The sequence below is a fragment of the Lissotriton vulgaris genome, chromosome 4_1 (genome assembly GCF_964263255.1).
Source record: "Lissotriton vulgaris chromosome 4_1, aLisVul1.2, whole genome shotgun sequence".
Lineage (NCBI taxonomy): Eukaryota > Metazoa > Chordata > Amphibia > Caudata > Salamandridae > Lissotriton > Lissotriton vulgaris.
Genome location: NC_141691.1, coordinates 900,850,856 through 901,139,213, shown reverse-complemented (window position 1 = coordinate 901,139,213; position 288,358 = coordinate 900,850,856).

The following is a 288,358-nucleotide window of genomic DNA, read 5'->3' as shown; positions in this document are numbered from 1 at the left end:
TGTGCAGTCGGTTTCCACTATGAAATAAAACAGCCAATCCCATGCCTAGCTGCCTCTACTGCAAAAATGCTAACTCTCTGGTCCTCATGCCGTATCCACCTATGAGAATACCCGAACCGTTAATTCCAATTTACCACCCAACATCATGTGTACTGTGCGGTCAGTTTTCCCTCTGAAATCAAACAGCCAATCCCATGACAACAATTGAGCATTTCCTGTTTTCTACTTCACCAATCCCTAGCTGCCTCTACTACAAGCATGCTTACTCTCTGGTACCAACCTACCAGAAAGCCCGATCCATTGACCCGTCCTCTAGCACTCCCACTAACATCATTTCCTCAGATTCCAAGCCTTACAATTTTACCTCCTCTCAGTCACCAATCTGCATCTACTATTCTGCCTCCCATCCAATCAAATCGCACCTGCTCCTGTATCACTGTTTCCCTTCAGGTCCTCCTTCATGTTCATCAATCATCAAGCCATAATACACCCGACCCTGTCACTCCCTCATTTAAGCAAGTTTGGCGTATCCCGTAGTCCTCGTAAATGCACCCAACTCATTATCATTTTTAAATATTCACATTTCAGAGCCCTGGTCGCAATCACTCAATACCCAGATTCATGCCCACCCCCCTTGCACCCGGCCCTCATTTCGGCCAAACCAACATCTGATAATAAGAACGATTCTGATATTCTCTCGATCAACAATGCAAAATTCCCTAATATTCCTCAATGTACCTGACCCGATATGCAGTGAAATATAGAACACATGCATGCATTCTCCTTTGCAAAAAGAACGAATACCCTCTTGTGTTTCCACCACCTATCAAAACTCCTTTTGCCCTATGGCGCCTCCCAATCCCCTTTCTGGTAGTCATCACCATACAGGCCACACCTCCCCGCCCTATGCTCATAGTCATAGCCGCCTGCTAATTAATACAAAGTTCCTCACTGGATTGTGCCTGTATCACATTCCACTAGGTCATCGGGCAACTCCCTTAAGTGGCATGACTACAATAGTCTGATATGAACAATAACTACCATCCAACTTCGACCATACTTCAATCCGGCCAGTAGACATCTGCTACTATCCTATCACCCTTTCCACCGGTATATCATGGGTGCTGTTAATGTCCAGACCACATAGACTAATCATCTTAGCGGAGTGCCATTCCCCCCAGCTTGCTACATATGTCTAACATCCAACACTCTCTTGTCCAATAATGTGTACTATTACTTCATGTACCATCCTCCACAAGTCCCTCTACCACATCTATAACCGCAGGGCGCAATGTGCCTCAGTAACAGGTATCCATTCTGCCTGGCTCCCTGTAGTCACAAAAAATAGTGCAATTCATTCTCCGAGTTCAAACCCAACTTCACAGTTCTACATCGACTAATCCATTTAGCCTCCTGTTGCCTCAAAAATATTTCCCTGTCACCCCCTCTCTTGTGTGGCTCACTTTTCTGAATACCATGGAACTTGATTTTACGTAGTCCCTTGTGATGATCTCTAATATGCTGATATATAGGGGATAGTTCATCCTGATTAATTATAGACCTGTTATGTTCTTGAATTCTCAGTTTCAACTTCCTCTTGGTGCTCCTGATATAAACCTTATTGCATTCGCAAATTACTGCATACACTGCCCTCACTATTGCAATTGATGAACTCATTTATAGTGTACATCTGTCTAGTATTGAATCTGAATTCCTTCGTTCTGTTCATTCCTAACCCACAAACATTACTGGAACCACATGTGAAAAAACCCTTCGGTCGTTTAGGTAACCAATTTAAGTCAACAGTCCTGACTGGTTCCAGATAATTACTTGACACCATTTGTTTAATAGTTGGGCTACTCCTGAAAACAACTTCAGGCCTTTCCCCTAGCAAAGGTGCCAATGGAGGAACACTCTTCAAAATGTTCCAATTTTTGTACAAAGCTTTATATATGTCCCTTTTTTGTATACAGAACTTAGGTACAAACGATAAACGTCCCTTGGTCGTATCCTTCAGTTTCTGTACCACTGTTGACTGTCTGCTCACGTTCATTATCCTATTTTTGGCTTTAATCAAATCCGTTTTTTTATATCCTCTCTGTACCAATCTCTTTTGCAACATGTCCAATTCTCTATTAAAATCCCTGTCATATGAACAATTCTTTTTTATTCTCACCATTTCCCCATAGCATACCGCACAGCACACATGATGTTGGGCGGGAAATTTGAATTAACGGTTTGGGCATTCTAATAGGTTGATACGAAATGAGGACCAGAGAGTGAGCATTCTTGCAGTAGAGGCAGATAGGCATGGGATTGGCTGTTTTATTTCAGAGTGGAAACCGACCGCAAGCTCACATTTTGTTTGGCGGGAAATTTGGAGCATTAGGATTGGTTGAAGATGGGTTTAAAGGTACAAACAGGTTCATAAATCAGTGCACTTTTTTTTTTTTTTTTTTTAAGTTTTTCTTTTTCTTTGCAAACATAAGCACAATTCTACTTACACAAAGTACATTTTAACAATTACAGTAATTTGCTTAATTTCTAATTTCTAAATCTCATCTTTGAGATATACCATACAAAGGATAACTTCAACCAAAATGAATTAGCACATTTGAGCAGTAAATGAATCTGGAACAAACCTTAAAACAGAAAACAAAACCTAACATAAAAGGGCAATTAAATAAGAAAAATCCCCACACTATTCTTCCCAACCACCCCCTAATCATCCTTTCTGATGTAAATAATTAATTTACTCTCTTAATTTCTATGCAGGTAAGTACTTAATCAATAATAACTCAATCAGAAGGAAAGAAAACAGAGTCCGTGGTGTTAGAGTTTCTAAGGGTTTTATTCCTCATAAAGGAATCAGGATATCATGTTCTGACCACCACAGGGGTGTCAGAAGGGATAGATGAGCGCGCTCTCGTTTATTGACAATACATAGCTTATATACTTGATTTACATCATAAGGTTCAATGTAAGAGGCGTAACAGCTGAGAGAAGACAAGATAACAGTATACACGTGGTACCAATACATCATCAAGAGGCGTAAACTAAGGCGTGAACTAGAGGTGTGTGCTAGAAACGTCACTGATAGGTGACGCAAGTGGGTGGCACCAAGGGGTGGTGCTAACAGAATGTTGCAATGTCAGCAGAAATCGGAAGCTTGGATGCGCGCGCAGCTGCATGACGTGTGATTGACGGGGTGCAGGGGACTTGACATTTACACTGACGGAAAGAGACAGAAGTCTGGCATGTCAGATCAACTTGTACTTCTATCATATCTGATATCTGATGTTTTAGGAACTATACTATCTGGGCGGAAAGGTCTCTAGGGCAGAAGCTACTCTACGCTAACTGTGGATGCGTGTATAAGCGCCTAAGTGTCTACATGTAGAGCGTGGGGGCACGGGGCCTTCCTTGGAAGCATGGCAACGGAGGCTATGAATTACTTGCATTAAGACAGGTCGGCCCTTTTGGCTCTGCAGCTGGAGAGGATGTTTACAGGATCTAGTAGGCAGGAATGTATTCTCGGAGAGCGGAGCAGATAACTCGAAGGTTATAGTCAGTCTTGGCAGAAAGCAGGCTTGAGCTGAGCGCGAGGGGCCGCGCTGAAAGTAGGACAGAGTTCACGAGTACAGGGGTAGCCTGGGCAGAGTCAGGAGCCACAAAAGAGGTTCAGATGGCAGGAATTCAGGGCCTACTCTGGCTAGAGCAGGAATACATGAAAAGTGTACTACAAAAAGACGGTGGCATAGCATACTTAGGAACGGACTACATAATCCATTCATGGTGCATCTGAAAGAGGACAAGTTGACGGTGGACGCAAATGTATTTGCGTCTTCATAGCTGGCACAGGAGGGAAGTTACATGCACTTTAAGCTGGTACATGGAGTCGGTGGGGTACGCGCTAGGGAACACAACATGGCCAAAATTTAATTTTCCTCATTCCCTCCTTGTTCCCTACGAACCCTTCATGAAATATCGATCCTCATGAATCGATCAGTCTGTTCTTGTAACATCATTTGTTCTTCTTTCTTTCGGTTACGTTTTGAGTGGAAACTAGAATGTTCAATACAAGAGGTGGCACACAGTCCACAGATCGCTGGCCCACACTGCAGGCACAGGCAGCAACTGAATACTAGGACTAGGCCAATGCCTAGGAAGGATAGGATCTTCCATCCCCAAGCTGTTAACGTTGTCCAGAACCAACCGGACCAAGTCCAGGTGCCTGGAGTCTGATGTATCTGATTTGCAATTTTATGAAGACGGGTGATAGCTTGATATACAGATGGTGCATTTTGTGGGATGAAAACACAGCAGCTTGACCCGATGACCTTACAGGCTCCACCTCTATCTGCCAAGATGACGTCAATTACAAGACGATTCTGAAGGACAACAACCCGCATAGCGGACTGCTCTTCTGTTAAGTTACCTAAGGCGGAGGTAGTTTCATTTACTACGGCTTCAAGTGTTCTAGTTAATCTGCGTATTAGTTTACTATTCTGGACAGGGCCTAAAAAGAAAAAGAATCCTTTATTAAAGTCAGTGTACTGTTCCCATGCCGTTTCTGTGTAGTCGACAAGGGGGGCATCTCTTCTGGGTCTATTCTTTACTAGATTGCTATTTCTATGGTAATCAGAAGGAGCTAGAAAAACAGGTGGCAGAAGGAATGCAATGTAACAGGTACCATCCCAATCTGGAGGTAGACGAATGTATGCGGTATGACCACAAACAAAGTAAGAATGACTGATAGCTTTGAACGATGATTTTCCATCATCACTGAATTCGACCACAGTAGCGCATTTCCTATGACCTAAGTGTACTGAACCTTTCTTCTTGATACATAATTCACCAGTGACTGGCAGTACTGACATAATGGGTAGAACTGGTGTGGCTTCGGATTCGACAGTAAGAATCATAAGGCTAATTGTGTAATTACCTAATCCATATACTTCATTTTCTAGATCAGTTCCTATTCTAATGGGGAGTCCCTCCTTATTCGGGTAACAGACGTCTAGTAGGACCAAGTTCAGGTTTCCCCAAACCCAACCCCCATCGAAAACAGCAATGTCGGGATCTAGAGAATTAATTATCTTAAACCATGCTCCACAGGAGCCATTGTGAGTGAACGGATACGGAAAGAGAGGCAGAGCTCCCTTGTAATTCTGGTAGGGAGGGAGTCGGCCACATATCCAGCAATTTGTAGCATTGTTAGTTTGGTGAGAATGATGTAACATACTAATGAATGTATTGTTGCGCAGCGCAAGTCTGTAGGAAAGCTCATGAGGAGGTAACTCACTAAAAGTGTGTTCAGCAGAGACATTGTAAGCAGATTGTTCACGCTTGAAGATAGGATAGTATATAGGTAACAAGATGCTAGCAACAATGATTAATAAACTGAGAATAAACATTATTATTAGTGTCACTATGCAGTGACTACGAAGTGATTTGCAGTATGTTCTTTTCTTTTCCTCTCTCTCTCTAACTCGATCTAGGGGATACATGTCAGAAACTATTTAACCGATTCACCTAGGGGAGGACTTAAACAATTAAACTGTCTGACTTGCTAGATCGCAACTTCATACGATATTGTTCTTGAGGAGTTTTTTCTCGTTTGCATTCGGAAAAGTCTTTGCTATTACAGTCTTTGGTGGGGGTGGGTGTGTCTTGTTCCGGTTTCAGTCCTGGGAATGTTTTGATATGGCTTAGATGGACCCACCCCTTTCTGCCTTCCAACTTGACTGCGGTCTTTGTCGTAAGAAGGACGGTTTTCGGAGACTTCCAGCGGGGCTCCAATGAACTTTTCCTGTCGAAGTTCCGGACGAGGACAACGTCCCCGGGGCGGACGTCCTGCGGCTTCACATCAGTGTTGTCAGGGAAGGCTGCGGCAACCTGTGAACGACATGATTGGAGTGCAGACATCAAGGAGGCAAGGTAATCTGTCAACATATTAGAATCAACATCGGTTATTTTTTTAGGAATAGGCGTCCCCCACATATTCGGTGGTCTGCCAAAGACCACTTCGTACGGAGATAGCCCTGATCTCGAATGGGCAACCATTCTCATATAGAATAGTGCCACTGGCAGGGCGACTATCCAGTCAACCCCTTTGTCCTGACATATTTTTGCAAGGCGGATTTTTAATGTCTGATTATGCCTCTCAACAAGGCCTGCTGCTTCTGGATGTCGGACACAATGGAACTTCCACTGGTATCCCAATAACAAGGAAACTTCTTTCATTAGGGCAGACGAGAATGGCTGACCGTTATCTGAGTACACGACACGAGGCAGGCCATACCGTGGGAAAAATTCACGAACCAACTGTTTGGCAGTGGTCGGAGCAGTGTAATCTGGGACTGGGTATGCTTCGGTCCAGCGGGACAGAGCACAGACAACTACGAGAACATATTTAAATCCTTGACAACGGTCCATCTGGATATAATCCATCTGGAGGACTTCAAAAGGGTGATCGGGAGGATGAAATCCACCTTGCTCTACAGGGACGCTTTTACCTGGATTGAACTGACAACAGATCATGCAAGTACGCACTTTCTGTTTTGCGGCTGCTCGTAAGTGTTTATTGTTCCAGAGATTTTGCAAACTGTCTAGCATTGCTTTTTCTCCTAGGTGGGCAGGACTATGTGCTGTATTTATCATGACTTGAACCATAGAGTCAGGGAGAAACCATGTAGATTTTCCCTTCGTCATCCAACCTTGATCTGTCTGGATCCCTCCTAGTTCGGTCCATTTCTTTATTTCGTCTGCAGTAGCATGTGTCTGAATGTCTATAACATCTAGTGCGGGATCCCTGACTGTCATACAGTTTGTCGGATCTGTTATCTTTGTCGTGTCAGTTGTCTGAGTGTGAGTCAATGCTGTATGTTTTGCTGTCTGATCTGCCAGGTCATTACCCTGGGAAACAGAATCTGTAGCTTTAGTATGTGCCTTACACTTCATGACCGATATGGCTGAAGGCAGATGTATTGCTTCTAACAGTGCTTGAATAAGTGGACCGTGCTGTATCTTTGTACCATGAGAGGTCAGGAAACCTCGTTCCTGCCAGAGCATGCCGAAGTCGTGTACGACTCCGAACGCATAACGGGAATCAGTGTATATGTTAACATTTCTGTTCTTGGCTAGTATACAGGCTCGGGTCAGAGCAATGAGCTCTGCCGCTTGAGCAGACAGTGTATCAATACGATGTGTTTCTTTAACTTCAGTTTCAGTGGTCACGGCATACGCGGCCACTAACTCTCCTGTACTTGTTCTCATGCATGAACCATCCACATAAAGTGTCAGGTCTGGATTTGTCAATGGAACATCTGTTAAATCTCGTCTGGGCTTTGTTACTGCATTAATAATCTCTATACAATCATGTGGAGCTGGATCTGTCATAACTGTAGGTAACAATGTTGCTGGGTTCAAGATACTGCAGCGTCTGATTTCTATGTGTGGCTGGAATAATGTCAATTCGTAACCTGTCAGTCGTGCTATAGTCAAGTGTTGAGTCTGGGTTCTGTTTAACAGAACCTCTACAGAATGTGGAACTTGTACTGTTAACTGATGACCTAGAACAATTGAATCGCTTTGTCTGATTGCTAACGCTGTTGCTGCTACTGACTTTAAGCATGCAGGGAGTGCCTGTGCTACTGAATCCAAAGTACTTGAAAAATAAGCGCAAGGCTTATGTGAACCTGCTTGATCTTGAGTGAGGACAGACAATGCTGTACCGTCACGTTCTGTAACAAAAAGTGTAAACGGTTTGCTGTAACATGGTGTCGCTAAAACTGGTGCTTGGCATAAAGCTTTCTTTAATTCCTCAAAGGCTTGTGTGTGTTCCTGAGTCCAAGGGAGGACAGTCGAAGTCGCTGCCTCCTGTGTCGTTAATTGAATGAGTGGTTTAGCTAGAAATGCATATTGAGGAATCCATTGTCTGCAGTACGAGGTGAGGCCTATGAAGGCCCGCACTTCCTTTTGCGTCTGGGGTCGTGGCATGTTTACAATTAACTGAATGCGATCGGGAGTGAGCTGTCTCCCCACTTTGGACAGCAAGTGACCCAAGTACACAACTTGCTGAACACAGAATTGTAGCTTTGAAGGAGACACCTTGTGTCCCTTGTCGGCCAGAAAATGCAAAACTATCAGAGATGCTTGTTCACATTCGGGTTCACTTCGTGCGGTGATCAGCAGATCATCGACGTACTGTAGTAAAGCGGTATTAACTGGCATTTGGATACTATCTAGTTGTCTTTTCAGTGCTTGACTATAGATGCTGGGGCTTTCTGTAAATCCTTGAGGTGCGCGGGAAAATTTGAAACTTCGTCCATTTAAACTGAATCCGAAGAGATATTGGCTCTCCGGGTCAATAGGTACACTGAAGAAGGCGTTCTTGAGATTGATTACAGTAAAGAACGTTGCTTCTGAATCAATAGCAGTTAACAGGGAGGAGATATCGGGGACCACAGGATACTGTGGTACAATGCATTTGTTTAGTTCTCGAAGATCAATCACCAGCCGGTATACTGGCGGTGCATTGCGGTCTGTACGTTTAAGAATCGGAATGATGGGTGAATTACAGATATTGGAGTCGGTCTCTACGACCACTCCCTGGGCAATAAGCTCTTCAATGATTTTCAGTAAAGCCACTACAGCATCGGGTGGTAACTTGTATTGTCTGATTCTGGGTAGAACAACTCCTGTCTTGAGTGTAACACGATATGGGGTGATATGCATACAACCTACATCAGCTGGGCCTTTTGCCCATAAGTGATCTGGTACATTTTTCAATCTGACATCAAAGTCACGTAGAACATAATGACCCTTGAAATCCCGTAGAAAGAGTCTGACTCCCTCCGGGGAACAGCAAATTATAGCTCCTAGAGCCTTCAGTGTTTTAATTCCTAACAGATTTTCGGGACATGATTTCGTAAGTAACAAATCTGTAACTCGAGATAATGGACCCACAGCTAGTGGTACTGGTTCTGATACTTCATTTACAATAGGCTGTCCTGAAAAACCAAGGGAAACATTCTGTGAGCCTGAGAGGGGTGCCCCTGGAACTTCATTATGACTTATAGTAGTGCGACTTGCCCCTGTGTCAATTAAAAACTTTCTGTCTTTTCCTAATACGTGACTATGTACATAAGGACCTTCTTGATCTACAGGAATTTCAATAAGAGGCAAATCACTTTCCCTCCCTAGGCTGTTTCATGTATAACGCTGATAATCTGGATATGCCGTCTGGGCATACTGGTACATTTGTTGTGAGACTTGTCTAGTTGCGGCAGCGGGCTGTGTCTGAGCATGCTGTGGCTGCGGTACTGCTACTGTCTGTACGGTATGGGACTGATCATGCATAGGCTGTGTATTCTGCATTGGCTGTTCGTTCTGTGAGGTCTGTTGATGACCTTGCTCATGTCTAGGCGGACGCGGTCTTTCTTTAGTTTTACCTGTCTCGATGTTATGTTTCAGGACTGGGCATTCGTGTACGTAGTGACCTGGCTGCTTGCAATAATTACATGTCCCTTTAACGGGAGCGGCAGAATGATTGGTCTGGGCCCCACCTTTCCTGTGGCCCTCGGCTGGAATTGTCTGCGCCACTAACATTTTCATTTTCGTGTCTTTCATACGTTTCTGTTCCTGATCTTGTTCTTCCCTAATTCTATTCTGGTGATATTGTAACATTTGTAACATCTGTGATGGCGTATTTGCCTGCCAATTACTTTCAACCTTGTATACTCTATTTTTAACTAGTGGTAGGGCGTTCTCTACTAATTTTGTTACAAAAAGGTGTGGATATGACTCGCTACTAGTTTTTAGACCACTATTAATAATGAAACATTTCTCGAATCTTGAATAAAAGTCACTAGTATCTTCATCTTGTTTCTGTTTACAGGACGAGATTGCGTCCCAATCTTCCTTTCTAGTTGTCAATAATCTTGGCAGAACCTGTACTATTAAACCTGGTAATGCTTTAGTCAGATCCCCAAGGCCTACCCCTGGGACTCGTTTCTTTTCTTCGTCTTCTATTTCTGCCCATGCTATCTTTGACTCTCCCACTTCCCAATCCTTCTCCTTTAATTTCTCGTAAATGCCCGTGGGCAACAGTACTTTTAACATTTTCATAATATCATCATACGTGTAATCTCCCATCAGTAACATGTCTTTAAGCTCTCTGTGAAAACCTGCAGGGTCTTTATCATGGCACGGAACTAATTTCTTCATTTCTAATAGTTCTAACTTAGTCAGTGGTGTGTGAGCATACACACGTTTCAGGGTACGATCCTCACCCATAACTGGATGTACTTCTCGTAAGGGATTCTGGCTTTCAATGCCACCACCGCATTGCATGTGGTACATTTTTCTTTCTGGAGGCGGGGCGGGAATATATTCAGAGCTCAGGAAGGTATTATACTTACGTCGTTGTTCTAGAATTATTTGTATTAATTTGGTGCTGAAACCTCTCCATCTATCCATGAGTAGTGCTTCTAATGTCTCGTGTAAGGGACCTGGATCAGAATGATTGTTTCTGAACTTGATGAGGAGGTGCTGAATCATGTATACACCTGCTATTTTCTGCTCTTCCGGGGAAAGGTTCAAGAATGTCTGCACTAACGTGTCATCGTTATATATGTCTGCGTTTTCAGCCCACAATACGGCTGACCGGGCTAGTTCCTGTTCGTCCATAGAATTGAGTATATGGTACCCTACTCGATCTCGAAGCCTTTTATCAGTTTCCTGGAACTGATGCTCAGAAGAATTCGGATTTGTTAAAGCGGAGAAAAGAACTCTCTTGCTCTCCGGACGGATGCCTTTCCTAAGGTAATTTCCCCTACCTACATACGCTATTATATCTGTAGACTTTCCTGATGTTTCATCTTCATCTTCCTCCTCGGAGGAAGTTTTATCATTTCCTTCCTGATGTGCAGTTAATACTGCCTTTCTGATTTTCTGGGACATAGTGGCTATGCAAGTCCCCTTGTCATGTTTGGCGTCTGCTATACTTTGACCCCACTTGTTTAATGCGTCTAACTCACTTTGATCTGTCCCGGGCCTGTCTCGTTCTCTTATCACACAATTAATGAAGAATCGTAAAATCTGTTTTTGAATGTCAACTTTCTGTTTATACATGGCAGCTTTAACACTTTCGGGGTCTTTCCCTGTCTGTATGAATTTGTATAGTCTGTCGAGAGCTTCCTGCATTCCTACACAGCATAGCAAGTTATCGGTGGCAGATCTTAAGCGCAGTGATGCTAATACCATTAGATCGTTTTGTCCGGGTACTGGATCATATCTGCAAAATGACATCCTATCTTTGAATACGTCAAGCCGGGATGAGTAGGGAGACTGGAAGGTATTCTGCGTGTCCCTTAAATGCAATCTGTGTGTCGGTGGAGGGGTCTGTAGACCCGCTGTCGCACCTCCTGAGGCGGATGCTTGGGCATTATCTCTCCGTGGAGTCTGTATCTGGACTTGAATCTGTCTTTTAGTAAGATCAGGTAGTACTGGTTTCGGTAGATCCGTCTTGAGTGGGGGAAGTGGTGGAGCTATCGGAACAGGGGAGGTCTGTCGCGGTACCGGCGGAACCGGATCTGGGGGCGTAGCGCCACTCCCATCCCTGTCAGTAGGCAGGGCACGAACAGGCAGATTGGTGTAAGCTGGTGCTACATCCTCTAGATATGAATTCAGGAATATGTCTTTAGTAGTTTTATGCATTACTTTAGTTGGAACTAATGGTGTCGGTAAGTTTTTCGGTATTTCTGATTCAGTTTCGGATGTGCCATCTGCTGCGAGATACATACCGTTTACAAGATTATTTCGGGCACGGTCTATTTGTTCTGTTTTTACTCGGATCCCTTCAGTAACTAATTCGTTTTCTTGTTCTTTATCTGATTCTTTAAGTCTGTCTTCTCTACGGAGTGCTTTGTCAGCACGCTTACGTGATTCCTTACGCCAAAACTCTATGGCGTCCTTCTGAGATTGTCTAGCTTTCTTTTTCCATAATGCTTCTTCTACCCTCATGATGCACTCGGCATCCCACGTTCCGGTAACAGGCCATCTGTGTCTCTCGTCTAGGTGCTTGGTGTAATCGGCCCATAAATCTAGATATAATATGGCATCTATGCCGTGCTTTTGATACATAAAATTGCCTGGAGTGTCCCTAGGGGGGATAGGAATTTCTTCCTCTAGTAACCCTTTCCTAGTTCCGATCTGTTTTAACTTGCTGAGGAACGGCATCCTGCTTACTTATCACTGAATGCTAGATCTTTATTCTTTGATACTCTTTGACAGCTGTTATTATATGAAAAACACAATAATACACGTTTAAACAGTCACATTCATACCACGACATTAATCACATGAAAACATTGAAGACATAGCTAACTACCCCCTACACTGAATGTACCGCTCAACGGTACGGATACACTGCTGTAACAGTGCAGAAATTCGGAATTCTCGATATACTGCTAAACAGTACAGATACACTGCCTAAAAACAGTGCAGACCGGACTTGCGTACCCAAACCCGTCTAGATACGACCCAGCAATGGTACTCACCGGGAAGCACGGAAACAGAAGGCCTCGGAAAACTCGACTGGACTCGACTCGGAACTTCGGAAAACTTCGGAAAACTTCGGAAAACTTCGGAAAACTGGTGGGCCTCTTCACACCTCGGACCTTGCTTCTTTCGGCTGGGCTCTGGTCGGGATCCTCCGCACTCCTCACCGCCTCGTCTGGGCACTGATCGCAGTCTTCGTCACCTCCGTGGGTCAGAGGGGGATGCAGGAAATCCTGCCAGTACACATGTAGTCCGTCTAACTGATGGCAGGGGACACGGATTGCAACGCACCTTCCGGCGCGTGAGGTGGGGGAGGGGTCCCTGTTCGGGCGCCAAAATGATGTAAATAATTAATTTACTCTCTTAATTTCTATGCAGGTAAGTACTTAATCAATAATAACTCAATCAGAAGGAAAGAAAACAGAGTCCGTGGTGTTAGAGTTTCTAAGGGTTTTATTCCTCATAAAGGAATCAGGATATCATGTTCTGACCACCACAGGGGTGTCAGAAGGGATAGATGAGCGCGCTCTCGTTTATTGACAATACATAGCTTATATACTTGATTTACATCATAAGGTTCAATGTAAGAGGCGTAACAGCTGAGAGAAGACAAGATAACAGTATACACGTGGTACCAATACATCATCAAGAGGCGTAAACTAAGGCGTGAACTAGAGGTGTGTGCTAGAAACGTCACTGATAGGTGACGCAAGTGGGTGGCACCAAGGGGTGGTGCTAACAGAATGTTGCAATGTCAGCAGAAATCGGAAGCTTGGATGCGCGCGCAGCTGCATGACGTGTGATTGACGGGGTGCAGGGGACTTGACATTTACACTGACGGAAAGAGACAGAAGTCTGGCATGTCAGATCAACTTGTACTTCTATCATATCTGATATCTGATGTTTTAGGAACTATACTATCTGGGCGGAAAGGTCTCTAGGGCAGAAGCTACTCTACGCTAACTGTGGATGCGTGTATAAGCGCCTAAGTGTCTACATGTAGAGCGTGGGGGCACGGGGCCTTCCTTGGAAGCATGGCAACGGAGGCTATGAATTACTTGCATTAAGACAGGTCGGCCCTTTTGGCTCTGCAGCTGGAGAGGATGTTTACAGGATCTAGTAGGCAGGAATGTATTCTCGGAGAGCGGAGCAGATAACTCGAAGGTTATAGTCAGTCTTGGCAGAAAGCAGGCTTGAGCTGAGCGCGAGGGGCCGCGCTGAAAGTAGGACAGAGTTCACGAGTACAGGGGTAGCCTGGGCAGAGTCAGGAGCCACAAAAGAGGTTCAGATGGCAGGAATTCAGGGCCTACTCTGGCTAGAGCAGGAATACATGAAAAGTGTACTACAAAAAGACGGTGGCATAGCATACTTAGGAACGGACTACATAATCCATTCATGGTGCATCTGAAAGAGGACAAGTTGACGGTGGACGCAAATGTATTTGCGTCTTCATAGCTGGCACAGGAGGGAAGTTACATGCACTTTAAGCTGGTACATGGAGTCGGTGGGGTACGCGCTAGGGAACACAACATGGCCAAAATTTAATTTTCCTCATTTCTTTGCTTCTCTTTCCATTTACTTAATGGCTCCCATATTTTTTTCCCCAGGCATCTTCCTCTCCTCCCTTTCCGAGCATAGATATTTTCCTCTATCTTGTAAGCATACAACGTATTTGCCAGCCAATTTAGGAATTTTGGGGGATTTTTATCTAGCCAAGCCCTGGCTATTGTCAATCTGTAAACTGCCATTAATACAAACAGAAATTCTGTGTACTGCTCATGCTCCTGCTCAGCCACTCCTAACATAATCCAGGATGGGGTAAGACAGATCATGATATCCAAGGACCTTGCTAAAAACCCCTCTATCTCTTTAATCAATGATTGCAGCTGAGGACAGGTTGCGAAAATGTGTATGCTGTCTGCTTCCATCTCATTGCAGCGGGGGCAATTAATTCCTGTGTTCCCGCCCCATTTTGCAATCCTTGCAGGCGTAAAGTAAAGAAAATATAATGTTTTATAATGCTGGGACTGCAGAGGGGCTGTGCTTAATATTGTGCATCCTAGATTTAAAGAATCAAAAAACAAATTGCTTTCAACCCCCAATTTTTCTGCCCATTTCATACTGAATTTCCCTAGATCATCCTGCTTTGTTTTCAGCAGAGCTGCGTAAAAGGACCTGATTGTGCAGTCCCCCATCAACTTTATTTTCTCCATTATTTCTATTTTATTAAAGCCTGCTGGGCCTCCCACTTTGTTCTTTAAAAAACTTCTAATCTGCAAGTATTTGAAGAAGCCCCTGTTATCTATACCATATGTTTCTCGTAATTCTGAAAACTGTTTAAAACCATCCTGAGCAAACAAGTCTCCTATTTGCGTAATCCCTCTTGCTGCCCATTCTGCCATGGTTTGATCAGCAAATATTTCCGCTGGGAGTGATCTATTATTAATCAAGGAGACATATCTATTATATCTCCCCATCTTGACTTTCTTTAAAAAAGCATTCCATACCGTAACTGCCGCCATAACAGTTTTGAACCTGGTTCTCTTGAAATAACTAAAATCTGTGCATTTTAGAAAACATTTACAAGCGTTGGCCCTAGTACAACAGCATAAACCTCAGTAGACATAGTTTGCATTCTTACATCGTCAGTATTCCCCCCAATTAGTCCTTGTATATATTGCAAAACAGTGGCCATATAATACAAACGAAAATCTGGTGCACCCCAGCCCCCTTTTTCCCTGGGAAGTGTCATAAATCTATCGGCCCTCCGGGTCTTACCATGTGCCCTGATAAACCTGTTGCATAAGGCCTCTATACCATTAAACCAACTGGCTTCAAACAACAGAGGTATGGCCCTAAAAAAGTACAAAAATTTAGGTAGAATCATCATCTTGATGATATTTGTGCATCCTACCAGTGATAGATGTAAATTGTTCATTTTTTCCAGATCTTTTTTACCTTGAACAATCAAAGGGTCCATATTGCTTTTAACGATCTTATCTACTTCAGCTGTAATTCGCACCCCTAGATAAGTTGCCGCTCCCACCACTCTATCGTCAATACATACTACTCACTGGTTTTTTACAATCTGAGTTTTAGTGTTATTTAAACTATATCCTGAAAACTGCCCAAATCGCCCTGCTTCACCTTCAATTGCTCTAATAGCAACTGTAGGTTTTGCAGTCAGAATGGCCATATCGTCGGCGTATGCTAACGTTTTAAATCTACATCCATTTAGAGCTAATGGTGGAATTTGAACATTACTTTCCAACTTTCGTATGTAGGGATCAAGGTATAAAGCAAAGAGCAGGGGGGAAGAGGGGCACCCCTGCCTTGTACCTCTCTGGATGTTAACTGCAGTTGATTGTCCTCTGTTTACCCTTATTTTGGCCGTCGGGTTTATATATAAGGTCTGCAAGGCCTTTATATATCTAGGCCCTATACCGTTCCATCTCAGAAGTTCCCACAAATACCTCCTGGAGACCCTGTCAAATGCTTTCTCAGCATCCAAAAACAAAGCAGCCATAGGATCTTTTAGAGTGTTTGCTACGTCAAATGCCATGACTACTTGTCTAGTATGCTGAGTTGTTCCCTTACCCGGTATAAAACCATGCTGAGAAGGAACTACCAGTGTTTCGATTACCCTAGAAAGTCTTTTTGCCAAAATTTTGGAGAACACCTTGACATCTGCATTCATTAAAGTAATGGGGCGATATGACCCCGGAACATCTGTGGGTTTACCCTTCTTTGGTATTACAATAATGTCTGCACCGCCCCATGATTCTGGAACAGACTCACCGTTTTGTGCTAACAACATTACATTAAACATTTCTTTTAAGAGAGATGGTTGAAAGATTTTGTAAAATTCTACCGGTATCTGGTCCGGACCAGCTGCCTTCCCAGATGGTAAGTCCCTCAAAGCCTCCACCAGTTCATTCAATTGCAATATCTCTTCCAATCCATTTCTGTCCTCCTCTATTAGCGCTCAGGGCTCTATCTCACTTAAGTAAGTCCTAATATCTTGCTCCCTTTCCTGACCATCTAAGGTGTAAAGTTCCGTATAGAAATGTTTAAAAACTTCTCTAATCTGTTCAGCTTCCTTGACCGCAACTCCCTGAGAGTTTTTAATCTCCTTGATATCAGCCAACCCCTCCCTTTGTCTGGCTCGCACAGCCAATATATGCCCCACTCGTTCGCTAAGTTCATATACCTTTTCTTTATTTGCTGCGTACTTCTCAACTGTCTTTTTCGCCATCCCATCCATAGCTTCAGTTTTTAGAGCAACTATTTTCAATAATATCTGGTCGATTGGAGAGTGTCTAAGTATAGCTGAAATAATTGCTTCCTCTGCTTCCCTGATTAGTTTATTATCTTGTTCAGCTTTTGCCTTTGACTTTCTTTGCATCTTAATAACATAACTCAGAGTTTCCCCTCTTATACCAGCTTTAAAAGCGTCCCACACTATCCCTGGTGAGGATGTACCCCTGTTTATCTCCCAGTATTCCTTAATCCAAATATTCATTCTTTCCCTATAGCACTGGTCCTGTAGTAGTGTTCTGTCAAAGGTCCATTGTCTTATCTCTTTATTTCTCTTTTGCCCAACTATTGCGGTTAGAACTAGTGGATTATGATCTGAAATAATCCTTGGTTCCCTATCTATCTTTACTCTATCCATCAGAGCTCTCGTAATTAAAAAAATAATCCAACCTAACCATTATCTGGTGAGGGGCTGAAAATAAGGTACTCCCATCTAAATTTGGGTGACATTTTAACCACGGATCTTCCAGCGAGTTATTCATTGCCATATCTGCTAAGGCTCTATAAGCCCTCTTTTTCCTCCCTGAGTATTTCCTAACAGGGTCTAAAAAGCTACTATCTGCATCGTGTATATTCAAGTCACCACATAGTATGATGGGCTCCGGCCATTGTGCTAGTTCTGTGTCTAAATATTGAAAAATATCAGGATCATCTCCTGTAGATCCATAAACCGAGACAACCGTAATAGTTTCCCCCCTGAACATTAGTTCTGCTATGACCCATCTACCCCACTGATCCTCCTTCTTTCTTTTAACCTGCGTGTCATGCCTCTTGCCTAGAATAGCCACTCCTCTCGTCTTTGTATTTTGGTTAGTTTTCGCTAATACATTAAAACCAAGTTGGTCTAGTAAGTAAGCCTTAGTACCTTCAATGTGTGTTTCCTGAAGGCACACCAGGTCGGGATTTAATGATTTTAACAGAGCAGCAGTTTTAAGCCTTTTGTTTAGCTCATTCAGTCCACAAATATTTATCGAGACTATCCTACAAGTCATTATAGCTCATATTGTTTCCTATTTTCTGTATATACCTGTGCCAACAATATTCAATAAGCTTCATTGTTTCCTTGCCTACAAATTTTATTACAACACTATTGTGTACCTTACCCACCAAGTCTTTCTTTACTCTCCTACGTGTATTGTGCTTGTACCCACCACCTAAGTGCATGTCTTCCCCCCCCCCACCTCCCCCCCTTCCCCCTCTGCCTCCTCCCCTTTGGATCCCCCCCCTTGCTACAGGCAAATAGGTCAATCCTGACCTATGTGTAGCCCCTGTAGTCTGCAGAGTCGCTACTCTCTCCCATCCTGCTCCCACATCTATCAGATACTTCTATCCGTATTTTTGTTTGCTTTTACCATTACGGGGTTTTTGGTGGGCTGTCTGTTGGGGTTTTTGGCGGGGTTCTGGCTCTACCTTCCTTTCTTTTGTCTAACTCTGTGATCTCTGCGAGATACTCCCCCGCTTTTATCTCTGATGTGAACATCTTTGTATACCCCTTCCTAATAACTTTCAGTCTTGCCGGGAACAACAAATAGGCTTCTGCACCTTGCTTTTGGAAGGGTACTATCATCTGCCTTAACTTCCACCTTCTTTCCACGGTAACGTGGCAGAAATCTGGTCTGGCAAAGAATGTGTTTCCGTCAGCAGTTTTTCTGGAATCAGGTCTTGCTTTGTCAATTATTTCTTGCCTTGCTAAAAAGTTCCCTAAAAAACCCAGCATTGCTCTTGGTAGTGCATTCTCTTGCCCCCCCTGATTTTTCCTTACAAACAGAGGATATCTGTGGGCCCTTTGTACTTCAAGTTCCCACTGCCATTTTGATTCTGGGAAGGCTTCTGTTAGCACTTTGACCACATACCCTCTAGGATCTTGACCCTCCCGCCCTTCCTCAAGTCCCAAAAGTCTTACGTTGTTCCGCCTCTGGCGGTTTTCGAAATCTTCTAGCTTCCATTGTAAGTCTTCCACTACTTTTTCTTGTTCCATTTTAAAAGTCTTCCAATCCGTTATCTCATCTTCCACTCTGCTAGTCCTTTCTTCAACTTGTGTTACTCTCACTTCGACCTCTTCCTGCTTTCTGTTTACCCTTCTGAGAGAGGCTTGAAGTTTTTTTGTATCTCTTTTTGCTCTTCGGCTTTCTGCTCTAGCCTCGAACTGCATCTGCTTCAAAGTTCCAGAGTTACATTTTGCGATTTTGCCCTCTCCTCATTTTCTCCCTCATTCTGATCTTTTTCTTGATAGGTTTCCGACGTAGCCGAATAGTCCCACGATAATTTCTTGTTCATACTGCTTCTGGACCCTCTTCCGTATCTTCTAACTCCAACTCTCTTTTAAATCAGTGCACTTTGGTATGGAAACGCCCGATGGTGCCGGCCTAGACGTGACCAGTAGAGATATTAAAGCAAGCGAGGTAAGATGTGGGGAAGTGTGGTGAGAGCAGCTTAAGACTTAAGGAGGGATTAGTTATTTTTTAATAATAGCAATTGTTATTTTGTAGGGTAAAGAATTTTTAGCCCACCGCTTAATAGAATATAAGAGAAGGGAAGATATGCAATTTAGAGGATTATAGAGGTAAGAAATATGCATTCATAAAAGCTCTAAGGTACTGTTGAGATTGTCTTAATTGTAGTAGGAGATGGTAGAGTTGCATTCTCTTTTGCTTACATTGTATTTGGAGACAGTTATCCATGAATGAATAGCAGATGAGTCCAGGCCTTAAGGAGTGAATTGACACAAGAATTGAGGTGAGACAGGAGGTGCGTAGTGCCCGAGAATTACAAACAGTGGTCTTTATATTTGATTACATTATGATTGTGATGGAATGGTGTTATGGGGTGTGTAGAAAATTGAAACAGGGATTTTCAAGGAGGATCATATGAAGCAGGTGGAATGGTGGGACCATAGAATAGCCAAGTCCCATTGACATGGTATTAATTAGTGGGTAGACCGACTCTGGGTGGCAGAACTTTGTATTCAGGGTAACAGCATGAGAGATACAGAAGGACAGGATCAAGAGGAGTGTCATGTCTTATTCTTAATATATATTTTTTCAGATACTTTCATATTGTATAAAGAAACCAGATTGACCGGGGAAAGACATTGATATTAGTCGGATGTGAAAGATTAAGAATATAGCGAACAAATATTTAATGTAGGCCACTGTGATAAATAATATGTTGATGATTATGGGGCACGTGAGCGGGTAGAGAAGGGGAATGGGCCATGTATAATTGGTGATGGTTTTATTGTTTGGAACAATGTGGCATGTAAATGCGACTAGGATGTTATTTAGGCAGGTGGTACAGTTACGTTCTTATGATTGTATAAAGAAGGTGAAGATAACCTGATTCTGTCATGTTGGAGCATGGATATTGATTGTATGTTCCTTTGTATTTCTTTTAACAGCCCTGATGATGTCCATTCCTGGACGAAACGCCTCAGCTGTATATTGAATCTATGTGTTATTTTTGCTATTGGATCAGATTTGGAAAAGACGACATTGATGAAATAAATGTCATCTTCATTTCATGATTGTGACTGAAATAAAAAGTAGATTTGGAATCAACATATTTTATTCAGTGAAGACTATTGATTTATTACGGCTCTCCCAGTATTGAACATTGTTTTGTATGTATTTCTAGGAGGGGTCCCAACGGTAGATCCCAAAGTGGTTGAGCGCCACTGAGGTTTTCTATATTTTGTCTTAAAAAATGTATGGTTTACTCTCTGTGCTTGTCGATTCACCTATACCGTTATCATTGCATTGGTTTTGACCTGTCAAAAGGGTTTATTTTGACAAGTTGATTGCAGTGTTTAAACAGCCACTGACAGATTACAATGGTAGGCGTGAAGAGGAAACAGTTGAAATAACATGGGCTAAGCCACGCGTTTTCCGACAAAGCAAGCGCTACCTTGCTTGCTTTAACCACGCATATTCCTTAACCGCACATATGTGTGGTTAAGGCATTACCCTGTCTAGCTGCTGCTGGGTGGAAGCAGGAAGCAGGAAGGATTGAGAGACCCAGAGGACGCGCTGTGGTAAGTGGGGCTGGGTTGTGGGTGGATGGGGTAGATTGTATAGGTTGGGGGTAGTTTTCAGGGCTGCGGGGTCAGGTCAGCTTTAAGGTTTGGGGGGGTCGGGTAGTTTTCCGGGCTGGGGAGGTCGGAGCAGTTTTCAGGAGGGTCAGGGTAGTTTTTATTAGGGCTTAGGGAGCAGCTACCTTTTTGAGGCTGGAGGAGAGGGGGTTGGTTTTTAGAAGGGAGGGGGTAGTTTGAGGTTTCATGAAGGGGCTTGGAGAGCTGTTTTAGGGTTCAGGGTGGGAGGCAGGGATCACAATAGTTTTTAGGGCTTAGGGGAGGGTGGAGTAATTTATAGGTCTAGGGGCAGGGAAATTTGTAGGGCTTCTAGGGGATTGGTTTTCAGGAGGAAGGGGTACTTTTCGGCATCAGGAAGGGGCAAGGGTCGGGGGTAACACTTACCTGTCAAATCTTGCCCACAGATATGTCTTTGCTATACATGCCTTAATAACGCATATTTCATTGCAACGGCATGCGTGGTAAAGGTGTATGCGTGGTTAAGACTTGGGAGTTTGAGACAGTGTGAAACCAGGCGGCGTGGTAAACGCATGCATGGTTCCATCACACAACTGGCCTGAAGTCATGCTAGATACTGTCACTGCATTGAAATATTGATCAAACTGTGGGGTGCACCCCCTCCCCCCAGAGGTCCTGAATCTGCTGGGGTACTCAGCTACTGGTAAATAAACATGATCTGGAAGCACAGCCATATTTGTCACATTTCCAGGCTGTCTTCATTCACAGCTGTAGAAGTGTATTAACCCCTTGCATGCTGATGACGGCCCCCATCCGTCATGCACTACGGCACTCGTGTGCTAATGACAGCTGGGGGCCGTCATAAACCCGCCCATTCGCTATTTTGCTGCACAGGCGCAGAATCGCGGCAGCATTCAAGGGGTTAAAAAGCATGGGAACTGTGATTGTAAGTGGCATGGGAGAAAGAGGTGGGTAGTGAGTGTGGTGGTAAGGTCAGAGAAATGGCTAAAAGAAGAATAAAAAATTCTGTCACTATTTTGTTGGTCATTCACTTTCACATTAGTGCATATAAAATAACACACACATTGTCAATGAAAAATGAAAGCAAGTTAAACTAATCAGTGGGAAACCACTTTTTTTACATTATGAAATCTCTATTGGTTAATGAGATCACACAGATGTCTGTGTGTGTGATCAGTAAGTCATAGAATTGAATCCTGGTGGTGATGTGAGGAATAGTGCCTTGTATTTATAGTGCTTGAAGGTCCGACATTAATATGTGCATTTATAGTGTGACTGAAAGCCCTGTTGAAACAGAAGTCATTATTTACAATTGTATTAACACCTTAGCTGCTTTGGAACGTCCAGCTCCAGTGCTGAACGTTCCATTGCGCAGGTGCAGCTGGAACGTCCAACGGCCGACGGCAGCACTCCCGAGGTAGTGGTGCCATCGGCCGCTGGTATAGGCGCAGCACTTAAGAGGCTATACACAGTATAGGATAGGTTGTCATAAAATGATTTTGTGTTTAAGATACATTCAAAGTATTAAGGGGCACATGCAACCTATTTAGGAAGTGCAAACGGTGCGAATCGGTAAATTCGGCCGTTTGCGCTTCCTAAATACGTTTTTGGGATGCATAAAACATTTTTTCAAAAATCGTTTTTTTTTGCATTTCCTAAAAGTGAGAATGCATTTAAGGAATCGCATTTGTGCGATTCCTTAAATGCAATGCATCATTTAAAAAAAATGCGAATTTTGAAATAGGAAGTGCAAATTAACACGAGGTTGACCCTCGTGTTAATTGCGAAATTGTTTCAAAAAGCACAAAAATGCATATTGAAAAGTGTCATGTTACAGACACACATGTCCTTAGGACATGTGTGTGTGAAACGTGCACTTTAAAATACATTTCAGGGGTGCAGGGGGGGTCCTTTGGACCCCCCTCTGCACCCTTGCAATGCATCAACAAACTGCGATTTCCTAAAAAAAGAAATGCAAAACGGCATTGATTCCTATGGGCCTCTAGGCCCATAGGAATCAATGTAATGCCATTCCTTAATTGCGATTCGCAATTAAGGAATCGCAAATTCCGAAATTTAAGAAATCCTAAAAAAATTAGGATTTCTTGATGCATAGGATTTTGCAATTCCTAAATAGCGATCCCTTAATTTTCGCTATTTAGGAAATGCAAAATCCTAGATTGATGCATGTGGAGCATAGTTTTTCTGCAATGTTTAATCTGACTGCACATAATGCAAACATTTTTATGTGTGCATTAAAATGATCCATTACAGAACTCAGCTGATAACATCCTTATATTACCTCTCAAAAAGAATAAACTTTGTCATCATGATGCTTCAAGTGACTCCATCAATGAAAGTTTATACAGGATCCCAAGCAGCCTCTGCATGTGGTAATTAACTAATTGCACATATTTACATTTATATCAGATAGCAGCCACTCTTGTTAGAATGCCTGTTTCTTTAGCTCTCAATCCCTCAAGAGGCACCTCAAGGTCTACATTAACCGTCCAATTATAGTAGTTTTTTAAAAAAAATAGGAGAGCTGTTATTGCAAATGTAAAAAATCATGGGTAAGGTGGGATACCCACTTCAACCTCTGTTCATATGCAGATGTTCTTTTGGATGAGGAAAGGGGGTAGCAGGGAGAAGGCCAGAAGAGTTGCATTCAGATGTAGAGCCTTGATAGTCTGGGCCCTCCGGACCATGAAGTAATGTCCCAGGAGATATAGGAAACGAGAGCGGTCCATGGATATAGTCAAAGAGATGGAGGGGGCACAATGTAGGAGGCTTTTTTAAAATGTACAAATAGACATAGCCATTTGCCACGGAGCGATACTCCGAGGTAGGACGTGAAATTTGATGGCTTGCATTTTTTTAAGAGCCATTGTTAACATTGGTGCAAAAGGTGCAGTACCACTGGGACCAGGAGTGTGAGGGACCACTGCACCCCATTTATGGCTGTTTTACTACCATAAAGAGAAATGAAGGCCCTTTTTTTCCTTGCCAGCATTAGGGCACAGGTCACCCTGGCTGCATTTGCAAGAGGGCCCAAGCAACGGTGTTGAGATGTGAGGCTTTTAACCCTTTTTATTACACAGACTGACAAGCAGCCTGCTTCGCGCCTCAGGCCTAGAAGTGATGGCCAAGTGAATTGTGCTGCACAGACAGAGCAGTAGGATCATAGGTGCAGAAGGTGCAGTTCTACAGGGCCTAGCGCTTTGGGGAGCCAACTTAACCACAATTATGGCTGTGTTACTATCATTTCTTGCTTACATTAGGACCCACTGCAATCTTGCTGTCACAGTGTTGCTTTGGGTCCTCAGAGAAATGACTCAGAAAGCTGGCCAGCAGACGGGGAAAGATGGGGGCCCATGCTTTCAACAAATGGCAGAGACAGCCTACCTTGCGAGGTAGTAGCTATCATTGGTGTAACAGGTGCATTGGCACTGGGTCTCAGGGGTGTGAGATGCCCACTGCATCACAAGTATGACTTTTTACTTTACAAAAGGTTCATGGGGCTCATTTTCCTTGCTAGCATTAGGACTGAGGGCACCCTTTCTTAACAGAAGGGGGCACAAGTGTAAACTCTTTATTTTCGAAAACGGCAGAGGGCCAATTTCTAGATTGGAGTGATAACCTGGAATGGTGTGGCATGGTGGTGGATGGATGAAAAAACACAGCAGACACCCTCTTACTCAGAGCTACTGCTATCATTAGTGCATCAGGTGCAGTTGCATGGGGATCCAGGAGTATGAGAGATTTGCAATACCCATATTATGGGAGCAATGTTTGTTGGCCAGTTTCTGTTTTTGTTTGACACATTTGCTCTTGTATAAATCTCACACTTAATATGGATTATGAGCTATAGAAAAAGTACTCCTGGAATAGTCTTATCAACACCGCCCTAGTGCCCAGCCCTGCCCCTCCAGCTACATAACCCTTGCCAAAACATTTTCTTGGGGGCTTAACTTCAAAACATTTTCTTTTGGGGGGAGGGCACTGAGGAAAACTGCTTGAAGACCTCAACTGTAGTGGATGGCACAATAGGTGCTTCACTCCACTAGTGACATTTAACATGCAGACTCTGAATACATTTTTTTACCATATATCAGCGACTTATGTGTAAGTTAAATATATCAATTAGGAATATGCCAATTCGACTATGCTTAAAGGCAGCATACAGAGCACTTTCTACTGGATAGCAGAGTTAAAGTGCCCAGGCTCCTAAAATCAGCAAAATGGTGAAAAATCTGGGATGACCACACAGAAAAGGCAAATTTCCTATACAGACCGTACAAAGCCAAAGCTTCATTTCTGCACCGGGTCAGCGGCAAATCCTAAATTATCACCTCTGTATTTCAGAACCAGAGCTAGGTCCTCCATAGCCACCAAACACCTCCTTGGATCAGGAACTCCTAAAACATCAGAATCCACCACATAATTTGGATAAAGTCCAGGAGGAAGGAGGAGAGATGTGGGATTCCCTGTATGATGCTCTTTCTATAACCACTTCCTCTGAGAAGGTCACAGTCTTAATGGCCTGAAAGCAGGCCTTAGGAAGCGCTGCAGCTCCTGACGTACCATCGACTGTAGGAGATTCTCCTGCAAGAGTAGGCTCTTAGCTTTGCTTAGCGGGAAGTTCCCCTCCAAGGTAAACACAATAGTTGAGCAGTATTGACAAAGCCAACCGCACCATAATGCAACGACTATCCATGTGTAGACTGTCTTGAGGAGGAACTCAAACACCTCCCTATCAACGCATCCTTGTGCCAAGATCGCAGAACAGAGGGCAGGGCCTAGAATTCCAGGACAAGTGACAAAATGAACATGGCTGCAACACATGAAAAACTGGGAGTGGAGCCATGTGGGGATGTGCAGTATCTTGTCATGCAACAACAGGGGGTTGCTGGACTGTTCCAATGTAGAACTGGGGAAGATTTAACTGGCGTGACCAAAGGTGTAAGAGTAGCACCCTAGGGCATCCATTTTGTTGGATGGATTTGCCTCACACACCCAGAAGGGTGTCATGCTTCATCATCGGCGGTTGCTCCTCGTCGGGGAGGCGGTGCAATCCCCGACGGGCTCACCTCAAAGAGGGGCTCTTTGGCGGAGATCTTTTTATCCAACAGCCTTATGGTGAGGTGTGGGTGTGTGGGCAAAATGGTGTGTGGCAGTGAAATAGGATATTAAAATGTAGCTAGGGGTACCGGAATTCACTTTATTCTGGGGGTCCCCTGGCTGCAATTAAAAACAAGGGACTAGCTCACTAGGTGTCAACAAGTTAGGTCAGGTGACCCTAGATGAGACTAGGGGTGAAGATGGTCAACATGTTTCTCGCAATGGGTAATAATTGCCCGCGATTCACCAGGACCTTAAAAAGGTGAAAAACAACATGCTGGTGTCATGTGTGTGATAGTGTGTGTTTACCTCTGTGGGTTGTCCAATGCCTATACATAGGGAGGAGATAAACAACAATAATTAAAAACAAGTTTGCAAATAAAGAAAGTAGGTCACGTCAATCATAGGATCTGTGAACAGTGTGGCATGCTGTTGGTATTATTGAGCATTTAAACAAAAAAACACTGCATGCCATTTCAGTTGTATGTGCACAGTGTGACAGGTGAGGCACACACAACAACCACTGAGCTGGTGAGGGGGTTTGTGGAGTGGGGGAGGTTAAAAGGCTAAATAAGTTATATACAGCTATATACAGCAGCTATCCAGGCTAGAAACTCTATTCACCTCGGTTCTTGCCATGGGCAGGCATTGTAAAGAGACAGAGAGAAACACCATTTGTTGCTTAAGGTGGCTAGGTGCAAACACACACACACATACTCTGTGGCTAGAGGAGCTAAAGGTATGCAAGGCTCGTATTCCCTACTTACCTACTGGTCAAGAACTACAAAGCCACATGAGGGGTCGGCGGGACAGAACATCAAGGATGAGCCCTTGGGTTTTAGCTAAAGTTAGGACAAAAAGTGGCGCCAAAGGGTTATTTGCAGGTGAACAATTCTTTGAAAACCAAGGGGCTCTTGTCCTCCCAGCCCCCGTTTATCGCTAATGCACTCACCTCTAATCTCATGTGTCCGGATGGTATGACCTACCCTTCTCCGCCGAGCTTGAGTAGATATGTGAGCTCGGCGGTCAGGGTTATTTAACCAAAACAAAACGAATCGGCGTGTACCACGCGTCTCCGCCTCCTGTGACGTATCACGTGATTATGGCCGATCGGGGCGCGGCCATCTTAGACTGGTGTATCGGTGTGTAAAGGGCTGGTCCCTTGTGGACGCTAGCTCTGTTAGCAGTGACCAATGTTACGAGTACCGGGAACCTTATTGGAAGTATGGCACTCTGTGTCAGACATTCAAAGGAATAACTGTTTTCTATAGCGGACATAGTGTATCATGTCCCGCCAGGGCGGCGTTTGCGACGTGTCATAGCCCCTAGCGTCGTATTACGTGATATTGACCGATGTTATGGCGGCCATCTTGGACTGGTGCATCGGTGCCTATGAAACTAAGCTTATCCAAACTATGCCTAGTGTTACTAAAAATATGCGTAGTTAGGGAAGCATAGGCGGTGTGTAAACGTCAGTAATTTGGCGCTGGGGGATCCATGGCTTCCTGAATAAATTGGGATAACCCCCCTTGTCTCGTGTGTGTTAGGAAGACAGCGACCCAGACGCAACTGGCACAGGGGTTGCACAGCGTCGTAGAGTGGATGAGTGAGTGGCAAAAATTATGGCCATGGTGTACCAGAGGTATGGGAACCAAGTATAGTGTGTGTGTTGTGCACTGAATGGTATGGTACCTACGGGGTAAGGTATTGGAGGAGAGCTGAGTCATTGAGTGCAGCTCAGTGATGGTCATAAGGCTATTTTGTAATGGTGGCAACAGTGTAATGGAAGGGACTGGATGGCTCAAAGAGAGTGCCACGGAATGTCTTCGTTGAGACCCTGCTTGTCTGAAGACAGTCGATGGACCCATCTCTGTTCCTTCTGGAAGAGGGCATTTTTCGGGCAGTTGGGGCTAGATTCAAGTACTACCCACTTCATGGAATCTTCATCATGGCTGTGATCTACATAATGTTTGCACATTTTAGTGTGAGTCTTCTTGCAGCGAAAGTTGCTGCGATGTTCAATGATTCGGGTTTTGACGGGACGTGTTGTCATCCCGACATATTGTAAGCCACAAGGGCACGTGAGTAGGTATATACAGTGTGAGGTGTTACAGTTTGTGTGGTGTCTAATCTCCCATGTGAAGGTCTCTGAGAGCTGTATGGTTTTGACTGTCATAGTGTATCTACAGACACCACACATCCCACAAGGATAATGGCCTGTGACCGGAGGTAAATGCCACAATGTTAGTTGGGTTTCCCTTCTGGTTCTCTTAGGTCTGGTGCTAATTAGGATATCCTTTAGATTTTGCGATCTCTTAAAGGCGAACCTAGGTTCTTCCAGGGTCATGTCACCTGTGTTCAATATGTCCCAATGATGTTTAATCGTGTTCCTAATTTGGTTGGACAATGGGGTAAATGTAGTCACACAAGTGATAGGTTGGTTCTCGACAGGGACTCTTTCCTGTCGCTCAAGCAGTGCCTCACGATTGTTGTTCCTAGCCCGTTTTCTAGCTTTCAAGACCTCGCTTTTGGGGTAGCCCCTGTCGAGTAGGTTCCTAGAAAGGATTGTGGATTCCTTTTTGTAATCAGACACAGCACTACAATTGCGCCTTATCCGCAGGAATTGGCCGAAAGGTAAGTTGGTGCGTAAGGCCCTCGGATGGTGGCTTTTGTAGTGAAGGAGACTGTTGCGGTCGGTGGGTTTACGATACATAGTCGTGCTTATGGACCCTTCATCCAGTCTTATCGTTAGATCCAAGAAGGCGATCTCCTTTGGTGAGGCGGCCATGGTGAAGTTTAAGTGGGGATTTAATGTATTGACCCACTCTAGGAACGCTTCATGTGAGGTTGGGGAGCCTTTCCACAAGATCAGGATGTCATCAATGAAGCGTTTCCACATTTTGATATTGTTCCGAAAGGGATTAGACTCATGGTGTATGTGTGTACATTCAAACTTGGCCATATACAGACAAGCCACCGAAGGGGCAAAAGTACTGCCCATAGAGGTGCCTTGGGTCTGGTGGTAGTACTTGCCCCTAAATTCAAAATAATTCTCTGTCAGCGCTAGGGTGGCGCATTCCATGATGAAAGTCTTTGGAGTGTTTGAGTTCCAGGTTTCCAAACCTAGTCTCTCCTCGATTACCTCTAGAGTGGCCCTCTGGGGAATGTTCGTGTAGAGGGCCTCAACATCTAGGGTAATCAAGAGGTCAATATCCCCTGTGTTCTGGATAGTGTCCAGAATGCGTAATACATCTGTGATGTCCTGGATGTAAGAGGGGATGCTTCTCAAAGGGGTTGCAGGAAGTGGTCGCAAAATTATGATAGGGGCTCCAAGACGGAGTCAATCCCTGAAACAATGGGTCTCCCTGGTACAGGTCTGGTTGCTTTGTGGATCTTAGGCAAGATGTAAAAATATGGAACCCTTGGGTCCTTTTTTACGAGAAAGTCTGCCTCTTTCCTTGTGATCCATTGGTCGCACTCGGCACTTGTAACCAGGCTTGTGATAGTGGTCTGCAAGCGCTGGGTTGGATCGTTAGTGATGGGAGTGTAGTATTTTAGGTTGCTCAGTTGTCTGTTACATTCCAACTCATAGTCCTTAGTATTCATTAAAACCGTAGCACCACCTTTGTCTGCTTGTTTTATAGTAATCAGCGGATCATCCGCCAATGATCTCAGTACAGCCATCTTGTTCCTCGAGATGTTGCAATGTGGTGTTTGTTGGTTCAATTTAGAAATATCTTTCAGAACCGCTTGTTCAAATGTGAGAACCTCATTTGGGACCATTCCATTGTGCGGTGTGAAGGTTGATGGATTATGTAATCCAGAGCCATCCATAGGTTCACAGGGCTTTCCTTCAAAGAAGGCTTTCAACCTCATTTTTCTGAAAAAGGATTTGAGTTCCCTAGTTTGTTGGAATTGATCAATCTTGGGTGTGGGTACGAAACCCAAACCTTTCTGTAGGACATCCTCCTCTCTCTGTGTGAGGAGGCGGTCAGAGAGATTCACCACCAGGCTTATTGTGGTCCTGACCGGCTCGTGCTCCTCGTGTCCATCCCTTGTGGGCGTGCTTCCTCCCATTGTACCCTCTTTTCTGGTACGTTCCCTCTTTTTCGCCCTCGCCCTCTGCCCCAACCTCTGCCTAAAAAAGGAGGGTGTGTAGGGTTTTGAGGGGGGTAAAATGGAGGATAATGTGGGGCAAACGGGGGTTGGAAGTGAGGGAATTGTGGATATAGCCAAAAAGGGGGCCCTGTTGGTGGTCCCTGATTTGGATAATTAGAAAAGTTTTGTTGTCCACGTCCCCATCCTCTTCTAGACCTTGGGGGTATCTGCGCAGTACTGTTATCTCCGCTACTATCAGAGCCGCTGTTGGAGCCCCTTCTGGAGGAATTCGTACTGGAGTCTGAATTGTAGCTAGTCCCTGGGGGGACGTAGTCATCCCTCAGGTATGGATAGACTTTTTCCTTTGAGAATTTCTTAATATCCTTTTGTAGTTTAGCTACCTTCTGGTTCATAAGATATTCTTTATGTTCCGCCATCTCTTTATTAATCTCAGCCAATTTTGTTTTGAAGACTGGATTCTGTACCGCGGTTTTCAAGGCAGCCTCGGCTGCTTGTATTTTAACCAGAAGTGCATCTGCTAGTCGTTTGGCTGTATTTACTATTAGGATGAGGAGGTCGTGTGTGCATTTCCACGACACCTGTGACCATTCAACTTTAAATTGTCCGTCCTCCCAGAAAATCCTGGGGAAGTTTTTTACGATCAACCCATTCAGTGCTATTTTGGCTTTGAAATATTGAGCCATCATTGTCCCGTGGATTGTTATCCTAATCCATTCTCGTTTTAAATCTGACAGGGATTGCCACTCTGTTGTATTGCTCCCCGTAGCTGGTTCAACATCAATACCAAATAAAGAAGGTGTCCTCATGATAGCTGCTGCATCCTCCTCGCCAAAACTCAGTCCTTGGCCCTCCATGACGGAGTGGTCAAGGGTGGCTGGTCTCGGTGTAGTGGAGTCCTTCACAGAAGGTAGGGAAGAAGGTAAGAGAAAAAGAAGAAGGAAGGACTCAAGAAGGGTAAAAGAGGTTCCAATGCCGTAATGGGCTCTGGACCAAGTGTGACCCACCAACTTGGTATAAGGTCAACTACAATTGGGGGATATGAACAGACTAACCCACCTGGGGGGAACTCCCACGGTAGAACCGTGCCCAAGTTATTGTCAAAAGGAGGGAGGAAGAAAAAGTGATCACTTGATCAACAGACACTATTTACCACTCGGGTTAGTGGAAGGTCCAGTCGCAGCGTGTGCCCGTATCTAAGAATGCAACAACAGGGGGTTGCTGGACTGTTCCAATGTAGAACTGGGGAAGATTTAACTGGCGTGACCAAAGGTGTAAGAGTAACACCCTAGGGCATCCATTTTGTTGGATGGATTTGCCTCACACACCCAGAAGGGTGTCATGCTTCATCATCGGCGGTTGCTCCTCGTCGGGGAGGCGGTGCAATCCCCGACGGGCTCACCTCAAAGAGGGGCTCTTTGGCAGAGATCTTTTTATCCAACAGCCTTATGGTGAGGTGTGGGTGTGTGGGCAAAATGGTGTGTGGCAGTGAAATAGGATATTAAAATGTAGCTAGGGGTACCGGAATTCACTTTATTCTGGGGGTCCCCTGGCTGCAATTAAAAACAAGGGACTAGCTCACTAGGTGTCAACAAGTTAGGTCAGGTGACCCTAGATGAGACTAGGGGTGAAGATGGTCGACAAGTTTCTCGCAATGGGTAATAATTGCCCGCGATTCATCAGGACCTTAAAAAGGTGAAAAACAACATGCTGGTGTCATGTGTGTGATAGTGTGTGTTTACCTCTGTGGGTTGTCCTATGCCTATACATAGGGAGGAGATAAACAACAATAATTAAAAACAAGTTTGCAAATAAAGAAAGTAGGTCACGTCAATCATAGGATCTGTGAACAGTGTGGCATGCTGTTGGTATTATTGAGCATTTAAACAAAAAACCACTGCATGCCATTTCAGTTGTATGTGCATAGTGTGACAGGTGAGGCACACACAACAACCACTGAGCTGGTGAGGGGGTTTGTGGAGTGGGGGAGGTTAAAAGGCTAAAAAAGTTATATACAGCAGCTATCCAGGCTAGAAACTCTATTCACCTCGGTTCTTGCCATGGGCAGGCATTGTAAAGAGACAGAGAGAAACACCATTTGTTGCTTAAGGTGGCTAGGTGCAAACACACACACACATACTCTGTGGCTAGAGGAGCTAAAGGTATGCAAGGCTCGTATTCCCTACTTACCTACTGGTCAAGAACTACAAAGCCACATGAGGGGTCGGCGGGACAGAACATCAAGGATGAGCCCTTGGGTTTTAGCTAAAGTTAGGACAAAAAGTGGCGCCAAAGGGTTATTTGCAGGTGAACAATTCTTTGAAAACCAAGGGGCTCTTGTCCTCCCAGCCCCCGTTTATCGCTAATGCACTCGCCTCTAATCTCATGTGTCCGGATGGTATGACCTACCCTTCTCCGCCGAGCTCGAGTAGATATGTGAGCTCGGCGGTCAGGGTTATTTAACCAAAACAAAACGAATCGGCGTGTACCACGCGTCTCCGCCTCCTGTGACGTATCACGTGATTATGGCCGATCGGGGCGCGGCCATCTTAGACTGGTGTATCGGTGTGTAAAGGGCTGGTCGCTTGTGGACGCTAGCTCTGTTAGCAGTGACCAATGTTACGAGTACCGGGAACCTTATTGGAAGTATGGCACTCTGTGTCAGACATTCAAAGGAATAACTGTTTTCTATAGCGGACATAGTGTATCATGTCCCGCCAGGGCGGCGTTTGCGACGTGTCATAGCCCCTAGCGTCGTATTACGTGATATTGACCGATGTTATGGCGGCCATCTTGGACTGGTGCATCGGTGCCTATGAAACTAAGCTTATCCAAACTATGCCTAGTGTTACTAAAAATATGCGTAGTTAGGGAAGCATAGGCGGTGTGTAAACGTCAGTAATTTGGCGCTGGGGGATCCAATGGCTTCCTGAATAAATTGGGATAACCCCCCCTTGTCTCGTGTGTGTTAGGAAGACAGCAACCCAGACGCAACTGGCACAGGGATTGCACAGGGTCGTAGAGTGGATGAGTGAGTGGCAAAAATTATGGCCATGGTGTACCAGAGGTATGGGAACCAATTATAGTGTGTGTGTTGTGCACTGAATGGTATGGTACCTACGGGGGAAGGTATTGGAGGAGAGCTGAGTCATTGAGTGCAGCTCAGTGATGGTCATAAGGCTATTTTGTAATGGTGGCAACAGTGTAATGGAAGGGACTGGATGGCTCAAAGAGAGTGCCACGGAATGTCTTCGTTGAGACCCTGCTTGTCTGAAGACAGTCGATGGACCCATCTCTGTTCCTTCTGGAAGAGGGCATTTTTCGGGCAGTTGGGGCTAGATTCAAGTACTACCCACTTCATGGAATCTTCATCATGGCTGTGATCTACATAATGTTTGCACGTTTTAGTGTGAGTCTTCTTGCAGCGAAAGTTGCTGAGATGTTCAATGATTCGGGTTTTGACGGGACGTGTTGTCATCCCGACATATTGTAAGCCACAAGGGCACGTGAGTAGGTATATACAGTGTGAGGTGTTACAGTTTGTGTGGTGTCTAATCTCCCATGTGAAGGTCTCTGAGAGCTGTATGGTTTTGACTGTCATAGTGTATCTACAGACACCACACATCCCACAAGGATAATGGCCCGTGACCGGAGGTAAATGCCACAATGTTAGTTGGGTTTCCCTTCTGGTTCTCTTAGGTCTGGTGCTAATTAGGATATCCTTTAGATTTTGCGATCTCTTAAAGGCGAACCTAGGTTCTTCCAGGGTCATGTCACCTGTGTTCAATATGTCCCAATGATGTTTAATCGTGTTCCTAATTTGGTTGGACAATGGGGTAAATGTAGTCACACAAGTGATAGGTTGGTTCTCGACAGGGACTCTTTCCTGTCGCTCAAGCAGTGCCTCACGATTGTTGTTCCTAGCCCGTTTTCTAGCTTCTAGTATCTTGTCATGTCATGCATCCCCTGAGCTGGTACACAGGAGAAGCGTTCACCTACCTCCAGACCCAGCTGAACTGGAAGGATATTCCAAAGGTGGCCTGAAACCTTCACCCCCCTGGCAGTGCTCATCAACAGCTGCATAGGGAAGGAAGAAGCAAAGCAGAAAAGGATCCAGCACATATCCACCAGAGATGGATCAGCATATGTTTGAATCTACTACAAACGTCTTTGTGCAACGCTGACATAAAAAACAACAGTAGGAACAATGGGTAACACATCATTTATGGGTCCTTGCAGGGGAGAAGTTGTAATGTTGTGAGCAATCTAACTCTTGCATGCGCCCTCTCTCCTAGCGTGTTGATGTGTTTCCAGTCCCTTCACTAGGAGGGGAGACACACACAGGGTGGGGACACCAGCTAGGGCAGATCAACCTGGTCGTGCTATGTGCTTCCCAATAGGCCTCTGACAAAAGAGGTAATTTACGTACATTATCAAATATGTTCGATTGATTACCTGAGTGTTATTGTAGGTTGGAGACCCAAATTTACAAGACGTTTGTGAACAAAGAAATAATACAGTAACCAAATAACCATTCCATGCTGCCTGCAAGTGCTACTAGTTGGGAAGGTGATTCTAGGTTATTACATGGGCGGCAACTTAAAAATTAGGAAGAAGTATGAAATAGAAAGTGTTGTTAGAGAGGTGAAGAGTAGTTTAAGGGCTAGGGTGAGGAAGTAATATGAGGAGTTACTGGGAATTTTACAGGCACTGCTGCCATGCCATATTATGTTTCTATGTGATGAACTTGGCTCTTGCTTTCTATGTTGTAGTGTGTTGTGAGTTAGCAATGACAGAACCCTTTTGGCTCCTGATGGACTCAGTAGAGTTGTGAAGTATGCTTTAGAGTGGAATGCAATGAAGGCTGATTTAGAATGTTGAGTGGAGTAAACTGGGGTGGCATGGTGAGCAAAAGAACAATGGATTAACCCAGATCTATTGCATTCCTTCCATCATCTATGTGTCTTTTGCTTTCTCGCCCTAAGTGCGCTGGGTATGCCCAGACATGGGTCCTGGGCTCACTGTTCCATTGGATTCAAGCTAGCCTGGCTGATATGAGGTAATGCCCTGAAACCGGCCCCAAGTTGCTTGTTTCCAGTCCAGGGAGGACCTTGCTCGGCAGTTCGTCCTGGACTGTTACCATGAGGCACAGGGTCAACACTGATTGCATATGTCTGCGTCTAAACAGGGGTGGCATGGTAAGCAAAAGAATGATGGATTTAACCCAGATCTATTGACTGGGGGTGAATGTTTGAATTTCTCTGCATTCCGTCCATCATCTATGTGTCTTTTGATTTCTTGGCCTAAGTGCGCTGGGTATGCCCAGACGTGGGTCCCAGGCTCACTGTGCCACTGGTTTCAAGCTAGCCTGGCTGATGAGGGATGATGCCGTGAAACCGTTTCCAGGATGTTGTTTCCGATCCAGGGAGGACCTGGCTTGGCAGTTCTGTCTGGACGGCTCCATGAGGTACACTGTCAAGACTGATTTGCATATGGCTGGGTCTAATCTGGGTTGGCACAATGAGCAAAAGAACGATAGATTTATCCAGATCTATTGACAGGGGATGAATGTTGGATTTGCTCTGCATTCTGTCCATCATCTATGTGTCTTTTGAGTTCACAGTTACATGCAGAAGAATAAAGACGTATAATACTAAGCTCTGTGTATGACGTAATCATTGGTGGGTACCAACGCTGGGTAAGACGCTACACATGTCACAACCATCGCTCTCACATCTGACCAACCAATGGACCCACAAGCTGTTGAAATATGAAGGAAGATTCCTATTAGTCAAGTGCTCAAATTGTTAGGATGCACTAAACAATGAGTTCAGAAAAGTCTTTAACGCAGAACTATTTGAACCTACCCTTGACTGACCACCACACTCAACATGGGTCATGACTTAAGGAAATTCCCACCAACATCTAGAATCTAACCTGTCATTGCTTGATTGTTTGGCCTTAAACACAATTTTGTCACCATTAGCAACCTGAAGCAATTGCAAAGTGAAAAAAGCATAGCATTAAAATGATACAGTAGCCGATTGCAGGTCTGAAAGAACAGTAATCACAGGTCGACTACTACTCCACCTAATCATGTAGTCCAAAGTTCATGGGCCCGGATTTACCAAGTGAGTGAACGGCAGGTCCAATTTTACCAGTCAGAAAAGTCAGCTGGTAAAACTGAGTGCAGGTCTCACAGGTTTTGGCCACAAATAAAGCCTTGTCTCCTCCTGGTCACCTCTTGGTCACCTCTTGTAGCACAGGGGAACCATCTTCCAATGTTACCCATTTTGGCTCACAGCTTATCCTACCACCTCACATCCTTCTCGCTAACCCAAGCACTGCCCTGCAACCTGCACATAATGCATCCATTTAGCACTCGCTTGAACCATGTTGGTGTGTGAAATTGCCCCAGAAAGTGGAATCCATGTATGTGAAAGAACTGGATAATTCTGTGTCCTTATGTTATTGCCCTATTCTGGGGACATGAAATCATAATAGACAGATTTAGATATGAGCATACCAGCCAACAGCTATCCACACATCTAAATCTGCCTACCTTATAGCTGAATCGATTCCTGTCAAAAAGTGGTGTCTACTCTAGAACATAAATAAAGTAATTGATCTGCATCCAGAGAGAAAAGAACTTTATTGGTGGAAAATTTGCTACTTTAAAAAAATTCACAAAAGCCTCCAGAACTAATCCTGGACACCAGCAAAACAAACAGGTTTGTATGCATATTATGGAAAGCTTTTGCTCTTCCATTTTCAAATGAACAAATATACACGTTCATATTTGCTCATGCAAAATGTCCAGACCAAGTTCCGTTTTCTTTCCGGAGAAATTTGTTGTACTGCATACGCGCCAATTTCGTAGGGGTTATGATCCCGTTTCCGTCCGGAAAAGGCAATTACTTCAGCTCTGTTAGGGCAAAATGTGCAACCTTTTCTTGTGTGAAAGGGGTAAGGAGTTTTTGAGAGCACTGAGGGTGTGCATAATCCCATGCTGTAGGTCCTTCCAGTCTTCTAATGCCCGTCCCAAGTAGATTTACTTCTCCAAAATATTGTTTATGTGAATGTATTCTTTAATGCGTTCAAACCCAACTTCTGTTAATTTCATAAGTGGGTTTTCATTTGCGAAAAAGAGTATTTGAATGTGTAAGCTAAACATGTCACAATAGGTGTGTGAATCGAGCACCATGGATATTTGGGCAGCAGGGGATTCCTTTTACTGTCACTTTACACAAGCCTGACAAAATGGTGACTTTGGTCCCAAATTTCTTTGGGTGCATATGGATTACTGGTGAGATGCCTGAGTATCCCATGATAGGGTTCATCTAAACTCCCTTCCTTCATTCCAAAGCTATCCTGCTGCCTCTTAACAGAAAATAAGTTAAATCATAAAAGGAGTTACTCTGGGCTTCATTGATGGGATTTTTGCATAGGGCGGCACAGCAAGGCTCCTTGCTGCGCCGCCCTAGGCCAAAGTGAACGCACAGGAATACACCAGTGCAGATTTACAAGGCCCTTGCGCCACCAGTGTATCACTTTTCGTGACCCACCGGCTTCTCATTTCACTGCCCCATATTTACAAGAACAGGAAAAGCCACCCTGCGTGACTTTTCCTGTCCTTGTAAATACGGCCCCTTTACACGCAACACTTTGTGTGAAAGCAGTGATCCATGGGTGTTGCTCTGGGTGTTCCCACGCAACACCAATGGAACCTGACACATTTCCAGATTTACAAGGAATCGCAAACGTGGAAATGTGCTAGAATGCTACGCCACCCTAGGGGTGGCGTAGCGAGGTGCAACGAGGAGAAATGTTTTCATTTCTCCTCGTTTTTTCCTCTTTCAATGAGTGCTGCATTCTACAGCAAGCATTGAAAGAGGTAAATGCCTGTAGTGATTGTTTTTGTGCAGGAAGGTGCCCCTTCCTGCACAAAAACAATCTCCCCATGATGCAGGCATCTGTGCACCATGGGGCAAGGTTGTAGGCACCGGCGCATGGCAGCTGGTTGTGCGCCAGCACAGGGAAGAGCACAGGAATGCAACATATTATTGTAAATAAGTTGCATTCCTTTGCTTTGAAAGTGCGGCAGCGTGGTGCAGCCGAAGAGCTTGCAGCACTTTCTTGTAAATCTTCCCCTACCGTATTTAAGCAATACAGTACATTCCTGGATTTTCTCCTTGGCTGGTGCCATTTCGGCAGCTAGCGCCAACAAGGCACCCTTGCACCATGGTGCAAGGCCGCCTCCCTTGCTGCAAGATTGTTTTTGTGCTGGAAGGTTCACCTTCCTCCACTAAAACAATTCTAAGAGGCGTTTTGCTCTTTCAATGTCTGCTAGTCTGCAGCACACATAGAAGAGGACAAAACGAGGAGAAATTAACATATTTCTCCTCGTTACACCTCACCTCTGGAGGTGTATGGATTTGGCACTACCCCATGTTTACATCACTTTGTAAATCTGGAGCAGCGTAAAACTTGTTGGGTGTTGTGTTGGAAATCCACCTGAATGCCCATGGAGCGCCTCCCGGGTGCAGGGTAAGGCAGCGCAGCAATTTGACCTGTGTCGCCTTACTCATGATTTATGAGGCCACTCAAAGCCATGCAGGGTGGCTTTGTGAGGCTTCATAAATCAAAATGAGTGCCCTGTATCATGCATGTACCACTTTACGCGGTGTAAAAGTGACGCAGGGCTTACATAAATAAGCTCCTTTACCTTCACAATCTGCATTGCCTTTGAGACTGATGCAGCACATTTCTGCGCATCCCTTTATGGAAGCTATTTGCTGTTGCCATCCATGAATAATGACGTTGAAACAGATTTGACCCAAATCACGGCTTAGGTGTGGAAAAAATGGCACGTAGTGGTACAAATTGCAAATCCTGATTCAGAGATTTTCTGCACAAAATTTTCCACTATTGTGTATTTTTACCACTTAAAATCTCCAGTACTGTGGATATTTCTGATGATGTTGTAACTTTGTGGGTACTCACATACCTTCCCAAACTCTTGTCCACGCCTTAAACACACACTAATATGTTCCCAAACAAAAGTGATGAAGAGTGAAAATGGGATGGAGCAGTTCATTTTGCAACCCCATTTTTAAAAAGGGATGCAAGGAAAGGCAATTCTCTACCAAAAGTACTCATTTTCCTGGTGGAGAAGATTGAAGACGCATATTTTTGCCACAGTTACTCATGCAGATTTCCCGCCTCGTGGGCAATCTCCAGTAGTAAGTGTACAGCAGCAAGAGCACATTATTATGTGCCTGGCTCAGAAATATTTTTCTGTGAGTTACTGCTGTAGTGTAGTTCCCCTGAGTTCCAGGAGTAAATCACGAGCAAGTCTGGATCCCTCATGAGCAAGAGTACTTTCAGAGTGAATATCTTTTACTCACACATCAATCTTTGTCGTCCTAAGACTTGCATAGATTTTCTTGCCTGTAAATCAACTAAATTAAGAAATCCATTGAAAACGTGAGAGGAAATCCTCCCATGAGTAGCTTCCCGATTATTAAAAATATGTTTTTTAAATTGGTGCCTGTTTCTTTCCAGAGCATTCCTGTAAAAATATGGTATCCCCTCCCTGGGTTTGGCATTTAGAAACACGCCGAAACGTGTCAGACCAGCCCTGAAGTTCTCCCTCTTGTGAGGACATTGGCATGGCATCGGCCCTGTGACCCTACAGAAAGCCAAGAAAATGGCCTCCCTGCCCTGCCCCCTTTGGGTAGTAGAGGACAGCGATAAGTCAGGTTTAGTGGGCTCCGACTATCCGCCTGCTCTGGTGCACTGTAGCCGCTGCAGTACACCCCTGGGGGAGCCATTGAGTAGTTTGATCTGTGTTTTCCTATCTGGAATTTATTGGGGCCATACCATTGGGGATATCTTTGTAGCAAACTGTCGAAAAAACATCGGGCCTTATTTACAAGCCCCTTGCGCCGCCGGTGCGTCACTTTTAATATAGGAAAAATGATGTACCGGCAGCGCAAAGGGCTTGTAAGTAAGCTGCGATATCGTTCAGAGCTTTACCTGATTTTTTTGTCAATACACCGTGGAAAGAGCTGGAGCATCACCAAAAAGAACCACAAAGGGCGAGATTCAACAAAAGCCGTCCCCGGAGGCCTAACTCTCATTTATATATATTGATTAACTTCTTCCAGTGAATAGGCTATTACAAGCCTTCCTGTGCTATTCATTACCATGCTCAAATGAAATGACATTTTTCTGTGAATTGTGTTGCATGAAAATCCCTCGTAAGTGAATTATAAATTAACTCAATTCCGTACTGTTTTCTTCATTTTATTGTCCGCATATCGAGTGAAGGAAATTGCACGTTATTATGGACTATGGAAGTAGAAAGAAGCAAGCACAAATACAAATCAGTTTCGTTTAATGTCCTTTGTCAATTATATAACAGTAGCTTGAGGAGGACACTGGTACGGGGCACAGTCTGGAAGGCTCAGGTTGATGAATGTTCTCGTGTAATGTGGAAATCAGTTTTTTTCAGTTATGCTCCTCTCATCATGTCTTCAAATGTCATGCTAAATTAAAAATCCTACAAAGGTAGAAACAGCATATTTTACATCCATGACACTTTTTTTAGTTTTAAAAAGAAAGTTTATTGAAGAAAAATGTAAAACATAACAGCAGTAAAATACAATACATAAATAAGATATAATGCAAACATTTCATAAAGGAGGGAGAGGGGGGTGGAAAGAAAAAGGAAAGAGTTTATCAAAAGTTAATGCTATAACTGGTCTATAAATGAATTACAGCAATTGAATTACATTAATTCCTATAGTGGTAACCTATGTCTTGAGCCAGATGTTAAACAAAACAAATAACAGATAGTAGCCATTATTACAAGGAGGTTTGGGTTCTTCTTCAATGCAGGGATTATGCAAGGTTAATGATTGTGCAGATGAGTTTAGGAAATTAGTGACAGGTAACCACAATAAATCTTGTTTAATAGCATGTATGATTGGATGAAAGTAAGCCCTGTCCAATCTATGGTTATAACATATTCTATACCACTAGGCTTGAAAATAAACATTTGAAGTATTTTTCCAGGACTTAGGGCCCGATGTAGGTAGGGCTTTACCGATCGGTATCGGCCGAAAATACCGATTTTTGGCCCTTACCGATCGGTAAACAGCCATCGAGATGTAGGGAAGCAAAAACAGAACGAATCGGATAGAAAACCGATTCGGAATGTGTACCGAATGGGAAAGAATCCGATACGTACATACCGAAAATCGGATATGTAACGAATCGGAAAAACACCGATTCGGTTACAAAGACCGAATCGGTCCATGTACCGATTCGTTAGTGACACCGAATCGGAAAATCACCGATTCGGTCCCACTACCGATTCGTTAGTGACACCGATTCGGAAAATCACCGATTCGGTCCCACTACCGATTCGTTAGTGACACCGATTCGGAAAATCACCGATTCGGTCCCACTACCGATTCGTTAGTGACACCGATTCGGAAAATCACCGATTCGGTCCATGTACCGAATCGGAAAAAATACCGATTCGGACATGCTCCGAATCGGAAAACATGCCGATTCGTATGATTCTCCGATCGGGAAATTCCCCGATTCCGACAGTTGGGGAGATGTAGGGAGGCACAGAAACACCGAAATCGGCTCAAAATCGGTAGAATTCACTCGGTATTTACCATGGATTGCAATCAGGTGGTAACCAACTCCAACCCACATAAACAGTCCCAAAATGCATTGCAACTTGCAGGATGGCAGCTTTCTATGTCATTGCGAGGCGGCTACGGCTACAGCAGGAAGGACTGAGGGAATGGCAAAGAAATGAACAGGTCTACAGACAGAGGATAACCCTGTTCATGCTCACTGAGGCTGAGATCCTACAGAGATACAGGCTGGACTCTGACACCATACTTGAGCTCATCAGGGACCTTAAGCCATACTTGGACCACCACACCCCAAGGGCACACGCCATCCCTGCCCACGTCCAGGTGCTATGCAGCCTACACCTGGTAGCGTCTGGCAGCTATCAAAGTGGAGTAGCAGCAGCAGGAGGGGTGAGCCAGAGCAGCCTGTCAAGGTTCTTCCACATATTCCTTGACGCCATGATAGACAGGATGGACCAATACATCTCATTCCCTGCAACCCACGCAGAACTGCTACAAACCAAAGCGGACTTCTACCAGATGGCACACTTTCCCCAAGTCATCGGTTGCATAGATGGCACGCATATTCCGATTTGCCCACCAGCGGACACCGAATACATATACCGCAATCGGAAATCGACACACACCATCAACGTGCAGGTGATCTGCAATGCCAAGTACACCATCACAGACCTGGTAGCAAAATTTCCAGGGAGTACCCATGACTCCTATATATTCCAACAGAGCGGCATATATGCACGGCTGATGGCTGGCGATTTTGGAGAAGGATACCTCCTAGGTGAGCCACATCATCAGACCCCCATAACACATAGTAGGTAGGTGTAATACATGTATGCATGTGTCTAATGTGACCCCTTTCTCTTCCAGGCGACAGTGCATATGCCCTCCGCTCATTCATACTCACCCCCTACCTCAACCCCTCCACACCCAGCCAAAGGAGGTATAACCGTGCCCACATACGCACCAGGAATGTTGTTGAACGGACCTTTGGCATCTGGAAAAGTAGATTCAGATGCCTGCACAAGAGTGGAGGTGCAAGGCAGTATACCCCCATCACCTGCTGCAAGATCATAGCTGTATGTGCAATGTTACACAACCTTGCGGTCAAGAAGGGCACTGAGGTGGAGTTGTCTGACTACGAGGACTATGACGACGACGAAGCTGTGCCACTGACACAGCCAGCTGGGGTGTGTACGCCATGTGATGGCAGATACAGACGTGAGGAGATCACTGAGAACTATTTCTGACTGAGTACAGATGCAAAGACAGCTAAATGTTGCTTGGAAAATAAACTTTTTAATAGTGATGCACCACAGTTACATCACTGAAGTGCATAAAAAAATGGAGTCTGTCAAAACAAATAAAGTCCAGGGTTCTGGTATGATCATCCCCCCTTGCCAGCCTATTTTTTGGCCCGCTTTCCAGACCCACTGGGGTGTCCCTCGGCCCCCTCGGAATGGCCAGCAGCATCAGCGGAGCGCCTGGTGCTCCTCCTTGGCTCTGATGCAGCGCTGGCCGGGCTGCTGCGGCTGCTGCTGTCACCAGCATCACCCAGGTCCAGGGCAGGATTGGAGGCGGCGTTCGATATTAACATGGCCTCCATGGCCGTGGTGATCCTGGCCATCCCCCTGGTCAGCTCAGCAGTATGCTGACTCTGCACCGACTCCTGATTTGCGCTACGCTGGCACAGCTGTGCAGTCGCCGCTGCAAGGCGGGCCATGGCCCGGTTGAGCACCCGGGCATCCCTCCTGCGCGCAACCTCATGCTCCTCCTGCCTGGCAGAGGAGTGGGTGATGGCAGTGGTCAGCCTGCCCAACCCTGCTGCCACCTCCTTGTTGCTGTCCACAACATCCTGGAACCCCTTCACCAACTCCCCCATCTGCAGGTTGTGCTGCAGGAGCTGGCGTTGGCAGGCCATGGTGGATCTGGCCTGTTGGCGCTGGATTTTGACCATCTGGCCCTCCAGGCCCAGGAACACACTGCCCTCCCGTGCTGGTGCAGCAGTGGTGGTGGTGGTGGTGGTGGTGGTGGCACGGCGTCTGGCACTGCTGCCTCCGGCCTGCTGAGTGGGCTGGGGTGCCACTGGTGGTGGTGTGGTGCTGGCCGGTCCCGGAGCCCCTGCTCCCAGGACAGGTAGGACGGGTGGCAAGGCCACGGTTGTGGCAGGAGCTGTTGTCGGCGGAATGGTCTGCCTTGTTGGGGAGTTGCATGGTGAAAATTGCAAGGGGGGTGAGCTGGGCAGTACTGGGGAGTGCACTGCCTGGAAATCAATCACCAGGACTCCCTCCATTCCAAGCCCTGGGGTGTCTCCTTCCTCATCCTCTTCCTCCTCCTCCTGGCCAGGCTGGCTGGTGCTCGGCCCTGCCACTGCAGTATGTGATGTCGAAGCTCCATCTGCTGCCACAGTGGTGCCGCCTGATGGTGCCCCTAGGTACAAAGAAGCATTTGTAAACTGAGTGCCGATGTATTACAGTCAGTACAATTATGGCATTCCACATGTCCTTGCATCTCCTTACACCGTGTCACACTGTTTCCTGTCTTGTGATTCTGCACTGACATATTTGGCTAACTTCTGCTGACTACATGTACCATGATGCTTGTCTCTTGTATGTTGGTGACAGTACAGTGCTGGTGTTTGCCTATGCATTGTGTCTAATGGGGAGGTGTCTGGTAGGGTGTGTCATGATGCGCATGCTTCTTACCTGTAGCTGTGGCCATCGCAGTGCTGTCCAGGGTCCCGATCCCTACAATGCTCTCCCTCTCGATGGTGCTGGAGACAATTTCCTCCAGCTCGGTGAGGGGTGGCGCCGGGTTCTTGCCTCCTCCGGTGTGTCCTGCCTGCCTTTGGAGGTCGGCCAGCTTCCTCTTGGTGAGGCTGCGGAGGTCATAGAACCTTTTCTTAAGTTCCTCAATGGACCTGGGGGTGACTCCAGCAGCATTGACCTTCTGGGCGATGTCTGCCCACAATCGCCTCTTGGTGCTGTCTGGCACGTTGAGGGACAGCTTGCCAAAGAGCTGGCGGTGCACCCTCACCACCTCCTCAACCAGCACCTGTAGTTCTGTGGTGGTGAATTTTGGCTTCCTCTTTTGGGAGGACTTCTGGCTTCCTGCCTGATCTGCCATATTCTCTTGCTCCTGCTCAGTCTGCAACCTCCTTCTCCCACTGCTGCTAACTGTGTGTTGGGCTCAGGCAGGCTTTCCAGAAACTTCTAGAAACTTCTTAATTGGCTGCACCTGCCAGGGTTGCCACTCCCTGTTTGGGTGGGGGAGGGGGAGCCACCTCATTGGCTGAATCGCCTATTGCCGAGTCTGCTTTTACCGATTCGGTAAAATCCGATTCGGTAAAATCCGATTCGGTATTATCCGATTCGGTAAAAGCCGAATCGGGTCATGCAATGCATTCCTATGGGCTTTTTCGCCATGGGTCTATGATTGCCGATTCGGTTTTTACCGAATCGGCTTTTACCGATTCGGTATTCGCCGATTCGGAAATATCCGATTCGGTGGTAGCCGATTCGGTATTTTCCGATTCGTTGTTGGCCGATTCGGTAATTTCCGATTCGGACCGAGCTGAATCGGAACGTACCGAATCTCATTACCGATGCCGACCGAATCGGTTTTCAGTCGGTATTTTTTTCCTACATCTCGTTTTCCGATTTCAGAATACCGATTCGGCCCGCCTCGGTATTTTGAAATCGGAAAATCCCGTTTACCTACATCGGGCCCTAAGTGATTTGTTGAAATGCGACAGCTATAAGCAAGTCAGCAATGGAGATATTAATATTGGAGGAGGACCACGCTACCTTGAAAAATATGTGTAAAAGCGAAAGGGATATTTGTAAGAAAAATGTTGTTAATTTGGTTCCATACTCTGATCCAAAAATCATGAATAGATGGGCAGGTAAAAAGCATATCTTTAAGATCTGCAGTAGGAGGTTAGCAAGACCAACAGGTAGAAGGAGTGGAGGAATCTATATGATGTAATTTAGCTGGAGTGATCAGAAGTCTATTATATATGAAAATTAAAGTTTGTGTAGTATTCCCTGTTATAGAAGACTTCCTTATTTCGGCCACATTTTGTAGAAAAAGTCACACCTAAATCAGACTCCCAATTACATTCCACATTTGATTTAACACGAGTAGCAGAGGAATCACTTCATTTCTTGTAAATTTGAGACGCAGAAGCGGTGGTACCTAAAAATGAGATTGTGATAGAAGAAGGATGTAAAAGCATTAAAGGAAGTTTGAGCGGCTGTAATCAATGAATGAAAGGAGTGTCAATGACATATATTTGGAAAAATAGGATGAAGGTAGAGAAGAGCGTCTGAATTACAGAGAAGGGAATATAAGTATCTTCATGAAAAAGTTGATGAGTCCATTTAAGACAGAACTCTAACCATTCTCTCCAAAAGAGAGTCCTATTTTTAATTTTAATGTATTTATTATACCAAATCAGAGACTGTAGAAATCGAGCACAATCATTCAGACCATCTAGTATGAGAGGGTGGAAGACTCTACTGCAGTTTTTAATAATAGGCAGAGACAATTTTGCTGGTGTATGAGATAATGATACAAATTCCTCAAAGGTGATAGGATGAAAGAAATAGGATTCAATTTCTACCCACAAAGGCTGGGAATTAGTCAATTCTATTCTGAGATAGCCAAGAGGAAGAATGTTTAAGAAAAAATAAGGTGTCATATGCAGAGGAAACAGGAAAGTTGAATCAACCAATATGTTTAGGTCTAGAAAAAGACATTCTAGCTCTTTTATTCTGACATAAAAATGTAGATAGAATAGTGTATATATTTTTATAACAGGATTTGGGGATATTGACTGGTAAATTAGATAAAAAAATTAAATTATTGGTACTAGCATCATTTTTATAGAAGCTAATCTAACCCACCACAAAAAAAATAAGGAATGCCAGCGTGACGTGGAATTAGTTAAGGTAGGATGTACATTTTTTTTTAAATTTAATGCGACAGTATCTTTAATAGAGGGAGTGAACCATAAACCTGAGTATTTGATCTTAGTTGGGCTTCAATGAAAAGAGGAGGTCAGAAAGTCAGCATGAAAACAATGTTTGTTTAAAGGTTTGTATCCTGAAACGAAAGCAAAGTTTGAGACTTCTGATAGAAAGACCGGTATGGAAGTTTGAGGATTGGAAATAAATAGGAGGATGTCATCTGCATATGCTGAGAGTTCTAGGTTTTTATCACCATATGGAAAACATGAGATATCATCATTCAGGCGAATTTTTGTGAGAAAGCATTCTAATGCTAAGATAAATAAAAGTGGAGAAAGTAGACAACCTTGTCAGACACCTCTTCAGAGAGGGAAAGAGGAAGATACAAGGCCATTGGCAAGAATAAAGGGCCTGGGAAAAGAGTAGAGTAAGGAGACATAAGAAAGAAATTTGGATCTGAAACCAAACCAAACAAGAGTAGAAAAGAGAAACTGCCAGTTGACTCGATTGAAAGCTTTCTCAGCATCTAGCGCAACAGCTGCCAATCAGTGACTATGAGAATAAGATTTACTAAGAACATTAAAAAAGAGTTGGTGTTATCAAATAAATGACGGCCTTTAATAAAGCCACATTGTTCTTCGCCAAAATAAGTATGGTAAAATGTCATCCAAACGGAAAGCAAAATTTTTACAAATATCTTATGATCCAAATTAATTAAATAGATGGGTCTATAGTACTTACATAATTTGTGGTCTTTATTTTCTTAAGGGAGAAGATAAATCAACGCTTCTTGAAACTAACCTTCAGATTTCTGGGAAGTTATAAAGTATACAAATAACTGATGTAATTTGGGAATGAGGAGATTAGAAAAATATGTGTAAAATTCAATTGTAAAGCCATCGGGTCCAGGAGCTTTCCATTATTTAAGCGCTTGAATAGCCTTAGGAATATCTTTAGTTTGTATATCAGACTCCAAAGAGGGGAAATCCAGATCTGGAAAGTAGGGGGGGGGTGGAGGAATCATAATGCGAACTATCAGTTGATTGAGGAGGGAATTCAGTTGTACAAAGTTTCTGGTAGAAGTTAGTGAATTCTAATAAAATGTCTTCATACGTACAAACGGTAGTATTAGATGAGGTTACAATAGATTCAATTTTAGTGTGGTATTTTTTAATTTTGAGATAATTGGCAAAAAGATTGCCTGATTTAGCACTAGACTTAAGTAGATATAGTTTCACAGATTGGGTAGAAAGTTTATTGAAAGAGAGTTTAGCTTTAATAAGTTCATTCAAATCAGATTGGTTCTTAGTTAAAAATAATAAGAATGTTCTAATTTCTTAATTTGTGTATTAAGTAGTTGTATGGAGTGAGAAGATGCTTGTCTTTTATGGGCTACAAAATAAATAATGAAGTCGCTAGATGCAGCTTTAAAGGTATCCCAAATTAGTTTGAGGTGACGTTTGAGGAGATTAATTTTCTGCAAAAAATGTGGAATGTGGTTGCAAAGACAAGAAAGGCTGATGTAAACTTAGAATCTAACAGAAGGTAGTTATTGAATATCCATCTTCTGGTACCTTTGATGGGAGGGAGTTGGTCTAATCCTAAAGAAACTGGAGCATTGTCGGAGATTAAGATAGAGCCCATGTCAGAATGGGAAATGTGTTAAGTTAAGACTTTGGAAATAAAGAGATAATCTATGCATGATTGAGAGGAATGAACAGGTGAATAATAAGTGTATTCTTGTAAAGTAGGGTGACAGAGACACCAGGAGTCTACAAGGGACCTCTGGGAGATAGTGGAAGTAAATTGGGTGTGCATTGAAGAGGAGGAAAATCTTGAATTACACTTTCTGTCTATAAGAGGATCCATAACCATGTTGCAATCACCTCCCAAAATTAAGTATTCATCTGTATAGTGCATCAAAGAGGAAAGGATTTGTAGCCAGAACTTTTTATCTAGGTTAGTAGGAGCAAATATATTAAAAACTGTTAGAGGGGTCTTGTTAATCAGTAACGATACCACAATCCATCTGCCTTCAGAATCATTTTCTTGACTTATGAGCTGAACATCTAAACGTTTATGACAGAGAATAGCAACACCTTTATGCTTCCCTGAACCCGGTGACGCAAAAACATGGCCAACCCAATGACGACATAACTTGGTTATCTCAATATCTGTTGTATGATTTTCTTGCAATAATGCAATATCTCCTTTTAAACTTGCAATATGCGATAAAACTCATTGACGTTTAATGGGAGAACCCAAACCTTTAAGGTTCCAGGATATAATATTTAACAGCATCTAAATATATACATTAAGTCTAAAAATTCGATAAGAACAGGTATACGTATGCATGATTAAAATTATATCGTATGACAGATGATTAGTTTGATGAATTGTGATATAAAAATAGTAAATAGGAAGGAAGTAAGGTATGAAGTAGAGAAGGAAATGAGAATGAGATAAGAAGGTAATTAGAGAAACAGAATAACTTCAAAACATCGAAGTGTGAGAAATATCAATTTTTCCATCTTTGCAAGTATCTAAGAAGAGATGTAGACGAACCGGATCTTCATATGTAGTGGTTCTATTATTAAAAGTCACTTTCATCAGACAAGGTTGAAACAAGCCATATCGCACATTCAGGTTAGGGAGAGCTGGTCTCATGTCCAAGAATTTCTTCAGTCGGTCAGCAGTTGTTTTGCATAGTTCTGAGCAAAAAAGAGATTGTTTCAATGCCAAGTTATCTTCCCTTTTACTTTTGGCATCGTGCAGGACTGTCAGTCTGTATATTCTAAAAAATATAGAATTGTGCCTCTTTGTATAGTGATGAGAGATGACGATTTTGGAATTGATCCCAGTCAATGTGCTCTTTGAATGTTCATATTTGGAGAATCAGGAAGATCCAGAAGAGTTGGAAGAAATGTTTGAAAAAAGGAGGGAGGGAGAGACCCTTCAATTCCTTCCAAAAGGCCATAAATGCACAAGGTATTATGCCTATTGTGATTTTCTAAATTCTCAACTTGCTGTTTTAGAAGTGAAACTTCCGATTGCAGAGGAGGGTTCTGGGTAGTGACAGTTTGGATAGTATCAACACATTGTGACAGAAACAAAGTTTGTTGTTCCATTTGGGACCACTTGTCTTCAAGATGTTGGAGATGGGTATTTGTTTACTCCATGTAGGGTTTGAGAGCGTGAATTTCCTGAAGGAGCAATTCCATAGGCAGTGACGATGCAGTCTTAGTTGTTGATGGTGGGTCTTTTTTGACACGTTTAGATGAAACAGAAGCTAACGTAGATGGAATTTTAAAGGACTGTTTGGGATTAATACGAGAAATGATAGGTGTTGCATTGCTTGTGTGTGACTGACCAGGCTCAGGATCTTCCATGTTTTCCTGTAAAACACTAAAGGGGTTATAATCAGCCACTGAAGTATTGTCTATAGGAATACAGCTGTTGCGAGACAAATGTGATTTTGCCATAACACAGCTCGCTGTTAAGTGTAGTTCAACGTCAGTGTTGAGTAAGTCACCTCAGAAGTGAAGTGAAGCGTCTCCACAAAAGAATAATCCAGGACTGAATTAATGTAATACTTAGGTCATAGTATCAGATATGACAATATAGTTCCAGCTAATGCATATAAAATGAAGACATCTGGTTGCCCAACGCCACCGCAGGAAATAGATTTATAGCAGCCGAACTGTTAAATATACTTTACTGCGGACTGAAAATGCATTGCCTAGAGTCATAAGTGACACTCTTTATTTTAATTTACAGCGGTTTCTCTTGGCTGACTGAAGGCACTATAGGAACAGGAAGAGACTGCATGTTACCATTATTTTTGGCTCTGTGCTATCGGTCACAGATGTGGATGTTTATTGAGTGCGTCCCAGTAGCTGTCACAAAAGGAGGGGATGGATTGCCACTATTTTTGCACACTAGTAATAATCTTATCCTCGTTTCAGAAGCCTTTCCAAGAATGCATTTATTATGACTGCGCTGCTATTGTTAAAAACCACGTGAAATTCATGCCCCTTAATGAGCTGAACAGTACATGTAAGCATCCGAACGAGAGCCTGGCCGGCTGTGAAGTATCCTTCCTTGTGCTATACAGGCGGCATCGCTAAAATCATTCAAGGAATTGTTCAACACAAAAGGGTACACCAGGAGGTTGAAAATGCTTACTATCAGCTGGGGCCTTCTCTATAGAAACTATTCAGCTTATTTAACACGAGGAGAATAATCACAAGTGAATTTCGTGAAGGGAGCGTTCCAGCCAGCACCGCAATAAAAAAACAAAATGGCGGCTATGAGGAAACAATCGCAATCAAAAACATGCTCAAAAACCACAAAAACGTTCACCCAAAACAATGAAAATAGGCGCAATTGATAGCGCTAGTGCTCATGGTGTCTCGCCAGCATTTGAGAGGTCCAGGAGCGCTGCGGTGACACCTGGAGAAGACTCTGCTTCTCACGTTGATACGGAGCTCCGCCCCCGAGCGTCAATCTTCCCCGGCTCCTAAGCCACACCCCCATCCATGCCATTTTTAACCTTTAACTATGAATTTTATATTTTGTTGGAAAATGAGTCACAAAATCAGCCTTGTACTACTATATTAACAGAATATAAATGTGATGTAAATTAAACATAGCTCCCACTATTGAGAGGCATTTATGACTTCACTGGAATGAGAGCTTATTCTGAAATATAATTTTCTTTTACATCAAGCTTCCCTCCAAACACTCCCTGTAACTCTCAACACTAGGGTGCTCTTCGCTGTACAAAGAATCTTCAATCACACATCTCGTGTTCTTGATTGCCTGACTCTAAAATGTCCAAACCTCATTGTCCTCACCCTTCTAGACTGACCAGCAACAAAAGACGGAATCAAGTGATAAGCTATGTGTCCCAGGCTGACCAGTGTAGGTGTACTCTGCACAGGGTGGATGAGGTAAAGAATGACACCTTCTAGTGAGAAACTTGATTGGCCCTGTTTTGCCCTTTTTAGTCAGTTGGCAGAACCCCTCTTCCACCAGGCATGAAAAGGCATGTCTCCACCCCCAAAAGCATATTCAAGTATTTTCCTCGCACTTCCATGCACACAGCACACATACATATTTACTGCACCTACTAACAGCTTTGCAGAAGCTCCATTCCATACAGTAACCTGATTGACATCACAATATGTGGTATGCCCCCCTCACACTACAAAGCCTTCTCCACAATCCCCATTTCACAAGGAGATGTACCTGACATTGCAATCCTCTCGGCCCACAAAGATCTAGATAATGCCCTAGGCACACCAACCTTGGTGAGCACTATCTTACCCAGGATTTGATGAAATCATTCATTATGGCTACACAATCACCCATCAATCACTCAACAGGTGGTGATCATTATGCCTCCCGCATTAATCAAAGTCTACAATTCAATAGATTTATACCCAAACTGCACATTATCATCAGATCCCTCATAAAAGGTATCTTCCACCCTCCAGAAAAACAGGAAAGATCCAAGCACTCTTCTGGAAATTGAGAATCACTGACTAAATATCGACTGACAAAATATTGTGTTCCCAAAATATCGGGACATAAATATCGGTCAAAAATATCGACATCCTATCTTCATAATGGTAAGTACTAAAATATCAGAAAAAATATATTGTTGTTAAAAATATCTAAGAAAACATTTTGTTTTTTTTAAATGTATAAAAAATAATGTAAAAAAATTAAATAATACATATAACTTAACAAAAAAATATCTAAAATTATTAGCAAATGGTAACAATTATAACTAATAAATGTAATGTAAAAATAAATTAAACATACATATATAAAATGTAATATATATATTTACTTAATAATAATTAATACATAATTATTTTATTAAAATATAACATGTTAGAAATATATAAAAAATTATAACAATGTATATTTATACATGCGCCTGTAACATAAAGGGGCCGATTCTGATTCGGTAAACTAATCAGTACGACCGAATTGAATCCGTAGCCCCTTCCGTACGACTCGTCCAATAACCGTCCGAATCCCGTAGTACGATTCGTAGGAAAAATATACGACCGAATCGTTGCGAACCGTACGAATAGCAAGGGAAAAATAGAACAACACGGACCCTAAAACTGAACAGTATGAATCGTAAACATGCTGTACGACCCGACAAGTACGATCCAGACTGGGGAATCAGAATGCGATTCGTATGGAAAATGTCACGTATGAGCGAGTCGTATCACTATTGTAATGGAGCCATACGCAAGCGTGTGTAACGCAGAGTACCCCGGCATTAATGGTGTGTGTACGCATTGTACCCCGTGTATGAACCGTACCCCGGCATCCATGGCGTGCGTATGCACCGTACCCCGTGTACGTACCGTACCCTGGCATTCATGTCGTGTGTACGCACCGTACCCCGGCATTCATGGCCTGTGTACGCACCGTACCCCTGCATTCATGACGTATACGTCATGTACGGGGATGCGGTTCGAGTCTGACTCTGCTTTTCCAGACGTTTTGAGCTCTGGTAGAAAAAGAGTCGTATGGAGTGCCGCAGAGACAAATCGTACTTGCTGGGCCAGAAACTGCTGCTTAATTACGTACGGACGTCGCATACTGCAAGTTCCGGATACAGATCGCACGTATTTTTAGTCGTACGGTTTCAGTACGATTCGTACGGAGATCTGATTTGGATCTGAATCGTACTTCATCGTACGTACGGGGACGTTTACGGGTACGATTCATACGGGAAATATGCTCCATACGGCTATTTGTAAAGGGATTTTACCCAATCGGAATCGGCCAGAAAATATATATATATATATATTATAACTTAAAATATTAAAGTATTTATTAATTTCGAAAACTTCATTTTACACTGCATTAAGTGCAACAGTAGGGAAAGTGTTGGAGCGTGAAGGGGGAAGCATTACTATTCCCACTCCAGCGAGTGCAACAGTAGGGAAAGTGTTGGAGAGCGGAGGGGGAAAAATTAGAATTCCCACTCCAGCGAGTGCAACAGTAGGGAAAGTGTTGGATAACAGAGGGAAATAATTTACTATTCCTACTCCAATGAATGCAACAATAGGGAAAGTGTTGGATGGCGGAGGTGAATAATTTACTAATCCACTCCAATGAGTGCAACAGTAGGGAAAGTGTTCGATAGCGAAGAAGAAATAAATACGATTTACAGTCTAGCAAGTGCAACAGCAGGGGTACAAATTACTATTCCCACTCCTGGGAGTGCAACAGTAGGGAAAGTTTTGGATAGCATAGGGGTAAAATTACTATTCCCACCACAGGGAGTGCAACAGTAGGGAAAGTGTTGGATAGTGGAGGGGAATAATTCACTATTCACACTCCAGCAAGTGCAACCGTAGAAAAAATGTTGGGTAGCGGACAGATACAAATTACTATTCCCACTCCAGCAAGTGCAACAGCAGGGAAAGTGTTAGATAGCTGAGTGGAATAATTTACTATTCTCACTCCAATAAGTTCAACAGTAGGGAAAGTGTTGGAAAGCGTAGGGGATAAAGTTACTATTCCCAGCCAAGGGAGTACAACTGTAGGGAAAGTGTTGGATAGCGGAGGGGTAGAAATTACTATTCCAACTCCAGCGAGTGCAACAGTAGGTAAAGTGTTGTATTGCGGAGGGGAATAATTTACTATTCCCACTCCAATGAATGCAACAGTAGGGAAAGTGTTGGATAGCGAAGGGGAATTATTTACTATTCCTACTCAAGCAAGTGGGAAAGTGTTGGATAGCCGAGGGATAAAAATTACTATTCCCACTTCAGAAAGTGCTACAGTAGGAAAAGTGTTGGATAGCAGAGGGGAATAATTCGCTATTCCCACTCCAGCAAGTGCAACAGTAGAAAAAATGTTGGATAGCGGTCAGATAAAAATTACTATTCCCACTCCAGCGAGTGCAACAGTAGAGAAATTGTTGGATAGCGGAGGGGAATAATTTACTATTCCACTCCAATGAGTACAACAGTAGGGAAAGTGTTCGATAGCGAAAAGGAAAAAAATACAATTCCCACTCTAGCAAGTGCAACAGCAGGGGTACAAAAGACTATTTCCACTCCTGGGAGTGCAACAGTAGGGAAAGTTTTGTATAGCTTAGGGGTAAAATTACTATTCCCACTCCAGGCAGTTCAACAGTAGGGGAAAGTATTGGATAGCGGAGGGGAATAATTCACTATTCCCACTCCAATAAATGCAACTGTAGAGAAAGTGTTGGATAACGGAGGGGTAGAAATTACTATTCCAACTCCAGCGAGTGCAACAGTAGGGAAAGTGTTGGATAGTGGAGGGGAATAATTTACTATTCCCACTCCAATGAATGCAACAGTGGGGAAAGTGTTGGATAGCGGAGGGGAATAATTTAGAATTCCCACTCCAATAAATGCAACAATCGGGAAAGTGTTGGATAGCAGAGGGGATACAATTAATATTCCCACTCCAGGGAATGCAACAATAGGGAAAATGTTGGATAGCGCAGGGGTAAAAATTACTACTCACATTCCAGCAAGTGCAACAGTAGGGAAAGTGTTGGCTAGCCGAGGGATAAAAATGACTATTCCCACTTCAGAGAGTGCTACAGTAGGAAAAGTGTTGGATAGCGGAGGGGAAAAAATTACTATTCCCACTCCAATGAGTGCAACAGTGGGGAGAGTGTTGGATAGCGGAGGGGATAAAACCAAAGATTACATGTATTGAACCTAAATCCCAAAACAGTATAAAAACATAACAATTACCAAAAATATTTATCAATTAACCCCTTACCCGTGGCGCTAATTCAGCGGCAGTACAGGGATTTAATAAGGGGGCGTAACCCCTTGCGGCCATCCTACGTTACGCTGGGCGTGTGTTCTGGACGGCCGGAGGCCGTCCGAACTCCGCCCACTAATACATTCTTCCACACTGGAGGAGCAATTGCGCCGCGCTGTGGAATCAGCAGCGTATGGACGGCCCCCGGCCATCCTGAGCACGCCCAGCGTGATGTGGGATGGCAGCACACAAGGGGTTAATACATTAATATTAATGATCGACTAATGATTAATTTATTTAAACTAAATGACTTTCCACCCTCTACCCTAATAAACACCAAAACCCACACCTGAAAATATTTACACAATTTCCATAACTCATTTTAAATTAATAAAGTAATAACAATTAACAACAAATCATTAATTAATTTTTAAATGTTTTCTTCTCAACATTTACAACCATAAACCCCACAGCTCACACATTATTCTACAATTAGCATATTTAAATAATCAATCATAATTAATTAGCAAATAAATATTTCATTATAAATAATCTACCTCCCATCATATTCCCAAGAGAATCTTGGGAGTGTTCCCAAGATGGCCTCCTGGTAAGAGCTCTTCTCTGGAGCTCCCAGGTTGGGGATCTAACGCCACTTGATTCCGGATCTATGATCTCGTACTGGCTTACCTGCTTGTATGACCGCCTGAGCTCCGAGGTCCTCTACCTCGACTGCCTCACTGTCCTTCAGCAGCATTGAGCCCTCCGACTCGGATGATCGGGAACTCCACCACCTCCAGATGGATTAAAACCATTGTCCTTTCGCCATCTGACATAATTCTACCCTGCTGGACTAGTTCTTTTCCCCAAGGTATGCGTGTGTCGAACTGCCTTCCCGCCTCTGCAACGAAGATGCCTTATGGTTCTAAAGTAGTGCCGCCCAGGTCGCCCATGGTTGGGGCCACTTGAGCTGCCGCATGAGCTCTGAAGGTCAGAATCCTCCACAACGCCGATGCATGGAGCACTGCAACAATGGTCTTATCCCAGCTTGATGGAAGGCGCTGATTTATGTTATGTTATGTTATGTTATTTAGGCTTGTAAAGCACTCTGTTGCCGAACGGTGTCCTAGAGCTAAGCACTATCTAACTTGAACCCTCAACCCCTGAGCCGATTTAAGAAGAATCACCACCGTTTTCCCATCAGACGAAGAAACGTGAAGTTTCAAAATGGCGGAAGAAGAAAGACTTCAATTAAGAGCTCAGAAGGTACAGATTCAACAACCAGATTGCCCACAGGGGGGCCCGTCTTGTATGGTTTTTACCAGCCTTATTTCCCGACAAGGCAAGATAACTTTTGTTGCCAGGATCAGTGTTGCTTTTTAACCTTGCGGCGTTCGTGTACTAATAGCCGCCTGACCCTAAGATGGCAGCTGAAGTGTACGGAACACGCTCTACCTTTCCTTTGCTGCGCTACTCTGTAAAGAACAGTGTCTTGCTGTAAATTATCTGGCGATCAATGATCAAATCTGATTCCACCAGCATGATAATCGTCCCCAGAACGGGGATGTAGATATTGGCAGTCCCCTCAGCAACATAGCCTACAGTTGTCGCTGCGACGCTGAACTCAGCTCAGCCCTTCCCATGACACCAAGCCGGGATGCAATATGCCAACATTGCCTGCCGGTTTATCAGCTTCTCCCGCAATGTATCTTATTATTGATGTCTTCTTGATGGCCGACAGATACTGAGCTCTGACCGGGAGCCCTCTAGGCTAGGGATTGCCTTTTAGGCTTTAATCCCCTGGAAGCTAACTCTCTTCTTGGACCCCTACTCACACCTGGGGTTAGACTTGACTGTGGTTCTGTCATGCCTGCCTAGCCTCCGTGGAATGTACAGACGAACTGCCGAGACCAATCCAAGATGGCCTCGCGGGAATGCACATGCACGAGGGGTTTGAGACGGAACTTAAGCTTGCTTCCCCAGGTGCTCAGCGCTTTGCGCTCTAGTCTCTTCTCTGTCGAGACGTCACTTCCGCTTGGCCACTTCCTGATACCCGCCCATGTTTGTTAGTGGGCACTCGTTCTTGGTTTTGGAGGCACAGCTTTCCTTTGCCGGGCTTGTTTGCTTCTTCTGTTTAATCCTGGCTTGGGGTCACGGCATTGCAGACCTCTCTTATCGCCCGGACTCCAGAGCAGCCATTCTTGGATCTGTTGCTGCTTACCCGTTTCCTTTGTTGAAAGCCGGCCTTTCTGATTATTTTTACGCCGAGAGTTCCTCGGTGATCGCTCCTTAGGGGCAATACGGAGTTTCCCTGCCTCATTACCCGGTAGACCCACGTGTCCTGTTTTAACGTGGGTACTATTACTTATTCTTTCCCTCGCCCAGTGCCGGCTGTCTTACCCTGGTGTCACTGTGACTTTCTTCACCCTGTTTCTAGCGGACCCGTCGTTGGGCCGGACTAAGGTCCCGCCGAACGGCCGGTATTTGCATGAGCAGGGGTGCGAGGGGTTTGCGTGGCATTGTGGGATTTGTGGTCCGCCTGGCGAGTTTCCTCATTTTCTTTTTGCCATATTATTTGTTCGTTCTCTGTACTTCCCGGATTCTGGCATTTATCACAGTGCAGGGACAAGAAGAACCGGTAAAGCGCTTGTAGCGCACTATATTTACATTGTGTTCTTGTCAAATATTCTATTGGTGTTTATGCATGTATTTATTACTCTCCAGGCAACTACTGCTGTGATCCCGACCTTTTACCATACAAGATCCATTAGCTGAGAGGTGGTTCTAGTTAGGTAAGAAGGAGACTCATACCCGTAGATAGGTACATACCAGTGTCATACCAGAGGTAACAATCCATATCCCTCAATCTAGGCCATATTGGATATCCATAAAGTTCCATGATCACATGTACGTTTCCAGAAGATGTCCTAGTTGCTTTCCTTGACACACCCTTGTGCTCTCAGGTAAAAGGTGGTCTATGTATTAACATTGGGGTTTTGTGGGTTGACTGTTGTTGTATTAACCCATTATTCCTTGCAGCTTCATCTTCTGAAAGAAGCAGAAGAGAGCAGTGTCCGAAAAGTCCAGTGTTTTGTCTCCCCCTACTTTCCTTGTTTTGTTCCTTCCTTTCCATCCATATCACCCTTGTGTCCTAGTGTTTGATAGGCACAGGTGGTGTAGGGGGGAAGGGTTGGGGTTATCGTCGGCTCCTGGCACTCCTGCGGAAACCGCGACCGGATCCTTACAGAGCGCCAAGCCCACGTTGCTTTTTCTGCCCGAGTGCCATGACCCAGGTTACTATGGAGGATCTGGCCTATATGTTGGGCAATCTCCAGTTAGAAACACAAGCATTGTCCCAAAGGGTTGATAACATACAAAGAGACAGACAGTCTAACGTAGAAGCAGGAGGGGGAACTGGGCCCAGCACTTCAGCCCCAGTCGTACACATTACTACTCCCCAGTCAGTCCCGTTAGCTCCTCCTGAACGATTTTCGGGTGGCACGGCTAAACTGTCTATATTTATAAGCCAGTGTCAGTTACACTTCATGTGCAAGGCCAGTTACTTCCCAACAGACCATTCTAAAGTAGCCTTTGTTATCTCATATTTGGGGATTTCAGCAGCTGACTGGGCTATCCTGTTTATAGAGAGGAACTATCCCATGCTACATGATTATGGATCATTCAAACGGGAATTACAGAAGATATTCGACAAGCATACATTTACTCATTCTGCAGACCTGTTGTCACTCAAACAAGGCACTAAAGAGCTCTCAGCTTATATCACAACATTTTAGAGGTTAGTGGCAGAAGCAGATTGGCCTGAGAGAAAACGCAGGGCCCTGTTTTATCGAGGACTGCGAGATGAACTTAAGGATGCACTATCACATGTAGTGGATCCTCCTGATAGCTGCCCTGAACTTATCGACCTAGTAGTCAAATTAGACCACAGATTACAAGAGCGTAGAAGGGAGAAGGGGCGTCCTGATGTTAAACCCTATGTTTATCATAGAAAAACAGAAGCTGAAAAACCAGCTGATGAGGTTGAGCCTATGCAAATCGGGTCAATAAGAGGACCTTTGAGTCAGGAAGAAAGGCAACGGAGGAGGGATAACAAGTTATGCCTCTATTGTGGCAAAGCAGGCCATTTTTTGAGGAATTGCCCTGTGAAGCCCTCCCAAACCAAGAAGTCGGAAAACTAACAAGCCCGACACCTGGAGAGGCTAAGATGTCGGGTAGCTCAGGTCTGATAGTCTCATCTACAGACACCCCTTCTGTCATACCAAGCCATTTCTATGTTCCAGCTAGTGTGTTATATGAGGAAAGGTCAATTGAAGTGCTTATCATGTTGGATTCCGGAGCGACTGGAAATTTCATGAACACTGATTGGGCGAGACACCATGCTATAGAGTCAACAGATAAAGCAGCGTGGGAAGACGTCACCACTATCGATGGTAGCATGTTGAAATCAGGGCCTATCACTCATCAAACTGTACCCTTACATCTAACACTAGAACAAGGATACCATGAGGATTTATCTTTTGATTTAATCAAATCACCACAGTTTCCTGTATTATTGGGGTTACCATGGCTACGTACACATAACTCACGGGTGGATTGGAGTACTGGTACGTTGGAGTTTTGTAGTGACGCATGAAAGGAACACATGGGTGTGAGAGGGAATGGTAACACACTTGCTTCTATCAGTCCTTCTGACTTACCCTCAGATTATGCAGATTTACGCATCGTCTTCGATGAGGTGCAAGCAACAAGTCTTCCCCCCCATAGGCAATATGACTGCCGCATTGACCTCCAGGCAGGGGCTAAGATACCATGTAGCAGGGTATATTCCCTCACTGAGAAGGAGAATGTATATCTTAGGGACTATTTGGATAACATGCTTAAGATAGGGTTTATACAGCCCTCTCGTTCTCCTGCCTCCTCATCTCTTTTTTTTATCCCGAAGCGAGAGGGTTGCTTGAGATGTTGTATCGATTATAGATCCCTAAACGACATCACTATAAAGAACAGATACCCACTCCCCTTGATTTCAGCCCTCCTTGACAAAATAAAGACCGCCACCGTTTTCACTAAGTTAGATCTTCGCGGAGCATACCATCTGGTGAGAGTCAAGGAGGGGGATGAATGGAAGACGGCTTTCTGTACGAAGTTTGGTCTTTATGAGTATTTAGTGATGCCGTTTGGACTCTGTAATGCCCCTGCAGCATTTCAATTTTTTATCAATGAGGTGTTAAGGGATCTAATAGATGATTTTGTAATCGCCTATATTGACGATCTACTCATTTTCTCTTCCTTAATGGCTGAACACAAGGGTCATAAGAGAAAAGTACTGGAGAGACTGCAGGAAAATAGTCTATTTTGTAAACTTGAGAAATGCTTTTTTCATGTTCCTGAGGTGGCCTTTTTAGGATTTATAGTATCTTCCTCTGGCCTCCGGATGGATCCCCAGAAAGTGGAAGCCATTCACCAATGGCCCACTCCTCGCTGTATTAAAGAAGTGCAGATCTTATTGGGCTGTGCCAATTTTTATCATTTTATCGACGGTTTTTCGAAGTTGGTAGTGCCTATCACCTCTTTGCTAAAGAAAGGTATCCCTTTCCAATGGACTCCTGCAGCTGATGCCGCTTTTTCCGCCTTAAAAGAGGCATCTACTCGAGCCCCTATATTACGACATCCTGATCCAGCTAACCCATTCTTGGTGGAGGCGGACGCCTCCGAAAAGGCAGTGGGGGGTGTTCTTTCCCAGCCAGACCCTGAAACAGGAATTAGTCCCCCAGTAGCATATTTCTTGCGTAAACTTAATCCTGCCGAGATGAATTACTGTACAGGGGACAAGGAATTGTTGGCCATTAAGAAGGCATTTGAAGAATGGAGACAGTACGTATTAGGAGCAAACCACACGGTGACAGTTTTAACGGATCATCGCAATCTACAGTTTCTTAAGTCAGCCAGGCCTTTATCTATGCGTCAGCTTAGATGGACTCAATTCTTTAACGAATTTGATTTTGTGATTATGTACCACGCAGGACACAAAAATGGGAAGGCAGACGCCTTATCTCATTTAGGGTATGTTACCGTTGAAGAACCTAAAGAGACACCACCCATTATAACCCCAGACAGATTCATAGGAGGGGTCAGTTCTGAAGATGATTTTCTTGACAAAGTAAGGCAAGAACAAAGTTCAGATAGGATGGAACCTATAATAAGATCACATGATACAGTCCAGGTGGGAGATTACTACTATGTGGATTGTGGTTTGGTCCTCCCTTCTACAGAATTACAGGGCCAAGCCCTCACATGGTGTCATTCACATCCCTTGGCTGGACATCCTGGTTACAAGAAGACCTTAGAATCGTTACGGAGATATGTCTGGTGGCCAGGAATGGGAAATGACACGGAAAGGTACATACAAACCTGTCACATCTGTGCTCAGAGTAAGGTATCACATCAAAACCCTATGGGAATATTGCAGCCTTTACCAACACCCCCAGGACCCTGGCCCACAGTGTCCTTGGACTTTATAGTCGAATTACCTGTCACGACAAAGGGGAACAACACGTTGCTAGTGGTGGTGGATACCTTTACCAAATTAGCTCACTTTATACCTTTAACTGGGCTACCTACAGCCAAAACCTTGACCTCTGTGTTTTTGAGACAGATAGTTAGATTGCATGGTCTACCTTCAGTATTGATCTCAGACAGAGGGTCCCAGTTTGTGTCTCGATTCTGGAAGGGTATATGTGCTCTTGTAAATGTAAATGTAAATGTAAAGCTCATTTATATCGCGCTAACAATCGCTCCAAGGAGCATCTCGGCGCCTATAAAAGGACAACCAGATGTAAAGGTTGCCTTACTGCTTAAGGAGACCAAAACCGGAGTCACACTAGTGCTCTGGCAGTTGAGTCTGGAAGATTGTAAATCCAGGTTTTCAATTGTTTGCGGAAATCAGATTCCTTGTCCAGTGCTCTTAATGGAGGGGGTAGGGCATTTCATGCTTTGTCACCCAATACCGCTAGGGATTTACCCCCACAGGTTTTGAGTCTGAAACCTGGAATGGTCAAAAGATTGGCATTTGAGGACCGTAGTGCGCAATTTGGACAGTATTTTACAAATCTTTTCCTTAGGTAAGTGGGGCCTGAATTATGTACAGCGCGAAAGGTGATTGTCAATACTTTGTGGAGGACCCTTTTAGTTATAGGCAGCCAGTGTAATACATTGAGGGCTTTGGTTGCTGAGGATTTTCTTGGCCATTTCAGAACCAGCCTTGCCGCCGCATGCTGTACCATCTGGAGTTTATGGGTGACCACTTTATTGGTACCAGCATACAGGCTATTGCAATAGTCAATACGAGAAGTAACTAATGCAATCGTGACTGTTTTCCTTGCTTCGAGGGGCAGAAAGTCAAAGAACTTTCTGAGCAGTTTTATTACCCCGAAGCAAGTGCCTGCCACTTTTGACGCCTGATGTTTAAAGGATAAATCAGCGTCAAACTGTACCCCAAGGTTACGAGCCGAGGAGGTAGTGTGGGGTGGTATTTCAGCCTTCTCGGGCCACCACAGTCTGGGGATGAATTCATTATTTCGGCCTATGGGCATGATCTCGGTCTTGCCTGTGTTACATTTTAAGTAGTTTTTCCGCATCCACTCAAAGGTGGCCGTTAAGCAGCACTTAAGTTTTTCCTCCCAGACCTGGTTATCTTTGTCCATGACCAGGATCAGTTCAGTATCGTCGGCATATGCTATTACATCTATGCCGTAGGACGATATCAGCTGTATCAGGGGTGCGGTATAGACATTGAACAATGTCGGACTCAGACTAGAACCTTGAGGTACTCCCGTTGACAGTGACTTCTCACTGGAACGGAATTCCCCCAAGGTCACCACTTGTCGCCTGTCACTAAGAAAGTTTTTTATCCACTCTAAGGCAATGCCTTTAATGCCAGATGTTATTAGCCGGTCTATTAAGATAGCATGTGAGACCGTGTCGAAGGCCGCCGACAGGTCTAATAGTATCAGGACAGCCTTCTTGCCTTGATCTAGAGCTGAGCGGATAGTTTCAGTAGTGAACAGGAGAGCCGATTCGGTGGAATGCTGAGTCCTAAAGCCAGCTTGGTTAGGGTGCCATGCCTCATTCTCTTCCAAGAAGCGTGTCAGCTGTTTGTTCACTGTGGACTCAGTGATTTTACACAATGCCGGAAGTAATGAAATCGGACGTAGATTTAAGAGTGTGGTGGGGTCGGGGAGTTGTTTTTTTTGTAAGGGTTTTACAGCTGCCAGTTTCCACTCAGGGGGGACGTAGGTAGTGGACAGTGAGTTGTTAACGATAGTAAACTTCTGTCTGTCTGTTGATGTACGTCTCTCATCTAGCCACCACCCACAAACAGATGGACAGACGGATAGAGTAAATCAATGTTTTGAGCAGTATATCAGATGTCAAGCTCTGCAGTCCTTAACAGAATGGGATGATTTGGTTTGGTTGGCCGAAATGGCAAATAACAACAGTCATCACACATCCACCGATTTTACACCTTTCTTTTGTACGTATGGTTACCACCCTCGAATCCTCCCTGGTTCTTCCTCACCCTGCACAACCCCCGCAGCTAGTGATTTAGTACAAGACCTCCAACGCAACCACAAGCTTGCACAAGATAATTTGGACCGGGCCAAGAAAAGGTACAAGAAGGGAGCAGATGCACACAGATGACAGGAACCCACTTACAATGAAGGGGATGAGGTTTGGTTATCCACAAAACACATCAGTTTGAAAGGGACTTGTAAGTTTAAGCCAGGTATATTGGACCTTATAAGATCACAAAGGTCATAAATCCTGTGGCCATGAAACTTGACCTCCCCCATACGATGAAAATTCATCCTGTGTTCCATGTCTCCTTACTGAAGCTTGTTGCCCCTGGAACGGTTTTACCATCCACTCCTCCACCCCTGGAAGTGGATGATGGTTTGGAATATGAGGTGGAGGCCATCATAGACTCTAGACGAGTCAGGAAAAGATTGCAGTATCTCATACATTGGAAAGGGTATGGTGTGGAAGACAGGACCTTGGAACCGGCTAGTCAAGTACACTCACCTAAATTAGTGAACCTGTTCCACAGACAACATCCCCAGAAGCCTAAACCTGTGGGGGGATCCTTAGGGGGGATGTACTGTCATGCCTGCCTAGCCTCCGTGGAATGTACAGACGAAATACTGAGACCAATCCAAGATGGCCTCGCGGGAATGCGCATGCGTGAGGGGATCGAGCTGGCACTTAAGCTCACTTCACCAGGCGCTCAGCGCTTTGCGCTCTAGTCTCTTCTCTGTCGAGACGCCACTTCCGCTTGGCCACTTCCTGATACCCGCCCATGTTTGTTAGTGGGCACTCGTTCTTGGTTTTGGAGGCACAGCTTTCCTTTGCCGGGCTTGTTTGCTTCTTTTGTTTAATCCTGGCTTGGGGTCACTGCATTGCAGACCTCTCTTATCGCCCGGACTCCTTAGCAGCTATTCTTGGATCTGTTGCTGCTTACCCTTTTCCTTTGTTGAAAACCGGCCTTTCTGATTATTTTTACGCCGAGAGTTCCTCGGTGATCGCTCCTTAGGGGCAATACGGAGTTTCCCTGCCTCATTACCCGGTAGACCCACGTGTCCTGTTTTAACATGGGTACTATTATTTATTCTTTCCCTCGCCCAGTGCCGGCTGTCTTACCCCGGTGTCACTGTGACTTTCTTCACCCTGTTTCTAGCGGACCCGTCGTTGGGCCGGACTAAGGTCCCGCCGAACGGCCGGTATTTGCATGAGCAGTGGTGCGAGGGGTTTGCGTGGCATTGTGGGATTTGTGGTCCGCCTGGCAAGTTTCCTCCTTTTCTTTTTGCCATATTATTTGTTTGTTCTCTGGACTTTCCGGATTCTGGCATTTATCACAGTGCAGGGACAAGAAGAACTGGTAAAGCGCTTGTAGCGCACTATATTTACATTGTGTTCTTGTAAAATATTCTATTGGTGTTTATGCATGTATTTATTACCCTCCAGGCAACTACTGCTGTGATCCCGACCTTTTACCATACAAGATCCATTAGCTGAGAGTGGTTCTAGTTAGGTAAGAAGTAGACTCATACCCGTAGATAGGTACATACCAGTGTCATACCAGAGGTAACAATCCATATCCCTCAATCTAGGCCATATTGGATATCCATAAAGTTCCATGATCACATGTACGTTTCCAGAAGATGTCCTAGTTGCTTTCCTTGACACACCCTTGTGCTCTAAGGTAAAAGGTGGTCTATGTATTAACATTGGGGGTTTGTGGGTTGACTGTTGTTGTATTAACCCATTATTCCTTGTAGCTTCATCTTCCGAAAGAAGCAAAAGAGAGCAGTGTCCGAAGAGTCCAGTGTTTTGTCTCCCCCTACTTTCCTCGTTTTGTTCCCTCCTTTCCCTCCATATCACCCTTGTGTCCTAGTATTTGATAGGCACAGGTGGTGTAGGGGGGAAGGGTTGGGGTTATCGTCGACTCCTGGCACTCCTGCGGAAACCAGGACCGGATCCTTACAGGTTCGCATCTCTCCAATCCCCGGATTGGATTTTGACATTCCATGAGTTACCTTGATCATTATCCTGATCGTGACTGACTGAAGTATTTGTAGAGCGCACAAATGCCGCGGCGTCTTGGCGCTAACAGATCCAGAAAAGAGAGAGGCAGAGGAGCAGGTTGATCTAGACAAAGAGCCAGGTTTTTAGATCTTTTCTGAAGCGCGTTTTAGATTTTTGGGCACGAAGAGCTGGGGGTAACGAGTTCCAGATTTTTGCCGCTTGGTATGAGAAGGACTTTCCCCCCCACCGAGCTTTATTTATTCTGGGTTGGCAGACAAGGTCAAGGGTGGATGACCTCAGTACGCGCGGGGGGATGTATTGGGCAGTAGGTCATTGAAGTCATCGGGTCCCTTGCCGTGGAGAGATCTGTGGACCAGGCAGAGAGCTTTGAAATGGATGTGGCGCCTGACTGGGAGCCAATGTAGCTCTCGAATAGCCTTGGATGTGGGGTGGCATCTGGGAATGTTTAGTAGGGCTCTGGCTGCCGCGGTTTGGATTGCCTGAAGTTTAGACAGCTGTTTTTCTCCTGCTCCCAAATAGAGGGAGTTACAGTAGTCAATGCGGGATAAGACCAGGGCTCCCATTACCGTTTTCCTAAGGGTGTCTGGGATGTAGGGAAGAACTTCCCTGATCAGCTTGATGTTATGAAAGCAAGCTGAGGTCACCTGGTTCACCTGGGCTTTGCAGGAGAGTTCCTTGTCAAATAAGAAGCCAAGGTTTCTGACCTTGTCTACAGGAAGAGGGCAGGTTCCTGCTTCGGGGGGTCACCATAGGTCGTTCCAGATGGAAGTTTTATGGCCGAACTCGATGACTTCGGTTTTATCCGTATTCAGTCTTAGGAAGTTGTTGCACATCCAGTTCTTGACCTGAGAGAGGCAGTTCCTGAATCGTTCTGCAGTGGCGTCGATAGATTGGGAGATGGACACTATGATTTGTGTGTCGTCGGCGTAAGACACCAATTGTAGGCTGTGGGATCTGATCAGGGCAGCTAGGGGAGTGACGTAAAGGTTAAAAAGGGTTGGAGACAGTGCTGAGCCTTGGGGGACTCCGCCTGGAAGAGAGAATTCAGCGGATTGCAATCCATTCCAGACCAGTTGTTTAGTTCGATTTGTTAGGAAGGAGGCAATAAGGGCCAGCGCGGAACCGGTGAAGCCGAGTGACGTGAGTCTTTTTAATAGGACGGCGTGGTTCACAGTGTCGAAGGCCGCTGTGAGGTCTAAAAGTATTAGGGCCGATCGCCCACCTTCGTCCATGGTTTTGCGAATTTTTTCAGTGGCCATAATGAGGGCTGATTCTGTGGAGTGAAGGGGTCTGAAGCCGTGTTGAGACGGATCAAGTAGCTTTTTTCCTCCACATTATTTCCTGATTTATAGCTTTTTCCAAGATTTTTGAAGTTAGGGGCAGGCAGGAAATGGGCCGGTAGTGTTTGGGTTCAAAAGGATCAAGGGATTCTTTCTTGAGGATGGGTCTAATGCAGGCCATTTTCCAGTTTTTGGGAAATTCTCCTTGGGAGATGATTTTATTGAGCAGGGGAGTCAAGGTGTTTGCGATGGTCTCGGGAATTTGATGAAGCACATAGGGGGGGCCTGGATCCAAAGGAGAGACGGATTTTATCTGGATTAGTAAATCATGTACTTGTTGTTTTTCAAGTGCAGGGAAGCTGGGAAAGCAGGGGGGAGTTATGTCGGTATGTCCTTCTATGTTAGGAGGTATGGTGGATACCATGGTGCTAAGGTCATCATATACTGATTGTACCTTTTCTTGGAAGAAGGTGGCCATTTTATCGACGAAGCTCTGATCAGGGTTAAATACTGTGTCTCGCGGGGTTTTTGTTAGGTGGGCCACAGTTTTAAAAAGTTCCCTGGAGGAATTGGCCGATTTCTGGATTTTTTCTGTGAAGTAAGCGGCCTTTGCCTGAACTATTATGGATTTGTACTCCTGTAAGGTATTTAAATATTCAAGTTTTTTCTCACGGCTATAATCAGAGCGCCAGCTACGTTCTGCGCGTCGGCACTTAATCTTAGCAGTTTTTACCTCAGCCGTACACCATTGGGCGGTTACGAGCCGTTTTCTGGGTTTCTTTAATTCAAGTGGGGCCAGCTCGTTCATTGCATCAGTGATCCATTGATTAAAGTTGGAAGCCCAGTCTTCACTGCTTCCGTGGTCGAATTCGGGAGAGGTATTTTCCAGAGTCTCGACGAGTTGGTTGGGTTCGAGTTTTTTCCAGGGGCGGGAGGTTTCGGGGGGTAAGTAGCTTCTGCGCTGAATTGCAGAGTTTTTTATTTGTAAATTAAAGTAGATGGCGTTGTGATCTGACCAGGGTATGGGGGTAATGGATAGGATTTTGATGGAGTGGCAATTGGAGAAGATCCCATCAAGGGTATGCCCTGCTGTGTGGGTAGGTTTGTCTATCAGTTGTTTCATGTCGAAGCTGAGAAAGTTATCAATGAGGGTGGCGGAGTCTGAGTCGTTCTTTAGCTCTAGATGAAAATTGAAGTCGCCCAAGATGGTATAGAAGGCTGCATCAAAGGTGGTTTCTAAGAAAATGAGTAGAGCTCACTGCAGACTGAGCAATATGGCCGATGCCCGGTGAAGCTGCCAAACAGCCATAGAGGAGATCGGCACTGGTTTCACCCCCTCGGCCGTCACCTACCCAGTCGGACATTGGGTACAGTACTCCTTGTATCTCTGCCGTGTCTCCTTTCCTCCCCCTCCCTCCGACGAATTTCCGAAACATTGTTTGTTTTTTGTTTTCTCTTTTTCATACTCTTGTAACGGATGTAATGTGTAACATGAAACTCGGGGAACCTCTTGTAAATTGCTCTGATACCTCCAGGTCTAGCCAGCGCTATATAAAATTATTCAAATAAATAAATTCTCCTATAAATGACTCCACCAATGTTGTAAAATATGACACAATTAACATAATTAATTCACAATTAATTAATTATTTGATAACAAGTAACAAGCAAAATAAAAACAATTAATAATACATTGAAACACACAATTAACACTATAAAATAGCATTTAATAAATATTATATTAAAAATGAATTAAAATTAAATTACGTCCAACCCTACTCCCCTATCAACCCACAACCCCTACTAAAAATGAGACAATTAACATAATTACCAATTAATTAATAATAACTAAACACCAATTAATAAATAACTAATAATACATTAATTAGCACAATTAATTATCAAAATAATAATAAATAAATAAATAATAATAAACACAAAATATTAATTAATTATTATAATTACATTACTTCCCACCCTACTCCCCTATCAACCCACAACCCGCTCCTAAAAAAATGACACAATTAACCTAATTACCAAATAATTAATAATAATTAACAACCAATTAATAAACAATTAATATTAATGTATTTACCACAATTAACAATAAAGAATATTAAATACATAAATATTAATTCCTAAATAATAATAATTAATTATAATCAAATTACTTTCTACCCTACTCCCCTATCAGGCCACAACCCTCTCCTAAATAAATGACACAATTAACATAATTACCAATGAATTAATAATAATTAACAACCAATTAATAAATATTTATTAATACATTAATTACCACAATTAACTATATACATTATTAAATACATAAATATTAATTTAGAAAAAATATTAATTATTAATTCTAATTAAATTATTTCCCACTCTAGTCCCCTATAAACCCACAACTCACTACGGAACTAAAATGCAAAATTTACTTAAAATAAAATTAATAACTCCTAAAAATGTAATACATTTATTAAAAAACAAATGCAATACTTAAACAAAAAATAAAACACATACATTTAAAATACATACTAAAATTCATAACTCTGACAAAAAAACTCGATATTTTTAAAAACTAGATTTTTGCAAACGATATTAATGACTGATATTTTTTTAAACTATAATAATGACTTTGATATTGTTAAAAACGATATTACTTACCTTAGACACAATATCCTTTACCACGATATACTGACAGTTGATATTTTTGTATCACAATATTTTGCCGAAAATAAAAACTCGATAATGTGACTGTTTACCAGAAATTGAATCTCAACCCTAATGAGCTTTTAAACTACTGTTCCAATTATTCACCCTCATTCCTAATTTTTGTCTACAAAAAGTAAAAGGCAGTCATGTAGTTTTCAGCACTCTTTGGCTGCATTCGGGGTTAGGGCCTTACATATGTAAGCATTAGGATTTATTTTTGGTCCCTGCTTATTACCATTTTATTAAAGTGGTAATTGGTAGAAAAATGTATTTATATTTTTCTATATATTTTTAAAACACTTTTCGGAAAACCACAACTTTCAAGATGTCATCATTGATGCCATCAGTGAAGCCACTGACCTTGTCAGTAGTGATGTAATATGTGAGGTCATAAGCATTGCATTGTAGGGGCTTAAGTTATATTTAGCTGAAGTAACTAGAACTGCTCAATATCTCTGCGTTTGTACGAGTGAAATCTGTGGTAAACTATAATGTCCATCTAGCCTTTGTTTTTTTCTGTGAATTTCAAAGGTTTTTTACATTTTATTTCCTAACTGTAACCTTTGAGAGTGGCTGTGTAAGTGGTGGTATGGGTAGGTTAGTGGGTGTATAAGTCTTTGAATGGGTGAATGAGTGGTTACGTGAATGTCTGAGTGGGTCTGTGAGTGGTTGTGTAGGTGTTAGAGTGGGTCTGTGAATGGGAACTAGGCCTGGGCATAAAATTCCACTCCGTTCACAGAATTTGCAGAATTTGACAGCTCAATGTTCTGCAAAGAATGCAGAGTTACCAATAAACTTCACCATGGAACAGAAATCTGTTGTGTCAAAGGTGAGCACAAGCAACTGGGGCTGCAACCTGTACTGTGCCAGGAGGCCTAGGCACTTTGCAAAGTGGTTGAGAAAGGGGGTGGGGACTCAGCAATCCAGCTGTGAGGCACTTACTTGTGGCAGCAATTGGGGTTCTTGGCCCCCAACGAGCAACCAAGGGGACTTCACCTCCAAACCAGAAGTGCGGAAGGAGGCCACTGTGCAGAGTGGTTTAGAAAGGGGCAGGCCTCCGACCGCATCGCGGCAATCCAGCTATGGGGGGATTACTTGTCACAACTATAGGGGTTCTTGGCCCCCAGCGACCCTCAGTCAAGATGACTTCATCCCCCAACCAGTAATGCGCCAGGAGGCCTCTTTCCAGAGTGATTGCGAAAGGGGGAAGAGTCTCCAGTGACATCTCAGCAATGTAGCTGTGGGGCCTTATTTGTCACAGAAATAGGGGTTCTTGGCCCCCAACGACCATCAGCAGCCAAGGGGACTTCATGCCACAACCAATATGTACCAGGAGGCTTCAGTGGTTGAGAAATTGGGTGGGGCCTCTTATGAGGTCACAGGAATCCCACTGTAGGCGGCTTACTTGTCACAACAATAGGTGTTCATGGCCCCCAACGATCCTCAGCAGCCAAGGGTGCTTCATCCCCCAAACAGTAGTATGCCAGAACACCTTTGTGCATACTGGCTGAGAAAGGGGGGGGGCTCCAACTACGTCTCAGAAATCCAGCTGTGGAGGACCTACTTGTGGTAACAATAGGGGTTTGTGGCCCCAAATGACCATCAGCAGCCAAGGGGACTTAATCCTCCAACCAGTTGTGGCCCTGGTGGTCCCTGTGATGAGGGTTTGAGAAAGGGGGCGTGGCCTCCTACAACATCTCAGCTATCCTGCTGTGGGAGACTTACTTGTGGCAACAACAGGGATTTTTGGCCCCCAACGACCCTCAGCAGCCAAGGTGACTTCATTCCCCAACCAGTAGTGAGCCAGGAGTCCCCTGGGCAGAGTGGTTGAGAAAGGAGGAGGGGCTTCTGACCACATTTCAGCAATTCGACTGTGACAGACCTACTTGTGGCAACAATAGGGGTTCTTGGCCCCCAACGACCCTTAGCAGCAAGGGTGACTTCCTTCAACCATGTACAGGAATGACCTCTGTACAGTTCCTGTGCATATCACAATCTTTCAAAAAATAGCCTGTCTCCTGTCACTGTTTTCTTTTTCTGATAGGTCTGTCCAGCAGTGTGTACGCACAAACGGAATGCCTTACAGTGTACCACTTATCTTTCCAATTTGTATTTCATCTGCAGATCTGTGGGATCTGACAAGTGCCAGTTTATGAAAGGGAAAATCAAACAGGGTTTTTAAGTGATCGCATCTATCCTTGAAAGATAAAATGATCAATTACATTACACTGAAAATATGAAGTTTGAAAAAATTGGCAATTAGTGCAAACTTAGTCACTATAAGCCAAAAAAGGAAGCACTGCTGATAGTTTAATGTCACCATATATTAGAATGTTTTCCACCCATATGACCTGTCATCTCATATTATCACTGGCTTGTTAATGTTAACGGTAAAATACTGCAATTATGCAGGGGTGCAAAATGTATAAACAATGACTGCAGTACTGTAGTTCATCTTTTTAAACTTAAAAACCAAAAGAACATAAGGGTTTTTTCAGGGACAGCACATGAACAACAAAATATCTGCTTTAATACCTAATGTGCAGCAACTCATCACTCAGTCAATCAATATACTTTATTCCATTTTAAAAATAAAATCATAAAAGTCGAACTCCATGTGATACATTACATAAATAACAACATCATCACAGATCAGTATTTGACTTGCTTTAAAACACCAGAGAGACAACATGATAAAAAATAACATACTGTAGGAGTAGTTAAAAAATATAAAAACAATAATACATATCTCACTTGGTTAAAGTTCATAAACTTCAGAAGTGGACGTATACATTTAAAACACAAATAGGTATATCTCAGACAAATCATAACTATATGCATAGTGTCACTGATAGAAACATTATCGCATTCACACAAAGGCAACCTCGAATCCTTGTAACAGCCAAGATTAGAGGGCAGAAGCTGCAAAATAAATTAAGCCTAAAAAAGTCCATAATCGTAGATGGTAGCAGAGCATGTCCAAAGTAAGATAAGGCACCAAACCACCTACAGTTTTCACCAATATTACATAATGTACTGAATGCTTATTCAATACTATTGCCTCTCATTCATCTGCGATCTTATCTCTAAACACTTGTGTAACCTATATGTGGTCAGTTTTGGCAATACAACTTGGATTAGTACAAGGTACAGACATCCCTAAATTTTTCATATTGGAAAAAATGTAGGTCATCCAAGGGATCTGTGATGAGTTGTTCACATTGATGCAATGTTGCACATTCAATCTGTTAAATCTTAACTCATCCTTTGTCCAAACCGAGAGCCAAAGCGGCAGAGGGCAAAGATTAATATAATCAATAACATAACCCATGCCCAACTCTTCATGAACAACCTCAGAAGATGTACTTTGTGGAACCTCCAGAGAAATTTATTTTCAGCTATATAAATTGGACAACATGACCGTATCCCCAAATACCACAACCATAGCTGACTATCGGATACATTTAGCCTTAAAAATATCCAGGACTGTCTTTGGATGGATGCACCCTAACCGATGAGAAAAGTCTCCTATACTATACATAGCCCTACTGAAAGCCAGTACATTATAGTTTATCAGTGAGTGCCAGTTAAGACAAGAGACCAATTGGACACCCAAATAACGAAACTTATCAAGCTGGCTAATATGATGGCCCTCTATGACAAATTTCATGGTTTTAGTCTTGTACAGGCCAAACTTCAGAGCACATGATTTGGGAAAATTGGTGGACAAATCAAGGCTATTCATAAAATCAATAAAAAGATCTAAAAGTCTCTGTAACCTCCTGGCAGTTTGTGCAATTAAAACAGTATCATCTGCATAGAGCAGAGTGGCTATTGGCAACCTCAAGCTCTAGGGAAATACAGGGGAAGTTCCATCAAGATTGATTCTAGTTGATTATTAATTTTTTTTAAAAGATGGCGCTAAGATGCAGCCCTGGCAGACGCCACTCTTAAATTCAAAGTGTAGTGTGCATTCACCATTAGGGCCATATCTAACAGATGCCAAACGGTCCTTGGGCAAATCTCTCAAAAATGGAAAAAAAGTGCGTGCTCTATGACCATCTGAGCCATCATGGACCACAGCTTAGAGCGATGAACTCTATCAAAATCTGAACTTAGTCCATGAATGCCAGATGGATTACACCCCCTTAGCAGTAGTGTACTTACAGATCAACAAATAAAGATTCAGGCTTTGCTCTATAGGGCCCCACCCCAGTCTAAACCCATATTGCAGATCAGAAATAATGCTGTGATCCTCTGCCCATATTGAAAGCTGATCCAACAGGGCCCAATCTATAATTTTAACCTCTGAATCAATAAGAGATATGGGACTGTAGCAAGCTAGACTTGATCTATTTCCCTTTTAAAAATGTGAACTATGACCGACAGACACCATGTCCATGGAGAGGAGCATCTAGCAGTTGCATTTAAGTGCAGGATTAATAAAGGGGCCCAAAGGTTGATATAGGATTTATAAAGACTGCCAGGCACTCCATCTGGCCCAGGAGCCTTGTTGCAGGGAAGGCAAGAGATCACTGAAATCACTTTGGCTAGTTGAACTACAAATATATGATCCTCCTTACTACCAACTGAGGAGGTCACCTCTTCCTTATTATTATTATTATTATTATTAAAACTTATATAGCGCGCAGCTACCCTGGGGCATCCCGGCGCTATGAACAGTGCATCAACCGTGGGACCATGGAAAAAAGATAGCGACTCACAGGGGAAACAGATGTGTTTTCAAGCCTCTGCGAAAACGCAGGGTGCAGGTCTCAGCGCGGAGTTTTAATGGGAGGGAGTTCCAGAGCATTGCTGTATGCACCGAGAATCGCCTCCCTCCCGTGCGTGATCTTTTTACTCTCGGGACCTGGAGCAGACACCTCTGGTCAGACCTCAGTGCTCTATTCGCTTTATAAGGTACTACCAAGCTCCCCAAAAGAGGAGGCCCGCCGCCCTGGAATGTTTTATGGGCGATGGACAGTGCCTTGAACTGTACTCTCTCCCGCACCGGTAACCAGTGCAGTGCCTTGAGAGCGGGTCTGGCGGATTCTGTTCGGGGGATACCCATAAGGAGTCTAGCTGCCGCGTTTTGCACCTGCTGAAGCTTGTTAAAAGTCGATTCAGGGGCGCCCAGAAACAGACTGTTGCTGTAATCAAGGCGAGATGTTATCAAACCCTGAATCAACAACTTCCTTGATGGAAAAGGAAGAAGCGGAAGAATTTTCCGCGCAGCCCGCAGCAGGGCAAAACAGACTCCCGCAGTTCTTTTGGCGTGAGTTCTAAGGGAAAGATCTTGCTCCAGCCAGACTCCCAAGCTCTTGATCTCCTCTTTCATGGTTGGAAAGTCACCCATACAGCTTGGCCAACATGAAGGTGACAGTGGTGGCGCTTTGTTTCCAAGCAGCATGATCTCTGTTTTAGAGCCGTTCAGCTTCAGGGCTGAACTGCTCATCCAGGTGTGGACGTCCGCCAGACATGAGTGCAACAAGTCAGGGTTCTCCACCAGTTGAGGAAGGGCGACCACCAGCTGAGTATCATCAGCATAGCTGATGATTTTGATGTTATAAGGGGTCACCACATCCTCCAGGGGGGCCATATAGACATTAAATAATGTCGGGCTCAGGGACGAGCCCTGCGGCACCCCCCACTGGAGAGAAATAGATGGAGACTTGTTGCTTCCTTCCCAGACCTGATAGGAGCGGTGTTCCAGAAATGAGCAGAGCCATTTCAGGGCGACACCTGCCACACCCACCTTTGACAGCCGTTGGGTCAACACCTGATGGTCAACGGTGTCGAATGCCGCACTCAGATCCAGGAGGATCACTGCCACTGATCCTCCCGAATCTAAGATGCGCCTCGATTCCTCAACGACTGCCAGGAGGGCCGTGTCGGTGCCATGGCCGGGACGGAAGCCGGTCTGCGAGTCTCGGAGCAGACCATTTGACTCAAGAAAGTTGGACAGTCGATGGTTAGCAAGTTTCTCAGCAATTTTGCTGAGACCTGGCAACAGAGAAATGGGCCTAAAATTGGCCAGCTCAGCCGCGTCAAGGTTAGATTTTTTTAGAAGAGCCTTGACCACGGCTTTTTTCCAGGTGGGTGGCACCAGACCACGAGAGAAGGAGGCGTTGATCAAGTTCGTAATGGGCCCAACCACAGCGATTGCCGCTTGTTTTAGGATTTTAAAAGGGACAGGGTCCATGGGGGAACCGCTTTTTATGGAAACTATAGCTTTTAATGTTTCACTTTCTGAAACTGGGCCGAACGTGTCAAGGGAGAAAGGACACTCTTTTATCTTCACAGGGAGGGGTTCTTCTTGAATCCCATGAGATATAGCAACCTGGGGTAAAGAGTCTAGTATTTTTACTATTTTAGTATGGAAAAAATTGGCCAACTCCTTACACCTCTCAGGGTCATGGGTGACTGGTGGCTCAGGAACTTTTAGCAGTTCTTGCACCACCTTAAAGGTCTCCCTGGAGGAGTTTGAGGCAAGTTGTATTCGCTCCTCAAAAAATTGTGCTTTTGCCAGGCGGAGGGCCGCTTTATAGGCTCTCATCGCTGTCCAGTAGTCCTTACGCCTGGCCGCATCAAATTTCTTCCTCCAGGCCCTTTCCAGTTTCTTACATCCTTTCTTAAGCAGGCGGAGCTCAGCCGTGAACCAGGGGGCGGAGCCCACTCGTTTCTCCCTCTTCTGTACGGTTTTCACCGGTATGAAGCCATCAAGCGAGGCAATCAACCATCGGTTGAGGTCAGCATCTCCTTGAATCGGGTCTGCCTCAGCTACGGGTTGTGAATTTGCCAGGGCCTGAGTCCAGTCACCGATCGGTAGTCTGGACCATATACGGTCCACCACCACCTCTTGAGATGTCGGTTTAGAGGGCAGATTGATTTGCCATTCCATCGACACTAAGGAGTGATCTGACCATGGGAGCGGAAGAGCTGGTCTGGCCCTCAGCCGAGGGATGTTCGAAAATACCGGATCCAGCAAATGGCCCTTCACGTGGGTGGCTCCTGTGTTGACTAACCGGAGCTCACAAGCAGATAGATCTCCTTTGAGGTCTGCCGCGATCCTATCCGCAGTGTCCTCAAAGTGCAGGTTCAGGTCCCCTAGCACAATGAAGGAAGATGTGGATGTTGCCAAGAGGGTTACCGTTTCCATCACAGAGCTTAAGAAGTTGCCGACCTTACCCGGGGGTCGATAAATCAGCAGGCCAGCCAATGTAACCGTTGGTAATACCTGTATGGAAAAGTGGCAACTCTCACAATCTGCCACCAAGCCCCTCCAGACCCTGCAATTAAGGTTATCACGATAGATAACGGCAAGTCCACCCCCTCGTCCCTCAGGTCTATCCAAATGACCGACAAGGTAACTTGGAGGGAGGGCAAGTACAATGTCCGCATCAGAACTAGAAGTAATCCACGTTTCCGACAGAAACAAGATGTCTAGTTCGTGCTCTTGAATAAGAATATTAATTTCTACGGCATGACACGGAAGTGACCTGCAATTAAGCATGCCCCATAGTAAAGTACTTCTATCAGGAGGAGGATGAGGCAATGCGTCCAATCCTCGTGGGGGGAGTATCCGCGCACCCATGTTGGTAACAGGGTACTTTTCCGGGGGATTAATGCGTAATGCAAGTAACTCATCTCGTGAGTAAATGATACGCAATAGTGGAGAATTTGACATGGTACCATGCCCTAAGCCCGTCTGTGCCCGGACGAGCCCAGACGGGCAGGACTCTGGCTGGACTCCGGCGTGAGTCCGGCGACTCCGCTGCGCGTCTCCGCTGCGCATCGTCATAGCGAGCTTTAAGTAGGGCGTGGAGTCCGGTCTGCGAAACTAGTGCGCTGGCCGAGTGTCACCACGAGGAGTCCCTGCCTCACCCAAGATGGCGGACGCCGTTCTAAAGTGTGTCCAGAGAGCTAAGTGAGTCCGCTCCCAACAGCGGTGCTTATTATCTTTTATGTGGGGGTAAGCGCTATATGCCAGGTCCGAAAACACAATTTACACCGTAAATACGGAATATTATTAAAAAGCGCTAAGCGCTGCCAGAAATAACACCTAAAGTTTTAAAAGCGCGAGAGCGCTGACAAGTGTCGTGTGAGCGCGTCAAAGTCTTCCTGGAGCGCGGTTCGAGTGCCTTAGTTCAATAGTTTCAATAGTTTGATAATAAATGGGCTTAAAATATTTCACTGAATCTGGCTGATACACAAAAATGGGCTGCCCTAGCGTGGGTTCCTCCAGTTCCCAACAGAGTTATATTGAGATGCAGCACCAGTGGGGGCATCTCAAAAAAGTTTCGGACTGGCCTCACACACCGCCCAGTGTCATGCTTCATCATCGGCTGTCCTCGCCCTCTAAAAACTTCATTTGATAGAGGGCAGGCATACACCTGGAGACAGGGATGCACTGCTAAAGCTAAGTGGTGGCCGTGGGAAAGTGAAAGGTGATCTTAAAAACATTACATTTGTCCCTAGACTGTGTTTATTCAAAGAGCAAATGTATGGTATTAAAATAGGTGAACGGTGATCTGGGACGTTATTCTCTCTTCACATTGTTAAGTGTGGTCAACATGTTTCTGCATTCATGTTCCCGAATGCAGAGATTGGAGGGTGTTGGCTTAAAAGACAAGGCGCTGGCCTGGCTACACTCCTACTTAAGCGACCGTTCTCAGAAAGTAGCTTTAGGTCCTTTTTCCTCTCAACCAAAACAGCTTTGGTGTGGTGTCCCCCAGGGATCAGCGCTCAGCCCCCTACTTTTTATTGTTTATTTAGTTCCACTGTTCACTCTGATCGCCAATTGGGGTGTCAAAGCGATTTCTTACGCAGACAACACGCAGTTGATTTTTCCATATTCAGAATTATCGGTGGAAGCATTTAGAAGTTTTAAAGGATGCCTTCGCAATATTGCAAAATGGATGAACACCAACAAACTAAAATTGAATGCAGGTAAGACCGAGGTGGTTTTTTTCGGGAAAGGCCTGCGACCCCCGTCTGATCTGTGGTGGCCGTCTGAAATGGGACCTCCACCTCACCCCAGTAGTAGTGCAAAAAATCTGGGGGTGAGATGTGATGATAGTTTATCCTTCTCTGCTCACATCCAGCAGGTATCAGCTGGGTGCCTAAACAAACTTAGAAATCTTTGAACATTTCTTGACTTGCTGCCAGAAGATTGCCATAAAGTTTTAGTCCATGCGACTGTTACATCGAGGCTGGACTACTCCAACGGCCTCTATATTGGCTTGCCAAAGTATTTGACCCAGCGATTAAAGTCTGTGCAGAATGCGGCTGCAAGGCTTATCAAAAATATTATTATTATTATTATATTTAAGCTTATAAAGCGCACAGCTACCCGGAGGTTTCCCGGCGCTAAGGACCAGAATTAAGGGGGAGAGCTGATTGAAAAAGCTGAAGCGGAGTTATTGGTTAAATAACCAAGTCTTGACTTCTCTGTGAAACTTGAGATAACAGGGTTCAGTGCGGATAGATGAAGGAAGAGAGTTCCAGAGGGAGGGGGCCAGGACGGAGAAAGAGCGACCACCCATCCTGGCTCTCCTAACTCTGGGAACTTGAAACCTGTGCTGATTAAAAGATCGAAGGGTGCGGGCAGGGCAGTATCGATGCACTAAAGTACTAAGGTAGGATGGAGCCTGGCCTGTGTTTATCCTGTGCATGTAGCAGAGGGCCTTAAATTTCGTGCGGCTTTCGACGCGTAACCAGTGCAATTTACGAAGCGAGTTGGAAGTGGGGGATAAATTGGGTAGTTTACAGAGCAGTAGAGCCGCCATGTTTTGGACTGTCTGTAATTTACGGGTCACCTTTTTGCATGCCCCCAGGAAAAGAATATTGCTGTAGTCCAGTCTAGAGGTGATTAAGGCCTGGACTATGGTTTTCTGGGTCTCCTGAGGGAGCATCCAAATGATCTTACGGAGCCACTTGATGATGGTAATGCAAGTGGAGGAGATTTTTACCACATGATGTTTCATGGAAAGTTGGTCATCAAAAGTGATGCCCAGATTACGAGCTGTTTCAGACACCATGTCTCTCCGCATCTGCATGGTCTGCACTGGCTGCCAGTGGCCAGTAGGATCAAATTTAAGGCTCTGACCCTGGTTTTCAGGGTACTTCAGCAAAACTGCCCTAACTACCTTAAATTGAGACTTCCCCGATACCAGCAGGCAGGGTCTCTTCGCTCAAATACATTGAACTGCTACATGCTCCCCGAGCCTTAAAGGCTCGGCTTGGGGGTAGGACTTTCTCCGCTGGGACGGTAAAATTGTGGAATGCTTTGCCCTTTTTTATCCGTTCTGCAACTTCAGAGATCTGCTTTAGGAAGCAGCTAAAGACATGGCTTTTTAATCAAAAAAAACTAAACCACTCCTTTTACATCCAGCTGCTCACATAGCGCCGGGACACCTCCATGTGAGGTAGCTGTTCGCGCTTTAGAAATATCAGTATTATTATTCTTATTATTATTATTATTATTACGTAGCATTCGTCAGGACCATAGGGTTTCTAGCTATGGGCGCTGCCTTTTCACATCTAGTGCAAGAATGACCTGCCACTCAAGGGGCGGAGTCTGTGGGGGTCAAGCTACCCGTTTGGTGTAGTACCAATGTAAGTGATTCTGTAGGAAAAAGGAGACACATAAAAAGAAAGACAAACAAGCCATCCGTCTAAGTATATTTACAAGTGACAAACTTTGCCATCCAAGTCACACCTATTGCGCACATGGTTCGGTCTTTACGACACATGTGGCATGTCATCATACAACCATTAAAATTATGGAAATCCATTTCTTACCTTAAAATATTATACTATAGACTCCATGGGAGGGCGAGGGTGGAAGGACCTACTTGTGACTTTCTGTAAACGAGAGCTACAGGTGGTTAGAGTCTAATTATGTATCCACAAAGTAATGACACAAACGACTAACATACAGTATTATGCAGTAAAAAAGTTGTATGCCCAGTGTGGGTAAGGCACACACAACCTTTCAGCAGAAGTTGAAACAAAACTTTCACTTTCTCTACCATACTTAACACCCATACTTTTACTATCTGAATTCAGCACTTCCAGCCATTGTCTCTAATGGCGTCCTCTCTGTCTCCCCGTCAGTGGAGAATGGTGTTAAACCGGAGGGTTGAAGTACTAAGGTCAAGTGCCTAATTGATTGGCAAGTACGCGCTAATTGGAAGCGCGTGGAATACCTGCTGTTTCCCGTTCGGGACGGGTCTGGCCGCCTGATGTGGGGCGTGTTGATTGCGCCTGCTTACACTGGGTGAAGAAGGAGTCTTCTCCGCCCAGTAGCTAGTGATCACATGGTGCGCATGCGCTACTGAGGGTAAATTACACTTAGCAGACTTAGACGGATCGTCACGGTCCCGGGGTTAAAAAACATGGCTGCACAGGCATTCCTGCTCTGCACCTGCGCGCTAGTCAAAAGTCAAAACAAGCTTTATCCGGTATATAAAAGAGTATATCCATAAAAGCATTCTACATAACAAGACAAATCATCATAATTTAGGCAATAATCAACACATTTTTTATATGTAATTTCTCCTTTTACCTTTTTCCCCCTAATAATGTTATTTAAAAGGAGAGCTCATGTTTCAATGATATAAATACATCCTGGCAATCAATTCATTCTTCATGGAAAGTTACGGCCAGTAACCTGCCGCCCACCAAATTCTTGTACCTCCCCGTACCAAGGACACGCTCTCAGCCGGCCGGACTGATGTTATGTCTTCGACACGGAGAAAAATACAGTCTTTCGATAAGGGCCAGCCTGAGCCGGTTCTCTCCAAGCGAACAACACCTCGTAACTAAAACATTACATTTGACCTAGAAGCATCTCAAGCTGCCGGGGCAGAAAGAAAGATGGAGTCTCTCCCGTTTGAGGCCTACAAGGCCCGAAGTCAGCATAACTCCATGAAAAGTATACTAATACTCTTACAAAAGGACGGATTATCTCAAATACTAATGAATCTATCCCTCAACATAGAGTTATAAGCCCTGATCTAAGGAAAAGGGTGCGGGACTGTGTTACCACGCCTTGTAAATAGGCTCTAATTTCGGTTCTGGTCCTTCTATCAGAATGATAGCAGACTTAAGTCACTTCCAATCACCTTCCCTCAAGGAAGGGCCGAAAAAGTCGGTCAGAACATTTCACCCTTGACTTTAGGCTACTAATCATTCGCTAAATGGAGCTAACATCCGTAGAGGAATAATATGAAACAAAACTAACCGATCTATTTCTTGTACCACATCTGCAAATCTGTAGTAAGGAAGGAATGCACTGAATAAAGCAGCAAATAAGTACTAAAATGCTAATAGTAATCATGATACCCCCTAATATCTGTCGTAAAGAGTGTGAGTCAGGTAACCAATTGAAGAGCCAGTCAAACCAGCCCTGGTCAATGTGTTTTCTAACTTCTTCAGTCAAGTCATGAAGTTTGTCAATATGAGCCTGAATGGATTTAGTATGATCCGATAAATTAAAGCAACAAAGGCCCTCAAAGTCAGAACAGTCATGTCCATGTTTGAGCAAAAGATAATCAATGGCAGCCCGGTTCTGCAAAATAGCTCTGCGTTCACCCTGAGCATCTAGCAACATGTTAGATAAAATGGTAGAAGTATGATTTATAGATTTAACCATCCAGCAGGCCATCTTTCCAATAGATTTTGCATTATAGACCGCTAATGCAGGAACACCTATAATTGAAAAAGCTAAACTAAGGTATTCAGATTTTGAATATAAATGTAGTGTAGAGTCACAATCATCATGTAACATCACAGCATTACAAACAACACGGGAATGTGTGTTAGGATGTGAAGAAAGCATCAACAAACTCAGTCTAGTGATGGCACAAGGTCCTCCAGAAATATTAGCGGGAATGTAGGGCCAGGATGTATTACCACAAGAGAAAAGCCATCCAGAAGGTAAAAGCATTGTACGATAATGACTAGGAGTAACTACTAAACTCTTACAGGTCATATTATTTCTAACAGAAGTACATGATTTCGGGGATCTTCGGGAACACAAAGTTTGTTCATGAGCTGAAAAGGAAGTGGCTGCTTTCAGTTTTTAACGCACACATTCAGTAATTGCATTAGGATCGCAGGTAAGGAAAAAACATAAATCACCCTGGGTGATATTATATGTAATTATTTGGGAATGAATCGGGCTGTTGGATCTGAAAGCACAGTACACAAAGGACAGTACTCATGGGTGGCGAAGTCTCCAAGGATAATATTAGGACGGGCATTTGATATGGTAAAGATATGGGCTAAAGTCTCCAGTGAAGCAGGAACAGCAACCAAACAGGTCGCTAGGATGTCAGTCACCGAACGCATCGGTGTTAAACAGAAATGTGGAGAATTAGTAACTCTTCTAGCTAAAGTGGTCCAAAAGTTAGATGATGAATCCCACGCAGCAAAGGAACGCGGTACTCGGGTTATCGAATCAACCAAAGTCTGTGGGTCCCCTCCATTCCCGACGTAGCAGACCAAAAGGAGTCCAACGCCGGCACATCCTGCAGCAACAGTCCAGAGAGTGATCTGAAAGAAAGTCAAATACAGGCATTATTCATTCTCGTAAATAACATTTGTCAGCCGGGACAGCTTCCCAGCTATCGTTCCCTGGTCTCATGACAAGAATTGTATTATCATGACCGGTTGCAATAACTTCAGCTTGTTCAGGGGGATTTCTAGGCGATTGCACCCACACTCTCGCTCCTGGATTATCTGTGGAGCCAAAACCTTTTTGTCCTCGTACAGTTAGCAAAGTTGGGGTAGTGCCTTTCTGAATCTCACCACTGAAAACAGGCATGATTAGCAACTGAGCAATTTGTTCAGTTTTGTGAATTGGTAAATCAACCTCACTGCTATTTAGCAGGAGCACCTTAATCTCTCCCTGATAATCACTGTCAATGACTCCTCCGGGTACTTGAATGCCTTTTAAGGCCAGGCCCGATCTAGGGGCAATTAGTCCAAAATTGTCAGTTGGTATACAAACACCAACGCCAGTTTCAATGATAACTCGATCTCTGCTTTTAATCATGGAATCATTCATGGCATGCAGGTCCAAGCCTGCGGAACCTGGGGTTGCTCTGCATGGAGCTAATGCTCCAGGGGAAATTTCCCAATACATTACAGTATTGCCAATGGTGTTTGGCTTTGCATCAATAGCCGGAGGGAATAAACGCATTAATGGAGATTCAGCATTCAACAAGGGACGATTAGTCAAAATCAACAGTGCCTGAAACAAATAATCTCTCCAATTTTTGTATTTACTGTCAGTTAATTTACGTAGTTGTTTTTTTAGCAAACCATTCATTCTTTCAATAAGACCTGATGCTTGTGGATAATATGGTATATGAAACACCCATTCGATGTTATTCTCCACACAAAATTCCTGCACCAATCTTCCCTTGAAGTGGGATGCATTATCAGATTGAATTTGCAATGGAACACCATAATAGAGCATAATCAATTCCAATGTTTTAATGGTATTCACTTGGGTAGCTCGATTACAGGGAAAGGCCACTAAAAGGCCACTGTATGTATCAACGATGGTGCAAATGTATTGGCAGTTTTTACTCATCGGGAGTGGACCAATATAATCAATCTGCCAAATTTTAGCGGGCAATTTTCCTCGATGTAAATGTCCTTTAACAATTTGGGGTACTTTTCGCTGTCTAGAATGTTGACAGATAGGACAATGCAATATTGTGTCTTTAATCAAATTTAAAGGAATATAAATTCCTCGATCAGCAGCCCACCTGCTAGTGGCTCTCTCTCCAAAATGTCCTGCTTTCTGGTGGGCCCATTTAGCCAATCCCGCCAAATCAGAATCCTGCATGTCCACCACTGTCTCAGCAATTTTAGATTTCTCATCTGCAATGTTATGAAAGAATTTGTCAAGGGAGTCTATCCGTGTATGAGCATCCACATGAAAGATTGTAACAGTACTTTGTGGGAGCATTTACTAAATTTCTGCCATAATTCTTTTCCCCACAGTTCTTTAGAATGCAATTCCCAATTATGAGAATGCCAGGTCGGTAGCCAAACCGCCAGTCCATTAGCAGTGGACCAAGAATCAGTAAAAAGATGACATGTACCAGGTAACTCTTGTTTTAAGACTTGGTAAACAGCGTATAATTCAGCAAATTGACTACTCTTTCCTTCACCAGTTGTATTCAGCAATTTTTGTGTGATGGGATTATATGACACTGCCTTCAAATGCCTTTTCTCTCCTATGTACCACGCTGAACCATCCGTAAACCACACATGGTTTCTGTCCTCCGCGGACAGATCATCAAATGGCTTACCCCACTTAACAGGGGATTCCTGTACTACAGGTACGGAGCGATCACTCCCATTCTCAATCGATGGCGCATGCGCCACTTGCTCATGTAATGATGCTACACCTTTCGGTCCCACACGTGCCCTGTCTTGGATGTACCATTTCCACTTAATCACACTCGCCTCTTGAGCATGTCCAATTCGATGAGTTTTCTGTGAACTCAAAACCCACTGCATTATAGGAATTTTAGGTCTCAAAATCACATCATGCCTCAAAGTCAATTGCTCGGTATCCACCAGAGCCCAATAACATGCAAGCAATTGTTTCTCAAAAGGTGTGTAACGCTCACCAGCATCGGGTAACCTTTTAGTCCAAAAACCTAATGGTACTTTATTTTTGCCTTGTTTCTGCCACAAACTCCAATTTGCATAAAGACCTTGCATGGACACATTCAAATCCATATCACCTTCGCGCACAGGCCACAAATCCAAATCATACTGGATTGCTTCTTTCGCCAAATCAAATGCATCCTGCTGCAGTTTACTCCATTCAAACACATTCTTTTTACGGTACCTTTGTACAAAGGGGCCAATATCTGACTCAAATGTGGGCTATGCTGACGCCAAAAGCTAAATAAGCCAATAAAGCTTTGAGCTTCTTTCCTGTTTCTTGGAACTGCAAAATCAAGAATTTTCTGTTTTACTTGTGGAATCACCTCTCTATGACCTTCATGCCAATTAATGCCTAAGAATTTCACACTTTGTGATGGACCTTGCAATTTGTCGGGATTAATTTCCCAACCTTTGTCACGTAAATGATCAATAACTTGGTCTAACTGGCTTTGAACTTGATCTTGTGTCTCACCTTGAATCAAAATATCATCAATATAATGACACATCTGAATTGTGGATTTACTGGTACTTCAGACAAATGTTCCGCCACCAGCCGGTGACAGATCGTAGGACTATGTACATAGCCTTGGGGAAGACTTCTAAACATCATTTGACGTCCATTCCATGTAAAACTGAATTGTTCCTGACACTCAGGGGCAATCGGAATTGAAAAGAAAGCATTGGCAATGTCAATAGACGCATACCATATTCCTGGATGCTTTTGAATTCTCTCAATTAAAATAATTATGTCTGGTACTGCAACAGTCAAAGGAGGTGTATGTTTATTCAATTCGCGGTAATCAACAGTCATGTGCCAAGAATTATCACTCTTACGCACGGGCCAAACGGGATTGTTCCAAGCAGAAGTAACCGGAGTTATAACTCCTGCATCCACTAAATCTTGAATTGTAGCACTAATTTCTTCATGGCCACCTGGGATACAATATTGCTTTTGGGAAACAACCTGTGTAGCCTGGGGAATTTTTATGGGGGGCATTGTTAAGCGACCAACTCGTACAGGTCTGGATGATATATAACTTTTACTTCCAAATTGATAACAGCCGTCATCTAAATGCAATGTCATTCAATTTCAATTTATTTTATTATGTTTTGGCTCTCAACGAGGGCCACATAAATGTCACAATAAAAAAAGAATAACAAGTACATATCAAAGAAAAGACATTCAATAACACATTTGAATACCAATAACATACGATGACAAATCTACAACAGGTAGTTATGTCAAACATCTCCAGAAACATATTAATAAACAGCTAAAAAGCCTTTAAAAAAGTTAAAAATATAGAAACAAAACATTTCATTAGGAGGCCAAAAAATTGATTGGAGAAAGCTATTCAAAGTAGAAATGCCCAAACGGAGACAAATAGGTTTTAACCATTTGAGACGCAATATACGAAGCGCAGGGCAGATCAGCAAAACATGCATGCAATCCTGAGTGCTCAGGTTACATAAATTGCACATAGGGGAGGACCCGTACCATTTGGATAAAAGTAGATTTAAAGGTAATAGATCATAACGTAACAGAAACCATAATCTACGAATACCATGCGGCAAGTTCCATTTAACATAGGGTTGGGCCAACTTCATCGAGTAAGAAATAAGGAGAAGATCTACTTCCCTTTTTTCATAGATTATGTTCTTATCTGACTGAAAACATAGTTCCCACGAGGCCTGCTTTAATAAGAGTTTTAACTGCAAGGGAGAATGCAAAAACATAGTATTTTCATCTAGCTTTAGAAGAGTTACAGCCTTTCTGAAATTCCTTACAAGTTGAGAAAACTCTTTAAAATTACCCAGTAATTCAGTTTTGAGGAGAGCTCTCATCGTCACCGATTCAGCTCTAGCCAGGCAGGCCACCCATCTTACCAGGGCACATAGACCCTGTACCCAGCTGCTCCTGAGACCGAAATCGAGCCTACAAGCGGCCAAAGGGCACGCGGTATTTAGAGAAGATAGGGATCTTAAGAGTTTCCCCTCAATCTTATGGCAAAAGTCCCAATATTTCATCTCTATAAGTTCGATACCATATAGTATCGTTGTGGGAATTTTAGACCTATATACCTCCAGTAGACACGAAAAGTGCCTTTTCCCAGTGGCCTGATAGAGGGAATTTAAACCCTTACCATGAGCAAGGGCTTTGTGCGAGCTATGCTCAATATGCGGCTTCTCGCTCAAGTTAGCCGCAATAATTTTCCCCAGGAAAGTGTAAGATTTAACCACCTCCAGTTTTTGGCCACTGATATACCATCCAAAATTTTCAGATCGGCACTTCTTTTTCCCGGCTATGCACATAATTTTGCTTTTAGAAATGTTAATCTTCATGCAATGAGCAACAGCAAAATCATGAAGGGCATGTATTCCGATGCAATGTCATTCCTTTCAAAATGTCAATTCCGATTATGTATTCCAAAAGTGGCACAACTAAAACAGAATATTCTTTTCGGGGAATTCTACCTATTTTCATTTCAAGTGTAGTTTGCACTGCGGGAATTTCCTTTCCACCTAGACCAGTAATTGTGAATAATTGGCCTTTAAATTTCTTTGATTGTCCATGCATAAGAGTGGCCTCCGCTCCTGTATCTACCAATGCTCGGGCCCTTTGGATATTACGATGTTTCCCAAAAATTTCAATATCTACATAGGGTCTATTGTCTTTGTGACCTCACCTACGTACTGGAGCTTGACCTATTTCCTAGTGAATTTTTTGGAGTTCTGATAACCAGGACAAATCAGGGTAAATGCTCTCAAGTTTATTGGACGAAATAATGTCATGTTCATATCCATCCCCATTACGAAATGGATTCTTGTTGTCTGCATGGTATTGTGCATTTCGATCAGAAAATCTGTGTCGATCCTCCCTTCTCCTCATCTCGGAGGACTGATCCCTTTCATCTCTATGTCTGCTGTTGACATGGTCATCTCTCCCCCTTTCTTTTTCCCCCTCACGCCCCCTCTCACTTTGACGTTGAGGGGACACATCACGTTCATACCATCATCCATCACGACGATCAGAATCATCACGACGACTCTCATCCCCACTGTCATCAGAATGTAAACGATCACAGTCATTTTTTCGCACACGTCGAGCACCCTCCTTCCGATCCAAACCAAGCTTGCGAAACATGTCCCACAAGCGATTATTGGGCTCTCCATCAATATCCTCACTCTTCACACCATCAGCCAGTAAAGCAAGAAACATATCACATCGAGTGAACTTATAATTTCCAGCAGTACGACCCTCAGGTCTAGACTGCCTCTCAGGTCTAAGCCATTCGCCCAGCTCCCCAAGCTGGCGCACAGATTCAAGCACCATAGACAAAGCATTGCCAGTCTGATTGATCGACAAAGTCATCATAACCTGCTTAGAAGCAACAGGGGAAGAAAGGATAATACGATTACGCACAGAGGATGTTAACAAACCATCCAACAATCTGTCAGATGTACTCAGAAAAATCGCAGTTTTCATCACCTCCTCTTTCAGCCGTTGTGCCGCATCGCGCAAGGTGTACCACGGCTTATCATTCACAGGCCAATCAGACTCAGTAGGGTATTTGTGATTACAGCCATCAGTCGCTAACTGGAGCAGAGTAATCTGTCCAGCACCATTATAATTCCGAAAATGATCTTGTACAGTAGAATCGGAACTCAAAGAGCAAAATTTTAATGCATCTCCCCCATCCAACATGATGCCAGCAGCACCCAGTTCATAGAGACGCACCATCCACGTAAGCAAGGCCTCACCAGGCCGTTGTCGGAATCGTTGCAGAATATCACTAACTTCCTGTTGTGTAAAATCTTCTAAACTATCCAAAGGAATACCATTCAGATTACCAGGAGCTTGTTGTAACTTCCGTCGAAAAACAGGATGCGCAGAAACCTCCGGACGAGCATCAGAAGAAACCCGATCCATAGATTTAGAGGAACAATCAGAATGAGAAACGTTATCAGAATGGGAAGAGCGACCACGGTCGCCGCAATCATCATGTCCATCACAAGAAGCAGATTTACAGTCACGTCCGGAGCGAGAAAACTCGCGCCTGTCAGACTCCTCCACCGAAGAGCCAGAATCATTCCAGTCCCAGATATTACCATCCCATTTATCGGGATTCCAGTCCAGTCCGGCTCTCGCCATGACCAGACGCACCTTCCGATTACAAACACGACGATTAATATATTTGTATTTTGCGATTCGAACATCAGCCCTTTCGGCAATAGTCTGATAAGTTTCAAGTTTGTCGGCAAGCAATTTATTTTGACAACGCAAGAGAGTATGAGCATTTTGCACTTCGACACACTTTTCTTCCATATCCAAATACTGTTTCTGTAATTTCTAAATTTTCTCATGTACAATCCTGTACGCAGTTAAAACAATCCAACCTCTGCGCCCCAAAATAGGAAGCTCCTCACCCTTCACCACTGGCGCTTTCTGCAAACAAGCAATCAAATTAGCCGGCTCCGCCAGCTTCAAACAAGAACTCCAATTTTCACTCAAACCAGTAGAATCGGCCCACTCACGGGCCAAAGCCTCGTAAGGCGTTGATTCCCATCCGGGAATTTCAACAGGCAATTTAAAAGTAGATTTCGACTTTCGCAAAAACATTTTTGACAAATAAAAAGATATACACAACTATAAACAAATAATATACAAAATAAACTTCGTAGGAGCCGAGCGCAAACCAACAAGATAAAAACAATATAGCGCACACAGGCTCCGAAAACAGTTCGTGACGCCAGATGTAACGACCGGATTTTCGGACCAGATAGAATCAGCTCACCCAAAACACCACTAACCCAGCCGAAACGTAACCACCTCCCTTCTTAGGACCTATTTACAACAGGTATCTATGTTTCCCACCCAAGGATGGGGAATTAGCAATATACATGCTTGGAACTTCTACAATACCTTACGTATACAATATAGTCTCGCGGCCACCCGGACCCAGACTGATCTAGCCTAGGGCAGTTCTGATAACTTACCATTACACACGGGCTACAACCAGTGCGCTTGCAAGCCACAATCCTGTGGGTATACGCACCAGTATCCCCCCTGATGCTCTCACTTTCCTACAAGCCACAATCCTGTGGGTATATACACCAGTCTCCTCCCTGATGCTCTCATTTTAACATCCAAGCCACAATCTTGTGGGTATACTCACCAGTATCCCCCCTGATGCTCTCATTAACGCCGCCTTACAACGACAATCACTTTCCTATGAATACCATTAGCTCTTCATGTTGGGGAATCTCTCACTATTCACTAGAGGTACAATACTACAATATTATGGAAAATGGCCGAATTACACGGTGTACAACTTATTCTCTAGTTCAAGGGCTCCTCTCTCCCTCATTATTCAGTTACCATTTACCTGATCGGGAATAGCATCCGTTCACATAATAGTACCTGACTAGAAGAAAAGGTTAACTTTTCTATATACGAACAAGATATACACACACACTGGTTCACTAAGAACTGGGGTATCTTTATTAATCAAACAACATAATATAATACCATAATATAACATATAGCCTGGAAAGGAAAGTGAAAAGGTTAGAATGTGTGCACGCTAATAAGAAAGGGTCAACGTCACCTTATTAATATGAAGTCTGGACTCAGCAGTCATCTGGGTTCCCTTCTCGTCTGTGCCTTGGCTCGTCTTAGGGTCACACCTCTGCAGTCACGGGTACACGTCTGCACCGCTATGCTCTGTCTCCTTCGCTTCGCTCCAAGTCACTGGAACCTTCCCCTTATCAGCTGCTTTCTCTCTGGCTGTCCTGCTTTACTCCTCTCTGCTCTCAAGCACAAACTATCTTCACTTTTCAGCTTCGATCTTGTAACTCAGTTTCTATCACTCTGGTATTCGTTCCCTCAACTAACTGCTTCACTTTGTATGCTCTGATCTTTAATGTCAAAGCTCACCAGCTGTTCCAATTAAAGTAACTTCAATCTTTCTAAGAGAGTATCAGCTTCTCGGTCTTCCTCGGACTTCAAAAATGGCGACTGTCTGCCTTGGAATAATTAATTGCATTGATGCTAACAACTGGCTGCCGCCTACCAACTGACTGACTCACTATCTCATGCTCTCGCTAATATGGACGCTTGTCCCTTCATGGAAAGTTACGGCCAGTAACCTGCCGCCCACCAAATTCTTGTACCTCCCCGTACCAAGGACTCGTTCTCAGCCGGCAGGCCTGATGTTATGTCTTTGACACGGAGAAAAATACAGTCTTTCGATAAGGGCCAGCCTGAGCCGGTTCTCTCCAAGCGAACAACACCTCGTAACTAAAACATTACATTTGACCTAGAAGCATCTCAAGCTGCCGGGGCAAAAAGAAAGATGGAGTCTCTCCCGTTTGAGGCCTACAAGGCCCGAAGTCAGCATAACTCCATGAAAAGTATACTAATAGTCTTACAAAAGGACGGATTATCACTAATACTAATGAATCTATCCCTCAACATAGAGTTATAAGCCCTGATCTAAGGAAAAGGGTGCGGGACTGTGTTAAAACGCCTTGTAAATAGGCTCTAATTACGGTTCTGGTCCTTCTATCAGAATGATAGCAGACTAAAGTCACTTCCAATCACCTTCCCTCAAGGAAGGGCCGAAAAAGTCGGTCAGAACACATGTCTAAAATATTGCTACGATCTTGGTTTATAGAAATTCCCAAGGTGTAGTGCAACAATGCCAGTATATTGATGGCAGTAGTCACTTGACCACTCCTGTTTACTTGACATCTCTTATAGTAAATAGGCACCAAAATCTGGGCGGCGGAAATTTACAACTACACAATCCCCCTCACAGGTCTTATTCATTTTACCCACCCATTTCACTCTCCTTAGCATGATTATTTCTTGGGCGAGAACCCCAGTGTTGCAACAAGTATTACTAGCAAACCAATGTACAAAACAGTTTTTTCAATGATTCCCGCGTTTCTATACGATTTCCAGGCAGTTTAGGTACATTTTTTAAAATGATGACGTAGGCTGTAACCTGGGGGGGCAAATTTAAAAAAGTGCCATCGTGATTCTTGGGTTATTGAAAGTCCTCAGGCCTGGTTTTACAAACAGATTGTTTCTGTAGTTTTGTGATTCGTCTTTTATCAAGAGTATTAGATGGTCCTGCTGCACACTTCCTGGCATATGTGTCAGGGTTGATCTTCCCTGTATCTGTGTCTGTGCCTTTATTTTTATCAAGTGCCGGAGGTGGCTTAACGGATTTTAGTACTTGCTGTAGGGGTGTTTTGTTTTGTTTTTAACTCTGTAATCAGTTCAGTTAGTAGGCAGATATCCTTTTGCACTGATTTTATCTCAGTCATGATGCGTCTTTCAATGGTATAAATTTTACTGTGTAACTTCTTAAATAGGGTTTCAATTCCTAGCATGTTAGGTGGTAAAACCCCATGTCCCGATTCCAACGGCCCTTCCATCATGCTTTGGGGTGTTTCCCTTTGTTTGATTAATTTTCTGGGGGCAAGTCTTTACCAGGAGGGTGTACTATTTGCTCCTTTTAGCAGGTGGTGATGCTAGTTCATGTAAATCTGGTGATGTTGAAATTTCTAGTGGTGTATTTGATATGTATGGGCCAGATATCATTGGATATTTTAACTTAGACAAGTCAGGACTATTACTCCAATTGCTGCTATTCCTCTGTACACAGTCTTGTACCACATCCCATGGGCTTATTTGGGAAAAGCTGTTTTCAAGGACATGGTCATGGATCTCAATAGATGTCTTGGCCTCCGTTTGTACACCACCTTCTTACACCATGCTGGGCTGCTTTAGCAGCTGCCAGTTGTTCTTCAACTTGGACTATTTCATCATTTAAAATCCCCATGGCACTCTTCAAATAGTTAGTGATGGGAACGACTTTCCCAGCCACATTCCCCTTGTTTGTGGCTAATTTTCTTTTCCCCATTTCTATGTTATTGTCCAAGGCTAACAAGTTCAATAGAATTAAATGTTCTATGGCCCCTAACCCGTGTATTTTGATCTCAGAATCACGTCGAAGTTGCTCAGCCAAGAGATTTGGCCCAGCCCAGCCTTATCTGGTGTCGGACGGGCGCAGACTGGCCAGTCTTGGCCTGGTCTTCGCAGGACCACGCCCTACGCACGTCCCGCAACGCGGGACTGCCACCGATGATTTCTAGCCCCTCCAGGGACCTGGAAAAAGTGCTGAGTGCCTTAAGGCCCAGGGACACGGTCAAAGTGCAGAATGCTTGTTTGCAATCTCGAGCGTCACCAGACCACCGCCGATGATTTCCAGCCCCTCCAGAGACCAGGAAAAAGTGATGAGTGCAATTACTGAAGACTTTTAGTGTCCAGGGGTTGTCCGTGCCAATGTCAACTTCCTTAGTAGTGGTAGTCAGACAGCAGCACACACAGTTGCCGCACGGATAGTGGCCTGTTGGTTTCGTCTGGCTTCAAATGGCATCTGGTTCTCATTGTCATCGTTGGGGATCTTTGAGTGTACCAGGTCATCCCTTAAGTTTATACTCAGTTTGAACGCGAAGAGTGGGGGTTCCAGTTGGCAAGGTGACCAGTTATCACTCACTGTATAGACCCATCATTGACTCATGCATATGTACACCATTGCAGAAGGGACTCCAGGACCTAGGCATTGAAAGGAAAAGGCGACACGTGGGCAGTCCACACAAATACAGGTTTAGGTATTACCACGGGGTAGATAGAAGCTACCATTTCATTATCTAAACACTCTGGGTGATGCCCAGCTTACTATTTTCGGGTGAGACATGTCTTACTTTGTAACCTTGCAAATCAAGGGCACTGATTCCAACACGGGACATGCAACTTAGAATTAGAGCGCAGTGTACCGCGGCCCACTGCTTTATAACCAATACCTGTCAGGGTAGAAACTGACTGGTATACTCCACGACTAAACACCAACGCAACAATAGTACAGTAATCCACCACACTCATGCAGTCAATGGAACATGATAGCAATGCATTCACATTTATGTGAATTCAACCATAGAGAGAGTGATGCGCGTGCACGTAGCCTGGAAATTGACTAGAGTGCATATCCCGCTTTATTGAGTTATGCTTTTAGTATGTGATGCTGACTCTTGGTGACTGTTGTATATAAAGGGGGGTAACCCATATATACTACCTGACCTGGGTTAGGCAAATACATTATAATACAATGTGGACGGGCAGTTAGAACAGCTAAGCATATATTCACAAAAAACACAACAGAAGTGTAAATGCAATCATCAGATCCACTCTTGAATCTTTTGTATTTGGTAAAAAATATATCAAATGCAGTACAACTCAAAGCATCTAATAATATGAGCCTTACATATGCTCATTAGGACACAAATGAAAAAGATATTTAGGTATGTGCAGTGCTCAAAGTGACATGGAAAGAAAGGAAGATGGGGATAAGGTGTTCATGTGTGGGAGGGGGACACGGAAAAGTAGTGGTGACATATATACGTCAGTATGATTCACTGTATACATTTCCATACATGATTAAAATGTTCCCATTGTCATACATAACTCTGCTGGACCCTGAAGGTGGGGTCTTCATCAGGACTGGGAGAGCACCTGTGAAAGACAAACCGTGTGTGAGGGAATATATATACAATGGTGTGTGTGTTGAATTAACTAAATATATTATAAATACCTACGTGTAGTTAAAAAGTAGGGGGAAACCAATTCCTCCGAATACAGTATGGATGTAGGGCTGTGTCAAGGAGCTCCTAACAAGAAACAGGAAAGGAGAATAGCCTAAAGTAAGATTAAATCATCATGGGTTGAGAAGTTGTAGGTTTGAACAACTTACAATTCTTACTTCAATCAAATTGAAGTAGCTATCCAATATGCATCAGAGTATGAATCTCCTGGTACGCAATTAATGGCGAGAGCAAGGTAAAACAGCCTGTGGCGGGGGTCGCTCGCAGGACTCTTGGTTACTAGCACGCAGACGCAGAACAGGAACACATGACCCCTGTGCATGTGTTGCCACGTTTTCTAACCCCAGGACCGCGACGGTCCGTCTAAGTGTGCTTTACCCTTAGTAGCCATGAGCACTGTGGGATCACTAGCTACTTGGTGGAGAAGACTCCTTCTTCACCCAATGTAAGCAGGCGCAATCAGACACACCCCACATCAGGCGTCCAGACCCATCCTGAATAAGTCACAGGATGTACTCCTCGCGCTTCCAAGTAGCGCGTACTTGACAATGAATTGCCCACTTGACCTTAGTACTTAAACCCTCTGGTTTAACACCATTCTCCACCAACGGGAAGACCAAGAGAACGCCATTAGAGACAACAGCTGGAAGTGCTGAATTCAGACAGAAAGAGTATGGGGGTCATGTATGGTTGAGAAAGTAAAATGTTGTTTCTGCTGAAAGGTTGTGTGTGTCTTACCCACCCTGGGCATAGAACTTTTTGACTGCATAATACTGTATGTTAGTTGTTTGTGTCACTACTTTGTGGATGCACAATTAGACCCTAACCACTTGTACCTCTCGTTTACAGAAAGTCACAAGTAGGCCCTCCCACTCGCGCTCTCCTATGGAGTTTATATATTAGTATCTTAGGGTAAGAAATAGATTTCCATCATTTTAATGGTTGTATGATGACACATAAACATGCCACTTGTCTCGTAAAGACCACACCATGCGTGCAATAGGTGTGACTTGACTTGGATGGCAAAGTTTGCCACTTGTAAATATAGTTACACGTATGGTTTGTATGTCTTTATTTTTTTGGTTCCCCTTTATCCTACAGAATCACTTACATTGGTACTACACCAAATGGGTAGCTCCACCCCCACAGCCCCCATCCCTAGAGTGGCACTAGATGCGAAAAGGCAGCAATACGTACCCTTCAGGGACACGAATGCAGAAACATGTTGACTGCACGGTAAAGGGAGAATAGCGTCCCACCTCACTGTTCACCTATTTTAATACCATACATTTGCTCTTTCAATAAACGCAGTCTAGTCTTTGCCCGCCCTCTATCAAACAAAGTTTTTAGAGGGCGAGGACAGCCGATGATGAAGCATGACACCGGGGGGTGTGTGAGGCCAGTCCGAAACTTTTTATGAGATGCCCCCACTGGTGCTGCAACTCAATAAAACTCTGTATGAAACTGTAGGAACCCACACTAGGAGCTGCCCATTTTTGTGTATCGTATCAGATAGGAGTCTGGCTAGTCCCTAGGCCCTGTGCCTCTAGTTCCCGTCCCCAGCAAGGTCTGAGGTTAGTGTGTGGAATCTGGCTGATGCCTGATTAGAAAGTTGGTCACTACTAAACAAGGGAAGATTATACTCGCCAAAACGTAGCAATATCCCGCTGAGCACTAGCGGCGGATAGATTATCACAGGCCTCCTCTTTTGGCTGGGTCTTACGTTCCTTGCAAATTAATCAGCAGGCCACCCTGCCTCTCTTGACCTTATCCTGACACAAGGTATTTAATGCAGGGTTTTCAACAGACCCTTATGTGCTTGTGACCACTTTCTGTGGAACAACCTAACTGAATGAAGCGGGATAGGGCTCCTGGTTTACAGTGATACAGACAAAGCGGTCCCAGATAGACACACAATTAACTCAATCAAGACACCAAATATGTGCATACAAAAATGGCTTATAACAGCATTGTTTTTAATCACAATGTGTATCAATGCCAACCATTGCTTTTTCATTGAGTATTGACTGATTGTGCTTCTGAGGCCTTAAAACCAGCTTGCCTCACAAGTAATATGACCGTAGCCATTCCTTTGTTACTTCTGATGTATTCCCTTGGTTCATAATGTGTTTCCCTCTCGGCCTTTTATTAATTTTATGAGTTCTTTGGGATCCGTTGTGACTCGCAGTAAAACATTTTTTTAATTCTTTATACAGATCCATTGCCCCACCTTTCGCATCCCCTGTCCTGATGAAGACCCTCTAGCAAGGTTTATACCACGCCTGCACCGTTTCTGGGTCGAAACGTCGACACTTCCTTTTATGTTCAGCCTCCTCCCTGACTCATCATTTGTGATTTTATTTGAGGCATGATTGTCTAAATCAATTGTTAAATTAATTGGTTCATTGTGCTAACCTATCATTATTTCTGGTGTATCTTGGTCTTAGTGACCCATATTTCATTATCTATACTTTCACTATCCCAGCACTACCCTTCCCTTTTCCTTTAGGGGCATTATATGTGATTTATTGCATATTTATTTTTATGAATGAATTTTGTATGATACACGTTGTGATTAAAAACAATGCTGTCATAAGCCATTTTTGTATGCACATATTTGGTGTCTTGATTGAGTTAATTGTGTGTCTATCTGGGACCGCTTTGTCTGTATCAATAGTCTGCCCAGGTCCCAGTGACTTCTTGGGTTAACCCGTGTTTTTGTAGCACTTCCTGGTTTACATTGAGCAGATTTTGTATAAATCTACAAATATTTGAAAAAGACAGCATCATACTTTGAGCCAAAGGGCCATCAATAAGACAAATGGAGAAATCAGTTGATCAAGAACTAACCATGACGGCCAACTCATAACCAGTCTATATCGAAAACCCACTGAGCGCAACACCTTGCTTAATTACAAAAGTCACCATCCACAAGCTCTTCGTGACTTGCTTCCATGCTCCCAGTTTCTTCGAATTAGAAGGAACTGTTACAGTAAAGAAGATTACTTCAGTGAGGCTCAAACACTTAGCAACAAATTATGCTGCAGAGGTTACACATGGAAACCTGTCTGCCGCTCACTCAAAAGAGCCTGGTACTGCCCCAGGGAGGTCCCACTGGAACCCAGAATTAAAAATCCAGAAGACAGGATGATCTGTATAACCACCTTCTCCCCTGCCTCCAATGGGGTACTTAAAAGTGTGATGAAGCATTGGAAGGTACTTAATGCGGGAGTACCTAATCTTGAATGCCCGATCTTTGCCTTTAGAAAGGCGAAAAACATCCACGGTCATTTGGTAAGGGCTGCCCTACCTTTCATTGAACCAAGAGGCACGCTTAATGACCTCTGGGGGCTTCCACGCCTTACTGGCCACACCAAATGTGGCGATTGCATTGCATGTGATACAACCATCGAAGGGAAATATTTTGAGTATGATCAGATAAAATTTGAAAGGAAAACTTTTTTTAACTGCAACACTGTTATTGTTGTTTACGCTATTATTTGTCCATGCGAGAAAATGTATGTAGGCCAAGGTTGGAGCATTCAAGAGTCTAGAGACCCTCTGTGACTGTGCAGTGCGCCAACAACTCATATGTAGCATAGGGGGGCCAGGACTGTAGGTATGGATGCCAGCTGTCTGCGATGATGGTTACGATACTGGTTTATGCCCCCCTACTAATGTGATTTAGGCTAACGCAGAATTCCCCCATGTTAAATGTGTTCATGCTAGTGAAGGTTTTAGACCTAGTGTTTTCTGGCTGCAGAGGGTACTGATGTTATGCCTAATGTTTTCCTGCTTACGTATGATAATGCCTCATTTGATGTCCTGATTTGGATGCATAGCCAAACACTCATGATGTTGCACACTGCAGAGGTTACGGTGGTGCATAGGGAGTTTAATTCTAAGTATTAATGTCAGGCAGTGGTGTATTCATCTTAGGCCTAATGCACCATGGTCATGCTAGCGTTTATCCCTTAAGGCTGACTGCTGATGGTTTTGCAGCCCATGCTAAAGCCTACTATGTTTATGCCCATAGGTTAGGCCTTACGACAGTACTATGGTGATAATGTGGTTACAATGATGCAGAAAATGTTTCCCCTAAGGCTACAGAGGATGGGCTGTACATCTACTTTCATTTGACGCACGTCTTCATTGCAGAGGTTCCAGCCTGAAGTAATACGTTAATGATAAAGTGTTTCTTTTTACCTAGGACTAAAGCTGATGGACTTACCTTTTCTTTTGTTCATCCCTTGTCCCCTCACAATGGTTCTTGCAGCTGCCCGATTGGCCCTGCCATGTAAATAATCCCCTTGTACATATTGCCCAGGTACCGGTTGGCGCAGTCCAGAGACTACTGTGGTTACATACGTGGTTACTATTGTATGTTGGATACAATAAAAAGTTATTCTTTTCACTTAATCTGGTGTTGTGTCTCTCTCTTTTTGTGGTGTGCCTTGTGTGTCGCCTGTGTGTACTGCGTGGATGCTTTGCACATGTCCTCTGGAGTTTGGCCCGCCCGCTTTGTACCATGCTACCCCATTTCTAACAACGAGTATAATGCTATAACTAGTCATAGTAAATTAAAAGGAAACCCCAGGAGAACCAGTTTCCTTCGAAGAGTAGGTCTATCACCCCTGTTGAATGCAGCTGTAAAATCGACAAATACAAAGTATAAAATCTGTGACTTAGACACCACTCATTTGTCAATGAGAGTCTTGACAATTGCTATATTGTCTGTCACTGAGTGATTGGGTCTAAATCTCCCTTGGACACTTGGAATAACCCTGACGTGTATGCCCATGCTTAAGATTCTCCAGGATGCTGGGCACAAAGATCTTCTCTGAAGCTTCCAGAAGGGCTATTTGGTGATAATTAGTAGCCAAAGAGTGAGTTCTCTTTTTGTGAATCGTTACAACAGTGCTCCCTGTCCATAAACTTCGAATTTTCACTGTAAAATAGCATGATGCAAAAAAGGGTACTAAGAATTTACTCCAGATTTCCGTATTGTTCTTCATCATTTTTATTGGAATCCCATCCATACCAATCGATGCTGATGGTCTTCCTTTGTTTATAAAGGACACTATTAGCTTTCATTCAGGAAACTTATTTGCCTGTTGTCCATAGATTTTGCTGTAGATAATGGAGACATCACGTGTTTTGTTGAGGCTGAGTTTTACATTTATCAAAGTCAATTCTTTTGCTTTGAAAAATTTAAACTCAGTTAGGCTTACACAGTTGGAGGAATGCTTCTTTAAAACTAAATTTCAATTTCAATAACTTTATTCGAATAAAAACATATCCATAAAAGAACAGTTAGTACTACAGCACATAAAAATGCACAAATTCATATTAATCATAAAACCGTGAATAGTCTGTACAATAAAAATCATAAAAATTATTCATACAGTGCACATTGTGTGCCGGGCTTGACCAGCAGTTTTAATAAAAAGCACCCACACTGAATACCAATTCATCATCTTCCAAATTGGGGATAGTCCTGTAAGCTGCTTCAAAATGAACACATGGATATTTTTTTTATAAAGGTGTTAAAAACCATTTGGTGTACTGCATATAGAACTTACAAAAAAATAAAAAAAATGTAGTATGGTTTGCCCGGTCTGGCTGTCACACGGACATGGCATAAAATCAAGTTTGTAAACATATGGCTAGCTAGCAGAAACGCTAGCTGAGATTTAGGTGCGCACTACTTGTTGAGTTATAACAATGTTTTACCAAATTTCAAAACACATTTTTTTACTATTAACATTTACAATGTATTTTTTGCTTTCAGGGTTGAAATTAAATTCAATAAACCAAACATCACTTTTTTAAGAAAAGTACATATACAATGTGTCATCATTAGAAGTCATTCAATGAACAAAATATTTTTGGACTGAAGATGTAGAAAGCCCAATTTATTTTGGTACATGTAGGCAGTCCCTTCGTCAGGGGCAACGCTGCAATCAAAAGACAATGTACAGGCACATCAATTAAGGTGCATTAGCATTGCCAAACAAAATGTATTTCATCATGTTCAAGGTTTTTGAGTTTATAAAGAGAAAGTAAAAAGCACCGTCACCAATAAAGTCACCTCAGTTTCAAGCTGTGTAAAAATAGACAACTCACTCCAATGATAGAGGGCCAATCCTTCTGCTTCAGGGTATATCCAGTTGTCGTTCCAAACAAAACTAAAATCAACTATCTGAAAGATTCATGGTATTCTTTTTTTTAAAAAACTTTTATTTACGGATTGCACAGTACACAGCGCCTGTCTACAACCCAATCGGGCCGGCCGCTATGACACCAGGATACCAGACAACACATTGTAACGTTAAAGCCCTAAATAGCAACATATCGGTGCACTGGCATCAAACACCATAAAAAGGATCAATCAGGTTTCGTTTTTATAATTTTGATGAAACAAGAACAAACAGCACAAACACTCACATGGTAGGAGCAACATCTGGGGTGTGAGGTGGAGAGGAGGAGGAAGGCGATTTCTAAGAATGTAGCGACTACTATCAAGGGGCGGGGGGATGGTGAAAAGGATCACAAAGAAGTGTTATTGGTAGTCTGTAGGAACGTCAATTACGGGGACAAGGGAACATCAGCAGTGTAATCGAGTGGAGGGGTGCAGATATCTCCACGATACTCATTCCACTGTGACCATATCCTGCCCCACTTCCTGGGACGGCCCGAGCCTCATAGACCGTCTTCTCCCAAAACATGCACCAGTCCATGTTTTCCTTCCAGGCAGGTATCCCAGGTGGTCTATGAGAACCCCAGAGTTGCGCTATATCCCTCTTAGCAACCATGTTGCAGAGAGTTACCCAAAAGGTCTGAGCGGCCGTACAATCCGTAGGCTCCCAGACATTAAGCAGGCAACGACGCGCCTCAGGTAGAAGAGAGACCCCGGTGACCCACGCCATTATATCATGCACTCTGGACCAGAAAGCGGAGATCACCGGACATTCCCAGATGATGTGGAGAAAGGTGCCACTCATGCCACAACCACGCTTATACATCCCGTCAATCGAGTATCCCATATGAACCAGACGCGTACCAGTCATGTAAACTTGATGGAGGATCTTCAATTGCACAAAACGAAGGCGAGCTGGAATGGCCACCTCTTTAGGGGAGGCGATCGCTATCTGCCAATCCTCGTCGTCTAGTTTGAGACCGTCCGCATTCCAGGAGGCCCGAAGCACCAAAAGATCAGCTCTGGTGTTAATGAGCTTTTTATAAATCAAGGAAATCGTACTGTCCGGCACATAGCCGTCCTGAATACGATCCTCGAGCGGCGACCACTGGGGGATCTCCGTCCCAGGGGGGAACACGGAGACCAGGGCATGGCGCACCTGAAGGTATCGAAAATACTCCCTGTCGTCCAGCTGGTACTCCATTTTAAGGGTCTCAAAGGACTTAAATGTGCCTTTGGACCAAAGATCCTCCAACTTGCTAATACCGATCATATCCTATCTATCAAACCCTTTCGTACGCCACAGGCTGCCCAACCGCTCAGAGTCATACAGTGGAGTCAGCCGTGTCATCCTACGATCCCAGCCCGTAGCCACAGTCGCATCTCTCCATGCACGCACAGCACATTTTGTAGGTCCAGTCAGAAGTCGGAAGGGTTCCTTAGAATACAGAGCCCTGTTGAAGTTGCCACCCGGCAACAGTAATTTATCCATAGCGAAGGCAGGGGCAGGACCCGGGGAATACGTCACATGGTTGACCGCGCTCAACTGTGAGGCCCAATAGTAACGCTTGATGTCCGGAAGGGCTATGCCACCATCATACCACGACAACGTAAGTTTAGATAAGGAGATACGAGCCCGTCCGTCCCAGATCAATTGCCTCTGAAGCCCCTCAACCTCACGAAAGTAGCTAGAGGGAACAGGGTCAAAGAAGTTCTGCAAGGCGTACAAAAATCTAGGGAGGGACATCATTTTGAAAAGGGCCGCGTGTCCCAGTGGGGACAGAGGCAAGCCGCGCCACCGTTGGATGTCCGGTTTAAGACGCCAAAGGGGAACATATAGATTGCGGTCGTATCGTACAGAGGGATCCAGGGAAATGAAAATTCCCAAATACTTGAACCCAGTCTCTGCCACTTGGATCGGGAATCTACGGGGTAGTGGAGGTAGCACCCCCGCTATAACGTATACACACGATTTTGTCCAGTTAATAACGAGCCCCGAGTTCTTCCCAAATGAGGTAGGACGTCAAAGAGCACATTAAGGGACTTCTGAGGGGAAGTTAAATAAAGAAGAATATCGTCCGCGTAGAGGGAGACGCGATCCTCAAGGTCCGGGGCCCATCGGATCCCTTTAATCGAAGGCTCCCACCGAAGCCACGCTGCCAACGGTTCCAACGCCAATGCAAAGAGGAGGGGGGAGAGCGGGCAAGCCTGTCGGGTGCCGCGCCACAGCGGGAACGATCCAGAGACTCTGCCATTAACTACTACCTGAGCCAACGGACGTTCATACAGGAGCTGTACCCACGCAATGAAGTTAGGGCCAAAACCAAACTTCGAGAGGGCCGCCCACAAATAAGACCACTCGATAGTGTCAAAGGCCATCGTGGCATCCAGCGAGGCCAAGATGGCGGGTTCAGTAAGCGTCCCAGCTCTCGCGAGAACACCGTGAAGTCTGCGAAGATTAAGCGCCATATTCCGATGAGGAATGAAACCAGACTGATCCGGATGGATCAAGTCACAGATGACAGTTAGCAAGCGATTCGCAAGGACTTTAGCCAGGATCTTAGGCTCAGCATTGAGCAACGAAATAGGGCGATAAGAAGTGCATTGATCACGAGGCTTACCTTCCTTGTAGATGACGACTATCTTGGCCAAACGCTGATCAAGGGGAAGGAAACCAGCCTCAAAGGCATCAATGAACATATTGCGCAGATGGGTCGCCATCTTATCAGGCCGAAGCTTATAGAGCTCGATGGGTAGACCATTCGGCCCCATAGCCTTACCGGAACGCAAGGACCGTATGGCGATTGCAACCTCATCTACCGTAATGGGCGCATCCAAAGCGGACCTATCCTCCTCCAACACACAGGGCAGCGCAATATCACGCAGAAGCAAGCGGGAGTCAGATTCGTCTCTATCACTCACTGATCTGTACACCATTTGGAAATGGTCCACAAAGCATTCGACAATCTCCCCTGGATCAGACACGCATTCCCCAGTCACACGGGTGATCACTGGCACCACACGGTTCATTCTCTCAGACTTATCCAACCATGCCAATAGCTTACTAGCCTTATCTCCCACATCATAGAGCCTGCCCAGTTGATTCCTGTGCATAACTTTAGCAGCATCGGTCACCAGGGCCCTATAATCAGCCTGTTTCAGCGCTAAGGCATGCAAGATTTCAGGGGTATCCTCACCACCCAGGTCACTTTCAAGAGAGGTAATTTCGGCCTCAAGGACCAACAAGTTTTCCCTCTTGGCCTTTTTGTCAGCGGCAATGAAGGACAGTGCAGAGCCCCGTATTACAGTCTTGAAAGCCTCCCACAAAGAAATAGAGGAAGAGACGGACCCCTCATTCTCATCAAAATAACAGTCGATAGCCTTGATAAGTTCCGAACGGAGCTTGGGGTTCCGAAAATGCCAAGGATGGAGGGGGGTGACCCTACTCCCACCAACATATCCCACAGAAACCTCAAGCATCAAGGGGGAATGATCAGAGATGCCCCTGGGAAGATGACGAATCCCACGCACCAAAGGGGTATGGGCAGTTAACATCAGAAAGTAATCAATCCTCGAGAGGCTGCCGTGGCACCAGAGTGGAAAGTGTATTGAATTTGTGTGGGGTTGAGCATTCGCCAGACATCCACAAACCCGAAAGTCTCAAGCAACTCAGGCAGCCACAACTGAGACGCTGGCAGAACCCTGGGGGGTAGCCGGTCACACTCACCCGAAACCACCAAATTGAAATCTCCACCCAGTATAAGGATACCATCCGGAAGTCCTAGGAGAGTCCTTCCGAGATCGGCGTAGGTGGTAGCTTGGAGCCCTGGGGGAATATAAACAGTAACAATTGTAAGCAGCTTCCCCTCCCACCGCCCAGAGACAGCAGCATACCGGCCCGATCGTCAAGGGCGACTTCATCAATGTCAAGGGGTAGGGAGGATTTAACCATTATGCCAACCCCCCTAGAGCCCGATGTGAACCCAGCGTGCGCTACCAACCGATAGCCGCGTCTATCGAGAGCCTTACAAGCGTTTCCTATCAAATGGGTCTCCTGTAGCAGAACTATATCAGGGGAATGACGTCTAACAAATAGGAGTACAACACCACGTTTGATCCTGTCACCCAGACCATTAACGTTCCAAGACAACAATTTCAAATCCCCCCCATCCCAGCAGAACCCCCGAACCCCCCCCTCTCGCAACCCAAGAATAAAAGGAGAAAAGCAAATGAAATTGGACCACATGAGAAAAAATACACAAAAACAAAAATAACCCCTCCGTCCACCCCCAACCAACAACCTGTTGCAACACCCCGCACCCTGCACCCCTGCTGACTAAAAAGCCACCCCAAACTGCAGTGTGCCTGTCGCCCCTTCATAAAACTCTACACAAAGAACCCCTGAGAAAGAAAAGAGAGACAGTCCCACCCCGCCCCACCCCCGGGCCTAAGCAATAATGAGATAAAATAAAACAAGACTCTGCCGATAAATACGACCCAGAACCGGACATCCAGAACCAAAATGTCACTCCTGTGCCGATGCACCTCCGTCCGCACCTCCGGGGCCTCCACTCCCAGTGTCCTCCTTAGGCAACGAGTCCAACCAGTCGCCAACACTGTCCGGTCGGTCAAAAAAGAAAGTGCGTTCTTGGTACTCGATGCGAAGTCGAGCAGGAAACAGCATCGCATATTTAAGTCCCAAGTCCCGCAATCGACGTTTCACTCCCTGGAATCCCGTCCGCTGCCGCTGCACTTGAGGAGTGAAAACAGGGTAAATAGAAATGGAGCTGTTCTCGTATTTCAGTGGGCCATGTCTACGAGAGGCCTGGAGGATAGCGTCCCGATCCCGAAAGTGGAATAGCCTAGCGATAATAGGCCTCGGGGGAGCCCCCGGCTTGGTCTGTCCACCCTGGAAGCGGTACGCACGCTCTACCACAAAAAACTTACTAAGGCCTGCGGGAGCAAGATGAGTCACAATTAAGTCCTCCACCAGTAGAGCCACGGTAGTATCACCACTGGTCTCAGGTACCCCGACCAGGCGAATGTTGTTCCGTCGGGCCCTATTTTCGTACTCCTCCAGACGTCTGGCCATCAGATCATGCGATGACCGCAGGTTGCCGATCTCCGACTGTGCGTCCGCCATGTCGGTGACAAGACTTGAGGCCTTAAGGTCCAAGGCTTTGACCCTCCTATTGGTCTTAGCCAAGTCCGCTCTTATGAGGGTGACATCAACCGCCACCATGTCTATCTTCGAGACGATCGCCTCATACGGGTGCCCCATGTCCGTCTTGATCCCAGCGATGACGCTCATGAGATCCTGGAGGGACACCTCCGACGTCGCCGCCAGGTCCGTCTTCGGGTCCTCAAGACTACGGCCAGCAGCACTGGGGGAACCTTTCGGTTGTGTGTAGCGATCCATGACGTTGGACTGAACCGAGCCCCCTCGAGTCGGCACCTTTGTCTTGCGCTTCTCAAGATCGGTTTTAGTCGCCATATTGGAAGTCGCGCCCCGAAGGGCCTTTCTGGACCTGGTATAAATGGCAGTGATCTGTAGGTCACCGAATCAACACTTCTGCCCAAAATTGTAGCCTGCGAGACCAGGGTTGTGGCCAGATCGCATAGCGGGTCAGGCTACCGTGATCCGAGATGAGGAGTACAGCCAGAGCAGTCAATTAGGAGGTAGAAGGGAAACCGAAAGTGAAAGTGACAATGACACCGGTGGAGCAGATGCCCGGTGACCGCTGTTGTTGAATTACGTCTCGGCCAGCCAGAGCAGCAGAGACCCCGGTCCCGTCTGGGGTTAGGCCAGAAAGTAAATGACGACGTAGAAATGGTTCCCGAAGTCCGATCACAGCCCTGAAAAGTGTAGCAGGATCAGCAGAAGTGGAACTTCAAAAGCCCATCGAAATAATCAGGATATCAAAAGGATAGATGCAAGAGGGCGGCGCGGGTCTCGGGAGCTCTCTGCTCACGCGACCATCTTGGATGCCCGCGTAGCTCCTCCTCCGATTCATGGTATTCTTTCTTAGCAAAATGCCATATCAAAACATGTGATCAAACATGAACGTAATATACGGCGTCTCCATACCTTATGTGCGATGACAAGGGGGCTTGAAAGTTCAATGTTGGTGATACTCCTTTGCCTATGTGGTTAAACAAGGACATGCTATAACTTTCATTCTGAATGTATTCCCAAATTCACGTTGTTTAAATGCAAAGCCCTTAGCGCTTACCAGAGGTAATTGTATTTCAGAACTGCCTCTTGCTTCCAACACCGCAATCGTCACAATCGTAAGCCTCGCAACATCCTGCAAACTCCAAGGTTCAAGAGCGTGTAGAGGATGACAATACTAATTTACCATTAGGACAAGACCCCACAATGGAGATCATGAGAACACTCCAGCAATTGACAGAGAAAGCCCTTGAAGCTAACTGGATCACTGACAACATGGTAAAATTTCTACTGGTAAAATATCCAAAAAGACCTAAACTTTACATGTTACCAAAAGTTCATATGTCATTGGAAAATCCTCTATTCCGACCGATAGTGTTAGGATGTGATTCCCTTTTCGAACCAGCCGGAAGAATCATTGACCATTTTCTCCAACTCTTAGTCCAACAATGGCATACTTACATTCAGGATACTTCTGATTCTTATTCAAATTGGAACAGATCGAATTACAACTCGAAATCAGTTACACTTTATGCACAATAGATGTGGTATATTTGTATACTTTGATTGCAAATTCTGAGGGCCTGGAGGCACAAGAATGGATGCTGTTACAACACCCGGAAGTTGAGCTAAACCCAGTATTTTGATTGGTATTAACCCATTTCTGTTTGCATCACAGCTATTTCAAATTGGCGGATCAATTCTACATGCAACTAAATGGCACTTCAATGGAGTTTGCCATGGCGCCGGTTTATGCAAATACATACATGGCCAAGTCTGAAGAAGAGCATATCTTTGGAAACAACTAGTGGACACAACATTTCAAATTCTTTTGTCGCTTCATAGACGAAATTTTTCTTATATGGTCAGGAACCGAAACTCAATTGTTGGAGAATATTGCGACTCTGAACACAAAAAAATCCAAGAATTCAAGTCACTTTCACGATGAGCAAATCAAAAATAGCATTCCTGGATGTTAACGTGGAACTGCAAGGAGTACATATAGTCACCACACTATACCGAAAAAACACGGATAAAAACAGTCTGTTGCATTACTGAAGTTTTTATTCTCAAAATCTATTAAATAATCTACCCTACTAACAGTTCCTGAGAATACGGCAAATTGTCACAAGTAAAGAGAGAAGCATGGAGTATATCTCTGAATTCAAGGAGAACTACAAAAAAAAGAGGATATCTGAAGAAACTACTAAATGAAGCACAACTTAAAGCGTTCAATCAAGAACGTCGGGTCTTGTTGACCGAAAAAGATGAAGCTGAAACAAGACGAAATGTGTTTGTGTCTAAGTACACAGTCAATTCGCAAAAAAGGAAAACATCATTATTAAGACATGGGAACTTTTGCAATCTGAAGCAGACTTCAATAGCATCTTTTCTGAAAGACCTTTGTTTGCCTACACCCGTTCAAAAAATATCAAAGAATTACTCAACCAAAAAAAAGGTAAAAACACAATCAAAAGATCATCAGGGCATGCGAAGATGCACTAATTGCGTACATTGCAACAATACGATTGTGGGCAACTTGATTTCACATCCGCATACTGGACAAACAATTACATTTAAATTTGAAGGTGACTGTAATACCAATCTAGTAATATATGCCATTAAGTGCCCTTGTGGCCTATTATATATTGGAAAGACAAAAATAAAAATAAAAATACACATTTCTGAGCACAAAAGCAGGATCAGAAATAAGTCCACATCTTCAAGAATGGCACAGCACTGGCTATATAAAAAACACACTATTGCACAACTCAGATTCCAAATAATTGATGTAGTGCTGACCCAGGAAGGTACTGATATAAACAAAAAATTATTGCAGAGAGAACCCTTTTGGATAAAAAGGTTAAATACACTGACCCCTGGTGGACTCAATGACCGAATTGAACTCAGTTGCTTTTTGAAAAATAGAAATAATCGTAATGAGCAGAGCATATAAGTAAACAACACATCATGTTTCAAGCATTTTTGTAGACCAATGGTTATCTGATTAGCAATATTGTTCACTGTTTACTATCAGGTCTACATTTATACTTCTCACAGTTTTTTCTTTTAGCACTATTTATTTTCATATTCCTTAGGTTACTTTTTATTTCAGCAGGTATATAGGGCGAGTTTTAAACCCTTGATTGTCCGCGCGCTTAATAAAGTTGGATTAGTGTTTGGTCGTTACCATGGTGATGGCTAGAGAGAAACACCGCTGATGTTCTGACACGTTTTAATATACGCGTGCTGATTGGCTTTATCAGCAGAGGAATAGTCATAACCAATGGCATAGCAAGAGAGTCGGGTGTTCCACGGTCATTAAAATGGACGCTTTATCTGTCTTTCCTGAAAACTTGAATGTTTCGAATTTAATGGTGTCGTTCGTATGCCGGCTAACGAGGATCTTTGTAAGTGAGGACTCGTTTTTTTTCTGTATTTCTAGAAACGAGTCTCGTAATCGAATTGAAATTGATGTAGATTTTAACATTCGCAGGATGCTGCGAGGCTTACGATTGTGACGATTGCGGTGTTGGAAGCAAGAGGGAGATCTGAAATACAATTATCTCTGGTTAGCACTAACGGCTTTGCTTTTAAACAACGTGAGTTTGGGAATACATTTAGAATGAAAGTTATAGCATGTCCTTGTTTAACCACATAGGATAAGGAGTATTACCAACAATGAACTTTCAAGCCCCCTTGTCATCGCACATAAGGTATAGAGACGCTGTATATTGCATTCATGTTTGACCACATGTTTTGATATGGCATTTTGCTAAGACAGAATATCATGAATCTTTCAGATGGTTGATTGAAGTTTTGTTTGGAACGACGATTGGATTTACCCTGAAGCAGAGGGATTGGCCCTCTATCATTGGAGTGAGTTGTCTATTTTTACACAGCTTGACACTGAGGTGACTTTATTGGTGACAGTGCTTTTTACTTTCTCTTTATAAACTCAAAAAACTTGAACATGATGAAATACATTTTGTTTGCAAATGCTAATGGACCTTAATTGATGTGCCTGTACATTGCCTTTTGATTGCAGCGTTGCCCCTGACAAAGGGACTGCCTACATGTCCCTAAATGCATTGGGCTTTCTACATTTTCAATCCAAAAATATTTTGTTCATTGAATGACTTCTAATGATGACACATTGTATATGTACTTTTCAGTGATGTTTAGTTTATTGAATTTAATTTCAATCCTGAAAGCAAAAAATAATTGTAAATGTCAATAGTAAAAAAATGTGTTTTGAAATTTGGTAAAACATTGTTATACCTCAACAAGTAGTGCACACCTAAGTCTCAGCTAGCGTTTCTGCTAGCTAGCCATATGTTTACATTATTCACATTGAGTAAGTCGTTTATACTCAATTAGGTGCAGCACACAGATCGAAAGATAATAGTAAAAAACAGATCAGCATTTCATCAACCCGGTGTGCTCTGAACACGCATATTTTGTCTATAAAATCAAGTTTAGCATCAAAGCCAAGAGTGAAACATAATAAAAATGTCACTGTGCCTGCCCTTAGACGAAAAAAATAGCTAACCAACTGATAATTAATGTTCTTCAAAGATAGAAAAGTGACTACAGTTGGTTTTCTGGACTCCCTATCAAGTATGTCCTTGCTATAATATATATAAAATGCCAACCAAAGCTCTTTTTTACTTACTTTATCTATCTCTCATGGGCTCACAAAGATGTGTTCATAATCAACCCTGCATACGCTCGATCTCACCTCAGCCAGCCATGGAATGTCCATTCCCTTTTCGCACTTAAGGCCATCTCTTATAATGTCTCATGTAAGAGACACAGCTGGGTTTTTCCGAATGGCTAGGCAAAATAAAGCAGGGCGAGCCTTTGTATAGACTTCAATAAAGTATAACTTTAATTGACTATGACAAACATATTGATACGTAGAGATAGTGGCCCCCAGGAGTTTTCGACGAAACCTATTCTCCTCATACTGGATGTTACAACTCGTTGAAAAGCCCCATACCTCAGCGCCATATGTTGCCGTAGATATACACTGAGCTTTAATTTTTTTTTTAATTGCTTGGATAACTCCCGACCTCCTGGGTTGGTAGAGGCTAAGAACCAAATGAATAGCTTGGTAAAAGTCATTCCTACAGTATACCATATGATCAGACCAAGAACCATTAACAGCAAAAACTGACCCCAGATAGGGAAAAGTGCTTGTGCATAATAAACTGTGCTTGCCCACAGAGATAATGCTTAGCGAGTGCTTCTTCTGGCCAATTAATTAGTGCATAGGTCTAAAGAGGCCATTATAAAATTAACAAAAGCCTGCAATAAAAGGCGCTGGGCATTAGGTGTGCGATCCATTAAAACCTCATCATCAGGGTATAATAGGGCTGGGAGTATATGACCGTTGACTCTAGGGACATCATTAGTGAGTACTGGCAGGGATGTGTGTAAGTTGTTAATATATAAGATAAAAAGTAACTGGGCCAAAACGCATCCCTGACTGACGCCCCTAAAAACTCTGCGGTCGTTAGAGACCTCCGCACCTGTGATGATCGTGATCCTCGCATTCAAGTTCCTATGCAGATATGCTAAAAAGTATACTAAAACCTCATTCAGCCCGTATTCCAATAAAATGAAATCCATGAAGGCCAAATATATTGGTAACCGCTGCCCAATAGTATATTTCCAGATTCTTAGATTAGGGTTTAGACTTGTTCAATAGTTCTTACCTTGCTCCTAAAACCAAGTTGGCAGGGTTGTAGGATTGAGTTCTCTTCAGTCCAGATTTTGATATTATTATATAGAACTCTCCCTAAAATGTTCAGGGTTGTGTCAATCAGGGAAATATGTCTATAACAATATGGTTGGGAGCAGTCACCCTTTTTAAAAATAGGAACAATGATGCTTGGTAACGGGGCATTAGTTAGAATATTAAAAGCATTTAGTAAAAGCGGGGTCCAAAAATCTGTTTTTTACTTGATGAGGTCCATGGGTAGCCCATCAGGGCCTGGAGCTTTATTACCGAAGCTCTGGTGTATAGCTTCCTCGACTTTGGAAAGGGATATTGATACTTCTGTAGGAGTTGGGAACTCAAACAAATCTTTGGCATCTGTGGGTGCTGTGTATATAATAGAAAAGTGAGCTTTCCATGCCTCGTTGGTTATAATATAGCTGGTCGTTGTTAATGATTGTCTCATTGCGCTAATATCCTTAACAGCAGCCCAGAAGATTTTTCCATTCTTGAACTAGTGGCACTAGTGAGGGCATCCCAACTTTCATTTAATAGTTTTTCCTTCCTGTGTGAGGCTACCTTACACTTCTTCCTCAACGACTGAATTGTAAGGTGGCACCTCAATTTAGTGGATAGAGCCTTGCGCAACTGACTGTTTGTCGCTCAGCACTCACTGTTAAACCATCCAGGCCTATGAGGTGTAACAACAGCGGGTTTTGATAACGCAGATTTAATAGCTTCACAGAGTTTAGTAAATTTAGTGATTATCACTGGGTTAAGTTCCTGCACTATCAAGCAGGACTCGATGAACCTCCGATTTTCCCTGACTACCCTAAGAAGCAAGTCCCCTCGCAACACCAATCTTAGTTTGTCTGTTGAAGGTGCAAATTCCATGCACTGCATTTTGTTTTATACATGGGCCTAGGGGATAGTCTCAACACCGCCTTGAATGGGTTATGGTCACAATGGTGTGTAGGAACAACCTCAGCCTTCAACAAAAAATCCTTTAAACCAGGGAAAATAAAAATATAATTAATATTAGTAGTAGCACTGACCCTGCCTCTAAATGTTGGTTTGAGTAGATTATTTTTATCAGTAAGGCCAGCAATATCCATGACATTACTCAAACCATGGGTTCGCAAATACTCCATTAACTCCAATACCCTATGTATGACACGTTTGACCTCTGCTGCTGGGCCTGGGAACAGCAGTGTCGCCATTGGGCAGCTTGGTATTAAAATCACCAACCAGACAGAAGGCAGCTATTTTATCAAATCCATTCAAATCCTTTAGGGTGGAACGGAGTCAAAAAACCGTTATTATACATTTCTTTAAAACAAAATGATATCCCTGTGTGACGGGGCCTGCCCGGGTGACGGGCCTGCATGCCCTGGGGCGCCACAGGAATCTCTCCTCAGCTGTCTCCAGTGATGTCGAGGGGGCGGAGCCCTGATGCATCTGGTGGTCCAGAAGCAGAAAACAAAATGAGTACGGAGAGGAACAAGGAGACAGGCACCGGAAGCGAGGAGGAACGCAGCGTCGACGCGGAGTACAGTGGAGCAGTGCGGGAGATGGAGGAATCAAAAGCGAGTTACGGAGACTAGAAGGAGGACGGAGGGGCTAAGAAGGAGGACACAAATGTAAAGAAGACAGGATAGGCTTTCCCAGGGGAAGGCATCATGGACAAGGCAGCTGCAACCCTGTCAGCAGGTCACAGCTTCATGCAATTGCTAAAGGGAACGGGGTACTTGCAGGAGAAATGGTGTGGTCCCAGAACGTATTCCAAGGGCTATAGGGAAGGACAAGGGCGGAAAGGAAGAAGGGCAGGGATTCACTGCTTTCCCCAAATACAGCCAGACCTGGTTTATATTACTGCCAGAGCGAGTCACAGGCACAGAGGAACAAACCCATTTTGTGGGTCATTCAGGGAGAAATAAACCCCAAGGCAGAGGAGGATCAACAAATGAGTAGCTAAAAGGCTAGGTTAATCTCAGACGAAGCGTACACTGAATGGTGTGAAATATCACCAAGAGCCCTCACTGAGGTAAGGGAGGGCAGAAGTCACGACAAGTGGGAAAAAGAACTTGGTAATTAGGAGCAGGAAAAATGCAGTTAAACAAGGGCACAATACTGACGGCCTCTCCTTATTCTTTTCCAGAGGGGACGTGCAATGCCAAACGGGCTCCGAAGCAGACACAGGAAAGAGAAGAACAGTAAGGAAACCAGAATACTGTATACCCAGGCTGTAATCCCGACCTCAGTATAAACAATAAATCCACCTATATACATTTATCACTGGTCTGTGATATTTGGGTCGGTGACACAAGGTGTCAGAAGTGGGTTCTCTACAACCCCAAGCCAGTACCGAACAGTCCCAACAGAATGACCCAGACCATAGGCCTCAACGATATGCTGAAGCAACTGGCTGAAGGGCAACTACACCTCCAGTTGGTAGTGTAGGGACAGACTACAGAAGCCCAGAAAGACAGAGAACACCTGCAGGAGGCCTTGCAGGCCAGCTGGACTCATAGCGCAAAATCAGGCAATCCAAAACTCGCCCATTCAACGCTTAACTGACAACATAGCCAGCAGTAAGGTCCATCCAAATGTATCTAGTTCGGTACTGCAGAAGTACCAAATAGGGAAAGACCCAGACTTTTTTTTGCCAACTTCGAGAGGGTGGCCAGCACAGCTCAATAGCTTGTGGAAAGATGGGGGCAGCATGTGGTATCTCTCCTGTAAGGGGAACTCCAAACCGCATACCAAGCGGCCAATACGGGAGGCACCACCCCATATGGTGTGATAAAATAAATGATTTTAGAATGCCTAGGGTATGGCCAGGAACATTACCGCATGAAGTTCCAGAAAGAGAAGTGATTACCCCAAGACAACCCTGTGCTTTTTTCTATCGCATCCAGGTTTTAGGAGCACAGTGGCTGCAACCCCACACCTCCACCACAGAGGAGGTCATGGACCAGATCCTGTTAGAACAGCTTTTGGAGGGTCTTCCAACTGCCAACCATGTGTGGGTTAAAATGTAAATGTAGGATACTTGTAAAGCGCACAGCTGCCCATCACCGGGGCGACCCAGTGCTGTATAACGCTGTGGAACCTTTCCTGGCTCTCCCGGTGAGATGCCCCTTCTGGGCACCCCCAAGGTGAAGCCAGGTACCCCAGTGTTGTAGGGGCCGTTGTGGATATTAGGCGAGCTATTGCCCAGAGTTGCAACGTGGGACCCCATGATTAGAGTAGGCGGCGAGGCGACAATTATCGAGTCCGCAGACAATGAGCCCAAGACCCTGCCGCATCGGGAATTGAACCCTGGTCCCGGGCCAAACCTCTACATCAGGGTCTGCCCCTCTAACCATTGAGCCACACTTCCCCACTCTACTTAAGCAACACCCAAACATAACTATCACCAGTGCCATAGATCTAGCCTGTGCCCATCAGAGGGTTCCTAAAGATGTGGCTGCCACCTCTCGCATACCTACCCCGCTGGTTCAGAGATGGAGGTACTCACCACCGGGACCCTTGAACCCCACTCCCCGTCTGCTTAACTACCCTCTGTGGCTCTCTCAACCTATACCCACAGAAACGGACAAGGGCCTGAGTGCTACCATTGCTCTGACTGGGGACACATAGCCTGCAACTGTCCCCAAAAGACTAACACCTCGAAACCCATGGAAGTAGGGTATACCAGGGGGTGGGTCCTCTGGGCAGGGGCAGGAGAAGAGGCATACCACCTGTATCTCACGGTTAATGGTGTTATGGCAAGGTAACTGATCGACTCTGGCTGTCGCCATTCCGTCCTCACGAGGAACGCGTCTTGAGTCACCAATGGCAAAAGGGGGAAGGGGTGGCAATCACTTGCGAACATGGGGACCAGACAACATGCCCTGTGGTGGTTGTATCCCTGTGAACCAAAAACGAGGAAAGACCAATTCGCGTAGGGGGTATCCATCGGTTGGTGGAAAAGATGATCATTGGTACTGATTGCGATGAGTCTCCTATCCTCCTGTCTCAGACCATCAAAGAAAAGAAAGGACAAGACTAGTGGCGGGAGGCTCCTTTTTCCAGGAAAAGCATAGTAGGGGGCATGTACAAAACTAAAAAGGACTGTAAAGAGAAAAGAGAACACAACAGAATAGTAATATTAAACGGGTTAACTAATGCTACTTCTACCTCTACTGTTGCAGAGGGAGAATAGAGAGAGACGTATAGCTTCAAGGAAGACCAAAGGGAAGATCCCACCCTGAGGAACGTGTGGGCCCACACTGTGACAGAAGACGACGATCAGGTAGGCCCTTGTTTTCTGATATCAAAGAGGTCTGTTGTATAGAAGGATAAGGAAACCCACAGGAGACGTGAGACAACTCCTAGTTCCCCTTTCTTTTCGCACTCAGGTTCTTGTCCTAGCACACAATCAGGCAGGAGGGTGGAATTTTGGGCGTGACAAAACAAAGTAATATCTCTTGTGTAAGTTTATTGGCCAGGGGTTTTCTCAGACATCAGGAAGTACTCTGCAGCCTGTCCCCGGTGCCAGCTACACAAACCTTAGCATGTACCCAAGGCACCATTGTACCCCCTCCCTATTATAGAGGTTCCTTTATCCAGGGTAAGGATGGACCTCGTAAGACCTCTGACCACCTCAGCAAGGGGGTATTAGTACATCCTGGTACTGGTGGACTACACCACTAGGTACACCAAAGCCATACCACTCTCCAGCATGACCACTAGCAATGTGGCACAAGCCATGATAGGGTTTTTCAGCAGGGTCGGGTTCCCTCGGAGTTGCTGACCGACCAAGGGACACCCTTTATGTCATAGCTCATGTCTGGTAGTAAGGTACAACCAGACCATTAAGAGTATACTGAGGAAAACAGTGTCAGACACAGGGAGGGACTGGGACAGAGAGCTGCCACTCACCATGTTCGCAATCAGGACTCATGCCCAATCCTCCACGGGATATAGCCCCTTTGAACTAGTGTTCGGGAGGAATCTGCAAACATTACTTGACATTGCAGCAGAAAAGTAAGAGGAAGAAGAATACGAAGGGAAAACCCTATTAGACTATGCATCACACTTCAAACACGGACTGACAACCCTGTGGGAGGAGGTGAAACAGAACCTAGACACAGCCCAACAAAAACAGAAAAGGGCATATGATCATCAAATGGCATTGAGACACTTCGGGACCGGGTCCTCCTTCTTTTCCCTTCCACAGACAATAAGCTCTTGGCCAAATGGTATGGCCCTTTTGTGATAATGGCTCGTATACCACCTGTCAAGTATAGTGTGGCTGTACCCCATACAGGGAATAAGGGACAGTTCTACCATGTGAACCTGCTAAAGAAGTATATTGACAGACCGATGCACTAAACACAGCTCATGATGCTGACCTTCTGCTATCTGACAGCCAACATTTGTCCATACCTTTTCCAAAGGGAGACACACTCCACACTCTTGACTCTATTCCTGGGTGCCCCCAGTTTATGACCGAACAGAAGAAAGACCTTCTTGCCTTGGTGGGTGACTTTTGTGATGTCTTTTCTCCCAAGCCCAGGAGAACCCCACTAGTGCAACACGATATTGTTATAGACGGAACCAAACCGGTCTGGCAAAGACCGTACCGGCAACCGGAGGCAAGAAGGAGGGTGAAGGAGAAAGAGGTAGAGTACATGCTGGTTAAGGACATCATAGAGCCCTCCCAGAACCTCTGGTGTTCACCCATCGTACTAGTGCCTAAACCAATCGGCTCAGTGAGAATCCATGTGGACTCATATCCCATGCCAAGAGTAGACGAGGTGATAGAAAGGCTGGGCACAGCCAAATATCTAACAACATTCAACCTAACGAAGGGATATTGGCAGATACAGCTTATGACCAAGGCCCGAGAGAAGACTGCATTCGCCACCCCTTCAGGTCGGTATCACTTCAAGGTCCTGTCTTTCAGCCTCCATGGGGCCTGGCCACCTTCCAGCGGCTCATGGACTTAGTGCTAAGACCCCATCAATCCTATGCAGCCGCATATTTAGATGACATAGTCATATACAGTCGTATATGGGGCCAACATCTCACATACCTAAAACCACACTAACCAGCCTTGGTCAAGCAGGATTGACAGCTAACCCGGACAAATGTATGCTGGCAACGAATGCTGTATGGTACTCAGGTTACCACATCCAGCCAGGCCTGATAAGGCCTCAGGTGGACAAAGTGAACACCATCAGGTCATTGACCACCCCTACCACCAAGAAAGGCATCACAGCCTTCCTGGGCCTTGTTGGCTACTACCGCCGATTCATACCCAGATTCTCGGAGTAGACCGCCGCACTAACTGGCATGCTAAAGAAATCTTGCCCTAACGCCATAGGGAAGTGTCCCCCACTATTGAAAAGGAGTGTCTGGCCATTAAATCGGCCATCCAGGCCCTCCAGAATTACTGGCAGGGCGGCCCTTTTCTCATCCTGACAGACCATGCTCCCCTGGTATGGTTGGCCTGACACAAGGACACTAATGCCTGAGTTCTCTGATGATTCCTGGCCTTACAGCCCTTTTTGTTTCAGGCGTCACATCGTCCTGGACCCCTCCAGACCAACGTGGACTTCTTGTCCTGCTCTGAATCTCTTGCATGGTCCGAATGTCCATGCCTGGTGGAGAGGCTCTGTGACGGGGCCTGCCTGGGTGATGGCCCGCATGCCACGGGGGTCTCCTCGGCTGACTCCAGTGACTTTGAGGGGGCAGAGCCCTGATGCATCAGGTGGTCCGTAAGCAGGAAACAAAATGAGAATGAAGATGAACGAGGAGACAGACACCGGGAGCGAGGAGGAAGACGGCATTGACATGGAGTACAGCGGAGCAGTGCGGTAGATGGAGGAACCCAAAGCGAGTGACGGAGACCAGAGGAAGGATGGAGGGGATGGAGAATGGAAGGACGAAGAGGACAGAGGCACTAAGAAGGAGGATGAGGAAGACAGGAGGGGCGTTACCGGAGGAAGGCACCATGGACAAGGCGACCGCAATGAGGGATAAAAATTAGATTTCCCATACACTTTCTCACCCCTGTGCTGCCTGAATCCAACGTGAGATGTCTCCCGTCGTGCGGCCCCACATCTCTGTGGTGTCAGGTAGCACAGGGGTGAGAAAGTGTATGAATCCAGCTTTGAGGGCCCGAAGACCCACTTGGGTGTTTTAAGGACTTACATTTGCCAAAAAATAACGGAGACCCACAGGGGTTATATCGCCGCCATGATCGGAACTACAAATACCAGCATGCCATGTTGCTCCCACCTGGGATTAATTGGGTGCATGCAGTGAAGTAACCGTTGGTGCAGCAGCTCTGTTATATGCGACAGTCTACACTGAAGAAGCCGCCCTGGCTTTGAAACGCGTTGGGACATAAGGAAACTTTGGACTGCCAAGCTGTTTTTAATAAATTCGAGGTGTCACAACCACTCCGTGTGAGTCTTGCTCCCGAATCAGGGCGATTGATGGTTGGACATATATATATATGCAGCGTGAACAAGGGCACTTGTGCTCGAAACGCGTCGCTGGTTTGGTTCTGTGGAGTTAAAATAAACAAGATCATTGCTGACTTGGTGGTCCGTATCCCTTTTGTTGTTGGCGTGGAGGCTGTGGCTACGAGCGCAGATCTGACAGAGGGGGAACTTTGTGCTCTCATATATATATATATATATATATATATATATATGCATGTTTATGCAGGGAGGAAAGCATTTATTCGCGACTTGCGTATCTACTGCTAACAGAGTAGGCCGAGAACTAAGTGTGGGCGTAAAATCCGTCTTGTTCGTGAAATTTGTGGATTTTTGGCAAATTCGCGAATCGCGTAAATTTGCCCAAAAAACCGCAAATTCGCAAGCTGCGGATTTTCTTGCTTTGTAGCGTTTGAAAAATACATTATCGCGCGAGCTGCGTTGACTTACAGTGATTCTGAGTCCGCCGAGTTGTTCCTCTCCCGGTGTGCATGTGCTGTGCCATTTTGGAACTTGCTGCGTGATCGCGTGAGAGTTTTTCGACCGCGATTACATCATCGTGGCCCGCCATCTTGCACAGCAAGAGTTTGACAATGCAAGTACGTCATAAGAGCCCGCAATGACGCATCGCGGGAGTAAACAATGCTGAACACGTAGATGAGGCGCGCAGCTGACTCCGGCGGGAGATTTGAACGACTTACTTTCCCGAAATTGCAAAAATTGCAATTCTGCACAAGAAATCCACCGCAGGCAGCATAAACCTTCTGAAAATGATGATTTTGATCAGAATAACTCCTCAGATTGACATGTGGCTGCCCTTTATGGTGCAAGGAGTCCATTTTGGGGGGATGGAAGGAAGTTAGTGCCCCGAGTCTCCAACTTCCTGTTCCTGTCCAGCAGGCTCCTTCCAGTGCTTTGTCCATGTCCTGGTCACTTTTGATTTGGATCTGGAGCTGGAAGGATTACTTTTTGTGGCTGCTGCTGGATATTTGGATTTGAGGACTTTTTGGACTTTGGAGTTTGGATCACTTTTGGACTTGATATTTTACAAATAAGTTGGTGTTGTTTGTTTGGGGCATTGCAGTTGCTGCAACTACAGTTTTAAAACTTTTTTCACAACTGAAAAAAAATATATATTGTGGGTAGCCACAGTATCCAGTAGGCCCAGGGTTAGTCATGGGTGCATGATACAACTGTTTCTGTGATTTTTTTTAACTTAATTCTCATTTATGTCATGGAATTTTAGCTCACTGTTATATATATATTTTTATTTTTCCATTATGGGGTGCCTGTAAAGCCTCACTAGCCAGTAAGCCCAGGGGTAGTGAGTGGTGCATGGACAAAGGGGCAGATTTACAATAACTGGTGCATCCCCAGGGATGCGCCAGTTATTGTGCGCCGCAGCTCCGCCACCCATGGTGCGCCGCATTTACAATGCGGCAAAAACGGCACAAATACGTAACGCATCTGTGCCATAAAGGTGGCGCATTGCTGGATTAGCGTCGCAATCGCGACGCAGCTCCAGCAAGGCTCGGGGGTGCCCTATCTGTCCAATACTGCATCAAGCCTTACGCCTGCTTCAAGCAGGCGCAGGGTTTTGACGCAGCATTGGCCTAAAAGTGACTGAGTGAAATCTTGTAGATTTCACTCAGCCACTTTTGCGAGTCACACCTGCCCCGGAACGCCCACCCTGTGCCGGAACGCCCACATGTGGCACAGGGCTTTACAACGTGACGCATCTGCCTAGATGCGTCACGTTGTAAATGGGTCGCAGGGATGCGCCACGTTTACGCCGCCGTTGAGTGACGCAAAAGTGGCGCAAGTCCAACATAAATCTGCCCCAAAGTCTTTCTATAGGGTGTCTTTAATTTAGACATCATTGAGGGCATGGATGGCATTGGATTGTGTTGATTTTTAAGTGTTTTTTGACTTTTTGGGGTGGTGTTGGGGCCTGGCCATGTGGATGGGGGCCATTTTGAGGCCTGGTCCAGGCAGGGCCTGGCAATGTGGCTGGGGGTCAAGGGGCCATTTTGAAGCCAGGCAGTGTGCTCAGGCCTGCACCCAGTTTCCTTGCTTTCTTCCATTAGGCTCAGGGGTAGTGAGTGGTGCATGGTCCAAGTCTTTCTGTGGGGCGTCTTGAATTTTAACATCATTGAGGGCATGGATGGCATTGGATTGTGGTGATTTTTGTGTGCTTTTTGACTTTTTGAGGTGGTGTTGAGGCCTGGCCATGTGGGTGGGGGCCATTTTGAGGCCTGTTCCAGGCAGGGCCTGGCCATGTGGCTGGGGGTCAATGAGCCATTTTGAAGCCAGGCAGTGTGCTCAGGCCTGCACCCAGTTTGCCTTGCTTTCTTCCATTAGGCCCAGGGGTAGTGAGTGGTGCATGGACAAAGTCTTTCTGTGGGGCGTCTTGAATTTAAACATCATTGAGGGCATGGATGACATTGGATTGTGGTGATTTTTGTGTCTTTTTCGACTTTTTGGGGTGGTGTTGGGGCCTGGCCACGTGGGTGGGGGCCATTTTGAGGCCTTGTCCAGGGAGGCCTGGCCATGTGGCTGGGAGTCAAGGGGCCTTTTTGAAGCCAGGCAGTGTACTCAGGCCTGCACCCAGTTTGCCTTGCTTTCTTCCATTAGGCCCAGGGGTAGTGAGTGGTGCATGGACCAAGTCTTTCTGTGGGGCGTCTTGATTTTAAACATCATTGAGGGCATGGATGGCATTGGATTGTGGTGATTTATGTGTGCTTTTCGACTTTTTGGGATGGTGTTGGGGCCTGGCCATGTGGGTGGGGGCCATTTTGAGTCCTGGTCCAGGCAGGGCCTGGCCATGTGCCTGGGGGTCAAGGAGCCATTTTGAAGCCAGACAGTGAGCTCAGGCCTTCAGCCAGTTTGCCTGGCTTTCTTCGATTAGGCCCAGCGGTAGTGAGTGGTGCATGGACCAAGTCTTTCTGTGGGACATCTTGAATTTAAACATCATTGAGGGCATGGATGGCAATGGATTGTGGTGATTTTTGTGTGTTTTTTTTACTTTTTGGGGTGGTGTTGGGGCCTGGCCATGTGGGTGGGGGCCAATTTGAGGCCTGGTCCAGGCAGGGCCTGGCCATGTGGCTGGGGGTCAAGGGGCCATTTTGAAGCCAGGCAGTGTGCTCAGGCCTGCACCCAGTTTGCCTTGCTTTCTTCCATTAGGCCCAGGGGTAGTGAGTGGTGAACGGACCAAGTCTTTCTGTGGGGCGTCTTGAAATTAAACATCATTGAGGGCATGGATGGAATTGGATTGTGGTGATTTTTGTGTGTTTTTCGACTTTCTGGGGTGTTTAACTGATGTTCCTCTGGCTTCCATTACTTTTAGGTGCACAAGAGAACCACCAGTGCCAGGAAGAAATCATGCAGCGTTGTGTGAAGCACAACATCACGTGACGTCACGTGTGGCCACAGACAAGACAACTCTGCAACTCGTGCAACTGCTGCCTGCTGTTCTGACATCTGAAGAAGGTGGGCCCAAAGAAAGGTGGCCGTAGTGCCTCTGCGAAAAAATTTACCACTGCTACTGCCAGAAAGAAGGAGCAGAGGAAGCAAGTGGCACCACCTACCAAGGAGACTGGTGGGCCCACCGACACCTTTTTTGGTAAAAAGAAAACTATGCCTGCAGCAGCAGCGGTGTCCTCTGGGGACCAAGCTGGAAGCAGCACCCCGCTTCATTGGGCTCAGTGCTACCACGCTAAGTTAGGACCAAGACCATGAGTGCTGCTGAGGCAGCCACTTAAGTTTCTCACTCACCATCGACCAGTGATGTTGGCTCATCACAAGAAAGTACCATCCAATCAACGCCGGGTGTAACTCAGCTGACGAGTGTTCAACAACCACAGCCGCAACGACAACCACAGGTGCAACTAGTATAAGCGCAAGTACATGGGCAAGGAGAGGCACAAGGAGAGGCGCAAGTAGAGGCGCACGTAGAGGCGCATGGAGAGGTGCATGGAAAGGTGCAACTAGAGGTTCATGGAGCGGCACAACTGCCTACAACGCTTGTTCCTCCAGAAGTAGGGGCACATCAGAAAATTGATATTCAAGAGGAGGTATCATCCGAGGAAGCCACTCCTCCTGATGATGATCCATTGTCTTCCAAATCCCCAGCAAGAAAAAGGACAAGGAGGGCTACTACTACTACTACCAGTTCTTCTTCAAGCCCCCTTCATTCTGATAACCTTGATCTTGATTGGAACCCACCAATGCACTCTGAGAGTGAGGCACGCCATGAGCGGATAAAGATAGCTAAGCCTAAAAGGAAGGTTCCCGCAAGGCTTCCACTTATGGGTGATGACGACGAACAAGAAGTGGTGTCTTCTGCTGCTGATGAACAGTCTGACGACGACCCAGTCATCACAGTCATCACTCCAGCCCCAGCGGACATGCAGCAGACAGACATTTTCACCCTATCCCGAATGTTTGCTGAGCGGGATGTGGGCGGCATGGCACTGGTACCACCCCCAACCAGTTCAATACAACACCAACACGCCCTACAGCTTCCATATTTTTCAATCAGAAGGGCAGGCAGGGACCTCCATCCAGCTCGACTTCCATTACCTCAAGTAGTGGTGCTGTAAGTGAACAACAGAAACAAATTCAGCCACGCCCATTCTCCACTTCATCTGGCATTGAAACTCAAAGTAGCACCTCCACCCCCAGCAGACATCTCCAGTCCCTAGTTTGGGACTTCTTTACTGTTAGCCAAAGGGCGGAAAACATGGTTGTTTGGCGATTTGTAAAACATTAGTTAGTCGGGTAAGCTTGGTACCAACTATGGTACCGGAGTCCAAAGAGGTCATCTCAAAAACACACCACACTATCGAGTGGGAGGCTCACCTAAGTAAGATCCAGGAAGCCAAAAGAAAAACAAATCCAAATTTATCCTTTGATATTGCATCTGATGATGAAGATGGGGCTGATCATGCAGGGGGGAAGTGAAAAGTGACAGACATTTTTTCTGGTACACCCAGTGCCCCTGGCAGCAGCACTGCAGGGGTATCGCCAACACCCTCTACCCCTGCAACATGTATGAGGATCACTAAGAGTCTGGGAGAGACACCAATGCAAAAAATTACATCACTGGGCCTAACTGGTTTGAAGAAGTCATCATCATCACGTAAAATGGTCCAGCCCACCGTTAGCAGAATGTTTTGGTCGGAGGCGCCATTTGAACGCAACCACCCAACAGCATGTCTGTATAACGCAAAGCTCGTTAAAATGTGAGCGCTGGACCTTCTCCCTTTTTTCTTTTGTGGAAGGGGTGGGTTTTCTAGAATTTGTGGCAACAGTCTGCCCTAAATAGAAGGTTCCTAGCCGGTCCTATTTTGCCAGAGTTGCGGTTCCAGCACTACATCAAGATGTGCTGGAGGTGATTGGGGCAGCTTTGCAGAAGAGTGCTGTTCACACTATCCACCTGACAACAGACACGTGGACCAGTTGCCAAGCCCTTGATTACATGTGCATCACTGCACACTGGGTCTGTTTTGCAGGGGTTAGAGAAAAGATGTCTGCATGTGTTGACCCTGCCCCAATTTTTTACCACTAGTCGGAAACATGCAACAGTAGCCATGTTTGCCATGGAGAAAACTCATACTGCACCTAACCTTTTCGAGGAGTTTAATAGGAAGGTCTATGAATGGCTGCATCAAAGAAATCGCATAGTTAGGTGTGTTTCCACGGATAATGGCAGTAATATAGTGAAGGCCATGCAGCAAGGTGACTATTTCAGAGTGCCGTGTTTGGCGCACAGTATTAACATTGTGGTGCAAGATTTCTTGAAAAAAGAAAACACAGTCAGCAAGTTACTCACCAACAGCCGAAGAATCTGCACATATTTCAGCCATTCTTTTACGGCCCGGAAGGAGCTGAGGAGCATTCAACATGAATGTAGACTGCCAGTCAAAGGACTCATCCAGGAGGTGGCCATACTTTGGAACTCAACCTTTTACATGCTTGAGCGTCTGTCTGAGCAGTGGGGGAGGTAATAAATGATTATGTCTGTAAACTGGGTTCTACTATGAAAGACGTGAGGCTAGAGTTGGAGGAATGGAAGCTAGTTGCAAGCCTGACAGACATGCTTCGTCCTTTTGAAGTCTTCACATGTGAAGTCAGCAGGGAGGACTGTTCTTTGGGCAAAGCTATCCCATTGTTGCCCATGCTAGAGCACCAACTGAAGGTGGTGTCTTCAACGTTCCGAGATGATGCTGAAAAGCAAGACGCATATCAGTTGGCGGAGAGGTTATTAAGCCACCTAGTTGCCAATTAAAGGCTTAAAAACATACATACAGAACAACATTACATTTGTGCCACTATTCTGGATCCACGGTACAAAAAGGCAATGGCCAGCAAAGCATTCATTCCTTTTGATGAAGCAGATGTTTCCAAGTACAAACATTAGCTAGCTGTGTCAGCCAATCGGTTTGAAAAAGAGCGGCAGAAACTTAAAGGAGCCGACAGAAGTACAACTGAATCAGCCGACCATCCGGCGTCAAGTTCCACTTCTGAATCTGTGGCCGAAGGGAGTCACTTTCCCTCACAGCCGTTAACGACACCAGCAACCGTTCCATCATCCTCACCTGCACCAGGCCCAGCCATAATATTGTCGGAAGCGGATTGACTAACTCATCAAGGGTTTGCTCGTTCCAGTGATGCAAAGGCCACAGATGGTACGCAAAGTGGAGCAACCGTGGAAAACCTTGAGTCGATGGTACAGGCCTATCTGGATGACCCAACAGAGGTCTTTGTTAATCAGAACCCATTGCTGTATTGGTATAGGAAAAGGGCTCTATGGCCACTGATCACCAACCCGGCTCTAAATTATTTGTCTTGCCCACTCGCAACCATGTCTTCTGAACGTGTTTTCAGTGCTGTTGCTGCCATTGTAACTTCAAAAAGGACCCGCCTCTCGCCAAAAAATGTGGAGAGGTTAACATTGATCAAGATGAATCAGCACTTCATACCACCAGATTACAAAATACGTGAATGCAATCAGGAAGAAGAGGACACCGACTTAGGTGATGGAAGTTCTTCTCTGTTAGTTGACCTACTCCTGTCTCAATTCATGCAGTTTGAGGACGAGCTCTACTTCCCTGACACCGAGGCCTGAAAATGACTTCCTTTTTTTCATCCTTATTCACTTTTATCCTGTGTGTCTTTCTTTGTTTTGCAACTTTTACCACAACAAAACTCTAATCACCTAATCACAACAAGTCCATCAGCAGCAGTGTCTTCATCTTATTTTCCTTATTGATTTGAAGGTGCCGCAGTCTGCATTCCTGAGGTTCATAAGTTCACAACTCAATCATGCTCCTCTATCCTCCTCCTCCAGACTCCCCCTATCCATTTCCCTCAAGGCAGATGGATGGATTACGAAGAATAAAGAAATGCTGTCTTCGTGGACGAGTCCCCTCAAGTGGGACTGAAATTACTGACTGACTACATGCTTGCTGATTGCTGACAGAGTTACTTCTGAAATTGACAAGAGAGGCTACCCTGTGAGCCCTCATTTTCCGAAGAAGATGCAGACAAAATGTAGAACAGGTAATGAATAATGAGAAGATGGCATGCAGTGGACAGCAATGGCTGTCTGGCTCTGATTAAACCAATTGCTGTTTGTATTTTGTGCATGAAATGAATCGTACGTCTTGTCTTAGTTATTATTAAATTTTTTACACAGTAATTGTAACTCATGTCTACTACTCTGTTTTTTTTTACCTTGTTTAATTCAAATTGTACTTCAACTTCAGGGGCCACTATGTTGCCTTTTCCAATATGCAAAATGTCCTTGGAGTGGACTCACTTACCAATATACCATGATGATTGATTAAATAATAAATATTTTTTCTTTGCAGTCACTCACTGGGATGGATGGATCATCAGCATCGGTTTACGGAAGAACTATGCCCTATTCGTGAGTGGCAAACAGGTAAACCAGTCTACAACAACTACTTCAGCAGAACTACATGTCTGTCTATTCGTGGTTGTAGTCGTCGAGGCCGAGGCCGTGTACTGTTGTTGTTATGCCAGGCAGAGTCCACTCAACTCCAGACAGCAGTTCATGTAAAATTGGGGCTATGTGGCTTGCTGCATACAATTAGATATGCTTTGTCTGTCTGACAAAGAGCCTAGGTATGCTACATCAGGTTGCTTCACTCAGTGGTGCCTGCCTTGACTGTCTGCATGGCCCTGCCTCAAGCTTGAGCCAAACATCCGTTATGTTTGCGAAATTTGCTGTTTTTCGTTTTTTCGTGAATCTCGCGAAATTACTGAAAATTCCCAAATTCTTGAGCGGAACGGATTTTTGGCCCATGCTTGCGGCAGGGCCATTCAGACGGTCAAGGCAGGCACCACTGAATGAAGCATCCTGATGTAGCATACCTAGGCTCTTTGACACAGACAGACAAAGCATATCTAGGGTTTAGGGTTCAGTGCGATGTACTAGGGTTTTTGGGTTTAAGTTGGTAGGGTTTCCGCTGAGTCTATGGCTCAGGACCCGTTGTAGGCTCGTTCATAATGATGTTGGCAAGGTTTTAGGGGGGGTTTGGCATTCTTAGGTCCAGAATTGGCAGAATTTGGGCCTTTTTGGTGTTTTGCGGGCGCGTGTGTTTGGGTGAAAATTGAAAACTAGTCGTAGACCTTCTTCTTCTTCAAAGAGCGCAGTGGTTCGATTTTGATCTGCCTTGCTGAGATTCTTGGGAATCGCTGGAACAAGTGTCCAGGTAAGTTTCAAGAGGATCGAAGTAGTGGAAGTGCTGAAAACAGCAATTTTTTGTGAACAGTGCAATTTACCATGTTTTGGATATACCCGTATTGCATGTTTTTGGGGGGCCGTTTGGGGGTGTTCTAGATTTGTGGGGGTGGGTCGGGGGGGTCTTCGGGTACTGCTGCAAAGGTCTAATTTTGATTGCAAGTGGTTTCAAGAAAATCCACGGTGGAAAAGGGGGGTTTGGGCCTAGTTGCAGACAGCTTTTTGGCACGATTTAAACTGAGGCCTAGCAGTATTGCGTGTATTTGGGGGCTGTTTGGGGGGGTTCTGGGTTTTTGTGGGGGTTCTGGGGGTCTGGGAGCACTGCAAGGACAGTATAATTTTGATTGCAAGTGGTTTCAAGAAAATCCATGGTGTAAAAGGGGAGTTAGGGCCTACCCGCAGAGCGCGTTTTGAGTGATTTTAGAGGTAGGCCTCAAATTTTCTAAGTGTCACATTTTCCATTTTTGCATTTGGCCTGTTTGGTCGTGTTCTACTTTTTTGCGGGTGGGTTGAGGGGTCTGGGGGCAATGCTGGGAAGGTCTAATATCAGATGCAAGTGGTTTGGAGAAAATCCAGGGTGAAAACGTTTTCCTTTTTTGCTCACTTGCGTGTTTTTGGGGGCTGTTTGGGGGTTTCTAGGTTTTTGGGGGTGGGTTTGGGGGTCTGGGAGCACTGCTGGGATTCTATAATTTTGATTGCAAGTGGTTTGAAGAAAATCCATGGTGCAAAAGGGGAGTTAGGGCCTACCTGCAGAGCGCGTTTGGAGTTATTTGTCAAGTAGGCCTCAAATTTTCTGTGTCACATTTTCCATTTTTGCTTTTGGCCTGTTTGGGGGTGTTCTACTTTTTTGCGGGTGGGTTGAGGGGTCTGGCGGCAATGCTGGGAAGGTCTAATATCGGATGCAAGTGGTTTGGAGAAAATTCATGGTGAAAAAGTTTTTCATTTTTTGGTCACTTGCGTGTTTTTGGGGGCTGTTTGGGGGTGTTCTACTTTTTTGCGGGTGGGTTGAGGGGTCTGGCGGCAATGCTGGGAAGGTCTAATATTGGATGCAAGTGGTTTGGAGAAAATTCATGGTGAAAACTTTTTTCCTTTTTTGGTCACGTGCGTGTTTTTGGGGGGCTGTTTGGGGGGTTCTAGGTTTTTGGGGGTGGGTTTGGGGTCTGGGATGACTGCTGGGATAGTATAATTTTGATTGCAAGTGGTTTGAAGAAAGTCCAAGGTGGAAAAGGGGAGTTAGGGCTTAGCTGCAGAGCGCGTTTGGAGTGATTTTTCAGGTAGTACTCAAATTTTCTGTCACATTTTCCATTTTTGCTTTTGGCCTGTTTTGGGGTCTTCTACTTTTTTGTGGGTGGGTTGAGGGATTTGGGGGCATTGCTGGGAATGTCTACTATCGGATGCAAGTGGTTTGAAGAAAATCCATGGTGGTAAAGGGGGGTTTGGGCCTAGCCCTAGTTGCAGAGAGCGTTTTGGCACGGTTGAATGTTAGGCCTAGTAGTATTGCATGTTTTTGGGGGGCTGCTTGGGGGGGTTCTAGATGTTTGGGGGTGGGTAGAGGGGTCTGGGAGCACTGCTGGTAAGGTCTAATTTAGTTCTAAAATCGCAGTTTACACTTTGCACCTAGCTTGAGGGGAAAGATCTGCAAATTTCGCCCACACTTATTTATCCTTGAAAAGGAGACTCAGAGTACGCACTTTCGAAATGATGCTTGTATGTATTGTAAATTTGTAATACTGTCGACTCTGAATCTGAACGTGTTATTTTTGCACTACACATCGTACCTTATATTTTTTTCTCTGTGGTGTTTTAATATCACTTCCTGTTTTTCCATCAACAATTACACGCCGGCTTTTACCCTGTGCAATGGCAAAAAGGATGAACTCAGGCTTACAATTAGTGACCCGCAATTCAGCATCCGCCAGGCAGGCAGTGGACAAGGTGTCTTCTGGTCCCCAACATTGATCGACGGAGCGTCAGATGGAATGGAGGAATACCGCAAAAAAGAGGAATGGCTGGATGCATGCAACTACCCAAATTCAACAGGACAACTACAACAACATACAGTTACAGTATCCATCTTAATTTCTACTTATCTTTTAAGTAATGTAATTGCTCTGAACTTCTATGAGTGTGACTCTGTACATTTGTTTGCTCTCTGCTTTAATTCATCCCTCCAGCCATTGTATACTTTTGTCTTTGCTATTTTTTAAACTAATTTAATGTACTAAGTGGTTCTTCTCTCTGAGGGCAGATAGACAAGTGCAACTGCTTACTTACTGCAGCCCTGTACTGTCACATTGTTTCTTCATAGTTAGTACATTGTAGAAAGTACTACTTACTTTTCAGTAACCTATCCATTTAGCAAACAACTTCATGCATGCAGTAGTGCATGGACTTCCTTTATGTCCCTTAAAAGATTTATGGATAGCTTTGTATCCAAATATTTGTTTATCTTCATTGTTGTTTGTCCATGCTGAGTTTTTTTTTCATCTCTCCACAAAACTTTCCCCACAAACCGCATTCCCATCCAAGTTTCAAACCCTAACCCTAACCCTCTTCCCCTGGGCTGTGTGGTTTTCATTGAGGTGTGAGTACATTACAACAATAATTCCACACACTTGCTGGGGAGGATAATGTGCAAGCAACCTCCTCAAATCAATTTTAAGGCAGCTAGATGAATCCTAGGATATTGTAATTCAGGTGAAAAAAAAAACAACAATGAGTATTTTAAAATAAATTTTGAATTTAATGCCCACCATCGATTGGATTCATCATCAACATCATCCTCCTACATGTCAAGAAGACTTGTTACGCTGCTGTGTCACTGTTCTTGTTGTAGCCATAAATATCCATGCAATTCTTTTTTCCCCATACTTATCTTTAGCATTGCTTAGGCTACTGTTCCTTCTAATTCTACTCTCAGGCCACTCAATGTCTCATTTTTTTACTTTGTTTTCTTATATGCTGCTACTGCTAGTGTGGTACCACTCCTACTAACACCACAACAACGGAATTTCGGTCCGGGATGGCGTAATCACCATTTGCCATGCAGCCAGCGCTGTGCCTAGCTCTATTCTCAAACACGAACCACAGGTAAGATAAGCATTTTGGGGTGGTAGAATAATGGGCTAGGACTCAGAGGAAAGACAGACAGTAGTACTAATAAAGTACTAGTAGGCCAATTGAATTCAGTAACTCTGTTAGTGGCACTTTTGAAGATTTTTGGACATTTTAGATAATTCATGCTGGTAAGCTTGAAGGAAACCAAATGTACCGTAACCCCCGCCCACCACCCCACAAAATAAGATCAACGTGTACACTATGTTGAAGTATGTAAAATGAATAATGATATATTTCCCCTAACAAAAATAAACTAGTCCCACCCCCTCTACCACAAACAATTGTCCATTTCAAATAGTCCAGTAGTCCCAAATAATCCCCAACTCCCGATTCCCACCCCCCAACAGTCTTTAAAAAAGGGGCAATGGACACAGTCACTTCCGGCGGTGTCGGGACAGGAGGTCCTGGAGCTGTTTTTCAAGGTCGTCCTCCCTGCGCTCCAGGTAGTCCACTCTTAGGCTTAGGCAGCGCATGCGTGCCTTCCAGGCTCTGGGGCGGGCCAGCTGCTAGTGTTCTTGCAGCTGAGCGGCGGCGGGGGCTGTCCAAGCACGGCGCCATGATAGAGGCTGCTGGCTGGTGGACACGGGGGCAGTGCTGGAGGAGGTTGTTGACGCCCCCTCCTCCTGTTCCCGAGCCCATAGCCAGGAATATTCCACCCGAATGGCCTCCTTCTTCCCGGCCCTGGCCCGGACTGCCATCTCCCTTCTGGTGAGCTTTTTGGGAGTATCTATATGAAGAAAGAAAGAAAAATAATGTAACCAATACTCTTTAACAATAAGACAAAATAATTCAATAGAAAGTTGTCTCACAGTAACACTACCAATTTTCAAGCACAGTATAACATTTTGGCATGTATTTTTCCTCCGTCTTTGTAGGCCTGTAACAGTGGGAGTTTCAGAAATTCTACTACCAGGCTGCACTATGGACTCAATACATAGTCAGAGAGTACACCAGTAACGAAAAGTTGAAAAACAAACAAAATATAGATGTAGAAAAATAGCGGGATAGACAATGAGTAAAAAAGATTTAAAAAAAGTTCAAAGAAACAAAGGATTGCAGAGATTAGGGGAGGATAGGAAAAGCAGGCCCAGAACCATACCAATGAATGAAAAACAAGATGGCTGCGCCCATTGAGGACCTCATGGTTAAGTTTGCGCGATATTTCCCCCGCGAGCACGCAAAAACACACGCAAACTCGTAATAGCGCGCCGCACACAACGCAAGCTTGCCAATTGCGCCCCGAAATGGAAATACGCAATGTGCACTAGATGGCCGCACCCATGTAGGACGGCATGGGTAACTTCGCAGTCGGTGCGCTGCAAGCAGCCGCCAATACGCAAAAAACCTAGCGAACACGCAAAAAAAATCCGTAAATTTGCACGAATTCGTGGATTCTGCGGATCGCGAATTCAATTTCCCGCGAATTGCAAATTTCGCCCATACTTACCGAAAACCATACAGACGCTATTTCTGAACTTATGTTCGATCACGGGCTGTGATCACGTGTTAAAATCCGGCAGTTGTCAAGCCCCCGTTTATCTGAGTTACTGGGAGCAACTGAATGTAGGCTGTTTACACAACTGTCCTGAGACTCAAGGTCCGATCTGGCTATGGGTGCGATAAGCGCATTCCTGAAGGTGCCGTGCCTACACTCCCGGGCGGGAAACAACCTTTACAACGCAACTTTTACAACACACTACCATTACAATGACATTTTTACAACGCAACCATTACAACGCATGACACTACAACGCATACCACTACAACGCATGTCATTACCACGCAGTCATTACAAAGCATACCATTACAACGCATACCATCACAACGCATAGTACCCTTAAACTATCCAACACTTACCCTACTGTTGCACCCCCTGGAGCTAGAATAGTAATTTCTACCCCTACACTATCCAACACATACCCTACTTTTGCACCCCCCTGGAGTTAGAATAGTAATTTTTACCCCTACACTATCCAATACCTTCCGTACATGCAATGTAATGGTATGCATTGTAATGGTATGCATTGTAAAGGTAGTATGCGTTGTATTGGAATGCGCTGTAAAGGTAGTTTTTAAAAATTCGTTGTAATGGCATGCGTTGTAATGGAATGCGTTGTAATGGATGTTGCGTTGTAAACAATGCGTTGTAAATGTATGCATTGTAAAAGTATGCGTTGTAACGTCATACATCCCTCCCGGGCACCAAGACAAAGTAATAAATAGCTAGGCTTTGTACTGATCATGTGTGCCATGTATGGTCCTTCCCTGGAGCTCGGGCCAACTGGTGTTTTTCCTTTAACAATGATTATGTGTGTTGAACAAAAAAGTATATAACCTCATGTTTGAATACGAGCCAACAGTCTTCTCCGAGCACCTGATGGGTGAGGGTTGGAGACTCTCCTCTATAGAGTATTTTGCTTAAATAAACAATTGAATTTTTTTCACTGCCAACGGAGTGATTATTTGGTAATGGAATTGGGGCTATTGGTAGGTGTAGCCCTTTATGTTATATTCATAGTACATCAGTTGGTGAATCTGGTGGGACTCTGTGATAGGGTCAGCCTCCCCGTAATCGGGTAGAAAGGACAAAAAAAGGGAGCTCTGGTCGAGCGGGTGAACGGACCGGAAAAGATTTTTTTGGGGCTTACTTCGCTCTCGCAATCAGAGTGCCCCAGCTGCTAGTGACCCTTCGCCGGTGTCCTACGGGTGTAACCCAGGAGCCAACTCCTGACTGCCAACTGCCAACTCCTGATCTTCAGGAGTTGGCAGTGGAGAATACACAATTGTACCTGTGTGCACCAGGTGAGTGGATTGTTTTTGGTGTCTTTTGAAATGCGCTGTTGAGCAGTGTTTTTGAAGCAGTTAACTGTGTAGGATTTGGTGGTCAGTGTACCACGGAGAATCTTGGGGGTCTGACGGGGCAGCATCATGGCTGCACGGGTAGATGCTCCACAGACATGTTTTGTGAACAATAGAGACGCAGATCATACGTCCTGGTGTGGCTCGTGTGGTGCGCCCCCGGACGGACTGGTCTTGGAAAGGCCTGTGGTTGTACCTGGGTAGCCTTGGGGACATATATGAAGCGGTGCTAAGGAAGCGGTCTTATTCAGAACCGTCCCAAGGGTGAACCAGGAAGTCTGCAGGATGGTCTGTAGGACACTCTGTGGTTATACCTGTCCGATGGCCTCTTGGTAGTCTTTGGGCTGCTTAATTTTGGTATCTGTTGTTCTGGAATCTGAATTGATTGATTCTCCATGAACAGGAGTCGACGGGCTCTGTTCTTTGTTTGGAAAGAAAAAAGAGACATGTTGTTTTTAATATCTTTGTATGTTCACATATTATTGTTCTGTGTATGTTCAAATCAGAGTGAGGTTGAATATGTTGTGAATATTTGAACATGGCTATGTTTGGAAGTTTGTTTTTATGATCGAATGAGAACTACGTGGCGACAATCAGTATGCCGTGTGTTAGCAAATTGAGTTGTTTTGGATGTTGTTGACGCCCTAATGACAAGCGCTTGGCGGAAAGTCAACCTGCCCCACCTGAGAGCAGCCCGAGTTATGATATGTATGTAAAGCATGGTATTACACCTCTCTTGTTTAATACATTATGGCATAAATATACTAAGGATAATGTAGAGTTGCAATGGCCCTTAACCGGGTCTTTTGATGAGAAAAAGATTAATTTACGGCAGGATCGATTGTTTTCTAAACGTAGCCGACAGTCAATGTTTGCTTCCCTAAACTTGTGGCAGAAGGAAGAAAAGCATAGACGTATAGGGGAGGAGAAAGTATGTAGAATGAAAGGAGGTCAGACGATTATGCAGAAAGCCATTGCCTGTGATAAAGCTCAAACCGAACAAGGAATTGATTGTGCAGATAGGCAATTTAGATTGCAAATGGATAAGACCTATGTGGCTAGAACTGAAGCTGAGGATGAGATGGATGATTTATTGGATACTCGTCCACCTCCACCTTAAGCTCCACAACGCATATATCCTGTTGTTCCCCCAACCCCAGTGCAGGTCCCTTCAGCCTCTGCCCCTGTTGCTTCCTCTTCCCCTGTCTCTCCAGGAACGTCCTCTGTTTTATCTCCCTCTGTGTCTGAGATGGCTACTTTATGGCCTGTTACACCGCCATCTTCTGTTATGTCCACAGCTGTTTTGTCTCCCCCTACCCTCGTGTGGGCTTCCCATTCCGCGAGCACGACCCCATCCCTAGTTGTTTTATCTCCATATCGTGCTCTGGGGGATTTCAACACACGAAAGTAAGTTTACTCGTTCGACTGTAGGACTAAATGAGAAACAGATGATCGAAAATCAGTCATCCCAGTGGATGCGACAGCCTATTTATACAATAATTGATATATGGAACACACTTCGAAACTTTGAGCCTGTTATATAGCAACATGCCCTTAAACACATGGGCACATGTCTTCTTACTTTATGGGAACAGTGTTTTGCAGGAGGAATGGCCCCCCAAGTGATGTATGATGTTCAGGACCGGGCTCATAAGTCTGAACATAGACCAGAGGAAGTGTACACAAATGTTATGGTTTTATTAAGTTATCGAAGGCGGATGCACCAAAAATGTTCCTCATGGGACTCTCAGCACCCTGTGCGAGAAGTCCATCCTATCTTTCATCCTGAAATACCGGAATTAAAAAATGATCGGGCATGGTGACTAGACCTCATGTAGAGGCACGAGTGCAGGAACATTGGGTTTACACCCCCTGGAAGAGGAGTGAAGTCCTCTCGCTAAAATCACAGCTACCTGAACCCTGTAGGAATCCTACGGCTTATTATAAAGAACTCAAAGAAGCGGCTTCCTCAGCCGTTACAACCCTAGCTGACATAGAGCTATTTTTTGCGTTGTTAGTCCCTGTTGATGTATGGCGTCAGGTGCATGATCAGAACCATGTTCAGGAGTTGGGCGGAACATGGGAGCAGAAAAAAAGATTGGGATAAGGAACCTAAACCTGGTGATAAACCAAAACCCGAACTATTGGCGTTACCTGGCTGTATTATTACTTACATGCATTCCTTAATTCCGCCTCGTAAGGTAGATTGGGATAAATAGACAGCATGTAAGCAGAAGAAAGACGAAAGCGTTTCTGATTTCTTCACTAGATTTAAAAGTGTATTCATTGATTTTAGCGGACAGGATATATAATTGGAAGGCGGCATACGATTATTTTTTTATCGTTTTGTGACCAATTTATTATCGGAAGTCTCTGTACGGCTACAAGCCGCTGAAAGTACCTGGACCACTTCTACGCCCTCTGTAAAATTGAGTATGAACCAATATTACAAACATAGACAAAATGAGTGTAAGGATAAGACGGAAAAGAAAACGAAAGATCTTAAGACGCAGGTGTTGTTGCAACAAGTTGTTCGAGGACGAGGCAGAGAGAGAGGTGGTAGAGGGTTTGTCCCAAGGGGGGGCGGGAACCAGATGAGGTAGAGGGCCTGCTGTTGTTTTGGGAATAAACCAGTACGCTTATTGTAAGGAGGAAGGGCATTGGCGATTTCAGTGTCCATTGTTGCTGGCTCAGAATGGGGTCATGAAAGGTGGAGAAAGGGGTGAAGGTGGTGTGGATCGCAGTGATATGCGATGAGAGGAGGTGACACACGTTGGATCAGAAAATAATTGTTTTGATAATCCGAGAGGTAGGCAGTATTATAACGAGGACTGTGCGATGGATGCAACCGAAGGACAGCCAAGGACAGAGTGGGGGCCAGCTGTCAGTACCCGTTGATCAGCAAGGTCATTATGTAAAAGCGTATTTGATTTGGACATCTGAAAAGTTCTTAGTTGAAATGGGTGCAATGAATAGTTCAATTTCTCTTTCTCTGCCCCCAGGGCCTGCTCTGTCTGGGCAAAATAATGTTTTGGTGGTGTTCTCGGGAATTCCGGTGGTGAGCCCCATTTCTAAACCTATTCCTTTTACAATTGGTCCAGTTACGGTAGACTCCCCGTTTCTTTTGACTTCCCATTGTGGTGAACATTTATTGGGCTTGGATTTGTTGAAGAAATTACATGCTAAAATTCATGGTTCACCTGATGGTGTTTATTTGACTATTAATCCCCTTGGCAAGCATACTTTGCAGTGTTTCGCCAAAAATGAACCCCTCCTTCCTGAGTTTGCTGCTATCCCAGCGACACTGTGGGCCTCTGGAGATACAGACATAGGATTATTAAGGATTCCACCCGTTTCTATTACTTTGAAGCAAAATGCTTGGCTTCAGCGTATACCTCAGTGCAAGATTTCTCCGGCAGGCGAGAAAGCTTTGCTCGCCATCATACAAGATTTGATCAAAAGGGGTGTGGTGGAGGAGACAGCTGCTAATATATGCAACAGCCCCATTTACCGATCTTAAAAAAGGCCCCTGTCGGAAGTGATCCTGACTATGTTGATACTTATCGTTTTGTGATTGATTTGTGTGAAAGTAATAAAATAGTGGTGCCCCAATACCCTATGGTTTCTGAGATCACTACTATTCTCACTATGATTCCTCCCACTGCTAAATATTTATCTGTGATCGATTCAAAGAATGCTTTGCTTAGCATTCAGATTCATCCTGATAGCCGCCATATTTTCGGCTTCTCATTATCTGGTCGCAGCTTCCAGTTTTGTCGCGCTCCCCAGGGGTACACGGAGAGTTCTAGTATTTATAGTCAAGCTATGAAAACATTGTTGGATGATTTGGTCCTGCCCCCTGGTAATGTGCTTTTGCAATATGTTGATGATCTGTTAGTGGGCTCTGATAATGAGGAAGGTTGTAAGGATGCCACTGTACAATTATTGTCTCATTAGGCAGCCCAGGATGAGGACGGAGGTCCTCATCCTGGGCTCTTCACCCTCCGCCTGGGACGACTCCTGGTGGCCTCCCGCCCTGGGCACCGCACCCAAACCGACAGACCATGCACGCAACCTGGGCTTCATCCTGGACTCCTCCCTCTCCATGACCAGGCAAGTCAACAACGTCTCCTCGGCGTGCTTCAACATCCTACGCATGCTACGGAAGATCTTCTGGTGGATCCCCACCGAGACCAGGAAGACCGTCACCCAGGCCCTCGTCACCAGCCGACTGGACTACGGCAACGCCCTCTACGCCGGTACCACCGCCAAGCTCCAGGAGAGACTCCAGCGGATCCAGAACGCCTCAGCCAGACTCATCCTCGACATCCCACGAACCAGCCACATCTCCGGACATCTGAGAGACCTTCACTGGCTCCCCGTCAACAAAAGAATCACCTTCCGCCTCCTCACCCACGCACACAAAGCCCTACACGACCAAGGCCCGAGCTACCTCAACAGCCGCATCAACTTCTACGCTCCCAAACGCCACCTCCGATCAGCCAACCACGCCCTCGCCGCCGTCCCTTGCATCCGAAGAGCGACTACAGGAGGAAGGTCCTTCTCCTACCTGGCCGCCAAGACCTGGAACTCCCTCCCGGCCGACCTGCGCCTGACCCAAGACCACCTCTCCTTCAGGAAGAAGCTGAAGACCTGGCTGTTCGAGCAGTAGCGGCACCCCCCTCCCCCAGCGCCTTGAGACCCTACGGGTATGTAGCGCGCTCTATAAGTGTCATTGATTGATTGATTGACAATGGCAATAAGGTATCTCTTTCTAAATTCCAATATTGTCAAAAGGAGATGACCTACTGTCGAAAGAGGGGAGGAGACTAACCCCTGAGCGTGTGACTACCATTTTAATATGTCTGTGCCTCGCACTCAGCGTGATGTTCATGCATTTCTTGGCATAACTTTTTACTGTCGCCAATGGAGCCCTAATTTTTCCCTTCTCACTAAACCTCTCCTGTATTTAACCACTAAGGATGTGCATGAACCTTTACCCTGGACTGATGCTTGCCAAAATGCTTTTGACTCTTTGAAATCTGCACTTTGCTCTGCACCAGTTCTTGGTACTCCTGACTACCAAAAATCTTTTGTGCCTTATGTACACGAGGTGGATGGTTGCTCGCTTTCTGTGTTAACACAAGGATTTGGTGGTAAGCAGAGACCTTGTGCTTTATTTCTCAGTAGTGTTGGATAACGTCGCCAGAGTACTCCCTAGCTGTTTAAGAGCTACTGCTGGGGTCGCAGTGGCTATTCAACAGGTGGAAGGGCTTGTTCTGAACACTGACCTCACAGTGATGGTACTGCACGCTGTGGATACATTATTGAACAAAACAAAGACCGAGCCCCTTCGAGTGTGCGTCATACAGGGTACGAATTGACTTTGTTTGCTCCACACATTACGATTAAATGATATGCCACTCTTAACCTCGCTACTTTACTGCCCCTCCCTTCGAACGAAAGGAACAATGATGTTCATGATTGTATTTTTTGGACGGAGGAAGAGACAAAGGGACGGGTAGACCTGACGGACACTCCTCTATCTGACCCTCAAGGGGAGTTGTGTGTCGATGGCTCTTGTTTCAAATTACCAGATGGGACGACAACCGCTGCATACCAGATAAATACTCTTCACACTGTAGTTGAGGCTTCTCGGGTACCCTATCAATCAGCACAGGCAGCTGAGTTAGTGGCATTGCTTTGGGCCTGTGAGCTAGGTGAAGGATTGAGAGTAAACATTTACACCGACAGCCAGTACTCCTTCGGCGTGACTCATAGTTTTGGCCGACTGTGGGCCGAAAGAGCTTTTCTGACTTCCCATGGTCAGCGGATACAGCATGGCCCCAGGATTTTGCGATTGCTGATAGCATTGACGTTACCAGAGATGGAGGCTGTAGTTAAATGTAGTGCACACAAGGCAGTGGTTGTTGCAGTGGGTGAAGGTAATGCCTTTGCTGATAAAGTAGCTAAGGAAATTGTGAAATCCAAATTGACCTCAATGTTTGTGACTAGCTCTGCTAGATGGGTGGCTGAAACAGAGATGTTTAATAACATCATGGAGAGTGTCCGAGAAATACAGAAAGAAGCTACCCCTATTGAGCTGGCTCACTGGAAAGATAGAATGGGGAAATTAGATGCAGACGGTTGTTGGATTGATTTGACAGAAAATCAGCGGTGGTGGTTGCCCAATGCATTAGTGAATGCGGTGGTGACAATGGCACATGGTTCAACTTATATTGGGGCAAAGGGTATTTGTGCATTATTAGATCCTGTATGGTACAATCCCAATTTTTCAAGGACCACTGCTCATTTGGTGCAATATTGCATGGTTTGTTTATAACATAATCCTAGGGGCAGGGAGCCTGTTTTGAGTAGAAACGTTGCACCACTGTCTTTGCCTTTTGAGGTGCTCCAAATGGATTATATCCAGCTAGAGTGCGTAAATATTTTGAAGTATGTCCTGGTCGTGGTGTGCGCTTTCAGTAAATGGGTGGAAGCCTACCCAACCAAAGAAAATACTGCTTTGGCAATGGCAAAAGCGTTGGAAAAGGAATACTTTCCACGCTATGGATTGCCTCGGGTGATCTGGAGTGATAACGGGGGACACTTTAATGCAGAATTCGTCAGTCACATTTGTAATGGACTACAGAAAACAGAAATTCCATGCAGCTCGACACCCCCAGTCTGCTGGGTTGGTCGAGATGCATAATGGGATTTTGAAACTCAAATTAGCAAAAATTTAAGAAAGTACCAGATTGAAGTGGCCAGATGCTCTGCCACTGTCATTAATGTCAATATGGGTTATCCCACATTCTCGTTCTGGCTTATCCCCATATGAGGTCATTTTTGGGCGCCCTGTTAATGTTTGGGGCATCCCGAGATCCAGAACATTTCGTGATATAGAGTATCCCATGTTGACAGACTATCTGTATGCTTTTACTAAAGATCTCCGTTCCATTCATCAACAGGTCTCAGCAGTCTTGCAGCCCCTGCCGGAGGGTCCTGGACATCACTTGGAGCCAGGACAGTGGGTTCTGGTCCATTATTATCAGCGAAAATCCAGTTTGGATCCCCACTGGTATGAACTCTTTCACCTTATAAATAAATAAGACTTACTGGCCACGCAGACGGAGGTGAAGTTAAACGGCAAGAGACACTGGATCCATGTGTCACATCCGAGAAAACTACCGCACCCGCTTCCATATGATCAACAAATCCAGGAGGGGGTTCTGACCCAAGAAAGTGAGCGAGTTCCTTGTTTCTTCCCTTTTTCTAACTCCCAGGTAACTGGAGAAGGGCAAGGAGAAGGTGTCCAGGTCTCGGAAGGGGCTCTGTCATCAGCACAAGTGATAGCTCCAGATTCTGTTGCCCCTACAGTCGAACGAGAGGCTCGCAGTACCCCTGTATCACTGGATTCATCATCCTCTGTTTTGTTCTCTGATCAAGAAGTGCCTGGCCACACTTGATACAACCTGCAGCCCAGAAAACAACGCAGCACCCCAGGTGAACATGGCAGGAGATAGGGAGAGACCTGAGTGAAAGGGTACAGACCTGTTCTACAAAGGTCTGTTAGATACGCTTCTGGGATACTGAGCGAGACACTGGACTGAAAGCGCTGTGAGACTTGAACATTTGCTTGCTCTGTTCAGAAAGAAAGACTGAATTTCTTGTTTAAAGAGACCCAGGCTGTGTTTTCTTCAAGGGTTGTGTGAGAACATAACTCCAACGTGAGAAGTTTACATTGGAATTATATGTGATGAACGATAAGAGCCTGCCTGTGAGGCTCTAAACTGACACAGGAAAGAAGCACCCTCTGGCAGGTTGGAGTGCATCGCCCTAGTTTATTTTTGGACTTTTAGTTAGTATGTATCCCTTTGCTCGTTTTGTTCCTGAAGAGGAACAACCTTTTGTACCACGCTATTTCGCTGCATATATGCCTGTTTTTTCTAGTTTGACCCAACGTATTAAAATTGCATTTATAGTTAGTATAGCAATATTGTTAAACACATTAATGGGAGTATTCATATATTTAGAATTTTGCCACCCTATGCATACTGTTTTAGGAACAACTGCCCAACCTCCGGAACATGTGTTTCATACCTAAGCCCCACATAAGGAAAGGCATTGTCAGACTTATGTGAAAAATGTATTTGTTGAAATGCTTCATCAAGCACACAGTGCCACCAATGCTTCAAATTGTTGGGTTTGTGCTCCTTTACCATCTGTAATGCAGTAGCATGACTTATTCATATCCCTACCCTTGTCTCATCTGGGGAGTTGCGAGGCTTGGTTTAAACTTTAAATTACTTTCAATGATGTATATGCATTAAACTGTGGACTCTCAAAGGTTTTCGGAAAGAGATAATGAAATGATTCTAGCATATATTGAGGTTCATCAAGGATTCAACCCCGATGGGAATAGTGGAGAGGGAACCTTAGATCCGAATGCATGTATGAATATGTTTACAACCCATGAAAATACCACTTGGTTGAAAAATGAGATTTTGGATTTTGTTGAGTTTAATTTCACTGAGTATTATCGACATTTTCAGGCCCGTAATGTTACTGACTATAATGCTATTCCAGAGCCCACACTAAATAGTACCTCTACGTTCTGTGTTCAGTGAATAGGGTGCATATCAGTAGGAGAGAGTCGATGTAATTACACTTATCAGTTCCACACTTTTAGCAGCCCTCCATTGTTAACCACTCCTAATCTATATTTTGTCTGTGGAGGAAATGCCTATACTTGGCTTCCACGAGGTTGGGCTGGACTTTGCTACCTGTCCTTCCTGTATCCTGCAGTCTATATTGCCCCTTCTAATTATCACAAGAATCACCGCTTAGATAAACTAAGTGCGCTTGTTAGGAGAAATAAAAGAGAGTGAGATGCTACCAATATAGATCAGACAGATACTCCACTATAGCATTTTATCGACATTATAAAAGGAGTGTTTCCCATTTGGGGGCCTATAATAACCAGCAAAGAATTACGGCGTTTGTCCAGAGTAGTTGAAGGGGTAATTAACACTACTGCAGGAATATTGACTAATATAACAGTAGAGGTACAAGCGACCAGACTCGTTTTGCCTCAGAATTGTATGGTTTTAGACGTTATCTTGGCAGATCGAGGAGGAGCATGCAGTGTGATCGGCAATTCTTGCTGTGTTTATATTCCTGACTCCGCCCCTCCGTTCTTTTGGCTATACAGAAGCTACATCATTTGGCTTCTGAAATACATGTAGAGACTGGTACGTGGTCCCTCTCTGGTTGGTTCTGGGGTATATGGTCTACTTGGGGATGGAAAATTTTGATAGTGCTGGCAGGTATAGACGGTATCATATTCACGTGTTGCCTGTGTGTACAATGTGGACGTGCATGTTGCTCTTATTGAGCAACTAAACTTACCCCCTCTGTGGCCGGTCCATCCCCAGCAGCAGTAAAGGCTCATATTTGAAGATTGAGCTGTTTTATTTAGCTACATCATGCTAAAAGGGCCGTTCTGAGGGATAAAAAAATAGATTTCCCATACATAAGGACTATCGGACCTATATTATGTTAGCATGATGCATCTATACGTACCCTCTTTTGCTTGATATATATATATATATATATATATATATATATATATATATATATATATATATATATATATATATATATATATATATATATATATATATATATATTTATTTATATATATATTTATTTATATATATATGTATATATATATATATATGTATTTTTGCAGGGAGGAAAGCATTTATTTGCTCCTTGCTTATTTACTGCTAACCGAGTAGGCCGAGAACCATACAGACAGCATTTTCAAACTTATGTTCGAACATGGGCTGTGATCACGTGTTAATCTCTGGCAGTTGTCAAGCCCCGGTTCATCTGAGTTACTGGGAGCAGCTGAACGTAGGCTGTTTACCCGACAGTCCTGAGACTCAAGGTCGCATCTGGCTTTGGGTGTGATAAGCGCATTTCTGAAGGCGCTGTGCCTACACTCCTGGGCACCAAGATGAAAGGGAGTCACCCCTCCTGATCTTCCCAGTAATAAATAGTTAAGCTTTGTACTGATCATGTGGGCCATGTATGGTCCTTCCCTGGAGCTCGGGGGCCAACTGGTGTTTTTCCTTTTACAGTGATTATGTGTGTTGAACCAAAAAGTATACAACCTCATGTTTGAATACGAGCCAACAGTCTTCTCTGCGCACCTGATGGGTGAGGGTTGGAGAGGCTCCTCTTTAGAGTATTTTGCTTAAATAAACAATTGAACTTTCTTCACTGCCAATGGACTAATTATTTGGTAATGGGATTGGGGATATTGGTAGGTGTAGCCCTTTATGTTATTTTTATAGTACATCAGCAATCCTGTTAGTGGTTCACAGCTTCATGTAAGTGATAAAGGGGACGGGGTACCCGCTGGGGAAGTGGTGGTGGTCCCAGAATGTATTCACAGGGCTCTAGGGAAGTACAAGGGTGGAGAGGGCGGAGGGCTGGGATTCACTACTACCCCCACATATATCCAGCCCCGGTTTATATCTACGCCAGAGCAAGTCATAGGCACCAAGGTACCGAGGCACAACCCCATTTTAGTGGGTCACAGGGTGAGAAATAAACCCACGACAGAGGAGGATCAACAAAGGAGTAACCAAAAGGCCAGGTTACTTCCAGAGGAAGCGTACCCTGAATGGTGTGAATTAACACCAAGAGCCCTCACTGGGGTAAGAGAGGGCAGGGGTCACAACAATGGGAAAAAGAACTTGGAAATCAGGGGCAGGAAAACTGCAGTTAAACAAGGGCACAAAACTGACGGCCTCTCCTTATTCTTTTCCCGAAGGGATGTTCAACACCAAAGTCAGCATTATCTAGGCTGTAATCCCAACCTCAGTATAAACAATAAATCCACCTTTATACATTCATCACTGGTCTGCAATACTTGGGTCAGAGACACCCTCTTTTATACTGTAGCACTTGGAATTTATCACTTTGGGTGTGTAAAATCTTAACACTACCCCTGCGGCAATGTTCACCCAAATTGAAAGGTCACCAGATGGAAGACAAGATTTGGGAGATGGGGAAAGAATATTAAAGCATTCAAATCCTTCCAAATATTACTTTTAGTAGCCCAGGTTTCCTGGAACATGAGGATATCCTGTTACCTGACTAGCTTTAGCCAATCTGCTCTATCTATTTTAGTTTTCAGGCCAGCAACATTCCAACTGAGTATATTCAGATCATAATTATCACAAGCCTGAGGGTCAGTTATAGCAACCTGATCTATTTATCTTGATTATACATGGTGGGTATGAAGGTGTTTGATGGACCTCACCAGTCACAGGGGACAGCCGTAGTCAATCCTGAGTATCTAGATCAGACATTGCTGTGAATCTATTCTGGATTGATAGGGAGGCTGGATCATTAAAAGGACATCTGGGGGTTGGTTTGTAAAAGTAACCCAGTGCTAGAGACCACATTTTTGATTAATTGGAGGTGGGGATCTCCTGTTTTCCAAACAATGACCTAACCTTTAACAGTTTTCAAAAATGAATGACCATACAATCCCCTTCTATGTTCTTAGGTGAGTCGCAACCCACCCCACCCTTTATACTATGATTGACACTTTCACATTTAAAACATTAAACCCCTTGTTCTTTAACAACCAGTCCACACATTTATTACATAGTTGATCCCAGGTTTCCCTCTGCTCCTTTTTAAGGGCAGGTATCCCTGCCAGCACCAAAACATAGGGCCAGGCTGCTGCTGGAAGTCCCAAAGGTCTTTATTGAGCTTAAGATGGGCCCTGCTCTGCATATTAGATGTAACACTACTAAATGGTCCAAAATGTAGTCGACCACCATTAGATCTAGAGAGGGTTCAAGTGTAAGAACGGGTGAACTAATGAATCGGCCCCTCTCAAGGTAATGCGCCATCATTAGGAGGGAGACGTTTTGGCGAAATATTAACCTTGGGGAGGAGGCACTCCCTTAATTGGATGCATGTTTTACAGGAGGATACAAGTAAAGGATCAATAGGTGGCCACTTGGCGGTATAAGGTCAGCTATCATTAGGTAAAAATTTTAAATGAAGGAATAAATACCCCAACAGTATCAACATTAAAATGGGCTGGCCCTCCTCGCTGACTGAGTCTGTTAATTACAGTGTCCAGATAGTCTAAACGCTTCCATAACGGTGTGAGTTTTGAATCTAGTAGGTCAATCATCTCAGAACATATAGTATTGGTAAAAGTTTCCCCAAGATCTAATACCGCAGGTGTGGCTTCACACAGACAGACTACTCCGAGATACAGCGGTACGAGGTGGCTGTTTCCTTTTAGTACAAGCAGGCTCCCTGCCATCCTTTTTCATTTGTTGGCCAAGGCTGGTACGATTATCTGAGCACCCTTAATTGACTGTGACTCAGGCAGGTCATGCCTTGGAGCATCAGGGAAATCCTCACTAAAGACCAGCACATTATCAGAGCCTATCACCGGATGCAGGAGATCTCAATGTATGGTAATAGGTGTGGCGTCAGCTAGTACTGCTTCAGATACGGAGCCAGATTGTATTACCTCACTTCCCAAAGACATTCTATGTTCTGCTAACTCAATCTCATTGGACACGATGTTCCACACCCTCTTCAACATATTGTCAAGAAGAGTAACAGACGGTCGTGCGGGTGGTGGGCCAGTACGTTTCCCCATGGTAGCTTGCTTAACCAAAGTGTTACAAAATCAGTCTTTGCTGAAAAACATTAACCTTAGAGCTCAAAACCAGCGCTGCTATAGAGCGGGTGTGCTGGCGATTCGACGGCTGTTAGGCAGGCTGGGGCCTGTGGTCCTGCTTGGCTCTCAGAAGGAATGGGCTCCCACGCAGTGGGGGCCCAGTCAACAGAAGTACGCGCCTCCGGGTGCAAGGAGCAGGCGTGCTGGGGCCAATTCGACCGCTAGGCAGGCATGGGCTTGTGCTCCTGGTCTTTCCTCAGCAGCAACGGGCTCCTGTGCAGTGGGGGCCCAGCCAACAGAAGTACACGTCTCTGGGCAGCAAGAGCGGGCGTGCTAGGGCCGCGACAGTCGCTAGGCAGGCTGGGGCTTGTGATCCTGGTCTCCCATCGGCAGGAACGGACTCACGCACAGCGGGGGCTCCGCCTACAGAAGTACGCACCTCCGGGTGCAAGGAGGAGGAATGCTGGGGCTGCAAAGGCCGCTAGGCAGGCTGGGGCTTGTTGTCCCGGTCTCCCCTCGGCAGGAACGGGTAGAATGTTTCTTTTATTATACTGTGTGGAACTTCTGTGAGACTGTCTTAATTAGGTCACACCTTCTCCTGTAAAGGAGCTGCCAGTTCTGTGACACCTCGCTCACCACAAAAGTGTTTCCAATGACAGATCCAGCTGAGGTTCTGCAGTCTGAAACAATTAATTTGCTTCTCCTCTAAATGTGACAGTGGATGGATGGTGCACCACAGCTTTTTTTTGGGGGGGGGGGTCAACTTTTTACTATCTACCTCAATATCAGGCAAAAGTCTTTCCTAAAGGAAGGATAGATTAGAAGTGTAAAAAATCAAGATTATAGTTGGCAGAGGTATGCACCCCGTCCAAGCAGGAACCCCAATCCTAGTCAACGTAAGTCAGATACGCACCCTAAATTAACCTGTGCTCGCCCACTGGTAGCTTGGCACACAGCAGTCAGGCTTAACTCAAGGCTGCAATGTGTGAACTACTTGAGCAACACTTCAAACAGTAAAACAGGGAAAACACCACACAAAAAGATACCACACCAGTTTAGAAAACTGGACTTAATTTAATGAACAAAATACGACCAACATAACAAAAATCACATAAGTATAACCGGAGTTATGAATTTTTAAAGAATATCTTGAAATATAGTGCTTAAAAACATAAAGCACCAACTGGGGCTATCTGGTCATGCTAGACCAAGTCATATGAGTCAGATACAGGGACCAGCCTTGGCTCAGTGAAATAGTACTTTGGTTTGCGGTTGTGTTGAGGACAAGATGTGAGAAGCAGAGGAGGCAATGTATCATCCTCAATCACTTCCAAATACATGATATGTCGGTTCCAACAGCGTAAGTCAGAGATGCATTGTCTTCAAACCACAATATGTAGGCGATTGTGTCGTCATTGAGCCAAGCAAGTCAAGTATACATCGAGAACCGGAGGCGATGCACCACAGAATTGGGATGCAATGTCTTTGGTCCTAGCAGCAGAGGCCATCCATCGGTATCGATGGAGCTGCGCCTGATTCAAGCAGTGCATCAGCGTAGAAGCATGTGTTTCTGCTGAAGGAGCACTTTCTACACACTTTCAAGGGAACAGGAATGAACTGACACCAGTTTGCAGGCCAAGACTCACAGATGGCAGAGTCTAGGTGCTGTAGGTGGGTTGGTAGAAGTATTTTATACTCCTGAGACTTCAGAACAGGAGGCAAGCAGAAAAGCCCTTGAAGTCACTCCTGGTTCAAGTGGTGTAGGTCCAGTCCTTCTCACAAAGGCAAAGAGGGCAGCAGACAGCAGGTCAGGTAAGAAGAACAGACGTCCAGCAGAGTAGAAGTCCAGCAGAGTGGCAGTCCTTCAGCAGCACAGCAGTCCTTCTTCCTGAAAGAGCATGCGCAGGTCCAGAAGTGTACTGAGGTTGTGGTGTCAGAGGTCTGGTACTTATACCCAGTTGTGCCTTTGAGGTGGGAAGACTTCAAACAGAGGTCTTGAAGTGCCCAATGTCCCTGACCTTCCTGTGCAGATGTAAGTGAGGCAGTGCTCAGCTCCGCCACCCCATCAAGCCAGTTATTGGACCATTAAGGTCCATCAAGTCACAACTAAGCTCCCACTGTATGTGACGGTCTAGAGGGAATGCACAAAACCCAGCTGTCACCCACCCCAGAGATGTATTCAGAGACAGGCAGAAGGCACCAAATGTTAAAATAAAAAAAATGGCAACTTTCTAAAAATGTAAAATCTGACTTCACCATAAGTTAGTATTTTTAATTGTAATCCCAGACACACTAGACTTGGAGATCCCATCTCTTCCTAATTGGAAATTACACTTATAAGATGTAATAAGGTAATCCTAATGTTAACCTATAGGAGAGATAGGCCTTGCAGTAGTGAGAAACAAATGTGTTTTTCACTACTAGGAGATGTAAAACTTGAAAGAACATGTCCTACTTTTTAAGTACACTGCAGTATGCCCTTTGGCTGTCTAGGGCCTAACTTAGGGGGGGGGGGGGACAACCATAACAACGCAACTTTTATGAAACAGTACCATCACAACGCAACCATTACAACTCAGGTGCCATTACAACGCATGCCATTACAATGCATGCCATTACAACGGAGGTGCTATTACAACGCATGCCATTACAACGTAAGTATAGATAAGTATTTATTTTATTATTATTAATTTAATTGTATAAAATAAATTTAATTTTTTTAAATATTTTTAATTTTAATGTAACTTTTTTTGTTTTATATACTAATTTATTTGAAATAATATTTAAAATAATTATAACTTTATAATATTTTTTTATCATTTTAATGTATTTAATTATTTTTTTATTTTTAATTTACATTTATTTTAGAATAGTAATTGTTACCCCTACACTATCCAGCACGTACCCCACTATTACACCCCCATGGAGTTAGAATAGTAATTTTTATCCCTACACTATCCAACACTTACCCTACTATTACACCTCCCTGGAGTTAGAATAGTAATTTTAACCCCTACACTATCCAACACTTACCCTACTATTACATCCCCTGGCGTTAGAATAGTAATTTTAACCCCTACACTATCCAACACTTACCCTACTATTACACCCCCCCTGGAGTTAGAATAGTAATTTTAACCGCTACACTATCCAACACTTACCCTACTATTATTAAAACCCCCCTGGAGTTAGAATAGTAATTTTAACCCCTACACTATCCAGCACTTACCCTACTTTTACACCCCCCTGGATTTAGAATAGTAATGTTAACCCCTACACTATCCAACACTTACCCTACTATTACACCTCCCTGGACTTAGAATAGTAATGTTAACCCCTACACTATCCAACACTTACCCTACTATTACACCTCCCTGGAGTTAGAATAGTAAATGTAACCCCTACACTATCCAACACTTACCCTACTATTACACCCCCCTGGAGTTAGAATAGTAATTTTAACCCATACACTATCCAACACTTACCCTACTATTACACCCCCCTGGAGTTAGAATAGTAATTTTAAGCTCTACACTATCCAACCTTTACCCTACTATTACACACCCAAGGAGTTAGAATTGTAAATTTAAATATATTTTAAAAAAATTAAAATTAATTAAAATAAATGAATAAACAATTTTTGTAATTTAATAAAAAATAAAAAAATATTAATAAAATTAAATACTTACCTATACTTACGTTGTAATGGCATTCATTGTAATAGCACCTGCATTGTAATGGCATGCGTTGTAATGGCATGCGTTGTAATGGCACCTGCATTGTAATGGTTGCGTTGTGATGGCATGCGTTGTGAATGTATGCGTTGTAACGTCATACATTCAACTTAGGGAAGACGTATATGTATTAAAAAGGAAGGTTTGTGCCTGGCAAGAGGGTAAACTTGCCAGGTTGACATGACAGTTTAAAACTGCACACACCGGCTCTGCAATGGCACACCTGAGACATGTTTAAAGGGATACTGCAGTGGGTGTCACAATCAGTGCTGCAAGACCACTAGTGACATTTAATTTACAGGCCCTGGACATGGGTAGGGCACTTTACTAAGGCCTCATAATTAAAGTAAATATGCCAATTATAGATAGGCCAATGTTACCATGTTTAAAGCTGAGAGCCCATGCACTTTAGCACTGGTTAGCAGTGGTAAAGTGTCTAGAGTCCTAAAGCCAGAAAAAACAAATTCAGCAAACCAAGAGGTCAGAATGCAAAATAAAATCTGCGGAAACCACACCAAGGATGTCAAGTCTAATAAGATATTTTGTCTCTTGCAATTATCATAAATAATTTTAAAAGGAGGGCACAATATGGCTGGAACCAGCAGCAGCGTTAGAACAATTTTTGGAGTGGAAGTGCTGGCATCAATGTTATATCAAAGAAGTCATAGGGATTGTGAAAGAGTTAAGCTTCACAGACAGAAAAAGTATAGCAAATGAGCCACGTCAGTTGAGCAGTAGAGTGGTACGGGCGTGGTGTGTAGCCAGTTATGTATTTTAGAGCATCCACTCACAAATATGTTACTAAAGCATGCTATATTAGTACATTTTCATTTATAAAAAGCTTTTCTCCATTGAAACGGCAACAAAATTCACACTGACATGCAGCTTCACTGATAAAACTACATAGCGCACGAATGAAAATATGTGGAAATCGGGTTCCAGCAAATATTTATCATATGTGCATCACTAAGCAAAGTATCCTGGTTTGCTTTAATTCTATGAAATCTTTGTTTTTATCATATTCCAGAATTACAAAAATTACAGAACTACATTTCAACCAATCAATCAAGCAGCCAACTTGAATTTGTAGAGCGCGGCTAATCACCTGCAAGTGTATCCAGGCACTGGGTTCATGCTTGGATCAGTCAAAAAGCTAGGTCTTGAGTCTCTTTCTGCATTCTAGGAGTGAGGATGATGTTCAAAGGTGGTGGGGAAGATCTTTCCAGGACCTGGCGGCGTAGTAGGGAAAGGAACATGCTCCACTGTGGCTTCGGCAGACACAGGGAGTGTGTGTGAGGCAGGTGGAGTGCAGGTGCCTGGAGGGCTGGTGGAAGTTCAAGCGGTGGTTGATGATTGATGGTCCTTGGTTATGGAGGGCCTTGTAGATGTTTGTCAGCATCTTGAATTGGCCTCGTTTCTGGATGGAGAGCCAATGGAGGTTCCTGAGATGAGAGGGGATGTGGGTTCACTTGGGAAGGTCAAGGATGAGTCTGGCAGCTGAGTTCTGTATCATCTGGAGTCTCTGCAGGAGTTGGGTGGTGATTCTTGTGCACAGCCCATTGCCATAGTCCTGCCGGCTGGTGACTAGGGCTTGATTGATGGTTTTTCTTGTGTTGACGGTGAGCCACTTGAAGCTCTCACAGAACATACGGAGGGTGCAGAAGCAGGAAGAAGATTGATTTGATTGCATTGATTTGGCACTTTATGGTGAGTTTGAGGTCCAGGTTGCGGGCTTGGTCTGTCGATGTGGGGCCGAGTTCAGATAATTCAACACAGATCAGTGACTGGGGGTGAGTGTCTGAAAAATGTCAGCACTTCTTCCATCATCTCCTTGTGTTCACGTTGTTTGCCCTAAGTTGGCAGGGTATCCCAGACATGGGTCCCTTGCTCACCTTGCCACTGGATTCAAGCTAGCCTGGCTGATGAAGGGTGTTACCCAGAAATCAGTCCCAGGAGGCTTGTTTCTGGTTCAGAGAAGACCTGGCTTGGCAGTTCGGGCTGGACTGTTCCCATGAGGCACTGGATCAAGACTGATTTGCATATAGCTGGGTCTGAACTGAGGTGGCGAAGAGAGTTATAGAATGATGATGGATTAAACCCAGATCTGTGACTGGGGCAAGTGTCTGAAAAGTTTCAGCACTCTGTTCATCATCTCCGTGGGCCTGATTCACAGAACTAACTGAAGACAAAATCCTAAACTTGGTACCATTTTGTAAAGTTAGGACTCTAAACTGAGAAAAATCGTAATTTTAAGACTTTTCGTGTTCACAGAAGACATTTAGGAGTCCTAAAGTTAGGAGTCCTAACTTTTTTACTCCTAACCTGCGAAAAATCCTAACTTCAAGACTTTCGGTATTCACTGAAGGCATTTAAGAGTCCTAAAGTTAGAAGTCCTAACTTTACTACTCCTAAACTGAGAAAAATCCTAACTTTCAAACTTTCGGTATTCACAGAAGGCATTTAGGAGTCCTAAAGTTAGGAGTCCTAACTTTACTACTCCTAAACTGGGAAAAATCCTAACTTTAAGACTTTCGGTATTCACAGAAGGCATTAAGAGTCCTAAAGTTAGGACTCCTAACTTCTGTGAATACTGAAATGAGTAAGTGCCTTCTGTGAATACCAAAATGGTAGTAAGTTTAGGATTTTGTCCTCAGTTAGTTCAGTGAATCGGGCCCCTTGTGTTTGCCGAGTTCAGATGGCCAGTGAGTGTCATTCCATGGGGAGGTATTATTCCTAAAAAACAGCACTTCTATCTTATCCATGTTGAGCTTCAGGCAGCTGGTCTTCTTCCAGTCAGTGACACTCATCATACAGTTGTGGATGTTGGACCTGGTGGTTGTGGGGTCTTCTGAGAGCGAGAGGATGAGCTGGGTGTCATCCGCATTGGATATGATGTTGAGGCAGTGGGTTCTAATGATGATGGCCAAAGGCTTCATGTAAATGTTGAACAATGTGGCGCTGAGGGACCTTGATGGATGTTGCAGATGATGCTCTTGGGTTCCCAAGTAAAGAGTGGTAGACAGATTCTCTGGGTTCATCTCATGAGGTAGGAGGCGATCCATTTGAAGGTGTCTTCCTGGATCCCGATGAAGTGCAGTCTCTCGAAGAGGGTGTGGTGAGATATGGTATGGAATGTTGCCCAGAGGTTGAGGAGGATCAGGGCCGCTGTTTCTTCCTGGTCCAAGAGGGTTATGATGTTGTTGGTGGCAGTGATCAGCATCTACTTTGTTCCAACTGTAGGAGAGGAGCTAAGGGTTTGTTGGTGGTGCATGGGGAGCTTGTGATGGTGAAGTGGATGATGGCGTGGTTGGTGCAGGTGAGTTTGGTGACATGACTGTACTTGACCCTGGTATGGACGAACAAGTTGAGTGTGTGTCCTGCATTGTGCGTGGGGTTGGTGACAGTTTGGTGAGGCCGATGCTGCTAATGCTTTCCAGGAGGTTGGTAGAGTTTGCATCTTTACAGATGTTGATGTGAAAGTTGAGGTCATCGAGGAAGATGTAGGGCTTGGAGTTGATGGTGTGCGGGGTGATAAAGTTGGGATGGAGTTGCAGAAGCTCAGCCATAGTCCTGTGGTCTGTAAGTGAGGGTGCCTTTGATGGTCGTTCTACCATCGGCTTGAAGTTGTAAGTTGAGGAGCTCCATGATCGGTGTGGTGTCGTCTTCATTGGTGGTGCAATGGAGGGTTTCTTTGTGGATGATGGAGATGTTGCTTCCTTGCTTGTGGGTGCATTCTGGGTGTAACATTTTGTAGCAGTTGGGCATCACAGTGGCGATGCTGGGTGTGGAGGAGGGGTTGAGCTAGGTCTCTGTGGTGAAGGTAACGTCGGGGTGAGGGTGGTGATGGTATCCCAGATTTTGGTGGCCTGTTTGCAGAGTCATCTGGCATTGAACAGGAGGCATTGGAGTGGTTCTGGTGTAGCCATTATCAGTGAGGTGTGTGTGGTGGAGGTTGACATGAAAGCAGGAGGTCCTGAGTTGCAGGTGAAGAGGCAGCAGTGACAGGTAAAAGGTCCCACCGTTGATCACAGAGAAGTGATGCAGCAGTTGTTGTTGCAGTGTCTGGGGTCCAGGGTTTGGAGCTCAGTGGCTGAGTATCTGTGGGTGGCATGAGAGCCAGGATTCTTAGTGGTGAGCATGGCCCAGGAGCGACAGGCTTAGATGGGCTTGTCTTTGTCACTTTGGCTCGAGGCCGCACGCACTGCGGCCTCCATTAAGTTGGTCATGGGCATGGGGCAGGGTGCTGGGTGCCAAGAAGCGGGAGTGGCAGGAAACAGGAGCGAGCAGCAAGGTGGGCCAGCTCCCTTGCAGAAAATGTCGGGAAACAAAAAGCAGAACAACAAAACTGAGAAACCCGAAGATTACAGTTTAGCTACAATGACAACATACATTTAGCAATAGTTCACAGTGAAATTAAAATATGAGCAGCACAGAGTCAAGTCAAGTCAAGTCAAAAGATTTATATAGCGCGCTACATACCCAGAGGGTCTCAAGGCGCTTGTAGAAGGGTGGGGAGTTACTTGTCGAATATCCACGTTTTTAGTTGCTTTCTGAAAGCTAGGTGGTTCTGAGTAAGGCGAAGGTGAGTGGGAAGTGAGTTCCAAGTTTTAGCTGCTAGGTAGGAGAAGGATCTACCTCCCATGGTGGTTTTGTTGATGCGAGGTACAGTGGCAAGGGCTTGGTTGGAGAATCGTAGCTGGCGGGAGGGGGTGTAGAAGGATAGTCGTGTGTTGAGGCATTCGGGTCCGATTTTGTAGAGTGCTTTGTGTGCGTGGGTTAGGAGCCGGAAAGTGATCCTCTTATTGACGGGGAGCCAGTGGAGGTTTTTCAGGTGATCAGAGATGTGTTCTTTACGCGGGATGTCTAATATGAGCCTGGCTGAGGCGTTCTGGATGCGTTGTAGTTTTTTCTGGAGTTTTGCGGTGGTGCCGGCGTAGAGGGTGTTTCCGTAGTCCAGTTGGCTCGTGACCAGAGCGTGGGTGACTGTTTTTCTAGTTTCGGTAGGGATCCAGCGAAATGTTTTTTTGAGCATGCGAAGAATGTTGAAGCAAGATGAAGAAACAACGTTGACTTGTCTGTTCATCGAGAGTGAGGAATCCAGGATGACACCCAGGTTCCCTGCGTGGTCTGTCGGGATGGGTGCTTTTCCAAGGGCCTCTGGCCACCAAGAGTCGTCCCAGGCGGAGGGGGAGGTACCTAAGATGAGGACTTCTGTTTTGTCTGAGTTCAGTTTCAGACGGCTGTGCTTCATCCATTCGGCTACTTCTTTCATTCCTTCGTGTAGGTTGGTTTTGGCCGTGTTAGGGTCTCTGGTGAGTGATAGGATCAGTTGAGTGTTGTCGGCGTAGGAGATGATGTTGAGGTTATGTTGGCGTGCGATGGCCGCGAGGGGGCTCATGTAAACGTTGAAGAGGGTGGGACTGAGTGAGGACCCTTGAGGTACGCCGCAGATGACTTCAGTGGCCTCTGACTTGAATGGTGGAAGGCGGACTTTCTGGGTTCTTCCGGAGAGGAACGAGGTGATCCATTCCAGTGCTTTTCCTTGGATTCTGATGTTTTTGAGGCGCTGTAGAAGGGTGCTATGGCAGACTGTGTCGAAGGCTGCGGAGAGGTCGAGGAGGATGAGGGCGACTGTGTCTCCATTGTCCAGTAGAGTTCGAATGTCGCCTGTTGCTGCGATGAGGGCGGTTTCGGTGCTGTGCTTGGCTCGGAAGCCGGACTGTGAGGAGTCGAGGGATTTGTTGGTTTCGAGGAATGCGGCGAGCTGGTTGTTGACAGCTTTCTCGATGACTTTGGCCGGGAATGGAAGGAGTGAGATAGGGCGATAGTTTTTGAGTTCGGTGGGGTCAGCTGTGGGTTTCTTCAGGAGGGCGCTGAGTTCGGCATGTTTCCAGCTTTCCGGGAAGGTTGCGGAGTTGAGGGAGCAGTTGATGACGTCTCGGAGGTGCGGTGCAATAATGGAGTCTGCTTTGTTAAAGATGTGGTGAGGGCAAGGGTCTGTGGGGGATCCTGAATGGATAGAGTTCATCAGACGGATGGTGTCCTCAGTGGAGATTGGCTTCCAGTCATTGAGGATGTTCAGGGGGTGTGGGGGTCCTGCAGGGGATTGGGTGGGTTGGTCTTCGGGTTGGTTGTCGAAGCTGTTGTGGATGTCTGCAATTTTGTTGTGGAAGAATGAGGCTAGGGAGTCGCAGAGGGCTTGAGAGGGGGTGATGTCGTTGGAGTTGGCTGAGGGGTTGGTAAATTCCTTGACGATGTTGAATAATTCCTTCCTGTTGTGGGCGTTGTTATCTAGACGGTCCTTGAAGGCTGCTTTCTTGGCATTTCGGATTAGTTGGTGGTGTATGCGGGTGGCGTTTTTGAAGGCGTCCTTGGTGCTGGTGGTTGGGTCTTTTTTCCAGGCCTTCTCGAGGGAGCGACAGAGTTTCTTGGATTTCTTAAGATCATCGTTGAACCAGGAGGCCTTCTTGCTGCCTAGTTTGATTTGTCGTTTTTTCAGTGGTGCTAGGATGTCGGCGCTGTTGGATAACCATTGGGTGAGGTTGGTGGCTGCTTGGTCTGGGTTTGAGGAGTCGGCGGGGGGCTTTTGAAGAAGCGATGAGGAGATCTGGTCGATGGTGATTTTGTTCCAGTTTCTTTGCAGAGTGGGTTGGGGGTGGTTGTTGGATGTGGGCTTGTTGTAGGTGAAGTGAACGCAGCTGTGGTCAGTCCAAAGGAGAGCTGTGGTGTGGCTGAAGGAAACATGCTTGCTGGAGGTGAAGATAGGGTCGAGTGTGTGACCTGCGATGTGGGTGGGGGTAGTGACAAGTTGTTTAAGTCCGAGGTTTGCGAGGTTGTCCAAAAGGGTGGTGGTGTTGCGGTCGTTGTTCTTTTCAAGGTGAAAGTTGAGGTCTCCCAAAAGGAAGTAGTCCTCGGAGGGGAGCACGTGTGGAGTGATGAAGTCCGTGATGTCTTCACTAAATTGTGCGCGGGGTCCTGGTGGCCTGTAAAGGAGGGTGCTTCTGAGTGTGGTCTTGGGGTCGATGTGGATCTGGAAGTGAAGGTGTTCAGAGTTGGCGAGGTTGACGTCTGATCTGGTTGAGATGCGGATGGATTTCTTATGGACGATAGCGATGCCTCCTCCTGTGTGGCCGGCACGGTCCTTGCGAATGATCTTATAGCCTTCCGGGATGGCGATGGTGATGTCTGGGGCTGAAGAGGCATTCATCCATGTTTCTGTTAGGAAGGCGACGTCTGGAAAGATGGTGTCGAGTAGATTCCAGAGGTCAAAGGCTTGTCTGTGGACCGAGTGGGTGTTGAGCAGGAAGCATTGTAGGTGGTTGGGATCGGATATCTGTTGTGTGTTCATAGATGAGGAGTTGTTCTTGGTGCCGTCGAACTTGCAGGAGTAGCAGGAAAAGGGTCCATGGGTGTGTCCAGGAGCGGCTTGGAAGGGAAAAAGCAGCTGAAAAGGCTATGTATTCCAACAAATCAGTTATCCAGTAAGCAGAGTAGGGGAGACCTGCTGATGCAGCACAGGCAGTAGCAGATAGATCACATTGGTGCTTTCCTAACTGCTGATATGTTTTGATATATTTGCGCAGTTCATTTACAGAAAATGAACATCCTATAGCCTTTCCTTTCCTGCTCAATGTGTCCCAGCAAGATTGTCAGATAATTGACTTTACAAAATTCTCTAACTTAGCAGTTAGAGGAAGAAAACTAAACACCACTCTCCATTTTAAACGAATAAGCAGCAATTAGTCAGAGGACATAGCCTGACATTTGACCTCTGCCTTTGAAGGCATAGCAAGAGTGACAAGAGAAAAACTAAGTTTAAAGGCGTATTTATTGCTCACTTACCTTCGGGAGACTAGAATGTTTATTTTGGGGGCACTGAAGCACCCCCAGCACCCCTATTTCCAGCACCTATGGCTGGATCCTGTCAGCCATAATCATTAATACTTAAGTGGGTTTATTCTCACAGTATGCCTCACTGATTAGGAATTTTGGGTTTCCCTTATTTACCCCCACTGGCGTAATGAAACTTGAGGTGGGGCCCTGAAAGGTACATGGAGGGGCCCCCTCTAGACTCAATCAGGGGCTCGCCTGCCAGAGTAATGTGCTGAGGGGGACCCCCTGGAGCTTAGGGACCCCTGCACCACTGGGGCTGAAGGGCCTGTGTTACGCCACTCCTTAGTTACCCCAATAATAAATGTGATCCGGTCTGTATTTTTTCTCCTTTGTACCATAGAAAAGTCTATTCAGTTTAGCATTACAGCATGGGTGTCAAGGAAGGTTGGTAAGGTTGTATGTCGGAATATTATAACAATAAGTTTCATCCCAGATAACTAATGTGAAGGATGCTGCAACATTGACTGTGAATAAACGTCTGGATCGCAAAAGGCAAATTATCTGCTTGAAGGATAACTGGATGAGCACCAAAATATGAAAGACAGAACATCATATAAAGAAGTCCTTAAATTTTACTTTTGAGTTGACAAAACCCCACAGAGAAAGCTGACACTAAATTTATAACCACAGAAATGTAAGATGATTTAGTTAAGCTTCTTCAAAATAGTAAACTTGCATTCTAAATCAGAAATAAAGGCTAAAAGGAAAAAATGGAAACTAAATCCAGAATTGCAGGGGGTGCACAAGTATCACATATTTATACTCTCCACAATGCACATATTTACTGCAATGTTCAGAACCTAAAAAGGAAACATCTGAAAAGCACGCAAGCAGTCAGACAATGTCCAGATTGTTCTGAAAATTTTCAAAACTGTGGTTAGAAACAGAAACAGGTAAAAGGGGGGAAATGAAAACTAAGGGCTTATTTATGAGAGGGTTGAATCATGTTTGCACCATATAACTTAGTACATGTGTGATGCAAAGCTTACGCAGATTTTTAAAGCCACACAAAAAGACCACTTTGCATGGCTTCAACAATCTGGAACGCTGCGTTGAGTTACTCTGCCCTGGGAAGACATTCATGGGAGTTGCATAGATATTTCCATGTAACTCCCATGGATTGTGGTGTATCCCCAGATTTACAAGAACTTGTTAACCTGGAGATGCACCAAAATCCTACACCTTCCCAGGGAGGCGTAACCAGAAAAAATATCTCTATTTCTCCTAGCTTCTTCCTCTTTCAATGTGTGCTACATTCTGCAGCACACAAAGAAAGAGAAATATGCCTTCCAGAATGGTTTTCATGCAGGAAGGTGTCCATTCCTGCACAAAAACAATCATGCTTGCAACGCAAGCACCTTTTCACCATGGTGCAAGAGTGCCCGCATTGGCCCTAGGCAGCCCATTGTGCACCAGTGCTTGGGAAAAACAGGTATGTGCCTTTTTCCATTAAATAGAATTATTTCCCGACCTTTCCCTGTCACACAGTACAGCTAAACAACACACTTGCACACCAGCGCCCACCACCACTAGGCCCAACTTCCACAACTGCATGACGAGCGTTGTAAACTGGATGACGACCAACTGCCTGAAGCTCAATATGGGCAAGACAGAAGTGCTGATTTTGACTTGCTGCACTGCAATGTATCACAAAGATCTTAAATTGAGCCCCCGAATCTAGGTTCGAAGACAACAACTTAATATTAAATATTCATATTCTCCAAAAGGCACATTTTTATCACAATGCTAAGGCCCTCAAACGGAAGGATTTGCGAAGCACAGGAGCTAGTTACTTTTAAAAATCAGTGTTCCTGAAATGGCAGTGCTGTAAGATATTTGAGCTTTTGAAGAACTAAATATGGAAGATATTGTTGCGTCGTATTATTATCCAAAATGATGCATTCTCGTATTTATCCGAAGTTCGACAGCTGAACTCCAATGACTACATTCCACTGTATATAGCCTGTGTCCTTTGTTCCTAACCCTAAAAGGTAATTTAATGAACTGACCAGTGTAATATTTACAATGAATAGGGAATCCCTTTGAAAAACAGGAGCTTAGGGTAAGCTGAAGTAGCTTCTATAGGATTGAATGTCTCTGGTGCAATCACCATGAGCCACCCTGTTGTAAACCATTTTAAAACACTATTGTAAATTTCCTGATTCATGCCTTTATATAGGTATAAATCACTATGTCCTTATATAGGCATAAGAACATAACCATTTTTAGATATAGCTCATACAGTCCAAATACGGGAGGGCTACTTCCACTAGTTCCGAAAATCTACAAAGATTTCTTGAAAAACTCGGCTTCAGCAGCTAGGGCCTTTCCTTTGCTCGAGAACTGACTTGTCCAAGAACTCAGGGAGTTTTCAAAGAACCAAGAGTCTTTAATAACGATATTATGTCCACCTTTACGTCAAACTTGGCAACTTCAAGGTATAAATATGCCCACACTTGCCTTAGCAAACACATGGTGGTTTGGAGCAGTTTGACTATCTACTTGCCCGATGCATCCTGCTACAGCAAGTGCCGAAGAAAGCAGACCCTCCAGCAGACGCACTGAGAGAGACACTGTCTTTTCTCCTGCCGGGAAATCCAGCTCCAGTGTTTCCAAGCTACCCTTGCGGGTTGTTGGGAAATCGAGTCCCGAAACTGACCTTCTTCATTCTAAACTCAGGTACGGAGCTGATTAGACTCTAAGAGAAATCTTGGACAGATTCTTGGCAAAAGAATACTACATTTATGCTACACCTCACTTACTTCTTCCCTCGTACTAAGCTAAGGTTAGGTACATCGGGGTAGGCGTATTTCAGAAGCACCAGTTGAGTACTTTTAGCCTCTGTTATTTATGTATGTATTTATCTATGGTTTAGGAGCCATACAATGCTCTTACAGTATTATTTTATTCTTCTCTTTATACTGTATGCATTATATTTTACAACTGGTTTTACGATTGTAGCAGTTCATTTCTTATTCTTGAGAAAGAAGACTGTTCAATAAAACCTTTTTATTGAAAATGCCCGTCTATCTATTTCTCTGCACGTCTGGTGAAACGAAGCATGCACGAATGACTGAGAGAAATATCTATCTATTGTTTCCACGACTCTGATGATCAGTTTTATCTTGGGGAAACAAAGTTGTCATGTTTATGCGGTTGTCAGAAACTAATCCCTTCTTGTGAATTCGAGAATGTTTCTAGTGACCTCTGAGCTAGCTGGCAGTCACAATTAAGTCCAATATATTCAATAGAGACGTAGTCGACCTCAGTCCTACGTCTGAACTATAGGATATATTATTCCTTTTTTTTTATTTTTATTTTTTTTATTGAAAGTTCATGACAATAGCATATAAAATACATAAGAAAAACACAAGTTGAAATAACGATACCATATAAATATACATACAAGAATATAAATATGCATATTAGAGTTTCAACTAAGGAACTATGACAAACGCTTTTTCAAGTCCCCAGGGTATAAAATATTGGAAGATACCAGGGCGGTATGGCTGGCAATTCAGAAGAACCAGAGCATCCCGAAGTTTAATAAGCATACTCCACTTTGGAATTCAGGGCTATTCCCTTACTTGAGTAGTGATGGTTCCTGGAGACACTGGGAAAGACAGGGAATCACCACATTGGGCCAAGTGATGGTAAAGGATGCCGTGAGGCCCCTCGATCTTCTGAAGTCACGGTTTGCACTCCAGGGTTCCCAAGAGTTTAAATACACACAATTGTTCAACACAATTAAATTTAAGAGACCTCCCATAGATGTATCAAAAGAATGCACACTCTTAGATTATATGAAGGGAGGCGGTCGTCGCATAAGGAAAATATATGCATTATTCTTGGGGACATTGCCAGATGATATGCTTAAGACAGAAGCTACCTGGGCCGGGAAACTGAGTGACCCCGATATCGATCTAGACAAAGCCATCCTTATGGATAAAAGGTTCTTACGATCCTCGAATCTTAGAGCGCAGCATTTTAAAACTCTATTTAACTTATATCACACACCGGCAAAACTGTTTGAGTGGGGAAAGAGAGCAGATAACAATTGCCCTAGATGTTGTAAGGGCCCTGCTGATCTCCTTCACATGTTTTGTGGCTGCGAGAAACTAGGGCCAATTAAAAAAGAAATTGTAAAGTTTTTAGAGGGGCTGCTAGATGTCAGGATCGACCTATCCCCTACACTTTTAATAATTGGGCTTGACGCCAAGTTGGGGCTGAGCATAGAGTCAGAGGCACTTGTTTTTATAACAACGGCAGTTTTTAGAATATTAATAGCCGCTGCATGGAAGGACACCGAGGCTCCAACCTTTCAGATGTGGATCTGTAGGCTACTCGGGATCCAAAATATAGAGTCGGAGCTGTACGCATTAAAGGGAGCGAAATCCAGGGAAATGGGACTAAGGCTCTGGTCACCCTTGGCATCATGGAGACGGGCAAAAACCCTGGGCTTATAGGTTTTTCAATACCCTTATAGATTTTTTTTTTTATTTTTTTTTTTCCCTCTCGTTTTAACATATCTCTTGTATCTCCTCTTGTATTAATTGGTTCTAATTTGTTGGAACATATCTATTATAAGTTGAAACTCTAATATGCATATTTATAGGATATATTATTCCAATGCGCAGAACCTATTGGGAATATAGGAACTACATTACAACCCTGCTCCTCATTTCGTTATTCTGTTCTGCCAAATAGATTTTCCTGTGCAGGATAGTCGTGTCATGGTATGCTGACCAAGATTGTATGGTGCTTCATACGTTAAGTAGGAGGCAGAGGTCTGCAGTCTCTCATTCCATCCATAGGTTTCTGAAATGATCTCCTTTTCTCTTTATGTTGCTGCTACATCCAATGTTACAAAACACAACAGTTAGAGAGAGGGTCCAAGGGCAGGATTAAAGACCAACACCGAGACACATGCCCCAAATAATAGTACTAATAACAAACAATGTCTAGGGGTCAAAGAGAAACTCAACTGTGCGAACAATCCAAGACACAACTAATTGTTAATAAAGTGTAGAGAACCAATCAGTGTATGTATGTGTGACGAATCAATAGACAAATCTCAAGGGTATGGGAAGAATATTCCCATCAGTTGCAACTCGGTACCGCCCTTTTACATCATATGGGTACTCCTTACCCAGGAGAAGATGTCCACAGCCTAAAGATGTTGTTGTGGCAGGAACTTAACCATTGATGAGTGTGTATACAAATGGATTATACAAAAAGTAGTGTTATGAGTAGCTAACTGAATAGCAGTGCAAAGTGAATGTGAAAAAGTGTTACAATTGGATAGAACTGAGTAGAGGATACATTCTAATAATTTCTCTCAGTTCGTCCAAATTAAAAAAATTATGTGACATACCAACATATTTAATTAATATCCGTTTGCAATAGGGGTAGACATGTTTCAGCATACGTGACAATTATGCCACTGTTTTCATAAGGACCAGAATGTTTGCTACTGCACCAATAGTGAAAATAAAATAGTTTTATCATCTGTTGATTCCAGGTTATTCTAATTTAATTATTCAACCACATCACTGTTGGAACGTTGTATCAAGAACAGGAAACAAGGAGTGCCAAAAAAGAAGGAAAATTGAAAATGAGGACAAAACAATACAATCATGTCAAAACCCATATTACATCATGTATATTTTGTCAAGGTGTAGTATGTATAGTTTTCATTACTCCAGAACAGTTGACCACTTACCAAATAGGTATGGGGATAAAGCATCACCCCACCTGGCTGCAGTTCAGGTAAGAGGAGCACCGCTCTAGTTAAAAACAACAGAAGACATTCAATCAGTGGCTAGTCAACAGTATTTACAAAGGTCGGCAAAGTGAAGATATAATGTAATACCCCGCTCCTCAAATATCAGCTATACATTGCTTGAAGTGTTAGTACCCATTATGATGTTTCAGATCACCTTCATGTCAATAAGCATAGCGTCCGCAAAAGGCAGTTATAATAATGGTACCCTGGTGATACGTGCATACCAAGATCTTTTGGGTGCGCACGCAAAAGGCAACACTAATCAGCATGCTTAGTTGTTTGGCTACTGCAGAGATCGTTTGTGCGCGTTCAATATTAGTTTTAAGAGCAATTTCGTATTACTTGCGCCGAGAACAGAACGAAAGTAACAAGCCGTGACGCTTCTCATGCCGGTATTGTGCGCGCCTAGTTTTAAGAGCAATAGCGTATGACTTGTGCCCAGATCGGAAAGAAAGTAACAAGCCGTGGCGCTAGTCATCCCAGTGTTTTGAGAGCAATTTTGGTTTACTTGCACCCTGATCAGAAAGAAAGTAACAAGCTGTGACACTACTCATGCCGGTATTATTTGATGTTACGCACACATCAATTCCACAGAATGAAACTCTTGAGGTAGTAGGGAACTTGTTGGAACAGAGGGACTTGCAGGGACTTGCAGTCCATAAAACCTGTCGCTTTTATTATGAGTCTTGCTGAGATAGCGATGAAAGAGAATTAATTCAGGTTTGAAGACACTACCTACCTTCAAACATCTGGGACCATTATGGGTAGTGTCTTTGCTCCCAGTCTTGCAAACCTGTATGTACATCATTTTGAGCAGGTAGACGTCTTGACACCAACTAATCCCTTCCTATCATCGCTTCATACATGGAAGCGGTACATAGACGATATTTTCGTCGTCTGACGTGGGATAGTAGAGGACCTCCTTGAATTCCACCAATTGCTAAATACACGCAATGCCTTTCTAAAATTCACAGTGGAATATAGTAAAACACACCTGGCATTTCTAGACCTAATGATTTCAGCAATAGCAAATGGATTAGGGTCTGAACTCTATAGAAAGCATCATAATGCACTCTTGAGCTACGAAAGTTGTCATTTTCGATCCCTTAGAAATAACTTAGCATTTGGTCAATTTTTAAGGGTTCAGAGAAATTGCTCTAGTAGAGAAGCATTTGAGGTACATTCTCTCAGACTTGAAGACCAGTTACGGGCAAGGAAATACCCTAACAAAATCATACACCAGTCAAAGAAGCGGGCTTTCAACAATAACCGTGAAGCACTCCTCGAACGAATACCACCTAAAGAGAAATCCTCGAGTATCACCTTTGTGAACATGTTCAACTTAAAATCGAACCAGGTTTAGAAAATTGTCCAAAAACATTGGTCAATCCTGAATACGGGGGGAGACAGTATACCTATGCCCCTCTTTGCTTTCAAGAGAGGACAAAATCTAAGGGATAAACTTGTACATTCAAGACCAAGGAGCAACAAGTTAGACCTGTCGGCACCTTGTGGGACCTCCCTCCGGTTGAAGGCCACCATCCTTGAGGCACATGTTCAGCCTGCCCACAAACATGTAAATCTATGACTGTAGATATAGGTACCAACAAACCATGGCAACAATGCAAGTTTACGAATTTCAACAGCCAGAACCTTATCTATCTAATCACGTGTCCATGTCAACAACGTTATGTTGGTATGATGACAAGAAAAATCAAGGATCGCATATCCGAACATAAGAGCACAATTCGGTGTCGTAAACAAGCAACACGTTCCACACTGCACACTTTTTAGACTTAGGACATGGTCCGAATGATTTCACCTGGACAGTCCTAGAGCAGCCCTTTATACCTGATAATGTCCCTGATGTCGCAAAATTCCTGTTTAATAAAGAACAAAAATGGGTGTACAAGTTGAACAGCGACAAAGAAGGTTTGAATGAACCGATTCCATGGATGTCGCTATAGTTAAACGGGCACCTGAACAGTATCACTGGTAGAATTGCAGCCAAATGATATGCTCATTCTCACTTAGTTCCATATAGGAGGGAGTAAGAAAGCATCAAAGAACTGTGATGTTTAGTAGTGATCAAGATGACTAGCACATCTGCAATTATACAAGCAGTATCAACACTGACCGAAATTGTGGTTCCAATATTGAGCATTTTGGCCTGATCACTCTGTCATATCTGTTTTCAAGATCAGTCCTTATGTGGGTTTTTGAATTTATATTGAGGCTTAATGTAAACAAACTGGCTTTCACTATTGGGCATAAATCCGGTAGAAGGAGCTGTGTTCGCCTGCAATCTGTAAATTCCACCATTATCGGCAAGCAAGAGTACGGCTATATTCATTTTGTGTTATTTTGATACAACTATAATATTCATCTGCCGTCAACATGGATTGTTGTAAACATGCTGATACACTACATTTTTAAAGAACTGTGTGGCTGTGTGATCGGCCGGTTGAACGCTTTGGAACTATATTACCCAGGATTATTTTTGGGTTGCATGACTGGCTGGTCACGTTACCGTTAAGTTTTAAAGAACACACAAATAGGGCAAATAACGACACGTTCTTTTAATCAATAATTTGATATACAACAATACGTAAATCGGCATGGATCGATTTCAACTATGCCAGTACACTACAATTTTCAAGAGTAATGTGGCTGTGTGATGGGCCAGCCAAAGACATTTGCACTACATTACCCATGACCCCTCTGGTAACGTGATCGGTTGGTCACTTGACCGTCTTGTGGCAAAGGAATCCACAAATATGGCACTGACCTCCGTGCCGGTGCTTCCCCAGACAGCGCAGAGGGACGCTGGGAGACACCGACGGACGGGTCAGGAGCAGCGTTTGGCACTTTGGTACTGCTCTCAATTGCTAGAGATTGCGTAACATTGAACTAGGCGCGCACAATACCGGCATGAGTAGCGTCACGGCTTGTCACTTTCTTTCTGATCAGGAGGCAAGTTAACCGAAATTGCTCTCAAAACACCGGGATGACAAGCGCCACGGCTTGTTACTTTCTTTCTGATCGGGGCGCAAGTCATACGCAATTGTTCTTAAAACTAGGCGCACACAATACCAGCATGAGAAGCATCACGTCTTATTACTTTCGTTCTGTCCTGGGTGCAAGTAATACGGCATTGCTCTTAAAACTAATATTGAACATGCACAAATGACACCGCAGTAGCCAAACAACTAGGCATGCTGATTGGTGTTGACTTTTGCGTGCGCACCCAAAAGATCTTGGTATGCACGTATCACCAGGGTACCATCATTATCACTGCCTTTTGTTGGCACTATGCTTGTTGACATGAAGGCGATCTGAAACATCATAATGGGTACTAACACTTCAAGCAATGTATAGCTGATATTTGAGGAGTGGGGTTTTACATTATATCTTCACTTGCCGACCTTTGTAAATACTGTTGACTGGCCACTGATTGAATGTCTTCTATTGTTTTTAAGTAGAGCGGTGCTCCTCTTACCTGAGCTGCAGCCAGGTGGGGAGATGCTTTATCCCCATACCTATTTGGTAAGTGGTCAACTGTTATGGAGTAATGAAAACTATACATACTCCACCTTGACAAAATATACATGATGTACTATGGGTTTTGACATTATTGTATTGTTTTGTCCTCATTTTCAATTTTCCTTCTTTTTTTTGCACTCCTTGTTTCCTGTTCTTGATACAATGTTCCAACAGTGATGTGGTGGATTAATTAAATTAGAATAACCTGGAATCAACAGGTGATAAAACTATTTTATTCTCACTATTGGTGCAGTAGCAAACATTCTGGTCCTGATGAAAGCAGTGGCATAATTGTCACGTATGCTGAAACATGTTGCCCTTATTGCAAATGGATATTATGTTAAATCTGTTGGTATGTAACATAATTTTTCAAGTTTGGACGAACTGAGAGAAATTATTAAAATGTATCCTCTACTCAGTCCTATCCAATTTTAACACTTTTTCACATTCACTTTGCACTGCTATTCAGTTAGCTACTCATAACACTACTTTTTGTATCATCCATTTGTATACACACTCATCAATGGTTAAGTTCCTGCCACGACAAAATCTTTAGGCTGTGGACAACTTCTCCTGGGTAAGGAGTACCCATATGATGTAAAAGGGCGGTACCGAGTGGCAAGTGATGGGAATATTTTTCCCACACCCTTGAGATTTGTCTATTGATTCGTCACACATACATACACTGATTGGTTTCTCCACTTTATTAACAATTAGTTGTGTCTTGGATGGTTCGCACAGTTGAGTTTCTCTTTGACCCCTAGACATTGCTTATTATTAGTACTATTATTTGGGGCATTTGTCTAGGTGTTGGCCATTAATCCTGCCCTTGGACCCTCTCTCTAACTGTTGTGTTTTGTAGGTTTTGTGCAGCTGAGGCTGCGGGTTTGTTGTAATGCGAAAGACGCCCGATCAGGGATCAGTCTCAATACCATTTTTTTGATTCATATAAGATATTCGTTGGTTGGCTGTTTTTAAATGAAGGGGCATTTGCTCCTTAACTTGATATTGCTTGACTTAACTGGGGCTAAGATGGCTACTAATTGGGGTCTCGCATTCGAGGAAGCAGAAATCCAAAGTATCTTAGACGAGAATCCCAGTATACTTGACTGCATTCCAGTGGCTGTTAGTAACAATGAAGATGGATGGGCTAAAGTCTTTGCATTAAAGTAATCGCACTCGAGAACTATAGTTCATGGAATCACCATGGCAGAGTATCTGCGTGGTAATAGCGCCCCGACGGGGCAAATCGTGACTAATGCCCCTAGATGGTTCTTGGATGATAAAGAGTTCCTCAAAGACTGGTCCATGATAGCCCGGAGATGTACGAGGGACTGGCTAGTCTTGATTATTAAAACTGCCAAGAAAGTTGCAGACAAGATATTGGTCGAAATACAAATACTAGAGGGCCAAATAAAGACAACGGTTAAGGGCACGTTGTTCAAGAACAGCCAGGAGGACAGTAACAATAACAATAAAGAATTTAAAGAGTCCATACTGTTCACAAAGCTAGAAAATTTTTGAAAACGGATCTAGCTAAATTTTCAACTGAGAAAACTTACCCCTATACAAGTGAAGTATACGTTCCACCGACATTTAATCGGAATGGATGTCGAGGGGGTTCTACTCATGCCACCTCCAGTTCTGGAGACGTGTCAAGCGTCTCAGATTTCTCATTGAGTGGTTATCCTACTAATAGGAACAGAGGACAAGGCAATAGAAGAAGTTGGAGGAGCAATTTTCAAAATCAAAATCAGTTCACACAATGGTGGCAGCCTAACTCCTGGATGTATGGGGGTCCACCTTTTCCCAGCAAATGGGACCATTCTGCCCCCTGCAAATGCAACCAGGGCTTGGCATGCAACCTTTTTTAGGGTTTGGCCAGAGGAGAACAAGGGGCAGAAGAAGACAGGGACCGGTCCAACAAGTACATTGGGGACCGACACCACAACCAACGATGGACCTAAGGAGTGGGAAAAAGGTACCGCAAGAGACTGCAGGACTGAGCAACGGGACAGTCTCGCAATCAATTTAAGCTCACATATCCACACAGAGGACGAGGAGAGTCTCCTAAATAGAGGTTTAGGGTTTGTGGCCAGTCAGACTGGAGATCCATTCTTGGCACAAATTGAGATGGCTAAGTTTTTTAGAAAAATTAGACTGCACTTTTTCTTTGACAAACAGATAAATAAAGAAACAGACTCAGTGGATAAAAACACAGGGCTAAAGAAACCCTCCACCTTTAACCCACCTATGGTCAGCTTGCCGGCGAAGGTTCTCACCTTCGAACAAGCTGTCGAGAGCGATGTAAAAAAAACTCTTTCTGACACAGGAGAAACCCTTCATCAATTTACCTAAGAAGGAGCAAGAAGCACTACGTGTCTTAAAATCGAATAAAAATATAACAATAAAACCGGTCGATAAAGGCTGGGCTATTGGTATATTGGACACCACCACATATCGTAGTGAGTGTCTTAGGCAGTTGCAAGACCATAAATCATACCTCCCACTTCTGTAGGATCCGACTGAATGCCTGCAAAACATCATTGGCCATTTGGTTGAAGAAGCAACAACTGAATTGTGGATTACGTCTCAGGAGGGTCAATACCTTCAAACTTCTCACCCAACGATTCTATACTTTTATATCCTCCCAAAGTTCCTAAACCTCAAAGACCACCACCGGGACGGCCCATAATTTCAGGGATCGGTTCGATTTTAGAACCTTTGTCCACCTTTGTGGAGCATTTCTTGAATCCAATGGTTAAGGAAATGCCCACATTCATTCAGGACACAAAAGATGTCCTAAGCTGCTCCCTGAAATGGAGTTTGACACATCCACTGACATCCTTGTGTCTTTTGACGTGGAATCTCTGCACACATCAATTCCACAGAATGAAACTCTTGAGGTAGTAGGGAACTTGTTGGAACAGAGGGACTTGCAGTCCATAACACCTGTCGCTTTTATTATGAGTCTTGCTGAGATAGCGATGAAAGAGAATTAATTCAGGTTTGAAGACACTACCTACCTTCAAACATCTGGGACCATTATGGGTAGTGTCTTTGCTCCCAGTCTCGCGAACCTGTATGTACATCATTTTGTTCAGGTAGACGTCTTGACACCGACTAATCCCTTCCTATCATCGCTTCGTATATGGAAGCGGTACATAGACAATATTTTCGTCGTCGGGCGTGGGACAGTAGAGTACCTCCTTGAATCCCACCAATGGCTAAATACACGCAATGCCTTTCTAAAATTCACAGTGGAATATAGTAAAAAAACACCTGGCATTTCTAGACCTAATGATTTCAACAACAGCAAATGGATTGGGGTCTGAACTCTGTAGAAAACCCATGGTTCGTAATAAACTTTTGAGCTACGAAAGTTGTCATCCTCGTTCCCTTAGAAATAACTTACCATTTGGTCAGTTTTTAAGGGTTCAGAGAAATTGCTCTAGTAGAGAACCATGTGAGGTACATTCTCTCAGACTTGAAGACCAGTTACGCGCAAGGGAATACCCTAACAAAATCATACACCAGTCAAAGAAGTGGGCTTTCAACAATAACCGTGAAGCAATCCTCGAACGAATACCACCTAAAGAGAAATCCTCGAGAATCACCTTTGTGAACACGTTCAACACAAAATTGAACCAGGTTCAGAAAATTGTCCAAAAACATTGGTCAATCCTGAATACGGGGGGAGACAGTATACCTATGCCCCTCTTTGATTTCAAGAGAGGAGAAAATCTAAGGGATAAACTTGTACATGCAAGACCAAGAAGCAAACAAGTTAGACCAGTCAGCACCTTGTGGGACCTCCCTCCGGTTGAAGGCCACCATCCTTGTGGCACGTGTTCAGCCTGCCCCCAAACATATAAATCTTTGACTGTAGATATAGGTACCAACAGACCATGGCAACTGCGCAATTTTATGAATTGCAACAGCAAGAACCTTATCTATCTAATCACGTGTCCATGTCAACAACGTTATGTTGGTATGACGACAAGAAAGATTAAGGTTGCATACCTGGACATAAGAGCATTATTCAGTGTCGTAAACAAGCAACACGTCTGACTGCACACTTTTTAGACGTAGGACATGGTCCGAATGATTTCACCTGGACAGTCCTAGAGCAGCACTTTATACCTGATAATGTCCCTGATGTCGCAAAATTCCTGTTTAATAAAGAACAAAAATGGGTGTACAAGTTGAACAGTGACAAAGAAGGTTTGAATGAACTGATTCCATGGATGTCTCTATAGTTAAACGGGCACCTGAGAAGTATCACTGGTAGAATTGCAGCCAAATGATATGCTATATGTCACTTAGTTTCCACATCAGAGGGAGTAAGAAAGCATCAAAGAACTGTGATGTTTAGTAGTGATCAAGATGACTAGCGCATCTGCTATTATACATTCAGTATTAACACTGACCAAAATTGTAGTTCCAATATTGAGCATTTTGGCCTGATCACTGTGTCATATCGGTTTTCAAGATCAATCCTGATATGGTTTTTCGAATTTATTTTGAGGCTTAATGTAAAAAAACTGGCTTTCACTATTGGGCATAAATCCGGTAGAAGGAGCTGTGTTCGCCTGCAATCTGTAAATTCCATCAATATTGGCAAGCAAGCTATATTCATTTTGTGTTATTTTGATACAACTATAATATTCATCTGCCGTCAACATGGATTGTTGTAAACATGCTGATACACTACATTTTTAAAGAACTGTGTGGCTGTGTGATCGGCCAGTTGAAAGCTTTGGAACGATATTACCCAGGATTCTTTTTGGATCACATGACCGGCTGGTCATGTGACCATTTAGTTTTAAAGAACACACAAATATGGCAAATAACGGCACATTCTTTTCATCAATAATTTGATATACAACAATACGTAAATCGACATAGATCGATTTCAGCATTGATCGATTTCAACCATGCCAGTACACTACAAATTTCAAGAGTAATGTCGCTGTGTGATCGGCCAGCCAAAGACCTTTGCACTACATTACCCATGACCCCTCGGGTCACGTGATCGGTTGGTCACGTGACCGTCTTGTGGCAAAGGAATACACAAATATGACACTGACCTCCGTGCCGGTGCCTCCCCATACAGCGCAGAGGGACGCTGAGAGACACCGACGGACAGGTCAGTAGCAGCATGTGGCACTTTGGTACTGCTCTCAATTGCTAAAGATTGCGTAACATTGAACTAGGCGCGCACAATACCGGCATGAGTAGCGCCATGGCTTGTTACTTTCTTTCTGATCAGGGTGCAAGTTAACCGAAATTGCTCTCAAAACACCGGAATGACAAGCGCCACGGCTTGTTACTTTCTTTCTGATCGGGGAGCAAGTCATACGCAATTGCTCTTAAAACTAGGCGCACACAGTACTGGCATGAGAAGCGTCAAGGCTTGTTACTTTCGTTTCGTTCTCGGCGCAAGTAATACGAAATTACTCTTAAAAATAATATTGAACGCGCACAAACGATCTCCGCAGTAGCCAAACAACTAGGCATGCTGATTAGTGTTGCCTTTTGCGTGCGCACCCAAATGATCCTGGTATGCATGTATCACCAGGGTACCATCATTATAACTGCCTTTTGCGGGCGCTATGCTTGTTGACATGAAGGCCATCTGAAACATCATAACGGGTACTTACACTCTAAGCAATGTCTAGCTGATATTTGAGGAGTGGTGTATTACATTATATCTTCACTTGCCGACCTTTGTAAATGCTGTAGGCTGTGGACATATTCTCCTGGGTAAGGAGAACCCTTATGATGTAAAACGGCGGTACCAAGTGGCAACTGATGGGAATATTTTTCCCAAACCTTTGAGATTTGTCTTCTGATTCGTCACACATACATACACTGCTTGGTTCTCTCCACTGTATTAACAATTAGTTGTGTCTTGGATGGTTCGCATAGTTGAGTTTCTCTTTGACCCCTAGACATTGTTTGTTATTAGTACGTCCAATGTTAGCAAAGAGTATGAGACTGGTTGGATTTTCATCCTCTTAAACAGGAAGGCTTCCTTCTGTCCATGTTTGCTGGATCAAGTGAGTTTGAGCAGCCCAGCTTGTGACCTCAGTGATGAGACACCAGAATAAAACATTGTGGCCACAGATTTAACCACTGCAGCACACAAAAGATGGATTTCCAGCCCATCTCCTAGATCCTATAACCTGTTCCCCTAAAGTAACAATAGCACCGCAACAGTTCCTGATTGGCTGGAGACTTTCTGGTTCCAATACACACCACAGTAGGCAGCGTGGAATGCCTGCCACCCCCAGGGGACTAGAGTGATGGGTCATCTTTCCATCATAGGTTTACATATAAGAGTGCAACACTTACATAAAAGGTTACATTTGCACTTATTAGTTTACTCCAATCATTTGTGGGCAGAAAGATGCACTTTGTAGTGATTGGTTTCCTGCAAGAGTTTGGAATTACCCTTGGATTTATGTGGTGCATTAGATGTGGCCCACCTATTCACCAATTCATAATATAAGCTGATCCGGTTCTGCCAGTGTACGGTGCCTAGAAGTCCAGGCAGACCCAGAGGTTTCGGAAAGGCCTTTGATTATGTTGCCCACAGCTGCTGACACCGTACTGCCACCCTGTAGCTGAGTCCCACATTAATCCACCTTTGCATGTACCACTGAAGGCATCTTAAACCTAATGTCCATGACAGCAAAAGTCAAAAGATTTCCAGCTCCGGACCCACTGCCCCAGATGACTTGTTACACTCACTCATGTGGTAGCACATTGACTTTCAGAACTCTCTTGTAGGGCACTGTGACTGCACCACAAAACTGTTCACCAACCCCTGCAGCTGATACATGTTCAATGGCTGAGTGGCCACAGCAGTGCCTCTCAACGTATGTGTGTACCAAGTTGAAATAATACTAATATGAAATGCTCCTTTCCTACACTTTTGTAGTACAGCTTGGGAGGACGGAGCACCATAACTAGGTTCCTCATCTAAAACACTGCAACTTCATCTTTAATTTATTGCAGTGCCAGTGGAGCTGTCTTGCTAGGGGTGATTGCCTTCTTACTGAAAAACTGAACAAAACAAAAATAACTTCATACAATTTTACAGACTGACATAACATGAAATAGACGAAATAATGACTGAACATCGTACATGTGCTACCTTCTCTCCTCCTTAGGATCTCCCTTCCTAGTCTTCTAGGTGTCCCCTACCTGAGCTACATCAAGTTTCCAACAACTTTTCCTCTCCCTTCTGTCGCTTCTGCATCACTCTTAAACTTTTCCTTTATTTGTCTTTTTGTTTCTCTCCTACGGTGGCGTTCAACCAGGGTGTCCAGGTGAGGGAGGAATGTTGAAGGCCACTGACTGTGCTTCACATACTAAAATCATCCCAACTGATGCACCTCAGTGGTAGATTTGCAAATGATCTTGCCCCCCACCACCAAAAGTTGCTGTGTACCAAAAAGTGTGTCTGTCTATTCTCAACACCCATGCTAAGACGTGGTGGCACTCAACACACTACAATCAGGGCCGGCCTTAGGCATGTGCAAGCTGTGCACCTGCATAGGGCCACCAAACCCCAGGGGCCACCACGCCAATATATATCCTTAATATATTTATCCTCTGAGGATGGATACATATTTGCGTGGCGGCCCCTGGCAGGGATTTGGCGGCCTCTGGCTCTGTTCCACTTCCAAACACCCTGACCCCCCCCCCCTCTTTACTGGCCTCCGCGCTCTGTCCCACCCGGACCCCCTCTTCTGGGGCCCCTTACCTACGCTCCCTGCCCAGGGCCACCATGACCCTAGAGCCGCCCCTGCTACAATCACCACGCCAACAAACCATGTGTTCCTCATCAACATGTCCAAATGACAAACAGCACCTTTTTAACCATGGACTGCAAAGAGAGCTCAGGAACTCATGCAAATTGGAGCATTTGAGGACCTTGCCAGGGATAGCATGTGATAGGTAAATAGTGTGACTGGATCAACACAGAAAGCACATCAGGCCTCACAAGTGGAATGGAAAGTGCAATTTGAACCCAGTACAATACAGTGTAATGTTATAATCCACAAACAACATTCAAGAGTAAATATTCAAATTTCAGATATGTTTTACATACTAAAAAAATCTCCAACATTCCCTTAAGTGTCCCTACTCTCATTTTTTAGCCTGAATATTACATTTCAGATCTGGGAAAGAGTTTATGCAAAAGCAAATCTCCCAGATGACCTCTTGGGCAAATGTTGTCACTGTGGTAGTCTTTTTTTACAGTAGAAAATAGCCTCCCCCCTGGGTTTCTCAAAAGAAACGTAAGTACCTTTCCGAAATGCAAGAAAACAAAATCCCACGGAAAAGGAGGCCACATTATCAAGAACTGGGATAACATTATTGCCGCTTTAAAGCAGCGATAAGGGTCTTGGTAATATGCCCTTGTGAATTCCCATAGAAGCCCAGGTTCTGGTGTGAACCTGGGCCTCTATGGGAATTCACAAGGGCATATTATCAAGCCCATTATTGCCGCTTTAGTGGCAGTTTCTTGCTGCTAAAGCAGCGAAAATGTTATCGCCGTTCCTGATAAAATGGCCCCATGTTTGAAGGAGTCTCATAGCAGAATGTGACAAGATGACAGACAGTAATTAATACCTTTTGGATCAGAAAAAATCACCCTCAGCCAGTTTCAACCCTTAATCTTCTTTCTTTTTTGAAGGAATAATGTAATGCTCCAAAGGGAAGTTGATTGTATCAGGTCAATTAGTATAAGCTAATTAGATTTCTTCTCCAGCCCAGAAGGAGTAATTATCTAGTTACCTCATCACTTACTCGTTCTATTTATTAAATCTTGAGGCGTGCCACATCTTAGAGATAAACAAAAAGCAAATTGCCTGTAAAAGAATGTAATTCAAAATGAAAGTAAGGTGATAATTAATAGCCTGGAAATGGTATTTACAAAAATAGTCTGCTTTTATTTAATAGTATTCAAAATATAAATATATACATCATATGGGCATCATATAGGCAAGGAGTCAAGAAGCCAATCTACAGAGAACAAATTACAAGATACTTGACAAAATAAGAATACATACACACATGTGATTGAGAAAAGGTTGGCTGTCCTACAAAGTTATCCTACACCAACTACTTAAAAGGGTGGAATGGTACAATTTTATGATGAACAGCAAGAGTAGTTAGTTTCAGAACATAAGGCTTTCCTTCTATTTCGTTGATCTCCAATGATTCAATAAACGTCATTTCCAGTCACAAATATTTTTGAACTACAGCACAGTAATACAAGTAGCTCGATCTGCGGTGCCAACAGACATCACTTAAAATATATCCACTCAAGAAGAATTTAGAGTGCTTCCAGGATTAATTAAACGCCTTGAGACCCTGACGGGTGAGTAGCGCACTTTAAACCCCCTAATTGATTGATTGATTGATTGATTGAACGCAAAAATTGTCCACTTTATATCGGCTCAAAGGAAACCTTTATAAACACAAAATAGACCCTCTCCACTGTAGCACTCTAGGTAAGGCTTCTGTGCAGAATGTACTGGTGGGGAAGTCCAGAGTTACCATTCGATACAGCTGCACTTCAGATAGCACTGAAAGATAGTGTATTGGTGTCTGACCTCATCACTGACCTTAAGGGCCATCCCATCATCTACTCTCTTCCAGATCTGGCTTTGCATGCCTCTGATTTTTTACTGTCTGTATTAGGAAATTATCCTCATAGCTGTGTGGGCCCTTCCCAATAAACTTGCTCAAAAGGTTTTGTCTTGGGCTTCTCTTTGTGCTCCTTGTTGTGCTAAGGGATTGCAGGATGTTTTATGTTCTCCTTGTCTTTTTACCTCTTATTTACACTTTTGCATGCTCCAGTCACCCAGCTAGGCTTGTTGGGTGCTGTGTGGTGCTAGTGTGATGCGCCATTTGCTCTTTTCTGGCTTCCTACTAGACTGGACCCAGAGACTGTGTTTGCTCTTCTTGGTGATCCTTTGGTCCTCTTGATAAATGGTCATCTCTCTAGCTTTTGGAGAGCTTGAGATAAGCCTTTCTCTTAGTGTTACTTGCTGCTGTACACCTGCTTTGTTTGCAGCACTTGGACCCCTTTGCAGGAGGACACGTTAAAGCTCCACCTTCTTCCTGAGGGTCTGGATGGGCATGACTTCCCGTTTGTTCTGCTAGTAGCTGGTGGGGCATGTGGGGTATTTGTCCTTTCTTCTTGTCTCCATAATATTTTCTTTAACACAGTTTTATTGATTTTCTGAGTTCAGTATGTTGCACCTACCAACAGCATGTGATTCAGGAGGGGTTATGGGCCTCATCCCTTTCTAAAGTAACAATAAGCTGCTCTTGCTGTGAAATCACGCTATGTAACCCGCGATGTGGTTCCTATGCAATGGCTCCTGAATACTGCTTTCAGAGCCTCCCATTCTGTTAGCAGTGAGGGTGCCATGTCCTCATTTTAATCTAAATAGTTGCAGATAGTCGTCACCGGAATCTTAAAAAAAGTGTCATTTAGGTTTAAGTATCAAGTTTGAATGGAATTGGTGGCCTAGGGGAGTCCCAGCTAACTGTCAGCACGAAAGGATAATGATCTGAGTGGGTATTTGCAAGATACTCAGTTAAAAGTACTCTGCTGTAGATAATGTTGCTGCAGAGTAATATATCTAATCATATGTGGAAATAATGCATTCTGGATTAGTAGGTATATTTTCTCTGTGTGGGTTGTGTCCTCTTCAAGAATCAACCAAGCTCCATTCTAGCACCCAGCTCCAAAAGAGTTTAGCTGTATTGCGAATCAGGGTGGTGGGCAACTGTGGCTGCAGTCTACCCAGGGTTCTACCCCCCATACAGTTGAAACTTCCCCGGTGACAGTGACTAATGTAATACAATTGAGATATGAGGGGATAATGCAAGCCTGCACTTTATACCTCTTGCTCAGGGAGCTGAAACCTCTTACATTTGGGGTGAGTATACTGATAGCGGATTGAGTACTAGCTATATCTGGTCAGTACAACAGCAGCCCTCAGGTTCAGCCCGCTAATACATGTACCCACCATGAAATTCCTCCCACAAGTCAGCAGGCTTCAGTAGGGATGTAGTAACATTTACTAGAACAGAGAAAGTAACAGGAAGGTACCCAAACTAGTGCCAACCAGGACTATTACGTTGAAACACATTGTCCATACTGTTTAACCAAGGTTCCATGATAGCCCCATTAGGGGTCTATAAACATCTGAATTTCCATGGTGCCATGTGTGAGATACAAAGACCAAGCAGAGAGTGCCCATCCCGTACTCCAGTGAGCATATGCCTAATACAAAGGATATTCAGCGGCCTGGGCTAGAAACAGGGGACTCCACCTGCGAAAGAAGTGTTCATTAAAAGCGTGTTATTTGCCAGATAATGTTTAGCACAATGCAAGGAACTATTCAAGGCAGGAGTACACGAGCATACTCCCAGGAACAGAGTCCATGTACTCCTGTGAGCTGGCAACACCCTTTGGCCTCCCGCCAGAGACTACCATCATGGCAACAGCAGCTGGCATCCTGGGCTCTAGGTGTCTATGAGTAACAGAGTCATATTTGTAGAGCCTTTGCCAGACCTCCGCTCTGTCAGCGAATAAGCTATATTTCTCATCTAGTTGAATACATCAACTTGTGTTCACAGTTTCTCCTGTAACAATAGAGCATAGAAGAGTCCAGGTTTTTGGAGTCTGTTCTTCATGGACACAAAGGAAGCCCACCGCATTTCCACTGCAGATTGGAAATTGGGGAATTTAGAGAACTGTGCATTGTCAGTAAATGGGCCAGCGCTGCCCGCTTGTTGTGGGAAAAAGTCATGGTCATGATAGTGCACCAGCCATGCTATCACTGCTCTGGGGAATGCCACGGCCTCAGATGGATGAAAAGATACCCTGTGAACATTTTTAAAGGCATATTGTTTCAATAGCCTCTCCCAGCTGACCACCATCTTGAGCCAATGCTCAAGAAAGAAGATCATGGAGGACCTCTCTATCTGTTGTGGCAATCTCACCACATTGATGTTTTTCCACCTGGCTCTGCACTCTTGGTCCTCAATTCTTGCTTTTAAGGCTTTTACCCCAAACAGGTTTCCCAGTTTAACAGTGTGGGTCGTAGACGAAGGAATGAACTCAGAGATCACCATCTCTACTTGGTGGACATTGTCAACCAGGTTCTTGTGGTCACCACGTAGGAGCACTGTGTCAATGATTAAGAAGTCTATTTTGCTATTGGGTGCGTCCTGGGTAGAGCTTACGGCAGCAAAGATGGCATCTAATTTGTCTCCTGACACTTGATCCATGGTAGTACCCTGGTCAGAAGTGCTCTTGTTAAGAGGCAAAAGTAAGTGTAAAAGGCTGGAGAGGAAATGGCGTTTGGACTACACAGACTTAGATAAAGCTGTATACAGACACTCCATCAGGGATTACAAGCGTGAGATTAAGAAAGCTCAGTCTTTGCACTATACAAAAAGATCACTGATGCTAGGTCCAACTCTAAGGAAATCTATAGAATAGTAAAAAGCCTTACTGTTCTCTCCCAGCCCCCATAAACAGTGACAATCTACAAGTCCGCTGTAACAAGCTGGCAGACTATTTCTTCAACAAAATAGATCTTATATACTCTGCCTTTCCTACTACCCAACTAGATACCCCAGTAGCCATTTCTGGATATGCTAAAAATGACATGACGGACAATAGTTACCAATCTCCAGTACTGGATAACTTTCCATTGCTGCACTCGGACCTATTGGCCACCTTAATGACCCAGGTAAAATCGGGCTCTCCCAGTGACCCCGCCCCTCCGAGCTTCTTAAGGACCGTCAGTCAAACCATTCTCCCGGTTGTATTAAAGGTACTCAATGCCTCTATTTCCACCAATACAGTTCCATCTAAGTGGAAAGAGGCCAGGGTAAAGGCACTTGCTAAGAAGCCTAATCTGAACATTAACAACCTCAGCAATTATCGTCCAATCTCCCTGCTTCCTTGGGCCAGTAAGTTACTAGAAAAATACATTAACAGCCTCCTTACCAATTTTCTGGAGAATAACAGCCTCCTTGACCCCTCGCAAACTGGCTTCCGCCCCAAGCATGGGACGGAGTCGGCTCTATTGGCGGTCCTGGAGGAAACGAGGGGCATCCTAGATCGGGGAGGATCGGTGGCAGTCATCCTCCTCGATCTGAGTGCCGCTTTTGATACTGTAAATCATACCATCTTATTGCAGCGCCTCCGGGACATTGGGATTCAAGGAGGAGCGTTGGAATGGATCCGTTCATTCCTAACCAATAGGAATTTCCAGGTCTTCGAGGGAACTATCATCTCTACCAGCAGGCCCTTGGACTGTGGAGTTCCGCAGGGTTCTTCGCTCAGCCCGACGCTGTTTAATGTCTATATGAGGCCGCTGGCTGGGATCGTCCTTCCATATGGTATTAAGATCTTAACCTATGCGGACGATACACAGCTGGTGGTCTCACTGGCGTGGGCTGAGGACCCTGTGGGCACAGTGGATCTGTCGGGCTGCTTGAGTGAGGTCAGGAGCTGGATGACCCTGTCTTGTCTCAAACTTAATGGGGACAAGACAGAGGTCATGCTGTTGGGCCACTCAGCTTCAACTGCAATCAACCAGATCTGGCCAGCGTGCCTGGGTACTCCTCCAGTCCCTAAGGATGCCATTAAGAGCTTGGGCATCTGGCTGGACAAGTCCTTAACGTTTGACCATCAGGCTGTTGTACTATCTGCCACCTGTTTTGGCCTCATTAGAATGTTGAGGAAGATTCTTCCTTTGCTACCTTTTGAGGCAAGACAAATTGTGATTCAAGGACTGATTCTTTCCAGGTTGGATTTCGGTAACTCGCTTTACCTTGGGGCCCCAGACTTCACATTAAAGAAGCTGCAGGTGATTCAAAACTGTGCTGCCAGGACCCTGCTTCAAATTCCCTGTAGGACCTCTGTAAAACCTGAACTAGCAAGACTGCACTGGCTCCCGGTGAAGGACAGGATCAGTTTTAAATCTCTTTGCGTCGCCCACCAGTCTATTGGGAAACTGGTCCGGTGATCAGTCGCCCCCTGAACTAGCAAGACTGCACTGGCTCCCGGTGAAGGACAGGATCAGTTTTAAATCTCTTTGCATCGCCCACCAGTCTATTGGGAAACTGGTCCAGTGATCAGTCGCCCCCTAATTACTCCCTACCTTCCTTGTAGACAGCTACGGTCTACCAATGCTTTACGTGCTGTTGTGCCTAAGGTAAAAAGGTCCAGAGCAGGAGGTCGCTCATTTTCTCTGAATGCGGCCAGGCTCTGGAACAGTTTACCTTTTCACTTAAGGTCCAATTCGGACCTTACCTCTTTCAGAAAACAGTTGAAAACTTTTTTGTTTAATAAATAGTTGTTTCCGTTCTGCTCACTAGCTCAGCTGACAACACACGGTTGGCACTCAGCGCTTGGACGCCCCCGGGCAGCTATTTGCGCTTTATAAAATTCATTTTCATTTCATTTCATTTCAGGCAGCCCAATTCCAGCATCTTCCTTGCCAATATGAGTTTGACCCAGTCCAGTGCATTTGGGTAGTTAAGCACACACTGTAGAGGGGTTCAGCACATGGATGGGGGGAGAAAGGGAGGAAGAAGGTCACCAGAGTCATAAACTCCCCCCAGTTACAACCACACTAGAGCGCAGTGCTGCTCAGTTAGTTAACACTCAAACTGATGAGGCCCCCTGAGGGGCACAGCAGGACCAGGCACTCTGTGGCATTGGGAACCCAAGGCCTTTCAGCCCAAGTCTAAAGAAGTGTAGTGTGGTCCAACTGCTCTGACTCCATTAACTAAGGGCCCCAACCTAGAATAAGGTATGACACTAGCACTAGGTTACTGCTCCCAACCATCCAGGGCGTTGAGTAGTAAGAGCAATGAATTGCACTGCTCTGTGCCGCTCTTGCCTTGACGTGGGGCAAGAGGCTAGGTATGATGGAAGTCCATATGGGTGGCTATTTTGCTTGCTGCCGCACTCCTACCTCTCCAGTGGTGTCCAGGGGAAGAAGAGCTGTGTGTCTCCCAGCAAAGGTTTTGGAGCTTCAAATGCAGGGTAATAAGATTCCACTACATATAGCAGACTGCAGTGCAGGCCTACTGGTCTGCAGAGACTTGCCCCAAATTGCCCTCTGACCAAGATAGTCCTAATAGGGTTCAGCAATTGCAAGACAAGAGCAGGTCCACGAGGAGTTGCTCCTTTGAGACCCACAATAGGGGTTTGGGCGGCGGCCAACAGTAGGGAGGTCTGCCCGTAGGTAGATTGGGAGGGTGGTGCAGTCCAGGGGACTGCAATTTTAGAATAGGTTTGGGCTGCATCGGTGCGGCCCAATATAGCCCAAGGGCTATTTAGCGAAGTGGATTTGGGCTCTCTGCGACTATTTTAGGTTTGGTGACCTGGTGGCTGGTGACAGGGAGAGGTTAACAAATTTGTTGAATTTAGAGGTTTTATATTAGGCGTCCTAGAGTGTGATACCCTAATTAAAACCTTTGTTAGTTTTATATTAGGCTTCCTAATGTGCGATACCCTAATTAAAACCTTTGTTAGGCAGTGGTTAGCTGTGACTTACCTAGAGATGGAAAACACTAGAAGGAGGCCAGCTGAGTGGACTTCATGGTGGCTGAGGCCACGGGTCAGCTACCCCAGCATGGCAAGCATCGGCAGAGATGGTCGCAGTCGATAGCAACGTGCCCTCCACTGAGAAATTGGAGGTCAGCAGCTGATATCAGTGATGCCGGGGTAAGTGTGAGGGGCAGCTTGTAGTCAGGTGTAAACACTCGTGGCCTCACGCAAGAGAGCAAGGGAGAGCAACCTGGCATGTGGTGCCCACGTATACGGGGCCACACAAGAGAAGTGGGTTTGTCCAGAACGGCATTAGCTATAATGCTGACCCGCTCTGGGGCAAGGAGTGGGCGGGGCCAAGCCCGGCAGGCTGCCTCATGTGAGCAGCTCGCCAGGGAAGATGATTGCTTACATTTAGTGTCTGCTGTGGGAGGGGGTAGAGAGAGTAATTATAGACTGAGAGTGGTTCAGGGCTGCCTGGGGAGGCATACAGCACTGCAAACGGAATGATAGGAGAGGGTGGTGGGGTTGGGCCAAGAATTGTTTCAGGAGCTGGGAACTGAGGTTTGTGGGGAGCATGAGGCTGGGGGTATGGATAGGTAGAGGGGTAAGAATATAGGGACTGTGTGGAGAATGAGGACAAGGTGCTTGAAGACCAGGGACTGGGCTGGGGTCCTGGGGCAAGGGAGGGCCTTGATATATACAGATCCTTGGGAAGGGAGGTATGAGGGGTTACAGGGTAGCCCCTGTGCAAGAGGGGAGGGTGGGGAGTCACATTGGTCAGAGTCAGGACAGGCAGGTAAGTGGGCCATCAGCGCTAGTCTGCTTGCGTCTGCATTCATCTCTGCTATGTTGGAATGGAGCGCGGAGGAGGATGGTGGGGAAGAGGAATCAGGGCAGGTTATTGAGGTAGTTGAAGAAGGAGTAGATAGGTGGGGAGATGCAGGTAGGGGTAGATGAGAGTGGCGGAGCAACTGAGATTTAGATAGGGAACCAGCACACCAGTCTGTCCATTTTTTGTTACAGGGCAAAGAACGGCTCAGGGAGGTTGAATAGGCAGAGCTGGAAGTGGCGCTCTTGCGCCAAGATGAAGAGAGGACTGGGCCAAGATCAGCATGCCAGACCTCGGGGGGATCCTGTCATGGCCAGCACATGTAGACCCAGAACATCCTCACTGGCCCCAGCCTCTGGTGGGTGCGGAACAACCTCCACAGAGATATTGGCGGAAGGTTGGTGGTTAGCAGTGCCGAATGGCACAGAAGGGTTCAGTCAGCCCCCCCACAGGCGCCCAACATAATGTTAGGAGCTTGGTAAACAAAGGGGCAGCACCACTAGTTGTAAGTGTGGGTCTGAGGTAGCTGAAAGTTGAGGAACCACATGACTCTGAGGTGCTAGATTATGATGATGATAGCCTGGAAGAGGGCGAGCTGAGGGAGGAAGAAAGTAGGGGGACCGGGGAGCACTAATGTTGTGTCCAGTGTGTACCAGGAGTTTGCAGAGAGGCTGGAAAGAGCATTGCAGCCTGTGGCAAGGCCATCAAGATTGCTGGAGGAATCGAGACCCCCTGGCGGGCGGACTGCATCTCTAAGGGCACCGTCCTTGGAGCCAGGTAAGGTCAGGTGCATGACGGGAATGTCTGCAATGGTTCCCATTGGTGTAGATGTGGTGGAGCTACAGGGGGAGTGGGGGGACATTTGCAGAAGGGGAAATATGTGACAGATGAGGGGGGAAGGCACCACTGAGTCAGAGGGCCTGGGGTAAGAAAGGGGAGAGTTGTTTAGTTACAGGGGAAGGGAAAGGGGAGGAGGTTAGTTAAGGGGATAAGAAAGAGAACCCAGAGAGAAAAGAGCTAAAGATTAAGAGGTTGCCCTAAATGCGGGTGACCAAGCCGGTGGGGTCACACCTTATGCCGGCCATGAAAGAGCACATATTGAAAGGGGAGTATGTAGAGATGCTCAAATTGTTGTATAGAGAGGTTAGGTCAAACACATGATCCAAAGAAGAAGAGTGTGAGCTGGCCAAGCAGCCAAAAGTCTCCCTAACTACTGAGAATTCGGCGGCAGCCACCCTAATTTATGCAAGTGTATATTGCAAAAAGCACCCAGAGCTTTGCATCGCTATGTTTATAGACATGGATGTCATCAATTAGGCAAAAATGACTGGGGGAGGATACGGGGTCCCAGTATGACAAGGAATTCAGCGCATGCTTGGCATGAGACACCAAGTCAAAATGAGAGGAATTGTACAGTGACCTGTTGCAGCAGATGATGGGGGTAGCAAAAGGGGGTAAGATGATATTCAATGCCATCTGATTGCTGATAGTTTATCGCCCCTTTCAAGGGAGCCCTACCCGGGAAAGGGGTGGGTAACACAGTTAAGATATATCATACACAGGAGGGTAGCTGTGCCCAAAGAGGTAACAAGATACAGGGAGGAAAATGCAAAAACATAGTGGTGGGAAAAGGGGGCTCCTTTTTTAGGACTTGATGCCTCTTTACCCTTTTATAAACAGGTACCCTCCTGTGTATTATATGCTTGTTATTGGGAGCTAGGGTACTGGACCACTTTAGGCTCCACGTTGCCATCTCTATTGATTTGTGTAACACAGTTAAGAGCCAGCAGGGGCTGGGGGAACTTGCTGGGGTTTTAATAAAGATCTTTGCAAGTGCATATAATGCAAGTTCTGCCACAATGCTCCAAATGTGGGGGTCTGGCACCCCCATATCAACTCTTTTGGGGTGAGGTGACTATCACAACCAGGGAGGAAACCACTGGCAGCAGCATGGGGGCAATTAAGGGGGGCAACAGCAGCAGTTCACAGGTGAACGGGGTGGCAGTGAAGCACAGGTGGGTGGGCCAAAGGGCTCATACTCTGGTTAAGTTGGACAGATTGGAGTTCTGGCTGGGATGCTACGAGCATCGGGAGGAAGCAGAGGTGTTGTTGCAAGGGTTTCAGGAGGGGTTTCAGTTGAAGTACCCAGGTTCTCATGTCAGGAGGTGGGCAGATAATCTGCACTCTACCAAAGAACACAAGTAGGCAGTGCAGGACAAATTGGACAAAGAGGTGAGGAAGGGTAAGATAGAGGGCCCCTTTCCAGATTGGGCCATGGAGAATTTAATTGTGTCTCCAACAGGTGTAGTCCCACAAAAATGAGGAGGGGCAATTTATACTGATCCAGTATTTGTCCTGGCCTGAAGGAGGGTCAGTGAATGATGATATTGCAGAGGAAGTGGCCACAGTGTCATACTCTTCTGTTGATGTGGCCATGTCACTGGTAGTGACGGCGGGGCCAAGGGCACTCTAGGCAAAGTGTGTGAAATCAGTTTTTGTGCTGCTGTCAGTCCACCAAGAGTATTTTCAACTCTAGAGCATCCACTTCAAATGACAGTGGTACAGTGACAAGGCACTACCAAAGGGCTGCTCGGTATCTTGCATGTTGTTTGAATTTTTCAGCTCCTTTTTGCAGTGGCTATTTACGCGGTGCGTAGGGCAACAGTGGGTCACACAATACCTAGATGGCTTCTTTTTCATAGTTCTACCTGGCTCCTCAGGCTGACAGATTGCACTGGCAAGTTTCTGAGAGCTAATGGGGGATTTAAGGGTGCCATTGGTGACAGAAAAAGCAGTGGTCCCTAGCATAGAGCTGCCATTTCTGGGAATTGTAATTTACTCAGTAAAAATGGAGGCGTGGCTATCACAGGACAAGAACGACAAGATGTTGGCTTTAATAAGGAATATGCTGCCTCAAGACAAAGTGAAAATCAAGGATGTGCAGGTCCTGTTAGGGCATCTCGATTTTGACTGTAGAGTAGTCAGGGCATAAAAGAATTTCTGCAAGAGGTTGGGCCAGGCCTTTCCAGGTAAACACCTATCCCATCAATACGTCCGGCTAGTAGCCGGGGTCAAAGAAGACTTGCAGATGTGGGGTGTATTCCTACAGTCCTTCAATCGGATCCCGCTGGCACAACAAGGTAACATGGAGTGGGATGTGCAATATTTTTCTCATTCAGTGGGTTATCCCGGTTTTGGACTCTATTGGCATGGGAGATGGTGTTTGGAGCCATGTCCTGAACAATGGCCCAACGGCGGCAGGAGTATAGCATTTTATGGAGATGTTTCCCCTGGTGGTAGTAGTGATGCTTTGGGAAGAGGAGCTGGCCCACAAGAGAGTGCTTTTTCGGGTGGATATTATGGCTGCGGTGGAGATAGTGAATTGACTGCCAGGGATGTGCAAGTCTTAAAACTGCTGAGAGTATTTGTGCTGGGCTCCTTGCACTATGACATTGCTTTCAGAGCATTTAAGCCTGGGGCAATATATAGAGCTCGGAGGAAAGTAAACAGCGACATAATTAGTTTTTGCAGGGAGATTGCCTTTGGCAGAATTTGTCATTCGGACATACTGTTTGATACAGTGGAATTTTTGGGGTGCGATGGAGTACACTTGTTTAGGATGGGTATGGATCTTTATTTGGTGGAGATTAAAGAGAAGCTGGCTAGGACGTTAAATGAACAGCAGTATATCATTGGTGGAACAGGAAAAAGGCTAGTGGGGTGGGGGCAGAAAAAGGTTGTGTTGACAACCCTTTTTTCTGGGTCATGCAAAGTTTGCCGGGAGTTGGCAGAAGTTTGGTTAGTGTTAACAGTTAGTGAACCATGTGCAAGGACAGGGCAGGCAGGTAGTTCAATGTTCAGTTTAGAATGTTTGGTTATTTACAGTTTCATACTTGTAGGCGTAGGATGTAGGGTTGATAGAAGTTGAAAATGTTGAAATGTGCTACATTTTAATGTTTGTAATGTGTTAATTGCATGATGGCATGTTTGGGGGGTCTTTGGGGTGGGGGTTGGGTCAAGTGGTAGTTTAACAAATGTATAGCGAGTTTTTCGTTTTGTTAGGCAGTTGCCAGATTATTTTGAAGTGATGTGCTCCTGTTTCAACAAAGTGGCCTTTTTCACACAAAGTAAGTTGTCAGTGTCTTGTCTGCACCCCTCTCTTCCAATAGGGGGTTGGGGGCAGCGTTCCATAGGGAGGTCTGCCCACTTGGCAGATTGGGAGGGTGGTGCAGTCCAGAGGATAATGATTGTAGAATAGGTTTGGGCTGTATCTGCGCAGCCCAATATAGCCCATGGGCTATTTAGCAAAGTGGGTTTGGGCTCCCTGACACTATTTTCGCTTTGGTGACCTGGTGGCTGATGGCAGTGAAAGGTTACCAAATGTGTACACTTCCTCCAGTCCATTGAATTTGGCTCTTCAGTGGTGTTATAGTGGTTAAGAAAGTGTTTTCTCATGGGGCATTTTGGTTGAGACAGGTGCACATGGCTAAGCTTTGATCTGTCTCTTGGAGCAGGTGCATAATGGGGCATGCAAAGTTTGCCAGGAGTTGGCAGAAGTTAGGTTTGCGTTGGCAGTTAATGAACCATGTGCAAGGAAAGGGTAGGTAGGTAGTTCAAGGTTCAGTTAAGGAAGTTTGGTTATTTACAGTTTCATACTTGCAAGCATAGCTTGTAGGGTTAATAGAAGTTGAAACTGTTGAAATGCAATACATTGTAATGTTTGTAATGTGTTAATTGCAGTGTGGGCATCTTGGGGATCGTAGGGGTGGGGATAGGGTCAAGTGGTAGTTTAATGGATGTATAGCGAGGTTTTAGTTTTATAAGGCTGTTGTCAGGTTATTTTGTTGTGGTATGCACCTATTTCAATAAAGCAGCCTGTTTCACACAATGTAAGTGGTCAGTGTGTTAGTGGCACCTCTCTCTCCCAAGAGCATGTGCCAGTCACTCTGGAATTCTTTCTCCAAACTACTACAGCAAAGTGGCCACCATCTTGGGCTAATTACATAGTGCCAGATGCACTTCAGAAAGCAGTCCATGCAGCACGTGGCTCCAACAAAGCCCAGAAATGATGTTAGGTGACCTGCAGGTAGAATGTAGAGGCTTCCCTGATTCACGAGAGAGTCCCCAAGCAGCAAGATAACAAAGTTTCCCAGGGCGATGTAGATACCATTCAAGATCTACCTCATAGCATGGTGGTTAGCCCTGTCCTCCTTCCTTAAGTGTGTGTAAATGCCTCCATGCTGGTCCTATTAGGGACTTTATTGTACTACTTACAATGTTATGCCATGCCTTTTCCTGACTCTCTGCTGGGATATGGTTAATGAGTTCCTGGTTTATGTGTGAAACTGGAGCTCTCATTCACTGGTGGGAAACTGGGTGCCCTCTAGACTAGGGTGCTCTAGGGTGCAGGCTAGACTGGGAGTTAGACAGCAGCCCATCTAGGCTTGGGGTGTGGGAGATGCATGCAGCACTGCCATGTGTTACTCATCAGGGGTTAGACTTACACAAACTTGTTATTCATAATGCATTACAACACTGAAATCATTTGCCACACAATAAACCACCCCACAAATTACAGGAGTGAATCCTGTAGATTACATCTGTGAAAACTATCAGCACTGACAATGCAACATTTAGTATCTCCAGTCTCTCTTACATCATGTCTGGGTCGAGGAGAGCAGTTGTCAGGGATAACATTGTGGTCCAACCACAGACGCCCTGCAGTTCTGTGCCTGCCCATTTTTTGCAGTTTTTATATGATGTTAACTCGATGCGAAGGTATCAGAGCGCTTTACATGAGCACCAGTTGCATTACAGATGGACACTTTCATTTTTAGGCACCAGGAGATTAAGTGATTTGCCCTGGGGCACATGATGTTTGAGCCTCCCGCCAGACTCGAACCCGGTTCCCAGACCCCACCTTCAAAGTCGGCCTCTTTCTGTGGCTCCATGCATCTGTGAAGTGTCCGCACTCTTCCTTTCAGTCAGTCTCTCACTGGGATGCACCTCATCCAAGGGGCTCACGCTCACTGGGCCCGATTCAAAGAATGAACTTAAGACTAAATCCTAAACTTACTACTATTTGGTATTCACAGAATGCACTTACTACTTTCGGGATTCACAAAGTGAACTTACTACTTTCGGGATTCACAGAATCAACTTACTACTTTTGGTATTCACAGACTAGATTTAAGACTACTAACTTTACGTCCGCACTCGGGCCGTAATTTCCGGCCCGGAGGCGGAGTTTCCGGCTTGGGGGCGGAGCCTACGGCCGGGAGGCGGAGCTTCCGGGCCGAAGGCAGAGCTTGCAGCTTGGAGGCGGAGCTTCCTGCTCAGAGGTCGGGATTTAGCCATGGCTGAAATCTCCACCTCGGGGCCGGAAGCTCCGCCTCCAAGCCGCAAGCCCTGCCTCTGGCCCAGAAGCTCCTCCTCCGGGCCATAAGCTCCGCCCCCAAGCTGGAAACTCCGCCTCCGGCCCGGAATTTACGGCCCGAGTGCGGACGTAAAGTTAGTAGTCTTAAATCTATTCTGTGAATACCGAAAGTAGTAAGTTCATTCTGTGAATCCCGAAAGTAGTAAGTTCACTCTGTGAATCCCGAAAGTAGTAAGTGCATTCTGTGAATCCCGAAAGTAGTAAGTTCACTCTGTGAATCCCGAAAGTAGTAAGTGCATTCTGTGAATACCAAATAGTAGTAAGTTTAGGATTTAGTCTTAAGTTCATTCTGTGAATCGGGCCCCTAGAGCCTTGATTGGGAGTAAGTCAGATATAGATACTCCCAGGTGCTAGCTGCAGTGCACTGCGCAGTCTGCTCCGGTGTCAGATGTCTCACAGACGGACTCCAAAGCAGGATCAACCGGAAATGGTTTTCAAATTATCTTCTTTCACAAGGCGGCAGGTAGGGGCAACCAGCTTCCCAATGGTTACAGCCATACGTTCCATCGCTCTGTCAGCCTTGCTGGTTTCCATCATGTAAAATAAAAAGCTTCAGGAATTTATAGTAGGGTTTCGATGTGTACATTTGACAGTGTGGCTTCTTAGTGCTCTTGTTGGGGTGCAACTTAAGCCGATTGTTCCTAGACTACATCAACAATGGAGTGATTGTCAATGCATTCCGTCTTTAAATATTTAGGGGCTTATTTACAAGCCTCTTGCGCCACTGGTGAAGAGTGACGATTACGAGAACATTGAAAGGAGAATGTTAGTGTGCCTTATACTTGGTATGCTAACTGTGAAAAATGTACTTAGCTTGGAATGTAATTGTCCCCTTGAAGCAGCCGTATTTTGTGCCACACCATCAGCCACTCCTGCATGATAGCACATTATTTTCTAGAATTTTTAGTGTCATATTTTCTAATAATATTAATGACATGCTTCATTAGCAGAATGCTTGAGTCATCCCTTGGACAGAAAGGAAAGGAACAGTGGAGAGAGATAAACTAAGGAGATGAAGAGGTTCAATGACAGGTGACAAAAACATGAGAGGGAAGAAATGGAGATTAAAAAAACCCATAGGGATGTTATGGTGAAGGAGACACCACCAGTGGAGTCTCCTCTAGTTGTAGCACTTCCTGCAGGAATAGAATGATTACCTCTAAACTTGAAATCAGGAGTTCTGCATCTCCACTGCCAGGCACGAAATAGGACCCCCTCACTTTCCTGGCCCATCTTTGGAAATATGGGGCGCTCAATCTTGCAAGACAATTGTATCTAGCAATGAAACATTTATGGGAACGATCCACATCTTTAAATATAGGGATCCACCATAGGAGGCAGTCCCTTTCTACTGTTCCACATATTTATTTTGGATGAGTTCTATTTGTCTCACACCATCCCTTGTGGTCTGAAATCTTTCCCCAGAGGTACACAATGGATTTCATATTTAGGTGCCCTGCCTTTTATTTGCAATTCAAGAGCACTGCAGTTGTTGTCCAGCAGTTCTTAGAGTAGGACTTTCCACAAAAGGTTAGTTTCTGATATTTATTGCATTACATGAATATAACTGATTTGCTTGTTGTTGACATATCTTTATTTGATTACCAATCAATAATCATAAAATTTCAAAGCATAAAACATGTATATCAGAATAAAAAGTGAACAATAATGTGAAATATGCAGACAAAAACTATTTAACACCTTGGCTGCTAATGGTTTTCCCCTCCTGTGCTCATATTCTTTGAATACCATTGTTCATGACGAGCTGCCTCATGACGAGCTGAGCTCGTCATGAGCAGCGAAGGGGTTAAAAGAAAATTAAGTCGTAGAGTGGCGTACAGTATGCCCAGCTCAGGCACTCCTATTTACATAGTTAAGCTTAATAAACATAGGTCATGTAGTCAGAGCAGGATTCAGGTATGAAGCACATTTAAAGAAGGACCCAACAGCAGTTATAACAGCAGAATCAGCAAGCATCTGGAGATAAAAAAAATCCTGGTCCCCACTGGTAAAAGTCACTCGATCTTAGATTAGGCAGCAAGTATCTTCTTCAGGGGAATTCATGTATTTTACAGAATAAAGTTAAATGTTCCAAGGTCTGTGGCGTGCTATCATCACATGGGCCATTTAGTACAGAATTGGGATCATAATGTCCATGTGGAAAACATATCCTATATTATATCATATCCAGCTGAAATTGGAAGAGCAAGGATCTCTCCCAAGGATTTCTGACTTGAGAGAGATAAGGCTCAAGGCCAACACTGGTTTGAATGATCTTGCAAGCCCTCATATTTGGATTTCCAGAGCAACTGTTTCCCTCCTCTCCGCTGCCTTCCTGGAAAGCAATGTGTTAACCTTCCGACCACTTTTGATAATAGGCTAAGGAGCATAGTACAGTTCTGGACAACCCAATAAAGCAACTACATTTTTAATACGGGTCAGCCACTGGATTTTGTCCCATAGTCGCAGTCTAGACAAGCTTAGATCATTTCCCTATTAAAAGCTGTATGTTCCCCACTCCATACTGATACCCAGAGAAGCAATGTGGCTAGTTTTACAGTCTTCAACATACCCCAGGCCCAGCTCCTAACGTACAAAGGAACTCGGGCTTGCTGGATCCACGCCAAACAGTTTACTACAAAATCGGTTCTCCTCCTGTTGTACTCTCATGCAATTGCGATACCCCCAAATGGGGCACCATATGTGAGAACCAGTAGTCATTTCATTGTATAGATTTGAAGCAGCAGGACAATTGGTTTGCTCCCTATTATTGACGAGAACCTAAAAAGGGTAACGCATGCTTGGTTAAATCACTGACTTCTGTCGGCCAAGCAGGGGATTCAGGCATTTTGTTGGTCAGAGGTAAAGCCCAGGTAGGAAAAAACACCAACCCTTGTAATGAACTTCCCTTTGATGGTTATTGGTGTCATTTTAGAGAAATGCCACTCATAAACATAAAATGTGTTTTGGTTATATCACTATCAAGATGAATCTCCTCCATAAATTTGATGAACATGTCCACCAAACTCCTTAGACCGTTTGAGATACGAAGGAGCAATATTGTGTCATCTGCATATAGCAGAGAAGGGACAAAAGAGGTATTTCCCTTAGGCATGTCCTTCCCATTGACAGTCAGAAAATTATTCAGACCATTTATATATGAAAAAAAAGAAAAAGCTACAGGACACTTCCCTGTTCCTGCCTCACAAGGGAGACTGAAGCAATCCGTACACCCCCCTTCCTGTCCATACCTATCAGAAGCAATAATATCTGTGCGAAGGCTACATAGGAAATGAATTAGCTCTTTGGAAATTCCTGGGTCCTCGATCAGTTCACCCGGTCAAAGGTGCTACTCAGGTTTAGGGTTGCTAAGTAGATGTGTCCATTTTTAACCTCTACATATTTCCCTACCATCAGTTTAAAATGTAAGCACTGCTCCAGTGTACCACTATCTTTTCTTAACCCATACTGGACAGAGCTAAGGATATTATTAATTTAGGTCCATTTATCCATTTTAGTCAAGAGGATTCTACCCGCTACTTTGAATATTGAATTTAGTAGGGAGATACCCCCAGATGCATCAAGCATCCATTTTGCGATTCCTTATTAGCGAAAAAGAAGGATTAGCTAATAAGGAATAGCAAAATGCTATGCATGAAGAACTCGCAAAAAAAATAGCGATTTCTTAAAATTCCTTATTGCGACTCACAAATTGCGAGTCGCAATTAAGGAATATCTCCCCATTCATTCCTTTGGGCCTAGAAACCCATAGGAATGAATGGGAAGACAATCTCAATTTGTGATTCTCAATTAGAGAATCGCAAATTGAGATAGCAATTTCCAGGGTGCCAGGGTGTCAAAAGGATACCCTGTTGCACTCCTGAAATCTGCATATGGGTACATCTTGCACTCGCATATCCTAGGGGCCTGTTTGTGTGTAAAATGGAACTTTAAAAATGCACTTTAGTGCATTTTTCAAAGTTTTTGCAAATTACCATGAAGTTCAACTTCATGGTAATTTGCTCCCCCTATTAGCGAAATCGCTAATTTTTTAACTTTCATGCATTTATTTTATTTATTTATTTTATTTCTTGCATTTATAGGGCGCACAGCTACCCAACAAAGGGTTTCCCGGCGCAGTAGATCCAATTGTTAAAATGGCTTCAGAATACTAGATATTAAACAGCCACGTTTTTAAGGCCTTTCTGAATTTAATGTAGCTCAGCTCAGACCGCAGTGTATGTGGCATTGAATTCCAAAGTGAAGGTCGAAGGAATGAGAAGGACTTGCCGCCCATGCGTGACAGCTTGATCTTTGGAATTTCAAAGTGGTTAGCCGTGGAAGACCGGAGGATCCTGGAGGGACGATAGGGGTGCACCAGGTTTTGCAGATATTTTGGAGCGGTATTGGTGGCAATCCTGTGCATAAAGCAAAGAGATTTAAACTTGACTCGGTTTTCAATTTTTAACCAATGTAGCTTTCTGATATATTTAGTGGTTGGAGTGGAGATGGGAATTTTCCATAGTAATCTTGCTGCTGCATTTTGTACTGTCTGTAGCCTGCGGACAGTGGCTTTATTTGCCCCCAGGTACAGAACGTTGCCATAGTCTAGCCTCGATGTTATTAGAGCATTGACAACAGTTTTCTTGGTGTTTTCAGGCAGCATCCAACAGATTTATTTTAGCCATTTTAATATGGCGAAACAGGTAGCTGAGGTTTTTACCGCTTGCTGATGCAAATTGAGCGAGTCATCAATGATGACGCCCAAATTGCGAGCGTGCGTGACAGGGGTAGAGGGGGTGCCCATTTCAGATGGACAATGTTGGGGTCCCCAGAGTTCTTTATTTTTTCCCAGCACGATGAGCTCGGTTTTTTCGCCTTTGAGTTTTAAGAAGTTTTTATGCATCCATTCAGCGATTTTACTGAGTCCGAGTTGTAGAGAAGAGGAGTTATCGGAGTCTGCAGCTGATAAAGAAAAGAGCAGCTGAGAATCATCAGCGTAAGAGAACATTAGGAGTCCTGTTTCCTCCACAATTTTGGCAAGGGGACTCATATAAACGTTGAAGAGCAACGGGCTGAGAATAAAGCCTTGTGGTACTCCGTGTTTGAATGTCATAGTGTCAGAACATGCGGTTTGTGAGAAGACTTGGAACGTGCGATTTTTCAGTAGTGTCTTGATCCAGTTGAGAGCCGCACCACGGATGCCTATGGAGTGGAGTGTCTGGGCGAGGACCACATGTGACACGGTGTCAAATGCTGCGCTGAGGTCGAGCAGCACAAGTGCCACTAATTGGCCCTGATCCACCATACGGCGGATATTTTCGGTTACGCCCAGCAAGGTAGTCTCTGTGGAGAAGCCTGCGCGGAATCCCGACTGGTGGGAAGGTAACAGATCGTGAATGGTAATAAAATCAGTAAGGCAACGGTGTACGTGCTTCTCTAATATCTTTGCAAAGGTGGGCAGCAAAGAGATAGGGTGGAAGTTAGCTGGCAGCTTGGGGTCTGCGCCGGCTTTCTTTAAAAGCGGATGGATCATTGCATGCTTCCATTCACTGGGTACAGATTCTTCCAATAGCGAAGCATTTAGAAGATCAGTGATGGTTGCAAGGACATTACTGTTAAGTTGCTTTAGGACTGAGCATGGCAGTGGGTCTTTTGGTGAGCCTGATTTAATTGTGTTGAGCAACCTTTGAACCATGTCAGGGTTCAGTAAGGGCCATTCATCAAGTGTCAAAAAGGGGGTGGTGATGAACAGAGTGTCTGAATTAAGCAGACCCCTCTTACCCAGTCAAGAGATCAGGGCTTGATCCATCACCGTTATTTAGCTCACTGCATCACCCCAGTTCAGAACCTGGCTATATGCAAATTAGTCTGACCCAGTGCCTCATGGGAACAGGGCAGACCAAACTACCAAGCCAATTCTTCGCCGGAAAGGAGACAAGCTTCCGGGGACCGGTTTCTGGCATTTCAGCCGTCGTCGGCCCGGCTTGCTTGAATCCTGGTGGTGCAGTGAGCAAGGGACTCATGTCTGAGTATACCCTGCCACACTTGTGGTGGCCAAAAACGATTCAAAAAGGGGGTGGTGATGAACAGAGTGTCTGAATTAAGCAGACCACTCTTACCCAGTCAAGAGATCGGGGCTTGATCCATCACCGTTATTTAGCTCACTGCATCACCCCAGTTCAGAACCTGGCTATATGCAAATTAGTCTGACCCAGTGCCTCATGGGAACAGGGCAGACCAAACTACCAAGCCAATTCTTATACTGGGAAGGAAACAAGCTTCCGCGGACCGGTTTCTGGCATTTCAGCCGTCTTCGGCCCGGCTTGCTTGAATCCTGATGGTGCAATGAGCAAGGGACTCACATCTGAGTATACCCTTCCACGCTTATTTACAATTTAAAATCCGCCATTTAAAAATATACCAAGTTGCACGCTAGTAGCTCGAAAAAGCTCCTTGCGTGATCAGAGGTCTGAGCAGAATGTTGGTAGAAGCGCTAGGATCTCGCGCCTGCTTTCCCTGCGGCTCCTTAAATACAGGACACTAAAGCGCTCTCACCGCTCTCGCTCCCCACTCAAGATGGCCGCCGTAGGGGATGTTATCCCTAACACTCGGTCTACAGCCCTAAGATCGGCTGGGACCGTCTGAATAAGGCGATAGTAATGGCAAATGAGTGCCAAGTATGCTGAGTGCAAGCAGAGTGTAAATTTACAATTTAAAATCCGTCGTTTAAAAATATACCAAGTTGCACGCTAGTAGCTCGAAAAAGCTCCTTGCGTGATCAGAGGTCTGAGCAGAATGTTGGTAGAAGCGCTAGGATCTCGCGCCTGCTTTCCCTGGGGCTCCTTAAATACAGGACACTAGAGCGCTCTCACCGCTCTCGCCCCCCACTCAAGATGGCTGCCGTAGGGGATGTTATCCCTAACACTCGGTCAACAGCCCTAAGATCGGCTGGGACCGTCTGAATAAGGCGAAAGTGATGGCAAGTGAGTGCCAAGTATGCTGAGTGCAAGCAGAGTGTAAATTTACAATTTAAAATCCGTCGTTTAAAAATATACCAAGTTGCACGCTAGTAGCTCGAAAAAGCTCCTTGCGTGATCAGAGGTCTGAGCAGAATGTTGGTAGAAGCACTTGGATCTCACGCCTGCTTTCCCTGGGGCTCCTTAAATACAGGACACTAGAGCGCTCTCACTGCTCTCGCCCCCCACTCAAGATGGCCGCCGTAGGGGATGTTATCCCTAACACTCGGTCTACAGCTCTAAGATCGGCTGGGACCGTCTGAATAAGGCGAAAGTGATGGCAAGTGAGTGCCAAGTATGCTGAGTGCAAGCAGAGTGTAAATTTACAATTTAAAATCCGTTGTTTAAAAATATACCAAGTTCTACGCTAGTAGCTCGAAAAAGCTCCTTGCGTGATCAGAGGTCTGAACAGAATGTTGGTAGAAGCTCAATTTGAGATTCCTTAAATGCAATAGCAATTTCAGTGATTGCAATTTTGCGATCTCTTAAATTGCGATTTTTGCATTTGGGATGATGCATCCCAAATGCAAAAATACCGGTCGCAGAGGGGCAGATTCTGCAAATCTGCCCCTTTGCAAGCGGTTTTTAGCTTGATGCATCTATTTGGTAGACTTATAACAACTTGGGTGCTGATTATTTAATTTTTTTCAAAACAGGGACATTACTGGCAACTTTCCATGTCCTTTGTATACCCTCCATAGCAGTAGCATTAAGAAAATTCATTTTTAGAGGGGCCCCAAGAAGGATTTTCACCATATATAGGTACATAGGGACTCCGTCGGGGCATGGGCCCTCATAGAAAGACTTGTTCTGATGGCAGAACTAACTTCCTCCAGCTCAAACGTGAAATCTAATGGGAACTTAGGTGTTTCTTCTACATTGTCCAGTGGTTTCCTTGCTCCCATTGAATACATTGTTATAAAGTGTGTCACCCATTGTTCTGGAGTTATATTTGTATCTATGTCATCAGTTAGGCCTGGAGACAATTGTCTCCCCTTGACTATTTCCCAAAATCCTTTGGTATCTCCAGAATTACAGAGATGCAACAATCGATCCCATGCCTTCTCTTTCATAGTTTGTATTCTCTCCCTAGTGGCTAGCCTATAGGAAGCTCTAGCAAGCGAGAGATCCTCTTGGATCCTTGGTCATGTGTTAAACAACTCTCTTAATCATGTCTTTGTGGCACTGTATTTATTTATTTATTTATTTATTTATCGCAATTTTTAAAGCGCATCAATTACCCATACGGGTGTCTCGGCGCTAATGTTACAGATCGTCACTTCAGTAGGGGAAAAATTTAGGAGGTAAACAGCCAAGTTTTGAGACTTTTTCTGAATTTTAGCAGCGTGGGGGCAGTTTTAATGTGGAGTGGCAGAGTGTTCCATAGTTTGGCAGTTGCGATGGTAAAGCATCTGTCTCCCCAGTTAGTTTTTTTTGTCCGTGGGACTTTTAACAGGTGGGCTGATGCCGATCGTAGTGTTCTCTGATGTTCCACTGGGCAGAGAGCTTTTTTTAGGAACAATGGTCCGGGATTGTTCAAGGTTTTATAGGCTATGCAGAGTGCCTTAAACTTTATTCGGCTCCTGATGGGGAGCCAGTGCAATTTTCTGATGTAAGGGGAGGTAGGAGTGAATTTGGGAATGGATAGAAGAATTCTGGCCGCGGCATTCTGCACCGTCTGGAGCTTATTAAGTACCTTTTCCTGAGCATTCAGCAATAGGGAGTTGCAATAATCTGTTCTGGAGAACACTAGGGTACTGATCAATGTTTTACCGGCGGATTGTGGCAGGTAGGGGAGAAGTTTCTTTATTCTTTTTAGGATGAAGAAAGCCGAGGATACCACAGAATTGGCGTGGTGGAGGAACGTCAACTTGTTATCAAAAGTGACTCCCAAATTTCGTACCTTGACTACTGGCTGGGGGGGCGTGCCCATCTGTGATGGCCACCACTGGGGGGACCAGGCCGGCTGCAAGCTCCCGAATGTCATCACCTCCGTTTTGTTGGAATTCAACTTGAGGCAGTTAGATGACATCCAGGAGCCTATCGCCTTCATCCCTTCTTGAAAGTTTGCTGCGACAGATGTTCCGTCATTGTGCACTGTTAGCACTAATTGGGTGTCGTCAGCATACGTTGTAAGGGCAATTCCATGGGATTTTATTACTCTCGCTAAGTCCGACACATAGATATTAAAAAGTGTCGGACTCAGCGAGGAGCCCTGTGGAACTCCGCAGGGGAGGGAAAAGGTCTGGGAGGTGAAGTTACCCATCTTGACTGTTTGTGGGCGGTTAGCTAAAAATGAGGCGATAAGGTCTTTGGCCTTGTCTCTTATGCCTAAAGCTGAGACACGGTCGATCAGAGTGACATGATCGACCGTGTCAAATGCAGCGGAAAGGTCCAGTAGTATTAGGACTGCCGCGCCTCCTTTGTCCATAGCTGTTCTGATCTCATCTGCTGCCTTGAGCAGTGCAGTTTCCGTTCCATGGCCCTGTCTAAAGCCGAACTGAGTGTCATCTAGAAGGTCGTTGTCATTGATGTATTTGGAGAGTTGGGTATTCATTACCTTCTCGAAGATCTTAGCTGGGAATGGAAGGCAGGCGATGGGTCTGTAGCTAGCAGGGAGAAGAGGGTCTAACGTTGGTTTCTTGAGGAGAGGTTTAATAATTGCCTCTTTCCAGACCGATGGATAAATGCCTGTAGAGAACATGGCGTTACAGATAGTAGATAACGCAGGGGAGATGGCTTCTGGGATAAGATTCAGAATAGCTGGAGGGCATGGGTCTAAGGGGGATCCCGATTTAGTGCTAGTTACCAGATGTCGGATTTGTTCTTGATTAGTCGGATTGAAAGAAGTAAAGCTGACATTATTGTTTATGGGAGGTGATGTCAGGGTGGGGAGAGAGGATGAGTGTGAAAAAGTCAGAAAAATGGAGCTAACCTTGTCCTCAAAGAAGCCAGCCAAATCGTCTGCTAGGGATTGTGAGCCTTCTAGTCGTGGGGCAGGTGGATTGGACAGATGAGTAACCACCTGAAACAGTTCTCCTGCTGAGTTTTTTGCCTGGTTGATTTGAGCGGTATAGTAGCGACCTTTTTCTGAGTTTATGAGTTTTTTGTAAATGGAAAGAGCGTTTTTATAATTTGTTTTGTCTGTGGGGTTGTATTGCCGGCGCCACTTCCTTTCGAGGTTCCTACAGTGCTGTCTCTGAGTTCGGAGGGGCTCTGTAAACCATTGTGCTGATGGTAATTTCCTGTTTCGGCGTGAGTTTTTAATTGGGGCTAGTTTGTTGCAAGCCGTGATTAAGTTGTTTAAATAGTTAGAGGAAGCCAGCGTAGGGTCCTGCTCGATGGGGATGTGGGTTTCTTGCATTATCTCTGTTAGCTGAGATAGGTTGATATGTTTCCAGTCTCTATACGTGGATTCGGAGGCAGATGTAGGCGGGGGTTTAGTGGGGCTTACTTCGATGGAGAAGCAGATCGCTGAATGGTCTGACCATATCAGAGGGATTACTTGGGTAACGGCTATTTGGGGGTTGTTGGTGAATAGACCGTCCAGGGTGTGGCCTGCTTGATGAGTAGGGGATTCTACTATTTGCATCAGGCCGGCGGCAGCTAGATCCGTGATTAGCTGTGTAGTATCCGGGTCATTGGAGTTTTCTAAATGAAAATTAAGATCGCCTAGTATGGTAAAATAAGGGGAGCCTGCAGTCCCTTCGATTATGTTTCCTAATTTGGCTAGGAACTTAGATCTCGATCCCGGAGGTCGATAAATTAGCATGCCCTTAAATGATGATTTAGCAGAGAGGCCTAGTGTAAAAAGGAGGGCCTCGTATTCGGGACATATAGTTTGTACCGTGGAGAGTTTAAAGTGGTCTCTGTATATTATGGCTATACCTCCACCTTTTTTTATGGGTCTGTCTAATCTGCACACGTTGAAGTTGATAGGGGTAGCAGCTTTGAAGTCTGGACCGGAGGCTTCGTCCCCCCAGGTTTCAGTGATAAACAGAAGATCCAGTTTGTGAGTGTCTATTAAATCAGCAATTTCGAGCTTGTGTTTAGGAAGCGATCTTGCATTTATAAGCGCTGCTAATATTGGACGTGAGGCAGTATTGTTCAGTTTGGGAGTGTCCAGAGTGCACGTAGGGCAGTGGTGAGGGCCCATGAGAGGGTTGGTATGCCTAAGACAAGGAGTTACATGGGGCCGTTCCGCTACGTGTCTGAGGTTAAGAAGTTCGGCTGCGGTATAGGTGTATCTTACCGGGTTTGCCGCCTGTGGTGGAGTTGAAGCGGCAGGGGAGGTGGCCCTTAGCCCATCCTCGGCGCGGACGAGTGCAGACGAGCTTGCCTTATGCGCGCCTTCGGCGCGCATTCGTTGCGCCCGCTGCGCTCGTCCGCTGCGCTTCCGGTTGCCGTACATACTTTATCATCAATTCAAGTGACGTGGTGAGGGGGCGTGGTCAGCGTAGCTGGGCGAGCCCTCAGCAGAGGAAAGGCGGCGTTGCCCTGGCAACAGTCGACCGCGTCAGCCTCCAATCGGCTGGGCGGCAGTCTGCGCGCTCGAGAGGAGGTCTAAATAGCAAAGTTTAAAATCACGTTATACACAATAAAAATGGGTGCTATCTCCCGGCTTTCCGCCTCAGGAGTGAGTTCTGTGAACGCCTCGCTTGTTGTCAGCGAGCGTTCATGTAGTGCGGTAAGGGGGCGTGGTCAGCGTAGCTGGGCGAGCCCTCAGCAGAGGAAAGGCGGCGTTGCCCTGGCAACAGTCGACCGCGTCAGCCTCCAATCGGCTGGGCGGCAGTCTGCGCGCTCGAGAGGAGGTCTAAATAGCAAAGTTTAAAATCACGTTATACACAATAAAAATGGGTGCTATCTCCCGGCTTTCCGCCTCAGGAGTGAGTTCTGTGAACGCCTCGCTTGTTGTCAGCGAGCGTTCATGTAGTGCGGTAAGGGGGCGTGGTCAGCGTAGCTGGGCGAGCCCTCAGCAGAGGAAAGGCGGCGTTGCCCTGGCAACAGTCGACCGCGTCAGCCTCCTATCGGCTGGGCGGCAGCCTGCGCGCTCGAGAGGAGGTCTAAATAGCAAAGTTTAAAATCACGTTATACACAATAAAAATGGGTGCTATCTCCCGGCTTTCCGCCTCAGGAGTGAGTTCTGTGAATCTATCTTCTGTATCTATCATCAAGCCACCCAGCTTTTACTTGTCTTCTAGTGTTATGTTATGTTAGATCAATTTCTATAGCGCACAGCTGCCCCAGCAAAGGGGCGTCCCGGCACTTTAGCAGAGAAGACGAAGCAGCCATCAGAAGGTAGCTAGCAGCAGAAGCAGAGTAAAACAATTATATCCTGCGTGGGTACAGATGTTGCTGGCCTTAGGCGGTTGCTTCTCAACCAAAACGCGCTGTCATTTATGGAGGAAGCAGATATAATCTGTATACAAGAGTCTTGGCAAACCCAACTGCTCTCCTTGAGAGGTTACGCTGAGTACGGAAAAACCAGCAAAAAAGACTAACATCTTTGGTAGACCCTCAGGAGGGATATGCGTCTATATTAAACACGCACTAAATTTGGAATTTGCAGAAATCTCTAATCTCCCGGATTTCCTCCAGGCAGGCATTTTGAAAGGCTGTCGCTTGGCAAACAGTAACCTTCCAATATTGTTAATTAATCTTTACCACAATCCGCATGGGCCATCATCAAACCTGGGCTTGTTGGTACATCACATAGAGTGTTTACTGTTCCAATTTGCGGCACTTGAATGTATAATTCTTGGCGATTTTAACACCCATAATATAGGGGTTCTGACCAAACGCAGCCATAAGACAGGGGCAACTGACGCCCTAAATGATCTATTAAAATCCTACAACCTGGCGACCGCCCACTCAGTCCTCTTAAAGAACAGCCCGGGGCAGATGGATTTAACAACCAAACCACGGTCGATTACATAATATTAAGTGGCAAACTCCAATCATTGATGTTAAGCTTTTCAGTTCAGCCGCGTAGTGATAGCGATCAGGCTGCCTTAACTGTCACCTTGAATCTCATCGAGGACCAATGCCACAAGCTTGTATACATCAGAGCGGCTGATGGTGAAGAACTGATTAAGCTGCCCAGAAGGATCTAATGGGAACAAACCACCATAACCAGATTTACTAGCTGGGCAAATCAATGGTCAGGCTGGCCATCGAGTGCACAGAAAAATGGCGCAATAGAAAGCTGTAATGCCATATCAGATACCCTGGCGGTCCTTCTTTGTGGGAATCAGAATAGTGTGTCGCACTGGTGTCCTCCCCCTAAATATGGATATAACATAGAAATTAAAAAAAGTGCCAAAGCATTAAATAATTGCAAAAACAACAAGTGATGGACCGAATGTGGATCAATGTCACACATTCCCCCAGTCAAAAGATCTGGGCCCAAATCCATCGTTTTTTTGCACTCCACACCACCCTGGGTTAGACAATGGCGATATGCAAATCAGCTCTGACCCTGTTGCCCCATGGGAACAGTCCAGTCCGAACTACAAAAGCCATGTCCTTCCCAGAACGGAATCAAGCATCCGAGGACCGGACCGGTTTCGAGGTAACACCTCTCATCAGCCCGGCTAGCTTGACTCCAAGTGGTGTGGAGTGCCTGGGACCCACGTCTGGGCATCCCCAGCGCACTTAGGGCGGCAATTGCAAAAACAACAAGTGATGGACCGAATGTGTGAATCAATGTCACACATTCCCCCGGTCAAAAGATCTGGGCCCAAATCCATCGTTTTTTTGCACTCCACACCACCCTGGGTTAGACAATGGCGATATGCAAATCAGCTCTGACCCTGTTGCCCCATGGGAACAGTCCAGTCCGAACTACAAAAGCCATGTCCTTCCCAGAACGGAATCAAGCATCCGAGGACCGGACCGGTTTCGAGGTAACACCTCTCATCAGCCCGGCTAGCTTGACTCCAAGTGGTGTGGAGTGCCTGGGACCCACGTCTGGGCATCCCCAGCGCACTTACCTCGAAACCGTTCCGTTCCTCGGATGCTTGATTCCGTTCTGGGAAGGACATGGCTTTTGTAGTTCGGACTGGACTGTTCCCATGGGGCACAGGGTCAGAGCTGATTTGCATATCGCCATTGTCTAAACCAGGGTGGTGTGGAGTGCAAAAAAACAATGGATTTGGGCCCAGATCTTTGGACTGGGGTGAATGTGTGACATTGATCCACATTCGGTCCATCACCTGTTTTATTTGCAAAAAAGCATTAAATAAGGAACGTAAACGGTTCCACAAAAACAGGACTGAACAAAATAAGAAGGAATTACAAGAAGCCACAAAAGTCACTCAAAAAAGGTGTGGGCCGCAAGGCGAGCCCACTGCGATTCACAACGGCTAATTATATTTGAGTTGCTGAGGCCGGGAAAATCACAGGAGTTTTGGAACTACATATGCAACATGGGACGAGGCCCAAATCATAGAGAAAATGCCCTCGAAGCCTCCATCTGGGTCGCCCATGTTAAGGCATTATATACCAATGATGGTTCAGGACACATGCAAAATGTAACATCTATCCCGGAAGACTACCTTGATTCTACCATCGAGACGACGGTCCCACAGGAAAAATCGTTGGTTTCTAAAATCTTACAAAATATTAGACAAAATGCTGCTCCAGGTCCCAATGGGCTTCCCGGGCATTTATTCAAGGCAAATATCGACTTTTTGACCAAAAACCTGACCCATCTGTACTCCGAATGTTGGCTCCGTGGGGAAGTTCCAGACTCGTGGAGAGGCTCGCTTTTACAGCCTATCCACAAAAAAGGCCCAAAATCGGAACCTGCCAATTACCACATGATTGCCTTGTTGGATATTGAGGGTAAAGCTTACGCTAGCGCCATCTTGAGGGATCTCGCAGACTGGTCAAGTGCAGCTGGCATCCTTCCATTCTGCCAAACCGGATTTAGACCTGGGTCAGCCACAGTAGATAACATCATCGCTCTCTCCTATCTGGCGCATCGCGCTCGGACAGGCAAAAGCCTTCCACTCTTCGCCTGCTTTATCGACTACTCGGCGGCATTTGATGGGGTCGACCGCGCAATCCTGTGGCATAAGCTGGTCCAATGGAACATCAATCCGGGACTACTAAGAGTGATACAGTCCCTGTATCAAAAAACTTGGGTGCGTATCAAACTCTCAAGGGACCATGCTTCTGCTAAGATCTACACTGCCAGAGGCCTAAAGCAAGGGAGTGTGCTAGCCCCATTACTATTCAACTTATACACGGCGGACATGGAGAGGGCCTTGACTGGTGCAGCCCTGGCCACTCCGAAGATCGGCAGACACAAAATATACTTCATGCAATATGCTGATGACCTGGTCCTTTTGGATCATACGGGAATGGGGCTGCAAAAGGCGTTGACGGCACTGGCCGCATACAACGACAAAAATAGGCTTGTAGCCAATCGATCTAAATCAAAGGTAATTATATTTGGGCATCATTCAAGGAAAAAATCTTTGAAATGGAGGCTAGGGGACCTTTTGCTGGAAAGCACACAGCGCTACAATTACCTGGGCATTTGTTTTCAGGAGTCGGGCTCCCAAGTGCCCATCTCAAGTCTATCAAGACCAAAGGTAAATCCATCACCTATGCCATCTGTAAACTGCAAGCCTCTCTTCGCAGTCCGTCTACTACGGCCATTAACAGAGTGCTTGAAGCCAAGCTCATGCCGGCACTCAACTACGCCCTTCAGGCAATAGCGGGTAAATTGAGCCATGAACTGGAAAAAATTCATTGCAGGGCATACAAGAAACTTTTCCACCTCCCAAGATGCACCAGAAACACCCTTGTTCGCTTGGAGTTCTCCCTCAACCAGCAAAATCTGGAAGAGCTGGCCGCCTTAAGCAAATACTACTTTTTAACGGCGGCGGCACAAGAGAACACTCTGAAGGCAGTCCTGAAATGTATTTTCAGAGAGCCAGGGAATCCTTGGTCGGCCTCCCTTGAAGTGGCTAAGGCCCATCTTAACCTTGCCATGGACTCCTGGAATCCGGAATATGTTCCATACTCCACAATCAAAAACGCGATTAAAAAACAAGTGTGCGCGCGGTCACAGGAACTGGATCTGGAGTCCCTGTGGCGAAGAAAAGACCTGCATGAGACCCTGTGTTTCCCGCACATCCTGAACTCCCCCAAACAGCATCTCACGCAGGCAGCGGGAAGTGCAGCCCTTCACAAGATCCTGGCCTACAGACTACACTCATTGCCCCTAAAAGAACTTTATCCATGTGGCAAGGCGAGCCGAGATGCACAGGTATGCAGGCTCTGCAGCTATAAACGGGAGTCATTGGCACATCTTCTTTTCTGTTGCCCCGCCTTGCGGTTGCCCCGCAGCCTTTATCTTAGGCCATTACTCAGACATTCTGGGTCAAGCTCTGCAAAGGATGGGATTTTTCATCTTTACACCCTGTCCAGAGTAATGCATATGGCTGCCTTTGGGAAGTTTATCTTTAAAGCAAGGGCAATGCTGATGACTGCTACTGGCCAGACCACAGAGCCCTCAGCCGGCCCATGAACCTTTTTTCCGGCTTCTTTGCATTTTTGGATTAACTATACAACTTGACTTTTGAAATGTCCTTGATTTTAATTTCTTTTTGTAACGTGATGACTTTTGTATTGCTGGTTTTATGTAATGGTTTTTAGTAACCAACAATAAATATTCATTCATTCATTCATTCATACAGATAGGTCTTAATCGCCTTCCTAAATGAAAGAAGGTCATTGAGCGCTCGGATGTGGGTCGGCAACGAGTTCCACAATTCCAAATGCCAGCGAGACCATGCATATTCTGCTCAGCAGAATGATTTAGGGATTGAAATGCCTCCAAAACCCAATCTGGGGGGAAATCTGCTAAAAGCAACGTCTCCATAAGCAGACTCGGGTTAGCCCCAATAAGACAGTTAAACAAGACAGGAAGCGAGATGCTGCACCATTTAATTCCAAACCCTTTATCTTTGGTAGTCAAACCAGTTAAATCAGGATTCTTTTTGTGTCTGTCAACAGTGGATATTAGCATGTAAAACACAATAGGGTTGTAGTCACTATAACAGGTATCCAAGACTCCCTCTGCTTGTACAGGTTTTTACAAAGGACCTTGAGATGAAAACATAATTAATAACTGACCCTATGCCCCACCCCACAACTTTTGGGTTTTTGGTCAAATTGCTGCCCAACAATAGTCCTCACGTTGAGGATATTAGCCTAACCTAGAGCATTGTTCAATCTCCTACCCTTTTCATTGGTTACTGGCCGGCACAAAGAGGTGTCGCCTTTGGCAAACAGGCAAGGATTGTTAAGGTTCTGGACCACCTTGGCTTTAAAATCCCCTCCCAGCACTAAATTAAAACATTTCAATTTAGTAAAACAACACCTCAAATAAAGGCTCAAAGTTGACACCCAAGGTCATACACAGAATTATATAATTGAACTAGGAAAAAACAAAAATCGCTAGATTCCACTGCCCATAAAACCTGAATCTCAACTAGCCCCAGTGTGCTCTCTGCTCTGTAACGGCTTTAGCTGGTACACATAAACACTCAAACCCATCCACTAAGATCAATTCCTGTGCCCAAGTTTCCTGTGACATTATCACATCATACTGGGTTATTAGGTCGAGCCATTCTGAGTTTAATGTTTAGATCTAATGCCTGCTGTGTTCCAGCTCATAGTTCTTAGGGTATGACCCTGATTTAGTCTCCGTTTGTTGCAACTAAATGTGCCAACAAGGACTGCTCCTCTCTTGTCCAAGTAGGGAGAGGGTCAGACAATCGATCATTATTATCCAAACTTGTCAATGGAAGAAATCTGTTATGAGTAGAGACATACAACTTCTCTAGGGATCTTAGAGGAGAGTATGGCTATCCCTGAGTCTGGGTTGCATATGCCTATAGAGGATCCCTAGCAGTAAATGTAAAAATGTAAATTTATACTTGTATAGCGCACTACTCACCCGCAAGGGTCTCAAGGAGCTTGTACGAATACCGCTGTGGAACCCATCCTGGCTTTCCCTGTGAGGCGTCCACTCCTGGGCACCCCCAAGGTGGAGGCCAGGCATCCTTAGCATTGTGACGGCCGTTGTGGAGATTGAGCAAGCTATTGCCCAGAGTTGCAGAGTGGGACTCCATGATTGGAATAGGCACCGATGCGAGAATTATCAGGTCCGTGGAATTTTGAGCCCAAGACCCGCTGAGGTGGGGAATTGAACCCTGGTCCCGGGCTAGACCTCAGCATCAGGGTCTGCCACTCTAATCATTGAGCCACACTTCTCCACAATAACCCTCTTCCAGTGAGCGTTGTGCAATGATACCTTCGAGTAATCTCTTTGCCAGTGCAGGGTATCTGCAAATATTCTCCACACAGTCCCCCCCTCAGATGTTTACTAGCAGGACTGGGCCTACCAACCCTCCTAACAAATATTATGTCGCTATATTACTTCATGTTAAAGTTAGTGTTTATTTGCAACCAAAGGCAGACTTTGTTTTGTAACTATGAGGTGTCCTCCTCAATGTTAATTGTCAATTCTGGGACCCCAGTCATTATAGCTACATATGGACAACATGCTGGTGGTAGATTGAAAATGGGCATGCTGTTACCTTCCTGGGCAGAACTCCTATTCCCCTCTTGCCTCCCCTATTCCTATCTGATTCCTGCCCTACCCCCATCGTTATTGTTTTTTCGCTTCTACCATGGGAAAGGGGGCCCGCCATTCCATTAATGACTTTTAAATTAGGACAGGGGAATAATCTGGAAGCTAGTTTTGCCCCGCAGCCATGTGTTTAAGCCTCAGGGCAACCTCTTGAGCCTTATCAGCAGCGAAAAGACAATTTGCTGTATCTATTTTCTTCATTAAAGTTGTAGCAGCTGTCTCCAGAGTCTGCAATTTATCCACCAAAGGGGCAACACACTGGGATATTACAGGTTTACATTTCCAGGATGTCATCCCAGTTAATTGGAGCCGCAATCCTAGTCTCTTTTGTGGCCTTGGTTAGGTTCTGCTTCCTTAAATTACGAGTAGATGGCTTCCCACCAGCAGGTCGCTTGCTTTCATTAAGAGAGTCTTTCCCACTTTTTTTTAGAGGGGCCTCATCTGAAGGCGAATGGTAGTTTGGCATTATGACTAAGTCCGGGTTATACCTACCCTGTAAGACACATAGCTGGATAAACTCAAAAGGGCAGGGCGCTTTCTCCCTCATCCTGGGATAGTCACCCCTCTACAAGGCGTATTTCTTTTCTGATAGCTCCCATCACTCAGGCCAGAGAGGAGTCAAATATTCTCGCTTGGAGGTTTATTGGCAGTGTTTTTCACGTTCCCCTACCTGCATGGTGTTTCCGCTTATCCATAACCTTTTCCAATTTCCAGGCACCCTCTGGGTCAAAGTAGACTCACCCTTCAATCTCCGGAGGCAAAACCACAGGTGGTGGCCTGACCTCCTCCGGGCGCTGACTACGTGCATCCTACGCAGTTGGAGTCCTTAGGGTACATTAAGTACATTAGGGTTTCACAGCCCATCCCCCTTCCTTGCAGTGATGGAACCCCCTGGTGCAGGGAGCTCTGGCACATGGAGTTCCCTTGAACAAGTGCGGGCAGGTCGCTGTGAGCAGAGTGCTTTCCCGTGCAGCGGGAGTCCTCATGGTGCTTTAAGCACGTCTGGGGTCAAGGCCCCTCACCCTTCCTGACAGTGATGGTGCATGCAGCTGTGGGACCTAGAGACCCCTTAAACAAGTGTGGGCAGGTGGCTGGAAGTAGAGTGCTTTCCGGCTTCCCTCTTTTTTGCAGTAATGGTGTCTCTTGGTGCAGAGAGCTGTGATTTAATGAGTATAACGTGTCACTCGGTGTGTCATGCACAAGGCATTGAAATAACACTCATAAGTGCACTCAAAAGTTGCAAATTTCACACATCTGTAAACAGAAAACCTGCTGTTATGTTTATGCGCTTCGTCTCTGCCCTGACCAACATTGTCCCTACCTCTATGCTAAGTGCTGCTGGTTCTACTTTTGCCATGCCCTTCTCGACCTTCATGCTGGTGCTGGGACTGGAGTGGCAATTATGCTCCTTGACTGGAGAGAAGGCTGATCAAGGGCTTCTCCCTATGCTCCCTGCTTGTGAGCCATATGCCTGACTCTAACTCTGGTAGACTAGCTGGTCTGTCATTCTCTTTCCCCATGTGTTCATGTGGTCCAGGATTTTGATACCCCCCACTACCACTTCCACCCTGATGAGTGTGACCTTGCTTGCTCTGTCACCATTGCTAGTTACCAGTTGCTAATTGTATGGGTTTTGTGGTTTTCTATTATATGATTTATTTTGTAAGTTCAAGATTAAATATTGAGGGGGAGATTTACAAAAAAGAAATGCAACGTAGCACAGCTCCCGCAAGATTGCACTGTGTTGTGCGAAAGGGAGGGAGCAAGAGAGCGCCATATCTTCAGAGATACGGCTCTCTCCTCCCCTTCCCCTTGTGACAATTTAAGCACCTGTGCGCCATGCACTCACCTTAGCGCCATAGAGCTAGGGTGTGTGCATGAGTCTAGCATAGGTTTTGTACAGGAAATACTATGCCTAGACATGATGGAAAGCTTTTCCCACTTTGCATGCGTTCTGCACAGTGCACAGAAAAGCAAGGAGAAATTAAAGCCTTTCTCATGTTAGCGCCTCCTATGAAGGGGTGTTAACTTTTGAGCGCAAAACTATGTCTACAAATCTTTGTAAATATGGTTTTGCGTAAAAAGGCATGGGTGGTTGCATGGAAACGCCCATGTTCCACCCATGTAACATCCCCTCTGTGCTATTTAATGCAAAGCAGTGCTTTGCTCTACTTTGAGGGCACTTTCCAGCGCAAAAAAAATTATGCGCGGGAAAGTAAATAGCAAAAAAAAACATTTTGCGCTGTAACCCAGCACAAAATGTTTGTAATTCCCGCCCTTCATATTTGGGTATGGTTGTAATTTAGACTCAAACAATCTCTTCCCCTTTATCATCTTGCTCCTCACCCCTCTCCTCAATGTTCAGATAGAATGTTCCTAACTAAGGTCTATTTAGAATGTTGGTCTGAGGCAAGTAAAAAAAGACAGTTGAAGTGTGACAGAGACTTGAGAGAAGAGCTTGGAGACATAAGCTAATGAAACACTGGGATTTGCACTTAGCTTATCTTCTGGAGTATATTGCTTATCTTTTCAATTAATTAAAAGTATTTCAAATAATAGTGCACATTCAGCATAAGAGAAATCAGGATAGCTTCAGTTCTGCACACAGAATCTTAAAAAAGGTCAGGCATGCTACTGGACAGCAGTAAGACATGTTCCTCTCTTTTTAAAACGTAAGTAAAACTTATACAAGTTTGCGTTTTGCGGAATCAATGAACCTTAAAAACATGGGGGCATATTCTCAAGAACGTGTGATAACACGGAGCGAGCATCCCACAAAACAGCAGCGGCACCCGGAATCTCTGTTCCTGTCTCTCGCAGTGCCCACCGTGTCTCATGGTTTGCGGGGAAGAGGGGAGGCGGAGTGAATGCGCGTCTGCGGGTGCCAGCCAGGGGCTGAATGACCACCCCCAACAGCAGAAAGCTTGATCTCCCAACGCGGGGCGACCCCCTCACATTTAAGAGGCCAGCCTGAGGGGCAGAGACTGCACAAATGAAACGTGGGGGTCTGGGGGCTGAAATAAACAGAGGGAGACCAATTGCGGCTTGCCTAACTCCAATATGGCACCCAGAAGAGACTGGCCTGACCTAAAAATGGAGCCCGCCATACACCGAAGCAGCGTCCAGAACTGAACCTGGCTGCCCCTTCGGGTTCCTACATTCAGGTTTACTGAAGGGGCAGGGGGTGTTTGACAGCGGTGAGCAGGAGCTTTAACGTCGCCATCCTCCAACAGAAAGTATGGATACCTGCCTTGGCTTTCGCAGGTGCTGATCCTAGTCCTTGGAATTGGGAAGGGGCACAAGCTTATCCTTCTTTGATATAGCAGGTATTTCCTCCAGGAAGTGGTTAAATGACTAGTAAGAGGGAACAATGCAGGCAAAGTGACGCGTTTAAAAAGTGCGGGCTCCTCCATACACGGAGGGAAGAGGTGAAGGAATTGCTTTAACCATTCCTCTCACCACTCTTGACCGGTGGGCGAGATGGAGGACGTTTACGCTGCACAGTAACACCAGGACTGGTGTTTTCCATTGGAACTATGACGAGGCCTACTGGGCGGATACCATAACTCTTTTTTATGGATACATGTATAAATAGTACCTGAAGGCATAGATTCATCACTAAGAAGTGCCTAGGTGAATAGATGAGTTGCAAAAGTAGGGCCTGGATGATTATATAACTGCAAGGGTAGTGCATGGGTAATTACATGAGTGCATATGTAGAGACTGCATGAATCTATAACTGTAGGGGTAGTACATTCCTAATGCCTGTGTGATAGCATGATTACAGGGGTCAAATATGGGGGATTACTGCAGTAAATAGGAAGTGAGTGGGTGATTTTCTAAGTCCATAAGTACTGCCTGGGTGATTATAGATGTACTAAGGTACTGCCTAAGTGATTACAGCAGTGCAAAGGTAACACCTGGGTGATATTATAAGTGCATGAGCATAGCTTGAGTGATTACATAGGTATAAGAGTATTGCCACCGTGATGGAGAGAGGGCAAGGATAGTGCCTTGGTAATTGAAGCACTGTATAGCTAATGCATTCATTATTGCATGAATACATCAGTAACCACTGGGGGATTAAAGGAATACATAGCTAACGCCACGGTGACTGCATGTCTACAGGAGTAATATCTGGTGATTTACATGACTACATGCAAAGTGGCTGAGTGATTTTATAACTGCATGGGTACTTCTTGGGTGATTTCAGGACTACTGAGGTAACGCCAGAGTGAACAAATGAGTGTTAAAGTAGTGCCTAGGTGATCTCATAACACCATGACTACTGTATGAGTGATTACATAAGTAAGTGCATGAGTATTGACTATATGACGCAAAGTGTGCATGGGTAATATCTTGGTGGTTGTATGAGTGCATAGCTACTGCCTATGTGATTGCAGGAGTGCAGGGGTAATGTCTGGGGCATTGCATCACTGCATACGTACTACCTGGAACATAGGAAGACTGCATGGGTAGTACTAGGGTGTTTTATAACTGCATGAGTGTTGGGCCTAGCCAAATATAAAACAGCAGACTATTACATGACTTAACCATAAGTCTCTCCATAACGTTAAAAGTATGCATACATGTGTCTCTACCTTTTCAAATGATCATCAAATCTAAAAGAAATACATATGTAATATTTCTCAAATATATTGAACCCTAGAAACTGAGACGTGTAATAGATCTGCCTGATTGATTGTAATACACCATGGATAGTACTTGGGTGATTGTATGACTCCAAAGATAGTTGCTAGGTAATTACAGGAGAAGATGAATGGTGACTGGTTAATTACATGCGTGCACACATAAAAGTTCAGTGCATAAATAAGTGTATAAATAGCACCTGAAGACATAGATGACTCACTAAAAAGTGCCTAGGTGAATAGATGATTCCAACAGTAGCAACTAGATGATTTCACATATCATAAAGGGTGATTGTATGAGTGCGGGGATAATATCTGGGTGATTGGAGGAGTGCATGGGTAATGCTGGGGTGCATGGAAGAATGCATGGGTAGTGCCTGGGTGCATGCAGTAGTGCATAGGTAGTTCCTGGGTGATTGAGGACTGCATGAGTAGAACCTGGGTGATTGCATGAGTGTATGGGTAGTGACTGGGTTATTACATAAGTGCATAGGTACAGCCTGCATGATTGCATGACTGCAGGAGTAGTACATAACTAGTGCCTGGGTGATTGCATGAATGCAAGGTTAATATCTGGGGGATCATTGGAGGACATACCAAATGAGTGGGTGATTTCATAAGTGCATGCACACTGACTAAGTGATTGGAGGAATGCATGGATTCTGAAAAGGAAATTGGAGGAGTGCAAGAGTATTAAGTGGGCGATTGAACCAGTATATACCTAATGCATTGGTGATTGCATGACTTCAGAGGTAATATCTGGGAGACTACAGGAGTACATAGAAAGAGCCTGGGTGATTTTACAAGTGAGTCAGTCCTGCCTGGGTGATTAGAGTAATCCTGTGATATTGTCTCGGTGATTGCAAAAGTGTAAAGTTAGTGCCTGGATGATTTTATAGGTGCATAGGCCCTGCCTAAGTGATTGGAGGAGTGCCTAGATCCTGACTCAGGGCCAGATTCACAGATCTAACTTAAGACAAAATCCTAAGCTTACTACCATTTTGGTATTCACAGAAGGCACTTACTCATTTTGGTATTCACAGAAGGCACTTACTCATTTTGGTATTCACAGAAGGCACTTACTCATTTCAGTATTCACAGAAGTTAGGAGTCCTTACTTTAGGACTCCTAAATGCCTTCTGTGAATACCAAAAGTCATAAAGTTAGGATTTTTCGCAGTTTAGGAGTAGTAAAGTTAGGACTCCTAATTTTAGGACTCCTAAACTGAGAAAATGTGATGGTACATATTGGGAAATATTCTTAGGAAACCAGCAATATTTCCTATCAGTGAAATCAAATGTAGCCAAAACATCAATATCATTTTGATATTTCCTGATTCTCTAAAGTTTATAAAATAACCAAATAAGCCCTAAAACAGCTTCTTAACACTGTGTCATTAGACCATAGACCACAAAACTGAAAAAAGAAGAAGGAAGAATAAACATTATTTTATTGACATCCCTAAACAACAAAAATCAAGCAGAATAATGTTAGCCCAGTCTTTCTTGCTGCTGCCTTGAATAACAAACATACATTGTATTGGCCCCTTCAGGAAGAAGTAAAAAAGACTCTTTCACTAATCTTTTCCTTTCTTTGAATTACACTTAGTTTGTGGTTGCAAATTTGTATTTTCAGTTTTATATGTTTACACTATATTTTATCTGTAGTTCCCTCAAACTACTACATCCTGCATGTCGACAGATCAGCCGGTAAAAGGGGCGGAGGGGTCGCTGCGATTATTCGCAACACCCATAAAGTCTCTTCCTTACCATCCCTTGACTTAATAGGATCAGACAACCTGATTTTTAAAATGGACACTAACACTGGATCACTACTTCTGATCCTCATATACCGCCCCCCTCAAAATATGCCCACTTTCACGGCATCCCTAGCAGAACAACTTGCCCCCTTGATAATTTCCCACAATAAAATCGTGCTGCTGGGAGATTTCAACCTTTGGCTGGACTCTGCTGAGTCTGACTCTCAGGCAGCCACGCTGAAAGAGACCCTCCTAGACATGAACCTTTCCCAACATATTCACCTTTCAACTCATGATAAAGGGCATAGCCTAGACCAAATTTGGTCTCAAAACATCTCCCTGGCTATTAAGTCCATCACGCCCTGCTTTTGGCCGGATCATTTTCTGATCAACTTCACCAAGACCACTGAAAGAAGTAGAAAGCCCCTGCCCCAGCTAGGAGGAAAAACTTGAATGTGGAAGAATGTTGACATCCCCGCTTTTATTGGATCCTTAACCTCCTCCCTTCCTTTACTCGATCAGGGCATCGAAGAAATGGAAGAAGCCTTCTCTGAGTGGCTACTCCAGACAGCTGATGCTCATGCTCCCTGTACCAACTTTCCCCGCTCTCGCCCCAACGACGCTCACAGGTGGTTTACACCTCTTTTGAAAACTCTTAAACTCGAAGTCCGTCAAATGGAGCGAAAGTGGCGAACAGCCTACTCAGAACAAGACAGGGCTAACTACTGTAAGGCTCGTAAGGACTACCAAAAGCTTATTCTGAAACACAAAACTGACTACTTTTCGGAAAAAATGCTCAAGGCTCATAATAAATCAAGAGAATTATTCAATATTGTGGAAAACCTTAGCACCAGTGACAGAACCTCTCTTCCGATGGTCCCCACCCAGGAGCTCTGCAACTCACTAAACTCCTTCTTTTTCGATAAAATCTGTACCATTAAACAAAGTATCCCTACCACTCAGCCTCCCCTTCTTTTCGCAGACACCTTTCATAATTCTGCTACCCTGGACTCCTATCCCCCTATTGAAAGTGCCAATCTATCCAAACTCCTTACAAAGGTCAAATCCGGCTCCCCTGATGACATCTGCCCCCCTCACATTCTGAAAGAAGTGGGTACCAGCATCCCCGGGTGCTTACTTTCCATGCTGAACGGATCGCTTACACAGGGTAAAGTCCCAAACAACTTCAAAAAAGCCCTCCTCATCCCCCTTATAAAAAAGGCAGGAGCCAACCCGCTAGATCCGCTCAATTACAGACCCATATCTCTGCTGCCATACTGTGCCAAACTTCTGGAGTCTCACGTCTGTGACAGTATTTCCACATTTCTGGAAAAATCAGAGTATCTTGCACCTAATCAGGCTGGCTTCCGTCCTTACCATTCTACCGAAGCGGTCATTCTTTCGGTGCAGAATACTTTGAGGCGGAACGCGGATGAAGGGATCCATCAGGCTCTGGTGCTACTGGACCTCTCTGCTGCGTTCGACACGGTCGACTACACCATCTTAGTCGACCGTGTCGAGCAGGCAGGCCTTAGGGGCCCTGCGCTGAGCTGGATCTGCTCTTTCATCACTGGCCGAACTCAATCGGTCAGATTGGGCTCCCTCACGGCTCCTACTATATCCCCCATCTGTGGAGTACCTTAAGGCTCCTCGTTATCTCCTCTGCTTTTTAATTTGTACCTACGCCCCCTTTTATACTCCCTCAGGAAAGCAAAGGTAACCATCTTCAACTATGCTGATGATTTGCAGCTCATCTTTCCTTTGAACACCAAGGACTCTGTGGTAGAATTTCAAAACACCATGTCCCACATTCTGAGTTGGATGAGCTGCAATCATTTGAAACTTAACCCAGGCAAGACCGAACTGGTCTTGCCTGGACAGAGTATACTTAGTTGGAATCCCAGCTTCTGGCCCCCCAGCATGGGCGCCCCCCCATCTAAGTCATCCTCGGTCAAGAGCCTAGGTATCTTCATCAGCGAGGATCTCTCCCTAAAAAAACAGGTTGGAGCAGTTGTGTCTTCCAGCTTTTTCCAGTTGAAGAAAATTTAAAAAAATGCCTGTTTCTTCTCCTCAGCTGCCCTCACACAGATTGTCATCTCCCTGGTCCTGTCCAGATTGGACTTTTCCAACAGTCTCTACCTTGGGCTCCAAACTGGAGAGCGTAAACGCCTCCAGCTGGTTCAGAACCAAGCAGCCAGACTTCTTCTGAACATCCCTAGGAGGCAATCAGTCAGATTTGGCCTGAAACAGCTACACTGGTTGCCGGTTGAGCAACGCGTGGCCTTCAAAGCCGGGTGCATACTATTTAAGTCTTTACATGACATTGGCCCCCTATTCATTAGAGACTTATTTAAAAGATACAGTCCTTCCCGCAACCTCCGGTCCACCCATAAATCCCTCCTGACTGTTCCTCCGTACAAGAGGAAGCGCCTCGGAGGCAGCTGCTTTGACCACCTTGCAGCTGCCTTCTGGAACTCTCTTCCCCTTCACCTAAAACTGAGCGACAATACCCTCAGCTTTAGACATTCCCTGAAGACCTGGCTCTTCTCTCAGGCACATCACTGAGCTGCTTCATCTCTACTAATTGACTGTCGCGCCTTGTTCCTTCTATAGCGCCATGAAGCCTCCGGGCATACGAGCGCTCAATAAATGCTGATTAACATTAACTGATGATGGATATTTTCCTATTGTTGGGGTTTTATCAGTTAATATAGGTTTAAACCTAAAACAAGATAGCCTAGGTATATATGAAATATAACATTCCTCACATCATACAAATTACTCTAATAAATACCATCTCTACAAACATCTCTAACCTCACTTTCAAACTGCTGCTTTACCATTCTATAACTACTTATAATGTTACACCTACCCAAATACAAAGCAGGAACCCTTCACATGTCTTTACCATATTTGTAAATGCATTCATGAATATGTCTGTACCATAACACTATTCAAACCTTAAAAATTCACAAAACAAACTTCCAATTTTAAGGAAACATCAAACATTATGTGGCATACTTTTCTGTACCCCTCTAGTAACTTAAAAACCGTAATCAATAAAACCATATATCAACATCTTTCAAAACACACTATTATGCTGCATTTTCACCAATCCACTACCACTCACAGTCTTGAGACTACCACATGAAAAGCAACAACACCTCTTTGTTATACACCACACACCTTTAAATGTATAAGACACATAAAATATATATACAAGTAGAAACATACTTGAGAGAGAAGTCCATACACATCTTAAAACTTGACAGACTCCACTTTCAATTTTAAAGCAACAGCTTAAATTATGTGGAATACTACAAATGTACATATCCACAAACTAAAATAAAACAACCATAATCACGAATCCATCTTCCAATATACACGTATGACTATACAGAATCTACTTCAACTTAACTGCAATAAAACAAACTACAATACACATCTCTACATTTAATAATATATTTCAAATATCACAGTTCATCAATACTTTGTAAAGATTAAAAATATAAGTAATTCATAATACACCACACAAATTTATAACTCACCTTCCAAATTGATTTATAGAATTTAAAATATCCCAAACTCATAAAAGATTTTCTTCCGCACACAATCAATGTACTGCACCACTCTCAGCAAGGTAAAGCCAGTAATGGCAAACGTTCCCTCTCTTTCTCCACACAAATACATGTAAGAAACAAATCACATTGCTTCCTACATTATTTCAAATGATAAAACACACTTCTACTGGTTAGTCATTTTAACCCTTACCAACTGACTTATAAAAGTACCCAAACTGGTTCTGGAATTTTTTGGAATCGTGACTCCACCGTGCACGAACGCGATGGAGCAACAAATCCATACAGGAGTACAAAACTATATTAAAAATAAAAATACTACTATTTTTTCAGAATACACTACTTCTAAAGATAGTACTGATTTGGTAAATCTAACTGTAAGATGATATCACTTACATATAAATTACAATTTCACATTTTAAGACCTCAATTAAGTTTCAACCCTTCTCCCATTCTACTTAATGCCAGTTTCCATAGTAACAGTTCAGGTCATAGAACATTCAACTGAACTGACAGGTCACACACAAGTGCACCATATTTTCAAGTTCAACACACAAGGTTACAAATGCAAACAGCAGGTGTGGTTGATGTTTGCAAAAAATGACCTTATTCTATCTACTGTACCTTTCAAACATGTTTTACTAACACATTTGAATCATGCTTTTGAAGAAAGTAACATGCACCTTATTTGTGAATGTACAATGTTCTTAAGCAGCCAATCAATTCTCGACTTTTTTAAAAACAGGATCTTGTCAACCATTTTAGATACCTCTCATTCTACCAACTGACTCCCTCAGACGCAGACATCTTTTTATTACTTCCAGACATCCCTTCAAGATGCTTACAGTATAGATTGTTGGACACAGCTATGTTTTCTGGTGCAAAAGGTATGCTGAATGCAGAGGTATTGACAAAGTCCTAGCTTTGCAAAATGTGGATATTAAATGGATTGCACAGATAGGATTAAAGGGGTGCCAATTGATGCCTTTGGTTAAAACCTTTTTGCATCTCCAACCCCCTGACCTCATTTTTACGCATTGTGGTGGCAATGACCTAGGCACATTGACTGGGGTAGGGCTGGAAATGCTAGTGCAGGACACCTTTGCACACTTGATGTTGATTTTACCTTAAACTATCTTTGTATTTTCCAATATATATACTGAAGACAGAAATGGAAGGGGTCAAATCAATTCTGATTGAGAAAGCTAGAAAGAATGTCAATAAAGCTGGTTCTGCATACCTCAGAGATCATAGAATGGGGTTCATCTACAACAACGGTTCGTACACAAGAGACGACCGCCGGGAAACGCAAGAGGAGGGATTGCCTACTGCGGTTTACCGCCGAAGAGGAGACGCACCCGTTTCCCTTCAGGAAACATTTCCGAAGAATCCCCTCCCGGCTTCCGCCTGAGACGAAGACGTACTCAGAGCTTCTACACTCGAGACTTTTCACCGACCAGTGAGGCGGGATCATAACCAATAGAATAACTCTTACTACACGGCTGACCTCACTGTTTAAACGCTTCCAGAGCATTGATAATTCCAACTCTGACCTACTATATATCGAACAAAAACGACAAGGTCCAGACTCACTTCAAACCATACTTTGGTATTGAAGACCAAGCCCTGAAGAGTCGTGTTGACTCAACCGCACACGACGAAACACGTGTCGGCGAATGTAAAATTTCTCAAAGTCTGGAGGAAATAAACCTACAACTTGCTGTGACAAGGAAAAATATACACCAAAGATTCTGCTTCTGTGCTTCTATTCCTTTTTGGTCATTGTACCCTGTTTTGTCACTACACTTGTAGTTGCGAGAGCATAGCTTTGTACATTTGTTATGTCTGTTGACTTATTGGACGGTTAAGGGTGTTCGCCGTCTGCTCTTCACGCACTACACAACAATACTCATTTATCTGCACTCACTGTAACGTATTAACCTAGGCAGTGCGCCCTTGGATTCCGAATCTCCTAAAAACCCCTTTTTCAGTTCACACATTTGAATCATGCTTTTGAAGAAAGTAACATGCACCTTATTTGTGAATGTACAATGTTCTTAAGCAGCCAATCAATTCTCGACTTTTTTAAAAACAGGATCTTGTCAACCATTTTAGATACCTCTCATTCTACCAACTGACTCCCTCAGACTCAGACATCTTTTTATTACTTCCAGACATCCCTTCAAGATGCTTACAGTATGGATTGTTGGACACAGCTATGTTTTCTGGTGCAAAAGGTATGCTGAATGCAGAGGTATTGACAAAGTCCTAGCTTTGCAAAATGTGGATATTAAATGGATTGCACAGATAGGATTAAAGGGGTGCCAATTGATGCCTTTGGTTAAAACCTTTTTGCATCTCCAACCCCCTGACCTCATTTTTACGCACTGTGGTGGCAATGACCTAGGCACATTGACTGGGGTAGGGCTGGAAATGCTAGTGCAGGACACCTTTGCACACTTGATGTTGATTTTACCTTAAACTATCTTTGTATTTTCCAATATATATACTGAAGACAGAAATGGAAGGGGTCAAATCAATTCTGATTGAGAAAGCTAGAAAGAATGTCAATAAAGCTGGTTCTGCATACCTCAGAGATCATAGAATGGGGTTCATCTACAACAACAATCTCCATTTTCATATGGACGACATCTACAGAAGTGATGGAGTGCACTTCACAGGGGGAACATAATCTTCCTCAACAACCTTAAACTGTGCATCAGCACTTACATGTAGCTACAACAAAGCATAAATAAAAACAAGGGCTCTTTTTAGAGCCACCGTATAACCCAACATATAATCTGACTTTTTCAAAAACATATATACTCTTTTTTTTATTTTGTCTGGAGGCGCGAACCCATCGCAGTTACACGGTGGGGCCCCACATGAGAGCCGCGTTGGAGTCGTGAATCCAAACTTTAAAAAAAAAACGCCCTACTTCCATAATTTGGTATTTGCCCATGGGAGCACCATCCCTGGGGCCTGCCAACATTTTTTTCTTTTAATAAATAAGGCGGGGGACCATGCAACCTCTCTCCTGAGGCCAATATTGGTTCCCATGGGGGCTTGCCACTATTTTTTATAAAAAGAGGGGGACTATGTGCCCCCTTCTCAGGCCAATAATGGCCCCGGGGACCCCATCTCCCAGGTCCGGGCCTCAACGCTGGGGACCACGAGGTGAGCCCCTATGCCCCCACGGTCCCTGCCGGCTCCCTGCCTATTGTGGGAGCCGGCATTGCTTTTGGTCAAGGGGAGCTGCTAACATGCAGTTCCCCTTGCCCAAAAGCAATTCTGCTTTGCTTTGTGGAAGCGAGAGCAGGTTTCCTGCTCTCGCTTCAATGAAGCAAAGCTGTGTGTGCTACAATAGGGCGTGAACCGTGCTCCTGCCCTGCCATAGCAAACAGCAATGTCACGGGGGTGGGCACCCCAGAACAAAGCAGGAGCTGGCCCTGGGCATTGGTGGTCCCAAGGGCGATTGAGGGCTCCCGGAGGGGGGACCTGCGGCCCCCTCCCAGAATTTTTAAAGCCCTGGGAGGTGGTGGTCCCTGGGTCTATGGGTCCGTAATGGACCCCACCCTTTATTTAAAATTGCCCCAGGGAGGTGGTGGTCCCCGGGTCAGTGTAGGGAGGGGCAGGAGCTACCAACACACTTCAATTAAATAAGCCTCTTGAGCTGTCCGTTCCCATGGCTGCGGGGGGGGGCTATGTGTCCCACACACATTTTCGATAAAGCCTTGGGGAGGTGGCATTGTAGTAACACATTGCCCCCGGGACCTGGCCCACCGGGGGATAAGGAAAATGAAGAGCGGGAGACCACGCTTCATTTTATTTTGTTTTCTTGGCGGAAATCATGCACCCAGCGCGGCTTCCACCAAAAAAACAAATAAAATGCTTTTTTTGGCCCTGGGGGTTCTCTTTGGGATCCCCTGACCAGCCCTAGCGGGTGAGGGTATTTCTACCCTGACCCCTTTCCTACATTTACGGCTGATAAGGGGGGCAATATTGTGCTCATGGATAAAGAGGACTATATAACGGAAGCATACCGACAAATAAGTGAGATAATAAACTATTCTAAGATCCAAATGAATCCAATAAATAAGATGACAATGGATCTAAAGCAATAATTGAAAAGATGGCAGGAAGCAAACCTTATCGGGAATGACAAACTACAATTCCTAACAAAGGATTTCCCATTAACTCCCACAATATATTTCTTAACAAAGATTCACAAGACTCTCCACCGTCCACCAGGCAGACCTCATGTGACTCACTTTAGGAGAATGTATCCAAATAGGTGGATCAATTCCTAGCACCCATAGCCCAAAGTCTCAGCTCATACATTAGAGATACAGGAGATTTTCTAAGAATACTGACAGGAATCAACTGTAAAAGCAATTACTTACTGGCAACCATAGATATAATCTCACTATATACATCATTCAGACATGAAATGGGGTTGGAAGCATGCAACTACTTCCTTAAACAAAGAAGAATAACACAATTGGAGCAAGCACGGAGGTTGCTGTCATAGAGAGAAATGTGCTTAACTTATAACATATTTCTCTTCAACAAAAAACTTTTTAAACAAAACTGTGGAACTGCCTCGGGCATTTCTTTTTCTCCAAACTATGCCAATATCACAATGGGCTGGTGAAAAAAACAGTGGCTTGGAGCACAGAATACCAAAATGAATTGGAAAAGATAATACTCTGGGTCCGCTACATCAACGACCTCTTCATAATATGGAATGATACAGAAAAAGAATTTAAGACATATTTTCAGAAACTAAATACAAACGAGGTGGGTCTTTCATTCAAATGCACTAGAAGCAAAAAAGAAATTGCCTTCTGGATACACTAGTATACATTGAAGAAGATAAGATCCAATTGACATTGTTCAGGAAGAAACCATCAACAAACAACATTTTACATGGAATGAGTTTCCATCCAAAAACACTAATAGACAGCATTCCATGTGGTGAGTTTGTGCGAATGAAACAGAACTGCTCCAAGAAAGAAGACGCAGAAGAGAAAATCGTGGAAACAATGAAGAGATTAAAAATTAGAGGTTACAGAGAAAAAACCTTAAGGAAAAGCAAAAAGAAAATTGACACCAAATCAAGAGAAGAAATTCTAATACTAAACAGGGAAATAAATTCAAATATTAAGCAAAAACAAGAAGCACAAAGATTCATAATCACCTACAGCAAAGAAAGTGGGCAAACTGTAAATAAATTTAAAAATATTGGCATTTAATTGCAAATATCCTGATATAAATACACTTTTGGGATCAAGACTATCAGTAACTTATAGAAGAACAAAATATCTAAAGGATTTGCTAGTGAAAAGCCACTTTCAAGAAACCCCCAATTCCAGCTGTCTGGTGGAACAACAAAAAGGGTTTAAAAAATGCAACTCCTGCAAAGCTTGCAAAATCGGAAACAATGTGAGAAATATTAATACATGGACTAAAATACCACCTTTACCACTCAATATGTTATATATATCATTGAATGTAACTGCGGATTAGGGTATTTAGCACGATCTGCATGCTAAAGAAAAGAATCCTTGAGCATATAAGAGCAGTAAAAAATAAAGAAAGGTGGTACGCCACTGCAAAACATATGGCACAATGCCAAAATGGCAACTAGAGCACAATGAGTTACTCTGGTATCCATACAATAACACAGAAGGATCGCGGTGGAGACAAAATGAAAAAACTACTCCAACTGGAAGCGCGATCCATAATAGGAATGAGAACGTAGACACTGCAAGGGATCAACAACGATGAAGAGCTGTTTGTGCATCTGGAGTAAACTAAAAAAATGACACTAATATAATGATTAACATTTACCATGGAATGAGTTATAATTAATCAAAATGGGTACTATCCCAACAGCAAAAATTATTTAATGGAAAACCATATTACCATATTATCAATTCAAAAGCAACATTGGAAAAATAAGGATACTATATCTGATACTGTTTTTTCAATGCTGCAAAATAATGATTTCAAATGGTAACATTGGAGACTGAATCAAAGTAACACCAGAACATGCAAAATCATGAGAAATTACATTTTAGCAGTAATCAATATATAAAAATATGTGATAATACTGCATCACGTCACATAAATGGCAACAGTAACATTTTCCTTTATTGTAAATAATGTAAATAACATTTTGTTGAAAAGGGCACTACATTACCCACAATGCCACATTGAGGTCATGTGGGGTATAAATAGTGCAATAGAAAAGAGACTCATTACCCGTGAACAAAGCCTTGTGTAGCATGAAATGCGCTGGTGGATTGCTGCTCAATTACATTTTTAATAATTCAAACTCCGGAGTGCAGCGTTTTGTTTCAAAATTAAGTCGAGCCTGGATACGGTCCCTCTGTCTGCACACCGCTGCTGTGCGCATCAACTATTGGAATTACATTGTGGCAATATAAATATTTATATATATATATATATATATATATAATATATATATATATATATATATATATATATATATATATATATATATATATATATATATATATATATATATATATATATATATATATATATATATTCACTGAAAAAACCATAGGTTATAGACCATATATAGTTAGGAATTCGCATTTACAAAACCTTAGTTTACTCACACAAAACCAATGAAATTCCATATATAGTTAGTTGCACTATATATCGCGCAACCGCAATCCACTGCTGATGATGTCACATATTACATCATTCATGACATGGTCAGTGACATCACTGATGACATCACTGATGACATCTCAAATGACATCACTGATGACATCTCAAATGACATCACTGATGACATCACTGATGACATCTCATTTGACATTACTGATCACATCACTGATGATATCATTCATGTGATAATACGATGAACCTCTTCAGACTCTAATATAACCTTAGATACAATCAGTGTAAACAGACACTCACAGACTGTCACTCATCCATGGAGTTACTCACACACCTAGTCAGTCATGCAAAGAATCAATCACACCTCCATTTCCTCAACTATACAGTTATACAAACTTTACTTATTCAAACATATACTAACACATATTTACTCTCTTATACAATCCCTGATACAAGTTCACAATGATCCATACAGCCACTCACACATTCACTGGCTCTTATGCACAGTTATTTATATATGTCAACTCTCACATGTACTGTGTTTTACATATGTACTTATTTTGACATGTAGCACTGAGATATCCATTCACTCACCAATACACTCATGTACACAGTCAACCGCCCATACAGCTGTTTCCACATGCACTTTTGAAACCATACATCTAGTGAATCAACTGCTCACACATCTATGCACAGAGTCATACACCTCCCAGCCACCCACACACACACTCAGTCTCCCATACAAATACTTGGGCAACCAATCAATAGCCCATATAGTTACTCATATAGCTACTTATCAACACATGCAACAGTTTACAGAACAACAGACATAATGATGCACAAATTAAGACAGTTTAGTCACTAACCCATGCACTCAGTGAGACACATTTAATCACTCACTCATACAGTCAGTCATGCACCTACTAAATCCTTCATCCAGACACTTATACACCCACTCATTCTTCAATATGTAAGACATATTTTAACTTTACAGAAACATACAGTCACTGGATGTTGTCACCAGAGATGTCATCAGTGATGTCATTTGAGATGTCATCAGTGATGTCACTGACCATGTCATGAATGATGTAATATGTGACATCATCAGCAGTGGATTGCGGTTGCGCGATATATAGTTAGTGCAACTAACTATATATGGAATTTCAATGGTTTTGTGTGAGTAAACTAAGGTTTTGTAAATGCGAATTCCTAACTATATATGGTCTATAACCTATGGTTTTTTTAGTGAATTTTCAAGGTTTTGTAAATGCTAATTCCTAACTATATATGGTCTATAACCTATGGTTTTTTCAGTGAATTTTCAAGGTTTTGTAAATGCTAATTCCAAACTATATATGGTCTATACCCTATGGTTTTTTCAGTGAATATATATATATATATATATATATATACATACATATATAAACATATATCATCTGTATATCTATATAAATACAAACAGAAATGCATGCATACATATACTTATATGCATACAGATGCATGTTATTTACATGAAAGTTGAAAAAACACTAATAAAAGCAAAGCTAAAAAGCCACCTCATTACAAACAGAATGGCTTTAACTTAAACGAGGGCGAGATCTATTGCATTTTCAATGCTTGTTTACTTTGGTTCCATCAAGAAGGCATTCAGATGTGTCACACATTTGCCATAAATTCTGAATGTTAGCACTCTAGTTGCACATTAGATCACTGTAGTAAAGCTACTGCTCACCAGGGACGTCTGCTGCTGGTATTCAAAGTGCATGTTTCAGTCTGCATGTCAGAATTTTTTTAATGAAATAGAAGAGGATTTGAGAAGTCACTCAAAATGATCCCTAATTTTTCTTTCTGAAGCACTAATCATACTTTCTATGGCAAAATTAACCCCCTCATGTTGTTCCTTTTTAAATTGAGTGTTTTCAGACTTACCACTTCATTCCAATCAAGATGGCTTCTGGTGTGCCATACTTTTGTCATAAGTAAGACTGTTAGCGCTCTAGTTGTTCTTTAGAACACTCTGGGACATTCTGTCATTGGGCTATACTTGGGGTACATCTGGGTGATATTTGGGCTACATTTAGGCTCTTTTGTCTCTGGTGGCCATCTTGGGAGACTGTATGTCAGAATTTTTTAATGAAATTGAAGAGGGTTTGAGAAGTCACTCAAAATGTGCCCTAATTTTTCTTTCTGCAGCACTAATCATAATTCATATGGCAAAATATACCCCCTCATTTTGTTCCTTTTTTGAATTAAATGTTTTAAGAGTTACCACTTTATTCCAATCAAGATGGCTTCAGGTGTGCCATACCTTTGTAATAAGTAGGACTGTTAGCGCTCTAGTTGTTCTTTAGAACACCCTGGGACATTCTGTCATTGGGCTATACTTGGGCTACATCTGGGTGATATTTGGGCTACATTTGGGCTCTTTTGTCTCTGGTGGCCATTTTGGGAGACTGCATGTCAGAATTTTTTAATGAAATAGAAGAGGATTTGAAAAGTCACTCAAAATGTGCCCTAATTTTTCTTTCTGCAGCACTAATAATACCTTCTATTGCATAATATACCCCCTCATTTTGTTCCTTTTTTGAATTAAATGTTTTAAGAGTTACCACTTTATTCCCATCACGATGGCTCCAGGTGTGCTATACCTTTGTAATAAGTAGGACTGTTAGCGCTCTAGTTGTTCTTTAGAACACTCTGGGACATTCTGTCATTGGGCTATACTTGGGCTACTTCTGGGTGATATTTGGGCTACATTTGGGCTCTTTTGTCTCTGGTGGCCATTTTGGGAGACTGCATGTCAGAATGTTTTAATGAAATAGAAAAGGATTTGAGAAGTCACTCAAAATGTGCCCTAATTTTTCATTCTGCAGCACTAATCATACTTTCTATGGCAAAATATACCCCCTCATGTTGTTTCTTTTTAAATTAAATGTTTTAAGAGTTACCACTTTATTCCAATCAAGATGGCTTCAGGTGTGCCATACCTTTGTAATAAGTAGGACTGTTAGCGCTCTAGTTGTTCTTTAGAACACTCTGGGACATTCTGTCATTGGGCTATACTTGGGCTACATCTCGGTGATATTTGGGCTACATTTGGGCTCTTTTGTCTCTGGTGGCCATTTTGGGAGACTGCATGTCAGAATGTTTTAATGAAATAGAAAAGGATTTGAGAAGTCACTCAAAATGTGCCCTAATTTTTCATTCTGCAGCACTAATCATACTTTCTATGGCAAAATATACCCCCTCATGTTGTTTCTTTTTAAATTAAATGTTTTAAGAGTTACCACTTTATTCCAATCAAGATGGCTTCAGGTGTGCCATACCTTTGTAATAAGTAGGACTGTTAGCGCTCTAGTTGTTCTTTAGAACACTCTAGGAGGCTGCAGTAGAACACAAAGGAATCAACTGACAGTCTCTGTCCTTGTTGGATGTACATGTTTTACTGAGAATGTCAGACTTCATTTTCACATGACTGAGAAAGATAATGTGAATTTACAGAAAATATGCTTTCAGTTTAGCTTATAGATCCCCTTCCAAACCACTGTGGGAAAATCATGAGATATTAGTTTTCTTTCAAACAATATTCATGATATCACAGCAGAAGGTTTTTTCACATGGTAAAATCACCTTAGAACCCACCACAATTCCTAAAACGAGTATGGTACCATCAACAAATGATTTATAATGTAACTAAAGTCCTAAAACCCTCTATTAACTACAATGCTTTTTAATGAGGTGCTATCATGTATATTGGTCCCAAGATGGCTGCCAACACTTCTTGGATGAAGTGCTGACAGCCAATCAGATCAGATGTGTGGTTAGGCTCCGCCCAGATATATATCTTTTTTTTAACCTAAATTACTCAAAATCCACTGGAGCACATATATTGAGACCTAGCAAAGGCACATCGGGCTAACAGTCCCTACAATTTTGCCAAGTTTCGTGCAAATCCATTCAGCCGTTCGAGCTAAAAGTGAGGCCAACCGCCCTATGGAAATTAACATGGGAAAAACGTGTTTTGGGACCCCCCTTTTTTCTCGGCCCCCCCTTGATGAAACCCCCCCAAATTGTCAGGGGCTGCTCAGAAACGAAATGTTCCATTTTCCTGAAAATTTCAGCCAATTCCGTCCACTAACGCCAAAGTTATTAGACATAGAATTTTCAAAAATCCCATAGAGAAAAAATCCTAACTATATATACCTACTGGCGACCGCCAGTAGGTAATATATATATATATATATATATATATATATATATATATATATATATATATATATATATATATATATATATATATATATATATATATATATATATATATATATATATATATATATATATATTCACTGAAAAAACCATAGGTTTCACACCAGTTATAGTTAGCTGGAAATTTTACTGACATAAAACCATAGAAATTCCAACGTTATAGTTAGTTGGACTCACTATAACAAGCCACCTGCAATGCACTGCTGATGACGTCACATATTACATCACTCATGACATCGTCAGTGACATCACTCATGACATCACTGATGACACCAGCCAGTGAATGTGTGTCTTTCTGAAAAATCAATATATTTTATATATGTATTTGTAAAGGTTGATGGAAGAATAAATGGTTAAATAAGTGTGGAAATGGATGTTTTTAAAAAAAGATGATTGGTTAACTGCCTTATTAAGTGTATCTTATTGAATACATATATTAGCGAGTAACTTTTAAATATTGAAATATATGTATCAGTGTTTCACTTTGTGTATGAGTGGCTGCAGGGGTTGGTGACTGACTCACTGTTTATATGTGTTTTTTAGACAGCATATGTGCAGGACTGTATGGGTGGATGAGTGTGTATATGTGTGTGTTAGTGAGTGAATGACTGTCTCGCTATTGTCTTTTTTAGTAACGACATATATTTTAATCTAGTGTATGTGAGTTTTGATGTATATAAGTGAGTATATATGAGAGTAAGAGATTGTAAGAGTTCCTGTTTAAATAAGTATGTGTTTCTATAAGTGATTGTTTAAGAGAGTAAGTATGTGTAAGTTTCCTTAGAAGTAAAGAGGTAGTGTGTGTATAGTTGTATATGCAAATAAATGGATGTTCAATAGTTTATTTGCATGTGTGAGTATGTGTGTGAGTAACTTTTGGATGACTGTCGGTGTATAACAGGATGTATAGATGTATCACTACATATGATGAGTGAGTATATGTATGAGTGACTATATAGAACTGTTGGTGAATGAGTGGATGTGTATATAGAGGGTGGAATTACTGAATTGGTTATTGTAACTGGTATGGGTATCTCCATTTTTTTGAAAATGTTAGTTTCCATTTTTGAATATGTGTTTCAAGGGTTGCATTACACTAAAAGGAGGTCTGTCACTCTGTCACAAGGATGGTGTCATAAGTGATGTCATGAGTGATGTCACTGACGATGTCATGAGTGATGTAATATGTGACGTCATCAGCAGTGCATTGCAGGCGCGCTTGTTATAGTGAGTCCAACTAACTATAACGTTGGAATTTCTGTGGTTTTATGTCAGTAAAATTTCCAGCTAACTATAACTGGGTTGAAACCTACGTTTTTTTCAGTGAACATAATAGGTTTTTTAAATGCTAATTCCTAACTATAACTGGTGTGAAACCTATGGTTTTTTCAGTGAATTTCATAGGTTTTTTAAATGCTAATTTCTAACTATATATAGGGCCTCAAACCTATGAAATGTAATATTTTTTATAATGAATCCTATATTGTATATTTATATAATACAAATATGTGTTTCAAGGGTTGCATTACACTAAAAGGAGGTCTGTCACTCTGTCACAAGGATGGTGTCATAAGTGATGTCATGAGTGATGTCACTGACGATGTCATGAGTGATGTAATATGTGACGTCATCAGCAGTGCATTGCAGGCGCGCTTGTTATAGTGAGTCCAACTAACTATAACGTTGGAATTTCTGTGGTTTTATGTCAGTAAAATTTCCAGCTAACTATAACTGGGTTGAAACCTACGTTTTTTTCAGTGAACATAATAGGTTTTTTAAATGCTAATTCCTAACTATAACTGGTGTGAAACCTATGGTTTTTTCAGTGAATTTCATAGGTTATTAAATGCTAATTTCTAACTATATATAGGGCCTCAAACCTATGAAATGTAATATTTTTTATAATGAATCCTATATTGTATATTTATATAATACAATTTTTTTTTTTTGCCCTGGTGCGCTCCCGGTGCACGCCCCGGTGTGCGCACCAGAAAGCGCAGTTTTCCGGCGCGCCCCGGGGCGCGCACCGGTGAGCGTCCCGTTAGCCGCAAACGAAAACATCATTGTGACATATCGCATAGCCGCGTCCGCGTGATCTGCACGGCGTAAGCGCACACGGAAGCACTCGAGCGAATACAATCGCGCAACGTAAGCATCCGACACGCTTACGCGCCACGCCCCGGGGCGTGCAGCGTAAGTGCGTCGGGTCACGTGACCTGAAAATAACACTTTTTATTGGTGCAGAACAGTTTTGGTTCTAAATGATGAAAGCCCGGGCCATGTGAGCTGAAAATAACACTTTTCATTGGTTCAGGACTGTTTTTTTTTCCAAATCATGAAAGATCCCACCTTTTTTCCTTATTCTGACTTTGTCCTTTGACTGAGGAAGATTAATTTTGGAAAAGGTGATGGACAGAGTTTCTGAATGATGCAGAATACTCCTACCCAGTCAAGAGATCAGGGCTTGATCCATCACCGTTTTTTAGCTCAATGCACCATCCCAGCTTCAGAACCTGGCTATATGCAAATTAGTCTGTTCCTGTCCCAGTGCATGATGGGAACAGGGCAAACCAAACTACCAAGCCAATTCTTTAACTGGGAAGGAGACAAGCTACCGGGGACCGGTTTCTGGCATTTCAGCCTCATCGGCCCGGCTTGCTTGAATCCTGATGGTGCAATGAGCTAGGGACTCACGTCTGAGTATACCCTCCCACACATAGTGTGGATAAAATCAATTTTGGAAAAGGTGATGGACAGAGTTTCTGAATGATGCAGAATACTCCTACCCAGTCAAGAGATCAGGGCTTGATCCATCACCGTTTTTTAGCTCAATGCACCATCCCAGCTTCAGAACCTGGCTATATGCAAATTAGTCTGTTCCTGTCCCAGTGCATGATGGGAACAGGGCAAACCAAACTACCAAGCCAATTCTTTAACTGGGAAGGAGACAAGCTACCGGGGACCGGTTTCTGGCATTTCAGCCTCATCGGCCCGGCTTGCTTGAATCCTGATGGTGCAATGAGCTAGGGACTCACGTCTGAGTATACCCTCCCACACATAGTGTGGATAAAATCAATTTTGGAAAAGGTGATGGACAGAGTTTCTGAATGATGCAGAATACTCCTACCCAGTCAAGAGATCAGGGCTTGATCCATCACCGTTTTTTAGCTCAATGCACCATCCCAGCTTCAGAACCTGGCTATATGCAAATTAGTCTGTTCCTGTCCCAGTGCATGATGGGAACAGGGCAAACCAAACTACCAAGCCAATTCTTTAACTGGGAAGGAGACAAGCTACCGGGGACCGGTTTCTGGCATTTCAGCCTCATCGGCCCGGCTTGCTTGAATCCTGATGGTGCAATGAGCTAGGGACTCACGTCTGAGTATACCCTCCCACACATAGTGTGGATAAAATCAATTTTGGAAAAGGTGATGGACAGAGTTTCTGAATGATGCAGAATACTCCTACCCAGTCAAGAGATCAGGGCTTGATCCATCACCGTTTTTTAGCTCAATGCACCATCCCAGCTTCAGAACCTGGCTATATGCAAATTAGTCTGTTCCTGTCCCAGTGCATGATGGGAACAGGGCAAACCAAACTACCAAGCCAATTCTTTAACTGGGAAGGAGACAAGCTACCGGGGACCGGTTTCTGGCATTTCAGCCTCATCGGCCCGGCTTGCTTGAATCCTGATGGTGCAATGAGCTAGGGACTCACGTCTGAGTATACCCTCCCACACATAGTGTGGATAAAATCAATTTTGGAAAAGGTGATGGACAGAGTTTCTGAATGATGCAGAATACTCCTACCCAGTCAAGAGATCAGGGCTTGATCCATCACCGTTTTTTAGCTCAATGCACCATCCCAGCTTCAGAACCTGGCTATATGCAAATTAGTCTGTTCCTGTCCCAGTGCATGATGGGAACAGGGCAAACCAAACTACCAAGCCAATTCTTTAACTGGGAAGGAGACAAGCTACCGGGGACCGGTTTCTGGCATTTCAGCCTCATCGGCCCGGCTTGCTTGAATCCTGATGGTGCAATGAGCTAGGGACTCACGTCTGAGTATACCCTCCCACACATAGTGTGGATAAAATCAATTTTGGAAAAGGTGATGGACAGAGTTTCTGAATGATGCAGAATACTCCTACCCAGTCAAGAGATCAGGGCTTGATCCATCACCGTTTTTTAGCTCAATGCACCATCCCAGCTTCAGAACCTGGCTATATGCAAATTAGTCTGTTCCTGTCCCAGTGCATGATGGGAACAGGGCAAACCAAACTACCAAGCCAATTCTTTAACTGGGAAGGAGACAAGCTACCGGGGACCGGTTTCTGGCATTTCAGCCTCATCGGCCCGGCTTGCTTGAATCCTGATGGTGCAATGAGCTAGGGACTCACGTCTGAGTATACCCTCCCACACATAGTGTGGATAAAATCAATTTTGGAAAAGGTGATGGACAGAGTTTCTGAATGATGCAGAATACTCCTACCCAGTCAAGAGATCAGGGCTTGATCCATCACCGTTTTTTAGCTCAATGCACCATCCCAGCTTCAGAACCTGGCTATATGCAAATTAGTCTGTTCCTGTCCCAGTGCATGATGGGAACAGGGCAAACCAAACTACCAAGCCAATTCTTTAACTGGGAAGGAGACAAGCTACCGGGGACCGGTTTCTGGCATTTCAGCCTCATCGGCCCGGCTTGCTTGAATCCTGATGGTGCAATGAGCTAGGGACTCACGTCTGAGTATACCCTCCCACACATAGTGTGGATAAAATCAATTTTGGAAAAGGTGATGGACAGAGTTTCTGAATGATGCAGAATACTCCTACCCAGTCAAGAGATCAGGGCTTGATCCATCACCGTTTTTTAGCTCAATGCACCATCCCAGCTTCAGAACCTGGCTATATGCAAATTAGTCTGTTCCTGTCCCAGTGCATGATGGGAACAGGGCAAACCAAACTACCAAGCCAATTCTTTAACTGGGAAGGAGACAAGCTACCGGGGACCGGTTTCTGGCATTTCAGCCTCATCGGCCCGGCTTGCTTGAATCCTGATGGTGCAATGAGCTAGGGACTCACGTCTGAGTATACCCTCCCACACATAGTGTGGATAAAATCAATTTTGGAAAAGGTGATGGACAGAGTTTCTGAATGATGCAGAATACTCCTACCCAGTCAAGAGATCAGGGCTTGATCCATCACCGTTTTTTAGCTCAATGCACCATCCCAGCTTCAGAACCTGGCTATATGCAAATTAGTCTGTTCCTGTCCCAGTGCATGATGGGAACAGGGCAAACCAAACTACCAAGCCAATTCTTTAACTGGGAAGGAGACAAGCTACCGGGGACCGGTTTCTGGCATTTCAGCCTCATCGGCCCGGCTTGCTTGAATCCTGATGGTGCAATGAGCTAGGGACTCACGTCTGAGTATACCCTCCCACACATAGTGTGGATAAAATCAATTTTGGAAAAGGTGATGGACAGAGTTTCTGAATGATGCAGAATACTCCTACCCAGTCAAGAGATCAGGGCTTGATCCATCACCGTTTTTTAGCTCAATGCACCATCCCAGCTTCAGAACCTGGCTATATGCAAATTAGTCTGTTCCTGTCCCAGTGCATGATGGGAACAGGGCAAACCAAACTACCAAGCCAATTCTTTAACTGGGAAGGAGACAAGCTACCGGGGACCGGTTTCTGGCATTTCAGCCTCATCGGCCCGGCTTGCTTGAATCCTGATGGTGCAATGAGCTAGGGACTCACGTCTGAGTATACCCTCCCACACATAGTGTGGATAAAATCAATTTTGGAAAAGGTGATGGACAGAGTTTCTGAATGATGCAGAATACTCCTACCCAGTCAAGAGATCAGGGCTTGATCCATCACCGTTTTTTAGCTCAATGCACCATCCCAGCTTCAGAACCTGGCTATATGCAAATTAGTCTGTTCCTGTCCCAGTGCATGATGGGAACAGGGCAAACCAAACTACCAAGCCTGACTACCTTTGACTGAGGAAGACCTGTTTGGAGATCTCTGAATAATATTTTCTACTTTAAAAGGGCTACAGTAGCAGCAGCAGCTGGAGCATCTGCACCACCACCACCACCACCAAGAGGACCACCACAACATCACATTGGTGGTCAAGAAGAAGAGGAAGAGGAGGAGGAGGAGGAGGAGGAGGAGGAGGAGGAGGAGGAGGAGGGGAGGAGGTGGCTGCCAGAAGACAATACCCCATATAGGCCAAAGCAGCACATTGTATGGGAGTTTTTTCCCATCCCAGAGGGCAAGAAGAAAGTGAATGCGCCAAAGGTGACTTGCCAAATCTGTGGCATTGAACTTTCAAGGGGGAACCCTAATAAGAAATATTAATTTGGCAATAACACCATGATTCGGCACATGCAGCGCAAGCATCCCAACAACTATGCTGCCGCAGAGGTGAGAGAACTGGCCAGTAACCCTCCCCAATATTCACCCAGCACCTCCAAAAGAAAGCAACCCACTCCATCGGGACCAGAGACAAGGGAGATGGTCCCAAACATTCAAGCAAAGTTTGGGCAATACAAGATCTCTTGTATTTTCTGTGGTAAGACCATCACCTATGGTAAGCAAAGCATAACGCTCATCAACCGTGCTGGTGACAACCACAAATGACCCAAAAATCCATAATTTTTCCTGATTTTTTTTTGGTCCATTTGAGCCGTTTTCAATTCCCTGTTTTTTGTTTCTCCCCATAAAAATAACAAAAAATATATAAAATAGTTCATAAAAGCCAAAAAAAGTACAAAATGTTCAAAAAAACATTAAAAAAATATGAAACAACAAAAAGAAGAAAAAAACAGTTCTTTTTAGAACTACCTCCAAATTATAAAAAAAGGCTACATTTTTTAAAAACTATCATTCTTTTTTCCCCATGGTATGCGCCACGGTGCGCGTACCGGGCGCTCCCCCCGCGGGGCCCTTTTATAGCCCCCACATCAAACCTAGGGGGTCAGGGGGGGTCTACTCTGCCCCCTTATGGTCATTTCCCCCTTTGTTTTTGCCACCTCTTATGTCTTGATCCTACTGAGACACAAGATGGCGGCCGCTCCGGACTGTTTGGAATGTTGACACACACCCGAGAGCCAATCAGCTTTCCGCGTGCTAACTTGCGTAGCACGCTGGTTAGCTGGTTATATATATTTTTTTAACCTAAATTACTCAAAATCCACTGGAGCACATATCTTGAGACATAGCAAAGGCACATCGGGCTACCAGTCCCTACAATTTTGCCAAGTTTGGTTAAAATCCATTCAGCCGTTCGGGCTAAAAGTGAGGTCGACCGCCCTATGGAAATTAACATGGGGAAAACACGTTTTGGGACCCCCCTTTTTTCTCGGCCTCCGCTTGACAAATCCCCCCCAAACTTTCAGGGAAGGACCAGAGCGCCGCGAGGCAAATTTGAGGAAATTTTCAGGCAGATTCCTCAACCGGCGCCAAAGTTATTCACAATAGAATGTTGAGATTTTCTATTGAAAATAATCTATTACTACCTATATATATATATATATATATATATATATATATATATATATATATATATATATATATATATATATATATATATATATATATATATATATATATATATATATATATATATTACCTACTCACTTATAACTACTCACTCATACATATACTCACTCATCATATGTAGTGATACATCTATACATCCTGTTATACACCGACAGTCATCCAAAAGTTACTCACACACATACTCACACATGCAAATAAACTATTGAACATCCATTTATTTGCATATACAACTATACACACACTACCTCTTTACTTCTAAGGAAACTTACACATACTTACTCTCTTAAACAATCACTTATAGAAACACATACTTATTTAAACAGGAACTCTTACAATCTCTTACTCTCATATATACTCACTTATATACATCAAAACTCACATACACTAGATTAAAATATATGTCGTTACTAAAAAAGACAATAGCGAGACAGTCATTCACTCACTAACACACACATATACACACTCATCCACCCATACAGTCCTGCACATATGCTGTCTAAAAAACACATATAAACAGTGAGTCAGTCACCAACCCCTGCAGCCACTCATACACAAAGTGAAACACTGATACATATATTTCAATATTTAAAAGTTACTCGCTAATATATGTATTCAATAAGATACACTTAATAAGGCAGTTAACCAATCATCTTTTTTTAAAAACATCCATTTCCACACTTATTTAACCATTTATTCTTCCATCAACCTTTACAAATACATATATAAAATATATTGATTTTTCAGAAAGACACACATTCACTGGCTGGTGTCATCAGTGATGTCATGAGTGATGTCACTGACGATGTCATGAGTGATGTAATATGTGACGTCATCAGCAGTGCATTGCAGGTGGCTTGTTATAGTGAGTCCAACTAACTATAACGTTGGAATTTCTATGGTTTTATGTCAGTAAAATTTCCAGCTAACTATAACTGGTGAGAAACCTATGGTTTTTTCAGTGAATATATATATATATATATATATATATATATATATATATATATATATATATATATATATTACCTACTGGCGGTCGCCAGTAGGTATATATAGTTAGGATTTTTTCTCTATGGGATTTTTGAAAATTCTATGTCTAATAACTTTGGCGTTAGTGGACGGAATTGGCTGAAATTTTCAGGAAAATGGAACATTTCGTTTCTGAGCAGCCCCTGACAATTTGGGGGGGTTTCATCAAGGGGGGGGCGAGAAAAAAGGGGGGTCCCAAAACACGTTTTTCCCATGTTAATTTCCATAGGGCGGTTGGCCTCACTTTTAGCTCGAACGGCTAAATGGATTTGCACGAAACTTGGCAAAATTGTAGGGACTGTTAGCCCGATGTGCCTTTGCTAGGTCTCAATATATGTGCTCCAGTGGATTTTGAGTAATTTAGGTTCAAAAAAAGATATATATCTGGGCGGAGCCTAACCACACATCTGATCTGATTGGCTGTCAGCACTTCATCCAAGAAGTGTTGGCAGCCATCTTGGGACCAATATACATGATAGCACCTCATTAAAAAGCATTGTAGTTAATAGAGGGTTTTAGGACTTTAGTTACATTATAAATCATTTGTTGATGGTACCATACTCGTTTTAGGAATTGTGGTGGGTTCTAAGGTGATTTTACCATGTGAAAAAACCTTCTGCTGTGATATCATGAATATTGTTTGAAAGAAAACTAATATCTCATGATTTTCCCACAGTGGTTTGGAAGGGGATCTATAAGCTAAACTGAAAGCATATTTTCTGTAAATTCACATTATCTTTCTCAGTCATGTGAAAATGAAGTCTGACATTCTCAGTAAAACATGTACATCCAACAAGGACAGAGACTGTCAGTTGATTCCTTTGTGTTCTACTGCAGCCTCCTAGAGTGTTCTAAAGAACAACTAGAGCGCTAACAGTCCTACTTATTACAAAGGTATGGCACACCTGAAGCCATCTTGATTGGAATAAAGTGCTAACTCTTAAAACATTTAATTTAAAAAGAAACAACATGAGGGGGTATATTTTGCCATAGAAAGTATGATTAGTGCTGCAAAATGAAAAATTAGGGCACATTTTGAGTGACTTCTCAAATCCTTTTCTATTTCATTAAAACATTCTGACATGCAGTCTCCCAAAATGGCCACCAGAGACAAAAGAGCCCAAATGTAGCCCAAATATCACCCAGAAGTAGCCCAAGTATAGCCCAATGACAGAATGTCCCAGAGTGTTCTAATGAACAACTAGAGCGCTAACAGTCCTACTTATTACAAAGGTATAGCACACCTGGAGCCATCATGATGGGAATAAAGTGGTAACTCTTAAAACATTTAATTTAAAAAGGAACAAAATGAGGGGGTATATTATGCAATAGAAGGTATTATTAGTGCTGCAGAAAGAAAAATGAGGGCACATTTTGAGTGACTTTTCAAATCCTCTTCTATTTCATTAAAAAATTCTGACATGCAGTCTCCCAAAATGGCCACCAGAGACAAAAGAGCCCAAATGTAGCCCAAATATCACCCAGATGTAGCCCAAGTATAGCCCAATGACAGAATGTCCCAGAGTGTTCTAAAGAACAACTAGAGCGCTAACAGTCCTACTTATTACAAAGGTATGGCACACCTGAAGCCATGTTGATTGGAATAAAGTGGTAACTCTTAAAACATTTAATTTAAAAAGGAACAAAATGAGGGGGTATATTTTGCCATATGAATTATGATTAGTGCTGCAGAAAGAAAAATTAGGGCACATTTTGAGTGACTTCTCAAACCATCTTCAATTTCATTAAAAAAATCTGACATACAGTCTCCCAAGATGGCCACCAGAGACAAAAGAGCCTAAATGTAGCCCAAATATCACCCAGATGTACCCCAAGTATAGCCCAATGACAGAATGTCCCAGAGTGTTCTAAAGAACAACTAGAGCGCTAACAGTCTTACTTATGACAAAAGTATGGCACACCAGAAGCCATCTTGATTGGAATGAAGTGGTAAGTCTGAAAACACTCAATTTAAAAAGGAATAACATGAGGGGGTTAATTTTGCCATAGAAAGTATGATTAGTGCTTCAGAAAGAAAAATTAGGGATCATTTTGAGTGACTTCTCAAATCCTCTTCTATTTCATTAAAAAAATTGTGACATGCAGACTGAAACATGCACTTTGAATACCAGCAGCAGACGTCCCTGGTGAGCAGTAGCTTTACTACAGTGATCTAATGTGCAACTAGAGTGCTAACATTCAGAATTTATGGCAAATGTGTGACACATCTGAATACCTTCTTGATGGAACCAAAGTAAACAAGCATTGAAAATGCAATAGATCTCGCCCTCGTTTAAGTTAAAGCCATTCTGTTTGTAATGAGGTGGCTTTTTAGCTTTGCTTTTATTAGTGTTTTTTCAACTTTCATGTAAATATCATGCATCTGTATGCATATAAGTATATGTATGCATGCATTTATGTTTGTATTTATATAGATATACAGATGATATATGTTTATATATGTATGTATATATATATATATATTCACTGAAAAAACCATAGGCTATAGACCATATATAGTTAGGAATTAGCATTTACAAAACCTTGAAAATTCACTGAAAAAACCATAGGTTATAGACCATATATAGTTAGGAATTAGCATTTACAAAACCGTGAAAATTCACTGAAAAAACCATAGGTTATAGACCATATATAGTTAGGAATTCGCATTTACAAAACCTTATTTTACTCACACAAAACCATTGAAATTCCATATATAGTTAGTTGCACTTACTATATATCGCGCACCCGCAATCCACTGCTGATGATGTCACATATTACATCATTCCTGACATGGGCAGTGACATCACTGATGACATCACTGATGACATCTCAAATGACATCACTGATGACATCACTGATGACAACATCCAGTGACTGTATGTTTCTGTAAAGTTAAAATATGTCTTACATATTGAAGAATGAGTGGATGTATAAGTGTCTGGATGAAGGATTTAGTAGGTGCATGACTGACTGTATGAGTGAGTGATTAAATGTGTCTCACTGAGTGCATGGGTTAGTGACTAAACTGTCCTAATTTGTGCATCATTATGTTTGTTGTTCTGTAAACTGTTGCATGTGTTGATAAGTAGCTATATGAGTAACTATATGGGTTATTGATTGGTTGCCCAAGTATTTGTATGGGAGACTGAGTGTGTGTGTGGGTGGCTGGGAGGTGTATGACTCTGTGCATAGATGTGTGAGCAGTTGATTCACTAGATGTATGGTTTCAAAAGTGCATGTGGAAACAGCTGTATGGGCGGTTGACTGTGTGCATGAGTGTATTGGTGAGTGAATGGATATCTCAGTGCTACATGTCAAAGTAAGTACATATGTAAAACACAGTACATGTGAGAGTTGACATATATAAATAACTGTGCATAAGAGCCAGTGAATGTGTGAGTGGCTGTATGGATCATTGTGAACTTGTATCAGGGATTGTATAAGAGAGTAAATATGTGTTAGTATATGTTAGAATAAGTAAAGTTTGTATAACTGTATAGTTGAGGAAATGGAGGTGTGATTGATTCTTTGCATGACTGACTAGGTGTGTGAGTAATTCCATGGATGAGTGACAGTCTGTGAGTGTCTGTTTACACTGATTGTATCTAAGGTTATATTAGAGTCTGAAGAGGTTCATCGTATTATCACATGAATGATATCATCAGTGATGTGATCAGTAATGTCAAATGAGATGTCATCAGTGATGTCAAATGAGATGTCATCAGTGATGTCATCAGTGATGTCATTTGAGATGTCATCAGTGATGTCATTTGAGATGTCATCAGTGATGTCATCAGTGATGTCACTGAACATGTCATGAATGATGTAATATGTGACATCATCAGCAGTGGATTGCGGGTGCGCGATATATAGTTAGTGCAACTAACTATATATGGAATTTCAATGGTTTTGTGTGAGTAAAATAAGGTTTTGTAAATGCGAATTCCTAACTATATATGGTCTATAACCTATGTTTTTTTCAGTGAATTTTATATATATATATATATGCACCAAACAATTTCCACCACTTCCGGCGTGGCGTGAGGAAGGAACTCAGACCACCACAGCGAGTCAGGCAAGATGCAGATTTTATTTGCGTTTCTTTTCCAGCCTGCAACGACGCGTTTCGGGCTTCAAGAGCCCTTGATATATATAACCTACTGGTGGTCGCCAAGTAGGTAGTAATAGTTAGGACCTAGTTTCCATAGAAAAAGAGTTTTTTGTTTTTCCAATAACTTTAGCGCCGGTTGACGAATCTTCGCAACATTTTCAACACTTGTGATCAGCTCAGGACAGCTCCTGTTCTGCAGTTCAGGGAGATGCTTACCCAAGTGATGAGACCCCCCGATGGACGCCCCTTCCCATTCATGGGTTTCACTGCTGGGATAAAAAAGGTGACAAACCCAACCCGGTGGAGTGGTTCTGTACTCCAGGTCTCTTGAAACATACAGATCTTATGTGCTTCAACCAGGTCACTCCACTCAGGCAGATCCAGTTTCCTATGGATGCCCGCAAGGTTCCAACTAAGGATTTTTATTTTATCCTTGGTGGTTTCTCCTCTATTACCAACGGTGTCTCCAAGACTAGGGGATTCTATACATTCCCTCTCTAAGGCAGGGGATGGTGACTTAATCAGGCTAGTGGCTGTCGCAGTTGGAAAATTAGGACATAACGGGTAAGACATGGCTGGTGAGCCCTCCTCCTCACCCCTATTGGTGGCAAAGTGCATGGGGAAAGCTTCATCAGAATTAAGTCAGTCCACCTCTTCCAACGCACTGAATCTATTCCAGTGGGCAAACTGAGATACAAAGGGGTCAAAAGGAGGAGGTGGACCTTGCCATGGTTGCTGCCACTGATGGATAGTATGATGTGGAGCATGTGTATACCCTCTATTTATTGGAAAGCTGAATTGAGGGGGAAATTGTCTTGGGGGCATGGGTAGGAAGTAGGACAAGGGAAGGGGGTGTATTTGAGTAGCCGGCCCACTATTAGGTGAATTGCAAATATAATTCACTACCCCTGTATCCCTAAAGTTGATAGTTATAACATCACCTGCTATGGTCTTGGTATTTCTACCCACCCAGTCTCCTCTTCTAACTGCGTGTATTTCGCCACACATGTTATTGGGCAGAGGTTTATGCAGGTGGAGCCACTGGGCACATTTATTTTTTAATTCGACAAGGGTTCCTCTTCTACCCTCCTTCAGTGGTGGCACCCCCGTCAGTACAACCACAAAGGGTGAGACTTCCGGCGGCAAGTTAATTGACTTAAAACGAGCCGGCCTTGGCTTGGGATCATCAGGCTTGTTAAGAGAAGTAGTTGCTGTCGAAGTGGTGGCTGGACTTTTAGGACCCTTAGCAGATTGATTAGGCACTTTTTTGGAACGGGAAGGTGTTTGGGGCTTTGTAGTAGGGTCTGCACCGCTAGGAGTTGGTAAGGGTGCAGGAGCTTTTTCCCCCCTTTGAGCCAGATGGTGCGTTACTGCTCCTGGTTTATCAGATATAATTTTGGCCTTTGCGGTGGGATCTTTTGGTAGGTTGCTGTTGATGATATTCGCCGAGGGCGCTTCTTTAGTTTTCCCTTGTATCTGAGTGGACACGTTTCCACTTGCCTTATTAGTCCATTTAGTATTGATTAAAGATGTTAGTCTATCAATTTTGGACATTAAGGGCTTGATTTGGGCCAATATTGAGGCTTCAAGATCTGATTTTAGGTCTGCTACCATATTTTCAACCCAACAAGGTATGCCTGATGTTGAAATTGGAGCTGGTGACACAAGATTATGATTCCTGATGTTAGTTTTAGGTTTTTTCTTGGTCTTAGGCATATTCCTTAGTTCTGACGATACGGGAATGCCTCCTTCCCCAGAATCTTGAAGACATTTATCTGTGGTGGGCTCTGGCCTTTCAAGTGTTTGGCAAGCTTCAAGGTCTGGAGTGGCCTTTAGGTCAACAAATGATGAATCAGACTCTAATTGAGAGACTGATAAGTCTACTGAGTTTGGTACAGTAAGTGTACCAACAGCAGGTTAAGGTAAAGGAAGAGAACGATTGGTTACAGTTTGCTGGGGAGGTGAGCTTGCAGTTGATAAAGGGCCCAAGGACGAGCGTTTAGCGTTCATAAGGTCCAATGATACTCTTCGTTCCAGTAAAGAGATACTGTGGTCAATTGTCTCGTTAACCCGGGATATGAATTGGTCTATAGGCCCGGTAATTTGGGCTACGGCCATCGCTGATTTCGTTTTACTTCTGGTTCTTCCAGGCATAACAGACATATGTGGAGACTTGTGAGATGACTATGAGGACAGTGCAAAGAGCCAAGAGAGGTGGCCCGGTCTGGTCACTGCCGGGCACTAACGGGCAACAACGGGCCAGCCCTTGGCCCGGGCTTTGCCCCGCGCTGCGACCCGCGCGCGTCCCGCGGTGCGCCTCACTGGGCTTGCTGATATTCTCCTGGGTAGAGAGGGGGCGTGGCACTGGGAGGGGGCGCAGCTCACCCGGGAAGAGGACACAGCTGAGGATGTTGTAGGCTGGTCCTCGCAGTCCCGGGGCCGCGCCTCTCGCCTCCTTTGCGGCCTCGCGGCTGGAAACTCCTCACACCGGCAAGTAAGGCAAACTGGAACAGATGACAGCTACTCCTGTAGCACGATCAGGGTTTGGCAGTAAGACTCCTCTGAGCGAGCGGCTCCCGGGAAGCAGGGGCCGCGAGGAGTAAAGAGCACTTTGGTGGGGGCGTGCACTGGGAGGGGGCACGGCTCACCCGGGAAGAGGACACAGCTGAGGATGTTGTAGGCTGGTCCTCGCAGTCCCGGGGCCGCGCCTCTCGCCTCCTCTGCGGCCTCGCGGCTGGAAACTCCTCACACCGGCAAGTAAGGCAAACTGGAACAGATGACAGCTACTCCTGTAGCACGATCAGGGTTTGGCAGTAAGACTCCTCTGAGCGAGAGGCACCTTCAAAATTCACAAAACCGGCTGTTTTGAACCCCCAAATTGCAAAATTGCAAATAGCGATATCACAAATAGTGATCTCGCACATTGCGAGATCGCAAAAACGATAAGTCGTATTTTGAGCACAATGATGACATCACTACCAGGAAGTAGCCTGCTCCAAGCATCATTCAGAGCACAGAGCTGGATACAGGAGGAGGCAGATAACTGAGCTCCATGAGCCACACCCTGCAGTGCCCATACAGGAGTGCAAATCAATCTACAATGTCCCAGGAAGCTGCAGGACCAAGTGAGAAAGCACACAAGTGGAAAATAAAGTTCAGTGAGAAGGAACTGGAGTACCTCATTGAAGGAGTGAGCAGGGACCATGACCAACTGTTTGGGGAGCTGTCCCAGAAGGTGCCCGAGGCAACCAAGAGGCGCATCTGGGTGCGCATCAAGGCAAAGGTGAACGCGGTGGGAGTCACCCACCGGTCCATTGATGATTCAAAAAAGAGGTGGTACGACCTCAGAGGCCGTGCCAAGGAGAGTATTGCTGAGAGTCTGGGGGAGAGACTGGCTATGGGAGGGGACACTCCACAGTCCCTGAAAACACCCCCATGGAGGACCCAGTGGAGGACACCATTCACCCACAAGCCTGCATGAGCGTCACTAAGCATGGGCGACTTTTGCGAATCTGGCGTTTGCGAATTTTACGAATTTTTGAACTCGCAATCCGCAAAATCTGCGAATTCTCGCTAATTTGCGGATTTTTTTTTTGTGTTCGCAAGGGTTTTTGCCAGTTCGCGAGGATTTGGTACCAGTTCGCAATTGCGAACTTACTTGTCGGCTCGCAACGGTCGCAACTATGTTGTTTCTACATCTGGTTCATCATCACAGGTTCCCAGCACCCTCTATTTCACCCATGCCACAATCTGTTACATCAATGCCACCCTCTGGTTCATCATCACTGTAGATTATGGGGGGGAAAAGCAAGCACACCTGCCCTGCTTTAACTGACATGAATTAATTTGAGGTTAGTTTATTAATGTGTCACTGTTTTAAAATTCCAGGTCTGGCACCTGCTTCCTTATCGGTAATTTGCTTTCTGTTGCAGTGCAATTTTTTTTCCAGGACCTTTGTGGCCTACTTGTAGCTATCCTATGAGCCTACTGTGAGGGTCAGAGCAGGGTCATACAATTGTTGCAACTAGCAACTGAACTCTAGAGGGGCCCCAGTCAGGAAGCACTACAGGGAATGGTTACTAATGATGAGTTTGAACTCTTGCACCTGCTGAGTGCTTTCAGTTTTGCAAAATTCGTTTTTCGGCAATTTCGCGGGATTCGCGGGTCGCGAACTTCCGCGAGATCGGATTCGGAAGCCGCGGATTCGTGTGAACATACGATTTGTTTTTTTGCGGAGTGTTAGTTCGCAAGGTTTTGTGCGTTTTAGCGAGCCGCTTGTAGCGCAAGGCGCGAAGTTACCCTTGCGGTCGTTCAAGGGCGCGGCCATCTTGTTTGCATGACGTATTTCCGTTTCCGGGCGCGAAGTGTAATCTCGCAAAGTGTGCGGCTTGCTAGTACAATTTTGCGTGTGTTCGCGAGGAAAATCTCGCGCGAACTTACCCGCGCGGTCGTGAACGGGCGCGGCCATCTTGTTTCTCATTCATTTCTATGGTTCTGGGCATGCTTTTTGTATCCTCTCTAAATCTCTGCCATCCTTTGCTTGTTTGAAGTTTTTTTTAATCTATTTTACTTATTATCTATCCCTCTATTTTTCTAGCCCTATATTTTGGTGTTTTCTGCTACTTTTGGTTAATTTTAAACTACTTTTTTAAACTCTTTTCTTTTCTTCTCTTCCCTATTCTATTTTCTTTATTATTTATCTTCCTTTCCGCCCAGACCATGGTGAAGGGAGCCGGGAATCATCCCGAGAAGGGGAAGGGTCCCGCACCCCGTGCCCGGCTCCCGTGGGGGCGTTTGAGGGGAGAGACAGTCGAACCCCGGGAGATCTTCAGCCCGGAGGAGGTGGCCGTACTTATTTTTTATGTTCAGCGCCGCTTTCCCAGGACCATCATGGCAGGCGGCAGGATCGGTACCGGGTACGGGATCCGGGAGCGCCGGAAGCGGTGGGAGAAGGTGTGCCGGGCCATGTACCACCACTCTCGGGTCCGGCGCACCTACAACCAGGCCACCCACCGCTGGACGGATGTCCTGGACCGTGAACGCGATCTGCTCGACCTGCTTGGCCTAGAGATCCCCGGGCTTGGTGAGTAGTAGTAGCTATTTCTTTACTACTCTGTTTTCTCCTGCTTTGTGTGTTATTATCTTGCAAATTTTTGTTTTTTACCAAGACCAATAATGCTACTGATTACATTGTAGGTAAATTATATTTCAAAATCTTCTGTGCATTTCAGGTGCACTGCTCTCCTTCTCAGTAGTGTTGCTACTATGCTTATTTGTTTTCGATTTTGTGTTCATTTCATTGGCCTGTGAAATTATGTATGAGTGTAGTTTAAAGAACTGCGTAATGCTAGACACTAAGGGGCAGATTTATGAGGCCGTTGCGCCTCTTTGCACCACAATTGCGTCACTTTATTTGACGCAACTGCGGTGCAAACAATGCGCCCTATTTACAACGTGATGCATCTAGGAGATGGGTCACGTTGTAAAGCACTGCGCCATAAGGAGGCGTTCCTGCGCAAGGGGGGGGGCGTTCCTGCGCAGGAACGCCTCCTGAAAGTGGCTGAGTGAAATCTATGAGATTTCACTGAGTCACATTCAGGGCAATGCTGCGTCAAAACCCTGCGCCTGCTTGAAGCAGGCGTAGGTATTGACGCAGCCTTGTGTAGATGGGGCACCCCCGAACCTTGCTGGAGCTGCGTCGCGCTTGCGACGCAACTCCAGCAACGCACCACATTTCCGGCACAGATGCGTCACGCATCTGTGCCGTTTTCGCACCATGGTGCGCCGCATTATAAATGCGGCGCACCATGTGTGGCGGAGCTGTGGCGCACGTTAACTGGCGCATCCCTGGGGATGCGCCAGTTAACATAAATCTGCCCCTAAGGTTCAGATTTTTAATTACCGGCGCATCCCTGGAAAGTAGCAGGGATGCGCCAGTAATTGTGCGCCACGCCACCACCACCCATGGTGCGCCGTATTTACAATACGGCACACCATGGGCCGAAAACGTCACCAAAGCGTTACGCATCTGTGCCGTAAAGGAGGCGCATTGCTGGAGTTGCGTCGCAACGATGGCGCAGCTCCATCAATGCTCTGGGGTGCCCTATCTCCCCAATGCTGCGTCAAGCCGTACGTCTGCTTCAAGCAGGCGCAGGGTTTGAGTCACGCATCATTGTCGTTAAAGTGAGTGATTGAAATCTTGTAGATTTTCCTCAGCCACTTTTAGGATGCGTTCCTGCGCAGGAACGCCCTACCTTGTGCCGGTATGCCCCCTGATGGCGCAGGGCTTTACAACGTGATGCATCTCCCATATGCGTCACGTTGTTAATATACGCCGCACCATTGCGCCGCTTTTGTTCTGCCGCTGCGTCACAAAAGTCACGCAACAATGGAGCAAAAGAGCCGCAAGGGGCTTCTAAATCAGCCCCTACAGACTCAAGTCCAGTCCTTCCTTTGTACACATGGCGATAAGAAGAAATAGTGGTGGTGGATTGATAGTTTGAGCATTTTAATGACTGGTTAATGTAGTAGGAAACTTTAGTGTTGTCGCTGATCTGCAATCACAATGGACTTTGTCTGTCACTTCGCGTGCTGCGGACTGCTGCCTGCCAATCCTAGGCAAACCTTTTTAGTACTTTGTTTAGTGAGTTACATAAGAAGTTTCCAATTCGACGGTCCGCAAATCAAGCAATACTAATAACGTAGTAGACCACGTGACATGAGATCGGTCAATATATCCAGTGGAATAGTTGTCTATTTGCTATTTCGTCAAAATATTTTGTTATTGTTCTTTTGAAATGTTTGATTTGGTTGACAAATATCATCCGTATTTTCTGGTCTTTCTTTCTTTCATGTTGTACATCAGCTCCCCCAGGGGCAAGAGGACACAGGAGGAGGAGGAGGAGGGTGCTGTTCAGGATGCAGGCTAGGATCGGGCAGGCGAGGGCTCCTTTGCTGGCCCCAGTAAGTTTTAATTTTAATATAGGGTACCTATTTTTTTCCTAGCATTCCTCATTCGATTTTTTCTAAATCGCCTTTGATCTTCTTGTAGACTGGATCTAAATTCTTATCCTGCCTCGACTATGACTCCCTGTGGTATTACTAGATTATTCCTATTAGTCTGTCTGTGTAGCTAACTAAGATTGCGCATTTGGCAATTCCATTGGACTACATTCTAGTCAGCAATAGCTCTATGCACTGAGTGCAGTCCTCTGGGATTGTCCATAATGTCTTTTCAAGTCTTCTAAATGTTTATGCTTTGACAATTGCCAACAATAAAAAGGTGAATGACCACCAAGAAAGAATAAGATACTACTTTACTTTTGGTTTGGATAGTAGGACAATCCATTCTACTACTGTTGCAGGGACAAATCTGCACAAACAGAACTATGGACACTAAATAATGCATTGCTTAGCTTATCAATTATAATAGGTGCTGTTAGACTTTCCACATACCTCAGTGATAACAGACTTTGTAATTGAACCCCCAATCTCCTTACTGACTAGATAGTGTGGCAGAGTCATTTAGCTCCCAAAGTCACCGATGATTGATCCCCAATGATGTCAGAGGCACGGACTCATGCTTGCAAAAATTCCAAAACCTTTAGCTCATCCACTCTAGTCTGGAGGACCAAAAACCACAGAGTATATTTAAGTGTAAAAGCTTTATTAAAAGTAAACACATTTATTAAAATCAAGTTTGTCATAAAAGTAAACGTTTAACTGAAAATGGAAAAGTGCTTAGTGCTGCTGACGATTAATTGGACACATTTCTTGTGGTCGAGCCGAGCTCTCACCTGGTTTGAACTTGATCCTGCTTGTGTTCTTAGAAGTCAAGCTTCTGTCTGTTAGGAGAAAAAGTGGTCCGTGTTAAAAATAAAAAGCAAGCATTCATCAGTTGTGCCAAAAAGTGCAGCAAGACAACAGCCTTTCCCTGGAAAAAGGGACATTTTTACTTTGGAGTAGACAGTCACAAATTATTAAATTGTATTCTGTTTTTTTCACATTTCTTTCTTCCTCCTAGACCAAATATTATATAGTAGTGAGTGGTGTATTCTAACATTATTAAATGTACTTTGTGGGTGGAACATCTGGAGGCGGGGCCAGCGCGGAGGTGGTGGCATTGGACAAGGGGAACAACTCTGGGGAGGATGCGGTGCAAGTGCCGGACAATCCTGTGAGGGATAACACGGTGGTGGCGGGCAGAGGTAAGCTATATATTCCTTACTTATTGAGATTGAAGACTGCAGAGTGTGCTTTCTGCACAGGTGTATTATAAATCAACCAGGTAGTAGCCTCCTCTAAATGTACTTCGACTTAGCTGTGAAGTTTTAGGCGAGAAGAATCCCAATCAGATCTGAGATGAACTTGATGGATGGGATGAACGAAAAGCGAAAGAAGGGTGTAAGTAAGTGTGGAAGGACGAGAAATGTAATGATGACTGGCAAAGAAGAATGATATGTGTGTGCTTGGTCCCCGAGGTGGCTGGGAAGGAAAGAATATGGTATGGTGCATGGCTGGGTGAATGATGAAGCAAGGATGGGTGGAAGGAGAACAGCCTGGGTGGGTGAAACAGAAACTGTATGTGTGCATATACTTTGAATGGATGGATGCCTGGATCATGGTACTATATGACTCTTAGATAGCATATGTGTATCTAGAGAGAGTAGACGGTCACTGGATGAACTAAGTGTTACTTTGAAGAGCATGTAACACCGCACCCACACGTCCGTTCAAGTGTAGGAAAGGCAAGGAAAAGAACTTGTAATTTTGTCCAAATACTACCATGAATAGTAGCAGTAGTTTGTATTGCAACTGCAAGCACAGCATATATCCGGTTATTACGGTGGACACTCCCTACCTCTCTTAATAACTTTAGTTTAGTAGTAGTACGTCATTCATGTGTGGGTGTCTCACTGTTCACTCAATAATAAGCAAAGCACCTAAAGTCATGCCATATGTCATCAAATACATCCCATGTGAAGTGATAGATAGTCAGATTATTTAGCTTCTTCATTTTCCTTTTCTAGTACTCATTTGCACTGTAGGGTGAAAGCTAAATTAATTAAGCAGTAGCCCTTTTAATAGAGTATTCTCAGTGCCACCCGTAATAGAAAAGTAAGAGCTTCCCCACCTGCATGTACTGGACCGGTACAGTAACGCAAGTCTGTCTCACTCATCATGGTGTGCGTCTGTTTTTCTCGGGTGCAAGTTCACTGCGCTGGCATTATGCCGGCTTGCATAAGATAACGTACCAATTTTCCTAAACAAGAGAGAAGAAGAAGAATAAGACTGGTGTACTGTCATAGTCGACTGTAATGGAAGTCCATAATGCTCGTAGAATTTGTTCCTTAAACTCCCACTAATGTTAGAGCAAGGATGAAGAAGTCGGAGGTTACATAGATACTGACCTCAATAGTTATGTACTGTGCTTTCAATTTGCTACTTGTACTGTGACACAACTTTCTGCTCAATCATTTTGTGTTAATCTTAAGGAGCATTTGTTACACACTATGTCTTTCTTTCTTCATATAGTTGCTCTTTCCAAATCAAAGATACCATCAAGGAGGAGGGAGCTGGCTCGAATGGCCCGGCAACAGAGGCTGGATGCCACTGTCGCCGAATGTCGGCGGCTGGTGGCCCTGGAGGAGGAGGAGACGCAGTCTACCGGTACCACCACAACAACATCCACTGGGACAGCTGCATCCTCCTCCGTGCCCCGACGGGCTGCCAGCCAGCGCAGTGCTCCAGCGGTACGGAGCCGGGCTACCAAAGCCAAACGCCGCCGCCGAGCAGCAAAGACAGTAGCTGCCCCCCACAGGATTTGCAAGGCACGCCAGCGCCGCTTATGCTTCAGAGTGTCCTACCTGGAGGAGAAGGTCCTAAGCTATAAGAACTTGGTGGAGGGCCTCCGCTTCGACCATGCCAACCTCCGCAAGGAGCATGATGCCCTGGCCGCTAAAGTCAACAGCACCCTGCCGTAGTGTCCCTTGCCCCTTTTTTAGAGACTTTTGGGGGGTGGGAATTGGGAGTTGTTTTTTTTTGGGACTTTTGAAGGACAATCGTTGGGGTTAGGGAGGGTCTTGCGGGAGATTATTTTGTTAGGGCTATAAAAATATACTTTTTGAAACTTTATCTGACCATACCTGTTTTTTACTGCTTTTGAGTCTGGTGGGTAGGGGTTTAACAGTAAGTTTGTTTTCCTGAATAGTCCTAGGACTTTAGTAGTACTACTGTCAATCTCTCGTCTCTCCTAATACTCCATTATACTACCTCCAACCAAACGCTTATCTTACCTGTAATTTGTGTTTGAAAGTAGGGCTAGGCCCAGGGCTGGCTCCACGGGAAATGGCGATTAAGGTTGGCAATCCAGGGCGGATTAAATTTCCTCCTAATTGCGGTGGTACTAGTGGTGTGACACAGTGGCAGTTGCATGCCTATGGAAAAAAAGAAAATGAAACCTGATTTGTCCTTACTGTAGCCTTACAACGGTACGATAGAGAATATAGCAGGTGACAGTACACTAGAACAGTGCCACAATGTAGCCTAACAAATGGTAAAGTATTGATAGTATAACTTGTACTTGTGTTGGATTTTTGACATTGGCTACTACTACAAGAAATAGTACTGAAGCTGAGTAAGTCTAGAATATATCCTCGGATTCCTTCACCAGCCTGTTGCTATGACCTTATCCTCTCCAGCAAGTGTGTGGAATTATTAATGTCATTTAGTCACACATCAAGCAAAACCACACAGCCTGGGGGAAGAGGGTTAGGGTTTGTAAAATGGATGGGAATGGGGGTTTCTTTTTCGGTAGGTTTTGATGAGAGAAAAAAAAAAAAGAACAGCATGGACAAACAATAATTGAACATAAAGAAATTTTTGGGTACAAAGCTAACCATAAATCTTTAACGTGGCATAAAGGAAGTGCATGCACTACTGAATGCATTGTTACTGAAAAGTAAGTAGTACTTTCGACAACCGTGAATGACAGAATGCGACAGTACAGGGCTACGTTAAATTAGGTTTAAAAAATAGCCGAAGTAAAACCTATAGAATGGCTGTAGGGATCAATTTAGAAGCAGAGAGAGATCCAAGAAATGCAGTCACACTCATAGAAGAAAACAATGGATACTGTATCTGTATGTTGTTGTAGTTGTCCTGTTGAATTTGGTAAGTAAGTTGCATGAAGCAAACAATTCCTCTTATTAGCGGCACTCCTCCATTCCAGCTGACGCTTCGTCCATCAATGTTGGTGACCAGAAGACACCCTGTCCACTGCCTGCCTGGCGGATGCTGAATTGCGGCTCGCTAATGTGAAGCCTGACTCCATCCTTTTTTCCCCATTGCACAGACTGAAACCCGGCCTGTAATTATTGAACGAACAACAGGAAGTGATATAATATTACAACACCACTGATAAATAAATATAAGGTATGTATGCTGTGTAGTGCAAAAAGTCACACTTTGATTTTCCTAATAGACAGTACAATTTTTTCGAAAGTGCGTACTCTGTCTGAGTCACCTTTTGAAGGATAAATAAGTATGGGCAAATTAATTTAGCGGATCTTTCCCCTCAAGCTAGGTGTACTGTAAACTGTGTTTTAGAACAAAATTAGACATTCCCAGCAGTGCTCCCACCCAGACCCTTACTAAAGGCAGTCGCAAAAATGTAAAAGACCCCCAATCAGATCTCAAAAAACGAGACCTAGCAGAAAACTGGTGACAAAACGTACTTTGAAAGTAAAAGTAGGCCCAAATACCCCCTTACCCACCGTGGATTGTATTCAAACCACTTGCAAGCAAGCAAAAGTATCCATAGCCAGCATCGCTCCAAGACTCGAAAACCCCCCCACCCAAACACATGCAATAGAAATACTGCTAACCCTAACGAGCCCTAAGTTAAGAATAGTGGCAAAGGCTTTCTTTAACTATGCCAAATCCCCCCTTTCCCACCATGGATTTTCTTCAAATGACTTGCAACCAAAATTACACATTCTCACGAGTGCTCTAAGACCCCAGAACTCAGTTGCAAAAATCTAGAACACCCCGAAACACATGCAATCCTGCTGCTAGGGCTAACCCTAACGAACCCTAAGTTACAAAAAGTGCCAAAAGGCTTTTCCTTATGGATTTTGTCCCAACCACTTCTATCCGGTATTAGACCTTCCCAGGAATGCCCCAAGACCCGCCAACCCACCCGCCAAAATGCACAACACCCTCAAACAGCCAAAAAGGAAAATCTCATACTTACAATATTTCTCGGCCTTCGGTCCAAACGCGCGTTGCAGCTAGGCCATAACTCCCGTTTTCCAACACGGATTTCCTGAAAAGCAAATGCAATCAAGATTAGACTGTCCCAGCAGTGCTCCCAGACCCCAAAACTCACCCACAAACACCCGGAACCCGCCCAAAGAGCACCGCAAAGGCAAGCAAGTCAGCAAAAACACGCAAAAATTTCCGCCTCCGATTTGGTCCAAACCGCTTTTATCCGGTATTGGAGCTTCCCAGCAATGGCCCCAGAGCCGTCAACCCAGTAGAAAACTAGTAGAAGACCCCCAAACAGCCAAAAAGCAAAAGTACAAAAATGGGGACTTAGTCATTTTTTTGCCAATTTCCCAAATCACTCCGCGCGCGCTCTGCAGCTAGGCCCTAACTTCCCTCTGCCACCATGGATTTGCTTCAAACCTCTTGCAAACTAAAGTATCCATAGCCAGCAGTGCTCCCAGACCCCGAAACCCACCCACAAACACCAGGAAGCCCCCCAAACAGGCCCCCAAAAACGCTACATTGAGCAAAATGTCAGAAATAGCAAAAAAAAATTCTGTGTGGATTTTGTCCCAACCACTTCTATCCGGTATTAGACATTCCCAGGAATGCCCCAAGACCCGCCAACCCACCCGCCAAAAAGCACAACACCCCCAAACAGCCAAAAAGGAAAATCTCATACTTACAATATTTCTCGGCCTTCGGTCCAAACGCGCTGTGTAGCTAGGCCATAACTCCCGTTTTCCACCACGGATTTCCTGAAAAGCAAATGCAATTAAGATTAGACTGTCCCAGCAGTGCTCCCAGATCCCAAAACTCACCCACAAACACCCGGAACACCCCCCAAAGAGCACCTCAAAGGCAAGCAAGTCAGCAAAAACACACAAAAATTTGGTCCAAACCACTTTTATCCGGTATTGGAGCTTCCCAGCAATGGCCCCAGAGCCGTCAACTCACCCGCAAAGAAGTAGAACACCCCCACAAGTGCTGAGTCTTTCTTCATTGGGCGTAATCCAGCCCTCTGCTTTGATGGAAATAGGAGTCTGGAGGAGGAGGATAGAGGAGCATGTTCTTCTGAACTTGTGCACCTGAGGAATGCAGACTGCGGCACCTTCAAATCAATAAGCAAACAAGTGAAGACAGTTCTGATGATGGGCTTGTTTTTGTGATTAGGTGATTAAAGTTTGAATTATATTAACTGTGCACAACAAAGAAAGACAGACACACAGGAATAAAAGTGAATAAGGACAAAAAAGAAAGTTATAGATTCATTGTCTCATTTTCAGGGCTCGGTGTCAGGGTCCAGGAATAAGAATAAGGCTTCGTCTTCATACTCTGCGAATTCAGGCAGGGTGAGCTCAGTGTCACCTAACAGAGAAGAAATTCCCTCATCTACGTTGCTGTCCACCTCGTCTTCATCCGGCGTGCTTTCTCGTACTTTGTAATCTGGTGGTATGAGGTGCTGATTCATCTTGATCATTGTTAACCTCTCCACATTTTTGGGCGAGGGGCGGCTTTGTTTGGGAGTTACAATGCCACCAGCAGCACTGAAAACACGTTCAGAAGACACGTTTGCGAGTGTGCAAGACAAGTAGTTTAAAGCCAGGTTGGAGAGCTGTGGCAACAATTCTTTTTTCCCAAGCGAATACGCCAATGGGTCAGCATTAACATAGACCTCTGTTAGGTCATTCAGATAGTCCTGCACCATCGACTCAAGGTCCTCCTCCAAGGTTCCTCCACTTTGCTTAGCTGTTGCTGTGACCTTTTGAGAACCAAACCCAAGCAGAGCTAGCCAATCCTCTTCAGCCTCCAATGTTACTGTTGCGTCTGGTGCAGATGATCCGGTTGCCGGTGTCTTTAACGGCTGAGAGGTCACTTGTGCCACAGCCACAGGTGCAGAAGTGGATTGTTTTGACTGGGGATGGCCTGCTGATGCTGATGTACTGCCTTTTCCTTCAATGAGCTGCTGTTCTCTTTCAAACCTCTTGGCTGACAAGGCTAGCCAACGTTTGTACTTTGTAACATCTTCATCATCAAAAGGAAAGAATGCTCGGCCTGCCAGCGCCTTTCTGTAGCGTGGATCCAGAATAGTAGCACAAATGTAATGCTGTTCTGAGTGGATCATTTTAAGACGTTCATCACCTTGTAGGCGCTCTAATAATTCCTCCGCTAAAACAAAAGGGTCTTGGTTTTTTTCATTTCTTTGAAACACAGAAGACACCGCCTTCAGTTGGTGCTCCAGCATGTACAACAATGGGATAGCTTTTCCAAAATTACAGTCCTCCTTGCTGACTGCACGCGTGAAGAACTCAAAAGGACGAAGCATGTCTGTCAGGCTTTTAACTAGCTGCCATTGCGCCGCATCCATCCTCAGGTCCTTGTGAGCTGTACCCTGTTTTAAAAAATAGTGATCGAGTACCATATACTGCTCATACAGACGCTCAAGCATGTAGAAGGTTGAGTTCCAACGTGTTGCCACCTCCTGGATGAGTGCTTTCACTGGCATTCGACGTTCATGTAGCAGGCTCCTCAGATGCTTCCGGGCCTTAAAAGAATGGCTGAAATGGTTGCACATTTTTCGGCAGGTGTCCACTACCTCGTATGCTGGACTGTCTTTATCACTCATGAATTTTTTAACAACCAGGTTTATACAGTGCGCCAAACACGGCACTCTGAAATAGTCACCCAGCTCCATGACCTTAACTACATTGGCGCCATTATCAGTGGAAACATAACCAATCTAGCGTTTTTTTGGGGACAGCCAGTGAAGGACCTTTGTGTTAAACTCATCCAAAATGTTTTGTGCTGTGTGACGTTTCTCCAAGCCAAACATGGCTAGTGTTGCATGTTTCCGAGCAGCTTTAAAAACTTGGTCCGGGTCAACACCTGCGTTTAGCTTTGCTTTAACCCCTGAAAAAGAGACCCAGTGTGCAGTGATGCACATGTAATCAGCGCCTGCGCCACTGGTCCACATGTCTGTTGTCAGATGTATAGTGTGAACAGCACTCTTCTGCAAAGCTGCCCCAATCACCTCCAGCACATCTTCATGTAGTGCTCGAACCGCAACTCTGGCAAAATAGAACCAGCTAGGAACCTTCCATTTAGGGCAGAGGGCTGCCACTAATTCTAGAAAACCAACCCCTTCTACAATAGAAAAAGGGAGAAGGTCCAGAGCTAGCATTTTAGCCAGCTTAGTGTTATACAGACGCGTCAGTGGGTGGTTGCGTTCATATTGCGCTTCTGTAAACAACATCTTTTTAATGTTGCCCTGGACCAAGCTTTTACGGGATGATGATGATGATTTCTTCGACCCAGTTACGCTCGCTGATGAACTTTTTCGCATTGGTGTCTCACTCTCTCCCACACTTTTAGTGTGGCTCACATGGGGTGTGCTGCTGACAGGGGTACTGGGTGTAAGTGAAGTGTTTGACACGTCTTCTTCCTCCTCGTCATCATCAGATGAAACATCAACGTTTTCATTACGTGCAATTCGGCCTTCCTTGATCGCCTGTAGGTGCGCAAACCATTTGACAGCGTGCTTTCTTTCAAGATGACCTCTCTGGCCTCCGGTACCATAGTTGGAACCAAACTTACCACGACTAACTGCAAACTTACAAATGCTACAAATGGCGAGGTTTTCCTTTTTTGGGCAAACACTAAAGAAGTCCCAAACTGCGGACTTGAAATGTCTTTGGGGGCCAGAGGAGGCGGCGATACTGGTGGTGGTGGTCCTGCTGCTAATGCCAGATGAAGTGGAGGATGTGGATTGCCGAACTTCAGTACGTTTTGCACTTTCACCACCACTAATTGAGGTCGAGGTAGATGGAGGTCCCTTCTGGCGAGTAAGAAATATGGAAGCGGTAGGTGTTGGTGTACTAGTTAACTCCAATGATTGTGGTGTTTCTTCCATTGCCTCCTCATCGACAACATCATCACGCTCAGCAGCTTCTCGGGCTAGCGTCAAAATGTCTGTTTGCTGCATGCCTGCTGGGGCTGCAGTGACCTTTATGATGACTGGGTCGTCGTCGTGAGAGCCTTCATCAGCAGCAGTATCCGCCACTTCTTGTTGAGCCTCATCACACTCCATAACTATGAGTTTTTCGACGACCTTCCTTTTACGCTTAAGTACCTTTGTTAGATCATGGTGTGCCTCACTCTCAAACGGCCGTGGTGGTTCCCAATTTTCATCCATATCATCAGAAGGAAGTGGGCTTGAAGAAGATGTAGACACCACCCTTGATCTTTTCCTTGCTAGGGATGTGGAAGACAATGAATGATCATCAGGAGGAGTGGCTTCCTCAAATGATACCTCGGCTTGATTGTCGATTTCCTGATGTGCCCCTACTTTGGGAGGAACAACTATTGTGGGCACTTGTGACCCTCCATGCACCTCTGCTTGCGCATCTCCTTGCGCATCTCCTTGCGCTGCCTCTCCTTCCACATGTACTTGGGCTTGTACTTTCACATATGGTTGTTGTTGCGGCTGTGGTTGTTCAACACTCATCAGATGAGTTACAACAACCTGTGTTGAATGAGGGACATTGCTGCTACTTTCTTGCGATGAGCCAACCTCACTGGTCGATGGTGATTGAACAACTAGACTAAGTGCCTCTGCAGCACTCAAGGGCTTGGACTTAAGTTGGCGTGGTGGTGGTGGTGGCACTGAGCCCAATGGAGCGGGGGTGCTGCTCCCAGCTTGGTCCCCAGCAGATCCTGCTGCTGCTGCAGGCATACTTTTTTTTTTACTCCCAAAAAATGTGGCGGGCGGCACACCAGTCTCCTTGGTAACTTGCTTTTCTGCTCCTTACTGGCAACTTTCTTGCAAGAAGAGCTACAGGGAACTTTTTTGGTGGCAATCTTCTTCACAGCAGGTCAGAACAGCAGGCCGCAGTTGCACGAGTTGGAGAGTTGTCTGTGGCCAGACGTGACGTCGCGTGACGTTATGCTGCACACACACACCGCTGCAGGACTTCTTCCTGGCACTGGTGGTTCTCTTGAGTCTTGTGCAACTAAAAGCAATGGAAGACAGAGGAACATCAGTTCAGTTACACACCCCAAGAAAATCGAAAAACACAGAAAAATCAGCCCAATCCCATGCCATCCATGATGTTTAAATTCAAGACACCCCACAGAAAGACTAGGCACATGCACCACTCACTACCCCTGGTGAAAAGGCCACAACAACAGCCCAAAAAAACGAAAATCACAAAAAAATCAGCACAATCCCATACCATCCATGATGTTTAAATTCAAGACACCCCACAGAAAGACTAGGCACATGCACCACTCACTACTCCTGGTGAAAAGGCCACAACAACAGCCCAAAAAAACAAAAATCACAGAAAAATCAGCACAATCCCATGCCATCCATGATGTTTAAATTCAAGACACCCCATAGAAAGACTAGGCGCATGCACCACTCACTATCCCTGGTGAAAAGGCCACAACAACAGCCCAAAAAAACGAAAATCACAGAAAAATCAGCACAATCCCAAGCCCTCCATGATGTTTAAATTCAAGACACCCCACAGAAAGACTAGGCCTATGCACCACTCAGTACCCCTAGGCATAAAGGTTGAAATCCAGGCAAAATGGTTGCAGACCTAAGAACACTGCCTGCATTCAAAATGGCCCCCTCCCAGCACATGGCCAGGGCCTGTAGCAGCACTCAAAATGGCCCCCACCCACATGGCCTGTCCCCATGAACACCCCAAAAAATCGAAAAACACAGAAAAATCAACACAATCCCATGCCATCCAGGCCCTCCATGATGTTTAAATTCAAGACACCCCACAGAAAGACTAGGCCCATGCACCACTCACTATCCCTGGTGAAAAGGCCACAACAACAGCCCAAAAAAACGAAAATCACAGAAAAATCAGCACAATCCCAAGCCCTCCATGATGTTTAAATTCAAGACACCCCACAGAAAGACTAGGCCTATGCACCACTCAGTACCCCTGAGCATAAAGGTTGAACGCTAGGCAAAATGGTGGCAGACCTGAGAACACTGCCTGCATTCAAAATGGCCCCCTCCCTCCCAGCACATGGCCAGGGCCTGTAGCAGCACTCAAAATGGCCCCCACCCACTTGGCCTGTCCCATGAACACCCCAAAAAATCGAAAAACACAGAAACATCAGCACAATCCCATGCCATCCAGGCCCTCCATGATGTTTAAATTCAAGACACCCCACAGAAAGACTAGGCACATGCACCACTCACTATCCCTGGTGAAAAGGCCACAACAACAACAGCCCTAAAAAACGAAAATCACAGAAAAGTCAGCACAATCCCAAGCCCTCCATGATGTTTAAATTCAAGACACCCCACAGAAAGACTAGGCTATGCACCACTCAGTACCCCTGGGAATAAAGGTTGAAAGCTAGGCAAAATGGTTGCAGACCTAAGAACACTGCCTGCATTCAACATGGCCCCCTCCCTCCCAGCACATGGCCAGGGCCTGTAGCAGCACTCAAAATGGCCCGCACCCACATGGCCTGTCCCATGAACACCCCAAAAAATCGAAAAACACAGAAAAATCAGCACAATCCCATGCCATCCAGGCCCTCCATGATGTTTAAATTCAAGACACCCCACAGAAAGACTAGGCCCATGCACCACTCACTATCCCTGGTGAAAAGGCCACAACAACAGCCCAAAAAACATGAAAATCACAGAAAAATCAGCACAATCCCAAGCCCTCGATGATGTTTAAATTCAAGACACCCCACAGAAAGACTAGGCCTATGCACCACTCAGTACCCCTGGGCATAAAGGTTGAAAGCTAGGCAAAATGGTGGCAGACCTGAGAACACTGCCTGCATTCAAAATGGCCCCCTCCCTTCCAGCACATGGCCAGGGCCTGTAGCAGCACTCAAAGTGGCCCCACCCACATGGACTGTCCCCATGAACACCCCAAAAAATCGAAAAACACAGAAAAATCAGCACAATGCCATGCCATCCAGGCCCTCCATGATGTTTAAATTCAAGACACCCCACAGAAAGACTAGGCCCATGCACCACTCACTATCCCTGGTGAAAAGGCCACAACAACAACAGCCCAAAAAAACGAAAATCACAGAAAAATCAGCACAATCCCAAGCCCTCCATGATGTTTAAATTCAAGACACCCCACAGAAAGACTAGCCTATGCACCACTCACTACCCCTGGACATAAAGGTTGAAAGCTAGGCAAAATGGTTGCAGACCTAAGAACACTGCCTGCATTAAAAATGGCCCCCTCCCTCCCAGCACATGGCCAGGTCCTGTAGCAGCACTCAAAATGGCCCCCACCCACATGGCCTGTCCCCATGAACACCCAAAAAAAACGAAAAACACAGAAAAATCAGCACAATCCCATGCCATCCAGGCCCTCTATGATGTTTAAATTCAAGACACCCCACAGAAAGACTAGGCACATGCACCACTCAGTACGCCTGGTGAAAAGGCCACAACAGCCCAAAAAAACGAAAATCACAGAACAATCAGCCCAATCCCATTCCCAAGCCATCCAGGCCCTCCATGATGTTTTTATTAAAGAGACCCCTCAGAAAGACTCAGTCCACCCACCACTGAGTACCCCTGGGCAAAAGGCCCCAACAACAGCCCAAAAATCGAAAATTACAAAATTGTAGTTGCAGCAACTGTAATGCCCCAAAGAAACTTACTTGTGAAATTTCTAATCCAAAAGTGATCCAAAGAAAGTCAAAAAGGCCTCAAATCCAAATATCCAGCAGCATCCACAAAAAGTAATCCTTCCAGGTGAAGAATCCGAATGAAAGTGACCAGCACATGAAGAAAGCACTGGGAGGAGCCTGCTGGACAGGAACAGGAAGTTGGAGACTGTGGGGCACTTCCTTCCTCCCACCCCCCCCAAAAATGGACTCCTTGCAAAATAAAGTGCAGGCAAATGTCAACCTGAGGAGTTATTCTGATAAAAATCATCATTTCCAGAAGGTTTATGCTGCTTGCTGGTGGATTTCTTGTGCAGAATTGCAAATTTTATATTTTCGCGAGTGCGAGATTGTTGCTGCCCGCCGCATGTACGGGTTCACGATTGCGAACTCTCGCGATACGTGATCACGGTGTACTCGCTTTGACAAACTCTCGCTGTGCAAGGTGGCGAGCGCGATGAGGTAATCGCCAAACTCCCGTGGGATCTCGCAGCAAGATCCAAAATGGCGCAACACTCGCAAAATATTGAGAAAAACAACTCTGCAAACGCTGAATGACGGTAAGTGAACGCCGCGCGACGCAAAATTGTATCACCAAGAAAAAAAAATCCGCCGCGTGCGAATTTGCGGATTTTCGGTAAATTTGCGAGCGTTCGCGGATTGTGAATTTACCGAAAATCCACAAAATCCGCGAGCGGAATGGATTTTCCGCCCACGCCTAAGCGTCACCCAACTGGACACCTCCCGTGCCACACACCAATCTCAAGGTAATAGGCATGCTATTGCGACCTGTACCCTAACAATGCCCATGCCCCAGTGCAATCCATATTTGTGAGCATAGTATTCCCGTCCCTGCTCCTCCCAAACGCCCAAATGCATGTGGAACCTGTAGTGTGTAAAGGTGCCTTGATAGCCAAACACAGCCAGATTAGTAAAGATGCACAGACACCTAAAGCCAGCCAGGGAATGCATGCATTAACCAATAGTGAGCCTGACTGCATGCATGTTGCTGCATCCCAGGTGCCCTAATCATACCAGTAATCATGCACTCATTCACATCACAGGTGCAGTGTATACTGACACATCTGACAGCGACATCCTCCACATTGTGGAGACACCTGAAGAGACGGAGAGGGAGAGGCAACATGCACCTGCACCGACACCCAGGGCCACCCCTGCAGCTACAGCCGGTGCACAACAGCACATCTCAGCACATAAGGCAGTGGGGCAGACCCCACCACCACCCAGGAGGCAGACAAAAAGCACAGCAAGTGTGTGGGCCCACGCCAGCAGCAGGTCAAGGCAGCAGCGCTCCGTGCCCACCCGAGCAGCCATGGAGCAACACACACACAACTTGGGCCTGGGCCTTGAGGCTCAGATGCTGCGTGTGCACCGCAAACAGGCGCAGCACATGGCAGCAATACATCTGCAGCTGTACAAAACAGCACACAATATCATTCTCCCCACAGAGAGTGTGCAGGAACTGACCATAGCGGTGAGGGAGAGCAACCAGCTGATGGTAGCGCAGCAGGACGTCACCCGCAGATGCCACAGGCAGCTGCTCACACGGCTGTCAGCCTACACCCGTTTGAATCACCTGATCGGGGAATGCCACATCCCAGCTCTCGAGGAGATCATTGGCCATGCAGATCCGGATGGTCCAATGTTGTGCAGATGTAGAAAGGGCCCTGGAGCAGGTCACCAAGCGCTGTGGAGCATCAACAGGTGGGTGACCGTAGCAATGCACGGGGGTGGAGGATGATGCCAGCGAAAAAGCATCTAGCCTCAGCAGCCTGTCTGTGCCGGTGCAAACAGACAGGAGGTGCAGTACCCGGCTCAACACTACATCTCGACAGGAGCAGCCTAACGTGGAGGGTGAGAGGCGACTGGTTGCGCGCGCCATGTAGCGCTAGTTACATTACATTACAGGCTGTGTGGTGGTGAGGCAACCATGCACACCAGCTCGGGTTACATGACCTTGGATTTTTGAATACCTTACCCATATTTGTTGCTGATGGAAGCACATTGAGACTGTGTGAAATAAACACAAGCTTTATTCGGAAAACAATTCATCCTCATGTCAATCTTTGATGTGGCTTGCATGAGTGCAGTGTTGTGTGAGGGGTATGGATGCACTAAAAATAGTTCTGTGTGATGTGCGTGCGGCACCTGTGACCTTCAGCAGGATTCTCCCTGTGTGCATGATGCACTTTTGCAGGTGGCAGGTTGTCCCCCTCCGACTCGCTACCAGACACCTCAACAGGTATCCTCTGCTTGGTGGCAATATTGTGAAGTATGGCGCACACGGCCACGATGCGGCAGCAGATCACAGGCCGGTATTTGAGGGCCCCACCAGTCTTGTGGAGGATGCAGAATCTACTCTTTAACATGCCAAATGTCCGCTCTATCACATTTCTAGTGTGTATATGCGCACCATTTTACCTCCGTTCCTGTGGTGTTGCTGGGTTGAGGTATGGGGTGATAGGTATTCAAGGAGGGTGTAGGCGCTGTCACCAGAAGGGAGGAGCAGAGGGTCAGTGCCTGTTATGTGTGGCAACATGGTCTTAACATACTGTATTTGGGCATGTGTACTTACCTAGGAGATGTCCCTCGCCAAATTCACCCCTGGCCAAGCGGGTGTGTATGCCGCTGTGACGGAAGATAAACGAATCATGCGTGCTCCCTGGGTATTGTACCACAATGTCTGTAATGATGATGACCTTCGCATTGCAGACCATCTGAATGTTGAGGGAGTGATATGACTTGTGGTTCCGGTACATGTATTCAGTCTCTGCGGGTGGACAGATGTGCATGTGGGTGCAGTCGATGCAGCCAATTACATGGGGGAAATGTGCGGTATGATAGGAGTCCAGTTTAGTTTGCATTATGTCCTAATGGGTTGTTGGGAAGGTGATGTAGTGATGTATCTGGCTCCCCATGGTGTCCAGGAAACTGTACTCTGGGATATACCCCCTGCATATGCGACTATCCCCCGGAAGCTGCCAGAGGCCAGGAGGTGCAGGCAGCACAGGACCAGGACATGGTCCTCCGTGTTGGGTGCTGTATCAGGGGGTCAAGATCTCTGATGAGCTTCTTAATCATTGCCCATTGAGTGAGTAGATCTCCTCTTCAGTCTGTCCCAGTAGTGCAATCCGCAGCAGGAAGATGCGTTCATGGACGCTGCGTCGGTTCTGGGCTGCAGCCTGGAGCCTTAGCCGCCTTGCCACGATGTAGAGAACTGCAATTGTGACTTTCCTCATGCTCCTACTGAGTCTCCTAAAGTGTGTTTGATTTAGCCAACACCTGTTTGTTGTTTGCAACTATTTTTTTGTTGCCAATTTGACTTCATGGTTACCACCTGGTTTAGCTTCTTCTTAAATTGCGACTCATATTTAGCGAATTATGGTATTTTCGCTATGTGCAATTGCTGATGCATGTGAATGCGATTTATTTGCGAATTCGCTGTTTGTTTGCGAATTCGCTATTGATTTCGCTAAATATGTGGGAAATCACTTTTAAGGAATCACAATGGGAGTTTCAACTGGTTTAGCGATTCTTTGGTTTGCGAATTTGCTATTTGCTGCTTTTGTACTTGATGCATTGCCGAAGTGGAAATTGCTATCGCCATCGCTATTTCGCAGTGATTGCGATCGCAATTTCGCTTGATGCATCTATGCCCTTGATCCTTCTAGACGCCGAGAAGGCGTTTGATAGTGTAACATGGGATTTTCTGTGGGGAATACTGGAGCTAAAGGGGTTTGGTCAGGGATTTATAAGAGCGATAAGAGCAATGTATCGTGATCCAAAAGCTCAGATACATGTAATGGGCAAAGAGTCAGGGGCGGTTTTAATTTGCAGGGGAACACATCGGGGGTGCCCCTACTCACCCATTTTATTTGCTCTATATATCAACCTTCTTGTAGAGATGCTGCTGCTGGCAGTTAAAATTAAACCTATATGTACTAGGGGGCATCAGACAAACATTTTAGCCAATGCTGACAACGTGGCAATTGTTACAACAGATCCCAAGGAGGCGCTAGACGAGATTGCTGTTATAACAGGGAGATTTGGCATGCTATTAGGGTATAGCATGAATAGGGAAATAAATATTGTAGTTTGTACACAGAATGTGGAATTTGAGGATGTAAGCCAAGCACAATCAGCAGTCTATCTAGGGGTACGCATCAGTGGATACGATTATAGAAGAAAATTTCGACCCATTAATTAAAACTATAGTTTTGGAATTAAAGAGGGTTAATGGGTTTCATTTGTCAATCATAGGGAGGGGGAATTATTTGAAAATGAACGTTTTGCTGACATTTGTATACCTGCTCAGGTCAATTCCACTAGTTTTGGATGACACCATACTTAAAAACATCAACTCTATGCTCTCTAATTTTGTGTGGCAGTATGGGAAGATAAGGAGGTCCATGAAATTGCTGACATTGACACAAGATCGAGGGGGTTGGCAATCCCAAACATCACATTAAAATATCGGGTAGCTCTGCTTCACCAAATATCTTTTTTATTGAAGCTGGATAGATCAGATGGTATGAGTCTGAGTGAAAAAATTCCTACAATATTCGAATTAGCAGTAGGAAAAGAAGCCACGGGGCTTCTCTTAAAACAAGTGGAGCACAGTTATTATAACAAAGTATGCTTTAAAATCATAAAGAGTGCATGGTGTATCTGGAAAAAGATATCAAAATTTATGGGAATCCCTAGAGTTACACAATATACCCCCTTATGGCACGGTTCCCTCTTTTTGAAGGACACCTATGATATCATGGGCAAGGAATGGGAGACAAAGGGTATAACTACCTTTGGAGAGTTCTACGGTGGAAAACAGCAGTCGCAATTCATGGATCTACAACAGGAGTTTTGGATTCATCCCAATCTATTTTTTAAATTTGGGCAGGTTAGGAGTATTCTTATGGCATATGGACCCAGGGTGACAATCGGAAAGATTCCCCTAATGGAGTTAATTATAACTAAGTCATGTAGAATCGGGGGCATATACAATATGTTATTGGCAGAGATGCCGGATGATTTAGAAAAGAACGAGGCATCATGGGCAGTAAAACTAAACAATTCAGATGTAGATATTTATAGGAGTTTAGAGTTATCAGAGTAAATCTTTTTAGCTTCTAATTTGAAAGCACAGCTGCATAAGACTATATTTAACTTGTACTTCACACCGGCGAAACTCTTCTCATGGGAAAAAAGAGAGGATGATCGGTGTCCTAGGTGTGGGGTGGGCCCGGCCACAATGATACATATGTTTTCTGATTGTGATGAATTGATCCTTTTAAAATTGGGGATCTCGGGCTTTTGGAGATCCCTATTTGGTAGCAATCTGGAGGTAACTACTACATCGGCACTCTTGGTGTATGCCAGCTCTCTCAATTGCAATAAGGAGCAAGAATATTGCTTGTTTTTGGGTACAGCTATATATCGAATAATGCTGGCTGCAAGATGGAAGGATAAGGAACCTCTCACCTTTCAGATGTGGTTAGCCAGACTTCTGGGAGTCTGGAAACAGGAGGCATCCCTATATGCATGTAGAGGCAGGAAAGCTAGAAGCCATGGGATTAAAATATGGGCCTGCATTGCAAAGTGGAATGGTGAGGCGAGGGAATGGAATAATAGCAAAAACAGTAAAATGTATAATAAGGAGTAAAACAAGTCTTCTGTATGGATTAACCATGTAGATATCCGGTTTTTAAGTTGTACACCTTTCTGCGTTCTGATATGGGTCCTATTTGAACACCGCATTTATTACGCAGTAGATTATGCATATACCTGCTTGCTTTATTTTAGTTTTTGTTGTTTTTGGTGCTAATTCCCTTATTGTAAAATCTTGTATTATATATCTGTTCTATTAATTCTCATATGGAAAAATACTACGTTAGTATGTATTATATATGTCTCTCTTGATACAACATCTTCTCTGGTGTGAATAATAAAAAGATTTTTTTTTAAAGTGTTTTAACCAAATCTGAAAAGATGTGTATAAAATGTTTAAAAGTTTCCCTTACCCTGGCATGCCTTTAATGAAAACTTTACATAACACTGCAGAATGTTTTTGAACAATCAAATCTTTTGAAAATGTTTGCTAGAGAACTTTACTGTTAAGATAAAATAATGAAAGTTGTTCACATAATAATACAATGCATAGAAAGGAAATGTTGTTGTTTACCATATTATTCTCATTTTATACTGAAAAAGTGTAGTGCTCAATAATATTTTGTCGCAGTTGATGTTGATGTTTCTATTTCACATTGTCCATTGTTTAGCTAAAAGCAAATTGCTTTATTAGAAGGTTAGAAATGTAGACATGCTCCTAGGAAAGACGGTCTGAAATCAAAAGGTCTCATATGTAGTCACAATTGCAAATTTTGTTTCACACCTCACGATAACTGTCTGAAGTCCATTGTTCAAGACGTGGGTAAGGAAAAGGAGAGCTTATTCTCAGGATAATTATGATTCCTGATTGGATGAGAGAGGAGAATATACACTTGGACTGCAACATTTCTTTTTGACTGTTTATATTAGTGCATGTTCCTAGAGTAGGTTAACATGCGCTTTTTCGCTTGGCCTGGGGGAAGTTTGCAGAGTTCAACTATGCAGAACTCCGTTGTGACACAAAAACTCCACCACGCTACGTGGAGTTCCGTAAGCATTAGGTCATGCTGTTCGCGCTGATTTTTAGCACCAGGTGTTTGTCCCGCACTGAAAAATCAGCGCGAATTGCGCCATGCACAGGGCAAGAGGGAGACGCTTCTTTCTGCTACTCAATCATCAGCTTCCTCAACATGAACAGATGGTGTGTCAACGCAAGCGGTTGCGACCATCCACGATCACCAGCTTGAGAAATCCAATTGGGAGATGGTCTAGCATTGGATTTTCCTTACTCACGCTCACCATCTTAATGTTTGTGAGTGCATGTGAGGAAAATGCTCTGCTTCACTTTGTGGAGCAGAGTTTCTTGGAACTTCATGTGCTACGCACAGTGCGGAGAACTCTGCAAACTCCACGAACGGATCGGGGTTTACCGCCCAGGACTATTTTGCTCACAGACGCTGAATGCTAATTGCTTAATGATGAAGGCTGAACGCTAACCGCTGATTTATAGTCCTTTTTCCGAAACTATTGCTAACTGAAGTTTGCTACAGCTACTGCATGATTATTCTATTTTATTTTCTGAGAATATTCGGAGTTTTATGAACAACACCCTCTTTAAGGGAAGTTTTGCTCGCCTCGATTGATTGAATTTGAGAATCATGCACTACATCACTTTCTCCTCTGGAACTTAAACTATTTATGGGTTTCCTACTAAGACCATTTTCGCCCCTTTCGTACAATAGGGGTACTTCCCTTTATGGAACGTGCTTGATGCATGATTAATTATGATTGATCTAACTGAATACAAAGAATATACTAAACTTAAAATTGAAATAAAACCTTTTAAAAGTTATTCAAACTCTATTTATTGACAAAAGTTTAGTATAAAGAAACGTAATTGTGAAACACGGCGTCTAAGATTCGTGGTACATTTCAGATAAAATAGAGTGAAGATCAGCTGAGCTCTGTACACAAAATGATAAACTATACATATTTTAAGCTGAATTTCAATCTAGCAAGGGCGAAAGTCATTGGAAGATTGCAATACACTTTGCTCTCTTGACTTAGGTTTGTGCTGTGCCTGCACTTTTTAGCTCTGTACACATACACATTAATGAAAGATAGCCATGAATTTTTCGAAAAGGTTAACTGCATCATTATGAGAATTGTTTAAAAATCTAGGCAAAGGTTATAAAAAAGATTTCACTGCAGGGTACTTTCAAAGATATTACATTTTATGCACCAATATTTCATCTTGTAGCCAAGACGTATATTCTATTTTCTTCTGGAAGTGTGAAAAGGCACAAATGTCTCTATTTTTCTCTGCCTAAATCAGCACAAGCTGAATGCTTCTGAGAGTTAGCATTCTTCCTGTCAACATCACAATATTTTAGTTTCAAAGAAGATGAATTTTAGGTTTGGTGTCTAAAGAGGAAAATTCTACTCAAAATTGCTGCACCCACTTACTTGGAAAAAAACATGTGGTATGTGGGTTTGTGCTTGCCACACTGTTCAGATATGAGCCCTTGTGGATGGACCCAGAAAAAATGGTTACAAAGCAATGGAGCACTGTAAATAGCAGAGTTTTACAGTCAGAAGTACAGATGAAGGTAATACTTTTAACCACCAGAGTACATTTAGAGTGCAGTGTACATGAACGGTTTGCCAACTGCAGTCTTTTAAAACTCTTTCTTGTATTTAAATGACTAGGATTTTCTTTAAAAAAAATATAGACGGAATACGAGGGAAGAGTTTTTTTAGTTTTTTGTGGGATCAGTGTAACAGCAGTTAGTGCAGCACTCAAAGTGTGCTGACATCATACTGATTGAAAGTGAAACCAGTTGACACCATTAGATGGCGACTGGTTTCACTTGGATTTGTGCTAGTGGGGCGTATCCCATTCACTGATCCGAGCCGGAGAGGTACTTATGAAAAGAGGACAATGTCCTCATTCCAGTGGAACCTCTCCCTAGTGGCTTCTGCTTGGGGATAACAGTAGGTAATTATCAATTAGAGTTTTACCCACTAGCACTAATGAATTTTGGGGGGTTGGAGGCCCCTAGGCTATGGGCGAGTGCTTCCCCCCCAAAAGAAAACAAGTATTTCTGCTCCTGCAGGGTTATGGAGTGGCTTACCCCAATCCACCCCACAGGAGGAGAGAGAGCCCACTGGATGCCAGGGAATACATATTTTATAAAAAGAAAAAGGTGGTAGTTCACTATGGCATCGAGTTATGCGCTCACTCTAAAATAGCCACACACGCCTTTCTGCCACCCTACGGTACAGATTGGAGGGAGAAAATTGGAGGTGTCCCTCCAATCTGCCCTTCAAGGGGGGCAGAAAACACACCAGGAACCAGGGACTTAGTTTTGGTGAAATCTGTCTCATTGGCCATGGGCAAGTCCTTCCCCCACTCCCCCCTCTTAAAATTAAAAACAGTATCCTCTCTAAAGGACAAAACAACTCTCAAAAGAAGCTTGGATTAAATATTCAACTGGATGTCAGACAATTCCATGACATCAACCCTCGGAAAACTGAATTGATACTGATATCCTGCAAAACAAACATAAAAATCAGCCCAGCTGTAAAATTGCTATGCTTAACAGTGATGAAGGCCATCTTCTCCTGCCATACTGGTAAAATCCCTGAGCTATATAACCTTTTCGAACATCACCTCATCAAAGTGGCACAAATGGCAGACATTCACCTCACTCAGCAGCAAATTTTTATTTCGTGGCTAAAAGAACTGTCGCTTCTTGAAAACAACGTGGACACACATTTATTTATTCTTTAGCAAAGACGCATTATGTTGGATCATTGCTCATTGTTTTCAAATCACAATATTATATTATGTTTACAAAGATGATTTTCTGATTTTTCTGATGACATTTGACATGTATGGGGGGGTTGGAATACTTTATTCACGTTTTGAATGTGGTATTTTTCATGCAAGATAAGTGAGAACCAGTTTGATTGTTTTATGTTTTATTAGGTTTTTTTACGTTTTGCCAAGGCAATTAGTAGGTTTGCAGTAAGCAGTTTAACTTTTGAACTGTCAAGGTCGCATGACTTGGTGTAATTAAGAGCATGATTTAAATACACCTGAAACGGTGACGCCTCTTTAAACAGCATATTCACTTCGGTGAGCAGTGAGATCAGGCTTCTTTGTTGAAGGTAACACAGAATGATACTTTTGGTAGACATATGGGGGCAGATTTACAAGCCCCTTGCGCCGCTTTTACGCCGCCGTTGCGTCACTTTTGTGACGCAGCGGTGGCGCAAAAGATGTACCATGGTGTGGGGCACGTTGTAAAGCCCTGTGCCAGAAGAGGCGTACCATCGCAGGGGGAGGCGTTCCAGCATAGGAACGCCTCCCAAAAGTGACTGAGTGAAATCTACAAGATTTCACTCAGTCACTTTTGAGCCCATGCTGCGTCAAAACCCTGAGCCTGCTTGAAGCAGGCGTATGGATTAACGCAGCATTGTGCACATAGGGCCTCCCTGATCATTGCTGGAGTTTCATCGTGCTTGCGACGCAATTCCAGTAATGCGCCACTTTGCCGTTTTTGCCCCATGGTGCGCCGCATTGTAAATGCGGTGCATTAAGGGTGGCGGAGCTGCGGCGCACAATTACTGGCGCATTCCTGCCGATATGCAGGGATGCGCCAGTAATTGTAAATCTGCCCGCGGTTTTTAGGGAGACATAGAGCTTTCGTTTTAAAACACGAGAATAGAGCATGATGTTTTAGTACAAAAAGGGAGGTGCATATTTCATGTTGACTACATTGTAAGGATAAGCACGAATATATATGAGACTGGGAAGTGCAAGAGTCATTTATATATGATTTGTTTTCATGTAGTTACCCCTGAAGAAGCGCATCTGATGAGGCACCAACATTTAGCATATGTTCCCCTATCCCTTATAAAATTATTCTCTCAAATGATAAACTAAAGACTCATGCTCTGGTCATTTTCAGGCTGGATGCAGATAATGCCAGCCTAACTGAATGTCCACTCAACAAAATTCTACCTATCAAAGTAGACATGCATTTCACAGTGAGATTGATCCCTGACAAAAGAAAATGTGACTAAATTTCCAATATCTTGAAATATCTTCACTGGCTTGCCATATAAGCTAGAATCAAATCTAAACTCGGTGTTTAAAACACACCACCTAGGCATGCTCAGTTACCTATCAGATCATCTGCATATCTCTTGGGGGGCCTCATTTATGAGAAGTGACGCATTCCTGCGTGAAAGAAGTGATGCGTCACTTCTCAGTGCGCCCTCCATGCGACATGATTGATGCGTCATATTTACTGTATGACACATCATGTCACAAGGAGCTACAGATACATCAGTATTCCTGACGTATCTATATGGCGCAAAAGTGACGCAACTCCAGCAATGCATCTGCTTAGATGCGTCACTTTGTAAATAGGGTAGAACAGGAGGCATGTTTTACGCCGCCGATGCGCCGCAAAAAGTGACACAATGGAAGTGCAAAACTGTTGCAAGGCCTCATAAATAAGGGCCTTATGGTGTACAAGAATGCTGCTGCAATTACTCTCTCACTCTGGAGGCCCCTCAATTGTGAACAATGCAAGCTCAAAGACAATCTTTATCTGGTTCTTCACCCACAATTTTGAACATCCTATAAATCTGTTTAAGAACAGCATCTGATGCAAGTCCTTCCTTTCCACTAGATATCTTAACTAAAAACTTTCAAGATTATATATTCCACTTCAGGGAACCAATATCTCTCACAAGCCTTTATATATGCTCCAGCTACACAAATTAGTGGGCTTTGACTTATAGCCTGTCGCACTAGTAGATGGTATATTAGTGATTCTCAACAGGATCGCCTATCTTTACATTCCGCCTACCCTAGTCCACCATGCTGATCTCAGTAACTGTTTGGCAAATTTTTTAATGTAGGTGTTGTGAGCTTATTACGTTAGAGCAGGTATTGTTACACGCAGAGCACTCTTACACCAACTGGTAAGGTGACACTATAGAAAACAATGTAAATAAAAAAAAATATATATTTTCTGCTTCCCGGGCAGAGAGCCTACAAGAAATCAGGGAGTTCTTTTTTTTTAGATAAAAACATGTGTGGGGGCAGCCCAACCGACCATCCATTCTGACATCCTTTGCCTAAAGGACGAGTAGGAAGCAAACAAAACATCAGGGATATGTTTGGGGAAGTGGGCAACCTACCCAGGCATTGGATCTTACTCACAGCCCAAACAGTCTTTCTGCCCCCTGGGGAGGTCAGAAAGCCAACAACACCCAGAGATACTTTTATAAAATAAAATCAGTTGGGGGTGGGTCATATTGGGCCCTACTTCCACTCCAAAAGCTCCAACAGTACCTGTCCCCACAGTGGAGAAGAATTTCATATTTACCCACAATCTAGCCCCCAAGGTCAGAAAGACAACTGGATTAGAGAGATTCTTCTATTTTTTTAAGAAGGTTTTTAGGCTGGTCCAACCTGACATCAGGCAGCTCCCCACCCCTTAGGACTCAATACTCTCTTGTTTTCCCCTGGGGCCTAGAGCATCCCCATCCCAATGTTAAGTGAAAGAAAATGTGGGTTCTTTAAGTATAGTTCTAACATGTGCTGGTAGAGAGAGTGGAAATCCCAATTTCCTCTCATTTGCCATGGAAAAATGCCAAATTATTCAGACTCTGGCTAAGCCAGTAACAAGGGAAACCAAGGTACCCTCGGCATTTATGTAATCTAGAAACCAAAGCAAATCTAGGATGATGCGGCTTGTGTGAAGCCAACTACGCTATCTTACCCTGAAAGCCCGGCAAATCTAAAACCATGGCTAAAGTCATGCATTTTCTTTACATTTCTAGGAATCTGCAGGAATCCACAAAAAACAGCCACCCAAAGTTTATAGAGGTCTCACATTAAAAATATTGATCAGACTTGAATACAATGTGATTGTTGCAATAAAGATATGCAACACAAAAAGAAGATGGACGGAATGTTGAACATTGTAAACATACACCCGCAGTCACAGATCTGGGTTTAATCCATCACTATTCTGCTTGCCATGCCAGTCCATTTGGGACCCAGCCATATGCAAATCAGCCCTGAGCCTGTTCCCCATGGGAACAGTCTAACCTGAAGTGCCAGTCCAGGTCCTCCCTGGATTGGAGAACATGCATCCTGGAACTGGTTTCAGGGTAATACCCCTCATAAGCCAGGCTAGCTTGAATCCAGTGAGCAAGGGACGCACGTCTGGGTATTCCCTGCCACCTTAGCGTGAACAAAGCAAACAAAAGGAGATGATGGACGAAGCGGGGAAACTTTTCAGAACCTTACCCCCAGTCACAGGTCTAGGTTGAATCCATCATTGTTCTTTAGCTCACTTTGCCACCCAGTTCAGACCGAGCCATATGAAAATCAGTCTTGACATATGTTTAGATTTATAACTGCAGTGTAGTCTTCATTGTTAATATGCAATCCTCTATCTGACTCAAGAAAATTTAACATTCCGCCTCTGGGTATCAGTTTTCATAATAACAGCTTGGCTTCTGTAAGACTTTCATTTCTCCAAGTTGAGTAGGCTTCCACCCATCTCGAGAAAATGCACACCCTAACCAGTACATAACTCAGCCCAGTAAAAAATGGCAATTTGCATCCTGTTGAAAGGACCACCTGATCTCCCCCTGTGTGTCAGTGTGGCATGTTCTCTTTCCTGCATTCATTTGTTAACATATGACACCCCTAATAAAAATGTCTTAAGCCAACATTCAGAATCTGGGTTAAACCAATTTTGCCTGGAAGGCCTCACCGTGCAATCCCTACCTAAGTGTCTGTATCCATGGTAGTATTGTGTCATTGAAAAAACAGACTATTGGGCAACAACAGTCTCCCATCATCAGACATCAAAATGTTGTTTGCATTTTTCTCACAACCTGCCTTTATACAACTGTATTGTTCTGCTTCTGAAACAATTTCCTGGGCTCATTTTAATTTAGTTGATGGGCGAAAAAGCGGCGGACAGCCGCGGTACCCCCCGCCAGCATAATACGGCGGGGGTAAATGGCATGCAGGCGGTGTGTTATGGCGGGCAGATCGCTACCGCAGTTTGGGCGGTGGCGATCCGCCCACCATACTATTAGACCCCAAGTAGTGAAATTCCCATTACCAGAGCACAACTCTGTGCCACTGAATTGGCGTATCTATTGCACATAGCAATGTACCCATTACCACTTTGGAAAGCAGTACATTTGACCACTATTTCTTTGGTTAACTGCAAATTCTCTGAAAGATTTGTGACATAATTCCCATTTTGAATTGAAGTGCCCAAAGCGGTTAGAAAACCCCTTTGTGACCACAGTTGTCCGAAATTATGGACATCACCAAACTCGTACTGGTTGTCTAAAAATGGGTACTCTCATTTGTGCAGTTAAACTGGATTCTCTGATAAGAGCAATTAATTTAGCAACTTGTGCTGATGTAACACTTTGAAACCAGGAAGCTTCAATAACATTATTTATTGTGCACACAGCATATGCTGCATTCAGTGTAACATTGTTATCCGATCCGAAGCCACCGACATCATCTGCGGCGTCTCCTAGGGCTCATCCCTCAGACCAACGCTGTTCAATGTCTACATGGCCCCCTCCCACAAGTGGCCCGCCATCACAACCTCAACATCATCTCCTACACTGACGACACCCAGCTCATCCTCTCCCTCACCAAGGACCCACACACCACCAAAACTAACCTCCACGAGGGAATGAAGGGATCCCGACCCAAACAAGAAGAATGGTGACAGGCCCTCGTCAGCAGCAGACTGGACTAAGGCAACGCACTCTACGCAGGAATCCCAGCCAAAACACCTAGGACGATTACAACACATCCAAAACGCCTCTGCCCGACTGATCGTCAATGTCCCCCGCCGCAGCAACATCCCCCCCACCTGAGAGACCTACACTGGCTCCCCGTTGACAAGAGGATCACCTTCAAGCTCCTCACCCACGCACACAAAGCACTCCACAACGCCGAACCAGCCTACCTGAACAGCAGACTCAGCTTCCTCACCCCCACCGGCCAGCTCCGCTCTGCCAGCCTTGCCCTCACCCTCGCCTCTGTCCCCCGCATCCAACGAACAACCTCAGGCAGCAGATCCTTCACCTACCTCGCCGCCAAGACATGGAACACCCTCCCTACATACATACGGCAGACCCAAGACCTACTCGCCTTCAGAAGACTCCTCAAGACCTGGCTCTTCGAGCAGTAGCAGCACCCTCCCCCCCCCTCCCCTCAGTGCCTTGGGACCCTCACGGGTAAGTAGTACGCTTTACAAGTACTCTGATTGATTGATTGACTGTAAATGCAGCCAAATCACCTCAACTCCAGGGAACATGTACATACATTCCTCCTGCTATTTCTCTGTGTGGAAGTCCTGTTGTCCCTCCCTCTCTTCCCTCATCTTGTTTCCTTGCTATAACTTCTTCTCTCTTTTTCATTTCATGCTTCTCTGTGCATTTCAATTTTTATTTTCCAATCTCACTCCATTTGTGAATGCATTTGACCAGTTCTGAGATGTGGAAAAGTATTCCTGAAATTCTTAAATTTTCTAATGCTGGATCCTCCAATGAACTCTATTGCTTCTTCGCAAGTGAACATTTTCTCGAGATCAATCTCGTATTTCTGAGCCAATTCTGTCAATTTGTCATATACTATAACTGTTCTTCATGTAATCTCTTTGCACAGGTAAATTATGTTGTTTCTTTTGTTTTGCTCAATGAGTTTAAATTCTAAGCATCACCTTATTATTTCTTCCAATGTCATCTTCAATTGGGCTTATTTATAGCATTTAAAGAATTCTCCTTTTCCATGTTTTGTTTTTCTAACATCTCGGTGCTGTCTGTCTTTCTGGTCCCTGCTGCTTTTTCTAACCATATTTGTACCTTCCCCTCTGCAGAAGCATTTATGTTGCTGGGGCAATACGAGCTGTTTAGACCAAGGCCCCCTCCATCTATCGGTGCTTGTACTGCCTGTGGTGGTCTCCACACAACAATCTGTGAATTTTTTGAGGTCAGAAATAACCCTAGAGTAGGCACACCTCCGACTGCTTGGTGGAACTTCTGGCCTTAAACCAACATTTGGAGGAGTAGTTGCGAAAACTCTGGGCATTATTGGGTAATTAACAGGCATTATTTGGGCTTAAGTATGCTTTGCAGTCATATTGTTTTCAGTTAGAGCTGCAACCTGTGGTTGAGGCGCAGCAGGTGGTATAACTTGGCGTATCTGTACAGGTCCTTTAATCTGTGCTAAACTTGGATCTAAGGAACAGTTGCCAATGTGGCCATTGTGGCACCTACATCATCTTGTTGATCTCAGTGATCAACAAGAGTAACACATGGTGGAGGTCTTGAAGCCAACATCTGCTACAATATCTCTTCCCCTGAATCTGTATCTGCCTCACCCCCTTTTTGTTTTGGTGACCTTTCTCACTTTCCTGTTTTGCTGGTTCGGTAGTAATAGCTGGATATAATCTAGTTCCCCCTATGATAGTCTTTCTCCATCTACGCTGTTCTTCATCCCATCAAGCCTCCACATGATTTCACACTTCTCACTTTGTCCCTCTTATGTATTTTTCTTTCTCCTTTTCTCTGGCATCTTTCTCCCATAATGAACAGCTTCACATTGAGTAGGTCGATGTGGGGCCTCATCTTATGCAATTTTCCTTTAAAATTGTCAAGAATATTAGTATTAAATGTCCTATATCTAGGAAAGCTCAATGCACCTTCTTTCTACGTAATTCTGCTCCATTGGCAAAGCCAAGAACAAGTGTGTAACCCATGCTTAGTTGTTATGAAATGTGCAGGCATACCCTCGAGAGGCACCTCTTCCCCTTTCCATACAGGAATATTAACTTCTCCTCTTACTAAAGTATTACATTCTCTGCAACATTTAATTTTTACAATACAATGAAAAACAAGATATTTAAATCGCAATATTATTATTTTGTTCTGTATACTTCAATGAGGCATAAACGAATTCAAATTAAGCTAATATTTTACCAATCTTCTTTGTCAAATCCAAATACGTTATTCACTTCTACCAATCCAATCCCAGGGTGACACTCTCATCTCATCAACCAATCCCAGGGTGAAAGCACACCACCCAACCTATTCCAGTGCAACATAATATGAGCTACTATCCCACTCCGTACAGCAGTGTCAACAATTAACCTCTAAACTCCTCCTTGTTTGCTTCTACTATAGAAATAACATCATCTCAATCACTCAGGAATATTTTCCGCAACCACAAGGGAAATGTCGACCTGAGCAAAATCACCCAAATCAATGCAGCTTCACCTATTTGCGCAATTAGATTCAACTAACATTGATCAATATTGATCAATCATAACAATGCTTAGACTCCCTATGACAATGGTATAGGTGATAGTACTTCACACACTACACCATATTCTGCAAACCAGTCATCTTATTGAATTTATGTATGTACACCCCGGGGTCTTCTGACTACAATAGAGCCTGTATTTTTCAATTGCTTATCTTTAACAACTTCTTAAATTGTTCTTTTCACTCACTCCTTCATTCATGATCACCATACCACTGTCTCAACCAAAAATACAACTACGATCAGCATCACAATGCCCTATTAATACTCACACCTCCAAAACTGCAATCGCCTTCTAATACTGCCTTGTCAGATCTTCAAATTCTGGACACTGGATTCAGGTATCAGGAATTTTATTCTGATTACAGATCCACTCAGGGTGTGAACCATATCTCTGTTACAAGAAACTGCTTGCAAAGAAATACGTTTTAATTAAAAGCAGTTCAACCTGTGAATTACAAAGGTGGTTTCCAACTATGTGCCTTGTTCTTCTTCAGCTCAACTGGATCTTTGCCATAATTTTAGACTGGAGCATAAGTCACCTCAATAAACACTATTGATTATGTTCAGTCAATAATGAGAGTTCTGACTTAGTTCTAAAGCCTTTATTCATCATTAAAGTTTAGTATTTTGTTTTGGGTATTTGTATTCAATATTAGAAATTAGATTAATCTGTTAACAGAGTTATCAAGAAAAGCATATGGTTGGAGATGAGCAATAATATTACAGGGTGTTCCATTAAAGGAAATTATTAACTAAGGGCCATATGTATCAACATTCCGTTTTGCGATTCCTAAATAGCGATTTTTAAGGAATCGCTATTTGGAAATCGCAAAATGGTATGTATGTAGAAAATCACTTCTTTTTAGCGATTCCTTAAAATTCCATAATTGCGATTAGCAAATTGCTAATCGCAATTAAGGAATAATTTCCCATTTATTTCTATGAGCCAGGAGGCCCATAGGAATGAAGGGGAAATTGCGAATCGCAATTTGCTAATCGCAAATTGTGAATATTTTCAAGGGTGCAGGGGTGTCTCAAGAACACCCTGCTGCACCCCTGAAAATGACATGTGTGCGCATATGGCGCACATACATGCCCTAAGGGCATGTATGAGCGTCACATGGCACCTTTTGATTTTGAAAAAAAATGCTTAAAGAATTCGCAACTTACCACCATTTAGAAGTTGGTGGTAATTAGTGATTCCTTAATGGCATTTTGGAATGTTTTTTTCCTTGATACATTGCATTTAAGGAATCGCAAAATTTGCAATTCCTTAAATGCAATCGCAAAATAAGGAATGGCAAATTTAGCGATTCCTTATTTTGCACCAAAAATGTTTCATACATACCATTTAGCGAAAATGGGTTCGCAAACGCCGGAATTCTGCGAATTTCGGCGTTTGCGAACCCATTTTGCCTTGATACAGATGGCCCTAAGTCCCTATTCTACTCTAGCGACTCCTAACCTATCAGAACCCAAAATGAACTCTTTCAGAAAAAAGCAAGAATTTTAAGGAGCATTGAAATAGAATCAAATTTTAGTTGGACTTCCGTGAAGAGCAGTTCTGGAAACACATCTGAGTCTCAAAATTACCGTCAACATTAGCTCACAGCGAAAAGGGCAAAAGGCTAAAGAAGAAAGGACGGTCTCAGAACAAATAGCTTGGACCAGTCTGGGCAGGATAAAGCTCTCAGAGCGCGCTCTAAGGAGAAAAGATTGAAGTGCTCTCTCTCGAATCTCACCAGGAACATGTATATTAAACAGAGAAATACATGTATCCATCCTTGCTGGGTTAGGTCACCTGGAACCAATGAAAAAGGATTGTCTGAGGGCTTGCTGCTTCTTTCTTCACTCCTATAGTAAACGTCTGAAGTCAGCAAGGTAATATCTACAACATGTCTACTTATTTGCTTGCATTCATAGGTGTTAAATCCACTCTGAGTTCCCATGGGAAACCCTACAGTCTAAATTACTTAGCTACTCAAAACTCCACTGCGAGACAATCAACTATTCCAAAGCAGAACCATTCTAGTTGTAACTTTTACAGGAATAAAGTCATGAGGTTAGCATTCTCCTGCATACACCATTGTTTTAATGTACTGTTTCATATTCATTATTGTAAATATGTGGCAGCTAAAATCTTACTAAATACAAGCTTCCTTTGGAAATAAATACATTTTTAAAATCAACACATTCTTCAAAGATGACATGTATAATGAAGCCAAACGTTACTTATTTATTTAATATAGCACTGTGCATAATCTACTAAAGGCATGTATTTATTTAAGAAAAAGGTTAAAAGAAAGGCAAGACAGAAGTAGAAAATTGAATGAGGCCTAGTTTGGCTTGACATTGTAAGTACGATAGAAATGGGTTTTTACTACGGAAAAAATTATGCTACATGTTAATTTGCACGTTTAAGAAAAAAGCACGTTTTCTAATGTTTTCTTTCCTTAGGTATTCTCGTGTTAATATTTGAACAAAACAAGGCACATATATTAAGCTCAATTTTCCTCCCCTATCACCACCTCAGATTACACCCAGCCATGTGCAAATCATTTTAGGTCCTACTCTAATAGTAACCATCCAAACTGAACTACCAAGCCAGGACCTCTCTGAACCGGACACAAGTAACCCAGATCAGTTTCACCCTGATTGGGGCTTGTCAATGAGGTGCAGTTGGGAATAACTTTGAGCACTTAGCCGAAGTGTGATCCGGACCTGCAGACAGGCGGCATTGGCATGCTTCGAACCTGCTAATCTGCAACTAAACTACCTTTTTGTGATATACTTAGATATAGTAGGAAACAAATGTGCAGCACTGGCAATGCACAATGAAAGCCTTGACACTCTGAATCCCAACTCTTTGTTTTTATGAAGGCACTCTAGCACTTTATGTTTTTTTATGAACTTCAGAGTAAGTATAAATGCTTCACAATGCTTCCTATGAATCTTTGATACAAGTTCAAACATACTGTAAAAACAAATCTGCCACACTATAGATTTCTATAAAACAAACCTGCTCCCCATAACGCCCTCTTTTCTTAAATCCACCTTCTTTCCTGGCAGATTACCGTGTGTTTTAAACAAGTGACAAATGTTAGACGATGCTGCATTTGAACCTCTGCAAAATTGTCTTATGGGATGTTTAATTGTTTACAAAGTCTCCATGACTTTATGGGCCTCATTTATGAGAAATGACGCATCGCTGCGTGAAAGCAGCGATGCGTCACTTCTCAGTGCGCACTCCTTGCGACATACCTGATGCGTCATATTTAATGTATGACGCATCATTTCGCAAGGAGTTACAGATACGTCAGTATTTCTGACGTATCTGTAAGCGCAAAAGTGACGCATTGCTGGAGTGTGTTACAAAAGTGACGCAACTCCAGCAATGCGTCCATTCACATGGGGCAAGCCCCATGTGAAAGGGCCTGCGTCAGTCTTATGCCTGCTGTGAGGCAGGCGCAAGATTTTGACGCAATGGCATCCTAGAAGTGACGCAGTGAAATCTAATAGGTTTCACTGCGTCACTTCTACGAAGCTTTTTGCGGGGGAACGCCCCCCCTGCATACATTATACCTGATGCAGGTATAATGTAGCGCAGGGGTTTACAAAGTGACGCATTTGCTTAGATGCGTCACTTTGTAAATAGTGTGCAACAGGAGGCATGTTTTACGCCGCCAATGCGTCACAAAAAAGTGACGCATCGGAAGCGCAAAACTGATGCAAGGCCTCATAAATGAGGCCCTATGTTTTTACAAAGGAACCTCACACTTTTTAACTTCAGTAAAATAGCTACATGGGATGTTTTAATTGCTTATATTGTCAGCATGGCATTCTGTTTTTACAAAGGAACCCTTTACTTTGTGGACTACCCCATGTTTTAGAGCAGAGTGGAATGTCATATGATGCTTTATTTTAAACCTCTGTAATATTATCTCAGGAGATGCATCATTGCTCTATGAAGTCTCCAACTGTAATCTCCTGCGTTCTGTATTGTTTGTGCTTAGTTTTATAATATATATATATATATTACCTACTGGCGGTCGCCAGTAGGTATATATAGTTAGGATTTTTTCTCTATGGGATTTTTGAAAATTCTATGTCTAATAACTTTGGCGTTTGTGGACGGAATTGGCTGAAATTTTCAGGAAAATGGAACATTTTGTTTCTGAGCAGCCCCTGACAATTTGGGGGGGTTTCATCAAGGGGGGGCCGAGAAAAAAGGGGGGTCCCAAAACACATTTTTCCCATGTTAATTTCCATAGGGCGGTTGGCCTCACTTTTAGCTCGAACGGCTGAATGGATTTGCACGAAACTTGGCAAAATTGTAGGGACTGTTAGCCTGATGTGCCTTTGCTAGGTCTCAATATATGTGCTCCCGTGGATTTTGAGTAATTTAGGTTCAAAAAAATATATATATCTGGGCGGAGCCTAACCACACATCTGATCTGATTGGCTGTCAGCACTTCATCCAAGAAGTGTTGGCAGCCATCTTGGGACCAATATACATGATGGCACCTCATTAAAAAGCATTGTAGTTAATAGAGGGTTTTAGGACTTTAGTTACATTATAAATCATTTGTTGATGGTACCATACTCGTTTTAGGAATTGTGGTGGGTTCTAAGGTGATTTTACCATGTGAAAAAACCTTCTGCTGTGATATCATGAATATTGTTTGAAAGAAAACTAATATCTCATGATTTTCCCACAGTGGTTTGGAAGGGGGTCTATAAGCTAAACTGAAAGCATATTTTCTGTAAATTCACATTATCTTTCTCAGTCATGTGAAAATGAAGTCTGACATTCTCAGTAAAACATGTACATCCAACAAGGACAGAGACTGTCAGTTGATTCCTTTGTGTTCTACTGCAGCCTCCTAGAGTGTTCTAAAGAACAACTAGAGCGCTAACAGTCCTACTTATTACAAAGGTATGGCACACCTGAAGCCATCTTGATTGGAATAAAGTGGTAACTCTTAAAACATTTAATTTAAAAAGAAACAACATGAAGGGGTATATTTTGCCATAGAAAGTATGATTAGTGCTACAGAATGAAAAATGAGGGCACATTTTGAGTGACTTCTCAAATCCTTTTCTATTTCATTAAAACATTCTGACATGCAGTCTCCCAAAATGGCCACCAGAGACAAAAGAGCCCAAATGTAGCCCAAATATCACCCAGATGTAGCCCAAGTATAGCCCAATGACAGAATGTCCCAGAGTGTTCTAAAGAACAACTAGAGCGCTAACAGTCCTACTTATTACAAAGGTATGGCACACCTGAAGCCATCTTGATTGGAATAAAGTGGTAACTCTTAAAACATTTAATTTAAAAAGAAACAACATGAGGGGGTATATTTTGCCATAGAAAGTATGATTAGTGCTGCAGAATGAAAAATTAGGGCACATTTTGAGTGACTTCTCAAATCCTTTTCTATTTCATTAAAACATTCTGACATGCAGTCTCCCAAAATGGCCACCAGAGACAAAAGAGCCCAAATGTAGCCCAAATATCACCCAGATGTAGCCCAAGTATAGCCCAATGACAGAATGTCCCAGAGTGTTCTAAAGAACAACTAGAGCGCTAACAGTCCTACTTATTACAAAGGTATAGCACACCTGGAGCCATCGTGATGGGAATAAAGTGGTAACTCTTAAGACATTTAATTTAAAAAGGAACAAAATGAGGGGGTATATTATGCAATAGAAGGTATTATTAGTGCTGCAGAAAGAAAAATTAGAGCACATTTTGAGTGACTTTTCAAATCCTCTTCTATTTCATTAAAAAATTCTGACATGCAGTCTCCCAAAATGGCCACCAGAGACAAAAGAGCCCAAATGTAGCCCAAATATCACCCAGATGTAGCCCAAGTATAGCCCAATGACAGAATGTCCCAGAGTGTTCTAAAGAACAACTAGAGCGCTAACAGTCCTACTTATTACAAAGGTATAGCACACCTGGAGCCATCGTGATGGGAATAAAGTGGTAACTCTTAAGACATTTAATTTAAAAAGGAACAAAATGAGGGGGTATATTATGCAATAGAAGGTATTATTAGTGCTGCAGAAAGAAAAATTAGAGCACATTTTGAGTGACTTTTCAAATCCTCTTCTATTTCATTAAAAAATTCTGACATAGTCTCGCAAGATGGCCACCAGAGACAAAAGAACCTAAATGTAGCCCAAATATCACCCAGATGTACCACAAGTATAGCCCAATGACAGAATGTCCCAGAGTGTTCTAAAGAACAACTAGAGCGCTAACAGTCTTACTTATGACAAAAGTATGGCACACCAGAAGCCATCTTGATTGGAATGAAGTGGTAAGTCTGAAAACACTCAATTTAAAAAGGAACAACATGAGGGGGTTAATTTTGCCATAGAAAGTATGATTAGTGCTTCAGAAAGAAAAATTAGGGATCATTTTGAGTGACTTCTCAAATCCTCTTCTATTTCATTAAAAAAATTCTGACATGCAGACTGAAACATGCACTTTGAATACCAGCAGCAGACGTCCCTGGTGAGCAGTAGCTTTACTACAGTGATCTAATGTGCAACTAGAGTGCTAACATTCAGAATTTATGGCAAATGTGTGACACATCTGAATGCCTTCTTGATGGAACCAAAGTAAACAAGCATTGAAAATGCAATAGATCTCGCCCTCATTTAAGTTAAAGCCATTCTGTTTGTAATGAGGTGGCTTTTGAGCTTTGCTTTTATTAGTGTTTTTTCAACTTTCATGTAAATAACGCACCGTTTTCACCAAATCGACTTTGCCCAAGCACACCCTTCCCTTCGGCCAACAAATCCCAAAAATTCGGCACACCTGCCGATCCACTCTCCCTACAGCTCACCCAAGCGCCGTCCCTCTAGCGCAACTGGAAATTCACCTTCTCCATGCGCACCAAAAACTCCCATTGAATAACATGACAATTCGCTACTCCGCACAAAAATTGCTCTTTAAAGCACTTCCACTGCTCCGATCCGCTTCAAACTTGGCTGGACACTAGTTCCAGCGATTCCCTAACATCTCACCAAAAATCAGCTCAATCCATCCACTGGAACGGGGACGAATTTCAACCCGAATACGCGCCCCCCGCAAACACAAAAAAAAGCCACAAAACGGCCAAATCTCGACCAAAAACCGCCAAAATCCCTCAAAACCTTGCCAACACCAATACGCACGAAACTTAACCGGCCCCTCAGCCCTAGGCTCCGGGAACCCTACTTAATTGACCCAAAAGCCCTAAAAAAGCAACATAATACACATGAAAACGCCCTAACAACCCTAAAATGCATATAAGTATATGTATGCATGCATTTATGTTTGTATTTATATGTAGATATACAGATGATATATGTTTATATATGTATGTATATATATATATATTCACTGAAAAAACCATAGGCTATAGACCATATATAGTTAGGAATTAGCATTTACAAAACCTTGAAAATTCACTGAAAAAACCATAGGTTATAGACCATATATAGTTAGGAATTCGCATTTACAAAACCTTATTTTACTCACACAAAACCATTGAAATTCCATATATAGTTAGTTGCACTAACTATA